At 39.8% G+C, this 288,358-nt stretch overlaps 12 protein-coding genes and 1 long non-coding RNA gene across 19 annotated transcripts; 5 read left to right on the plus strand and 8 right to left on the minus strand.

Moving 5' to 3' along the window:
- The first annotated feature begins 4,936 nt into the window (after positions 1-4,936).
- LOC119734488 (calcium-binding mitochondrial carrier protein SCaMC-2-like) lies at positions 4,937-23,909 on the plus strand. Of its 2 annotated transcripts, XM_038208018.1 has the most exons (10): positions 4,937-5,269; positions 8,004-8,218; positions 10,235-10,300; positions 12,683-12,794; positions 14,241-14,399; positions 15,344-15,496; positions 16,609-16,716; positions 19,254-19,421; positions 20,561-20,708; positions 22,616-23,909. In XM_038208018.1, exons 1-10 carry the CDS (start codon positions 5,078-5,080, stop codon positions 22,783-22,785), a joined length of 1,491 nt encoding a protein of 496 aa, XP_038063946.1. In that variant the 5' UTR covers positions 4,937-5,077; the 3' UTR covers positions 22,786-23,909. The 2 variants fall into 2 exon arrangements, with proteins under 2 accessions (XP_038063946.1, XP_038063947.1); XM_038208019.1 differs by lacking the exon at positions 10,235-10,300.
- A 7,376-nt stretch (positions 23,910-31,285) lies between these two features.
- LOC119734489 (dynamin-1-like) lies at positions 31,286-62,093 on the minus strand. Of its 2 annotated transcripts, none has more exons than XM_038208020.1 (19): positions 61,798-62,093; positions 59,559-59,632; positions 56,823-56,972; positions 55,494-55,697; positions 54,761-54,859; positions 53,460-53,620; positions 51,858-52,000; positions 50,459-50,662; positions 49,416-49,554; positions 47,847-48,004; positions 45,317-45,389; positions 42,181-42,294; positions 41,355-41,464; positions 40,334-40,469; positions 38,327-38,476; positions 35,029-35,085; positions 33,768-33,943; positions 32,729-32,899; positions 31,286-31,765 (listed from the first exon to the last, which is right to left on the minus strand). In XM_038208020.1, exons 1-19 carry the CDS (start codon positions 61,956-61,958, stop codon positions 31,699-31,701), a joined length of 2,547 nt encoding a protein of 848 aa, XP_038063948.1. In that variant the 5' UTR covers positions 61,959-62,093; the 3' UTR covers positions 31,286-31,698. The 2 variants fall into 2 exon arrangements, with proteins under 2 accessions (XP_038063948.1, XP_038063950.1); XM_038208022.1 differs by lacking the exon at positions 45,317-45,389 and adding an exon at positions 46,534-46,597.
- A 9,743-nt stretch (positions 62,094-71,836) lies between these two features.
- On the plus strand, positions 71,837-76,181 carry LOC119734193. The gene is made up of 2 exons (XM_038207546.1): positions 71,837-73,737; positions 74,215-76,181. Exons 1-2 carry the CDS (start codon positions 71,839-71,841, stop codon positions 74,707-74,709), a joined length of 2,394 nt encoding a protein of 797 aa, XP_038063474.1. The 5' UTR covers positions 71,837-71,838; the 3' UTR covers positions 74,710-76,181.
- Positions 76,182-82,266: 6,085 nt separating this feature from the next.
- On the minus strand, positions 82,267-103,152 carry LOC119734353. Its single transcript, XM_038207812.1, is given in 19 exon segments — positions 82,267-85,107; positions 85,711-85,781; positions 86,394-86,865; positions 86,868-87,161; positions 88,914-89,030; positions 90,085-90,119; positions 90,122-90,178; positions 90,572-90,666; positions 90,908-91,002; positions 91,835-91,941; positions 92,971-93,056; positions 93,757-93,821; positions 94,716-94,880; positions 95,592-95,664; positions 97,011-97,197; positions 98,407-98,485; positions 99,702-99,800; positions 100,501-100,685; positions 102,803-103,152. Coding segments are annotated over 19 exon segments (4,929 nt in total). The 5' UTR covers positions 102,951-103,152; the 3' UTR covers positions 82,267-82,608.
- Positions 103,153-103,945: 793 nt separating this feature from the next.
- Positions 103,946-108,052, minus strand: LOC119734227 (coiled-coil domain-containing protein 151-like). Its single transcript, XM_038207598.1, has 13 exons — positions 107,818-108,052; positions 107,494-107,618; positions 107,245-107,322; positions 106,921-107,094; positions 106,637-106,741; positions 106,412-106,534; positions 106,086-106,245; positions 105,834-105,940; positions 105,556-105,716; positions 105,294-105,456; positions 104,951-105,085; positions 104,682-104,760; positions 103,946-104,195 (listed from the first exon to the last, which is right to left on the minus strand). Exons 1-13 carry the CDS (start codon positions 107,903-107,905, stop codon positions 104,068-104,070), a joined length of 1,626 nt encoding a protein of 541 aa, XP_038063526.1. The 5' UTR covers positions 107,906-108,052; the 3' UTR covers positions 103,946-104,067.
- A 682-nt stretch (positions 108,053-108,734) lies between these two features.
- Positions 108,735-110,615, plus strand: LOC119734563 (IgGFc-binding protein-like). The gene is made up of 2 exons (XM_038208097.1): positions 108,735-108,908; positions 109,093-110,615. The coding sequence occupies exons 1-2, from the start codon at positions 108,830-108,832 to the stop codon at positions 110,613-110,615; spliced, it is 1,602 nt and encodes a 533-aa protein (XP_038064025.1). The 5' UTR covers positions 108,735-108,829.
- Positions 110,616-110,667: 52 nt separating this feature from the next.
- Positions 110,668-129,890, minus strand: LOC119734565 (pappalysin-1-like). Its single transcript, XM_038208102.1, has 20 exons — positions 128,761-129,890; positions 125,429-125,661; positions 124,627-125,332; positions 124,331-124,451; positions 123,702-123,847; positions 121,818-122,019; positions 121,501-121,586; positions 120,338-120,667; positions 118,902-119,361; positions 118,601-118,729; positions 118,388-118,479; positions 117,205-117,479; positions 116,853-117,071; positions 116,066-116,347; positions 115,110-115,266; positions 114,650-114,851; positions 114,321-114,510; positions 113,984-114,146; positions 113,416-113,609; positions 110,668-112,080 (listed from the first exon to the last, which is right to left on the minus strand). The coding sequence occupies exons 1-20, from the start codon at positions 129,227-129,229 to the stop codon at positions 111,871-111,873; spliced, it is 4,866 nt and encodes a 1,621-aa protein (XP_038064030.1). The 5' UTR covers positions 129,230-129,890; the 3' UTR covers positions 110,668-111,870.
- Positions 129,891-130,072: 182 nt separating this feature from the next.
- Positions 130,073-136,727, minus strand: LOC119734306. Of its 2 annotated transcripts, XM_038207736.1 has the most exons (8): positions 136,566-136,727; positions 136,196-136,384; positions 135,930-136,020; positions 133,334-133,402; positions 132,887-133,003; positions 132,331-132,432; positions 131,424-131,504; positions 130,073-130,660 (listed from the first exon to the last, which is right to left on the minus strand). In XM_038207736.1, the coding sequence occupies exons 2-8, from the start codon at positions 136,362-136,364 to the stop codon at positions 130,600-130,602; spliced, it is 690 nt and encodes a 229-aa protein (XP_038063664.1). In that variant the 5' UTR covers positions 136,365-136,384; positions 136,566-136,727; the 3' UTR covers positions 130,073-130,599. The 2 variants fall into 2 exon arrangements, with proteins under 2 accessions (XP_038063664.1, XP_038063665.1); XM_038207737.1 differs by lacking the exon at positions 133,334-133,402.
- A 1,208-nt stretch (positions 136,728-137,935) lies between these two features.
- On the minus strand, positions 137,936-142,891 carry LOC119734307 (prostaglandin E synthase 2-like). Its single transcript, XM_038207738.1, has 5 exons — positions 142,359-142,891; positions 141,306-141,496; positions 139,849-140,049; positions 138,998-139,112; positions 137,936-138,775 (listed from the first exon to the last, which is right to left on the minus strand). Exons 1-5 carry the CDS (start codon positions 142,863-142,865, stop codon positions 138,647-138,649), a joined length of 1,143 nt encoding a protein of 380 aa, XP_038063666.1. The 5' UTR covers positions 142,866-142,891; the 3' UTR covers positions 137,936-138,646.
- Positions 142,892-145,828: 2,937 nt separating this feature from the next.
- On the minus strand, positions 145,829-217,866 carry LOC119734636 (ATP-binding cassette sub-family A member 2-like). 4 transcript variants are annotated; one of them, XM_038208182.1, is made up of 50 exons: positions 214,735-214,848; positions 213,969-214,106; positions 213,191-213,284; positions 211,870-211,981; positions 208,623-208,780; positions 205,666-205,787; positions 202,669-202,983; positions 201,740-201,838; positions 201,219-201,326; positions 200,527-200,589; positions 199,377-199,577; positions 198,175-198,316; positions 197,469-197,719; positions 195,987-196,115; positions 195,604-195,874; positions 194,600-194,879; positions 193,154-193,268; positions 191,406-191,596; positions 190,054-190,207; positions 188,949-189,153; positions 188,010-188,195; positions 186,992-187,056; positions 185,666-185,775; positions 184,873-185,004; positions 175,953-176,033; positions 174,078-174,274; positions 172,633-172,845; positions 171,803-172,099; positions 171,003-171,212; positions 169,508-169,874; positions 168,333-168,553; positions 166,472-166,492; positions 162,423-162,621; positions 161,597-161,702; positions 160,611-160,786; positions 159,566-159,743; positions 158,598-158,713; positions 157,785-157,932; positions 157,034-157,157; positions 156,367-156,499; positions 155,259-155,388; positions 154,702-154,773; positions 154,249-154,355; positions 153,081-153,222; positions 152,181-152,315; positions 151,017-151,120; positions 149,921-150,119; positions 148,801-148,938; positions 147,293-147,946; positions 145,829-147,162 (listed from the first exon to the last, which is right to left on the minus strand). In XM_038208182.1, exons 2-50 carry the CDS (start codon positions 214,032-214,034, stop codon positions 147,133-147,135), a joined length of 8,067 nt encoding a protein of 2,688 aa, XP_038064110.1. In that variant the 5' UTR covers positions 214,035-214,106; positions 214,735-214,848; the 3' UTR covers positions 145,829-147,132. The 4 variants fall into 4 exon arrangements, with proteins under 4 accessions (XP_038064110.1, XP_038064112.1, XP_038064111.1 ...); XM_038208183.1 differs by lacking the exon at positions 214,735-214,848 and adding an exon at positions 217,796-217,866 and having other exon boundaries at positions 147,133-147,162; XM_038208181.1 differs by having other exon boundaries at positions 147,133-147,162; positions 214,725-214,848.
- Positions 215,012-226,615, plus strand: LOC119734637 (protein GPR107-like). Its single transcript, XM_038208186.1, has 14 exons — positions 215,012-215,158; positions 216,564-216,728; positions 217,460-217,563; positions 217,817-217,944; positions 218,632-218,795; positions 219,460-219,546; positions 220,874-221,086; positions 221,734-221,807; positions 222,393-222,510; positions 223,330-223,504; positions 224,471-224,520; positions 225,007-225,054; positions 225,354-225,514; positions 226,196-226,615. The coding sequence occupies exons 1-14, from the start codon at positions 215,060-215,062 to the stop codon at positions 226,299-226,301; spliced, it is 1,692 nt and encodes a 563-aa protein (XP_038064114.1). The 5' UTR covers positions 215,012-215,059; the 3' UTR covers positions 226,302-226,615.
- A 667-nt stretch (positions 226,616-227,282) lies between these two features.
- LOC119734476 lies at positions 227,283-229,049 on the plus strand. Its single transcript, XR_005272078.1, has 2 exons — positions 227,283-227,540; positions 227,645-229,049. It is a non-coding gene; the product is annotated as an uncharacterized LOC119734476 (long non-coding RNA).
- Positions 229,050-235,748: 6,699 nt separating this feature from the next.
- On the minus strand, positions 235,749-248,953 carry LOC119734502 (short transient receptor potential channel 5-like). The gene is made up of 13 exons (XM_038208034.1): positions 248,751-248,953; positions 247,787-247,911; positions 246,414-246,614; positions 245,205-245,504; positions 244,202-244,460; positions 243,726-243,863; positions 242,174-242,310; positions 240,926-241,192; positions 239,846-240,141; positions 238,465-238,663; positions 237,404-237,583; positions 237,115-237,159; positions 235,749-236,670 (listed from the first exon to the last, which is right to left on the minus strand). The coding sequence occupies exons 1-13, from the start codon at positions 248,929-248,931 to the stop codon at positions 236,164-236,166; spliced, it is 2,835 nt and encodes a 944-aa protein (XP_038063962.1). The 5' UTR covers positions 248,932-248,953; the 3' UTR covers positions 235,749-236,163.
- Between the last annotated feature and the right edge of the window lie 39,405 nt (positions 248,954-288,358).

Consider the following 288,358-nt stretch of genomic DNA (forward strand, 5'->3'; position numbering starts at 1 on the left):
AAATATGAAAACTTCGCTTGACTGTAAGGGAATGACAGTCTCAAGAATCCTGTGAAATCATGGCACCTGGTGTGCTGTCATTTTCAAGAAAAATGGAATTTTTGTATCAATTCCAATGATGGTCGGCTGACATATATTTTTTACGGCTGAAACTCCTCATATTTAATTTTCGATGTTATTGATATTAGATGTTTCAAATTTATATACATTTGTAATCATCCAACTTGGTCAATGGTTGCCACATCAGAGCCATGAAATTTGGCCGTGTTTTTCAAACTATCATTACGTGAAGTCAGGAGCTGTTGAATTTTGTAATATATGTACAGTTTGTTAGAGGTTCTTGAATGTAAGTAAAGAGAGATATTATACAATCAGTTGTATGGGTTGGGTTTGGAGGTGGTAGTTGGGGAGGGCTGGAGTATTTGAATAACTCCGAACCCTAGCACTAAAAGTTTGGAATATATGTGGAGTTTTAGATCAGTGGCGCAGGATTTGGCTGTGGGGGGGGGGGGGCTCACAATTTTTTTTTCACATTTTTGAGAAGTTAATTTTTTTTCAATTTTTTATTTTCAATTTTTTTATTTTTTTATTTTGCCAAACATTTTTGGCTTTAGAAAAAAAATGGGGTTATTATTTTATTTGGGGGCGGATTATTTTGACGTTGGTGACGCCACTTACACTCCTATTATACTACTCCAAAATAGGCCACATACATATCACCAAGGTCAAATCGTGGGACTAACACAAAAAAATTACCAAAAAAAAAATTGACAACCTCGGGGGGGGGGGGGGGGGGGGGCCTCGGGGGGCTTGAGCCCCCCCCCCCCCCCCTCGGGTGCGCCACTGTTTTAGATGTATACATGCAGTAACCTCTGGAAAAGTTGCCTTATGCTGCCCTGAGCTACATTGTGCCTTATACCTTCTGCAGTACCTGCAGAGCTACATGTTTATTAATTTACTAGAGGGCTGAGTCGATGTACAAAGTGAAGCCTACTGGGCTCGGCCATGTTTGTTCACAAAACTATGAACGCTTCAAAATTTAGCACTGTTTTAGTATGGCTATTTGCATGCATTTGTATTCAATACCGGTGCATTATCGAAGCTGTTACGCCCAAAACTGAAACCTACAATGATTATTAAAATGAGCGTTTCATTTGGATCTGCGCAAACAACACAAACGTGTGCATTATACTTCCGCGCTGCATTTAGAGTACATTATTTAAACTTCATTTAATAATCTAATTCATCAGTTGCCACAAACAGGTCACATGAATTCAAAATGTCTGCGCCCAGGAAGGCTTCAAAGTATCTCTGCACAGGAGAATGAGGAGCTAGTACTCTAGTAATTAGCCCTAACAGAACTCAACCCATCAAACTCCAACAGCATGTTTTGTTGGAATCTGTCAGGATGGGTACAGTACTCCTAAACTGACAGTCTTTTACATTAGGTTGGCACACCTCCAGAATCGAAGTCAGAAATATGTGTGTGCAGTTTCCCATATGGTGTTGGAATTTGCAAAGATGGGTATGGTTTCTAGTAAATCATGCTAGGGAGTTAGGGTTAGTATAGCTCTATGACTACAACTTGTTGAGTTGTACTAAGACTCTTCAACAACCAACACCACTCTTTTTTAAGTGAACGGCCCCACTTCTCTGGCAAGTACAAATCATGTACCATCGACACGCGGGACCAAATATCATGTTTTGTGCCTTAGACTTGACCATTCCTGCAGTGACCTTGTCGAATTTTTTTGTCGATACATTACGTAGATTATTTTTGTACTGCTGTGAACCGACATTCCACTTGTCATGCCTTGATAGCATTATTAGCTTCATACGCATTTTTCTATATTTGTAGAAACATTTTTGCTGAACATTTCTATAATTTGTACTCGTCATAAGTGTTTAACTGGAATTGTAGATTATGCATTATTGATATTAATGTGTTTAATTAGAGAAATATGAAGATCATAATTTCATAATTGTGTAAAATATTTACTTCCAAAGTCTAAAGTTTCAATCATAGTAAAGTAATTCTTATACGTTGAGAATATAAAGACGCATGCGTGTATCGGCTGACAAAGACTTTTTCAAAGCAATTAATAAATATATTGACATTTCATATCGAAGTTAATAAAAATCCAGAGGCTGAATAACATTTCAAATAACACTGGAAATAACATACATAACTGTATTTATGTAGAGTAAAATGTAATTACGTGTGTATGTAGTATTGAAGTTTATGGGATGAGTAACGAATGACACGGGTATGAGTGTAGTTATAGAGCATTTAGAGGTTCTACATGTACATGTCTTTTTATTTCATCAGTAAACATTGGTTTGTGTGAAGTACTACTTTCAGTGTATTGTGTACAAATAAATACACAGTATTGGCAGGATTTCTGAGAAGTTTATATTTTGAGCAAAACAGCAAAACATTTTTTGGCAACATCAGTTTCTTGTCTTTGCTTGTGTTGGGAATTTTAAATCATTCATTAGAATATTACCTTTAATGTACATCTGGGTGGCTGTCTGATTTGAACTTTGTTAGCATAAAGTTTAATGAACTTTCTTGTATAATTTGTAAATCTGGGTATAATGAGTAAGAAACGAATAGATTTGTAGTACAGTATTGGGGTTTACTTTTCGTGCACTTCATAAAGATGCGTGACATGTCAAAACTGTTCTTGAGCTGCACAAAAATGTTAGGCAAAAAAAAAAAGGTCTGCTTCCGGTTTCCCTACCTACCCTATTCTGACAGCCCCTACCCTAATTTGTTTTATGGGAAGAATGAAAAAAAATCCAAAACCACCAATTACTACCTTTTACCCTTGACTACAAGCAGATGCCTCCCTGTGATCGTACACAGAAAAAACTTCCGGTTTCCCTACCTACCCTATTCTGACAGCCCCTACCCTAATTTATTTTATGGGAAGAATGAAAAAAAATCCAAAACCACCAATTACTACCTTTTACCCTTGACTACAAGCAGACGCCTCCATATGATCGTACACAGAAAAAAAACTTGCCAGAAAAATAAAATTCCCTACCAACCTACAGTGCCCTATTTTCGAATGCCATGTAATCGGAAGCAGAAGGTTTTTTTTTTTGCCTTATTAATTCCCAAAAAACTTTAAAACTTAAGGCTTACCAATTTCACCCACACTGTCACTTTGTGGTTTGGTCTTTCAGATGAAGGTTATTATACTTTTCATATAAAATTAATTATCATTTTACTAGTGAGGGTTTGCGGTAACACCATGTGGAAGAATCTCTTTTGGAAGATGTGTGGTTCAGAAAAGAACCGGTTGGTTGTGAATTCAACAGTCCGATCAATATGCTGTGATCGTCTTCAGGAGAAAAATTTTCAAACCTTGTTTTAATAATTATCATTTTATTTTATCAGAGTTTTCTAAGCCCGTCCAAGCAATTGTGCAATCCCAAATGTATTGCAAAGAGAACTTAATCATCCTAATATTGTTTACTTTTATGTTTCCGTCCCCAATGAAAAGGTTACGATATTCTATTTAATATTTCAAGATATATTGCCAATTATATATTACTATATGGCGATTTAGCATGTTTTAAGCGATACCATTTACACCTTCAAATCGAAAAATAACTTTAGTCGGAATTGCTTGCGTTGAATTTTCCAACACAAACAGCTTTCTTAATTACAGAAAGATGAAGAAAGATGACTCATCAATTGTCTCAGTCGAAACTATTAAGAGAAGAGAAACCAAGCAATAAGGGAGACTTATGCCTTATTTTTGTCAAACCTTTGATATTGTTGTATACATGAAGATGTAAATAACAGCGTGCCACATAATCATAGAAATAAATGTAAATGTATTTGTTGTGAATGTTGTGCGTTGTTTTGTTATTTTCAGTAACAATTGGGGAGGTGGTCTTCAGTTAATAGTTCTATCCATGAGAAGATTCGTATGGAAAGTCCCTCCCCTTCCCCCTCCCCCCTCTCCTCCCCCACCCCCCCCCCCTCCCATTACGTCATTAGATCTTAGGTCTATTGTGGACCTTCGGGAATTGTGGACGCCATTGTCCTCTATTGTTCATTGTCCCCTTTTGATCGCATAAACAAGCCCACACACACCCAGACAAGTTTGTGGTGTAAATAAAGGATTTTCTCTTGTTCCTCATCATCAATCTTTTGTTTATAACTTTTGCAACAGCTCCCAATGGTTTCAGTTTGTACACGTTTTCTAATCAATCTAATGGGTCAGCCAAAAGCACCCATAACTTAACTTTGCTTTACATTTCATCATCAAATGGAATTATTTTCTATAAGAACAAAACTGATTCGTCATCGACCTAAAAGGCCTTAAATTTGCACACGGTGATAGCTTCGTCATCACCCTCACTGTGTGCATGTTGCCCCAATTGACAGTCGTCTTCTACCACATGTTTGCTTGTCTACTCAGATTCAGACTGAAACAAGTGTATTTCCGTAGAATTCTTTCCCATATGATGGTGTTCTTTTAGAGATGTACCAAAGGTAGCTGTGTTAGTTGCTACAAAATACCCCTCCCCCACCCCCACCCCCACCCCACCCCACCCCACCCCCAAAAAGAGACGATTAATTTAACCATATCCACACATGCAGCCCCCACTTTTGCTGTTTGTGTCCTTCTCTATGAACTTAAACTATAATAAATAGTGGGTCAACTTATGTACAGTACATGTACTTCGTAACTCGTGTTGCAAGCGCCTGACTGATACCCCCCCCCCTAAAAACTTTTACATGAGATTGGGGTTGGCCACACCCATTTTACTCCATGGCCAATGGCCGCGTCCGAATAACTTGGCTACGGCTTGAAATAACATACGGTCTATGGAAAGTGGCTGCAGCTAATTCCATAGGTGCGTGTGTAATTTTAAGCCGTATCCACGTACGACCATTTTGCTTCATTAGTCTTGCCATGTTTGCGCATGCGCGCTGACCTAGCCGGCACGGTGCTTTTACTCTGCTCTGTCGGAGAAATTCGTCGTCGAAAAAAATCGTTTTAAACCATTATTTTTTGTCAATATGAGTTTCTAACCTAAGGGTCTCAATACTACGATGCCTGGAGTAGATTCGAACACAGCTTCTGATGTGTCATTGGCCCACCCTCACCTGACACCAGAGGATGAAGCTCACTACGCGAAATTGTTCGGGCAGTTGGACGTGAATAAGGATGGGCGCATTGATGTTGAGGATTTGCAGGAAGGCCTGGAAAGATTAGGAGTGCATACTGTTCCTGGTCACGCTCAGGTAAGCTTATTATTTATGCTAAGGAAAAGTTTATTTGCTGATGGGCAATTCCACAATAATGGGCCCAAAAAGTGTGACATTTTGGAAGACCTTTTTTGAGTTTCGATAATAAAACTAGGATCTTGGTTTCTCAATCTTTGCTGTCAGTGTCATGGCTGTAGAAATTGCAAGCTTGAAGTTTGATTGAAAATGTTGAACAAATCGACATTGGCACCACGAAAGTACAAACAGACACGCGCAAGTGGATGTCAGTTCGTGAAAACCACGTAATCAACAATTTCGGTTTCACGAACTGACACCCGCTAGTGCCCGCGCACATCAGACATTGACGCAAAATAGGAAGATTTCTGTTTTTGCGAACTGACACCCAAGCATGATGTGGCAATACGGAACAGAGAAAAACGGTTTGAAAGGTTTTACAAGAATTTAATCCATCCGTATACTTGTGTGCTTTAACAAAAATTTAATTAAAAACCGTTTTAATTGGTGAAATTAAGGTCAGTGTCAGTTCGTGAAACCAAAAACGGTTGGCCGACCAGCTTTGGAAAAATACAGTTTTTCTTGAAAGTGTCAGCCCACCAGGCATGCCAGGAGCCACGATTTTACAGGATGCTTTAGATGTCATTTCCTAATAATTCAGTAAGGTATTTCGTGATAATTTGATCATTTCGGTTTTTGATGTGTGCAAATTTTGTATCTTCCCTTAAACATATTCACATGGAGGCATCAATTATTGTACTGCCTGCTCTGTGACTAACCACATACTGACTAAGTTATAATATGGCTTCACATTCAGTAGAAATGGCTTCAAGGCCGTGGAAAGGCAGTAGGCAGTATAAAATGCAAATATTGTGTGACGCTCCTTGACTACATGTATGAAGTCAAAGCACTGGAATGAAATAATCAATGCAGTGCAGTGTAAAAAAGTGAATGAGGCTGTTCTGAAAATCTCGTGGTAGAGCACATAGGTCTACAGTCTTCTGTTTTGAGGCGTGCGATCACACCCCCACGCCATCACACGCCTAAAAGCTTCCAGAGAAGTGCAAATAATCGCACGCCTGAATCCCTCAGTACCGCACACCTCGGCATACATTTACAGCATAATTATACTTCATACTTTTATGGAAAATAAAGTATGTCAGTGAAGAGAAAAATAGCCTTTATTGTAAACCAAGATGAATATTATGAAATATTTCCCGGCTTGGACCATAGAACCACACACCTAGAAACATAACTCGCCTAGAAAATCACACACCTAGAAAAATCACATGCCTAAAATATCCAGGTGTGCTTTATTACATTTTAAGCATCAAGCTTAATGAGTCGTTTGTCGACCCTGGTAATTTTTTTTGTTAACAGTTTTGAAACAGCACAATCTCAGCATTACTGATGTGAAAACTGCATGCTGAGTGCTACTGTACCATCTTTAGTTCAAAAATTATGGAAGTCGGAACACCGAGAGATGTGATGAGGTGATGTGATGAAGTGGCTGTATTTTGGCCTGAATCTCCAAATGAAAGTTCCCCGACAAACGACTCATTTAGCTTGATCGCATCACATATAGCTAGGGCCATCAAAGATTTGTCCTTTGAAAAAATATAGGTAGAATAACAAACAATTTTCAAATTTTCAGAATGGCTGCCATTGCTTGTTATTCTTTTCACTCGTTTCATTCATTAAATGGTTTATTGAATCAAAACATGACTCGCAGCTAAGGGCTGAATTGAACATGATTTACAGTAGCTGGAAAAAATGGTAATCCCATAAAAATAACATTTTTAACATTAAATATTAAGTATAGTCATTTGAAGTAGATTATCAGATTTCCCTCTAAAAATACTGCAAAACCTTGCAAACTGCATGCACATGTACCCTGGATGGAGTGACTGCAGATCATTCTGTGGTCAAAGTGGGGAACACAAAATCGTCAATGGAAGCAACCAAGCATGAGCACAGAGGAGGTGCTGTACTGGTATTCGGTGGTAGGATATTCTGCAGTTGTGCCAAGCATAAAATGAGGATTATAGCGTCAGTCACACACACAAAAAGGAGCCAACTAAACACTTCCAACTTAGAAGTAATCCTTAACCCTAATAACCTTCCCAAATCCTCTTTGCAAAATGGAGGATTTTGCAGGACTGAGGCTATATGGCAAAAATGTGTGGCTGATTTTGCAGGATACACTATGCGTGTCAAGGTCTTGGGCCAGACCTTGTGTTGCTTGTGCTCAGCCATGCATACATTTAGGCCCAGATTATACTTGAAAACCTCCGCCCTGCTCCAGGATGTCACTGGCTCTGCCCCAACATATTGACAGTGAATGCTGGAGGATTTTGCAGGATTGAGGCAGTGGTCACCCCTCCAAGGACCACATTGAGTCGGGCTTTTTGCAGTATTTACATACATGTAGAGGCAGTTAGAGGATTTTGCAGGATGCATAGCGAGTTGGGGTTAACAAATAACACACAAAAGACTAGGGAACACTTTTTTTACCTTCAAAATATACTTTATTTAAATTTTTTTGGCCAAATGCGGCAATAAAAAGTTTCGGTAGATTTGGTTACCATAAACTTACAATATGTTTTGTTTGTTTGTTTGTTTGTTTGTTGGCTTGAAAATAAATGCATTCAGTCAAGTACATGTACCGGTATGTTTAATGAGAGCTACTGGCCCAAGATGACAACTAATCATTGATATATGACAGTCTATTTGCACTTTTTAATTTTCTTTGCAGAAATTTATGTCAAAGAGTGACCGGAACAAAGATGGGCATTTGGACTTTGCCGAGTTTGTGCAGTATGTCACAGAGCACGAAAAACAACTCAAACTGGTATTCAAGCATATTGACCATAATCAGGACGGCCATCTAGATGTGCATGAGATCTTGGAATCGTTGAGAAAACTCGGAGTATCTGTGAGTGAAGAAGAGGCAGATCGACTCATGAAGAGGTGCGTAAATTCTATTCATGTGTATATGTATGCGCTGTGGGTAGCATTAAAAAGGGAATGTTACGTCCTGGATTGCGCCCAATTGGGCTACAAAACACGTTTCAAACAAAATGATTTGAATTGGAAAGAGCATTTAAAAGCAGGATATAAACGTCCACTCAACCGTCCTTTAAAAACAGGGCATTGTTGTGTTATTCTTGCGAGAACGAATTTCGAGGGTCAAAATTTTGACTCTTAAAAATCAAGCTTTTGGGTGCTAGTTGTGAATCCTGCCACACTTGTTCCACTTGTGCAAACGTGCGAAAAACAATATTTGTGTATTGGTGCTGTGTGTATTACAATGTATGTGACACACACAATGTGTAACGTACATTGAATGGACACGGCATATCAGCATAACATACATGTATCAGCCTCATCCGATGTACAAACAAGCAGGTTTTTTACCCTTTTTCTTGGGAACGGTTACACATTAGGTTAGTTTCCTTTCAACCAGAACCTTTGAAATAGGATCCCAGTTAGAATTCCAACATGTCAACTTCATGTTGTGTTGCTGAACATGGACGATGATTAGTACCCAAGGTGAATAGCAACGTTAATTAGCTAAGCGTGGCTTTTTGTTGTTAATTATTAAAGTGTGTGCGGAAATGTGTGCGCAAAAATGTTTTTGAAGGGAATGTACAACATTTGCTTTTGCTGCAATTTTCAGAAATAAATGGATTTAATGGATTAGTATGTTAAAGCAAATATTGTTAAACTGACGCTTCACGTTTTGGGTTCGGAGATGCTGGAAAATCCAAGAAAACCAACCATGCTTTTGTAGTCTGGTTCCCTAACCCCACGTAAGATGAAAGGGAGCAATTTATAGACTTTGGGGGGATTGTATGGTCAGAGAATCAGTCTAGAAGGCTTGTTACCCCTTCACAGTTGTGTAATCAATTGCAAAGAAAATGCGGAATAACTAAATATGAAAACTTAGGAGCACTTTTTTTTTAAAAGGCAGTTTTCTCCAACACTGGTCGGCCGACCAGTGTTGGAAAAATACAAGTTTTCTTGAAAATGTCAGCACAAAAAGAGCCACGATTTTACAGAATGCTTTGGACAGTCATTCCCTAGCAATCCAGTAAGATATTGCGTGATAATTTGATCATTTTGTTTTTTGATGTTTGCAAATGTTGTATCCTCCCTTTAAAAAGGGAATATACAACATTTGCAAACATCGAAAAATAAAATTACCAAGATTTTATGAAATACCTTACTACATGTAGATGTTGGTAAATGACAGTCTAAAGCATCCTGCAAAATTATGGCACCTGGTGTGACGTCATTTTCAAGAAAATTGTATTTTTGTATAAATTTCCAACAGTGGTCGGCCGACCACCGTTGGAAAAACCTAACTATTTTTCAACTACCTGACTACTGCTCTAACTTCACCATTTTTTTCAGTCCAAGTTTTGTTTGCTATTGGTTACATGTTCATGAACGGGTGCAGGCCAGCTAGACTGGTTCCCATACCTTACAAATTTCCGGCATCTATAAATTGATCCATTTTATCTTTAGCGGAGTCAGGGAACCAGACTACTCCACCATTTGTGTTTTTCTTGTTTTTTTCCAGCATTTTCGAACACAAAACTTCAAACATATCAGTGGAACAATATTTGATCTATTATACCGACCCCTCAAATAGTTCATTTCTGAGAATTACAGCAAAATCCAATGATGTACATTCCCTTTAAAAGGCATGTTGCTTTGCTTCTGGTCTTTCAAGTTTGGGTTTATTCATGAACAGAGTGCAGTGTATTCACTTTCATTTTCACTTTCAAACTTCCCTGTAAGCTCTTCTGAAAAAAAAGTCTACAGTATATATTTCAAATGAAAGTTGGTGGGCTGATGACAAATAATGGTTGCGTGCTTTGTAAGACACTTTCATATTTACCAAGATTTCTAACAATTTCTAAGTACACCTTCCTGTGCATGTACATGTAGTTAAACTGAAGAAACAAAATCCCCTTGCAGATTAAAAGGTTGTAAAGGGTGTGAAGTGCCAACACATTTGGAAGACGATGTGGAATGTGTATGCTAGTAAGTGAGAGTTTGACATTTTGAAGTTCGGTCCGGTGTTGAGATTACACTGTTTATGTGTACACAAATTTGCATGATATTTGCATGCTTTTAAAATACACATTTGCTGAGCATTTCTGTGAGCCATCAGTTTTGTTTGTTGAAATTGTTGTTGTTGTTTTAGTTGCTTTCTCAATTTCAGATTTGTTTATATTTTTTTGGTCACAACACATGCATGAGCTTAGTTGCAAGCTAAATTAATTTAAACTAATCAACGCATTCATAATACAGTTTGCATGTACATTTGTACTAGCGTACATTTCGTTTGCATGTTGATTTATTTTCATATTTTCAGTTCTTTCGGTTGGTGCAAAGTATGTCATTTTGCTTTTCGAGGTTTTTTTTTTCATCTTTATAATACATTTGTACACTCAGCTTAATACAGAATTTCCTGCTTGAAAATCACTGAACAACCCTTTGACAACAAAGCTGGCCGGAAAATTTCTTTAAAAAAACTCAGTTTTCCAAGCAAAACAGACAAACACACAAAGCACCTGACAACCAGTCACATTGGTTGTCAAGCTTCATTGGAACTTTTGTGACGATTGTATGGAGTCACAACAAGTTCCCAGCAATTGCATTCACTCCACTTAATACCTGACTGCACTTCATCGGGTCAACTACTGTTAACAATAATTATAGAACCCTTGATTATTGCTAGCAATTGCTGATTCAGTTTCATAAACAAAATGCATGATAGCAATGTGCAGTTTTCATAAAATCTTTCCAACTTGTCTTGCCTCACGCTGTAATTTTGGTTTTCATTGTTTATGATCGATTTTGTTCATTTTGATACACTTAACACCACTACACATATTATTGGCACTTACAGTTTCAAGTATGTTTTTGTGCCTTGTTGTGTGGAGAGGGAACAGAGTTCAGATTTGCAAGTGTGGTTTTGACATGTTTCTGTGTAATTATTGCATTTGAAGTTCAAGTTGAAGGCCCATGGGCCATAATTTCATTGATAACATGTTTATCTGACATTTTTAACAAAAGCAAATGATCATAACCTGTTGATAAAACTCCAGAGTTTGATTTAGTTTTCCATTTTAAGCCTACCTGATGTTTTGTCTTTCCAACAGGTTACTTTTTGGGGGAAGAATCCCATACATGGATATCTGACCTATCAGCCATCACAAAAAAAGTCCTAAAAAGTCCAATTTACCAGGGAAAATACTGTTAAAACATTTACTGAGAAAACACTTAGACTTTTTCACACCAGTCTCATAGGGTTTGTGCACAGAGTGTCAAGTGATGTCCGGGTATTGGAACTCTCTCCACTTTTTGCAATGCTCACTGTTTAACTTCTCCAATAAATCCCATGTCCATACCGGTATCATACAGTTTGTTGACTTACATGTTTCAGATGTGGTGTCATATTTACTATGTACGTGATGTGATTTGAATTGTGTTCAATTTTACTCATTTTTGTGTTTTTTAAACGTAGGTTGCCCCTTAATCTGGTTTCATTTGTCTTTGTTTCATAAAACCCTGCATAGTTGTCGATAAAGGTGAAGGGAGGACAAGCGACACATGTAGCTTCATCATCAAGTGGCCTGTACACTATGTCAGAAAATGAACCACAGGGTGTCCTAAAAAAAAAAAGCCCTCAAAGCACCCTCTTTTTCACAGTTTTAAAGAAATACAAATATCGATACATACCATGTGTTTGAAGAGTATAGCTCATTAGCTTTTCAACAAGGAGCAAATCTTTGCAATCGGATAAATATTTATGGAGTAATGGCCAATTGAAAACAAGTACCGTTTTATCATTTTGTCCTCAGCGACTGATATGTCACTGCTGCAATAAAGACACAGGCCGAAACTTGCATTCCTGAAAGAGGCTGCCAAGTAGAGGGCAGAACAGAACAGTAAACATCTAAATAGTTAACCAAACAGTCCTTTTCAGGACTACCATTTCTTGCAAAAGGAGAAATGACCGTTGTTGCCAAAAGTGAAAAATAAAGAACCAAATAAAGAAAGAAAGTAAAAAAAAAAAAAGAAATAAAGAAAGCAAAACTACCCTCACCGCAAATTCATTACATTCCTAATGAATGACATTTAAGACCTCGGACAAAATGAAAAAAATCTGTACTTTTTTAAATTGGCCATAACTCAATAAATATTTACCCGATTGGAAAGATGTTTTCATTGTTGAAGGCTTATGAACCATAGGGCCTACTCTCCAAACATGCATCGATATTTGCTGTGGATTATTTTAAAAGCTCTGAAAAAGAGGGCACTTTGAGTTTTTTGGGGGGACACCCTGTATTTATGTACTAGGAAACGTTCATCACTGTTCACAGTAAGATCATGAATCTTTGGTTTTTTTTATTACAGTATGGATAAGGATGGTTCCCTCAAAGTAGACTGGAATGAATGGAGGAATTATCTTTTGTTACATCCAAGCGCAGACCTCAAGGATATCTACACATACTGGAAACATGCAACAGTAAGTAGTCAATACTGGAAACATGCAACAGTAAGTAGTCAATACTGGAAACATGCAACAGTAAGTAGTCAATACTGGAAACATGCAACAGTAAGTAGTCAATACTGGAAATATGCAACAGTAAGTAGTCAATACTGGAAATATGCAACAGTAAGTAGTCAATACTGGAAATATGCAACAGTAAGTAGTCAATACTGGAAACATGCAACAGTAAGTAGTCAATACTGGAAACGTGCAACAGTAAGTAGTCAATACTGGAAACATGCAACAGTAAGTAGTCAATACTGGAAACATGCAACAGTAAGTAGTCAATACTGGAAACATGCAACAGTAAGTAGTCAATACTGGAAACATGCAACAGTAAGTACAGTGGAAATGCCGATATAACGAACATTACGGGATCCACAGAAAGTGTTCGTAATAATGATCGTTCAGTATAGTGATTTAGAACCGCCAGTACCTCTTGAACCAATAGTGAACTGGCATTTCTCACATCCCACGGCCGCACGAGGAGTCGTCACAAAACCTTAGCAACAGGTGGTTTTCCCTTTTATTCCTTGGGGAAATAATAGCCATCTATCGCTGTTCAACATTCAAACATGATGGGTGGTTTGATGTTCAGGAATTAAATGTGGCCCAAATAGCATTTAACACAACCGGTAGATTTTTTGTTGAATTTTTTTTTTCAACAACAATGTTCGGTACGTTTTGTACATTAAAACTGGGAGCCAAGGACGATGTTCAGTGTAGCCGAATGTTCGGTATAGTGGTTTTCGGTATAGTGGCGTTCCACTGTAGTCAGTACTTTTATTGAGAACCATATTGCTTTTAATGTTCATACTTAAGTTAACCCTGTTATTTGATCGTTAAATTAGATCCCTGCCTTTTGTCGGGTGCGTTCTGAGTAGCATCTGTCAGTAACAGATCTATACATTTTCCAAACAGGGTGGGAGGGATTTTCCAGTGGGGCGTCAGATGTTTTATTCATGTTTCTGTAGAGGGGCGCTGTACAAAACAGACAATTATTTACAGTGTCGGATGTACGATTTAGATTAGCAATGCCCTTACCTGTTGAGAGCAATATAGTACTAATGGCGGTAGAAATAACTACAGATAAAGGGTTCTTGGGGGGGGGGGGAGGGAATTAATTTGCGCTCGGGGGTGTTTTGCGGCAGCACCTCCCTAAGTTTTCCTCCCCCCCCCCCCCAAAATTAAAAATCCGCCGGTGGTATCTCTCCTTGATGTAAAGAGCAGCTCATTTTCAATCTTTTTCTGCTTGCTTTTTTTCGAATTCAGAATGTGTTATTTGTCATGGAAATCTTATCCTACCGGTATTCATGCTGATGTCTTCGATAATTTGTAAATAATTAGCTCCTGTGAGTTCCGCAGTTGAATGAAAAAATGCAGGATGAGTTTTGAAATTTCGTATATATACTGTTTGAATAGTTTATAGATATCGGCGAGACCCTTTCAGTACCAGATGAATTCACTGAAGATGAGAGGCAGACAGGTAGATGGTGGCGTATTCTCCTTGCTGGGGGTGCAGCAGGCGCTGTCTCAAGAACCGTCACTGCACCGTTGGACAGGCTTAAAGTCATCTTCCAGGTACAAGTTCTTGCTAGATATTTGAATTGTATTTTGTAGTTTAACTGCAATGGATGTGGTTTATTTTTTTATTAAATTGGGTTTTGCCCTTTACTGATGGACAAAAGCTGTGGCTCGGTTATTTTGCTTACATATCGTTGGTCGTTTAATTAAAAGCTTACCACAGGCAACTCTTCCTTGGGGTTCTCTGTGACATGGTTAAAACCCACCCCTCCCCTCCCCCAACCATCGCATTCCATTTTAAACCCCACCCTTTCCCTCAATGATGCATTTAGCTGTGTGCTTTTTAACTGTCTGCTTTGTAACTGTCAAGTTGACTTCTGTTTTTGTTGTTGCAAGATCTCTGTTTGAATATATTACAAAAGTAGGGCTGTGCGTTGGAACCGGGTATCTGAGTACCCGATTGTTAATGTCAGGAATCGGTTCCAGAATATAGAATCGGGTACCCATAACCAACTTTACAATTACCCAGTAACTTCTCAGACAATGACAAAGAAAGGTTTTGAATGTCATTTCTGGAGAATTTTCAAATGAAAACCAGGCTACATGGAACAACAAGACAGATTTCATGTTTATGACTCGCAAAACATGTAGTTTACACCGTTAAGCTACGAAGCTCACTGTACACACTTGTACCTTGCTGTATTTATGCACCGATGTGGAAGTATTATCGTGCGGACCTTTATGAACAATCTGGCCAGCAACTACCAAGATTTGAATTTTGGGGTTGGGTTAATAACGGGTTCCTGGGTACCCTTGTTTTTTTTTTCATTCGGGTACCCATTTTCCGTACTACCCGTAAATGCACAGCCATACATGTACACAAGAGCAAAGTTTACTAACGTGTTTTTTTATCTCCCAACTCATTCAGTCCTACGTTTATGTGAATTGAATGTAAAACCTTGTAATTCTCATCAGTTGAATGTTGACCATTCCTCCGTCAGGTGATTGGATCCAAGAAGCAGAATCTTAGCATCATCTCTGGCTTCCAACACATGTATCGAGAGGGTGGCTTAATGTCCATGTGGAGAGGCAATGGTATCAACGTAGTCAAGATTGCACCAGAAACAGCCCTGAAATTCGTCGCTTACGAGCATGTGAGTAGAAAACATCTTGCGCACACGTATGTTGATGTTATAACTTGCAGTAGACTGTATTCACAAGTCGGCCATATTAAATTTAAAGCGAGGTAAACTCCTCATTTTTGGAACTTGCGCCTAAAAGCAAAATGATAGCGATGAAATAAAAGTTCATTACAAGTTTATACCAGTCTGCTCGGATGAATAATTTCAAATATGTGTTCAAACATGCCCTTATGTTTTAAGCTACATGTTGAAAAAAAAATTTAAAGTGAGTCTTGGAACGCACTCCAGTCATAAAGTAGTCTGGCACCATCCCATTCAACAGTTTATATTTTACAAAATAGATTCAGGGAACACGATTTAAAATGGCTTCCTCTCGAATAAGGTCTATCAGGTCTCTCAGTCATCTACATGCAGATCTCTGCCATGCTGTACTGATTAACTGAAATCCTACAGTTGTATGCATAATGTTAATGGGAATTTCTGGAACAAATCTCCCAACTGGTTCTTTTCAGAACCCTACATGTTTGTGTCGCCTAAATGAAGTTTTGGGGGACACTTACAATCGTAAATTCTGTATCCCTGTATCTCCGTATCCCTGTACACGTACCAGGTATGTATGTTAAAGTTTAGGTTAAGTTTTTGAAAAAAAATGTATAAGTTCTACATGCTTTCCTGGATTTTGATGAAACTTTGAACAGTGACCCTTGGGTTGGAAGACACAATTCTCCATCGGATTACTGAGGTCAAAGGTCATGTAGGGGGTCATTAGAGGTCATTGTTCATGTAACTTGGATGAAGTGATCCTTGGGTGGGGGTTCATCACAAGTCTTCCGAAATTGGAGGTCAAAGGTCATCTAGGGGTCATTTGAGGTCTTTTAAAAATGCACAAAATTTTGACTTTTTTAAAGAACACAAAACATGGGAATCGCTGCAAAAAAGGCGATCCGCGGATCACCTTGACTCACAGAAGTGACTAATTCCATGGTGTATCTGTTAACTTACCACGTACGTGTAATTTGTAACATTCGGCCATGCGGGTACTGGTTAAAATACCTGAATTGTTTTTCCTTGAACGTAATAATTTATATATTTTAATTCCTTTTTTTATTTTTGTTTCACTTCAGTTGAAGAAGTTAATAAAGAGTGAGGGTCGAGAGTTGCGGATACACCATCGATTCATGGCCGGATCGTTGGCTGGTGTCTTCTCACAGACTATGATCTATCCCATGGAGGTAATTCAAAGTCTGGCTGTTCTAAATCAAAACAATACTAACATTCCATGCTGCAGGTGTGTATTAACCCTAACTTACCTGAATCCATCAAAATCCACCCCCCTGTTTCGGGGGATCTCGGCGGATTCAGGATACCTCCATATTGAACAAACTGGGGAATTTTGATGGATTCAGGATTGTAAGCCTAGCGGAACTGCAGGATTTTGATGGATTCAGGATACCTCCATATTGAGCTTTTTTGGGGAACTTTGGCGGATTCAGGATCTCAACAGAATAACTCTTGGCAATGTTTGTGGTCAAGCAAATACTGCTTGTAGCCCTGCCAGGTCTGTCACATGCTGTACAAAAATGTATGTACTGGGTGGTTGGGAGCTTGTGACTGCGGCTTATTAGGCCTCAGCATATAAACAATGGATTATATACATAACTCATCCAGACAAAGCAATGCTGGGGTCGGACAATATGGCTCATTGAAATAGCCCTTCCAGACAAAGCAAACATCATAGTATACAAAATTTTCACAGCCCAAGTTGAAACGAAAAACAACCCACATCATACCCACCAGCAGTTGAACCATGCATTGGTGTATTTTGATGGATCCTATGCAACAACACACATCACATTTTTATGTGAGCATGGTATCCTGAATCCATCAAAATCCACCAGAAATTTAGGTGATGGATTTTGAAGATTCTGTGGAAAAACATGCTGTATTTTTTTTTTATTCCACCATGGTATCCTGAATCCGCCAGAATCCATCAAGACTTTTGCTGGTGGACTTTGGCGGATTCAGGATACCTCCAGTATCTACACTGGGGGATTCTGATGGACTCAGGATACCAGCATTTTTTGCGTGACAAAATTGGTGGATTTCGGCGGATTCAGGATACTTTCTAGTAAAAGAGCCCCAGGAGTTAGGGTTAAGATGCAGTTTTCTCGCTTCGGAATGCTATTTTCTGTATCTTTGTATTATGACTGTTGATGTCAAGATGATGTGTAACTTAGGCGGGACACCAAAACTACATTGTCCATTCGCATGCGTGTGCGCGCCAGGAGCACATTCTTTTGTTCGAGCTACCTCCCGTTTGACGCATGCGAACGGCCCCTTCCAGTTCTCAGGCGTTCCTTTACGACAAAAGGCCAGTCATGGTTTGTGCACACAGGAAGAACTCTGCAGCACTAACATGACTATTGGATGCGAAGAAAAAATGTGTTTTTGTTGCAAATGAAATTTATCTGCAGTTCTCCAACGTGCTCGCGATGAAACAGTTCATCATTATAATTAAGGGAATAAGTAGATGCTTGGCTGGTTTTTAACATGTAGGTAACAGGTACGTTTGAATCGGCTTGGAACCTTGACGCCAATATTTGGCTTGGGCCGTTATTGGAGACCAGGTTTTAAACATACATTGTTTAATACCAGCCAGGCACATATTTATTCCCATAAATACGTTTCGGTCAAAAAAACAAAACACGTCCAAAATTATAAATTTCCAATGATTTCCAAATGATTTACTTCATGTTTAAAATAACCAGGTTGTCAGTATAGGCCTACCCCTCCAAGATTTGTGTACAGGGTGGTTAAAAAAAAGGACACCCACTTTTGACAGCAATTTTCACCTACTTAATGAACGTATTTGAAATATCTTTTCACATACACTGTAGAAGTTAAGTATAGGCCTTTAACCATGCATGGTGAAAAAAAGCTTAGTAAAAGTTGCAAAAATAGTGATATTATGCTAATTTGAATAAAAGTCACCAAAGTCAGTCTTGTCCACGGGTTATTAAATTGGACGTTTTCGTAGTTCATACAAATTAAAAAACCTTCCCACCAAAATATATCTTGCCCTGTTAACTTTTATTAAAGCTGTCCAATTATTCATGTCAGTTTTAAGATCATCTACTCAATGAGCTGTCGGCTTCAGTTCATTGTTGCATAACATTACATAACATAACAATCAAATGTCATGCCCTTTTCAAATGTTAAGATGGGCTTCATTGTTAGCGCGTTTTTTCAAATGATGTTCAAGCATGCATTGGTGCATTTTGTGTTAACAGTATTTCAATGCCTGAGAGAAAGATGATACCTTTATTTATATTTTGATGATATTAAAGTAACACAACGAAAAGAAAAAGCATTTGAAATAGCAATCCTTGTTTGAAGTGTGCTAATATTTTGCCTTCAAATAAAGCTCCGATAGCTGAGCTCAGTCAAGCGAAGGGAATGTACATGTATACCTCCGTGGACAAACAGGTTTCGCACATGAAATGTTCAAATTAGCATAGCTCGACGACAAAATGTGCAAATGCAACGATTTTTCGTCACATTTGCTTAAAGGCCAGTACTTTGATAGTTAGTAATCGACAGTTTTTAAAAAAAGAAAATTTAAAAATAGGTGAAAATTGCTGTCAAATGTGGGTGTCCTTTTTTTTTTAACCACCCTGTACAAGTGTTTTAGAATTGTGCAGTTTGCATGAAATGGTAACTTAATAAGTTATTGTCATTTGTTTGTAATTGTTTTTTTTATGCGTTACAGGTACTGAAGACGAGGTTAGCCATCAGGAAGACTGGCCAGTACAAAGGCATCTTAGACTGTGCAGTCAAGGTGTACAAGAACGAAGGACTGAGGTGCTTCTACAAGGGCTACATACCAAACGTGCTTGGTATCATCCCATATGCCGGCATTGACCTTGCAGTCTATGAGGTAAGCCAGGATTCCAATCAATCAATCCATGCAACTTCTTATTGTACCTGGAAAGTTATCTTCTTTCCACAAATCGATCAGTCCACAGAGAAAAGCGACCATCAATTCGGGCGATTCACAGTGCAGAGCGCCACCAATAGTTTGCCACAGAGAGTTCATTTTTCCCAGTGCATTGTGGGAGATGGTCGACAAATTAGCAGCGCGGGACATTTGAAATTGTTTGTTTTTTCCGGTCAGTAGTTTCGTAAGCGTATGATTCGAGTATATGTTTGCCCTTTTCCTTTCTTTTTATCAATATGGTGTTTTTTGTAAGGTGGCAGAACGCTATGCCCCAATCTATAACAAGTTAGCTCAAGTTGTCCACTGACACTCATTCAAATGGGCCATATTTTGTCGACTGTAAACTTGAAAAGTTGACTCTCCATGGCAAACTCTTGGTGGCGCACTGCATTGTGAATCGCCCGAATTGATGACTTAAAGGTCACACTTTCCTTGCTGCAATTTAACCCTAACCCTAACCCTCCTCAATCCTCAAAAGTCCTCCAGGTGGTTTTGAAGGATTTGGAGGATTTTGGAGGATTGCGGCCGAGTGGCAAAAAAGTGTTGGTCGATTGTGGAGGACGCATTGTGACGAGTTCGTAGGCTGTACCCAGCTTTGTTTATGTTCAACCAGGCATAATGGAGCCCTGCATTATACTCGATATCGTCCGCACTGCTACTAAATGTCATCAGCACTGCCTCAGCCGTTGGAGGATTTTGAAGGATTGAGGCAGTGGTCACCCCTCCACTGAACAAATTCAAGAAGTAACATACGATTTTGGAGGATTGAGGCTGAATCAAAGTTTTACATGGTGGCAATTGGAGAATTTTGCAGGACTGAGGATGGTTCCTAGTCAAAAGGGCCTAGGGGGTTACGGTTAATATCTGTTGCTTGGGCATATACCTTTTCAATGAAATGTTATTCTCGTGGCATTCGGTAATCCCCTTACATCCATATCAACCTTTCCTTAGACATAATCAACAAATTTGTGTTCGATTTTGTGTCGGCATAAGTGATCCAATTTCGATTCATCTATCTTGAATTACTTGTCAGTTTATAATTTATTATTAGATTCTAATAATTCTGACTTTTCTTCCAGACTGTGAAAAATCGCTGGTTGAAGAACCACCGGGAGTCTTCTGCACCTCCTACTCTGGTGTTGCTGGCCTGCGGTACATTCTCAAGTACATGCGGTCAGATAGCCAGCTATCCCTTAGCGCTGGTCAGGACAAGACTTCAAGCGCAGTGTAAGCAATCCTTACTGTTCAGTCCTCTGTACATGGTTGACTAGCCTGAAGGCAACTGGAATTGTTTTTATTACTTTACCTCATACATATTCATGATCAAGAGCCGAGTTCTCATTGGTTAATGCATCATGTTCAGTCCTGTGTACATGGTTGACTAGCCTGAAGGCAACTGTAATTGTTTTTATTACTTTACCTCATACATATTCATGATCAAGAGCCGAGTTCTCATTGGTTAATGCATCATGTTCAGTCCTGTGTACATGGTTGACTAGCCTGAAGGCAACTGTAATTGTTTTTATTACTTTACCTCATACATATTCATGATCAAGAGCCGAGTTCTCATTGGTTAATGCATCATGTTCAGTCCTGTGTACATGGTTGACTAGCCTGAAGGCAACTGTAATTGTTTTTATTACTTTACCTCATACATATTCATGATCAAGAGCCGAGTTCTCATTGGTTAATGCATCATGTTCAGTCCTGTGTACATGGTTGACTAGCCTGAAGGCAACTGGAATTGTTTTTATTACTTTACCTCATACATATACATGATCAAGAGCCGAGTTCTCATTGGTTAATGCATCATGTTCAGTCCTGTGTACATGGTTGACTAGCCTGAAGGCAACTGGAATTGTTTTTATTACTTTACCTCATACATATTCATGATCAAGAGCCGAGTCCTCATTGGTTAATGCACCTTCACATGTCAGCTGCTAGTTTTGATGTTTATCAAGCGCGCACGCTTATTCATTATTTTGATATTTCATGAAAATGATTGTTTTGATGTTTGTCGCCATCATAGTTCACATATTTGATTTTTGGTCATTATTGTTTTGATACTTGATGAAAATCCTCACATTTAAAAACTTTACTGTTCTGACAGTTGTAAAAGCATTTGCATAGCTGCCAACTGTTCCGAATTTTTCGTAATTATTACAAATTGTTTGTTAAATTACGAAAATACAAATTTGCCGCTAAAACATTACGAATTTCCCATTTTCTACCTAACGAACAAAAAAATACTTGTAAAGTATCGTTTTTGACCAAAAACTTCTGGCGAAATGTTGCGATAATGGATGGACTGGTGACAAGTCTAATAAGAATGCAGTCAAGCACCTGATAGACATCAATGCAGTGAGTGCAGTGGAGTACTTGAGGACCAGACTAAAACTATTTTTCAATGGTGTGTCATTTGTGTGCATCTCGTGGATGTGTGGTTGTGTGTACTGTATGTGAGTACTTTTCAGTGACGATCGTGAGCTTTATTGCTGGGATGAGACCCATCAGTGCGAGATTTTAATCATGGAATTTAATAAGAGTATGGTTGGAATAATTGGTAATAGAGTTTGAGTTTGTCACAACGTCCAGAAAAGATAAATCAGCATGCGTTTGCAAGGTATGTTGGCGGGATATTGCATACGGTGGCCCTAAATCATTGTGTGTAAAAACATTGATACGAACTCGGAAACTCCACATCGATAGCATGCAGCTAAAAAAATATGCGCACGTTATTATTGTTATTATTTATTTGACTTCAACAAACAAATACAGACATTAAAACAAAATTAATTAAAAAAAAAAAATATTAATTTTTTTTTAAATTTTTTTTTTTTTTAAATTATCTTTTGGCCTACAGTACAATGTACATTATTATTCACAACAAGAAGGGTATGCACATGTATGTGTACATGTAAACCATGTACCTGTACTCGATGTTGGTAAAGCTTTTGATAAAACGAGCAGTTGAAAATGACCGCGCGGGTTGATTACTAATTGGAATTTTGAAAAGTTGGCAGCTATGCATTTGTTCTGATGTTCGACAAACATCAATGTTCGTTTTTATTTAATACTTGATGTAATCCTTTCAAGTGAAGTACATTTCTCCCTCTTTTTCTCACTCGTTGCAGTGACCAGAGACAATTCCATGGTGAGCTTGTTCCGTGACATTTACAGACAGGAAGGAGTTCGTGGTTTATATCGAGGCATTGCACCCAATTTCATGAAGGTAGCTCCTGCAGTGAGTATCGGCTATGTGGTGTACGAGAACGTGCGGCAGATATTAGGGGTGAACATGTAGGACACTGCACAGGCTGCAGCGTACTCATATGTCACAGAAGTCAGTTGCAAACCACTGCTACGGTACAAACATACAGGGTGAGTCAAAAAAAAGTGACAGAATTTGAAAACATGTGGCTCACTCCATTTCATAAAGATAACATAGGGTAATTGACTAAAAACTTGCATTATTCTTGATAGCATGGATCAATTTAGGTAATCCCTCTTTTCTTCAGATGAGTGGAAGAACATGCCCTTTTGAGACATACTTCATTGGTGTATCAAATTTGATGATAAGAAACAATTCATTAAAGCTACAGTCCATCATATGCAGCTATCCATAAAGTAACTCACGTAATTATTGTTGAAAAACATACTTGGTTGAAAGATAGTAAGGGAACTAAACTCCCTGTTAAATTTATGGCATGCTGTCATTTTGAAGAAATAAATGAAAGAAGGCCTTTTCAAGAATGTGTCTTAAGACAAAAGCACGCACAAGGGTTGACACAATGCACACATGGCACGGTTGCTATAATTTCGTCGGTTCAGTGCGCGACATCGCGTAGCAACAATCGGCTCAGTGAGAACGCTGAAATCAGGCCCAATTCAAAACATGATTCAACATCTTGTTGAGAACTGTTGTTGCTTCAAATGAACAAAATGCACAAATTACAAATGATGGACTGTACCTTTAATCCAGGTCACTTTCTTTTTGACTCGCCTTGTATAAACATGATTCCACCAGTCCTTTGTTGAACCAAGTTACGATAATCACCATCTATTTCAGCTTTGATCTGCAGGGCAGTTAATCACCATATAAATTGCAGGTACATGTACATGACTTGGCCAGCTTGTACCTAATGCTGGATTGGGGGCACAGCTGGTTTTTGGATCATAGTACTGAAACAATTTTTTTTTTTTAAATGTACAATTCACATAACTGAAATACATGCGAATATCATTTCAATAAAAGTAAGTTTCCTTTGTAGATACGTTACTTGGCAATATTAGGTTCTTGGTGTACATTGAAAAAGATCTATACAAAAAAGCAATCAACCAGTTGTCGTCTTTCCATAAACTTGGCAGTCATACAATTTGGTTTTGCATTGATTAAAACGGTTGAAGTTTTCTCAGCTTTTTAATGGACTTATTTAAGTGACTTTTGTATTTAATTTCCAATGTTCTCTGCGCACGAGTACCCCTTAACAGTTACAAAAGAAGAGCTAAGGTAAACCACTTGGAGAGAGACATATGAATGCATTGCCGATGAAGCCTGATGCTCACGCAAAAACGCTATGGTATTGTGCACATTCAGAGTAGGATAAGACCAGCGTGCTCTGTGCCATACGCTCGCAAACCAGTATGCAACAATGTTGTGCATCGGGTTGGGTTGACTAGGCCAAACCGACCCAAAACATTGAAGATATAAACCAAATCTGAACCGAAACCGATCTGAACTACCTAACCCGACCTGACCCGAAAAAAATTAAAGCAAAACCGGGCCCGAACCAACCGGAAACTGAACTAATCAAAATACAATCGAATAACTGGCTAGAGCAACTGTGTCCACTTTTTGTGTCTGAATTACCCGCGTGGCGTGAAAATCCTTGTCTCTCAGTAATAGAATCTAACGTACCATGAAGACTCATAACGTGACCTACTGGTGGGCCTACATGTTACAGACTGTGCATGATAGACCGCAAACCACATAGTACATGCACATTCGTGCGGTGCCAAAAAAATGCAGGTAAACGTTGGACCAGTTCTACGTACTGGGCACGGTAACTCTGCAATAACCTTGCACCGCTTGAATTTCCAAACTGGAAAATTTAGTTTATGTCGGATTATTTCAGGATTTTCACAAGATGGCTTAACCGACGGGACCCGAAATCGCACAAACGCAAAAACCAACCCGACCCGGCTGAAATGATTAAAAAACAACCCGACCCGACCCGACCCGATGTCAGTTTCGAGTCGGTGTCGGTTTTGGGGTCGTGTTTGCACAACATTAGTACGCACACGTGGTATGTCCCTCCCGTCCTGGACATGGATTACAAAGCGCCCTCTAGTGTCCACGCATGGCGCCCATACCAAGGGGTTCTGGTACTATTGATGTAAATAATATACATGAGACATCTGATCCATCCACGAATGTATTGTGTTTTTATACTGCAACATAATGAGTAGCCGTGCACTATATGCAAATAAAAAATACCAAATCTATCGCATCGTTTGTCATGTTGACTAGAAAAATCAAATGTAACTAGATTGTGAATATGAAAAGATATATGTTAGTTGTTAAGGCACATTTTTGCTGCGTATTTTGTGCCTTACTCAACTTGTCTGTGTAGTCAGATCGCTGCACTTTGATCAAACATAGTTTCTATATGTTGCCTTGCTTTTAATAGTTATTGACTTTAACCACTTGCTGTTGGATTATTTTCGGCCGAAAAACACCATTTTGGGGGAAAAAAATTAAGATCTATTGGCCACATGAAGGTAGCTCCTTCAAATATTGACTCTTGAGAGTCATTTGTACAATATTTGTATGATAGTTCTCTCCGTAACTTCAAAACTTTAAAATTTATTAATGGACCTACAAAGTACAAGTATCTGTGGAACGTCGCAAGAAGATGTTCATTAAGAGATTCCATGGCCCCGAAATATTACATGTTCTTTAAAAATCTTACAATAAAGATTGAACAATCTTCAAAAAGAAAGTAAGGTGACAAGCGGTTTGAATAGAAAAACAAACAAGTTTGGTTTGTTTTGGAATGCACTTTATTAATACTAACCAAAAGTTTTGCATGGAAGTACATGTACAAGGACATACATGTTTTTGCCCACTGGTAGAGTTATGTACCAAGTCCAAGTAAATGAACAAATTTGCATAAACATTTCTGAGGGTTTATGTGGGGAAAAGATTATACTGTCTCCTCGTACATGTACATCATCCAATGTTGCCAATTAAAGCATTTTTTGTTCTTAACCCTAACCACCACAACTCCATCAAAATCCATTCCCCAATTTTGCTGGATTTTGGGGGACTTGGTCCAGGAGGCCTGGCGTGACTAAATATTGATGGAGTACGATGGACTTGGGCCTAATGGCCTGAAGCAGTGCTAAGGGTATCCGATTGATTTTGCCTAGCTTCCTGTACTGCTATTGTGATAAAAGCCATGTTTAGCAAGTCCATGAATGCCAACCAAAGCGTCAGTGGTGGATTCCATTATGTCATGTACAGTTTTGTATTGGAAGCACAGTGATTGATAAATTTTGATGGACTAGGTCCAGTTCCTAGTAAAAGATGCTAGGGAGTTAGGGTTAAACCAGTGACCTTTTGAGATAAGTCTTCTTAAGGAGTTAGGAGCAAGTGGTGAACTTGTTTATTTTAGTTTTAATGACTTTAACTTCTAAAGGAATTTCTTCTATATATAAAGGGAACCTTTTCTGCCTTTTTGCTCACAATTCTGCTTTTTTATGAGCTTATGAAACTTTAGAAAAGCCATTTTTGCACATTGATAATGTACCTACACATTTTTGTCTTAAAAGCTCATGTTCATGTTGTAAGCTTTGTGCTTTCTATCTTTTTCCATTTTTGATTAAACTGTAAAATCGATCATTTTTATCGTCATTTTTACTGAAGTTTTGTGAAAGGGGAGAATTAATAGTCGTGAATTTTGGTTGTAACTGTGTTTTATTTTAACATTATTTTTAGGTTGTATGTTGCAACTCCAGCCACCAGAACCAAAGTGTGAAGTACTCATTGAACATTTTGGTTGTAACTGTGTTGTATTTTAACATTTTAGGTTGTATGTTGCAACTCCAGCCAGCAACAGAGCCAAAGTGTAAAGTACTCATTGAACATTTTGGTTGTAACTGTGTTGTATTTTAACATTTTAGGTTGTATGTTGCAACTCCAGCCAGCAACAGAGCCAAAGTGTAAAGTACTCATTGAACATTTTGGTTGTAACTGTGTTGTATTTTAACATTTTAGGTTGTATGTTGCAACTCCAGCCAGCAACAGAGCCAAAGTGTAAAGTACTCATTGAACATTTTGGTTGTAACTGTGTTGTATTTTAACATTTTAGGTTGTATGTTGCAACTCCAGCCACCAGAGCCAAAGTGTTAAGTACTCATTGAATATTTTGTTTCTTACATTTTGGAGCTTTAAGGTGGGAGAAAATATATTCATGTTTTGTTGAAACTGAGGTTGGCCTTTTGAAAATCGTTTCCGAGTTTAAATGGCTACCATCAGTAAATATTAAGTGAGGCATTCTGACAAAATGAGACAGAACTGGGCAAAGGCTGTAGTGCAGAAAAATGAAAGAAAATAATTGGAGGCGATTTTTTTTTGATTTTCAGATTTATTGATACATTTTGTACTTTCTAAATTGGGATTTGATTTGTCTTCTACGCATGTTTTAAAGAAATAGTATAAAAATTGTGGTATGAAAGTGCTTTTTAAGGAAAACTATTTGCATCTCTCATCTTTCAACTACACTTTCAACTTGAAAGAGTTTTTCTCAGTATTTTATTTTTTTTGACATTTCATTTCATACAAACTTTAAAACCGCCATATACAAGTATGCTTGTCAATGGAATGTCCAATTTGAGTGCAGCAAACATTGTTGTTATTAGAATTTATTCTTTTTGTAAAAGCCGCAAACCCTCATTTTGACCACTGCCCAATTCTGTTTCATTTTGCCAGAATTCCTTGCATATTTCATTGTAACTCTGTATTCCAAATTTCTTTAAAATTGATAATCTGCTCAACCATGATGTACTGGTGCCTTATTTTTTTTAATTTTTTTTTTTCAAATATTAAACACTATTCAATGTTGTCATTGGTTTATTTACTTATATATGCTATTATTCAGTCATTCCTGTTTTACTAAATTGCGGGGTTTTATTTATAAAGTTTTGTTTAAGTAATTGATAATATGTTAATATTTATATTATTTTGTATATTAGTTGTACATGTAGACGGTTAACAAATTACCAATATTAAAGTGTACACGTATTTATGATTTATGCTTTAATTATTGAGAATTAAATACAATAAAAAAATCTTTTCAAAAATCGGTTTTCCATGGTTCTTACTTCATTTAGTTTTGTTCAAATTAACATTAATATCTAATTACTGAATAGGAAGAGCATCATATCGAGTTTCAACCCACCCCCCCCAAAAAAAAAATTTCACAGCGTACTCACGTAAGCATTGTCCAATCATTCCATATATAGACTTATTAATCATTCCACGCAGACAAGAATTGCAAGATAATTTTTAATAATTACAAACCATTTTATTCCATCTATATATTCTAAGAGAAACAACCATGAGGAGAACATACAACAAATATATTATATGAAAACATTGACTTTTTTTGTAAGTAACTGAACATTAGATGAAACATTTAATTTGGAATATATTTTGTCGAAAAAAACAATCATTAGGATCCAGTCCTTGATTATGTCAACTACACTTCAAAACAAAAACATTTCTTGCATTTACGCTTTATTTCTTGCTCCTACTTTTAAAGAAAGTTTGCAGGTATTGTGCTTTCGCTGAAGAGGCCATTAATGTAGCAAACACCTTAAAACAGCGTGAAATGTTAGCAAAATAAAAATGCCCATTTGTGCCGGAAAATACAAACAAAGTGGGTTGTATTATCACACAAGTAAAATTCGCAGCAGGAAAATATGTCGAATATTCGATCAACTAAATATTCGAATAGGTTTTTGCCTGTATGAATATTCAAAGGAAAAAAAACAAAAACAAAACAGTATGCACATACCCGTACCCACACGACCGTGATGTTATATTACTGTAAAGTTGCTGCGCTTTTTTGTCAGATGCCACTTTCTTTGTCGTCTAACGTTTTTTGTCGACGGCATTGTTAACATCCTTTTATCAGGTAACCCTTTATAAAATGCTGCAAAACTCTCAAGCGCCCCATATCGATCGCAGCACACAGTTTTAGCTGGCAGTTTTTGAATATCCAAATATTCAACGCAGTTTCGAGTAATCCATAATAAATTGTTCAAAAAACGGACAGCCCTATTTATTTTCAACATTATTTATCATAAATCTATATTGGACATGGATTCGTAACCAAGCAGCAATTTTCACCTTTTCCTAACCAAACTGGCCGCAAGAAAACGTAAAAACATCCATGACTGATACTGATACCAGAAATGTGTTCATTCCATAGAGCTATATTAAATTACTAGAGCGCTAAACTCAGTGTACAAAGTAATGCCTGATGGGCGCATCCATGTTTGTACACAAACCTATGGAGAACTAGAAATTTTGTACGGCTTTTGTACGACTATTTGCATATCTGCATTTGTATTCCATATCGGTGCATCATCGCAGTCGATGCGCCCAAAACCGAAATGCACCATCAGCAAATGAGCGTGTCATTTTGCTCTACGCAAACAATGCAACGCGTTCACGTATTCGCTGCAGATGCTTTTTGTCGTGACGTTTTTGGAACTGTCATGACGCGCTTAAGTTGTTTGCGTATGTTCTACTTGCGCGTTGCATGTAGAATACACTTTCAAAATTCACTCCATCTAATTTCAGTTTGTTCTACAAACATGCACATGAATTCAAAATGTCTGCGCCCAGGACGGCTTCAAAGCGTCTCCGCGCAAGAATGAGGAGTTAGCACTCTAGAATTTAATATAGCTCTATTCTTATCAGGTTCATATGGAAGAGCAAATTTCACAATTTCACAAACCTCGCACAATGGCCACATCATTGTACAACTAGTAAAGTACACAAACATTGCTTTGCATCTGTACAAAACGTGGGTATAATACCATTAGCTACTGACACTGGTCGGTAATTCAACTATAATACATACTTATATAGGTTTGGTCGACAAAAAAACATTGTACATTTGTTTTACGATCAATATATTATTACAAGATATAAATACATTTTTTTTTCTTGGAAATATGATAATCATTTTAGGGTTTTGCCTCCAGCCCCCAACTCACTGGGGGCAATTACAATGCAACGGAACATGCTGATTGAAATTTATCAAACAATTCTTTTCCTTAAATCTTTTCTGTCGCCCGCCTGTGGGCGACCGAGTGAGTGAGTGAGAGATAAATCTTTTTCTATGTCGGGTGATTTATCAAATCTCAACATATGTTTCATTTTTTTTCTTTTTTTGGGGGGAGGGGTAACTAGCTATGATTCCTCCACACTTTTTTTCCATGTTGACAAAATATCAGAAAGCAACTTTTGCAAAAATATGACGAAGTGTCTAACTGGAAAGTGTCATCACTTCATGTGGAATAGTTTCTGCTTGAAATGAAATGACTCTAGAAAGTACATCAGGGGTTAACTATGACACATTAAAAAAAAGAAAGGAAATCCTCAGAAACTGTTTTGTAAACGCATACTGCAAAATATTCAACGCAATTAAAATAATGATTTCTGTAATTTACACAATATTCACAGGATTTGGTTGTTTCAATGTTTGGAATTCAAAAAAAGCACAAGAAATTCTTTTAAGCAAAAAGAGAGCCAATATTCAAATATTTTTTTTTTGCTCTACTGTCTACAAAATATCAAACTCCTAAAGAATAAAAATGAAACTTCTTTTTATTTTTCGATATCGCAAAATCATTGGAGAGTTGTCTGTGCTTGCAACGTATCATTATTTTTCAATTACAATAAATGCCATGATACCAATCAGATAAATTACAGATTTAAAATAATTTGCGATTCAAGAACGTATTTTTCGATTTGGACAAGGCTTCATAATTTTTGCTCGCACATTATTCTAGCAACAAAAAAGTTTAAATTTTAGCTTAAGCAAACTTTGTCTAGTGTTCTTTGACGAATGAACAAGCTACCCAGTGAAAACTCAATTTGTAAACAATTAAAAAGTATGTCCTTCTTTGTACAAATATTTTTAGACAAATAACAAATTTATTGATTGGTTAGTGTTTTTTTGTGGATATATTGATGAATGACCTGGTATTATATACATGCACACATGATACTACGTGTCAACGTGTCCTACTTTTGATCCTAAATAGCTCTGTTGCTTATCAATGGAATTAAACCAAAATTTCAGAACATGTGAACAAGGCATGACAAATTTTATGTAGCGAGTTTCATCAGCTTTGTGCAAGAGGGCGAGATTTAAATGCCATAATTTTTTTTTTTAAATGCTCACTTTCAGAATCTGCCACTTTCGACTTGGCGTCCTCCAATGTCGAAACATCACTGGAGACGGTGACAGAAGGCACATGCTGCGGCCGAAAGCTTCTGAAGGAATGCAGGATCACACGTGATGTCATTGCACACCTTGATCATATTGCACAACACAGGACCAAGGACGTGTGCAATGACATCAGGGGTGAGCCTGCATTCCTTCAGAAGCTTTCGGCCGCAAAACGCACCTTCCGCCACCGTCTCCAGCGCTGCATCCACATTTTAAAAGTGCGTATTTTTTTTGTATGGCATTTAAATCTCACCCTCTTGCAAAAAGCTGATGAAACTCGCTCCATAAAATTTGTCATGCCTTGGGTTTATTTCATTGGTAAACAACAGTCATTTAGGATCTAAAGTTGGACATATTCTTTTGACCCATACTTAACACTGGTCACCTGACATTGCAGGTATCGACTTTAAACAAACAGGTGAATAAAAGGGGCGAAAAGTGGCATCTACTGATATTAATAAAGTGTAATGGATAACACAGAGCATCTAAAAGTCATAATAAGAGTGGTTCTATGGCTCCTGGTAGCTTCATTCCTAGGTAGATATCTATCATCGTGATGGATGACCTGTGTCTTTCTGTCATGTGACTTGATCAGGACTAAGCATGGGCAGAAACAGCAGAGAGGCTGAGAATAGGCGTGGCTATGCAAAGGGGGAGGTCAGATAGGAGTAGGCGTGGCTTATACTTTACATTGGGCGGGCAGGAACAGCAGGTCGGCCAGGAATGGGTGGGGCTGAAGATCCAGCTGGGCGCCTGTATCAACGAGAAAAAAAATTGGACAGTTATCTTTATATCTGGTAAAAGACTCTTAGATCAGTGTTCTATACAGGGTGGCCCAAAAAAACCAGAACAGCATACTCCCACTACCTTGAGACTCAGACCACCTGTACCAATGGATGAGGAATCTTTTTAGAAGTATTTTGATACCAAGATGTCCCGATTCGGTCCAGTAATTTTTTGCTGCAGAGCCTATTTTCTGAAGCACACATCTTTCATGCAGGTATTATTACATAACAATTAGTCCCTCTAATCCAATTATTAGTCAAATTCATGGGCGCAGTTTAGTAATTGACTGGGACAAAATGACTCCTGAAAAATCAGCTCTAGAACAAAACATTTTTTCTGGACAGAATTCCCCATGCACTGGTATAGGTTGTTTAAGTCTCAGGGAAGCAGAAGTACACCGTTCCAGTTTTTTGGGGGGCCACCCTGTAAGGGCTCCATGCGCCAACAAAAGAGGGCGCCCTTTTACCAAGCATGGGCTTTTTACCAACCATGGTTGACGCGTGCGCACCGTTCCTTGTGTGCGACGCACGTGCACCAGGGGATTGGTACTATGAACACGCAGTGGCCGCGCTGCGCGGCAAAATATTGCAGTCAGGTTCAAGATGGCGTCGTTTGGTCACCCCCAACTGTACTTTCTTTGCCGGTGAGGGGGTACTTGTGAACGGAGTGGATAGGCTCGACAAAACGTGGGTGCCTAAAAATTAGCCCAAATTAAAACATGTCCATGTCTCCTGTAAGGTTTTAAAAAGACCGACTTGTCTGTCCTCCTTAAACAGAACAAAATGTACTCCTTTCAACAACATCCAATGTTCCCAAGAGAAACGTTTTAACTGTAACACAAGTTTTCCATATTATTGAGACACTTCTGTACTGACACATAATGTCCATCAGATGTAGTTGAACCGCAAGAGATATGAAAGAAGCTCTTACTTGGGAACTGATGGAGCTTGTCTAGCGGGCATATCAGGTCTGCTAGGAATCATAGGAATAGGTGAAGCTCTTGGGCCAGGCGCAGCTGGTGCACCGCCTGGGGCTAGCCTAGAGGGGGCGCCGTGAGTTCCTGGTCTCCTGGGAGCTGAACTTGAAGGAGCTGGAGTAGGTCTGTCAAGAAAAGAGCAATCAAGGATGTTTAACTTTTAAGCTGGAGTAAGTCTGACAGTAGTCTGAGAAGAAGACGTTCACGTGGGCAATCAGCCACGGTTGAACGTCTGATTTTTATGCGACGTAAATTTTATGCAACCCTGCGCGCCAGCCAATCGGAGTGGTCTTTAGAGACTGACGTCGTTCCGATCAGAAATGTGGACTAAGCTGTGAATCAGTCAATCCACATGCCATGTTTTTGTTATACAACAACGGGTTAAGCAAGACCCGATAGACAGGCATGCAAGTCACAAACAGGAAATTCAAATCTTTCCAAGACTTTATACAGTGTTTTTCTATTTTCAATGGCACACATGGGAAGGAAAAAAAAAAAAGAAGGAAATTAGCTGATCTAGGAAAAGTTGCATGCCTGGATAGAAGGCACCTGTTGAATGATCAGAGTCTCGAGGTCAATACGAAGACTTGGTTTGCATAATTAATTGCCGAATCTGCTCACATATCATAGACTCTTGCTGTGCAAGGGGATATTTCAAAGACTAGTCTGACAGAGGCACAGCAACTGGCCGTCTTGGGGGATGTGATACCCCCAACCCCATAATTTTTTTATTATTTTTTTTCGCTTTGGATTTAGCGGCTCAATCAATAAATGACTGTCAATCTGCAGAGAGGAATCATCCATCAAAGAAAAGCAGAATGACTTTCATCGGGAAACCCTGGCCTCCAAGTTAATGCAAACAATCATTCTGAACAGGGTTGAAATTTTTTCAAGGGAAAAACACGTAAACAAGACGAGAAAATGAAGAACAAGATCAACATAATTATAACAATAAGGCAGTTTTAGGAATCTCAGAGACGAGATTAACCTTACCCATTAGCGAATGGTTTAATCAAGTCATCGTTGTCCACAGGTGGAGGCAGTGGTACTGCCTTGGTTGACAGGTTAATATCACCGATAATCTTGAGTGCCTCCTTGGTTGTGTGGTACATCTTCAACATCTCCTCTCGCCTCTGCGCTTCCTCTTGAGACTCTTCCATCAACGAATCCTACAAAATCGGAAGAGTGCTTTATTTAACATGAATCCTTAAAGGGAATGTACAACATTTGTTGTAATTTTCAGATATTGATGGATTTGGGAGGTTAGTATTTTATAACAAATATTGTTACACTGACTTGTTTGAAGTTTTGTGTTCGTAGATGCTGGAAAACCAAGAAAATCAATCATGCTTGTGTAGTCAGGTTCTCTGACCCCACTTAAGAGAGCAATTTATAGACATCTAAGAATTGTAAGGTCGGGGAACAAGTCTAGCTGGCTTGTACCCGTTCATAGGTATGTAATCAATTGCAAACAAAATGTGGACTAACTAAATATGGTAAATAGGGGGCAGTATTTGAAAAAAAGCCAGTTTTTTCAACTCTGGTCAGCCGACTAGCATTAGAAATTGATTTTCAAAATACCACTTTTCTTGAAAATGTCAGCACACCAGATGCCATGATTTTACAGGATGCTTGAGACTATTATCCAGTAACAGTCCAGTCAGGTATTTCATAATAATTGGGTTGTTTTGTTTTTTGATATATGTAATGTTGCATATTCCCTTTAAGTGAACATAAAACATTCTTAAACACAGAGCTTAATAAAGGCATATAAGATCATTTGCGCTTATCCCAAAAATAACCTACCAAATTTTTATCAAAAAGCTTACTTGGATTTTGAGATCGTACTGGAACTAAACCCCCGTATAAATATTCCGTCTGAAATTCAGAAATTTAGGTAGTTTCCAACGATCAGGCAATGCACTGATTTTTGGAAATAGCGTGCTATTGATGAAAACGTATCTTGTGCTCAAAAGTGGTGCGTGGTTTTTCACTGTTTTCTTGAAAAGTGTAATAGCCACTGACGAGAAACTGCAACAAGTTAGGTTTTGAACATTTTTCTTGGGATTTTGAGTGGTGTTATTATTGGAAATTAGCTAACGCTCATTTTTCAAGTGATACAATGATCATTAACTAATTTACATACTGAACACAAATGGATATAATATCAACACCAAATGTTGCTAGCCAGGTGGAATGATCAGCTATTCTATTACCTACATTATATCCATCCAAAAACAAGTGCGTTCCTCACCTGATCCCCAGTTGAGTACAGATGAGCCAACAGTTCACCAAGAATGAAATCCTTTGTCTGAAAATAACAACAACAAAAGAATACCTATAGAAATAATTGAGCTAGCTCAAAAACAATTTTCAATTTTTATTGGGTAGTTTGGCATGGTACAGAGGTAAAGGAGAATGCCCCAGGTACGCGACATTCGTGGGCAAGATTCTTACCCACGAATGGCGCTTTACCGAGCGGCATTATCGGACTTAAACTCCACAGCGACATCCCCCTATTGTTTTTAGCGCTCCATTATTTTGCATGAATGGAGCGTTTTTGTTCTTTAGAAATGTAGGAATTTGTAAGCGCAACAAATCGCGTTACGTAACTTGACAAGCAGGCAACTTGTGTATGGATTGAATGAATTCCAGTCAAATCGACTATCCTTTTTTTTTGGTAGCCACAAAGAAAGCTTTGTCGTGCAGGCCCACATATATGGTTGGCAAGCTTTTCTTGGTTCATTTCATATGAAACGATGGCGGGGAGCAGTTCGAGTGACACTGAATTAAGGGGACTTTTCCTGACACAATCGACCTTTCGGCCGTCAGACATTGTTGGGACAGAGGATGACTAATTCGGCTTACTGAATGCTCCCACTGCCCCAAAGGACGAGATTGGTAGTTTTGGTGGACTGGAGGATGATTTTTAATTCCCGAAATCAGCCGGCAAGAAACTCTGCATTGATCTGAATATATTTTCCTATCAGCCAATTGTATCGGACATTTCGGACGACGAAGTACTTCAAGACTCTCTGGCTATTGAAGGGCAAGAAGCTGCTGGTATGGCGGGTTCTGGTGGGCTGGCTGAGCAAAAAGACGTACATGCACGTACTTTCGAACGCTTCGAAAAGCCAAAGGGTGACATGGAAATGTCAAAAATCACACCAAGAAGGTGGGCACTATTTCTTTGAGCATGTTTTTCGAAAAGAATCACAGCCCACAAAACATGATGTTTTTAGAAATGTGACGAATCATAGAAAAAAATGTGTAGTGTAACTTTTTGTTGAGAAAAATCTGTGCTGGTCATTACAGAACCGTAGAAGTAAGTGTACGAATCCTGAAATGAACTGGATTATTTGTTTTGTTCAAATAAAATCTTTGCTAGTTTTAAATCTTAGTTATGCTCTTCAGATCTGTTCCTTTGAAACATGACCCAGGACGAGTTGAACTACTCCATAGCTCAATTTTTGTGCGAAGTGAAGAAACAAAATGGTGAGGACTATCCCGGACAGACCCCACATGAACTTGTGATAGGCATCCAACTGTACTTCGACACATTGAGCAGTTCCTACAAGTTTCTTCAGAACCCAGATTTCATCCAGATAAAGAACACTTTGGACGGGCTGATGAAGGATCAGGCATCAACTGGATTAGGATCCAAGCCAAGGCAAGCGGAATTTATAACGATGGAGGAAGAAGAACAAATGTGGTCTTCGGGAGTTCTTGGATGTGACAACCCAACACAACTCCTACACATGCTCGTCTACCTACTTGGGCTAAACTTTGCTTAACGTGGAGGCCAAGAACATAGAAATCTGCGGCATGTGAATTCTCCACTTGCAGTTATTACTGACAAGAACGGTGGGAGGATTCTACGATACATAGAGGATGTCTCGAAAACCAACCAGGGAGGAAACACAGGAAGGTTATGCCTAAAATCGTCAGTGCCTTTGAGAACAGCGTCAACCCATCCCGTTGTGTCATAAGACTGTAGGAGAAATATCTCCAACACTGCCCTGGACATAAAGCAACCTATGCGTTTTGGACGAGGAAGAACAAATGTGGTCTTCGGGAGTTCTCGGGAGTGAAAACCCAACCAACACACGCTCATCTACCTACTTGGGCTAAACTTTGCCTTCCGTGGAGGGCAAGAACATAGAAATCTGCGGCACGTGAATTCTCAACTTACAGTTATTACTGACAAGAACGGTGGGAGGATTCTACGATACATAGAGGATGTCTCGAAAACCAACCAGGGAGGAAACACAGGAAGGTTAAGCCTAAAATCGTCGATGCCTTTGAGAACAGCGTCAACCCATCCCATTGTGTCATAAGACTGCACGAGAAATATCTCCAACACTGCCCTGGTAATAAAACAACCTATGCGTTTTACCTTCGCCCACAGGCCAAACCACGAGGTCAGGTTTGGTACACAGAACAACTGGGTCGTCACAAACTGTCTCAAGTTGTTGCGGACCTATGCAAGCAGGCAGGCATACCGGGATACCGTACCAACCATTCCCTGCATGCAAGCGCCGCAACGCGGATGTTTGAAAATGAAGTCGATGAACAACCTATTTGTGAGGTCACAGGAAATAGGTCTAATGCTATGAGAAGCTACAAGAGGACGAGTGACACCTTGAAGCGTAAAGCGAACTATGTTGCGCAGGGGATTTCAGGAGAAGGCAACGTAAATCCAGGAACTCTGTCTACTTCAAGTAGCACGTGAACAGTGGAAAATGACACTAAATGACAAGTTTCATTGACTTTGCATTTCAGATTCTAAGTAGGCCTACATGTACATGTTTTGCGCAATGTACCTAGGTATTTCATTAATTTCGTTACTTGAGCTTTTTGTTGAATGAAATACAATAAAAAGTTGGAGACAGTAACATCTTGATGTTAAATAACAAAAAGCCTAAAGTGTTTGAAGTAATCAAGATGTATGTACAATTTTCAAATTGGTCAAGAGCTGTGTACTATTTCAACATTGGTCAAGAACTGTGTACTATTTCAAAATTGGTCAAGAACTGTGTACTATTTCAAAATTGGTCAAGAACTGTGTACTATTTCAAAATTGGTCAAGAACTGTGTACTATTTCAAAATTGGTCAAGAACTGCACGAATTTTGACATTAAGAAATGTGTACAATTTTCAAACAGGTCAAGAACTGTGTTCTATTTACAATTGGTCAAGAACTGTGTACAATTTTAAACTTGGTCAAGAACTGTGTACAATTTTCAAATTCGTCAAGAATTGAATCAAAACTGTCGATTATTGTGTTCAGAACTAACATTTTCAGGGAATGCATGTCGTAAATTACTGAAAGGTTACATTTTTGCGCTGTATGTTCTGTTAATATATTGTTCTCTAGCACCATTATCTTGCCCGAATGGAGCGTTGGAGACAATTGCACCTTCTTCCTCAGGATGCATTGTGTCCAACGCTCCATTCGTGCAAAACAATGGAGCGCTAGGACAATAGGGGGACGTCACAGGTGGACTTAAAACTAGATAAAGATGTTTGGTCATTATTGTGGAGTTACGTACATCATTGATGGTGAGATGCATGCAGGCTTTAGGGACCAGATCACGGATCTGCTTGCTGACAATCTTCATGTAGGAATCCACCAGGTTACGAATGGTTTCCACCTGCCTCTCCAGCTGAGGATCCATGGATCCCATGGCATCACCAGACGGCTAGGGACAACAAGAGAGAGAACAACAGCAGAGTTAGACCACGGATCCTCTACACTAGGATAAACGGCTTCCACAATTTCTGGTTAAGAGGCGTGATAACGGCCTGTGCGCCGCGTATAAAACATACAATGCGTGTGCACGAGACTAGGCGTGTGCGCGAGACTAGACTTGGCATGCGACTGCAGTCGAATTTCTGTCAAGTCTGCCGTGATTGGGTTTCGTGAAGGGCGCGCGTGCTGAGTCTCGTGCACTCGCACGCACTGTATGTTCTATACGCGCACAGGCCGCTATCACGCATCTAACCAAACTGTTCCGTACACTTTGTACACAAGCTCAGATGATTTGTTTATCCCTGTGTAGAGGATCGGTGGTTAGACAAAGGTATCTAGACAATTAATAGAGAAAACTTTTTCACAATCACACAAGGGTTTTTAAGAAAGTCATGTCTTGATTTTATTAACTCTAACCGCCTGAATCCTTCAAAATCCTCTTTGCCAAAGTGGAGGAATTTGGAGGATTGAGGTTACATGGCAAAAGTGCGTTACTGATTTCGTAGGATGCACTTTGTAAAGGTCTTGGGCCAGACCTTATTTTTTGCCCAACCATGCATAAATATAGGCCTAGATTATGCTTGAAATCCTCCATACTGCTCCAGGATGTCACTGGCCAAGCCTCAACAAATTGAGTCACTGCCGCAGGATTTTGCAGGATTCAGGCAGTGGTCACCCCTCCACGGACCATATTCGAGAAATAATGGAGGAATTTGCAGGATTGAGGCTATATGCTATTTTTCCATGAGGCCAATTGGAGGATTTTGCAGGATTGAGGCTACATCCTAGCAAAAAGGCCTGGGGAGTTAGGATTAACAAGCTATCTTTAACCTCCCCTTTTATGAAATTTAAAACGAAGTCCAATCAATTTCTTATGAGTGATGACATCCAAGATTTGTCCATAATGTTACATTATCCATTTGCCCTAACCTTTCTTCAATCTTCCAAAATCCTCCGGGTGGTTTTGGAGGATTTTAGAGGATTGGGGCTGAATGGCAAAATTGTCAGTTGATTTTGGAGGATGCATTTCGTTGAGTTTGTAGGCTAGTACCCAGCGTTGTTTATGTTTAGTCGTGCATAATTCAGCCCTGCATTATGCTCAATTATCATCCGCACTGCTTCTGAATGTCATCAGTACTGCCTCAACCCTTTAACAGTGATTGTTTGAGGATTTTGAAAGATTGAGGCAATGGTCACCCCTCCATTGAACAAATTTAAGAAATGACAGATGAGTTTGGAGGATTGAGGCTGAATCCAATTTGTACATGGTTGCAATTGGAGGATTTTGCAGGATTGAGGATGGTTCCTAGCCAAACGGGCCTAGGGGGTTTAAGGTTCGTCCCTGTACCACCCTGCCTGTTACTCCTTATATCGTCCCAAACCACCCCAGCACTGTATACTTTTGTATGGATTCGTCCTGAAGTTAATACAATGAAAAACATTGAGCTTAACCCTTACCCTACTTGACCCTCCAATGCATGCCAATTGTGCCTCAAGAAAATCTCCTATGTTTTTTGCATGGCCCTCCAATATCTGCCATGTCATTTCAAGGGTAACTGGACAGGCACTCCAATACATGCCACAGAGAACAATGAGAGTCCTCTGATAACAAAGTGAGTGCCCCCAGCTGGTCAGTATCAGGCACCCTCCAGGGCCTCCAACTCCTGCCAATTGGAGCCTTCACTGTTAAGACTTGTTATCTGCCAAATAACTGCAGCTGGAGGGCATTGGCATAACCAACTGACATGCAGTAAACTACCCTCAGAGAGTAAGGGTTAAAAGTGCTAATGGATAAACATGCACATACTGCTTCTCCACTTTCATTTTCATCCTTGGTTCGTTCAGGGTAGACACCGGCACGGAGGAAAGACGCCTTCCAACTGTCTACTTCTTCTGACGTGTCACACGATAACTCCAGTTGCTTGTAGTCCTTGTAGACATTCCTTAGAACACAGCAATAAAATAGATGGTAGACAATTTGACGGGTGGGGAATTTCGATGACAATTTTTATGATCGATGTGGATCTTGAGCTATTGGTTTTCGAAATAGATCTCAAACACGTCGGTGAAAGGGCAAAACCCAGTATTAAAATCACCCCGACGCAAAATGTCCATCTTATGAATAGTTTGGTTGTGGTACCCACTGCTACATCAGATTCGAACTTGCCAGCTTACTCCGGCAAGCTCGGTGGTCGAGTGGTTAAGACTACTGTGACAGTAAGCAGGAGGTCATGGGTTCGAGTCCCATGAGTGATTTTTTTTCTAACAATCACTTGGGACGAGACTGAGTGTAAAGTGTTTAAAAAAAACACATCGGGTGAAGGGCAAACCCAAATATTAAAATCACCCCGACGCAAAAGTTCCATCTTATGAAAAATTCCATCTTAGATGAATAGATCTAAATGAAACTTGAAGGTTTGCATGGTGGAAAGATCAATAAGTGAGAGGTCTGTTTGTCATCAGGAGAAACTCCTGATGACGAACAGAGCATACTGTTCGAACAGGGAATTAACCCAACAGGTTCTCTTCAGAACCACACATACTCACAAAAGAGATATTTCCACATGGTGTTACCGCAAACCTCTGACTTATAAATAGATCTCAAACAGATACACTTAGTCAGGCACACACTTGGGAATTTCTAAACATACTGAGTGCATGAATAATTCAAAAATGTTAACAAGAATGTAACCACATTGTTTTAAGCACACATTCAACGCTCCCAAAGTTTAAACTTCACGAATTTTTAATAAATTTGTCAATAGAACGGGTCTTCGATACACAAACAAAATGTCATGACCATCAGGACGGTGGGCAATTCAACATACCTCTGATCTTGGAGGAAAAGGGCAAAAGAATGCCGACGAGACATAAAACCAGACTCAACGTCGCGCAGCCTTAATCCGTCCAGTGGCAGCATGTACTTCTTGTCTTTCTCCTAGAATTAGAAAATAACCATGTATCCATATCGATGGTGTATCACAGCAGATAGGACATTTAGTCTAGGGGAGGTTCACTAGGCGGCTATAATGGATTTGTCAAAACTGACGGGAAATTCTGTATAAGTAATGATATGCGCAAGAACTATAAACACTGTGGCCTAATCACGTGAGAGAAATATTAGAATGCATCTTACGTGACCACTGGCTTATTTATTTATTACATTTCTCCACCTGGAGTATGTTACCTAAACAGTTTAAAACTAGTTTCCATTGAGGCCCTGCCTGTGCACAAACCTATGGAAAACTCACAAATGTGTACGGCTTTTGTACGGCTCTGCGTTTGTATTCCATACCGGTGCGTTACCGAAGCCGATACGCACAAAACCGAAATGCACGATCAGCAAAAGAACCGTGACGTGTTTTTTTAACCGTAATGACGCATTTAAGTTGTTTTCGTACACCTTCTGCATTTAGAGTTCACTTTCCAATTTGATCCATCTAATTTCATTATGTTCTACATGTACAAACACGCACATGAAATCAAAACGTCTGCGTCCAGGACGGCTTCAAAGCGTCTCCATGCGCAGGAATTTAGAGTTAGCGCTCTAGTAATTTAATATAGCTCTATGGTTCTAAGTCACTGATCGTGAACCGATTTTCCACTGAATAATCATAAATTTGTGGCCTTTTTGTGTGAAATACAAATGCTCACCTCATTATCCTTGAACCAGGAGATACTCTCAGCTGTCAAGATGAACCAGTAGTCCTTGGAGCCTCCCTTTATAAAGCTGACGTTGTGCATATTCATGTAGCCTTTGCGAATAACCTCCACAATGAAACAGTTACATAAATTAACTAACACACATCATAAAGGACAGTCTTCGATTGTCGCATTTCAATCAAATGAACATGCATTTGAATTCTGCATTCAACCACAATGTATAGACAAATCCGGCGGCAGCCATGTTTCTGCGGTGGCACCAGGCCCGCGCTCAGTTTTATAGTACACACGCACTCCGGGCTCCTTAGACCAATAGGAATACCAAAATGTGGGTGCGCCTCGTCTTAAAGAATGCGTGCAGCATGCGCGTGAGCGTGACACCACCGCAGTAAAAGCGTCTAATCCTGGTCGCCGGATTCCACTATGGAGTACCGAAGTGTGACGCCATTTTAGAACCAGAAAATGTAGTGCAAACGAATGGAGTACGCGCGCGTGTTGGTTCACGGGCTGAATCACGCGCTAATGTCTTTTACACACATTTTGTGCGCGTGACGTATTCACTTCGGTACTCCATACACTGACAGCATGTCAGGTGTGATGTCATGATGACAAATTAAATTGGTTTTTTTTTTCGGGTTTAGCAGTGATTTCTTTTAGGAACATATTTTGTGCAATTTTCTGCTCCTTTTAAGTGTATGAAAAATATTTGACATCCTTTTTGGTTAATTTTAAGATTGCATTGAAAAATGCGTATGATTCCTTTGAAACCAGGAAATAAAAATTTTCAATGGCACAAAGTTTACAGGTGAAGTATTGAGAAGCATTGTTAATTGGCCATGCGCATCAGTTTGTCACTTTAAACAATAAAAAGCCACATGAATCAAAATTGAACTGACTGGAAAGCTCAGAGCACTGTTGAAATTAATTATTTACATTTCCAAATCAACATGACATGGTGCACAAGACAATAACGAAAATACTAAAAACTGTGAATGCAAAGAAACAAATGTGCAACAGTGAAATGATAACAGTTGCTAGAATGTGACACTAAGCCAAATGTATGTTAGTGTTTAGCAAGATCATCTGTTTAAGATTCAAATACATCACAACCAGTGTTTCTGAAACTATTTCATGACAATCAGTTAAAAAGAGTCCACTTATAAAATCTCTACAAGCTATTTGCGTATTCTGTAGATCATGACAAGACGTGAATGTACATGTAGGTTGACCACACACATGCGGCCTTTATTTTACAAGTCTTTTCAGCTGGTTTGAAGTACAATATGACTACATTCCGGACCATGAATATGTTGGTGATACACTATTGGTGGGAGAAATCGGAGATTTCAAAATCCAGTTATCCCAAAAAAATTTCAAACTGAATAATGGTTATCGCATTTCTACGGAAGTTCCAATCCAGCTCACAATCATGCCAACAAAAAGTGACAAATGAGGTGCCGCATGAAATGCCCTCCAATTGACTGGGTATAGTTTGCAGGATTCATGGGCCTTTACAAAAACACCCCCCGAGCTGTGATGTTGAACAAAATGGATGGAAGTCTCTGATACGTCAAATGGGCAGGCTATTCATATATCAAGACCACTAGCAAGTGAATGCAGTAACAATCAGAGACCATGGAGCAATTTGGGGGATGGTCCAGTTGTGTTCTTTAGCCTGTGTCACAAAAAAATGGAAGGCTTAGCTTTTTTTTAAGCTTGGCTTCCAATATCCGGTTTCCAAAATTGAAACCGAATAGTGGAATTTACCGTAATTTTCGGAATATAAGCCGTGCGGCGTATAAGCCGCAGCACGCAAAAATCTGCAAATTAAGATTTGAAGTCGGCGTATAAGCCGCACCGGCGTATAAGCCGCACCAACCGCAGCGGTTCAATTTTGTAAGGCCTCCAAATTCTAGTCAAAATGCTCTGAACCAGTTCCATTTGCACTACGAAAGCTATAAAAGGGCCACAAATGTTATGTCAAATCATTTACAGTCGATTACTCTTACAAATAAATATGGAAATTGATGATGAGAAATAAAAAAAACGGGAATTGCTGCCGGCTGGCTCATCAGTGAGCCTGTTGCTGGCGAATGACATTATTTTCCCCCAGCACTTGAGAGAGTATGCAACCCACCATGTGTTGTCTGACTGGAACACTACAATTCCTGCTTTTTTGTCGCAACAGACGCCAAGTTGTTTTGTCCTAAAGGATAAACAAGTCCGTTTTTACAGCAAAACTTATCAAATTGTTGTGATTACTAACGAGTAGTAACGTCAAAACTTCAAGTTTGGATCGTAACTTTATTCGAAAAACAGTCAACACGATGCTGAGATTTTTATGGACGAATCCATTAATTTCGTAAGGGGTGATTTCACTCCTGTTTTGAGTTTTACATCGTTTCTTGAATACATTTCAAGAAATAAAATTATATTGTGACGTTGAACTGATTATCAAATAAAGATATGTTTCAAACTCCATAAAAAGTATTAGTTGTCTCTTTCCTTTTTTAAACAGGGGAAATATTGGTAATTATTGTTCCCAAGAAAGTGCACCCCTTTATTACCACAAATGGTGTGGTCCATGGGGAATCCATGCAGCATGCATGCAGCATAGGCAGCATCACGTACGGCCGGTTGTCGATGTCCAAGGGACAGCTCTCACTAGCCGTACTTTTTACCCCTCGGTACCTTTTTGTGGGACGTGCTTTCGGTTTGTTAATGACTTTCTTAATTGATAATTATTTCAGCAACACCTCTCTTCTTGTACCAGTACATTAAATACACATGTAAATGTCATTTTTATTCTTCAAGTCTCGGCGTATAAGCCGCCCTGTGTATAAGCCGCAGTAAACATTTTCATGGGCAAATTCAACGTATAAGCCGCGGCTTATATTCCGAAAATTACGGTAAGCTGAATTTTTAAAAATCCGGATTTAAATCCCACCACTGAGATAAACACTACTGGATATGTTCTGAAAACAAAGTTCTGTGGTTCATATGTGATTGATGAAGTGAGTCAGTGATGCAATGGGAGCTTGTGGACGTGTGGTGCATTTAAACTACTGTTGAATGTATGTCAAAGCCCATTGAACTGAAGTCAAGGGTCAAAGTTCACAATAAATACCTGGTTGGTGACAGACCGTGTCTTTGTAGAATTGGGATTGTTAGTAGTGCTACGTCGCGTTGCTGCTGCAGCACTACCAGTCAGATAAAAAAAACAGGAAATAAAACCCATGCAACAAAGGAAGACTGTGCCACCAGTTGTGCCAGTCAAAGACTTGACCAGGGTAGGAACAACGGATAAAGGTTCTGATGAGGGTTACTTCAGTTACTGACAGCGACGGCTGTCAAAGGTCAGAGGTTAAAAGGTCAAAGCTTAAGTAAGGACTGACCCTTCACAGCCAGAAATGCTCTTTTGGGATGGGTCACATTCTGCATGATTTTTGGCAGGTTAAAATGTAGTCAGAGACCTAAGAATTTGCTTGCGTATTAACAGCATGAAAAAAATGTTCACACTTTTTCAGATGCAGATTTCTTGGAATTGGGGAGACATGGTTAAAATTGTATCGGGATATTCCTTAACTGCAGCATCCTCGTGGTATATGGTAAAAACAGCACTGAAAATAAAGCCTGAATTAAGAAGTTGCGATGGTTTACAGAAAGATGGTCAAAAACCAGTTTATCCACACGCAAGTCTATGAGATACAGTCAACACAATAGTACTGTGTGCACAAAAAAAACTGCAATAATTGTAATAAGGTCTTACATGACTGCCATTAGACGTGGACAAAACTAGTTTTTGATCATTCTTCTGTAAACGGCCGCTATTTCTTAACTTGAGCTTTATTTTCAACGCCGTTTTCACCAATATACAACCAAGATCTTGTAGTTTAGGAATATCTTACAACAATTTACCTATCGCGGTACAATCTGGTTAGAATCACGTCAACGCTGCTTGGGAAATATTGTCCAATTACACAATATACAAATGGATGCGGAACGCGCAAAATCTGAGACAAACAAAACTTTTGTGTACAAAAACTCCACAGGGTTGTCTGAGGGCGTGGCTAACTCGCAAGCAGCGATGGGTCAATTTCAACATCTCTTCAATTTTGAGAAATCTGCCTCTGAAAATGTGAGAAAGTTTGGACCGCCCTGTACATGGACATTATTTTGTGACCATGAGGAAACTAACTGACGTAACCCTTCAAAATTAACTCACAGCAGGTGAAAGTAAAGCCACACTGACCAGTTATAGGGAGATATAGTTCACTGGGTTAGATCACAGCCACATGCAAAGTGCTTTCAGGTTAAATAGAATCACGAAGACCTCCCTGTTACCTGATTGCCTAAATTTTTCTTCTCTCTATTCACTGAAAACTGTTTTTCAGACCTGTTTTGAGCACTGAAAGGGGAGACAATTTGTCAGGACAATAATAGAAAAGCTTCATGAAAAAGAAATACAAATTGTTAATTTATTCCACTTATTGTATATTTAACAATTGTTGACTGCTGTGATGTGAAATATGACTTTTATAACACCCGATAGGGCACATAGCAGCCAAGGCGAATGTGTTCCAAGGGGTCAACAATTGTTTTGTTTTGCAGTCAACATTTGTTTTGTTATATCGTGCTAATAACTCAAAAAGATGAATGGTTGTAAATTTCTGTGGGAGAAATAAATTTAATCATTGCGATGTAACCTTTGATAACTGCAGGCTTTGATGTCCTGCCAGAAATGAGACTGAGCGTTTGATGTTGCAGTTCTCATTGCGCAAAGCTATAGCACGCTGGCAGGTCCCACACGCACGCAACGCGAGCAAAGAACGCCGTGCGATATCACCCTCAGTGCATGACATGCATTTTTATTGTCCAGACACGTGGCCATCCTAGACCAATGAACTAACAGTATCCAAGCACACGATATAGCAAAACAAGTTGTACTATATACTGTACGTATAATCCAAAGGTGAACCTCAAAAGGATCAAATGACCATCAATTTTGATGTACCTCATTGTACGCAGTGTAAAGTATAATTTTAGGACACATTCTTCATGATTCAAAGATAGCATATTACCCCTAGTGACATTTTGAACTTTTTTCCACTGAATCAAGATGGAATAGAAGTTCTACAAATGAACCCAATTTGTGTCAACTTACATATTTGCGAGGCGTTCTGGCTTAATAAGATGGAACTGGGCATAGGCCATACATGTAGTAGAGAAAAATTGCAAAAAAAGCGAATGCAAAAAGCAATTCCCCCCCCCCCCCCAATTTTCACATATATTGATATTTGTAACTTTTGATGTGTCTACTACACATATTGTAAAGAACTAGTATAAAAGTATGGAATAAAGGTGTTTTTTAAGAAAAAAAACAATTGGCATCTTTCTTTTCACAAATACAAAACTCAAAACTGTACAGGCCCCTTTTTTCAGTATTTTACTTTAACACATGTAGTTAAATACAAACTTGAAACTGCCTTGTCCGATCATAGTGCAACAAAGTTTTGTAAGGAGATCTTATTATCTTTCCTAATACCCAAAAACCCTCATTTCACCTCTGCCCAATTCTGTCTCATTTCGCCAGAAGGCCTCACATTAGTGTTCCATCATATCTGCTCGTAGGCAACACGAATCTAAAAGTGACTTACTTTGCGAATCCAATGAAATCTTCATGGTTTGTGTTCATGTAAGCCAACTGGATGTCAATCAACAGCATCACCTGTTGTTTTGTTTTCTGCTCCTTGTTGGCGATGTGTCTGGTGACAATTCCTTCCGTCTCCTCTCTCAAGCGTGGGTAACGTTGCATCTGGAGAAGAAACACACCCAAACGGAGGAGGTTGTGTGATAGGGCTTCATCTGCACAAACCCCACGAGAGCGACAGTTGGAGTGACACGCTATGTGCCTGTATCGGTTGCGTGTTTATGGCCAGTAAATACCAGTAAATACCAGTAATTTTATTCAGTAAATCGTCACCATTTTCACAAAATAACACGCGCGCGCTGTGTGGTGTCAGTTCGTGAAAAACATGTAATCAACAATTTTGGTTTCATGAACCGATATGCGGGTGTACACACGCACTTCGAACCCTGACGCGTAATAGAATAACTTTGGTTTTTACGAAATGAAACGCAAGCGTACAATTTGGAGAAAAAAAGCTTTGAAAGGTTTGACACGAATTGACTCCATCTGTATACTTACAGGCTTTCACAAAAATGTGAAGACCGGCGAAATTAAAACCAGTTTCAGTTCGTGAAAAAGAAAATGTACGGAGTGCACACATGTAATATCAATAATACCGGAGTCTTATTTAGCGCACGTATCAACCAACAATTAGGTACTCAAGGCCCTAATTAATTTATTTTAAAGACAGGTAAATGAAGTACATGTATTTGAAATAAGAGACCCATTTTATGTAGCTCCTTATAAGGGTCTACACGGTGCTGTGGCGTATTAAGCAGCCACTACCAGAAACACAGTGTTACTTTTGTTACTTGTTACTGGATTCTTTGAAGTGTATTACACAACACATGGGACCTATGGCTGTACGTCCCATCCAAAGGACAAAGCAATGATGGTTAAGTGTCTTGCTTAAGGACACAAGTATCAAGATCGTGACTCGAAACCCACTCTCTGCTGGGCCCAATTTCATAGAGCTGCTTAAGCACAAAATTTGTTTAAGCACGAAAAAACATTGCTTTGTAAAATTAGGTTACCGGCCAAAACTCCATGTGATGAACATTGCTTGTGACTGGTATTTAGCGGTTGTTTACTTAGCATAACAATCGCATGGAGTTTTGGCCGGTAACCCGATTTTATTAAGCAAGACATTTTTGTGCTTAAGCAAATTTTGTGCTTAAGCAGCTCTATGAAATTGGCCCAGCTGGTCAGAAACACCACAGAGTTTGACTCCAGTGTTCTTAACCGCTTGGCCATGACACTCCACATTTAGTACCGGGTGTCGGTTTGTGAAAACCAAAATAACGTGGTTCTGTAAAGTACGCGCGTGCCGGGCACTCACTCGCAACCGAGAGTCAGTTCGTGGTGTCGGTGACGATACATGCAATGTAATGCATTCAGAGTACCTCCTAGTGGTCCCTCCCAACTTTCTCTGTTGTAACCCTTGAGGGCCACTTGTGCACGTAGTCTATACAGAAGAGAGAAACACAACAGACCTGGAAAATAAGGAAGTCTGTTATACCTAACCTGACATGCTTACCTTTTCTCCACACTGTCGGACGACATTATTCAACTCATTGGTAACCATGTCCACGCATTTCAACGATGGTTCCTTGAGCCTTGACACTTGTCGTTTGGTGATTGCCTCGAACGCCATGTCTGGGGTAAACAGACCAACTCTGCAAAAACAAAGTTTATTTCATTTAGGTTGAACAAACACAGCTTGTGGACGTCATGTATTTTTTTCCGGCTGTTTTGATGTAAGCACTGGTCATACTGAAACCTGAGCCACTGTCATCTTTAGAGTACTGACCTGCATGTACGCCCACGTTTAGGGTGTAGATCAACACTCTTTTAAAGGGAAGATACAACATTTGCAAACATCACAAAACAAAATGATCAAATTTTCACAAAATACCTTACTAGATTGTTAGGGAATGACAGTCTAAAGCATCCTGTAAAATTGTGGCTCCTGGTGGGCTGACGTTTTCAACAAAAATAGTATTTTTTCAACGCTGGTCGGCCGACCAGCGTTGGAGAAAACTGGCTTTTTTTCAAAAATTGCTTGTAATTTTTCACAATTAGTTATTCTGCATTTTCTTTGCAATTGATTACAAACCTGTGAAGGGGTGCAAGCCTGCTAGACTGATTCTTTCACCTTACAATTCCCCAAAGTCTATAAATTGCTCTGTTTCATCTTAAGTGGGGTCAGGGAACCAGACTGCAATAACATGATTGGTTTTCTTGTTTTTTTTTGATTTTCCAGCATCTACAAGCCCAACACTTGAAACAAGTCATTTTAACAATGTTTGCTATAACATACTTATCCTCCAAATCCATATATTTCTGAAATTGCAGCAAAAGCAAATGTTGTACATTCCCTTTAAGTCAATAATTATTCATTTTGTAAAGACGGTAGAAAACAAACACAGTATGCTAACTGCCCAGTAGTAAATGGCAAGATACTTGCTAATAATAAAGGTTTTGCAGTCATCTAATGTCAAGTTTTTGGTGGTTTTTTTTTTCAGTTTCGTAGCAATGTTCTAAAAGTTTATGTTTTTCCCTGACTACGTTTGGACTCACTTGACACCACGGATGTTCTTGATAGCATAGCTAATCTCTCTCCTCAATTCCTTCTCATCGTACTCCATCTTGACGACTTCAAATGGGAAGCGTTCGTGGAAGATACGGTTGATCTTAGCTCCTCCTGATAACTCCATGGTGTTGATCTCATCTCCTGATCCTTCAATTCGTTTCTCAAAGTCAGCTCCAAACTGTTGAACCATCCTGGCAAAGTCAAGACAAATAGTCCATTCTTAATGAAAACCACAGATCTTGAAGGTGGAGTACATCATTTGCAGCTATCCAAAAAGTAACTGACAAAATTATTGTAGAAGAGCATACTTGGTTTAAAGACAGTAATGACACTAAACACCCTGAGAAATTATTCCTTCTGGCATGCTGTCATTTTGAGGAAAACAATAACGTAACTTTATTACATAAAATCCGATTTCCCTTCTGAGTTTGATTTTGATTTATGGGTCAACGTAAGTTTCATTTGACCAAGCAAAAAAGGAAGCTACGCAAACTATCAAAATATACTTAAGCCTAACCACCCAAACCTTCAAAATCCAACTGCATGTATTGTTGGAATCTGTTGGAGTGAGCACTGCACTAGTAAACTGATTATGCTTTACAAGGGGTTAGGTATACAACCATAATCAAAGTCCAACAGTTTGGGCGTAGAGTTTACCAAATGGTGGTAGATTTTTAAAGAGTGAGGAAGGTTCTTAGTAAATCACTCAAGGGGGTTAGGGTTAAGCAAAAGGTGTTTCTATTGTTGTAGTACTCGTACTCGGTACAACTCGTACTCAAGTACTAACCGAGTACTTAGTACTCGTACTCATACTAGTACTCGAATGTCAAAGTTCTCATACTCGAAATGACGGTACTCATACTCGACAGCAAAGCACTCATGCTCGACATGTCGAAATTATACTCGATCATCAAACTACTCGTACTCGAATAGCAATACTCGGGAAAAAAAATGGTAAAGCTTGACTTACCATGGCCTTATTTTATCGATACTTTGAGTTTCAAATGGTTGATTGGCTTGCAGAGAAATCAAAGTTTCCTGATTTTTTTCTGTGCACGTCGGACAAACACATTTAACAGCCAGCCGTGAGTGAGTCTGTATAGCAGTCATATGGCCGTATTCGGAAATACAATTACTCGTACTCGTACTCGGAATACAAGTACTCGTACTCGGAATACAAGTACTTGTACTCGTAATTGGAAGTACAAGTACTCATACTCTTACTCGGAAGTATAAGTACTGGTACTCAGAGACCTGTACTTGTACTTGAAGTACAAGTACCTCGTACTCGGTAACCTAAGTACTGGGCAGTACTTGGCACTCGGAAAAAGTACTCGACTACAACACTGGGTGTTTCTAGGAATGTGAGGGGAACAAATGACTTACTGCAGCATGTGTTTTGTTTTGCGTGTTGGATCGTCATAATTCACATCCTTGAAGTCCGCCACGTCTTTCTCCAAGGACAGAAGTTGTTGCTGAAGTCTGTTCCTCAGAGCCGGAAGAGTGTCCTTAATGTGATTGGTCAATTGCTGCAACAAAAGAACAATGACTTTGTCACGAATAAATGTAAACGTGTTCATAATCTCAGGCCTAAATTCAAGCTTCGATTACAAATTAACCTTCCTAGTCTTCAACCCTTCAAGTTTTGCAAAACCAATTTTGCCCATAGAGTAAGCACCCACACTTCAAATTCCTTTGAAGTAATCGGAAAAAACGTTGCAACCTGACGCCACTTTTTTTCTTCATATAACATCTCAATGAAGGTCAGTTATTGCAAAATGATGATAAGACATGAATCTGGGACTGAGAAACATTTCCAATTTTGTTAGGAAATACTTGGAACATTTTCTTGACTCTCCATAGACTTTGTACACAACTGCTGAAGGGGCGTCAGGTTGCAACATTTTTTCCAGGTAATCTTCTGTGAAGTACGGATATAAAACTTCAAATCCATGCACAATTCATTTGTGTGGTGAAAGTCAGGGCAAGCAGGCAGATTCGGTCATGCTTCACTGCTCTCTGCGGTGCCGTTTCTTTTATGCAGTGACTCTCTGTGTGACACAGGAAGTTCATATCCCTTCACCTGAAACTTACCTGCAGGATTTTAAATATTTATTTTCAATACTGACTTCCCACTGGGTAGGGTTAAAGAATTTAATCCACATATTCGTAAGGCAGCTTATAACAATAAACAAACAAAGTGAATGAAACATAATCAATCTACTTTCTGTTAAACAAAGCTCGATACTTACATTAGGTTTGTTATACAGGGTGACCCCAAAAAATGCAACCCTAAAACAATTGCCTTTAAAAAAAAAAGGGATTGGTGGATTTTTACATTTTGGGTATCAGATTAAAGCTGAGAGTTTTTTCTTTCAAATACTGAAAAAAAATCATGAAAATAGCACTTTGGGTTGATGAGAAAATGCCAAATATGTAAAAGTAGTCATTTTCATCCTGTACACAAGTACTTCAAACAGTGAAACATTTTACTGTAAGCCTACTGTGCAATTATCCTTGATTTGCGCAATTTCTTTAGCATTTTGACATATTTATGACGCTGAAAGAGTTTAAAATAGGACTAAAAAGGATGAGATACCTGTTCAGGTGGAAAATAAAAGTATTTCCATCAAATTCATTTGTACTCTTGTCATATTACATACTGTGTTGTTTGTAAGGATTAGGACATGCACAAAAAGGTACAGTGAAAATCCCTTACTGTGGTAATTGTGTGTGTACAGGATGAAAAATGACTACTTTTACATAATTGGCATTTTCCCAGCAACCCAAAGTGCTATTTTCATGATATTTTCAGTATTTGAAAGAAAAAGCTCTCAGCTTTAATCTGATACCAAAAACATAATCCACCGATCCTTTTTTTGTTGTTGAAAAGGCAACTGTTTCAGGGTTGCATTTTTTTTTGGGGGGGGGGGGGGTTTCACCTTGTATAAAAATCAAAACAACCCTCATATTTCCTCGTGATCTCACCTGATTGAGCACTTTCTGGAGAAACGGCGTGCCCATCTTATCAGCCATGTGACGGTAGCCAGGATGACTCAAGAAGAATTTGCGCTCAGCAGCAAGGGCTACTTTGATGTCTTTCTTGCCCTCAATATCACGCTGACTTCTGTTGACTACACCAATATAACCTGCACAAACAAGTAAAGAAAAATCAGATAGTCGAACAGTGGAGTAAATTAATAATAATAAAAATAATTGTGCTTATATAGCACTTTCCATCGTATCAACAATCTCAAAGCGCTTTACAATTATTGCCCCGTTCATCAGGCCAGGGGACCACGCGGCAGCCGATATCAGCGCTCAATCGGTCCTCGACCCTCACAGGTACCCATTTATACTCCTGGGTGGAGAGAGGCAATTGTAGTTAAGTGTCTTGCCCAAGGGCACGAACACCATGTTCAATTATGAAAAAGGACCCAAAAAAGGTCCAATTCTTTCCCCTCTTATAGAACAAATGGCACTTGGGAAGAACACCGAAGAACAGGAAATATGGAAAAATGCTATGTTGTATGGTCACTCTGTATGGTTACACGTGTCGATCCTCCTCACCAACGTATTATAAACGAATTATGCTTTGTTTGGCTGAACGGTAATAAACAACATTTGCTTTTGCTTTAAGTTTCAAGAATGGAAGGGTTTAAGGGTTAGTATTGTATAGCAAATGTTGTCACATTGACCTGTTTAAAGTTGTGGGTTCACAGATGCTGGAAAAACCAAGACAAAAATGCTGTTCTTGTAGTCTGGTCCCTGACCCTACTTCAGACAAAATGGAGCAATTTATATAAGTCCGGGAATTGTCAGGGCAGGGAACCAGACTAGCTAGCTTGCACCCATTCACAAATGTGTTACCGACTGCAAACAAAATGCGGAATAACTAAATTTGGTAAATTGGGGGCAGTATTTGAAAATACTCAGTTTTTTTCCAACAATGGTCGGCCGACCATCCTTGGAAATACAAAAAGTCCACTTTTCCCGAAAATGACAGCATACCAGGTGCCATGATTTCATAGGATGCTTGAGATCATTATTCACTCACAGTCAAGTAAGGAATTTCACAATATTTTGGTAATTTTGTTTTTTTGATGTTTGCAAATGTTGTATATCACCTTTAAAAAGTGGACATGGTATGAAAGCAAAGCCAAGGACATTGACAAAATGTCATCTTCATTTAAGGCTCATGAACCGCTGTGACAATTTGTTATGTGGAAGTTTTACCCATAATGTTAACCCCGTCTCTCATATTTGCACGAGATGGAAATCGTCTTTACCTCTCCTTAGCGGAAGGTGTTTATTCTCCAGAATGTTCCGCGCATCAGTACCGTCATCCATCAAATCCAGCTTGGTAATCACACCGATTGTTCGGGTACCTATCAAGGAAATACAAGAAACTTATAAAAATGGTGCAAAATTATACGCCACATGCTGAAGACGTTTTTACGATAGCCATATCCAGACACTGAGCAAGCTATGTATAACCAGTTACTTTTGACGTAACTCACAACAATCACTATTTTTTTTATAAATAACAACACTAATAACAGGTTCTTATATAGCCCTTTTAACAAAGATCAAAGTGCTTTACATCATTATTAACCTGCCCTTGTTCATTGGGGCAATTAAACAAACCAAATACCATCTCAGCTCCCTGGGGAGTACACAGCTCCATGCAGCCATTTCGGTGCAAAGCAGCTACAATCAATCACAATAACCATCTCTGCCCTCACAGGTACCCATTTACTCCTGGGTGGAGAGAAGCAATGAGTGACAAAGTGCCTTGCCCAAGGGCACACGCACCACAACCCCAGGCTGGACTCGAACCCACAACCTGCAGAATTACCCGCAGACCACGCATTCAATGCTCCAGACCATGAGGCCACAGCACTCCACTTACAGGATGTTTCCTCAGAATTGAACAGGACAAGTCAACAATTTTTTTCTGAGAACAGGGACTTTGAAAACACTTTGTTAGTTGAAGATTCTCTCCACTGCACGGTTTTTCACCTGATGGGTCAACCTCCTTTGCCACTTTGAGAGCATCTGAATTGGCCAAATCCGAGTTGGCAGGAGAAACGGCCAAGACGAGGCAATTCTCCTTCATGACAAACTCCATGACCATGTTACGAATCTGCATCTCAATATCGGCTGGCTGGTCACCGACTGGAACCTTGGTCATCCCAGGCAAGTCAATCAGGGTTAGATTCAAAACTGCCCAAAAAAAAGGAACAAAAGAAACATTTTTTAAAATACTAATCTTCAAACTATGGTGAAGACATAATGTGTACATTGACAAAGAGAGACTACATAATGAAGAGTGAGTTTCAGTATGTTAATTGGTCCTGTATTCACTCTAAACTATTGTCATTAATTCTAACACTCTCAGCATGATTTACTAGGAACCATACCCATCCTGGCAAATTCCAACACCATATAAACCGCACACACATATTTCTGACTTTGATTCTGGAGGTGTGCCGACCCAATGTAAAACCAGTCCTTCATTTTTAAGGAGCGCGATCGCGCAGGCGCTCCTACTGCCCTCCTCGACTGTCTCGAAGGAGAGCCAAAAATAGCGCTCCTCAGAAATCCAAAAGAGGGCTCGTCAAACACGGGAATTTTAAAAATAAGAAGTGATAAAAACGCAAAGGATTTTAAGTCATAAGCTACACGTATTTTTCGTTGGTATAATGCCCAAACTCACGTTAATATGCCGCTGGACATCGCCCTTGAATAAATCCTTATATTCAAAATAAAACAAAAACAATGCATGGTAACCCGTCGTTTTACCGCTGTTTATCCGTAGATTTTGATTTGCTCTCCTCAAATATTTGAGGAGAGCGATTTATAGCTCTCCTGGATTTTCTTTAAATGAAGGACTGTAAAAGGCTGTCAGTTTAGGGGTACTGTACCCATCCTGACAGACTCCAACAAAACATGCCGATGGGGTTGGATGGGTTGAGTTCTGTTAGGGTGAAGGAAATTGTAATTTTGTTCTCGGACCTTCCCTTGGCTCAGACCATTATCAGGGGCCATTTTCACGGCGCTGCTAAGCACAAAAATTTGCTTAGCACCAAAAAAGTCTGGTTTATAAAAGCAGGTTACCAGCCAAAACTCCACGTGATTTTCATGCTAAGCAAACAACAGCTGAATACTGATCATGAGCAATATACATCACGTGGAGTTTTGGCTGGTTACCTGCTCTTATAAGCCAGACTATTTTTGTGCTAAGCAAATTTTTGTGCTAAGCAGCGCCATGTAATTGGGCCCAGTTGCCCCGCCCTTTGAGGGTCAGTGAAGCTTTACAATCTGATTCCTTTGAGAACAGCAGCTTACCGTGAGGAGAGAAGACTCTGAGGTTGATGGGAATGGGGGAGATGCCCTTGTTGCTTCCAGTGATGCGATCCGTCTCCGCTTCAATCTCCTTGCGTATCTCATCGAAGTCCGTAAACTTCTTCCCTCGACAATGAAGAAATTCTCCATACTCTGAAACACACCAAACGCCAACATTTACTATTGGCCAAGCTGACGCATTCTACAACGAATTAAATTGTCATCACCTTATCTACATACGGTAAACTCCGGCTAAACCGACATCGTACAACTCGTCAAATCGCCCAAGTCGGCCGTCTGATTAAAGTCCCGATTGTCCGTAATGCATTTCCATTGAATTTTTTATTTCTATGTCAGCTTTTATAAGTCGCCATTTCGCTCAAGTCGTCGTGTTACTCTCGGCCCCCTTTCCATAAAAAGCATTACAAAATCCTTTGTGTAAGTCGGCATTCAACAAATCACGCATTGGCATCGACTTCCTGTACTGCAGTTGGCAAAGTGTCGAGTGAAAAGTGGTTTCGCACGGCCCGTGATCGCTGCATGCTTCGGTGTCGAAAAAGGGTGTCCTACTGCATACATCGCATATGCATCGTGAGCATATCAATGCCAGTACCCCCTCTAGGCTGAACGCATGTGCTCTGTCCATTTTGGGGGTCGTCTTATTGAATGACTACTGCTGCAGTCAATGCAGCGTGGTATATACCGGACCACGCACGCATTTAATTCGTTACTGTGCACGTACATATGTATCGTGGTCTCCACTATCAACACCCCAAACGTGATGATACAATTCGAGGATTAATTTGCCGGATTCAACTCAAGCATTAAGGAGATAATCCAGGGTAAATCGCAGCCAATAAGTGCAATGAATCATGTGTGCAAAAGACCATTCATGTAAGTCGGCAAAATGACGACTTACAGCAGATATCGGCATTCGCGTAAGTCGTCACAAATTCTCGGGTCCCGAGAGTGCTGGTTTAGCCGGAGTTTACTGTATTCATAACTCATAAATACCTGAGACAGTTTACCAATTCCTACTAGTCGAGAGCCTGTCACATGGGTGGTTTTAAACCACTGGTGAAACACCGCTGCATTCTGCCCCACATCGCGCAGTATACGCTGCGTGCACCCCAATTTGCATATAAGGACATTTTTAGCACTATGCGTGCTAGAACATACCACTGACATGGCCAGAGGGGTGTTTTACAAAACAGGAGGTAAAATACATTCACAAAATCATTGGAAATTTGTGTATTTTTTTACTTGTTTTGACTTTTTGAACAAAAGGTATTCCAGAATGGGAATAAATATGTGCTTGGCTGGTATTAAACAACTACGTTTAAAACCGGCTAGGGTCCTGGTCGCAGATAATGGCCCTCACCGATTATCCGTTACCAGGCTCCTGGTGGGTTTTAAACGAACTTGTTTCAAACCGGCCAAGCACATATTTATTCCCTTAATAGTTAGCAAAAAAATACTATATTTTCATGACGTCACAAACTACATACTGTACACACTCAGATACATGGGCCCTATCCGAAGGGAACCATATTTTGAACTATTCTACAACCAAGAAAGTTAAAATTTAACAATAAATAATTGATATGAAGCATCTTTTACACAAGCAGAAACAGACAGCATGGACATATGTGACTCAATGTACAATGGATTTGTACATAATATGTATATGTATGTATTGATTTCCTCTTAGCTGTCAAATTTGGCTGTGAATGCTTGTACACAACCAATGCAGCATACATGCAGGTTGCACACAGCCAGCTTTGTGATATTGAACCATCAAGTTAATAATCTATACATCGTTAGTTTACTCAAGATGTCAGCATGACACACACACAAACCAGGAAGTAAATGCAGTGTGTTTACATTGTTATGACTGTCTTCTCAATCCATCATACAATGATGAATTTCCGCATGTATGGAATGACTTGTCAATTGCACAGTGTACATGTACACTTATGCACGAATACATGTATATGTACAGGAACTGTGCATGTACATTCGTGCAGGAAATGCTGTAGGACATTAACACCCCCCCCCCCCACAGCACATTTGTTTATGGTGTAAATCTCATCATCGATCTGTTGTTCATTCTCTAAGTTTTTTTGCAACAGCTCCCATTGGTTTTGTACACGATTTTCTAATCGAGGACGTCCTCGATTTGACTCCTGTCCTCAATTACATGAGGATGTTTCACATGTGTGTCCTCGATTTACACCATAAACAAACCCACACATGTTCACCCATCTTTGTAAACACCGGCAATCGTGGACCCCCTATTGTCCCTAATCCTCATTCCTTTGTTTGTACTCGTAACTTTTTTAGCAACAGCTCTCATTGGTTTTGTACCCAAATTTCAATCGTGGACTATCAGTCAATCATGGACCCTTTGTTTGTGACCTATTTGCCTTTTGTCCCTGGTCCACGATTGCCAGTGTTTACATACTCACCCACACACGCAATTTACAGGCATAATGATTGTAATTAAATGCATACAGAGGGGAAAATCACTTCTTGAAGAGTATGTTTTTCGCTTTAATTCAAGGCACTTGAGATTGGATTCCGTTTGGTACAAGGAAGTCAAGCCTCCCAACGATCCAAACAGGAAGGAATTGGCAAGTGAACGGCAAATTGTGTTCTCAACTTGTAAATGTAAACAAATACAATAGAGTGATCCACAAATGATATCCTATACATACATACATACATACATGTACATACCTGCTTTGGACTGGTTCAGCTGCAGGATAAGAGGTCTCCTGGTCACAATGCCTGATCCTCTGGGAAGAAAGTCTCTGCACAGAGGAAAAAGGAAACAAAAGTTTCTAATGTTCTGGTGTGGGTTTCTACATGTATTCTGTGAAACAGGAAATAGTGCACACCGATATGATCATCATCCTTGACCTCACATGATACACAGTGCTACACAAATCACTGATTCAGGGAAAATTTATTAATGAAAACACTCTTGGCAAATGCTTTCGCAGTCGGCCGTCTTGCGGCGATCCAAGAATTTCACCTCTCACACCGACGTACGAATGCAGTACTATCTTAATCATTACCTCGAGTTCCGAAAACCAACGCAATAGGACCGAGGTCCTATTCCATTATCCCGTGCTCTGCTGTCCAGGCGATCGGCATGCTCTGAACACTCCAATTTTTTCAGAGTGAACGTTTTGCTGCGCTCAGCACTCGGTCAAGAGAACCCGGCACAGACCGAGAGGAAGGCCAGGCAGGCAGTGACGCGCCATGCGGCAGACCGCCAGCAATTTGAATTTAGTGGTATATTGTCAGAAACGGGGCATTCTTTCAAGTGACCACTATTTGTAACATCCCAAGCATAAAATCAGGAGATGTACAATCACTTTACAATAGTTTCTGGCAAGCCGTCAGGCATTGTCACATCATGGTGTGGGCCTGGACATCATGCAGTGTTCCGGGAAAAAAAATCTTAACTTTTTGTATGGAGTGATAAAAAGCTGATTCAACAATCAAATTATTGTTTATTTGAAAAGGATTCCAATGACATTATAAATGTTTAGGTTTTGGAAAATTAAGAATTGTAAAAATAATATGACACTAAAAATGGCAGAATTGTTTCACTGAATTCTGCCCCTTACATGTAAGTTGTTATATCTCCAAATCCCAAGCATGATTTATAGTATGAAAATGATTTAACGTTATTCATTTTGTTGTGTGATTCTCTTTCCAATGATACTAAGATCTTTGATGATGTCTTCAAAAACAAACACTGAACATGCACAGTGACTGTTCTTTGGGACTTAGACATTTTTACCAAGACAAATCTTTGTCTGGTTCCGCACCTGTCGTGATGGGAAACAGACTATTTTACCATTTAAAAAAAATCCTCCAGAGCTAGGAATCAGAAAAAGAAAATGCAGTACTCTGCAATTAAATGTTGGAGTCGATTTAAAATTATAAAAGAAGAAATATTCTGATTTTTCTTTTTCTTTGTGACAACATTAAAATATCGAAAATGTGCATAGCCAAGCTTGAACCAGGGGTCTGTCACTCACGAGAAAGACACGCTATCAACTCAGCCACATGTGTTGAACTTAATATCTTTGAAATGTTATATTATTGTATCACTGACCTGACCGTTCATTCTGATGTGATTAAATAAATTGAAAGGTATTTCTAATCATTTTCTTTTCGGTATCCCCTCAACATGCTCAAGACTAGACCCGTCATATGACGTGAACATGGCTATATACAGTACATAGCCGAGGTCCAGAGTTGCGTAGAAACACTCGACGCACGAAATTGTATGGGTACTCGGATCCAGACAGCTCCTACCATTTCGCGCATGCATGACTCGGAGTACGGCGTACCGTGCGTGACCTCAGAAAATCAAAAGTTCAGCTCATAGTCATACCTTTGTTGACGTGTCGAGGTCGTTTTTTTCCCCTCATATTTCTTGGCAATGCAAGATCCTACACTTGGGTGAATTTACAGAAAACTTTGTATGCAAGTACTTATAATAGTTAATACTTGTGAAATGCTGTGCCTTGTGACAATTTCGAGTGTATTTAGGTGAGGACGAGCGTGGCCTTGTTTACAAATACAATGCCACGTTCACCATTCATGCCATTCACGCGTCTAGCTCATGACCACTGCCTACTTTATCATTAAATAGGCCTAGGCCTAATTAAAATCATCATATTCAACAAACGTTTGGGAAAGAATGTTTCATCCTGACGTCACTTTTTCAACATATATGATTCTTCTCAATGATGGAGGTCAGTCATTGCAATGAATCTTGGACTGAGAAACATTTTCTATTTAATTCGTAAATACTTTGAAAATGTTCTTGACCTTTGTTGACTCTCCATAGACTTAGTACACAACCAAAGTGGCGTCTGGATTTCTACATTTTTTCCTTATAAAATTAAAGTGAACCAATACAAGACTACATTTAACCTCAGCCATGTCAGCTCACCTGCCAACAAAATTTTCAAGGACGGAGCTTTTGCCGGCACTCTGCCCACCCACAACGGCAATTTGCGGCAAATCCAAAGAACTGCTGAGCCCAATGGAAGCAAAAGCATCTTGTAACTTATTCACGATGGGTATAAGATCTTCCATTCCATGGTTACCCATCTTGACTCCAAGCAGAACACACAGATAAATACACAAATGTTGCAATTTGCTTTATTTTGCCCCACCGATTCGGAGCAACTTTTGTATTCTGGCACTGTGAAAAAAATGGCCTCCCACTTCCTGAGTCTGCGCACTGTGAACGTAATAACTCATTCTAGCCAGTAACAATAGCTAAGCGTTGTAAATTCATAGGGTAGAACTGGGAACCAGACATACGAGATGTTAATGACGTCAACTTTCAATATAGTTAATTCATAATTGATTACTTTTTAGGCGAGAAGTGGATGACGCATTCTAATTTTTTTAACAGTGACAGAGGCGTTTTCGGGTTTTTTATGCAGGGAATGCAAGTTACTCATTGAAGGGACTTTCATGAGTCGGATAAATCTTGGAACTTTATATTTAAATTACTTCATTTTATTCACATAGGCGCCAGCGCCCCTCGGTCTATTTATTTTCGGTGACGGCCAAGCTTTTTTTGCCAAGCTGTTTTGAGGGCAGTAGACTGATGTAGAAAACCATGTTATTTCATAAAGTTAGTCTATGTTTGTACGAGTTTTCTATGTTTGTATTTTAGATTTTTGGAAGTGAGAGGTCAATTTTGGCACGATTTATCTCCTTTATACGTCAGGCGATTTTTCAGTTTCCAGAAATTGAGATGCTATAGTAGCAAGCAGGCCAGGGCCTCCGGCCTCCCCCCCCTCCCCACTTTTAGAACGGGGGGATGGGCTATTGAATCATCCCCCCCCCACTTTTTTTCGTGATAAGAAAAACAAAATGCGGATTTTTAGGTATTTTTCGAACATCCCAACAACCCAAATGTGTTCAATATCACTGAAAAATGGAGAACAAATTTCAAAAGCTTTTAAAATGCGCTGTTTTGATGTAAGCGCGAGTATACATGTTGATATACATATCCTGAAGAGCGCCCCCCCCCCCTTTTATAATTCCCACGGCCGGACAATTTTTGGATTTTGGTCATCCCCCCCCCCCCCCCATAGTTGGATTGGACTCCAATTTTAGTTATTTGCATAACTATTTTTACTAATTTATCTTATTTATTTTAAATCTTTAGACATTATTAGTTAAAGGATACAATCAAAAACATAAGCGGGCTGACACAGAATGAACAAAAGTATAAAAACTGTCATCAGATGTTTTCATCCATTTCCAGTCAATACTGACTGGAAAAATCTAGTCAGATTGACTGATTATAAGTTGATTTTCAGTTGCACCCAGCTGACCTCGAATGGCTTGTGAAATTTAACTGGTTTCTAGTCAAATCTGACTAATTTTATTTAGAGTATACTTCAGCCCCCCCCCCCCTCCCCTAGTCTGAGTATCACCCGTTTATCCACGGAGCAAATCTCATGTATAACGTCTGATATGTCTAGACATGCAGATATAATGCAACTTGCCACGCGCCAGCCAATCGGAGTCGACTTTACTAAATCTTGACGTCATTTCATTCCCAAATCAGGACTAAAATGGTTTGATTAGTCAATTCGAATGCAGTGTTTTCGTAATAAAAAAAAAGCAGGTCGCATTATCGCATAACATGACACAGAGCGCGTGACACAGGTTTTTTTATCCATAACCGAAGACCCGATGTAGAAAGCGCCCGCTGATTGGTCAAAATCTGGACGTCATGAGGCGATTGTCTTGCCTAATTAATCAGCGAATCTGTTCAATGCCCGTGGTCTATTACCCCCCCCCCCCCTCGTTAAACCGCCATAATTATGTTTGCCACGATATGTTTGCGTACGATATGAACGGACATTCGGACGACCGAGTCAGTGTAGCTACGCTATTTACGAGCGGGGAGAAAACCAATGTCGTGTGAAAGAAAGCCCGCCCTCTATTTTGGCAACATAAATGGGAGCGACACAAAATGAAAATCATCAGGCCTTCTGTCTTGGAAATATTTTAGTGAACGTGACAACATGATGATACTTTTACTGTAATATCCCCTTGGTACTTTACAAGACAGTACGGTGCCGGTACTGCAATTTTGTCTGCCACAATAATTGTGATGGTCACTGTGCTGATGACATGCCTCCAAAATATAGGCCTAGGTGTGTTTTTTAACACAAAACTGACCCCTTCACTATTCCACCACTTCCTCTTCGAATGGACACAAATCAATCATGGTTGTAATCAGGATAACTAATTTGTTGTTCATTCGATGGTTTACCTGTTCTCGTTATCAGCAGATTTCATCCCCCATCAGTCACGTACGTCTTATGACCAATCTTGAGCTGTTTTCTCACAACGCTCGGTAACATTTCCCATTCTGACATGGCAGACGCGGGCTATTTTGGCCAAACCATCCAAGTTGCTCACTCCGTACTCTCCAACAAATTCGATTTTGTTTTCTCCCAACAAATTTGCTATAATTATATTGTATTTTAACGGGAAAAAAACACCTACTTTTTTACGTCTGCAACCGTCTGAAAAAGACTCTAATTTGAGGTTGTTTTCGCACGAATACGATCCGCTTGAATTTTTTTCGGGCCGCAGGTAATTTTGTTTTTGCGAAGTATGTCTCATTCAAAAGTGAATAACATGTATTGCTAGAAAACAAGTGAATAACTTACATTGCTATGGGGAAAAGGGAATTCAAAACACATTCCATATGTCGGGATAAAACTCGAAAACAACTAGCATGGGGAAAAGCAATTTTCATTTAATCATCGGCGGCTGACAGAATCAAAGTTGTCATTAATTTGTTCACGTCTTCAAAAACAGTATTCTCCGGGGGTGAGTTTGCACTTCACGAAATGAATTTTTACCGTTTTACCGTCGTAATGCATTCTGGAAAAAAATATTAAACCCGTTGCCGCGATCAAGATAGCGAAAACTGAAAAGATCACACATCAATTAAATTGAAGTAGGCGAAGGGTCAATGATAGGGTTAAGCCATCTTAATATCAAAACATCGCTGCGATTGATGGAGGAAACATAATGTGAAATGGAACCTGTGGAACGTGAAACTGCGAGGACGAATAAAACTGCAACAAGGTAATCTTGAGACGATAACGTCTCCCACCCTGAAGCCTGGTCAGATCCATGACCCGAAGGGTTTATGTGATTTCCGTTAAGGGAAGCAGGGATCGAGACTTCCCAAGGCTAGTCTGGTGGGCGTGGTTTAATTACAGCCAAGAGCATCCAGCAGCATCAGTTTCGACAGTATCTACGTCGGAATAAATTAATACATTGTCAACCGATACGACATTATGACATCACCCTATCCTCCCCCTATATCTGATTAGCGTGCCGGTATTTTAGCAGATTCCACCGGCTGCTACATCGCAGACTTCTCTAATCTTATACTGGTTTTTGGCTGGGGAGGAGAACACGCACATTTCCAACGCAGCATGCATCAAGAATCAGGACATCTGTCTCTGACGCCGAGGTAAGTGCATTTTGATTTTGTTTCAATATAGGCATTGAGAAATAAAGGACAGAGAAACACAATCGGGGATATACGATCATTCCGAATGAACAATATAGTGAAGTGATAAAAAAATTACCTGAGGGTTGAGTTGTTTTATGTTTAACTAGGAAATGATATTATGTTTATAAAAAAAAAAACGACCATAGACTGCTAATCGAAACTACTAACTTGGATTACTTTTTGAGAAACGACACCCCCAAAATGGCTTCTGAAATTAAGGACTTATAAAACCACGTCTTAAAGTAAACTCACTTAGTTATTTATTTAGCTTTTATTTTATGGGACTTTAGATCATGAATTTGAATAGAAGAAGGGTCTTTTCCAATGACTGTCTTTTGTATGCGTGTGTAAAGTGTTGCACTTAATTATTGGTCTAGTCGATCTGTAATGACAAGTTAAATTAGAGCTGGAACGCAGGGAGCATAGGTACAGATGATTCCGAAGCTAAACTGCTACCCCGTGGAGGCCCAGGTATAATAATATGGAACAAAATGATGTAAAGGTCTCCACAAGAACATTTCTAAAGGTGTAAAGGATTTCTCGAAATAGATATACTCATGCAAAAACTAGTAATTTCCAAGGTGTACTTATCGTAGCAAATTAAAGCATTTTATGTAAGGGACATTTGGTCAAAATTTCGACCCAGGAAAGTAATTCTGGTTCAAAGAGGAGCGTTTTGAAAATAGCTTTCGATCCTCTATAACCTGTTTGTATACACGAGAACAAAGCGATGTCTGCACAAGGCCTGGAAGATGAACGGTTGGAAGATGAAGGCGTGGAAGATGAAAGATTAATTGGAAGAAAGGTTGGATGAAAGGTTGGAAGATAATCACTACCAACCCCATTTCAAAGAACTGGTCACATTGTCAGATATTTGCTGCCCGCATCCTGTCACTGAGACATTATTTATCTAGGTCCACTTGTATGCGTGCCGTGTAGTCTCTTGATCTGGTACACGGTACCCTGTGGAGACATGTGCGCAATAGGAACCAAAAGATTGTATACGTCTCCACAGAGCAATTTCTATAGGTGAATAGGTCTCCACAAGCTTATCACGAAATAGATATATGGATTTTACTCAAACCTAGGAATTTCCAAGGTGTGTTGATTCGTCGCAAATTGAAGTATTTTGTGTTAATTCGTCGCAAATTGAAGTATTTTATGTAAGGGGGATTAAGTCCGAATTTCAGCCCAGGAACATAATTCTGGTTAACAAAGAAATGACGAGAACAAAGAAATGACTCCACAAGGATACAAATTTCAGTGTGGATGTACTTGCAATTTAAGGATACAAATTGCGGGATGTGTGCAACCAAATGTGTGGACTCGGCATATAGCTTTAAGGGAAAACTGATGATTCGTCACTCAAAAGATGTTTAATCATAAATGATTTTCTTCGAGATTTTGTTTCCGTGGGTGAAAGGTTGGAAGATATTCACCACCAACCCCATTTCACAGAATTGGTCACAGTATCGGATGTTTGCAGCTTGCAGCCTGTCACTGAGACATATTTATCTAGGTTCGCTCGCATGTGTGCCTTGCAGTCTCTTGCACTTGCAGATAAAAAGTGCAACAAATTACGAACAACGTTACTGCGTTATTTCCCTGCCTATACTTTGCATGTTCTGTGATATCAAGCTGCAAGTTCAGTGTACGCTGCGATCAAAACATTTTAAAAATGTGACAGAGAGAAATTAAATCTTGACAAAGAATAACGGCAGAAGATAAAGAGAGTAGGTCTTTATATCACAAGCCGATAAACTTACAGTGCATAATTATACTGCATATTCTAGAATTCGAAACAAAAGTTATATTATTCATAATTGGCTTTTGTTTGGGTTGTGATCTCCCTTATTTTTAATTTTTTTTAAAGAAGATTCTGTTCCTCGCTCTCTGATTGAACAAGGGCGGATCGGGGGGGGGGGGCCAAAGGGGGCCATCCCCCCCCCCAAAAAAAGAACCCATTTTTTTTTGTATGTGACGTCCGTCACAACAAAGGCAGGCAATGAGTAAACCACCATCTTCTCCTCCAAATCATTGGTTAAAGTGGTCAGAAATTGCCTCAGATCGCACCACAGAGCATCTATAAATCTCCCCCAAAAATAGTTTTGACCCACTTTTTAGGGGACCAAAATTTTGTTGGCCCCCTCCCCAAAATTGTGTTCTGGATCCGCCCTTGTGATTGAACCATACTAAACTGAAATAATCCGACTTTTCACTCTTCGTAATCAACTGTTATTTTGCAGATATCGTATAGATTTACGTATTGACCACGCATGTACAATATAATTTGCTTTCCCTGTGGTACCAATGTTGGACGTCAGTGCACCGTTTTTCATGTTTTTTTTTATAAGCAATAAAATGTTGTGTTGCCGTGGGCTGGTGAACGTGCAGCATGTATCTTGTTTGTCTGACGAAATTGTTCAAGTCCAGACAAATCTAAACACGATTCACTTAAAGTCGCGCAAGTAAAATAAGATATATTCCGATCTTAAAACGTGTATAGTGAAGCGAACGTATATCACCTTCACCTTTTTCCCCCAGATCATCTCAAAGCAATATCCTTCAACTCTCCTCGAGTACTCGGCCGAATTTAATGAGTGGATGACAGAAGGACACAAGCCCCCCCCCCCCCCCCCCCCCCCCGCTTTAAACAAATCCCCCACCTGAACTACTTCATGCCCAGACTTAATCTGCATCGCATGTCAGTGATGCATGCACGACATGTGGAGTAGTACAGGGAGCACGTGCGAGACGTGCAAAGCCTCCGCATCCCACAGGTACATAACCGGGACACGGCTGGCTATTACCATAGCAACTCAAAGCCTTAATTCGCAATATACTGCGAGGGACAACCCCGGTGGTTTTTCTCAATAAATCAAAGTATAGCTGAGTGGCAAGTGGGTTACACTGATCTGCACAAAATGGCTTAGCATCCGGTTCCGTTTTTTTCCAAACGACTTGGGAAGTCATTTTTCGTGATTCACGAAGCGGAGGTTAATGTCTTTGTAGTGCTTTATAATAGTGTAGTGGATAAAGGATGCTGCAGACTCAGTATCATGAACTGGTGGACAATTAGCGGGGGTCTCATTTCCTGGGGAGCACGCAATAGGTTTGGTCATGGCTTCAAAAATACCATTCTATTTTTGTCCTCCAAATTCTGAAAGGGGCACAGGCCGCGAGGTGGGGGGGGGGGGGGGGGGGGGAGGGGAGGGGAGGGGGAGGGCGTGTCCCTCCCTTAGTTGCGCCACTGTACAGAATGTAGACAACAATCTATATTCTACTTCGATTCGGTATGTTGGCTGTGGTTTACACGATATTGTACTTATGCATGACCTATTTTGAAACTGAACAGCCCCCTGACATGGAAGTGTCATTCAATCTGAAAAATGAAATAATTCCCTTGAAACAGGCAAGCTGACCATGGTTGGCCCAGTCCCAACCCAAACAGATAAGGTCAATTCGTCTCCACGTTTATCTGGGTAAGGTTTTACCTATCACATTGTACCATGATAACTACTACACCATAAAACCCCTAGATTTAACTAGAAACAGTCAAACGCGCCCAGCTATAACTACATCTAAGGTCAGCTGGCTGCAAGCTCGACTGTTTTGTAGTCAAACTTAACGAGTGTTTTCAGAAGTGGGATTCATTTTAATATCATACCCCCTTGCCGTGTCCACGTTAATTAATTTCCCACGAAATATGACTCACTTAATCATTGGCACGCTGATTGCAATACCATTCTGAAAGTAGACAACATGGAAATATTACACTAATATGATTCTTTTCACATTTTTTCTTCGTACACGAATCATACATTTATTTAGGAAATGCTTATACCATAAATAAAAGGGTTGAAATTCTGCTTGAAGCAGCTACTGTACGGCACACTCAATCATTAGAAACTATCGTTCGTGACTTCAGTGTGTCCGGTAATTGGTTCAGCATGCTTCGGAAAAGATGAAATTAAAAGTTAAATAGCATAGGCTTTATTCTGTTTTGAATCCAAGCTGAATTATATTCATTTCAAATCAACGAGAGACCGGCGCTCAAAAGGCAAAATTGGCCTCATTTATCATCTCTTGTGTCATGTAGTATTTTTCAAATGATTAAAGACTGAGTATCGAGCTCAATTCCTTCTTTTATTGTAATTGCTCCCGGCCGGGATTACACCACGTGTGTATAGTAGCGCTGGACTTCGGTCAACCACCACCGATCATCGAAGAGTAATGTGTTAACCTAATTCAACTAGATCTCGAAACAAAACCATACCAATGTAACAATCTGATTTTAAAGGGAAATACACATGTAATGGTAAAATCTGTAATGAGCTGAAATTCGACTCCAGTGCTGTATTTTCGGGAGAGATTTTCTAAGTTTCGAATTGCGAACAAGAGTAAATCACGGTATTAATGCGAACGTGAATATTGAGCTCAAATCAATTTTGATGAAGATGATCAACTCCCGTACACTGACTTTCCTCACGGTGAATGCTTTACAAAAAGGTGCCTACAAATCGATATTCATTATGATAATAGTCACAGACCTGGATATTCTCAAAGACAAGGTGACAAAATTTGCCCGACACTTGACCGTAAACTGTGCACTTGATTGTCTGCGGCATCAGGCCGCACCGGTCTCTTCGGGATGCCGTTAAGTTGCTGCGACTACACGGTTAACTTGCAGACGCGACTGGCAAGCAACGATTCGATGATTCAAAATTCCCTGAGGTGGCACAAGTCAACTTAACTGAAAAGCACATGCATTTCTTACATAAAAAGCGGCGTTGGGATAGACTGGGATTTCGGGGTATCGTGTCGTATATGCAAGATGAAACCTTACGAAATTATTAAAATTTTCAAAAGAAAAACATCAGTCCCAAAACCCCTTCAAAGCATCCTTTTTCTGTGAAGATCTGTAACCTCAGGAGAAAACCTTCTGTGCAGCTATCAAAGCGGAACGGGCGTGCACATTTCCAAAAAAACACCTTCTCCACAAATTATTAATTTTCATTGACTTGCCCTGGGCACACGCGTACATGGAATACACTTATGATACCAGGTACTAGCCTGTTCCAATAATCCTCGGGGACTAACCGGAGAAATTCAATATACGACGAAGGAGAATGACCGGCCGAGTTGTCAGATTCATCGGCTGTGAAACGAAAAGCAAACTCCGTGAAAGCCACTTGTCCGAGTCAAAGTGTTCTCGGGACAAACTGTGACTTAAAAGCGATGGTCCAGAAAAAATAAAAGCGATGTTCCAGAAAAAAAATATACACAGTGAATAAATCAACAGTGTGACCGGGTACATGTAAAGGTTTGGTAAGAACGTTCGATGGGTATACACGCTTGACGGTACCTAGAAAATTGGGTGCGTCTGGGGAAATGGGAATCAAACTTGCAGAAACATCAGGCCTGAAAACAAGTACTTAGAGCAAGGCTAAAAACTCTTTCGTGACAATAAGAGGGCCGAGTCAAAGATTTACATGTGAATGATACGGGGTCTAGCTTCGAGGTGAGACCTCCACGCAATAATTTGCATCTTGTAGACTTCACATTCTTGCTACAGCTGCGGACGGAAGATAAAACGATAAAATACCTTACTCATAAAATATATATTTTCAATACTTCTCCACGAGATATAATGTATACAAAAACAGGTAGTACTGGAACCAAGCTTTGTTATTATTCAAGGCACATCTCTGACAGTGCCGTTCTTTACTCTGCAAACAGATAAGCCTCCCAGCTGCAGTATTTACCAAGGCATCATCAATCCATCCGATCATCAGCTAGTACAGTCAACATGGGGGCAACGACCAGTACTCGCCCAAGACGGGCCAGCAGTGACGTGACACAGGGTCGTAAACGGACGCAGTTACGCTCGGCATCGGGCACATTCTTAAAAACAGGTAAATAACTTTCTTTTACCAAACAAAATAACATGATACGTTTCCTGTCGAAAAAAGAATACGCGGTTGGGGCTTCTGTTCTGGTGAATCGAGAAAAAAAAATGAATTATCAAATAAGTATAGGCGAAAACAAATTTCTCATCATTGAATAATGGTTATCTATTTACATACATGTATAAAGATGACGTGTCTAGGGAGACTTCGCAACTCATCCCATTCCACCTTTACATGATTGTGTACTTGGCTTTAAGAATCCTTAATTAAAAGTCTATATAAACTTGATGAAAATAACACCAATTGGTTACATCTGCCGTATTTTATTACTGTATACCATGCTGAAAACAGCCAAGCAAACACTATATAAAGTGCCAAAACCCTGTAATCATAGGGGCACACTGGGGAACATAAGGACTGGGGACCATAGGGACTGGGGAACATCGGGTGGATGCCCACATGGGATGATGAGGCTGTTATGTCTTTTTTGTAATTTTTTTGTACAGATAGCCACATGTTAACTCCATGGTATCCAGCCACACCGGTTAGTAGCAGAGCCAGCTCACCCAGACCAACTCATCGATCCTCTTTCAATATAATCCCCGAGAATGCTGACAACATCAACGATACTGCTCCAGATGAGGGACGGCAACAGAGAGCAAATAGCCGGTCTTTCCTGGGAAGGTTGATACATCGTAAGAGCCGGACCGGTACCTCGTCTTCATACGGCAGCACATCAACCATAGATCAAGCAGTAGACACAGAGATATGTATAGAAGTTCCCCAAGACAGAACTCCTCCCAAAATTCTGGAAAACGGAGCTGAACTGGACAGCTCCAACACAAATCAGGACAAAGGTTTGCAGGATGAGGCAGACAAAAGTTACCAGGACAACAAAGATGATGGAGACGACAACGTGTTCTTAGATGTTGAACCAAGACCAAGGCTGGCAAGTGCAGAGAGTAGCTGTAGCGAATACGAGGCACCTGCTGATGGGGACAATCAATTACCAAAGAAAGAAAGAAGTACAACATTAGTATACAAACCACCGGTAGAAGATAAGGAAGTACAGACCGAACATGTGGATTACATGTACGCAGACAGTCGCAGTATGCCTTGTGAGTACTGTAGACATCGTTGTCTATGCTACAGGATTGATCCCTATGACTCTAATTCCTCAACGCAATCACTTAAATTGAATGCTGAAGAGAAGAGTAAACGCAGGCGGAAGCGGTGGTCACCACTGATCAGAAAGCGACAGCTTTTAATGAAACAAGCCATCGCTAATCAACCACCAACAAGAGTAGGTCATTATGAACACGGGTATCAGTCCACTCCGATACGCCCACGTCCATCAGGAATGCTGGCGCAGATAACTGATACCACATCTCAATCACAACCACCATCCCCTAAGAGGTGGCATATGCAGTACCGTCAAAACAGACGACGACGACGAACGTTCTCGGAGGACAGGGTTGACGAAATGAATTCTGCTGCCGGCCCTCACTGTGGCAACACCAACAGCGATCCCAGTCTTTGCCCACAGAAATCGACATTTGCCCTCGCAGATGAAAACAGACAATCTGATCCTTTGAGACACGCAAGACTCTATAATTTGTGTCTTCAGAAGGCCAAGATGCCTCTGGTCAAGAGCTCATCTTACAGCCCGACTGTCCCACTCAGACGTCAAACATGGTCGGAGAAAAGTCGTCCTAATGGTCCTTCTTGTGAAGGACCGAAGAAGACCAAAGGTTTTCTGTACATGTTACGTAACCTACGAAGCTCATGTAGTGAAACGGACATCTCCATGGAGCACAGACCATCAGTCGACAGTAATGGCTATGTGGATCCATTCTACATCACCAGACACTTCAACCGACTCAATTTGAAAAGGTTGTCCCTATCACATCCTAACCTCAACACTGGCTTCAAAGGGAGCACTACTCCTCCTAGTAGCTTGAAAGGGAAAGTCACAGCGGCTGTTGGGAGACTTGAAAGAGCATTAACAGGGAGGGCATCATTTGGTCGAACCTACTCCCTAGAGTCACAACAATCAACAAGTAACGGATGGAACAGTGACCTACCAGGGAGTCCAACTGACTCGGATGCTGCTGCCTACTCATATGGCAAACATTATCGCCGCGATTCAAACACTGAAAATGGCTACATGACTTTTGACCCGGAACTGAATCCTCCAATGCGGCGACCCCGACCTCTGCTGTCTAGTTCCTGCTCCTCCGCTCCATCTAGTCCGGGGTTTCAAGAAGGGTTAAGCATGGGTTTTGATGACGTCACAAGCAATACGGGCAACGAAGAAGAATGCATCTACGAGAGTCTTGATAATTATTCTCCGAAGCGACGAGCAAGTACGTTGAAGAGTTTACCGTCTTCAGATGGTGAAGCACCCCCTGAGGTAAGAATTCGAATCAAATTACAGCAATGCATCTCAGATGGACTAATATTGCAGACTGATAGTTGGTTGTTTTGATTAGGGAGGGAACTTGAACTAGGTAGAAGCCCGACCTACATTATTTTCATTCTTCATCAGATTTAACTTGATATGGACTCCAACAGACATTAAAATGTATGCATTATCCTCCCCTTGGCGCAATGGACCGTTCCCGTATTGGCAGTGGGCCACCCCATTGCTTTGTGTACATTTCTCACCGCACTTGTGACCAGGTTTTACTGAGCTATCGTAGTCACCTGACTAAAATCATAGTATAACATGACACCAAAAACAAGTACAGTGAATAACTACAATAAAGAACTACTTTTTAGAACCATAAAAAAAGAAGATAATTTGACAAAGAGTCAGTAATACTTGATGATAGGTCGAAGGAGCTAAACCGTGGTTACCAGATTTTCTTTCTTGTTCTGTTACCTTTAGGTACCTCCCAGACCGCCAGCTCATCGTCTGAGACACAGACAGCGCATGCTCAGAAGACAGATGCCTCTGCCACCGATCCCAAACGCTCACAGTACTACAGACTTAGGGGAACGATCGCAAGTGCCAATTACGACTACCAGTTCAGCTGGTAACATCCACACTGCCATGCATTCGCTCTATAAAACCACTGGCTCTCGACACAATTTCATCTCCGGACAGAGCTCGTCTTGCAGCACACTCCCCTCTTTTCGAATGGATTCGTCGGAAGAAGATTCTGTTTTTGAAGCACAGGTGGAAAACGCATCTCTCAGTAAAACACTGAAGGGAAGAACCATTGGAGACACGGGGCTGGGTAAATTAAAGGGTGAAGAATATACCGACGCAAATTGCAACCATGACAATCTTACAGATACATGCGTGTCTGGGAAAAATTGCAATAGTCACCGTGCAAACGATTTAGAAATCGGAGCTTCAAGTACAATCAACGGTAATTAGACACAAAAGATAATCTCATCAAAGTTTCGTTCCTCAATTGCCGTGTTTCATTATTTTCTCCTCACGAACAGACCTGAGAAATACGTCATGAGCATTATTGTTTACATGTGTGCTTTCTTTAATATTAGAGCCCGATGGGATGAGGGGACGTTCATCATCACCTCGTGGTTCCCTTAAGAAAGCGCGTCTAAACAAAGTGTGATAACATTACATCTCAGAGCACCCATAGCGCTATATTAAATTAATATAGCTCTATGGGGCATCCACTGTATATTTAGCTACCACAGTGAATTTTATGCTCCACATAAAAATGGCCAAATTTCAGTAAATGCGACATATAAAAATTATTTAAAAAAATACAATTGAACGAAACTGGGAGGCTTTTTGAGCTATTTTAAACATTCTTTTAACAGTTTAACTAAAAACTCATTGTGAGTGTGTATTAGTTTTGATGTTCTATACCTATGTTGTATTATAATAATAGTAAAGCTCGTTATCTGCATTCTATGGACCAATGGGTCACGTAAAACTATGCTGCGAATTTCCACTGCCAGTGCTGTACTTTTACAATCTGTGTGTCAGTGATATGTTACACACTTAAAGGTAATAGACATAATTTGCTTTTGCTGTAATTTTCAAAAATGGATGGATTCTGGGGTTGGAATGTCATAGAAGACCTGTTTAAAGTTTTGTGTTCATTAGATGCTGAAAAAAACAAAGAGGACCAAAAAATGTTATTCTTGTTGTCTGGTTCCCGACCGTACTTCAGACGAAGTAGGGTCAGGAGCAAGTTACAGACGTCGGGGAATTGTCAGGTCAGGGAATCAGACTAGCTGTCTTTCATCCGGGCACGGATGTGTAACCGTTTTGCCAAAAAATGGGGACTAACTAAAATTGGGGGAGGTAGTGGAAAAGAGTCAAAGAAAGTTCTTTCCAACAATTGATCATCGTTGGAAATTGATACAAAAAGTCCACTTTTCTTGAAAATGAAATTACACCAGGTGCCATGATTTCACAGGATGCTTGAAAAGTTCACTTACAGTCAAGTAAGGTATTTAATAATAATTTGGTTGTCTTGCCTTTTGATGCTTTGCAAATACCTTCAAGTTATACAGGAATATATTATTCATGTTACAAAATAACCCTCAATGTTAACCTGTTTCTGCACTCTTTGGATTAAGGTCTACGAAATGTAAATATGTTATTTGAATGCTTTTGAGTATGACATATCTGTATTGTTTGTAATTTTGAAAGCAGGCGCATGACGAAAAGGATTTGATGTCCTGAAAACTAAGTATGTGTGTTTCGCTTCAATCTGCAACTGGCATCAGATCTCCTTTAAAACTGAAGCAGGCTTTTTTTTAGTCCCTTTTTTATGTCAAAACGCATGCATAATTTGTATTTCATACGAATAGTTTGTTGCTGTTGTCAATGTGCAACAATTCGTGAGCAATGCACACGTGAGTGTATGCTATAATACATATGCGCACAATTTTGTTTATAGTGTAAATCGAGGATTTTCTTTTGTTCCTCTTCCCTTTTCCTTTGTTTGTACACTAACTTTTCGCGACAGCTCTCATTGGTTTTGTACACGTTTTCCAACCAAGGAGTCCTAGATTTGGTTCCTGTCCTCGATTCACCGATGATTTTGCACGTGTATCCTATAGATTTACACCATAAACAAACGCTAGTACACATGTATAGCGAGTGAGAGATTGTGCGTATTCATTTCATTGTGTGCAACAGTGTTGTATTCAATCAGTTGATTTGTAGATCACGATAACGCAATCGGTGATGTAGGATGCTGCAGAAGGATGAAGTGGGAAAAAAGGATGGTCGTTTTTTTTTAATATAGGTTTTCCCGGCCACTTTCCTAAGATGTTCATTCTCTTCTGAAAATGGGTCATTCATTTTCCTCTGAATTTGAGAATTGCTCTGAACACTCGTTTCATTTTCGCTACCAGAGCATTCGATTCCATTTCAGTTCAATCAAATAAGTGATTGAGCAGCACCTTTCGTTTATGTGAATTCAGATTCGTTTACAAGACTTCTTTTTCGCTTTTAGAGGGCGATTTCAAACATTCAACATTCTATTTCACTTTTAGTTTAATGCCATCGGCACCAGATACAATTAGGGGTTTCTTTTTCATTAAACATCAATCAAATTAGCTGTACCTGAAATCAATTTAGAAAAGGTGTATGCTTGCGTAAATGAACGCACAGGTAACGTTATTGGCCGTCTGATTCTCAAAACCTAATGCACGGACAATGAAAACGATTGAACTTGGATTAAAGACGTGCATTCAAGTCAGACGAAAATGAACGACCTATTTTCAGAAGTGAATGAACATTTCAGGAAATTGGCCGGGAAAACCTATACATGTAGTTTACTTGCACACTACTTCCCAGCTGTAACCGAGGCTAGAAAAATATCATAGAGCTCTATGAAAATATATACAACATTGGATTCTACGGTTGGTTCACAAATACTGATATCGGACACAACGCACTGCTAAACAATGTGCAATAAATAAGACGGCCAAAGTTGCCTGGAAAAAAAAATGCATTTTCGGACACCCCCTCCTGTGGTGAAACCAGCATTTTCCAAAGGGTGGCTGGAGTGTTGAAGAGGGATGGGTGAGCGTCACAATGCATAAAAAAAGACCAAAGGCCTCAAAACAGCGAGTCAAAATCTCGCAGTTACTGAGTGGCGTCAAAGTTCAGGATACTCGAGGAAAATAGGGAGTTTTTTCATTGTGTAGATCATTAGTCGGGAGAGAAGGGAAGGGGAGAAGCATCCCCTAAGTCCCCGTCCCCTTGCTCCCTTTTCAACAGGTTCCAGCCTGAAGCTGCCCTACTATCTGAACATACGCACAACACATCCGTGTGTTATCAGCTTACCAAAAATAACCAGTTATTAAAGGGAATGAACAACATTTGCTTTTGCTGCAGTTTTCAGAAATTAATGGATTTGGAGATAAGTATGTTGTAGCAAATATTGTTACACTGACTTGTTTCACGTTTTGGGTTCGTAGATGCTGAAAAAAACCCCAAGAAAACCAATCATATTCTTGTTGTCTGGTTCCCTGACCCCACTCAAGATGAAACGGAGCAATTTATAGACTTTGGGGAATTGTAAGTTCAGAGAATCCGTCTATTAGGCTTGTAGTCTTCACAGGTGTGTAATCAATTGCAAAGAAAATGCAGACGAACTAAATATGAAAATTAGCAGCACGTTTTGAAAAAAAAGCCAGTTTTTTTTCCAACGCTGGTCGGCCGACCAGCGTTGGAAAAAAAATACAGTTTTTCTTGAAAATGTCAGCACACCAGGAGTCACAACTTTACAGGATGCTTTAGACTGTCATTGCCTAACAATCCAGTAAGGTATTTCGTGATAATTTGATCATTTCGGTTTTTGTTGATGTTTGCAAATGTTGTTTCTTCCCTTTAAAGCAGATGTTATTATGTAAGGATTAATGTGTGTGATGCTTGACATTAAGATGAGAGCCTTTAGTCATTAGCGTCACCTGGTCTCAGGTGGCACTCCACTGAATGCCTTCCATGGTTTACTTAATTCAATGTCGTTGAATTAATTAATGAGATCTTGATCCCAAGACGGTATTAAATTCAATGTGGCTCTGCATGCTAACTTGATTTTTTTTCTCGGTTTGATTTTTGTTTGCTCCCGTTCTTCATTGTGTTTTGTGTTTCATCTGTGGTTGGATACAAAGCAAAGATAAATCAGCGAATAACCATGGGGTATTTTTACAGTGAAAATAAAGGAAAAGAAAATTCCAACCGTCAACTGGCCTCGCATCTCTGGTAATAAGTAGGTAGATGTAGACGATATTATGTACATTTCACTTCAACTCAAATGATATACAGGATTTTAAAAAGCGTACAAAACAACCTTCTCAAACAATTTCCACGAAAAACGTAATCTGGTAAACAAACCTTATTTTTATTACGCAAAAAGAATGTAGAAAATGGTATAAACAACACAATCCCAAAAATCATCGCAAGTGATAGTTTTTCTTTAGAAACGAATTTTCAGCTCAAGGGATGTTACGCCTTTCGAGAACAACAGTCAAAGTTCATGCATAATTACCCTTTTATCACGAAACATTAATTTCATCTAAAGCACTCTTTGTTCCCCAAAATCAGTCACTTGACTGATTGTTGAAAAATCGCATTTCTTGATTTCTTCTTATCGACAGCAAGCCAGACAGAATAATGTCGCAGAAAGTTTAGTACCAAAAGCTTTTTGATAATAATTTGGTAGGTTACTTTTGAGATAAATGCGAATGATCCTGAGAACAATGGATGCACTCACATTGGCAAATGATCCAATCTTCACGAACCTTTAAGAAATAGAAAAGAGATCTATGTATTTAAATGTCAGATACAAAACTAATGCAGGTACATGTAGTTAACGCAGAAGATCACTTGAGTACCAATAAGCTATCTAGATTTGTGGTTGAATTCAAACAACATCTATTGGTAATATCTCCAATCCCTGGAGTGCGGTGGCCTCGTGGTCTGGGGCAATGAATTCGTGGTCTGCGGGTAATTCTGCAGGTTGTGGGTTCGAGTCCAGTCTGCAGCTATGTTGCTCTCGCTTTTTGGGCAAGGCTACATTGCTTCTCTCCACCCAGGAGTAAATGGGTACCTGTGAGGGCAGAGATGATTATTGTGATTGATTTCGGCTGCTTTGCGCCGAAATGGCAGCAGCGAGCTGTATGGTCCCCAGGGAGCCGAGTACATGTACAGTGGTGCACCCAGGATTTGGCTTTTTTTTGTTTGGGGGGGGGGGGGCCTAAAAATGGTTGAAAAATAGCAGTGGCACACCCACGAGTTGGCTTTTGGTGGGCTCACAATTTTTTTTGGATGGGGGGGGGGGTTGACTATTCGGACGTTGGTGGCGCTACTTACACCCCAATTATACTACATGTACTCGAAAATAGGCCACATACATATCACTAAGGTCAAATTTTGAGACTAAATAAAAAAAGAAAAGAATTGACAACCTGGGGTGAGGGAAGGGGGGGGGGGCGCCTCAAGCCCCCCCCGAGCCCTGCTCCCTTGGGTGCGCCACTGTACACGTATTTGGAAAGTTTCAATGGCCAAATGATATGGGGTCATAATGTAAAACCGAGTAAAAAAAAAAATAGTTTCTCGTCCGGGGTTTTTGAAAAAAGGGAGGAAGCGGGGCTTTTTATTTTTTATTTTTTATTTTTTTCAAGATGACCGCCTTTTCAAAATTTCCTGCAACCGTTGGTGTTCCACTGTTCAAAGACACTTTTAAAGATGAAAGACAAGTTGGACAAGAGAACTGAACATATTTACAGTGTCATTTAGAGTTGTATTGGTATTGGAATTTAATTTCCGATGAATTTGTAGACTTTTTCTGTGTTTTCTACTACATTTTTCAAAAATAAAAAATAATAAAAAAATTCAGGCGGTCTCCAAAAAGGAAGCGGGCGGGGACGAGAAACTTGTTTTTTTTACTTCGCCTAAAGTGCTTTGATCTTAGAGTAAAGCACTAAATACATGTAAGTACCTGTTATTATTAATCAAGTCTTAGCAATTCTACACAAGTTCTCACACCCTTCTTTCAACTGGTAAACATAAAACAATTTAGTACGAATAACATTTTTTTTATTATACACTACTTTGGAAAATATACTTTTCTGGAACTAAATTTCTACATTTTATGTGTGACGGCAACATGGGCAGCGAGTATTCAAAATAAAAACAGCGAGTGACAGCATTTGTAATTACTGCATGGAAACATAATTAAAGGGGAAACGAATTTTAATACACATGGCACTCCAGTCTTTCTGAAAAAATGTGTGAAAGACGGCAAAATTAACAAAACAACTGCTACATGTATACACCATAAACACATTGCAGTGTGTACACGAATGTTGACTCCACTTTGAACCATGCATCAGGCTAGCATGGCAATTGCAAAAAAATGTTCTCTCTGTGCGTTCGACACAAGGATTTGTGTTTCCGGCCTGTGAGGGGATGGAATGCTCAAGTTTGTTTTCTCCAAATATGCACAAGATTGAATTCCGGCTATAGCTTGAAAACCGGCATCCTTGATATCAGGAACGGGCAAGGTCGGCAAGAAAGCACACAAATGATAATAAACATAAAGCCCAAAAAAAAGTATCCGGTTTCTGGTATGCGCGCGCGTCGCCGTAGCCATGCGCGTCGGCAAAATGAAATTTTTTTTTTCAATAAAAGATGATGTCTCAAACCCGCCAAACTCACTGGTTTGACTGGAATCCTGCTGCTGCACAATTTTAACGTGTTTTTTAGATGGGGTTATGATCAAGAATAAGCTTTATGTGGCCTCTCTGGACTCCCATATATTTGCACTAAGTTTAGTCGGGCACCATTTGCAGTCATCAGCCGACATTTGAAGCAAAAAAAAAGGTAAAAAAACCCCAAAAAGCCGCGTCGCCGCACCACTTTTCGGGCAAGCTCCATACCAGAAACCGGAGACTTTTTTTTTTGGCCTAACCTACTTTTCTTTAAACAATAATTAATGTTCAATGACATACATGTACAGTCGACTCTCGTTATTACAAGGTCGATGGGACTAGCCAAATTACCTCCTTATGACAGGAATGTAGTAATAAAGGACAGCGAAACAAATAAACACAAAGGGAACCTGAGATTTGGGACCTCAGAATTTGCTCTTTATAAGCAGAACCTTTTTATAAAAGTGCTCTTTATAATGAGCGTCGACTGTACTTCAGCTGATGCTCAATAGGTAAATACCAGTTACCTATTAAACAGACAAACTGATTAATTGAAAGATGGCTTGGAGAAGGAAAAAACACGACTAGTACAATTTAGTGGCAGGAGAAACCGAAGATTTCACAATCCAGTTATCCTATTTTTTTTCAAACTGAATATCAGTTATCTGATTTCACAGAAGTTCCCATCCAGCTCACAATCATGCCAACAAAAAGTGACGAGTGAGGTGTCGCATAAAATGCCCTCCCAATGACTGGGTATAGTTTGCAGGATTCAGTGACCACTGGGCCTTTACAAAAACACTCCAGAGCTGTAATGTTCAAATAAATGGATGGGAACTCTCTGATAAGACTATTCATTTACCAAGGAGACCACTAGCAAGTGAATGCAGTTACAATCAGAGACCATTGAGGGATGGTCCAGTTGTTTTCTTTAGCCTGTGCCTCAAAAAAAAGGAAGGCTTAATATTTTTAAAGTTAGCTTCAAATATCCGGTTTTCAAAATCCAAACTGAACAGCGGAATTCAAACTGAATGTTAAAATCTGGATTTAAATCCCACCACTAAAATGTACATCACACCTTGCCAAATTAATCATACCGATGCTTTTATTTAACCAGTTTGTGCCAGATGACGTGTGTACACAAAAAGGTTTGCGGTATTCGGAATGGGTGACGGATAAACACGCAGAGAGCAAGGCTGGAAATATCTGTCCGGTTGGCCATTATCTATATATGCATCAATCAAATTGTTTTGTTTTTTTCTGGTGAACACTTACATACAGCAAATGTTTGCAAGGAAATTTTTAATACGTCATTTCTTCTTACATTCTACATCACACTTTTGAATTATTACCTAGATCAGGGAAAATGAATTTCACTTAAATAACCAAGATAACAAAATAAGAAAAACATATGTATTTCTTATAAATTGTGAATTTATATAAGTTTAAGTTTATATTTTACCAAGGCCCAGAAGGTTTCTCCCTTTGGAATTCAGTCCAATAAGAAAAAAAAATCAGAAAATATACTTTCCTTGGCATCCTGAAACATCTTTCCTAAATATCAGCAACATACCTGCTCTTCACTTTCCTTCAAGTCAGAGTCCAAGTTGGTTGTCTTCTAGACATTTTAGACGGTTGCATCTCCAGCCCCGCAAACAGCAGCTCTCCTCTTTTTATGTCTTAAACCATCTGCAGCATCACTGTTTCCTTTACCATTTGTATCTTGTTCTTCGCCATTGCAAGTCGACATAGAATCTGCAGCTTTTCTCTTTAGTCCAGATGCCATAACATTGACGTTCGCTCTCTTTTCATCACTATGGCAATGAGAGGCCGTTGCTGTCTCCATCGTTTCTTCTTGACTTCTGTTGACTTCTGTTTCTTTAGTGCAGACAAGATTTACATCATCTATTTCAGTCTGGTTTCCTTCTTTGGAAGTTGTTGCCTTTTTGTTTTTGGTTCCGACACTTGCCTCCTTTGAAGTGGGAGGAGCTTCCTTTTGGGATTTCTCTGGATTTGAGGCAGTACATGGCTTACTTGTCCCTGTCATCACAAAAGGCTGATCAGTTATATAAGAGGTTTGACTGGTTGTGCTGAGACTGCCTCTAATTCGAGTTGAAGACAGAAGTCCTGGCCAGAGAAATAGGGAGAGGAATCGTTTTAAAAGGACCTTGTACAAGTCTGACTTTCTTAGGGCATCCATCTGGCCTTCCAGTATTTGAGACGAGACACTCTGCTGAGGATCTTTGGCTTTTGGACTACTGGAGTAGGAGGGAATAGAGCTGTCAGATGATAACCGATGTGATGATGCGTCTGTATCACTGTCTTGACTCATACAGCCATTTGGATATGCTTTCTGAGGGGTACCTGTGGATTTGCTTCCTTGACTTGACTCTACTTGAGCAGTGTTTCTACTCTCAAGGTAACCTTTGAAGCAGGCGCTCCCTCTTTTGTCTTCCTGTTGCTTCTTTACCTGCCTTTCAAATTCAGCAATGAAAAGATCGCGCTGCTTTTCAAGATTTTTACGGTCAAGCAGTAGTGACGTCAGAGCTTGAAGCGTTGCCACATTTGGTGGCAGAAGTGAGATATCCTGGGTATGTAACTTCCGTTTGAGTGGTTTCCATTTTTTGCTTTTGCCGCTCCTTCCAGGACTCGAAAACTCTGGTGGATCCAAGTTTGGCACTGGAGATTTAGAGCGTTCTCTTTCTTGTTCCTCTCCAGACTGAGTCTGCTCAGGCCCTTGTTCACTGTTCAGCTGTTGGGCCGCCGTCTTCTCAGACTGACTCGACACTGCATCCGGCTGTTTGTCCTCAACTTTTCTGGTTGGAGTCAAGAGTGGACATGATACATCTCCTAGCTTACCTGCTTTAAACAATTTGTACTGATCCAATGTAAGAGCAAATTTGGACCCGTCGCGTAGAGGCAATTCAACAAATTTTGAGGACTCACTGCACACTGCGGAAGCGGAGACAGCAGGTGTTGTTTGCCGAAGAGCCGGCGGAGTAACTGTCAAACCTGGTGGCAAGGGGGAATTTGCCTGTTTTGGCACTTGGAATTTAAGAGTCGCTTGGTCTTGCGGCTGTTGGCCGTTTGCAACAACAACATTCATGACAGGTTGCACTTGTCGCGCTGGCACCTGTACATTTCCCAATCCATCACGAGGCACAGGTTGTTGTGGCAAAGTGAAGAAAGACATTACAGGTGCCGTGCCACCTTGAACACCAACCATCAACGGATTCGGAGGATTTGCAATGACTACAGGTGACGCTCCTTGCTGTCCAAGCACCTGCGCAGATCTAACAGGCGACCCAAAGGCCGGAACTGGTGCAGTCTGAACGCTTTGAGGTGGATGCATTTGGTAAGGTACACTGGGTTGGATGAGACAAGAACCTCCTTGATTTTGAGTATCAACTTGTACAGCTGATGAACTGCCTGGAGTCAGAGTAGATTGGGTCTGAATTTGAGGGGCAGCTCCTGCAGTGTTTGGATGAGTTACAGCCGATGGTGTGGATGCCTTAACCAGAACCAATTGTCCTGTAAGATTGTTTCTGAGCAAAAGCAACTGAGATTGAGGTTGCTGCGGATGTTGAGGTACAGGCTTCAAACCCAACTGATTATTCTGGTTCAAACCTGCATTACAATTGGAATTCAATGCTGGGGCAGCATTAGCATTTTGACTGTTCTGACACACTGTGGTAGATCGTGCTTCTTTGGATCGTTTGCGCTTCAGTTGTTGCTTAACAGTCATCCATTCTCCATCAGATGTAGTCTCTTCTACGTCAGACCCTTGTGTGGTCACCCCTTGCGGGCTGACTGTCACTCCTTGTGAGCTAGGCACTTCTTGAGGGCTAACAGGCACTCCTGGAGTGCGATTCATCACACCTTGAGGGCCTGTGTTCAATACTTGGGTGCCACTTGTCAATCCCTGTGGCATCCTCACTATTTCTCTGGTAGGACCAGTGGTATCGATGCGACTTCCTGATGATGCTGGCGGGTTCCCTGTTCCAGTAGTTTGGTCCCGAGAAACATTCTCCACCGAGTCCTCCTTTTCTTTTTTGTCAGCCACCTTAGACTTTGTCAGATTTCGTCTGGCAATTGCTGTTGTGAAGTTTAAATCGACATCAAACACCTGGACACGAAAAGAAAAAAGATTAATTGAGTATCAATGAAAACTATAAATGAATTTACAGGTTTTCTTACTTTGAACTCAAAGCTGGGACTTCCTCCTTGCAAGTGCAGAAGTCTGACCACCGAGTAAACAATTTTTCTACCCAGCATCAGTTAGTCAATTTTAGTCTGTCACACAAGCATTATCTACAAGCAAATTTGTTTTCTGGATCCGAATTGGTCGATCCATGGCAACAACAGTGTGATATCATACTGAATCACACAGTCCACTTTGCACCCTGGGTATTAAACTTGCATTATTTTGAGATGGGAGCGACATTTTTCCAGCTAAAACTGCAAAAAAGGTTTGTGTTGAAGCGTGCTAGTTCTATCTTTACTGCGCGTCAAGACTGCTTGAAGATAAATTCATGATCCCACTCATGGAACACGGAAAATGTAGGGCGTCTGTGACCCACATGCCACTCGGCCCCTGTGGGACATATATGCACTACATTGTTCTGTGTTCCACTCGCGCTCGTGGGATAACTTATTTTTTCTTCTTTCAGTGACTGATAGAAATAAAGTCCAACTGAACCATTTCCCACCAAAGTTAGTATTGATTTACCTTGAGCAGTAGTCCAAACATTGCTCTCTGATCATCCCGACATAGCTTCTCCTGTCTGGTACGTTCTTGTGCTGTGCAGGAAATAAGACGAACGCATTTTCGGAAATTAATTAATTTATACATCTTCGTGTCCGGGCAACAGAAAGTAAAACCTTCAATGAGCAGCAACTCAGAGGAACACCAGGCAAGAAAACCTGTTAAACTCTGTTAAACCAAACTTGGCCGGATATACAATGAGATTTGTGGATGACACCCTGCTATTACCAAGCCCAACTCCTGAAGAGAATACTCTGAAGACGGACAGGGTTTGAGTATTTCTCCAATGAAACTGAACCTGTCAGGAAGATTGACCTCGCTTAAATCAGAATTAAAAGTTCACTCTTGGCACAAAAGATTAGCTTTTATTACAGTATTCCTCTCACGTGACATGGAACCTGTGTTTGAACCCTGACGGGAAACATGGTGCCTGTGTTCTTGGGCAAGACACTTTATAACAATTGCCTCTCTCCACCCAGGAGTATAAACGTGTATGTGTGAAGGTAGAGACAAGACTGCGCTGATCTCGAGCTGCAAAAAAAATAGTCTCATGGCCTGATGAGCAGGGATAACACTTGTAAAGTGCTTTGAGACCTTTGGTATAAAGGGCTAAATAAGCACCACATTATTATTATTATCATTATTACCTTGAGCAGTGCGTCTTGTAGGTCGGCCTGAGTTTCCATTGCGACACAACCACATAGGGTCCACAGCCTGAAACAGTTGGTGATCAGTCGATGTCAGGGGCTTCCGCCCTACCCCTCCACATCTTTTATGATTAACATAAATCATGCTCGTCTGAACATCAAATGTCGACTTCTCACTCGCTTGGAAGGTAGACTTGTCCATCTTCTGGTGTGTCCTTTTTTGTTTTCGCTCTTGTTCTTTTCTTTTGGATTTGGCAGCGACTTGCGCTGCCCGCGCGGCGTTGGCGGCGTGGATTTTTTTCAGCCATCTTGCTAAACCACGGGGGCCATATACGTTGGTCAAGTTGGCAGTATGAGAAGGAACAATTCTCGTGGAGGAGCAAGAAACTTCGTCTTCTTTTTCACTGTTCTCATCAAGTGGGCTGGCTTCTTCATCTTCCTGATCATCAGCACTTGGTAAGTCCTCATCCAGACTGTCTGCTCTCTCTGATGGTTGATCCTTGCTTGTGTCATCAGTCTTGCCGCTCCCTGTTCAGCATCAACTGTTCTCTCTGCGGCTGACGCTGGCACAGAGAGGCCTTTCTTCCGTGCCAATGCCTTCTGTCTTGCTGTTATGCATACCGGTTGAGTTTGCTCCTCGATGTTATCTAGGTCATCACTCTCATCATCTTCGTCGTCACCATCCTCTTCATGTCTGCGTCTTGCCCGATGACCCTTGGCCCTATGATCACGGTACACAAGGGAAGGCCCCAACGCAGCCTTTTGCTTCTGTTAAAATGAAACCAAATGAATTGTTTCTTGAAGTACATATATTTACAATTCATCTTCAAAACAATATACACACAGATTTGAACAGATAAGGCAATATAAGCATGTTTTTCATCTACCGTAATTTTCGGAATATAAGCCGCGGCTTATACGTTGAATTTGCCCATGAAAATGTTTACTGCGGCTTATACACAGGGCGGCTTATACGCCGAGCCTTGAAGAATGAAAATAAGATTCACATGTGTATTTAATGTACTGGTACAAGAAGAGATGTGTTGCTGAAATGAATTATAAATTAAGAAAGTCATTAACAAACCCGAAACCAAGTCTCACGTAAAGGTACCGAGCGGTAAAAAGTACGGTGATGAAAGCTGTCTTCGACACTTGCGACCAGCCGTACGTGATACTGGTACAGTGCAGCAGCGATATGCAGCATGCTTTCCCCATAGCGGACCACACCATTTGTGGTAATAAAGGGGTGTTCTTTCTTGGGAACAATAATTACCAATATTTCCGCTGTTAAAAAAAAAAAAAAAAGACGACTAACATTTTTATGGCGTTCGAAACATTTTTTTTATTATTTATTTATTACATAATCAGTTGTTCAACGTCACAAAATATTTTGTTTTCTTGAAATGTATTCAAGAAACGATGTAAAACTCAAAAGAGGGACTAAATCACCCCTTACAAAATTAATGGATTCGTCTATTAAAATGTCCGCTTCGTTTTGACTATTTCCGAAGAAAGTTACGATCGAAAGTTGAATTTTTATCGCAACTACTCGTTAGTATTCGCAACAATTTGATAAGTTTTGAGGTAAAAACGGACCTGTTTATTCTTAGGACATAACAAATCAGCATCTGTTGCCACAAAGCAAGATTTGTAGCGCTCCAGTCAGACAACACACGGTGGGTTTCATACTCTCTCACGTGCTGTGGGAAAATGTTGTCATTCACCGGCATGCGTAGCGCAGGCTGCCGGGCTATGACGGGGCAGCCGGCAGCAGTTCCCGGTGTTTATTTCTCATCAATTCCCATATTTGTTTGTAAAAGTATCGATTGTGAATGATTTGATATAACTTTTGTGGCCCTTTTAATAGCTTCTGTAGTGTAAATGGAACTGGTTCAGAGCATTTTGACTAGAATTTGGAGGCCTTACAAAATTGAAACCGCAGCGGTCGGTGCGGCTTATACGCCGGTGCGGCTTATACGCCGACTTCAAATCTTAATTTGCAGATTTTTGCTTGCTGCGGCTTATACGCCGCGCGGCTTATATTCCGAAAAATTACGGTAATATTAGCTGAAATTGGCTTTCCAGTCATTATTATTTTCGGTGCTACATATTTCTTTAAATATGAAACATATTTTTTGGGGTTTGGGTTCCGCTTTTTTTACTCACCCTGTACATGAACAATTGCGGGCACTGTGCAACCCCCTTACTAGAAAAAGTGTGGGGGCGATTCCTGGACACTAAGGCTGCTCCATGTATAGGAACGAACAGCATAAAAAAGCCAAAAAAGGTTCACACACTTGTGTCCAAAGAAAATTGCACAGAACTGTTGTGCCAACAGTCAAACTTTGATCAAAATATTCACACAATGAGAAAGAAAAATTGGCCAGGATCACAAGACACAAATACTATCTATGTGCCCTCAATCATTAATATCGGTATTTCTATCACTAGCTGGTCTCGGTTTCATCAAGACCACATCAGAATTTGATAACTTGATGCTTGAAATCTTTTTGCATTTACCTCTCTCATCTCAATGAAAGCTATCAAGCCAGGTAAAAACGTGCCGCTATAGAGATCATCCGCTCCAAGGTTATTGTTTTCCTCGGGATTGGTTCTAGACTTCCAGTTCAAATAAGACTCCACCTGTTTAAAAAAAAAATGAAAAGGTAATGTGGGCGACCTTCCAATACAGTGCGCCAACAAGAGTTTGCCACGGAGAGTCCATTTCTCAAGTTTACAGTCAACAAAAACATGGCTCACTTCCGGCGATTTCAACAAATGTCAGCAGACAACTTGAGGAAATTTTTGACAGATTGAGGCAAAAAAGCATTTTACCACCTCACAAAAAAACATATTATGAAAAAAAAGAAAGAAAGAAAAGACCAGAGTGACAATTTTCAGGACCCCACGCCATGTGCAGCGAATTTGTTGACTGTCTCCCATAATGAACTGCAAAAAAAAATTACTGGATTAGGGGGGTTAATTTTTTTGAAAATGGCACTTGCACATCCGCGCTAACAAGTAGAAACCTATTTTTTCCGGACACTTGGTCTCCATAAAAGTTTTTAAAAAAAGGGGGGGGGGGGGGGGGGGGCTGGTACCATCTATCGCCGGGGTCGCTGTTCAAAACCGACGATTACGTTCACAAACGAACAATATACGGTGCTTTTCAGTGCAATACATGCGCGAAATTCAAAAAAAGGCACACCTTACGGCGGCTTTTTAAAAGGGCACTTGTTCAGACAAAAAGGGCACTTTTTAACAAAAGAAAGGAACTAGTTACAAATATTGTGGGGGGGGGGGGTAAGTGCAGGTGAAAAAGGGCATCTGAATGAAAAAGGCCAGTCTTCACAAAATATTTTAGAGGTGGGAAGCAAAACCCCAGCAGAATATTTGGAGAAAAACCCACGGAATCAGGCAGGGACTGAAAACCCAATTCTCATGTTGGCCCAGGCGGGACTGGAACCCGGGTCACAACAGTGGCAGGCGAGGAAAGTACTGCTACGCCAACCTGACCTGTCTGTCATCACATGGGATACGACTCGCTATAAATCAGGCCTCACTGTTATAGAACCTCACTGATACAACACACGACGACTCTTTAATCAACTGAAAACAGCTCCTTAAACTCAAATCAACGCCAGAATGAACAACACATCTGACTTAAAAACAAAAACAAAAAAGTAACAACTCTTACCACTATTTTGAATCGCATAAGTAAAGCCGTGATGTCCTGCGTTTTTCTCCTGGCTCTTTCAAAGCTTCAGCGATCACAGCCCATTTACCTAACCATAAAAAATAATAACACTAATTTAAAAAATATTCCACCACTTTAAAAGTGCTTTTTTTCATGTTCTTTGTCATGACTTTGTAGGGAAGTGTGGCCTAGCGGTAAGAGTTTTTGACGCATGATCAGAGGGTCAGGGTTTAAATCCAGCCTATGTTGTGTCCTTGGGCAAGCCGCTTCATCCCAACTTGCCGCCCCCCCCCCCCCACCACTTGCCTCTCTCAAGGAACTTCATACGCGTTCAACACATCACAAATTTTGTTAAATGGGTCATACGAGACATCCCGATTTGCGAGGTGTTACATGTCGTAACTCAGGTTGCAACGCATCGAAACACTTCGTGATATTGGGTGCAGCAAAGGTTGGATTGTGACTGGACTAATTATCTCACCGATTCCAATTTCCTGTGCCTTCTTGAGGAACCTGATGGTTTCTTGGTAGTCCCATGAGCCGTGTTTGATATCAGGAGCAGACAAATTTGCCCATCTACAAACAAAATAAAGTAAATAACATCATCTATTATAACATTACAATACATGTATTATCTGTTGTACATGAGGGGAAAAAGTGTCTCTACAATGAAAGAACTACTTTTTTTGGCTAGAAGGATCAAATGCCCCCCCCCCCCCATGCCCCCCCCCCCCCCCCCCCTCACCCTAGCGCCTCTACTGCCCCAAACCCTCGTTTCAGGAGTTCATAAAGGAAACTGACACGCAAACTAACACACCTTTGCCTGAGTTGATACTGTGTCCTTCCGGGAAACTCTTCAGCCAGTCGAGACCAGTTCCTAGCTCCATACCGCTCTACCATTTTATGGAATTTCTAGAAAGAAAAAAAAAGAAATCAGCAACAGTATGAAATTGACAGGAAAAACTACCTTTGAGTTACTTGTGTAAAACACCACTATACTGTGAAGCAGAACAGGTGTGCACGTGTATGTTCATGAGTTGATCCCCCAACACCACAGAAAACTGTTGTCACAATCCATTTCAATAGCTGGTAACGAAATACTTGGGTCTGGATAGCCTGTGGCCGACTTGTGACAGACTTTCCATTGACTTGTGAGGACTTGTAACTTAGATATTGCGATCGCCTTGTGAAGTCCTCTAATTGACTTGTGAGTAATTGCAATAGACTGGTGAGGACTTGCCATTGACTTGCGATAGACTTGTGAGGACTTGTGATAGACTTGTGATGACTTCTGAAGACTTGGGATAGACTTGTGAGGACTTGTGATAGACTTGTGAGGACTGGTGATAGACTGGTTAGGACTGGTGATAGACTTGTGAGGACTTGTGATAGACTTGTGAGGACTTGGGATAGACTTGTGAGGACTTGTAATAGACTTGTGAGGACTTGTGATAGACTTGTGAGGACTGGTGATAGACTGGTGAGGACTTAGAAATTGCTATTGACATTTGAGGACTTAAAATTGACATGTGAGGACTTGTGATTGACTTGTAAGCACTTGCGGTAGACTTGTGAGGACTTGTGATATACTAGTGAGGACTTGCAACAGACTTGTAAGGATTTGTGATAGATTCCCCTACAACACTAGTAGGCAGGCTTTCTACTTCACTTAAAAAAAAAAGTGGCATGCAATGTCTTCCCAGTATCATTTGTGCCATGTTTTCTTCTTCCCCAATGTACTTACATTTAACTCTTCTTTGCTCCATTTTCCAAACTTGATATCTGGATCAGCAGTCTTTACCCAGCGGCAAGTAACTTGATGCTGAGTTTTACCCTCCATAAAGTAAGCCACTGGAAAAAAAAAGATATCACAAGAAAACTTCACATTTAAATAAATCTGATTAACGTGATAATGTTTGAAATACCAAATTTTGGTAAAAAAAAGAAAAAGAAAACTTTTCGGTCCAAAAGTCAAAACAGGTAAAAAAATTCAGATTTCCAGCGATTTTGTTCAACAATCTTACTTCATGTTTTTTCGAAACACCACTCTAGCTATAGAATGGAGTGTCCAAGCACATCCCGCGTACTGCACAATGACGCACAGACGCAGCTGTGGCGAGTGCGTTGTGAACATAGGACTATGAAATACTGACTCACTGGTAGTATTAGACATGCCTGCATGAGGATTGTGAACGATCAACCAATAAAACGGTCAAAGGCACTAGATTTGATAGGAGTCCAAATTTTATGTGACACTGAAAACGTGTTTAAGACCAGCCAGCCGGTCTTTATCATCCGTTTAAAGCCCGAGTCCATCATTTGCAGCTATCCTAAAAAGTAACCGGCGTAATTATTGTTGAAAAACATACTGGTTGAAAGATAGTAAGGGAACTAAACTCCCTGTGAAATTACTTTCTGGCAAGCTGTCATTTTGAAGAAATCAACGAAAGAAGGCATTTCCAACGGTGCTTCTTAAGAAGCACTGTAGGAAAATTTAAATTAGTTGTTCGTTTTGTTATTCGGCGCAGCGCGCACAAGCATTGGAACGACGCACAGGCGCGCGCGGTTGCTATAATTCGTCGGATCAGTGCGCAACCATCGCGTACAGCTGCAATTCAAAACAATTCGAAACATGATTTAGCAACTTCTGATTTTAAATTGAGATCCTAGAATGCTGTTTTTCTCGGAATATGAAGCTGAAGCTCAGCTGAAACTTCATCAAGTAAGTTGTTCAGTATCCTTCATTAGATTTTGAACACTTTTGTTGCTTCAAATGAACAAAATGCACTAATTACAAATGATGGACTATAGCTTTAAGACCGGCCACGTGACAGGCTCTCGACCAATGGGAATGGGTATTTATGAATGCAAGTTACATACCTTTGGCAAATGGAATATGCTTGTTGCCCATTTGGAACCTTCTGACCAATTCGTGAAGTAACTCGTCGTCGTCTTTGCTGAAAATACTGTAAAACCAGAAAAACAATTAAGATTTTTTGCATAAACAGAATTTTCACATATGGAAACAATAACATAAACAACCATGATGATTCTTGTTGATCATTCTTGTCGTAGCACTATTCTATTCCAATACAATCAAATAGAATTAAGCTAAACTAATCAACAGAGAAGTGCAAATATCTGAAATAAATGTGGCTGATACAATTCAACTCATTACAATACAATATTACTCAATAGGAAAAGCTGCTTCCTGAGATCTGAATACCGGCGATTGCCAATACAGAGTGCCACCGAGAGGTTGCCATGGAGAGTCCATTTTTCGCAGTGCATTGCAGGAGACGGTCGGCAAATTCCCCAAAGCTCAGGACACTTAAAATTGTTACTTGGTCAGGTCAGTAATTTCATAAACGTATGATTCAAGTAAATTTTCTTTCTTTTCTTTTTATCAAGACGGCGTTTTTTTTTTTGTGAGTCAGCAGAATGATTTGCCCCGATCTACCATTTTGACACGTTTCCTCCAGTTGTTTAATGACATTCATTCAAATCGCGGCAAGTCGGCCATGATACTGTTGACCATAAAAATCAAAAATGGACTCTCGGAGGCAAACTCTTGGTGGCGCACTGTATTGGGAATCGCCCGTTTTGCCAGCTTCCACATTCTACATGTTGTTTTTCATCACAGAAGGACGATGTTACTTTACTTACGGATTGACAAAGGTGTCGTCTAGTTGTTGATACATCGACAAACACTGCATGGCTGTCCTTCCCGTCTGTTACACAGAATAAGCATCACATTACTTCACTCAATGAAATCAACGAAGTCAATTGAAAAAACACATCTTTTAGCCCCCCGTTTTAACTACTCTGAAAATTTGGGACTCTCAATACTGTGTATGAGAGTCCCAAAACTTAAGGTATTGAAAAATGCCATACACAAAATTAGACTGGCATCTGAAACAACCAGTCCAACACCACTTCAGTACTGCATCAATCAACTGTGTCAAAAGAAACATGTTGCAAGCACCGGGAACTAGTCTATATTTCTACACATTTCTCCATAGTCAGCCACCAGACTAATGACACTGAATGAAGAGGTCGGTCTTTTCAAATAGATGGACCATGGTTGGACATGTACCAGTCTAGTCTTTAGCCTCATTTTGAAACACTTGACTTCCATCTCATGTGTAAAATATTGAAGAGATGTCTCCTTTAAAAATTGAATTGAGTCTGCAAACTAATAGTTGGTGAAATACTGAGGGCCTTTGCTTTGCCCAGTGGAATTTTTGAAGAAATTTGCCAGCTAAAGAGCGAGTCAAGTTGGCCTGATTTGGTTTTGCACGTTTCAGAGCACTCCAGGTGCCAGTTTGCGTTTTACCCACCATGCGTGAACCAAAGACGGAATGTACTGACTAAAACATACACAAAATAAAATTGTATTTGTGAGCAATCATCATCAAGTCTTCCTTCTAACTTCCCTACGGTTGACAGGTGATGACATGGGTTCTTAGTCTTGTTGGAAATGGAAACCTCATCCCAATATATTCAGCATTCTCTTATCTTGTCTCCATAATCTTGTAGCAGCTATCACCAAGTCTTCTCCCACGCTTTAAAGTCTGACTTCGATGACACTGTTTCCCCGAGTCCTGGTTTAATTGGATACTTACCCCTAGCGCTTCGGCTATCTCTGCCCAGTCTCTATGCTCGTGCTCGGCGGCCACCTTCAACAAATCTTTCATCTCTGTCTCCTCCCATGTCTCGTGATTGATGGTTGGGTATAAATGGTTTTGCCAATGTAGCTGGCACTCTTCCCCTGTGCGCTCTCCATCAAACTACGAGAAGAAAAAAACTCCAATTTTTAAAATGGTGTAAATCAGTGACAAAATGGGTGTGAAGATGGTATATGGACTTTAAGGTAGAGTAGATCATTTGCAGCTATCCAAAAAGTAACTGAGCAAATTCTTGTTACCCTCTTAAGCAAACATACACTCTTGAGTAAAATTGTCCTTTCAGTCAAAATCAGTCAAGTGACTGCTTTTAACAGAGAAGAGATCCCAGCCTACATAAAGCAGGATTGACCGGCTATGACTGTTTATGTAACCTGATACAGCCATGCTTTGACTGTAGGTGATATATAAGCTAACTGGGCCTACACTTGCCTGCTTTTTATGTCTGTTGACTGAATTGACTAGTCACAGTGCTTGCTTAAATATGTGATCTGACTGTTGCGACTAGCCTGTATAGAATGCATGGCAGGGGTAGAGGATTGATTTTTTTACTGTCTGTGACTGCTCGGATAGCAGGAGGATTTTTTGGGGGAAAAAATGTGCTTTTGCCCCCCCCCCCTCAGAAAAAATCTCGGCGACGCCCATGTGTAACGCCCCTGTGTGGTATTCCTATTACAATGCCACAAAATCGCCCCAGCATGGTTTCATCAGGAATAAAAGCAAAACAATGTAGTATACAGGTACTAATCAGTTCAACCATGAAATCCAAACTGCACACTAAAAGCTTGAAATCAACATGAGATGGGTTTGACTTACATCAACACTGGCTATGCATTCCCAATCAACGTCTCGGAATCGATCGCCTACAAACTCCGAGTCTGGTAGATCCCTTTGAACAAATACCAAAAAAAATGAAACAAATTGTCGGAGCATTCCAGTAAAGCAACATTAATAACAACCAGTTCCCTCTGAACTCCGAGACAGTTCAGTTATTCATGTATGGTTAACCCCCTCCTCTCCGGCTGACAGCTGTAGACCCGGCCCAATATGCTGTGGTATGCAGTGGTATGCCATGGTATGCAGTGGAATGCCGTGGTATACCATGGTATGCCATGGAATGCCGTCTGTGGGCAGCTGCTAGGCAGCTGCTATGGAGTACTGCTGGTACTGCTGCTACTGCCCAGTTATGCATGTAATCATGCACAAGGACATGAAAACCCATCAGCAAGGGGCTAACCCCTCCACGCCAAGAGCCATGGAATGCCGTCTGTGGACAGCTGCCAGGCATCTGCTTCTGCATAGTGCATGTACTGCCGCTCCTGCGCAGGGCCTAATGTGCAGTCATGAGTGTAATCCTGTGCAGTGAGGCATGAAAACCCAGCTGCAAGGGGTTAACCCCTCCACACTGGGAGCCAGCTGTAGCAGCGGTCCGGTTTGCCTAGGAATGCCATGGAATGTCGTCCGTGGACATGCTGCCAGGCATCTGCTACTGCGTAGTGCCAGTACTGCCGCTACTGCACAGGGCCTAATGTGCAGTCATTAGTGTAATCCTGTGCAGTGAGGCATGAAAACCCAGCGGCAAGGGGTTAACCCCTCCACGCTGGGAACCCGCTGTAGCAGCAGTCCGGTTTGCCTAGGAATGCCATCCGTGGACAGCTGCCAGGCATCTGCTACAGTGCCAGAACTGCCGCTACTGGGCAGGGCCTAATGTGCAGTCATTAGTGTAATCCTGTGCAGTGAGGCATGAAAACCCAGCTGCAAAGGGTTAACCCCTCCACGCTGGGAGCCGGCTGTAGCAGCAGTCCGGTTTGCCTAGGAATGCCATGGAATGCCGTCCGTGGACAGCTGCCAGGCATCTGCTTCTGCGTAGTGCCAGAACTGCTGCTACTGCGCAGGGCCTAATGTGCACTCATGCGAGTAATCCTGTGCAGTGAGAGGTGAAAACCCAGCAACAAGGGGTTAACCCCTCCATGCTGGGAGCCGGATGTAGCAGCCGTCCGGCTAGCCTAGGAATGGCATCCGTGGACAGCTGCCAGGCATCCGCTACTGAGTAGTGTCGGTACTGCCAGTACTGTCGGTACGGCCGCTACAGCACCCTGGGCTTAGTGCAGTCGTGCATGTAATGCCGTGCAGTGGCCTTGAAAACCGGGAGGAAAAGGGGTTAAAAGTGAGTGTACTTCTTGCAAACATTCCAAAACATTTAAATCATGCCAGCCAGCCCATGATTAAACTTACTCTATCTTGACAATTTTCTTTCTGTTCTCTCTCATTTCTTCGTAGGCTTTCTCCAGGTCCTTTGGGAGGCTCAATCGATCAATCTTATCCTCCAGAACCTCCTGGCGATTCAGGATGGGTTGCAACCTCCTTTTGAGTCCGTCTGTCTTGATACCTTCCGCTAGTGTCTCTTCTTGTTCCTTCTTCCCTGTTAAGAGAGCGAATGATTGATTCAAAGAAAAGAAGAAATGGAAAAACCTTATGACACTTAAAGCAACCATCACTGCCTCACCAGGAGATGTAATGCTAAGAGAATAAATATGTGCATGGTCGGCATTAAACACTCTATTTAAGACCAGTTGGTGTCTTGGGTAATTATCAGCATCCAGACTCCAACTGGTCTAAAACATGTTTAATACTGGCCAAGCACATACATTTGTATTTTAAGCACAAAAATTATAAACTTCCAACCATTTTGTTCAACACTTTTACTTCATGTTTTTTCAAAACACCCCTCTAGCTAAATTATGGTTGTGTCCATGTCCCAAACAACTCCTTGATATAGTGATTGGCAAGCGTGTTCTGCATACTGCGTGATGTGGCACAGAACGCAGCTGTGCCAGTGCAGTTTGAGTTTAGGAGTATGAAATACTGGCTCACTGGTAGTGTTGCACAAGCCTAAATGAGCATTGGGAACTTTCAACCAATAAAACAGTAACTAAAAGGCATTGGATTTCATAGGAGTCTAAATTCCATGTGACACTGGAAAAGGGTTTAAGACCAGCCAGCCGGTCTTTTTCAATCGTTTAAAACTGTCCAGGTGACAGGCTCTCGACCAATATGAATTGTCTTAGGTATTCATGAATTGAGATTAAGAAAGGGTCCATGAAATGAATTTTTCTAAGGACATTATTTTGTGCAACTTTCTTCTACTCTTTATAAATGTATGAAAATTACATGACATCCCTTTTTTGGTTAATTTGATCAAAAAGTGCACTGCTTTAAACATTTAACAATTGTCCATGCTTATACGGACAACTGAGGATGTGTCGTTGCTGAGATGTCATTTCAGGAGGACACTGTTCATCGTGAACCCAAACATGTGCTCATTGAAAAATCTGTGAGAAAAGATTGCTCACTGTCTAAATGCCATACTGACACAACAATGAATCACCAAAGAACAGAAAATTTTATAACAGCAAATTATCCCTAATTCTGGCAACTTTTGGTTCTGAAATAACAGTTACATTGAGGTTTCTGCCTGAAATGACATCACACTTTGCTCATGAATATGGAAATTTGTATTTGCATAAAAACCAAAATGGCACCAAAAATACCCTTGAAAATGGCAAATCGAAAATAAGGTTAAATTGGGATGTTATTGCATGGCACAAAAATATATGAATTTTCTTCTTACATTTTATCCGTGGTCCTTCAAATGGGTTGGGCATGTTGGCTTCCTTCTTCTGTATCGTCTCATGATTGTGAGGAGGTGTCTGAATACCACACACCAAAAAACAGTCCTAATTATAATTATGATGTCACAATCTTTATTTACCATTTCACTGTTCACAGTATTGGTGGTATGGCTTGCAGAAAACAAATCTGTAAAATGGAAAGAACCATTTCATTCAATGACAGATGGAATGTTTCATTCCCCTCGGCTTTGCTTCGTGGACTGAAACATTCCATCCGTCACCTTGTGAAATTATTCTTACCGTTTTACTCATAAATATTCATAATTTGTATATCATCACTCCTATAATAGTAACGACGAACAAACGCTGTCACTGACTGAAGTCAATTGATATGGTATTCACAGTTTCCTTCTACTTTGGCTTCTAAGGCCGAGTAAAAAAAAAAGAAAAGTTTCTCGTCCGGGTTTTTGAAAATAGGAGGAAGAGGGGCTTTTTATTTTTTATTTTTTTCAAGATGGTCACCATTTTAAAATTTCCTGCAACCGTTGGTGTTTCCACTGTTCAAAGACACTTTTAAAATGAAAGACAAGTTGGACAAGAGAACTGAACATATTTACAGTGTCCTTTAGAGTTGTATTGGTCTACAATGAACAGTTTTAGATGCATTTGCTTTAACCGCCAAAAGTTGCGAGTGAATTCTTTAAACACATGCTCCAGCGTGAGCTAGTCTCACACCGGTTGCATTCTGGCTTTGAAGTCAGCATTTACCGTATACAGTACGGCAGACAGATTCCGGTTGAATTTTCAAACGACTGTAGTCTAAAACTATCAATAGACATACATGTACGTAGTCTGGTTCCCTAGACCCGACAATTATTCCTGACTCTCACGTCTCAGCCTCGACTCCATGGGCGCGTAGATTCATCAGGAATAGTCAGAATCTTTTGGTCTGGGAACCAAGTGGGTGAGTTGTTGTGAACTCGCCATGCTCGCACTGTCGCAGGGGTAGCGATCACACGTCGATATTATGTGGTGTAAAAAGTGACCGACAGAGTCTATACTGAAAACTTCGACTCACATATTTCGCAAGTATTTATTTTCCGAAGAATTTGTGGACTTTTTTAGTGTTTTTACTGCATTTTTCAAAAATAAAAAAAAAATAAAAAAATCCAGGCGGCCGCCAAAAAGGAAGCGGGCGGGGACGAGAAACTTGGTTTTTTTTTTTACTTTGCCTGACATTCAAGCCATTATACCCCACATAATTTCAGTCAATAAAAGAAGTCTACAATCTTACCCTTCCAGCACGGTCTTCAAAGTAACTCCTGAAGAGTCGTCGGACACACAAGTCAAAGTTCTTCTGTTCATGATCACTTGGGTTGGCAGAAACTTTTCCCTAGGGACGAAAAACACATGGCCGCATTTATAACAACTAAAGTATGGTGTAGAAATAAACCCTTTAACCAGAGTGACAATGCAATTCATTCTGAAACAAACAAGGCAACGCTTGGAAAAGTGGGTCCGAGACCAGTCTTACTAGCCATAAGAGTCAGTGGAAAAAAATGTTGCAACCCGACGCCACTTTTTTCTTCATATATCATCTCAATGAAGGTCAGTCATTGCAAAAAAGATGATAAGACATGAATCTGGGACTGAGAAGGGTGGTTGGACTGGATGTTTCATGTGCCAGTCTATTTTCTTGTACTTGCTTGGTACTTGGTTGGTTCTTCTCCTAAATACTCCGCAGGGGAGTTTTACCGGGAGGCTAGAAACGCTGGGGCAAACCCCTTCTCTTAGCCATAAGTGTTACTGGGTTCTGTTACGTGCATTGCATTACACAACACACACAGGACCTACGGCTTTACGACCCATCCGAAGGACAAAGCAATAACGGTTAAATGTCTTGCTTAAGGGCACAAGTGTCCAGACTCCGGCTGAAACTCTTCATCGCTAGGCCATAGGCATGTTTTCAGTACCTTAAGTTTTGGGGCTTTTATTGAGTCCCAAGTTTTCGGACTGTGATACGTGCAAACATAACACAAGCCTGGCCCTCAGGGGCCAGAAAAAAATATTATCAAAAAGTCTTAATGATATACCTGCTCTGCTTGGTTTCTGGCAAGTTCCTCCTGCACTCTGGCCAACAAATCTTGCAGATTCTTTTGACTTTCTTGATTGATCAGTAACAACTGCTGGTCAGAGCATTCATCAGATGTCTCTGGAAAGCCTGCGTCCTCTTCACACAGTTCTTGGTCAACACCAAGTTCATGCAAATGCAGCTCTTCTAAAAAAAAAACCCACAAAGAAGTTTGCTGTAAGTTTCTCAGGTATCATTCTATAAATTTGGGGTCCAGAAGTGTGCCATTCTGGTGTCCCTGTTAGTCTGACCTGTGTGTAATTTGACTTGAACATATCATTGAAATTTGACTCCAACTATTCTTATTGGTTTAGCAGGTACTTTGCATCACTATTGGAGGTAGAAGCCATTACAGAATGTGTTCTGAATTGACAAAATCTTATAGATGGCCACCAAGATGGCCGCCAAATGAACCCCATGGGACAATATTTGATCTTGGGAACATCAAAATTTGTACACTAGACACCTTAAGGATTACAAAAAAGTACATACAAAAATATATCCAGTGGGTGCATGGGAACCCTATATTCCTCCCCAACTATTCAGATGCAACAGGGACACCAAACAAAATTTGGTAATCCTTACTTTTAGGACACCTCTATTTTTTACGAGTTTTGTTCAAAACTGACTTTTGCAGATGTCTGTCCAGTACCAAAGTGACTTTTGCAGGCTAAAGCAGTCTTTAGAAGTCAAGAAGGTGTCATTGCCAATTGTTCAGATGTGCCACGAAGTATCAGAATGTCAATTTTGAGTGTCATTTAGTCAACTGTTTTGGTGAGTCTTTCCCTTCCTATATAGGAACGGGGTCCTAAAAGTAAGGATTACCCAAAATTCAACCCCAAATTTATAGAATGACCCAGTTTCTGTCTTCGAACAATTCATATTTAGTTCATGTTAATATGTGTTTGGCAGTTATGTAAAGCTCTGCATGCTCTATATAAGTCGAATTAAAAAAACAAACATGTTTATCGTCCCTGCCCACTTCCATTTTGAAGGCCACCTTTTTTTCTTTTTTTTAAGATAGTGGATATTTTGCTGGAGGTAATGACGGCAAACTAACGATTACTAAAGGTTTGCCGGCGGCAGTCCATATCAACAGAGGGCGCTGTACTCTTTAAAATAGGGCTGAATTATAAGATGTATTAAATTCCCACCAAAAGTTGTGTAGCACGTTTGGTGTAGTGGTTAATCAAAGGCTCTAGTAAGCGGGATGACTCGCGTTCGATTCCGACCGCACCACATTTTAAAAAAAAATTTTCTCATCCCTAAATAAATAAGAATATTCTTCTTTTATTATTTTAACATGTCTCAAACATTTTTTTGCAGAGTATTACATTTTCTTTTTCAGATTTGTGGCTCTCGAGGATTTTTTTTAAAAGGGAAATAAAGTCCGAAATTATAAAATGGTCTGAATCCCATCTTGTGAATACGAGGTAACAACGATAATTTTGGCATGGAGCCAGACTAAAACTTGTCACCGGAAAATGTTTAAGTAAAAAAAAACAGTAACTGCGCATGTTCAGTGCATATCCGGCAAACTAACGTTTACTAAAGGTTTGCCGTCTCCGGCAAAATATACACTGCCTTACAAAAAAGTACATACAAAAATATATCTAGTGGGTGCATGGAAACCCTATATTCCTCCCCAACTATTCAGATGTAACAGGGACACCAAACAAAATCATTAATTCAACCCCAAATTTATAGAATGACCCAGTTTCTCTCTTTGAACAATTCATATTTAGTTCATGTTTATGTGTTTGGCAGTTATGTAAAGCTCTGCATGCTCTATACAGGCATGCAACTGGGAAGTCACAAAAAAAGAGGAAATTCAAATCTTTCCCAGACTTTGTACAGTGTTTTTCTATTTTCAATGGCACACGTGGGAAGTTAAAAAAAAGAGGAAATCAGCTGATCCGAGGAAAAGTTGCATGCCTGTCTATATAAAGCGAATTAAAAAAAAAAAAAAAAACATGTTTAGCATCCCCGCCCGCTTCCTTTTTGGAGGCCGCCTTTTTTTTTTTTTTTTTAACCGAAAAAATAATGAATTTTCAACAGTGACATCATTTTGTGCCTCTTTATCTGTTGCATCTAGCCCACAAAGCGTATGACATTTCCTGAGTCTAATAATGGCGGCTACTGAAAAAACTACTAATACTAGGAAGGTGAGTGTACTTCCAAAGCATAAATTAATTGGCAGTAAAATATGTACATGTGATTGTCAATGTCTTATTTTTTTTTCTGTCGGAAATAGACGGTTATACCATTAGCCCGTTGTGTTGTGTCTCTTTCATCAATCACAAAATCAATGTCACTATCGTCCCCTTCGTCGTCTTCGTCGCCAAGGACCTGGTTTATCTGGAGAATGTCCTTCCTTAACTGCTCCTCCTCAACGTCGCCGTCATTATCCATTATTTACGGAAGACAATTAAAACAAACTTTTATCCCATCCGACAGTCATTGACAGTTCAGACGTTTCGCACGCGTTTCCTCTCGCCGAGACTGGTGCTCCTTTGTATTTTGTGTTACATCGTACGCGCATGATTTGGGTACCGCTCTTAAAAGTGCGCCCTCAGTCGACTCCATAACATTAAGCCAATCAGCAGGAAGAAGCCAAGCTCCTTCTATCGGGTACATTCCCAACTTCGTCCCCAGTGCTTACTTTATTTCCAACCTCGTTTGGGTACATTCCATAAACGTATTCTAAAACCATGCTGTCCAAATTGACCAATCAGTAGCTTAATTAGTCCACATTTCTTATCAAACTGATGTCACAGTTTCTAAAGTCATCTAGATTTCTCTTCCTTCGCAATCAACAAATTTCGGATTTTTTTTGGGGGGGGGGGGGCACCTGGCCGGGGGGGGGGGGGGGAGGGGGAGGGGCACTGGGCACTCCCCCCCCCCCCCTACGCTACTGATGCGACGACAATCAGACGTTCACACCATCATTGCTCTGCACGCGTGAATGCCTGATCCTCAGACTAGGGGTACTGGTGTACGGAGCCCACAGAGGACATTATGCGTGGCTAAAAAAAAATAATGCGCATTATAATTGAACAACTCAGGTTGACCTGTAATATTTATTATTTTTCATACTGCATTAGCCCCAAGAAGGCCTTATAAGCCTTTTTGAACTGTTTCGTTTTCTTCATAGTAAAGGAATTTGTTATTCTATATCAAAATTTACAATTGAGATAACGTAATAGATTGCTATCGTTCAACGTGTCAGTTTCTATAGTCTATAGGTATAGAGCGAGCCCTTTTTTTGTTTCGAAATGTCTTGATTGCACATCACAAAAAGTAGTGGGTTAACATGAGCATTTGTTTTACTGATCGGTTAAAAACAGATCACAACAGGAGTGTCGAGACAATTAAGCTTATTACTGGAATAGTGGGTTTTTTTTTTTTTTTAGATTTTAGGCCTACACCAAGCTCCTTAACGCTTTGTACCGTGTTCCCAAACAGTCAAAGTAAACCCGTGTAGGTCTGTTGCATTTTATGACCAGTAGTTATATTTTGGGTGTTTCCTTTATTTCTTTCGGCGTCCTCTGGCCCTTTTCTTGTTTTTCTTCTGGTCCATGAGCATCTGTCCTTCTCGTTTGATGTCAGCATTGGTCATCATGTCTTCGTTATCCTGGCTGTCATATCCAAAGTCATCTGCGGATTTCAAATCATTTTACTGCGTTAGATTTTAGTGTCCGCTTTGTAAATGCCTGTGTCTTTTAGGGCGTGCATTACCAAGATGGCGCTATTTGCTACGCGTGCGTCGCGTGAATTAATTCCCGCGGTGCCATGTTTTCGCCACTGATCTTATCCTTCAATATATTAGTCATTTATTTGTCTTTATAAAGACTTGTCTACGAAGACATATCATCTAAACTCCTGCAAAAGGTAAAAAATGTATGTTTTCATAGCATTTCTTTGCACGTATATTTAACATAAATTAGGCATGAATGGGGTAAGAGTTATCCCAGTTAACATAGGCCTAATAAGCCTCTGTACTGATGACGTCTCACTTTGTTTACAGATGCACTTTCCTATGGAGCCAGTGGGGGACCACGGTCCACTGAGCACCATAGGAAAGCACACACGTAAACAAAGTGTGACGTCATCGGTACAGAGGCTTATTCTCATCAACTGTACCTGAGTCGTAAGAATCCGGCTCGTCCAAACGAACTCGCAGGTTTTCAGTCTTCTGCCTATTTTCCATGAACTCATGGAACTGGAGGAAAGTTAAAAAACATAATAAATAGCGTAAAAAGTAGATTATTGTATTTCTTAAACGCATGTTTGTCTTCCTTGAGAGGTTTACTGTTGAATCCTGACATTGTCGCCATAATAGTCGCCATCATACTATACCGCCATTGTCATAAATGTCACAGTCGTCGTTCTTTTGTCAAATTAATTTTTACCTCCGTGCTGTTCATGATTTTCTTGAACGACGCACTGTCTCGAACATTTGCCTGCGTCATCAACTTCTGCAGTTTGTTTTCGCATATTTGAAGTTGGTCCAGATAATCATCTGGGTTGGCATTGTTCTTCATCGGCTGTAAAAGAGCATCGGAAAATATTCTTTTAGAAAGACCCAAAAATAATCATATAAAACACAAAACAGTTTCCGCTCGAATTCTTTGAATTTATGTAAACCGATGAATTTACACTTAACACTAAATTTACACTTTTACAATTAACTTTGGTAAACAAATCACTGAAATGACATTGCTTTAGAAAAGAAAACCAAGAGATTTGATTTACTGGCTTGAGTTTGATATCCTTCAGGGTGTCGTAGAGATGACGGATTCCATTCTTGACGTCAGTGGTAACCATGTGGTTCCTATGCACGCTGTTGCGTAACAAGTCGCGTCTTTGCTCCGTCTTACCGAGATGTTCCTGCATCTTCTCAAGCATTTGCTGGCCTCTATAAGTCATCAACCACAAAGGAAAGAGTAAACGTTGATGATTTAACAAGCATACAAATAAATAGACACAAAGTGTGAAGGACAGACAGACGACTTACTGGGACATTTTACTCTCTCCGCTGTACTTCATTGCTTCGTAGTGTTGCGTCAGTTGCCGTTTTTGTTCGCTCAGCCATTTCCGCTGTTTCTCCGAGGTGCGTTTCTGAGCCAAAAGATGCTCATATGTGCCTCCCTGATTCATGAAGCGGGCCTCAATTTCCTGTCAAAGGGATCAATAATTCACTTTAATCAGTGGATATAAGCTGATGCCAACAGAAAAGATCATGGGCAAGAAAGACCTGTAGCATTTTATAGTTTTGGGGTTCAAATGTCATACCTCGATACTGGACACGCCTGTTGCCTCTTGGATTCGCTTGAATGCCTCCTCATATGTCGTGACCTTGACCCAGTTATCCTCATCCATCTGTGACTGACGTTTGCTTTCTATGTAACCATGACAACAAAGTTAAACCTTCAATTAGCACACGACCGCCGTTCAGTGTTAGTTTCTTGTTCTGACTAAGTTGTCTCATAGATTTTTTGTTCTGTCTTACAAAGTTGTCTCACGAGAATATCAGTTTGTCTATACCTTGCGATGGGTCGTCTGTTTGAAGTGTTGCGCGCGCTCGCTTCTCAATCTTGTCCGCCATTTCCTTTTGTTTCTCCGCCTGCTTCTTCATCCGGGTCAGTGTACGATCACGTGACCGCTTTGCTTCGATCATTGTCTGCTCCAAGACGCTTAGCTCCGCCTGTGAGATTTACAACATCTTAGAAAATAACTCTCACTTCATACTTATCCCAGATAATTCAATGTCCATTTTTGGTTGAAAAATACTGTAAATAAATTCCTGTTTGTTGTTTGACTGGTCATTTATATGGCAAGTCAATTGCTTAACTCTATAAACTTGTTCATACCTTGGCCTGGTCTCGTTTGATTCGTGCATCCTGGCTGATCCCCGTCAACTCCCTCAACTCATGACGCTGCTCTTCAAGGGCGCCCTCTAGCGCTTTCAGCTTTTTAGGAAGGCTAAGACGTTCCTTTGTTCAATAGAAAAAAAAAAGAAGATGCATCATCATCTTCGTATTGCTTAAGATTTCATCCTTACGCCGTGGTCCTACTATGATCATATTTGTACGTACCTCTTCAAGACATCTCACAATCTCTATGTAAGTCTGCTGTAGCTTCCTTGCTGTTTCATGTTTGATTCTTGCCTTGTCAAGGTTGTTCTCTACCATACGAATTGTCTGCAGGAGAAAAGGATAACAAAAAATATATATATTTCTCCATCATTTCCCATGTATATATTCCCAGTAGTATTTACTTCAAGACATTCATAATCTATTTGTAATTCTATCGTCATTTATTTTAGTAAATGATAATTTCGAATGAACGTCTTTATTCGTGCATTAGTAACTCTTCTTACTTTGAGATCGTATTGCGCATAGTTGTTGTCGCTGTTCTTAGCCAGGAGGTCAAGTCGTGCCAATGCCGTTTCCAGCTCCTTGATGCGATTTTCTCGTTTCTCGCGTTGTTCTCTCAGGGAATTCAGCTGTTTCTCCTTCTCACACATCTTCTGATCCATCTCGGAGATGGCTTCCTTAAGTTGAAAACAAAAACAAACAAAAACCAAATTGGTCTTTAGGATGAAAAGTCGATGTTGACTCAACCGCATACCGTACCGCGAACGTAAGGAAATGACTAAATACTTAGCACCACAAAGATAAATTGTAAAGGTTTGCATTCGTACCTCTGCCGTCTTCCTCCGGAGAGCCAGATTTTCATCTCTGTGTGACTCGAGCGCTTCGTTGATAACCCGCTCGTCGCCCTGGAAACAAAACCAAAAGATTAAGAAAGGACAAAGAAACAGGCAGTGCACAAACTAAAGCAAAACATTAATAAAAGTTGGAACAATAGCACCCTGCCTCGGACAGACTAAAACTAACCCCAGTGTCTTGGGCGAGGGCGCTCTTTGCAAATGGCCATTAGTTTTTCTTACATGAAACGTCTGCTGAGCGAGATTAACCCTCTTGTCCTTGTTATTCTGTCTTAGTGCTGCAATCTCCACCTCATTAAACTGTTTGTCAACCTGGGAGCTCTCATAATACGCACGATGATCACGCTCTAACATAAAAAGTGAGAATAACAAATTAAACTTTTTTTATAAAAAAATATAGAATCTTCTTTCATTATCAACTTACTGAACATTAAAGTAGCCCTCAGCAGGCAACGATTAATTTCAAGTTCTAATGATTCAGATTTAGGCCTACACAAAAGAGTGTTTGGACACTTGTTTTCATCTCTCTGTATCAGTTAATCGTACCTTTGAGAGCAACTTTGCCTCTGCATTCATCTATGTGATCATACACCGTCCACGCATTCATGGCGCCATCTTGTTTAGCTGACGTCATGACGAAAGTTTACGATTCAAAATGTCGACCAAAAATGCATCAGTTGAGCTGAAAGTGAAACTTGATGTCACTTGGAGGCGTGGGACCTATTGCAGGTATTTGGGCTTTGCAGTTTTCTCAGACCAGCAATGTGAATGGGAAATTACCATGAATACAGTTCTTGTGTGTTACTGAAATATTGTGAATGTTGATTGAGCGCGCGTATCACCTGTTCGATGTTTTGTTTTGGATTCTTAACGCGCGCGTATTCACTTTGGCGTATAGCGCCCCACGACGTCACAACCTTTTTTTTGTGACCGAAGAATCAAAATCATAAAGTGTGACATCATTTGTTTCTATGCTGTGGCGCGGTTCCCGTTGCTACTGACGAAGAAGCAACATCCGATATAATACGAATGGAAAACAAACAAATTGTGGGTTTTTTTTATACTAAGCTTTTCATGAACACAACAGTTCAAACGATTCTATTGCCATCTGCATGCACAAATTTTGTTTTCGAAACGGTAGGACCACCAACATCGTTTAGCGCGCGAACAATGAGTTTCTTGTTTAAAATAGTGAATTGTTCTTGATGTATCACTTTCGAAATTTGATAAATAATGCATTGTCCCCTTTGACGTTGTCTATCGAGTTGTTGAATGAGTCTGGGTGTATTTTGACACTTCGAGGGACGTTTTCTGAATACAGGAGTTTAGTATTTCACGAAACTGCGAATCAGGTTTCTTGGATTTCAACTTTAAGCATCTGAGTGTATAGGCCTACACTGGCTGAGAGCATAAGCTCTTAAGATTTAGGACGTTCGTCATTTTCTTACACGCTCTTACTAGAATAAGTTGCCTCACATAAGTTCATATGTCTAGCTGGGCTGGTCAGAATTCATTTTAGTGTGAGGCTCACTTTGAAGTAGTTGATGATTACTGCAACATGGATGTCCTTAGCCAACAACGGATGAAAACAATGCTTCTAATGATTGTGTGTCTCTCTGGCCTACATGTGATAACTGGTAAGTTTGATTCGAGAAACCAATAGCCATGAACATTTTCTATAATTGACTTGAATTTTAAGCCATTTTTTTTTCAATTAAATCATTTAGCAGATGCCCAGTATCTTTTTTTTTAAATGGAATTAATATTCATGCTTGTATATGAAATACCAATGTAGCAAAACCCTTTTCGTGTTTTATATAGGTACACCAGGGAACCAGTTCATCGTTGGTTTCATGGAGAATGTTGAGTCTAAGTTTCCTCCCAAGCTTGTGATTGGTGGAAATCCACACACGTCATCAAACGTCACAGTCACGTGTCCTGGGCTGAATTTTAGCCAATCGTTTGAAGTTTTAAAACTGGAAGCGGTGCGTGTGGAGATTCCCACGGAAGCAGTGAACATTGGTACCGATCACTACAAGAACGGAATACTGATTGATTCATCAGCCGATATTACCGTGTATGGATTGAACACGGCGAGTGCAAATTCCATGGATGGATTCACCGCATTACCAACAAGATATCTGGGCGTGGAATACCAAGTGATATCAACAAATGTGTCAAATTTGTTACCATCCGATCAAAGGTGGAGCGAGTTTCTTATTATTGGAGTGTTTGACAATACAACAGTTGAAGTGCTGTTGATGGCGCCAACATTTTATCAAAATGTAAGTTACAACATCGGTGAAACTCTGAAAATAAGAGTGTCTCGTTTAGAGACAATACAACTACAGAGCCAACGAGATCTGACGGGAACACGCGTGATTTCAAGCCGGCCAATTGCTGTGATGTCCGGCAGCAAGTGCGCCAATATCCCAGTCGACATCGAGGCATGTGATCATTTAGTGGAGTTCATACCTCCAACCAACAGACTGGGCAGAGAGTTTATCCTTCCGACCTTCCTCTCCAGAATGGCCGGGGATCAGTTTAGACTGATTGGATTCGAACCACAGACCGCCGTAACAATCGCAGCGCCTAGCATCGGTAATTTTACTGTACAACTGGGTGCGGGCGAGTTCTACACCTTCGAACTGCACTCACTGGAGAGTGGTTACGTCACTAGTTCTCGACCAATCATTGTGGCCCAATATTCACAGGGAGCGTTCGCTGATGGCGGGGTCAAAGGTGACCCTACTATGCTCCTTGTAACACCCATTAACCAATGGCTACGAGCCGGCGACTCGGCAGTGGTTTTCTCAACGTATGACGTCACTGCCGATGGGCTCAAACCCGTTCAAAGCTACGTTACCGTGACGTCACGCTGTTCATTTACTGAGGACATCATCGTTGACGGTAGACCACTTTCCGTACCTAAGGAGTTAGTGACGGTGCATCCTTCTCGCGGTGAGGTTGTCGATTTCTGTGTGATGCGCTCCCCGTTGCGTCCGGGGGTGCACGTTATTTCAGCAGTGAATTCTGATGCGGCCTTTGCCGCTTATGTTTACGGATTTGGACAACACATTGCTTACGCTTTTCCTCTAGGAATAAGCGGACAACCGTTGTCGGATACAGCACCACCAAATGCCACAACCTACAGACCCAATCAGGAACGCAACACGGTGTGTTTGGGGGCAAACACCACGCACTGGACCGTCATAAGCATCTTGATCTTTGCTGTGTGCGTTCTCATTATCTGCTCCTTGGTGTTATGGAGAAAACTCAAGGCGATTACTGTAGTGATGCCAATGCGTACCGACAAGCCCCGTCCCATTGATTCGAATAAATAAACACACACAAACATACTTGACGACTATAAACATGAAACTGGCATTCAAAAAGAGGTTCTCATTCAGTCTAAATTTAATAAAAACTTTGTTATAATAATTTCATAAAAATTCCAAGTGAAATGGAATACTATGAGAAAAATAGACATTTTCAGCCTGTTTGTTCATTTTCAATGTACACAAGAACTTGTTCTGAGTCTGTAAATACGTAAGAGAGAAAAACCGTTAGTGGACAACTCCAGAAATTTCTATTATAAAACGAGTAGCATTATAACCTTATCTTAACTCACTACCTATGTCACACGAATGTATAAAAACAATCAGGGACGGATCTAGCTTTCAGGCAAAGGGCGTTAAATGAAAGGGGGGGGGGGTTGAGTGAAAGCGTGAGTCCGGGGCATGCCCCCTCTAGAATTTTGAAATCTATACGATTTTCCCTGCATTTTAAGGCAATATGAGAATCAATTTCAGCACTTAATTTAGCATTCCATTTATTATTTTAACCCCATTTTACTAGTAAAGTCAGCGGCTGAAGGGGGGGGGGGTTGCAACCCTCCCATGGCCCCCATCATATTTTCAGCGGGGCCAATGGCCCCCGCGGCCCCCCCCCCCGGTTCCTACGTGCCTGTAACGCGTCGTCACTCATGCAAATAAAATCAAGTGCGAACTACTAAAACAATTGCATTGATCTTGAGTTTCTTCTCTTAATCCTGAGAGAACTTTACTGGCATTGCTTTAAAAAAAAATTGTGTGAGAAGTTTCAAATGCTATTAATATGTACAACTACAGCGCGTCCCAAAATAACCGCGACTTTTTTTGCATGATGAAGCATTTCCACATTAGAAAAATGCGCATGATTGATTTTCCTTGGAATCGGTTGAGTTTGTTTTTGACATGCCTTTACTGGAACACGAAATAACATCAAAACCCTTTTGAAAATCACACAAATACTTACCAGGGATAAAGTTAAGATTCCAAGCTTTAAAATTACATAAAAATAATGGCGGTACGTGTTTCCACGGCGACGTATAGAGCCTCGCAAAACAATGTTGCGGGGTATTTTTCGGACGCGCTGTAGTTTTTTATACCTATAATCCACTAGCAACAGCTGGATCATTTATACTAGTTGAATAAGTATTTGTAACGTTTACAGGTTTTTTTTATACTTAATTACTACGATTCTAAAGGTTTACCCTGTTGGTTATAATGTGGTATATTTCTTGATTAATAAAACCAGACATGATCGTTTAGAAGTCGTTTATAATCGATTCCTTCTATTCGAGCCATTGGTCGGTTGATTCTCTTGAGCCTGGGGATCGAAACACAAGGAATCGTTGTCTGCATCACTGTCATCTCTGGTTGTGATGACGTAATCAGCGCTCGTGGTTGACCGACAGCAGTCGCCACCATCCCAATTACAGTACGCACGATTGTTGATCTGTTGGCATATACCATTAGCAATGTCGCGCTGAAAGAACAAAAACAAGAAACACAACATAAACGTCAATGAAAATATGCGATCGAAGTTGCTAATCTTAAAAAAGAAAAAAGAAAAAAGAAAAAAGGGTTCTCACGTATAGCAGGGCAGATAAGCGATGTGATTGTGCCTTTGATGATACAAGTGAGTAAAAAAATGCAATAATGCAAAGGAGCCAACGTTTTTTCAAAACCAAGTTGAAGTTTTGAACTTTTTAAACCTTGTAGGAATGACATATTCATTAGTAACCTCGTGTGAAAAAAACGAAGCTAATTGCATTTACCGTTTGTCTGTTGTGAACCTTGTTACTGCAGTACCGGTGTAGCATGAATTTAGGTTTTATGAAATACGGACTCATTGGTGGTATTGCGCATGCTCATACATATAATTAGGAGAGGGAACGGTCACGTGAGAGGGTTTAACCAATAAAAGGGGAAAAGAGTCCGATTTTCATACGAGTCCGATTTTCATATGACACCGGTACCCGATTTACGTTTTTGTCCACGAGGCATCAGAAATGTGCATAAGAGCGAAAACAGTACAATAAAGACATTATAGACATATTGAAAGCTGACTGAACATTGGGTCAAGCTTTATTTTTCCGTTTCACTTCTTAGTTCTTTATGTTTATGCAAAGTTTCTCTGGGCTATACTATAATTACTGTGTCATTCATTGTTCACACAATTGCAGCTCTGCCCTCTACTTGGCAACCCTGCAAGGCAATGCATGTCTCAGCTCTAGATCTCTTGAAAAGAATGGTTCTTGGGACACATTTTGTGCTCTTATGCAAATTTTAGACAAAGTAAAAAGTAAATCGGGTACCGTAGTAAAAGGTTCAAAAAAGACAAACGGTATTGATTAACTCTATTTGTTCACATTAGGTTACTTATGAATTATGTCATTCTTACAAGGTTTTAAAAATTCAAAACTTCAACTTGGCTTTGAAGAAAAAAATGGCTCCTTTGCATTATTGCAGTTTTTTTGACTCACCATGTACAGACGTGGAATGTGGCACACAGTCAGAATATGTCATGAGAAAATGTTTGGTTATAGGGCCATCGCAGATTTGTCCTTTGAACAATATAGGTAGAGTAACAAGCAATGGCGGCCATTTTGAAAATTTTGAAATTACTTGTTATTCTACCTATATTTTTTCAAAGGACAAATCTGCGATGGCCCTATAGCCAGATACCTTCTCATGACCGTGTGCCAAATACCATGCTTGTATCATCAAAGGCAGAATTCCCCCAAATATTTCCCCTATCTGCCCTACTAGTAAAACCCCTCATAACGGTAAAAAAAAAAAAAACAGACAAAAAACCCACCTCTACACATTCCTCAACACATGTGATCCGTCCAGGGTCGGGAAACCATTGTCGTTGGTCAGTACACGTGATCACGTGATTAGCTTTGGTCCAATCACTATCAGGGAGATAAGGTGAGGAGGAGTTTGCTGCAAGTAAGACTGGCTCCTTGTCTGATCCATACTCGTCTTGACAAATGGCTGTACAATATGAACCTTTAATAAGCATCGGAACAAAAAGAAAAATCAAAGTTATCATATTTTGAGGGTCCCAGTAAAAACACTTAAAAACCCCTCACATTTCATATGTTAAATCGTGTTTGCCGGCCAAGGAATATACCATTACTATTATAATATCTACTATTGGAAACGAGGTTGGAAATAAAGTAAGCACTGGGGACGAGGTTGAGTCTCTCCATTAAAATCCTTGCATTTTTGTGGTTTTGCACACTTCTTAGGCCTTTTACAAAAAACACGAGACAGACAGACAGACAGCCGACAGACATCAGACAAACAGACATCAGACAGACAGACAGCGTAGGATCTTTTAATAAAGGACAACAAAATAGACTCTGTACGAAGTTGCTTACCTACGCTGTAGCCATGATCACATCTCAGTTCTACGTGCGTATTACTGCTTGGTTCAGGCGGATCACATAATCCTTCAAAGGATCTACATAACGTGAAATCACCATCCCAAATACCTCGACTGGGATCAAGTGGATCTTGCAGACATCGAATTGTATTCACCACCTAAAAAGAAAGAAAACAGAAAGAAACGCGTTCCAATTATTAGCTTTTCAGAGAATGTTATTGCGTGGTTTGATGTTTAAAATAATAATATGAGACAAATAAAATTATATAGTTTAAAAAAAAACCTTTGAGGTAATTTTGTTATAACAATAATTCCCTGCGGAGTAGGCCTACCTCGAGCCCTACGTCACCAGTGACGTCATCACATCCCAAATGACATTCGCTGTTGTAATTGAACCCATCAGTGCACGTGTAGAGATCATTGAATATCATTGGAGGAGGGTCGCAAGCAACAGGTTCACAGGATGGCCCAGACCACGTGGTATCCTCAGTGCATTTGTACCTCAACTTCTGGGGCTTTCGTCTGCTTGGCAACAAAAAAAAGGACCAAAAAGATTATTACTTACATTTTGATCTCGACCCTACACTACCTCACTCCCAACCAGACTACTGTTTCATGTGTTGCATTTTTAAGATATTAGATTTTCAGGTTTGGGTGCTACCTTTTGGAGGCCTGTCCAGGCACGTGATAGCCTACGTCACATCGGAATTTGCATACGGTTCCAATATTATGACTGCCGGTTTGACACTGTTGACTCATGAGCATTGCATTGGGTACGTAGGGAACGTCACACTGAAGTTGGCAGAATGCTTCGGGTAACGAGTACAGGCCGTCTGCCATGCACGTTAATGTCTGTACTGTGCCTGACGAGTTCAAGAAAAGGGGAAAAATATTGTTATTTAGTTGTTCTTTTTTAACAAACACGTGTTTATCTCATTATTAAAAGAAATGTCATTTCTGGATATTTGCATGTTTCGTGTGTAACAATTTCTGAGTGTGAATCAGTTTTAAGATGTTTATGTATGAATAAATAAAACAGTTTCGAATCTGTAATCGAAGTTGTCAAAGTTTTGTGTAACTTTTCGTTGTCACGTAATGGTAATTTGTAATGCTTTTCATACCTTGCATTTTGGCGGGAGGGATGCATTTGAGTTTACACTGTTTCCCGAATGCTCCCATGGAGCACACGACTTCAGCGTAAGGGAGGGATGGTTCTCCACAGTCCACAGCCTTACAGATCATCTCTGGTCCACGCCATGCGCCATCCACACACAACATCTGTAGGCACATCGAACGATTAATAAAACATTGAATGCTATAACTGTGATCATCATGATCACTAGGCGACAGCCATCCCCTGGTCTTTGCATGCAATGTTAGGAGTGCCGGGGCCTCGTGGTCTAGAGCATTGAATTCGTGGTCTGCGGGTAATTCTGCACAGGTTGTGGGTTCGAGTCCTGCCTGGGGTTATGGTGCGTGTGCCCTTGGGCAAGGCACTTTGTGACCCATTGCTTCTCCCCACCCAGTAGTAATGGGTACATGTGAGGGCAGAGACCATGGGTGTCGCCAGGATTTTTTCTAGAGGGGGCAAAGCACACCCCCCCCCCCCGAAATCCCAGTACTTTTCCAGCATATTCTTGATTTCTCATTTTTCGAGGGTGGGCAGGGGCATTTGCTTACCCCCCCCCCTCTTTTTCTTTCTTTTGTCTCCCTTTGTTTCCCTGTTTTATCTTCTTTTTTTTCTTTTTTTTTGCTTTTCCAGCCCCCCCCCCCCCCCCTCGCGGCGCCCATGGCAGATACTGTGATTGATTTTAGTTGCTTTGCGCCGAAATGGCAGCATCGAGCTGTATACTTCCCAGGGAGCTGAGATGGTATTTGGAATGTAATGCTTGTCCACAAGTGAATGTAATGCTTGTCAGAAATGAACCGCACTCTTTTTCTTATTGTTCATCACGTTACTTGCGACTTATCTTCCGAATTGACCTGCGATTTACTTGCGACAAGACTTGCGATGTACTTGCGATCTGGCACAAGTTCCTCACTAAATATTCAAATCAGTGGTTTTTTTTTATTTTACCTCAGCTTCTGTTTGTGTCCCGTCCGTACTGTAGCCTTCTTCACACCCCACTCTGCATACATCACCTTCCCTACTACCACTACAATTGACCACTGCGTGGAGGATGGTCAGTTCCTCACATTCTGGCCACACACACGTGTACGACACACACTGACCAGTGGACGGATTGAAGAGTTGACCAGGACGACACGAGGCAACTGAGACTGGGTCAAACGACGCCCGAGATCGTAAGCGGACTGCGGATATACTCGCGACGGTGTCAGAGCTCAGACGAATCCGAATCTGTTGAATAAAAAAAACATAATGTAGACACTTAATAAACAACTGTTACCGGCACCCGGAGCTGGAAGCAAACACAGTCATTCTCTGGAAACCAACCCACGGACACAGGAGGCGAGGAAGACCGAAAATCAATGTCTTACACCGGGGTGCTGCAAAAGGACACCGGTGTAGAACCGACAGACGAACTGGCCACCCTCATGCGGGACCGAATTATTTGGAAAAGCCATGCTCGAGCCTGCCTGTGGGCGACCGACCGAGTGAGCGAGTGTAAACAAAAACAAAATAAGAAGCGACAATCGACAGAAGATGTCCAAAGTTTTCAGAGAATCTTTTTTCTTCTTCAGCTTTTGCTGAATTTGCTGAAGAGAGCAGTTCCTCTGTGGCGGCTGCCGTCCACTATTGTGCCCAAACGGTGTTTTTTTATAATAATACAAAACGAAAATAAATTTACCAACAGAGGCCTCCGAAATTCATTCTTTAATTATAATTAACTGATAACATGTACCTCTTTAGTATGAGCGAATGGAGCGTTCAAGTCATGAGTGATGTTAAAATACACCGGGTTGTCCTGACACGTCACCGGACGATCGGTGAACGGTCTGCCGTGAATCGCGCCGTCTGTCCCGATTAGTTCCAGGGAGAGCTGGGAAGTCCCGAACCGAAGACCGTCTGCCGCCAAATGAACGATTACAGCGGTTGCCACAACAGGTTTGGCAAAACGCACCTGGTGGACAAAATCAAAATTTTAAATTTTGTTTAAAAAATGATAAAACACCCATTTGTATAGGTGCACTAAAACAAAAACGAAGGAGGCAACTCAGGAGCTTCACTTTTCTATCGAATGGTACCCGACGTACCTTCACCCAGTAGTTTTTATCCGAGTCATCGTACAAGTCCAGTGGGTACCACCCAGGACTTGATTCCACCGCCATGCCACATTTGGGGGAGCTAGGGGGTCCAACTAGAGCGCTAACTGGGTTTTCTTTGCTTATTTGATACATCGGGTTAGCGACTGCAGACTCAACCCACTGGTCTTCAAAACCAGGAGGCGTAGGGTAGATACTGCTTGAAGATTGGAGACCGAGATGCTTGATGCTGGTAGTCGAAACGTGACTGCAAATGCTGGATTCGCCTGAAATTAAACACAATTAACTGGCGTCATTTATCGTCTGTCCCCACCAACATCACCACAACTTCTCCCCCATTTTCTCCGTCTTATTAATCGTGCCACACAGAAAAAAATACAGGGTGAGTAACAAAAAACGAAACCCAAATGTCCGGACCATTGTTTTAGTGAAGTTCTAAATGTAGCACTTTCAAAATTTAGGATATGAAAGCCCAATTCATATAAGCTTTCCTTTGGTACAAGTTTCATTCAAATCACATATGTACTTTTCAAGTTACGGATTTTTAAACACAACCACCGTTTTAAAGTTCTGTCCACGGATCACTAAAAGGTAAGTGTTTGTTCCGCAAAACGAAAACAAATCACATAGGGATGTGCGTGAATTGTTTTCGTTTTGCTGAAAGAACGCACACCTTCTGTGCGATCCGTGGACAGAACTTTAAAACGGTGGTTGTGTTTAAAATTCCAAAACTCAAAAAGTACATACGTGATTTGAATGATTCTTGTACTAAAAGAAAGCTTATGAATTGGGCTTTCATATGCTAGATTTTGAAAGTGCTACATGCAGTACTTCACTAAAACAATGGTCCGGACATTTGGGTTTCGTGGTGTTTTTTTTTTACTAGATCCAGATTTATCGCAGTATGGCACTTTAAAAATGAGAGACCGGACAATGTTCTTGAGGCATCGGCAAATTTATTCTGTATTGGCGAAGACAGAAAATTACAATGTAAGCCCGTTCTTCGACAATGAGTAAATGATCTAGGGCGTAGCAAGAGTGCTCAGAACCTGAGGTTGAGGGCGCTCAGCTAATTTGAATTTAATTAGCCTGAAAAGTCACAGACAATAAACCTAATAGGGATAAACCAAAAATAGGGAGTTTTTTTTTTTCACTCGTGACAGAAGGAATTAACCTTTGCATTCGTGAAACTCTTCAACTTTGCAGTCCATACTGCACCCATCTCCGCCTGATGTGTTCCCGTCATCACATTCTTCACCAGTACTTCTGCGATGAGTAAACAAAGCCAAGAGAGCCATTTTAGTAAATAACAACAAATAACGCCAACCAGAAAAAAATTAAATAACTTATATTCATTGATTTAATAGTTGGCCTCTTGAGAACGTACCTTTCCCGGCGTCCATTGCCACAGAATTCCTGACCATGATGATGACGTAATGGTGTCGTCAACAAACCATTCTCCTCATCTTGGAAAGCCTGGATTCTGTATGAATATGTGACGTCATCCTCAACGTCACTTAAGACAGAAAAAGAGATACTTATTTGTATATGTAAAACATTTTTCGTACGTTTAACTTGAATAAAAAATGTGATTATTATTATTTTAACCATTTTATTCTGGAGCATATTTTCAACAACAATGACAACAAAATCACAAAATAATTAGCATCATTTATTCGCAATCGTACTCGTCGGTGAAGACAGTCGTCGGTACAACTCGGCTGTTGTCCCCGTCTGAGAAAGCTGGATCTCGAAGTACCTTGTAGTTCAGGATTTGACAGCCGGCACATCCAGACCAATCAGCAACTGACACCAACTGCACGGCGTCTAAGCTGAAATCCTGCGTAGGGTAGACCCGTATAGCCAGTACCTTCCTGCTGATATGTGTGAGGCGCATAGTGAATGGCATATCGCAAAATATCGTTAAGGGTCCCAGCGACTCGGTGCTACCATCTCTGTACACCAACTCCAAATTCCTGACACCTGTATTCGTGTCGTCAGGGTAGTTGGACCAGAGGATTAATTCATAAGGAGCGACGGCTGATTTGAAGCCTAGTTCGAGGTAACAATCATCGCATAGGGCCTTACGACCCGCTGGTATCCAGGAGTTGGGACTGTAAGCACACTTCACACCAGCATCAGGGGGACCTGCGTAAATGAAACCAAAAAAATAAAACAGCTGTACATCAAGACAAAATAGACCACTAACAAGATTACTATAATCACCGAAAGCCATTTAACGTAAAGAGCAAGCTAGCAAATTATGAGCAAACTAATCTCCAATCTATTCATCAAACCAAATGTATATAATCAAATTTCCAAATTATATAATGATACAGGTTGTCCCACCAAAAAACAAAACAAAAAAAACAGTCGAATCGGGTATGTTTTAAGAAAAGTGGGGATAGAATATTTAAAATCGTGTCTAATGTATTGCTGAGTACAATATTATTGGTCTTCCAAATGCTTTTTAGTTGGTTTCATGAGGATGTTTTGTTCAAAAGATACAGCCATCACAACACGGTACTTGAAAAACCACTTTTTTCTCAAGTTTACAGATCGCAGCCTGTAGAATACACCGACGTTACTCTTGAACAAAGTATATAAATCCCGAGTTTGTTTCAATAGGGGACGTTGAACAATAGAGGACAATAGGGTCCCCAATTTAGATTCGTGTACAAAACACATTGGAGTATTAGGTCTTCCTAAAAGTTAAAGTACAAACAAAAGAGGGGCAATAGGGGGTCCCAGATTGCAAGCAAATACACACTTGTGTGTGTGTGTTTCGCTAACTTCGCTTTCTCACTTTCAAAGAAAGTGGCCCAAGACGATTTTCAACCCTTGAGTTCGATGAAGCATATAGCGTTTGTTCAAATGCAGTTGGAATGAAATAAAGTTTGTATGGTAGATTGGTTATCTTAATTTAAGAGGTAATTTGAAAATATTCCAAATGTCAAATGCAATATACCGTTATTAATTGGTTTAGACTGTCGTTTTTTTTGTGGGACAACCGGTACATCCACAAAACTAATTCAGTATTCATTGTGACATTTCCAAACCGTGCATGTTGCAAACTGATTTTTCCCCATCCAGATATTAAAATTAATTCATTTCTCCTATATACCTGTTGCTTCGTCAGGAGACGGATACCATGAATACATGCGAACTGATGCTGGATAGAACCGAGCTGAGCTTGCGTACTGCACCAAACGACCCCCCTCAGTACAGCCCAGACACGCCCCCTCCTGCGAACTGTCTCCGTGCTCAGACACTGGTGGAAGCCAGGAGAGAGTGGTCGAGTGGGGGCGCTCCGACACCACCCGTAAGCTGAGCGGTGTACCGATGGATGGGATGGACACCGGTTCTTGAAGGAGCCAGGATTGGTACGTGAGATCGATATAACAGTGCATACGAGCGCCTTGCTGCTCTGTAAAATGGTCAGTGCAGTCGGCATCTAATGAAGGAAAACCAGTTGTGAAAAGTTATACCATGAAAAACCTAATACAAGTTCGCATCTCTTAGTAAGGGTCTTAGACATCCATCGTAATTAAAGATTTTTCTTTTAAATGTCATCTTGTTTTATCTAGCAACAATTTTTTTTTAAAAATACGTTCGGAAAGTTTTGCCAAAAGCAGGCATTTATAAATAGACCACTGAATGATAAGGAGTTAATGCTGACAATTTTTGCCGGCGAAAGCGCCTCATATTTTTAGGGTTTAGAAGTTCAGTTTCCATTAGACGAGGACCCTCTATAAAACAGGTGCATATAGACACATCAATCCCCAGTAAATCCTTGAGACTTTGCCACTTGTTGTAGCTTCTCCCCCAACATAGTGCTCGTACTGGCAAGGGAAATATGATTACATGTAGTTCCTTGTCACAATTAGGCGCACAAGCTTTATAGATGACGAAAAGTGAGCCTAGGTATTAATATTGGATTTCCTGTTACAAGTTGAAGTGCGGCTGATAGCATTTTAACATCAAGGCAACATCGCGACAGAAGTCAGACAGTGTCTGTCAGCATAGTCAGCGTAACAGGTTCGCACATGGTGAAACAGCAAAATATGACAAAGTCATCGTCAAAGTTAAGATCAAAGACTAAGTTTAGCGAGACGACTCATGACCGACAACACAACCTTGGCGTCAGTCAAGATGGCAGATACATATTGGCTGTGATTGTGGCTGTGACTCGGTGTCACGAGTTTTAAAGTTAGAAAATTAAGTCATCGGATGAGATTTTGAAAACATTATTTAAGATATTTTACATTTTCTAGAAAGAAAATCTACCTGTGTAGCTCATGAAATTCCGGTAGGGCGTTTCCTTAAATTCGACCTCACCGAAACACGTGTCCGAGTCACATGATCTTGGATCCCTGAAAACATTCAGACAACATTTTGAATTCAATGATGACCGGTTTGATTTTCTTTTACTAGCACAGAAAAATTAATGTATCGAACAGTAGTACAGTTTCTGCTTCAAACATTAACAGCTGATCTAACACATGAATGGTCAGAATACTATTTGAGAGTCAAAATTAGCTTGTCACAATTATTCTAATGGGTTAGGGATATGGTAAATGTTCATCTCAATGTTCGTCTCTTACCTGCAAAACTCATTCTCCGGCGTAGGGTTTGTATCTTCAACTAGATCACCTAAAACATCTGATGCAGTCTTTTCTCTACACTCGTCCGTGCATTCCATGCTTTGATGAACATGCCACAGACCAAGATTGTGACCTAACTCATGGATAAAGGTTTCTGAAGAGGATTCAGATTTACAGGTGTCTCCTTGTAACACTGTCCCACCTGCCAACAAAAAGCCAATTATCACAGAAAAATGATAATAATCATAAAGACTAGAGTTTCGCGTTTGTTGAGTTACAAACGCAGAGTGGTCGGGCGGACAGCCTTTTCATTATACACTGCCCAGTTAAGTTAGGAATATATGTTTATGTAGAAAAAAGGATCACGAAATTAAATCCCTTCAAGTACAATCAATGTTTTAAAAAGGTATCTTAAACGGTGTGATAAATTTCAGTAAACATTCTATGTGCACAAAAAGTTATTTCTGGTTTGATGACGTCATCAGTCAAAAATGGTTAGTGAATACTGAAGTTCGGAGACGATAATTTTTCATTTTAAAATTAAAATAACGTATGAAAATATGGGAAATATAATTGTTTGTATTAATATCACCTAACTTCCGGTTTGATGACGTATTTATAACACCTAACTGCCGGCTTGATGACGTCACAGCATTAGAGATCCAAAGGTGAACATTGTAATGGATATCATTATTTGGACTTCGAAGATATGACGGATCAAATGATAGAATTAAAATTAAAACTTTGATCTTTTTCAAATTCTCCTTAAAGTAACTTCCGGTCTGATGACGTCATGAATTTGAAACCTTGCCAAGTTATCTGTGGTTAATCAGAGAATGTCAAGGGGCGATTTGGTAAAATTTGGACGGATGGTTTTACAATTAAAGAAGGGAAACTCTATTTTATGTGCCGATAGGGGCGCCCTCTCGGATGATGACGTCATCAAACTGTTTGTTTGCGTCTTTGCATTCCTCACTAAACACTTTCATAATATATATGTCTGTAGTGAAATGCTTCCGCTTTTGAGTTATATTAAGTTTTTATTACACTTCCGGTAACACCGGAAGTAAAGGTCAAGCGGTTTTGCGTCCGGGAACACGAAATGTTTCTCACGGCATAGTCTACAACCTCACGAAAAAACGAACACGATACTCTATTTAGTTCAAAAGATATAACGCAAACTATTTTGTCAACGTTTGCCCTCTAAATCGCTTGTAATTTGATACCTGATGACGTCATGATGACGTAACAAAATTTAGAACATCTTCGTAACATGGTAAAAGTTCACACAAGGTTTTGTGATCATACCGTGAACCGTTCGGAAGAAATGCTGCTTTGTTTTGATGTCAGGCTAACGTCTTCATTTTGAATTCACCTAACTTTGACCTTCCGGTAGACCCGGAAGTAAAGGTCAAGCGAGTTCACGTACACGACAAAAACTGTTTAGCGATTAATGGTCTATCTGATTACAGAATACAAACATCATTGATTGTTTAGTTCAAGAGTTATAGGTGAAAGTAATTGGTCACTTTTTCAGATAAAATCACTTGTAATTTGACACCTGATGACGTAATCATGACGTCAGAGTAATATGCACCACTTCGGATGAGGGTCGATATATATTGAAAGTTACAACTTCATACCATATACCGTTTGAGAAAAAACCCGCGGAGAAGTATTGTCCGGAAAAAAAAAGAAAGAAAGAAAGAAAGAAAGAAAGAAAGATTAATCGTAACAGATCCAAAGAGTGGTCGGGTTGTGCCCGACCACTCAATAACCGCCACTTTTATTGTCTTGATTCTTGAAGCGAACAATAAAACACCTTACAAAAGTACCAAAACGGAAGTTATGTTTTTTTTTTAAAAAGATTGTGAGGCTTATTACCGAATTGTCCATGTACGTCCATTTCCCATGGAAAGGTAGCAACGCCCTCAATGGTAGGATCCGCAAAGTTGACAAAGTATACATTGAGGTGCGAATCCGATTCCATAGCAATGGTTCCTTTCAGTTCACCAACTGTCAAATAATTCCTGCCGTCAACAAAATGAAAAGAAAGATTCTTATAAGAAGTCCAAAGAGCACACTAAATAATGATTTGTGATTTTAAGCAAAGGGACGAAGCTAAGCTGTGGAGTGCCGTGGCCTCGTGGTATGGAGAATTGAATTCGTGGTCTGCGGGTAATTCCGCAGGTTGTGGGTTAAGGTCCAGCCTGGAGCTATGGTGCGTGTGCCCTTGGGCATGAACTTTGTCACTCATTGCTTCTCTCCACCCAGGAGTAAATGGGTACCTGCGAGGGCGGAGATGGTTATTGTGATTGATTGTAGCTGCTTTGTGCCGAAATGGCAGCATCGAGCTGTATACTCCCCAGGGAGCTGAGATGGTTATTTGGAATGTTTCATTGGCCCGCTAAGCAGTGTAATAATGATATAGCGCCTTGTGTACCAATAATGGTGGATACATGCTTTATAAGAAAAACATACATACTCTAAGAAAAACATACTAGCCTATATACCTGTATAGAGAACTTGGATCGAAACACGTCATATTGACGTCGGCAACAGTCGGGTTGCAACAGTCTCCACCATCGAATTCATTGTCTCCGGTGTTGCACACACTATCACAGACACCGTTGCCTGCAAAAGAAAAGATGGCAGCTTTCTTTGAAAACTTGTCAGGATTTTACACTATAGTTACTTGATGCATGATTTGTATAAATGACGTCATATATTGTTTGGAGTATATGTTTGTTTGTTTGTTTGTTTGTTTGTTTGTTTGTTTGTTTGTTTGTTTGTTTGTTTGTCTGCCTACCTATCTGTTCATCCAAACACGGTTCCCCTCCGGCCTCCTCAGCACAATCTCCACCGTCGTTGCCAGTGACGTCATAGCTACATTCTTCATCACACCGCCCATCTCCGATGTCGTTAATGTCACAAAGAACGAGGACGACGCGGTGCCTCAGTGACGTGTTCCTCACCACAAAATCCGTCAATTCCCACGAGATATTGTGAGAACTGAAAGCTTCATTGACCATGGCGTGTTTACGGCGAATGGATTCAGTATCAATGATTGGATTGGCTCCGTCATTTTCTGCCATGGTAATGGCGCGGTATCTGATCGTCTTGTGTGCTCGTAGCTCTGGTTGATTGATGTAACTCTTAGCAACGTGAGGATCATCACAGATGGTGACACCACACTGCGGTATCTTAGCAACCAAGTGATGCAGCTCACTATGGATATCTGAGGAAATGAACAGCGGTTCACTGTCAGCTGCCGTCTTCCAGTTCGACCAATCGTCGTCAAAGTTCTCCCGGAGGATGACACCGCTTTGCATCTGGGAGGATGAGAAGCTGTCTCTAAGTTGTCGGTGAGGGCGGGCTTCAGACCAGACTGTAATTTCATCCACAGCTCCACGGAATCCGTTCTCATCATTGATGCTGCCACCAATCACTAGTTCCTTGCACTCAAGCATTACTTCACTAAACATCGGTCCTCCTGTACCTACGCCCACGGCCACCTGTTAAAAAAAATGTTTAAAAAATGACAGATTTTTTTGGCTTTAATTCTCCCTCGTCATGACTTCTTAATAATGTAGTAATCCTTATATTATTACCTTGGCGCCATTGACGTAAAGACTCAAATGCTTTCCATCATACGATGCTGCTAGGTGCGTCCACAATTCTTCTTCATATCTGCTCGTGCTTCTCACCGAGCTTGCGGCAGGTGATCGATCCGTAGTAACTGACATGAAGTACCTAGCATCTTGTCCCGGTTGCTCCTGGTCCGTACTGATACCCAGAGACCAAGTCCAGTGATTGCCAGTACCCCGACAGGTGTCTAGTAAACCTGTAAGAAGACAGAGATAATGAGGATAAGCAAGACCATCAAAGGGAGGTACATTTGGTATCGCCATGTGAGGTCAATTTTTTTGCTGAGTTTTCTGCCTCCCGGGGCCGCGAGGCAAGTATCTCCCCTGTTTGATTTGTGTCGCCTCGCGAGGCAAAAAACTCACCGTGCACATGCAGGTGGTCAACCTGAGCTACATGCTGAGCTAAACTAGCCTATGAAAGCATATACTCTGTTCACGTGATTTCATGATATTGTTTTGCAATTTCTTCAAAAGCCTGCTGGCGTTTGTGCCCATTTTTTTTTTAAATCATGCGACCGACAAACAAGGATAATCTGGCTACAACTCAACCAGCTTGTCCTCTAAAGTATAGTCGCTTACAAAGTCGCTGATATTTTCGACGGGGCCCGCCATCTTGAAATCACATGAGTACGTGCTTGCACTGGCCAGTTAATTATCTTAGCTCAGCACGTATAGCTCAGCTTGACCGCACACGGTTCAAAACATCAAACAGGGTAGATATTTGCCTCACGGCTTCGCGACCATCATTGCATTCCCAATCGATCGAAAACGTCTCACATTAGTCCCAACAATTTGAAAGTTGTTATATAGACAGGAAATTCTTTGGGATATATCACATTTAAAATACTATAAAGAGGCAGAACCAACTGTAACATAACTTTGCAAAACTAAACACTCTTTTATATAGTGATTCAATGAAAGAATAAATATAACACCAAACCTGTTTATATACTTTGATTTCTTAATTTATAAAGGCAGAACCTTGTTGATCTGAAATAGACAAGAAGTGTGGTCATGAAAAAAGATTTTAGCTTAATCCCAATGGGAAGGATTAGGCTAAACCTTCACATGTTCAAGAACGATTCTGTCACTCAGAATTATAATCATGCGATTAGCTGCTTCACATCAAACATGAGTTTTATTACTTTCGGTCCTGCGATCAGTTTAATCCTATAAAGTGGTGATCCTGTTAACCGGTCGATTACGCCAACAATCCTTGCAACAACCCAGGCGATTAGAGGAACAAGAGATCAAGAAAAGAACCCTAATCGCTAGAATAGCCTTACCTTCATGTATATAATACCAAAAAGAATCAATGCTGGATTACTGACACAATCTGAAACCGCATGTCAGCAGCGATTACCAATTGATTTGAAAATGGGATTAATGATCCGAGAAATCCTCACATCATTGAGTGAAAATTGTAGCAAGAGGGGGGGGGGGTGCAAAAAAAAAGGTGCTTAAGAGATTGCAGTCATCCGTTCACGGTTTGACACTTCAAGACACTTGAAATATTCTTCAAACAATCGTCTTTGTTACGCGTAAGCCTATTTCGGGACAATACCTATATGCTACTTTTGATCATTGGGATTCCGATTCTTTGTTGGCCTACACTTTTGTACAGGTTGCTTCGCAGCAACGCAGTGAATGACCGCTGGAGGATTTCACTTTTTGCTTACACCTGCATGGGCCCTGTGAGCTGAGCTGACGTCACAAAATACACGTTGGTGATTGGATATTAATTGTTTCCAGTTATCGTGGGTTTGGTGTTTTGGCTCCTATTTTGTCTGTTGAATTTGCCAGATTTTAAGTAGTAAAATCCCGTAGGCCTATACCTGTTTGAATTAAGAAATGGTCGTTTGTAAACGATGAAGCTAAGTTGAAAATGATCAGAACATGAAAACTAATCTGATATCGAGAGAAACGGGGAATCTACAAATACAGCAATACATTTTTGAGTTTTGTTAAATACAATGTCAACAGAAGCAGTTTGAGAACGGACTAATATCATCATTACTCACATGTTTTCAGAAATTCGAGAATTGCCGCCAGGAAATTATATGTTATTGCCCAATTAAATAAATATGACTTCTGCGTATAGGTCAGCGCCCGCTGTCTGAAAAGGACATTGACTTTGCAGGTTTTGTTAAGTCAGTAATGACTGGACATAATCTCAAGTTGACTTCGTGCAAACCATTTTGGTCTGTCCTTGAGGTCTTAGTAACCTACGGCCCAGGGTCGGCAGACCCTGCACGTACGCAGCGAAGGCCGGCTACTTCAACTTCCTTTACTCATACTGTGACCGTCCCTAAAACATATGATACAAATTAACCGCAAATTCGTGGAAATTTTTCAAAACACAGCTAATTGGCAACTAAAAAAAATTAAAATAACTCGGAGGAATTTTTTGATAAGGCGTATGGACAGTGATGGTGACTATACGACTGTTATAGCTATATATTGGAATTTCAGAAATAATTACTATATAAACTTTGGGACTTTTTAAACATTTCAATACACGAGTTCGAGTGTTAAATTCTAGTAATTTTTTTAATATATAAACAAAAATCTGTTTGAAAGCCTCCAAATTTCATACTTGGATAAGAAAAACCAAAACACGTGTTAGAAATAACCCCTTAAACGAATTCAGCATCTCTATAACCAGATACGGTGTCGCCGACTGGATGAAGACGTAATTCAAAAACAAAAACACCGCGTTATTACTCGAAAAACTCTTCAAGATTTTTTGTCATCAGACCACTTAAGACATTTTTTGAAGGGAAATTGAGAATGACAGCGAGTCTTGAAGGCGAAGGCTGACAGACCCCCATGACCAAGAACCTTGGCGATTGTGAGGGTCGCCTGGCACGCTCTAAAACCAGGCACATATATTAATACTTCCCCCTGCAAAATAATCTGCAAGTTCCCGTGTCTATTTTGTTGCACAGCGGGAACTGTAAGGCTCATTATTATTTTACAAATTCTTTTCCTCAAGTTCAGGATAAGCTACAAGCCTGAAGTCGGATTTCATTCACAGTTTGCGGCACTCACCGCCTCCTTCCGGCTAAGTCTAAAAGGCTCCGTAACCAGAATTAAAAATAGATTGATCAATCACCGGAAAACAAAACAAAGGGTTTACGGACTCCCAATTATTGTGTAAAATCACTAATAAACTTCTGAAAGAATACAGCACACGCAATATCAAGTATTCTACAACATTAGTTGGATTGGTAAATATTGTGAAAAACATTTTACTGTAAGTTGGTATTTCAACCAACAATTTTTTTTGTTCTCACCAATTATGACAGCAGAATTCTTCTGCCCTCCTGCTGGCTTCACCCAAAGTGCAACCGAGAACTCCTGCCGTGGAAGCCGACTCTGTTCCGGTGATGTTTGGTACTGAAGAGCATCTCCGCTCCCCGTGAAATACACCGCCGAGCCCGCGGACGCATCACGCCGTTGCCGTTGACTCTGAGATTTCTCGGACCAATCGTCGGCGAGTCGCGCAAAACGAAACTCATCGTTAGGACTAGTGGAGCGCTGCGTCGAAGTACCGCAAAAGTGACGGCTAGATTTGGTGCTGCTGGGAGCGCGATAGACGTGACGTCTATCAATTTCATCCTTAGGAAATTTCTTCGAATGCTCATAGCCCGAGGTCCTCCGAGCGGGCTTCCCTTCGTGATGAGCTCTCTTTCCCGAGACAGTTTCAAGGGAAAAGCCAATCAAAAAGACCCACAAAATCGACTTGTTTGAGAAAGTAACCATCTCGATACAGATACCTGAATCTCGATGTTACCAAGAAAAAAAAATCGAGAGTTCGGTCTTCTACGGATTTCTGGAAGAAGTCGACGGGTTTTATAGAGGCTGTTAACTTTTTTTCACGAAACTAATTTGCATAATTCTGCATAATCCAAGCATCGAGCCAATCACGTCCTTGTTGCATCATGGTCACTGAAGTTCACCCTGCAAGGCGGACGGTGATTGGAAGATATTTGCTCAAGGTTCGTGATCGAATGCAAAAGCTGTACAGTATAGTACTTGTCAGAAAAATCGTCTCGGTGTATAGGCCTATTCATATTCGGCATTCTAATTTTGGTTCAATGTTTACAAGTGCGCAACTTTTTTTTATTTCGTGTCTTGCAATGGCTTATCAGTGAAGCATATTTCCATTAAATTTCGCCGAATAATTAAATACTATTATGGGATCCTTTCCTGGTCGAAGGCAGTTCTTAGAAGAAGAAGAACAAAAAAGCTTTCCTTCACGAATTTCCTTGAGGAATTTGCAATTCCAGGACCTTTAAGATTTCTCCTGTGGGTGAGTGATCTATCCTCGATTGTGAGTCCTCTTTCAAACGTCGAGGATACCCAGGAGTTACCTTGACTACAGGTCACAGACCGCTACAAGTGGTTAGGCCTTGATACCTCGAGGGAATCTCCCACACTATAAGCCTGCATGGTCAGCTAAGGAGGATTGGAAGCTCGAAAGGAGATCATCCCAACAAGAGGCCACTTACTGGAATTATACCTCACAAGGATCAAGTCATGCGCGTCCAATCACAGTTTACACGTCTATTAGGACACAATAAAACTTTCACTCGGTGACCAACGTGGGGTGCTCAATTCATTAGAGTGATTTATTTACCAAGACCTCTTGAGTGTTTGTAACTTTCAATGCACTGCGGTGAGCCAGGATTTGTGAGTATTCTTACATCATCATTCTTTCTTGTCTATACATTCAAAATCTGATCGATGAACTCTCAGGTTGAGTTGATGACACTCCAGGCTGGACGCCGGAAGTTGTGTCTTGGAGTGGTTGTGGTGGCGATGGTGGTGGTGGTGGGGGGTTAACCCACACGGGAGCACCGACCTAATCAATTAATTTTAAGCCTATCCGAAAAGCTTTACGCATACGCGCAATGAATAGTCTTGACAGATGTTAAAAACGCTTGCATGAATGCAACGTTTATCAATTCAATAAATAGAACAGCCGATTTGGTAATTACACAAATCACTTTAAACCTCTCACAAATACAAATTTGATTTTTATAAGAACATGGGAAACCATGACAACTGAAGTAGTCACAAGCCGAATCACTTCCTCTCCGCTGAGCAAGCTTAGAGGGCGGGCTCCAATCCTACTCGATCTCCAAGTAGTCGTTCTGTGTCGGTATTTCGTACTCATTATGCGATGGCGCCCTTAAAATAAGATGACATTCATAAAATCATAAATAATCATCATGATACTATAGAAGACAATGACAACAGTGGAACACTTTTATAACGGCGATCCTGAAGTGTAGGGCCCGGTTCCTATAAGGGAACAAAATCCACTTTAAAATTACTGGACCTACCAAACTAGTTGGCGACATTCTCAATAAACGGGTATGTCATAGATAGAGGGCAGGGTTTTGAATTTTTGAGGGAAATTTGGGGGTAATATGACGATGACAGCGCGACGACAACACGCGACCCGAAAATAAAGATGGCGATCACCGCGCGATGTACCGTGAGCACGCACGGCGCGCTGAATCGCAAGGCACAAACCGCGCAGGAAAATCGTGATTTCTACCCGAAGAATCTGTGCAAAATTGCAAAACGGGTGTCATTAGAATTGAGAAAAGTCTGCTTTTTGATTGTAAACGTGATTTTTGAGCAATAAAAAAAAATATTATGACTCTAATTTGATCAAAACAAAACAGGGGCCCTACACTTCACGATCGCATTTATAACAAGGTCCTTGGGACTTCACAAATCAACTTGTTATAACAGGTACCTTGTTAATATCAGTAATTCAAAACAAAGAAAAAAACAGACTTGGGACCTAAAATCTGCCTTGTTATAGCTGGATGTTGTATTCACAGTGCTCTTCTTGGTTCGACTGTATACACAGCATGTATCGACACGGCAGGACCACCTTACAACACAACATCACAAGTTTGTCTTATACTTCAAGACCTACCCTTTGTCAATCTTTGAGTTGGACGTTTTTCCTGGAGGTGGAGGCGCTTCTCTTAGTTTCTCGATCTCAAGTTCCTCCGATCTGGAAGATTTAAATGTGATTCGAGTATCAATAATAAAATAGAATACAAATTTGCAATATTGTTGATGTCCCCTAACGTGGCGCGGCCCCTAACGTGGCGCACTTTGATTTTTCGCCTCTACTTGCCAGAGCAAAGGTTTACCTGAAATTTCACAGTAAGTAATGAAATTTTATCAAGCTCCAAACATTCCCGTTCATAAATCTTGAGTTTACCTATACCCATTGCAAATTTAGCAGAGAAATCTATTTTGGCGTGATTTTTCGATTTTATTTCGAAGTGAACACTTTTAAAATACGCCCCAAAATAAGAACATTATTATCTGACAAACTTCTAGTTGAGTGTGTGAGGAAAGACAATAAAGGTTCATCAAAAAAATTCAACATTATTAAGACATTCTGAAGTGTTAACGTGGGATTTTCACGAGATTTGTTCAAGTGCGCCACGTTAGGGAACACTCAGCCGATTTTGTGCCCACTTTCCGGACGCCACCGTTTCTGAATTTGGGACTAAATTTCATGACACTTATGATTGTTGACAAAGGTTTAACAGCAAGAATTAATAAGGAAGAAGTACCAGTATTTAACTGAATGAATTTTGAAGTTTGTCAACAAAGAGCTTTGTCAACACTGCATGAGGAAAGTCGGGGGAAATGTCGAAGTGCGCCACGTTATGGAACACTACTATATAAAGCAGGAAAACACAGTATATCGCTTCAAAGAATGCATTCAATTCCCGATGACTAAAAGGTCATTCATCTTCATGCCGTTTCTTTTGGCATGTTTGTAAGATTACATTAAAACAAAAATCTGGTTATTTGTTTGATACCCTGGTTGATTAATCTCATCAGGTTCAAGGTAGCCATCCTCTGATTCATCATCAGTCTCCTCCTGTTTCTTGTTAGACTGCTTCTTTTCTTTCTTCGGTTTCCTAGACAAAAAAGATTCAAGAAACAAAAATGAGATTTATACAGTTGCATGCAACGAGACTTATGTGTGAAAACATAAAGTAAAATATCACAAAATATATAGATTTTGCCATTATTATGAATTTAAAAATATTGATGAAATAGATAGTGGGGCAGATAGGGGAAATATTGGGAGGGGGGGGGAGAATTGTGCCTTCGGTGATACAAGCATGGCATTTGGCACACGACCAGAGTATGTCTTAAGAAAGATACTTAGCTATTTTGTAGGCGAGTTTGACCGGGTTTGGTCGGGCCGGGGCCCGGGGGTGGTAAGCACAGGATGGGGAGTGGTGGGTCGGAGGTAGGACAAAAGTAATGACTTCGAAGAATTCTCCAGGAAAACAGTTCGGAAAAGCGGCAGGGGGAGTGAAGTACCCCGAGTGTCCACAACCAATTAAATCAGCTAAAAGAACTTACGACGTCATGGTGACGTAGCGGTTACTAGCTTTGGTTTTTTTGCTCTGAATTTCATCGATTTCCTCGTACAGATGTTCCTCTTCATCACCTCCACCTTTAGTTTTGTCGCTTCTGGGACTGAAATGTAAAACACGAATAGCAAAAACATCAGAGGCGTTCCTCCATTACGAGGGGACGGTTTTCAGATTACACCGTGACCAAGGGGAAGTCATTCATTATTTTACATTTCAGAGAAAATTATCTGCATGACCACAACTTCTGAATGAATCATAGATTTCTCTGGAAAGATACATGTTTTTGCACTTTATTCGGTTGATGACCTCTTTTGTGAGAGGGAGTGACATTGTCTGGCGAATGAATTAATAACTGGGTGCTTTCCCAGAGAGTTATTGGAACTGCGTGCCTAGGGAATGTAATGGTTGCAGGAGGGGTGGGTGTTGGACTTACACCGTGGCAGGCGGACGCTTGCTGGCTTTAGCTTTCCGTTTAGATCCCGACTTCTTCTCAGTTGCTTTTCTGCAAAACACGATTTAACAATTCTGTGATCCATTTTTTTGGCGTTGGACTAGATGTACATTCTGTGCATGCCATACTATCTGAAACATAACGTGACGTAAGACCCCGATTCAAAAAGAATAAACGGGGGAAAAGGGTTGTGAAAGTCCATGGGCGTCGCAAGGAGGGGGCAGGGGGCGCTTGCCCCCCCCCCCCGAAAAGCCAAAACAAAAAAAAAAGGGGAAAAAAAGAAAAAAGAAAAGAAAAAGAGGCGCGAAGTCATAGTGGTGTAAATTTAATGAGTTGGGGGGGGGGCAAAATGTCCCTGCCCCCCTCTAAAACTGATAAATCGAGAATTTGTTGAGAAATCAAAGAATTTTTTTGGGAAAAATATGTTTTGCCCCCCTCTAGAAAAAATCCTGGCGACGCCCATGTGAAAGTCGTCACATCTATATATATAAGAGAGAAGTTTACTCGCCCCCGAGACGATGTTTGCTCATGAAAGGATCCGAGACCGCGGGCTCCCGCGGCCCCAAAATCGCTCCACGTCCGTGGAAAAATGCGGAGGGTGTCTTCCGCCGGGTCGGACGCTTCGGGTCGTCCTAATTTTCCCGTACGGACTGGCGATCCGTTTCGTCGATTTTTCGTGACTGCATTTTGCGCAGGAATTTGCCGTCGTGTGCGCTTTCACGTTGACTGCCTGGCCGCCCCCCGTGCTGGCTTTTCTGCGTGTCTAGACTGTGCGAGGTCAGCGAGGTCAACGTAGGGGTTTCGTTTACGTGTTCTACTCGGCCCTTCTGCAAAAGCGTTCACCAAACGTTAGTATGTGGTGACCTTCGTAAAATATTTTTTGTCCATGGTGCGTGGCCACCAAGTGTCCCTATTCTTTCATATGCTTCGCTTGCCGCCCGTGCGCCGAGTGCAACGAATACTCAGAAGGACTACACATTAGTATGCCTAGCGCGGTCTGACCAATCGAAAGTCTACACTGCGTGGTACTTCCCGGCTATGCGTAAAACCGTCACTGGCAACGCGTACTGCAGCCTGCTCCACACTCTGGAAACGAGGTTGAGTCTACGGTGCTCGCTATTTGAAGCACAAGCATGTGACGTCGCGTGATAGAGTGCTGTTGCTTCCATAATGTGTTTACAGCTCCATGCTTCCACTAGCTCTATGCTTCCACCAAGGCTGAGCGTTGTGAGTTCGCTGCACGTCACAGTCAGTGTCGCGTTATAATTTCGGGGGCCTGTTTGGGATCAACAAAGGGTCGATGCATTGCTTCAAATATTGCGATCTTGAACGCAGTCACAAAAAAATCGACAAAACGGATTGCCGGTCCGTACGGAAAAATTAGGAAGACCTGAAGTGCTTGATTTGGCGGAAGAAATTCTCCGTATTTTCTATGGATGTGGAGCCATTTTGGCGTCGCGGGAGACCGCGGTCTCGGAACCTTTCAGGAGCGAACATCGTCTCGGAGGCCACGTAAAACTTGCTCTTATATAGATGATTGACCAACTTGAATAAAAGTTGAATCGACTTTTTCCTCGCAGACGGTCTCGCAAGTTGTAAGAAGTTCAAGTTTACGTTTGTTGAAGAGTCCAATACTGAAACCTAATTATGACCTTCCTCCATCATTCACACCGTTTGTAAGTTGATGGTAACACTCAACATTTCCATTGCAAATGACAACTTCACGTTTGATTACATTATGATTTAGTGTCAACACTGTACAATCAGCCTTCGCCTGTGTACTACGGTAACCTTTTCACTACGTTCTCCCGGCAATGCCACTGCCTCACAAAATGCCAATTTAACAGACCAACGGGAACATTTACAGACAGTTATCAGGGTACATAATTATCATGTGCGTAAATCGGTGGGGAACAGGGGGACCCCCCCCCCACATTTTAAAGCGGGCACATTGTTTGGTCCCCCCCCCACACTTTTTCTTCCCCGAATAAAAATTGTAGCCTACTATAATGATTCTATTGCTCAGAATACTGTGTAGCTGATTCAATTACCCCAAGCTCGAAAATGATGTTTAAAAGATGATCTTTTGCTCAAATTGGTTTCAGTGGTCAGAAATTGCCTCAGATCACACCACAAAAAATGTTTTTCTATAACTGCATGTCTCCTCAATGATCCCCCATTTACATTTAACTGCCCACATTTTCATCCCCAACACTACGCCCTATATACCCGATCTATGATCGGGTAAATCAGCTTGTCATAAATAAATGATTCTATATTATGCTAGTTCGATCTGGGGTGCGTTTTGGCGGTCATTACCAAGAATTGGTTCGGTGGTTTCTCTTTGGTTAATTGTTTTGGGGATTTGAGTACTACATGATGACGCGTAATTCTAACCCAAATAAAATTGCCGAAGAAATTCACCGACAAGAAACCACCGAACCAATTCTTGGTTATGACCGCCAAAACGCACCCCTATTAACCAATACCAGCCTGTACTCACTGTGGGTCAGCAAAATAATGTCAACTATTGAATGCCTTACCCCAAAACTCCTGCTAGTCGCAAGGGCCTACTCACTTGATTCTTGGTAAGAGGTGTATTTTGAAGCCATACGCTGCCAGGACAAGGACCATGCCAAGTAAGATTCCAAGTATCAGGAGGGTAGCTCCTACCGAATCCAGGGGAAAAAGGAAAGTTATGGCATTCAATTCACGGAAAACTACTCTAAACGTGTACATGTATGCATATATACTTATCTACAAGTGAGGCGTTGTCGAAAGCAATGAGCTATTCGAGTCGTTTAAAATAGACGATTGGAATGAAGTGTTTGACTTATTGCTCACCACCGTGACTGCAAGCAATGCTGGCCTCGAGTTGTTCAGGATTGTCGCAGTCAATTCCCAGACATCGTCGTATTTCAGTGCTCTCTTCTTGTTCTGCGGTCCGTCGAGACTGGTAGCCGATACCACATAACACGTCACACTTGCTCCAGCCATCTTCTACGGTCATCATTGTACAATGAAGGCATAGGCCTATTTGATGAAAATAATCTACTTAAACAAAAATCTTCCATTGATTTATTATAACGATATTCTAACAAAATTTGGGCACCATGTACCCCCCCCCTTAAAAAACACCTCCATCTCATTGTTTAGGCATATTATTACTAGCCCTAGGCTAGGCTAAATATATTATATATATTATAAGACTCACCTAATAGGTTTCAGTTTGAAGGATCGACCAAACTGTCAAGACAACTCCTCAATGGTATCGCCAAAACAGCAAATTATCAAAATACTCTCATGTTCGCGTAAACGTAACCCTATTTTGTTCACATGCAGCAAACATACAAAGCGCTGCGCTTCGATCTCCAGTTTCTGAAGAATTATTCAGTTTGAACATCGTATGTGCGTTGCGCATGTAACCGTAGTGCGCGTTCGAATACGCGCAAAGCTCCAACATAACAAAACCACACTTGTAAGATAAAGACAAAATGTGGCGCTGCGTAGAAAATTGCGCGCCATCCATGCGCCATCATCTAATAACTCTGCGCTTACGCGCAACACGCTGCTCGACACTCATGATCCCTGCACTATGCCCTGCACTAGTCTCATTATAACCCTGAAATACAGCTTGACCTTCCCAACTCCATCAAAATCCATCCCCCATTTTGGGGGGATTTCGGCGGATTTGGTCCTGAAACATTGTGTGAAGCAGAGTCAGTGATGGATTTCGGCGGACTTGGTAAAGTTCAGTAGGGAGTGAGGGTTAATGACTTGCTTATTAATTAATTTCTTCACACATTGATTGAACATTTCTTCTGACGTAAAATAATAACATTTTAAAAATCAACCAGGAATCAACAAGACACATTGATTTTTTAATTTGTCGTAAAAACATATTTAGCAATGATTTTATTGTTATCCACTACCGTCAGAATTACCAGCCATCTACACGAAAATCCAACAAACAATCTCAACCAAAAGAAAAAGTAAATCAACATTATTATACATTTGATAATCTCCACCCTCATTTCAAAAATAGGAAAATACTAATTTCGAGGAACACGAAGTGCTGGCAAGCCTTTGTGACAATTTGCTACGATTTTTGTGGGAACTGAAGTAATTGATGAGGGGCCTACGAGACTGAAAGTCCAGTGTTTATCAATCCAAGTCGTACCAAAGTAAAATTATGATTGTTATTGGAGAGTATATTGGAGAATTGGTTGAATTATGTATTGAAAAGGAAATCATACTGCATCTAGAATCATGATGAACGTCCATGGAATGACGGGAAAAAATATGAAAAATAAAACAATAAACCGTAACCCCCAGGTCCTTTTTGCTAGGAACCATTCTGAATCCTCAAAAGTCCTCCAAATTTTCGCAATTATGTTCAAATGAAGGACATATACCCAGCGCCTCAATCCTTCAAAATCGTCAGACAGTCCTGCCTCTCAAAATGCATTCAGCCTCAATCCTCAAAAATCCTCCTCCTCTTCAAACATCATCCTCCAAAAATCTCCACAATCGCCAGGAGGAGTTTGGAGGATTGAGGTGGGTGAGGGTTAATCATTAAATGGACCAAAATAGCATAAGATTGCATTTCATCACCAATCCCAAATGTAAACACAATAATGGTTTTTAAGTTCCCAACTCCCTCGAGTGATTTACTAGGAACCTTCCTCACTCCTACGAATTCCAACACCATATGGTAAACTCTACACCCAAACTGTTGGGCTCTGATTATTGGTGGTATGCCTAACCCCATGTAAAGCATAATCAGTTAACGACATGTAGTGCAGTACTCACTCCAACAGACGCCAAAGGAATCCAACAAACCCTGGTGTTGGAGTTTGACTAGATGGGCATTGTTAGGGTAAAAGCAGTTTCATAGGAAAGGAGTGTAAATATTGTAAAGATTGTGTCTGAGTGTCTGAACACGCCTGGAAAAGATCTCCAAATTGTCCTTATTTTTATTACAAGTGAAGGATTTGATTACCAAATGGTGGCAACAAAACATTATTGAGATAACCAGAGATTTAGACGCAAGTTGCAAGAGAAGTCACATCAAATCATGACATCAAACATTTGTGGACAGCAAGTTAAGTAGAGTATCACCCGACCTTTTAAAGATTTTTATACTTTCAGTTGGCTGTTATCAAAAATCTAATTCACACCAGAGATCTCTCTGATACAGAGGAGACAGTCCATTCTACAAATGTATGGTACATATACTTGCACTTTTGCATAAAACAAAGTTTTGAACACATTCAGAAACGATGACGTGTCAACTCATCTGGCACCATCTTTGTTCTTGACAGCTTTCCTAGTTCGTTGATACCAGGATCCAATGTTAGTATGATAAAGCATATCGTTGAAGGCGTCTAGTCCTTCAATCGAGCTCAGCGCACCATACACAGCCTAGACAGTAAAGAAAATTCAAAAGCTATAACATGTTCATTACTGTCCAGATTCTATCATGTTATAAATGTCAAAATGAACAAAGATATGTGCAAATCGGGAAACTGCTACCACAGCTCAGATAGTAGAGCGCTGGTACGCTAATCAACAGGTCACAGGTTCTAATCCATTCCAAGGAGATTTCTTTGTGTTATGATATGAAGTTGAGGGAAAGGAACTTACCAGATCGGCTAGGTTTGGTTTGTCTCCACCCATGAATTTGCGATTGCCTACGGCTTTAGTCCAATCATCAGCTGCACTATACAGACAGGACCGTACATCATCGGGAATATCGTACCTGCAAAACAGAGAGAAGCAAAGACAGTGATGAGGAATATTCTGGTTGTTTTGGTTATCAGATACATGTTACAGTTTAGTTTTCAAGGGACAAGAACATTACATCATAATCCAATTAACATCTAAGGGCTGGTTCATCTTCCAGTGATCGGGAAGCAAATTTAATGTACTTGTTATTCAATTATTGGGAAATTGCTTGAACAAGTTCATTTCATACAAAATAATACCATTTTAAAACTATGATTAACCCTTACCTTCCCAAATCCTCCACAATGCTATTTGCAAAATGGAGGATTTTGCAAGATTGAGGCTATATGGCAAACAAATGTGTGGCTGATTTTGGAGGATGCACTGTGTCAAGGCCTTGGGCCGGACCTTGTGGTGTTCATGCTCAGCCGTGCATACTTTTAGGCCTAGATTATACTTGAAATCCTCCGCACTGCTCCAGGATGTAACTGGCTTTGCTTCAACATATTGACAGTGATTGCTGGAGGATTTTGCAGGATTGAGGCAGTGGTCACCCAACCAATGACCACATTCAAGAAAAAACGGAGGATTTTGTAGGATTGAGGCTGTATGCAGGCAATTTTGACATGAAGGCAATTGGAGGATTTTGTAGGATTGAGGTTGCATCATGCCTGACATACCTATTGATTTAGGGTTAACAAAAAGTTTAAGAGAAAGGACAAGAACAATTTTGCAGAAAAAAAATATGAACAGTATCTTCATCTACTTACTTCTTCTTGAGTTTCTTAGCCACAAAGAACATCCCTACGGCCCCAGCATACTTTATGACGAACTGCTGCATTGTGTTGTACTGGCTGTGGCTGGAGATGTAGGAGAACGCTTGCAGCGACTCAGATGGGCTGCGGTAAATGTTAGGTGGGATGTAATGGACGAGAACGCCGTCCACCCACTCGCGCCATTTCTTCTCTTCCCTACGAAAAACCCCAAATACACAACATTGACACTATCAATAAGATAAAAAATAGTATATTTGGAAAGAATGTTGCAACCGGACGCCACTTTTCTCTTCATATATCATCTCAATGCAGGTCATTCATTGCAAAAATGATGATAAGACATGAATCTGGGACTGAGAAACATTTCAACTTTTGTAAGGAAAATTTTCTTGACTCTCCATAGACTTTGTACACAATCGCAGAAGAGGCATCAGGTTGCAACATTTTTTTTCGTACATAATGTCTTATTGTTAGATATAGTAAAATAAGTAAGAAATAGTCAACAAAATGATATCCTAACCCTAACCATATACATGTACCCTTCTCGGAGCACTCTCTGATAACTTTGCACTATGAACCAACCATCATCAGTAGCCTAATAATCCCTAATGCCATGAACAACACTGTCTGGGCCCAGACTGGGACCTTGATTGAATGCAGAAAAAAAATGCAAAACAAAATCAGGCCAGCTTTAATCACTCTTTAGTTTAGCCAACAAAATTCTCCAAAATTTTCATAAGGCAAAAGACAAGGTCCTCAGTATTTCACCAGCCAAGTTTGAGGTCTCAATTCAATTTTTTAAGGGGACTTTTCTTTTAACATTTTGCACATGAGAGTGAAGCCAGGTGACTTCAATTTGAAGCCTAAGACTAGACTGGTACAATGCTACTTGTCCAACTTTTGGTGATTGACCCTGCAGTAGTCCGGTGGCATGACTATGGAAATGTGTAGAAATTGAGATGTTTCTTTTGACACTGCTGATTGATGCAGTACTAAATAGGCATCAGCTTGTCATGGGCCTTTACACTCTGATGTAAATTAAGTTAACTGTGCAAATGCCATCCCGTTGCAATGGGTGAAAAACTCGCATCCTTTTATAATCTGTTAGATCTCTGGTTTGCATGAATGGATTTCCATGGCATTTTTACTGATTTCACACAAGAGTATAATCAACATGCTCCATCAAGATGAAATACTCATGTTAATTAGTTTTCGCGAAATTACAGGATATCTGTTTCACAACTTTTTGGGGGGACACCTTGTATTTTCTTGTGTTGCATGTTATTACGATCTTAAGGTTTGGGACTCTCATACACAGTATTGAGAGTCCCAAATTTTCAGACTAGTTTGGGCCTTACAGCAATGAATACTTCAGAATAGTGCCAAAGCCAAAGGACTTATTGGATTTGGGAGGTTTGGGACAGTGGGGGTTAAAGAAAAATCTTCCTCACTTTTCATTCACTGTTCGTCCTGGTTTCCCTGTCATAACCTCGTATTTGTTGCCGAACTCCACAGACTTCTTTCCTTTCTTGTCTTCTGATTCCATCCGAGGGAAGTAACTAACGATTCTCTGGAAGTCCTTCTCATCAGTAGACATGTAGGTCGTCAAGGCGCTGATGATAACGGACGAATCATTCAATTGCTGGAAAACAAGTACATGTAATTAAACACAATGTCATCTTCTTAAAAAAAATATATTACAAAATGACAGCTGTAGTTGTCAGCCCCTGGCCCTGTATGAAATAGCTTTGGTAGATTCTGTGGGATATCTCAGACTTTACTTACCGAGGCTTTAGGAAAAAAAATGCTCCAGAGATATGAATCAGAAAGAAAAGGTGTTCGACTGGTGGCAGCACGATCAACTGGAGGCAGCGCGATCGACAGATAGCCTCATGATCAACCGATACTAGCGCAGCGCGATCAACTTATCGTGCACATCGACCGATCGTGACCCAAAATTTGGTAATCCTTATCTTTAGGACACCTCTATTTTTTACGAGTTCTGTTCAAAACTGACTTTTGCAGATGACTGTCCAGTACCAGAGTGGCTTTTGCAGGCTAAAGCAGTCTTTTTTCTTCAGATAAATTCATGTAAGTTGTAATTTTGAAAGCACTTTCAAAGAAAATGTGACTTTCCTACCCTTTTTTGCAGTTTGCCATCTTGGTTTTTGAGTCAGTTTCTGTTCGTCATCGTCGTCTTTCTCCCTTAATTTCCCTCTAAAATCAAAGCCCTGCCAGCCTTTTTCCACAAAATTAAACCTGCTGACATTCATGAAGATGTCATACTGTTCAGATTATATGACAATAAATATCAGAATGTCACTTTTGAGTGTCATTTAGTCAGCTCTTTTGGTGAGTCTTTTAACCTTATATAGGAATGGGGTCCTAAAAGTAAGGATTACCCAAAATTTACATTTTCTTTCTCTTGATTATTGATGTTGTTGGATTACATGTAGCCTACATTCAGACTTCTCATATAAAATTGTGATGATCAATGAACTTACTGTTTTCTCATTTGCTGGTCCTTCTTGCACAAGTATCGGTACCTTGCGATACTCTGAAAACTTCAACTCCTTCCTGCGGATTGGATCGACTTCAACAACCTGGTAAGGCACTCCATAAAAGTCAAGAAACGCTCTCAACTTACAGCAGAAAGGACACACTTGATACTGGTAAAGGGTAAGTTTCAGACGAGAAGCATCGACGTCGGATAAGAAACGTTGACTCGTTTCATTAGTTTCCAAGGACTGGGCCGAGGCAGAGGAAAATCTTCGAATGTTGTGTTTCAAAACGTACGAAGTGCAAAACAGGCCGCTGGCAATACCGAGTCCCGCACACAAACTTTTCCATGATTTGTCGGGGTTCAAATCAAGCCGAAAGTAGCCTGAAATATTCCTGATATTATTGGCTCTCATATGTGGCTTGCCTGCTGCATTTTGATAAGCAAGAAGCAAGAATTTCCGTGGATTATTCAGACTTCGGAAAAATCTCGTGGTTGTGTAAGTCGCCATGTTGAAAATGCGCCATCTAGCGGCCAATATTAGAAAGGCCATAGAGCCTATTGTACTCTTGCACTGTTGCGAGCTAAAAATTTTTTATCTTACTGATAATCATAAACATTTAAATAATTCAACACCCTTAAAAACAAACAAACAAACACGATGGAGGGGGGGGGGGCAATATGAGAAAAATGAGGTTAATGACAAATGTTCATAGGAAGCTGAAAACCAAGTTGATCAAAAAGGCGTTGCAAATGTATAAAAAAAAAGGAATAAAAGAAAAACACCTGAAATTGACTCCCACAAAATATTTATTGGTGTCTGTTACTCAAAGTTATCCAACAAGTATTTGCAAAAGTCAAAAACAGCAATAAATGCAATTTCTAATGCATCACATGTGCAGTGTACAGTATTAATCATGTGTTTTAATGTGAAAGATAAATATAATTTCTATGTGCTGTACACTGAACGCTACCGTCCATTCAACTACTTTTTCACCTCCGATACTTAACCCCACCAACACCAATGACCCGTTTTGTTAGTCAAGTGGAAAGTGAAATATTAATACCACTTTTAAACAGCTCAAGTGAGCCCGAGTCTATCCTCATCATTATCATCAAAATTTCCATTTAACATCCATTTTTTCCCACGCTAGGCTGTGGGGTGAGACGTTGTCTTTCCTTAATGGCCTTGTTCCATGCAGTCCGATTTCTGACATCCTCATTGGTTAGGTTTGACAGTCCGAGGTCTTCTGCCAGTGTCTCATCGTGGCCTGCCTCGTGGACTCGGACCCACTATTTTAAAATTCCATGCTTTCTTCAGCCAATGGCTTTTCTCCCTTCTTGCTACAACGGCAACAATTTTTACTTATTGAGGTAAGAATCAGCGTGGCCACTCATAAAATTCCCAAGATTCATCCGGTAAAAATCCCAAGAAATCCCAAGGCAATGGAAAACTGTGTACAAAATGCAAAATGCATTAAACACAACTAAAATAAAATCAATCAATAAACTAAAATCATATAGAATTACGATATTTTTACCACTGAAAACCCGAAGATCTTGGGAGGAATCCCAAGGACTGGCAAAAAAAAAATTACAAACATTTACAAAGGAGCCGCACCATCCTCACTTGGCGCATGACGTAGGGCAGGCCCACATTGCTTTGACTGTTGTTTCACAAATCACGGCATGCATACACGTTGCCCAGAATCCGCAGATCCCAACGGGAAATTGTTTGCGGTTAATAAATTATGCCAAAATAATAAGAGTTGTTTGCCGTTAACTAAAAGATTTTTTAAAATCCCAAGATTTCGTGAAATTTTTATAAAAATTCCCAAGTTCCCGAGGTCTTGCCCAAATTCCCAAGATCTTGGGATAAATCACAATGAGTGGACACGCTGGTAAGAGTGTACAACATTGCTGTTTTCTATGAAGAATAATGAACTTGGTTTACAGTTGAAATTAGAAACTCTTCTAATATTTTTTTCCTACAATTTGCTCAAATTAATAGAATAAAGTTAAATAAGTAAAGAATAAATAAAGAATAAGTTAAAAACTTGTGCACCATTACAAAAAAAAACCCCGGAAGTGAACAAGTAAACAATTCATGGATATAACGTGTAAAGCTAAAATAGTCAATCTTGAACGCATCTTTCCTTTTTTTCTGACTACTACTTCGAAGTTAAAGTGTACCTATCTACCAAGCAAATAGGATAATGAAAATGGAAAGCCACTCCTTCCACCAAAGTCAAGGTGAATTTTGCTTAAAAGTCCATTAAAATGTTGCAGAAAAGTGCATTTGTTCAGAAAGATTTTTCGAGATTATTAGGAATCTTCATTGCATTCATCCACATCTCTTTCCCAAAGTATCTAAATTAGTTACTTTGAAGAGGTCAATACAAAAGGAATGTGTATTTTTCCATAAAGGTGATATTACTGCAGAGTGCGTATTTAGTACCGAACTTTGCAAAATGCTTCAAGGAACTACAGTTTAAAGGAAATAATTTTAATCTAGTTGGCCAACAATGACTAAGTGTAATGATCGGAGTGCAAAGCATTACAAAATAGGACCCACATTTCTGGAACAAAAGGAAGACATTTCTCAGCCGCTGTATCAAAAATGCTTCAGTGAATAAGTCTGATTGCAACAATTAACAATGCCCAATTAATTAAAATGCATCAATCGATTTGAACTGATGAAAAAAAAATACAACTCCGGAAAAAAATGCATTGCACAGATAAATGAAATTAAATTAAGTTAAATACATAATACATTTAATTTAATAAACTAATGCCGTGTGCTTCAATTGCAACTGTGTGATAAATTAACTAATAGAAAAATACACTACAGCTACAGTACTGTGCAATATGAATTCTGGAAGGTGCGTCTCAATAAAAATATTAATAAAACATAAAAAGCCAATTTGTTTCCCCCCAGACTGTCCACAAAGTTTATAGGATATTTTTAACCCTAAATTGTACTGTTGGACTTTGATAGTTTCTGGAGGTATGCCAACCCCAGTGTAAAAGACCATCAGTTTAGGGGTACTGTACCTATCCCAACAGATTTAAACAAAACCTGCTGTTGAACTTTGATGGGTTGAGTTCGGTTAGGGTTAAGGCCAAAAAAAAAAAGTCTCCGGTTTCTGGTATGCGCGCGCGTCGCCGTAGCCATGCGCGTCGGCAAAATGAAAAAGTTTTTTTTTCAATGAAAGATGATGTCTCAAAACCGCCAAACTCACTGGTTTGACTGGAATCCTGCTGCTGCACAATTTTAACGTGTTTTTAGATTGGGTTATGGTCGAGAATAAGCTCTCTGGACTCCCATATATTTGCACTAAGTTTAGTCGGGCACCATTTGCAGTCATCAGCCGACATTTAAAGCAAAAAAATCAGGTAAAAAAAAAAAAAGCCGCGTCGCCGCACCACTTTTTGGGCAAGCTCCATACCAGAAACCGGAGACTTTTTTGGGGGGGCCTAATAGTATATTTTTTAATTTAGTGACATTACATGTAATGTAATATGCCAGTTTGGTATCTTGAGGTAATCAAGATCAAGGGTCATTCGGGATAAAATCGTGGACGTGTGTTACGCAAACGTCCAGTCTGCTCCTAATTAACAAGGGAGCATCGTGCGCCAGTCTCCCTGCGCGTTCATGAGCCTTCCATGACCGATTATTTGAAATGACCCGCTGCCCATAACATTGTGCGCATGAGCAGTTCAAATACCAAACTGGCTTATAATACTCCAAATTAGTAAAATTACTCTAATTTTTTTTTTTTTGACAAAATACTTTGATTACATTGCAAACCATTAAAATGTTTCCACTTTATGTCTGTCATTACAATGTTCATTACTTTCGTGATTTTTTTTGTATCTCAGCTAAATGCTAGAATATAATGCGAAACTCATTTCTGATAAAATACCACAATTAAGTGCCAACTTCAATTTAAAAGTATGTACATAACATAAGCAAAGATAATATAAATTAAAATAGGCTGAGGGACAGTTTTTGTTATTTAAAATCAGAGAAAATGAAAGGGCAAAGTGTGTACTCATGCGTATGACAGAGGAACACAGACCTGCCCTCCTATGTGATGTCAAATGCAAAGGGTCAATAACACACTATGTTGAATAAAATAAAGAATGCACTCAAACTTCAAATTAATGAATAAAGAATGTGCAACACATGGTTTATAATGCATTCAGGTAAGACAGAGTGACGCTGGTGGCGGATCCACCCTCCCCCCTACCCCCTGGCAGTGACCAAAATTGCCTAAATAAGGCAATTTTTCACTTGAGAGAACCCTTCTGCCCCTGGCCCACCCTCAGGCCCCCCGGTACTAAGCTCTCTGGATCCATCCTAGAATGACGCATATTACTTCTTGTTATCAATGGACATAATGATTCCCTGCAAATGATATCAGTTGAACAATTGACCTATCGCCGTTTGCAAGTTAGCCACGCCCCTTAATTAGACAACCCTATGGAATTTTTGTACGCTAAGTTTTGTTAATCTCAGATGTTGCGCGTTCCGCACCCATTTGTATATCATGTAATTGGACAATGTTCCACAAGCTGCGTTGACGCAATTCTACCATGCTAGCTCAATATATCACTGGATACTACAAAAAACTTAACATATTATACTGTTCACAAAAAAATACAAGATATAATAATTAAAACATGCAGCATCTTACGCACAGATGGTCTTCTGACATGTGCAGCAATGCAGGCGCATGAAGAACGGTTGTAAGGTTATCACAAATCCAATTGTATCAGTCCATGTCAATCAAGGATAATCTGCTCTGTATAAACAAACAGAGAAAGTATAATGAGTAGACGATTAGTATTAACGGCAAAAGATCGCAATAGATTCTGGTTTTAGGCAGTTGAACATTAACAATCGATCTTTTGACAAAGAGACTCCTAACTTACTGTAGCTTCATCTAACGGTAGCATGACATCGTCTTCATCACAGTCCTGGAGTAGACACTGCTTGTTGAGATCAAACTGCTGTATTCCATGCGGCTGTGTGTCCTCTTCGTGGTACCGGGAGCACGTCAGTGGATCAGTAGGGTGGGTCGTAGATGCTGCATCATCTTGCAGTATCAATGGTTCGTCATTGTTGTCATGGATACAAGGTGATGATTGTCTTAGATGCTGCATTCTCTGGCCTTGTGTTTGATCCTCACTGCTTAAATCCAGTAATGGCTCATCATGTTCCATACTGCACATCTCATGGTATCTCTCGCCTGGCTCTTGATCGTCACGCCTTAGATCCAGTAATGGCTCATCATCGGACTCCTCGTTGCAGTACTCTTCATCTTCAAACCATACTGGCTTCTCACTGACACTCTGTCTTCTCTTGAATAGTTGCCAGGGTTTCAGCAGTTGATTCTTCAACCCTTTGGTTGACAGAGGCATTGCATTCTTGGCATTGAAACTGCTGTCAAACTCATCGTCAAGCAGGAGGGGTTCCATGTCTGCTCTTTTGAGTCTCATCAGTTGATGTTTTCTCTTTCTTCTGTGACTTGCAGAGTCGAGAGCATCTTGTTTCTCCAGCTGCTGCTTGGCAAAGTTGACAAAGACCTGAAGAATGAAGGCAAAAAATATTACATGCGGGTAATCTGGCGCAATTTATGGGAAATTGGACTTACAGAACTGTGAATCACACACGCCTCGGAGAGTGACCATCCCTGAGACTTGTGACCATACTCCTGATATATTTTGTGCCTTGACTTGTGATTTGACTTGTGATTTGACTTGTGATTTGACTTGTGATTTGACTTGTGATTGACTTGTGACTTGACTTGTGATTTGACTTGTGATTTGCGTGTGATTGACTTGGATTTGACTTGTGATTGACTTGTGACTTGACTTGTGACTTGACTTGTGATTTGCGTGTGATTGACTTGTGATTGACTTGTGATTGACTTGTGAATTGACTTGTGATTTGACTTGTGATTTGACTTGTGATTTGACTTGTGATTTGACTTGTGATTTGACTTGTGATTTGACTTGTGATTTGACTTGTGATTTGACTTGTGATTTGACTTGTGATTTGACTTGTGATTGACTTGTGATTTGACTTGTGATTTGACTTGTGATATTTGACTTGTGATTTGACTTGTGATTGACTTGTGACTTGACTTGTGACTTGACTTGTGATTTGCGTGTGATTGACTTGGTTTTGACTTGTGATTGACTTGTGATTTGACTTGTGATTTGACTTGTGATTTGACTTGTGATTTGTTTTGTGATTGACTTGTGATTCAACATGTGATTGTTATTTGACTTGTGATTGACTTGTGATTTAACTTGTGATTTGACTTGTGATTGGTTTTGTGATTGACTTGTAATTGGACTTGTAGTCGACTTGTGATTCAATTTTTGGTTGAGTAATTCTTCGACGTGTGGTTGACTTGTCTTCAACTCTGGCTTACATTATCCAGTGTCATTTGACTGATGGAGTAATCCTCAATCTGCAGTGATTCTTGGACGTCTTGTAGTTGGCCGAACAAATCCTTGAGAGAAACATACTCCAGTGGGATCTCATACTGCAGAATGTTGTGATGTTCCTCCTGAAAATAATCCAATCAAAACACAAAATACAATCAATCGATTTAATTACGTCATATTTTTATCCAATCTGCACAGCAAATGTAGAGTGCATTGTTTGCTCAGAGCAAGTTCAGGCGCGCGAGAACCATTAGTCAACTAGTGGTCGATTTGTGATGTAACTTACGCCTGCGCACTAATAGAAACAGGCAAACGCCTCTGGTCAACAGTCCTGGCTCCCCGTTGTGCTTTACAAAGCCCTCGGCTATTGGTAACCAGCTTTGAAACCGTGCCCCATGCTCCGGTTCCATATAGTCCACGAGAGTAGTCCAAGCATCTTTCGTTCGAGTGATGTTAGTCAAACTATGGTTAACTATAGTTCACGCCCAAACTTGCTCCTAAATGTAGACGCACAATTTTTTTTTTCTGATGGTATTCAAAGACAAACTCATACGCTAACAGCAAACAGTCTGTGGGAAGCATGTATTAATCAGTTCGCATCGGAGGACTTTATAACACGCACTGGCTGTTTTTATACACAGGCATGGCTGACGGGTTAAGACGTCAAGATTGCCTCGACTCTCCTCTGGGTGACGTCTAAACATGCTAATCCGTCGTGTACACACACACAAAGTCCGTGAAGTCTGTGGAAGCGGACCGTGTGTTGATCTTGAATTGGACGCTGTGCACGGCCTATTGTTGTACAATTTACGCTCCAGTGCACACCCCGGAATATTAAAACATATGAAATATCGTACAAATACTGTTGAAATTACTCTTGCGAATCAGTATTTGTGGCGTTTGGCTGTATATCAGAAGTTGGCTGGAACAAATTTTGCCTTTTGCGAAAAACAACATTTTCGGCAAAAATAATCCTGACACGAAGTGGTTTATAAGGAAAAGTTTGCTTTTGCCCTGTTCATTGTGTAAAAATAGTTTGGTGTTGGCAACAGCTGTAAAAGACACGACACACCCAGGACGCACCACTTTCAAGACATTTCTTACCTTCAGTATGGCAAACGGAAAGGTCACGATGAAGAATCTATTGACAGGTCGTAGGTCAGGGTTCTGACCCCTGACCCTGAGAGTGACGTAGTACCCGTCACCAAACTTGTTTCTCAGATGTTGTGCACTGCCCAGACATTGTAGGTTGCCGTTGACCATGATGGCTAAGCGTGTACATAGGACCTCACATTCCTCCATACTGTAAGAAGAAATACAGAAAGATACTGCATCATCTAAAGTAAACTATGATGCAAGTTATTAATTTCAATAGAATAAAGCAATTTGTTTTATCGTGCCTTCGATACTGTGATTTCATTGGTCTAGAACGGCCATGTGTTCTGTCTATAAAAATGAATGTTAATCATAGAGTTATAGTAAACTACTCGAGCGCTAGCTCCTCACTCTTTTGCATGGATATACTTTGATTCCTTCCTGGGATAAAAACAGTAAAAATATAAATTCCTGATTGTTTCTCTGATCCGACGTACAAAGCAATCTTGTGTATGCACAAGAGTGGAACATACTAGCTTAAGCCAGCTCAGAGAAAGCCGCAGATAAAAAAAGTGAAATTATAAATTCTTGATTATTTCTCTGATCTGACGGCGGGGTGCTACTGATGCCTATTAAACTCAGACACGGAAAGTTCAGTTCCATCTATGTATAAGAGTGTCAATCTACTGTAACTTTGCGAGAGTCACTCGTTCACCGCACACACTATTTGTGTGCGTTATATGCCTCGCTTTGATTTTCAAGATGGCATACCCTTATAAAGGTCTATCAAGTCACCTCACTTCATTTGAAGGCATTTCAAGGAGTGCTTTATTTACAATCCACCCATGTTCACCACGATGCAGCAGGTCTTTGCATGATCCTTAACCCCTTAAGGACGGGGTGTAATGGGGACATTCCTCCACACATAGAGCAAGTGGCCCGCATGACTGCACAGCCTTTGTGTGGTAGCGGGACTGCACAAAAGCAGCAGCTGTGGAACTACCCACTAGCCGAGCGCCACGGCATGCCACAGCTGGCAACTGCATTCCAATGAGGATTAGCGGCCGCGGCCATGACCGCTTCCAGTGCGCATGGGGTTAATTACCTGTGAGATGTAAGGATGACTGATCTGCCTTCTTGAGTGATGGAACGAATCAAATCCCACAGAAATCGTCGGGAGTGCGGATCCATACCAGTTGTTGGCTCATCCTGAATAAATTAACAATTAAAATAAACCCATCAAAGCAAAAAGGACCTACATTTGGTACCCTTAACTCAGCAAAATACATGCATGCAAATACTACAGGGTGAGTAAAACAGAAAGTGACCTGGATTAATGATTTTTATTCTTAAAAAACAATCAAATTTGATACACCAATGAAGTTCGTCGTAAAAAAGCATGTTCTTCCACTCATCTAAAAAAAAAAAAATTACTGAAATTGATCCATGTTATCAGAATATGCATGTTTTACTATTAAAAATAACCTATTTTATAGCTGTGTCCATGGAATGCCATTAAAAGCTATTGAGCTGAGTCAGAATTACAGATTACACACAGGCATTCAAATACAAATGAGATTTTAATCAGTTGAGTCAAGACTGAAACATTATTTTTCAATACTGTCAGATTTTGTGTTTTGAAAATGAGGAACAAGTCAACTCTTTTTTTTCCCTGAAATATTGCTGGCGATTTTTGTCTGGTTGCAAGTTTTCTTTCATTCATGGAGTTGGGAAAACGTCCATGTTTCGTTGTATTTAATGGGTATTCATCAGTTTGTAGAATGGTAAATGATCAGTGGTGGACAGCTGAATTTTGTGATCTTGTTATTAAAATAGGCATAGCTTGGGAATAGAGTCTGCAAATTACGTGAAATTTTCACAGTTACTAGTCAATAACATGTACTTTATCCCTATGTTATTTTTATGAAATGGAGCAAGCCACATATTTTTTAAAAAAATATTGTTTCTAATTGGGTCACTTTCTTTATGACTCGCCCTGTAAGTTCAATTGAATGAAACAAAACAGCAAATCCACCAAATCCAAAAAATTGTTACACGGAATGTCTAGCAGTCTGTTTATACCTTTTCAGTGCTCTCAATCACTGAAAAGCAACGTTAAGTAAGATTACAAAAATGGCAGCTATGGAAAACCACTGTTCTGTTTACAGCTCACTGACAAAATATTTCGCCATTAACTCAATCAGGGGTCGAGGCTTGAAGTTTTAGGATCTATGGAAATTTCAGAGTCCTTGGTTGCTAGGTAACTGACCATGAAGATGACCGGTGGATGGCCTAGTAGTGCTATAGCAGTTGATAGTTTGCGTTTGTTCCCTCCACTGTAGGTTCCAGCCGGCTTATTTGCATACTGAGTGAGCGCCACTCGGCGTACGGCCCAGTCCACAACCTACAAAATGAAAAGTAGTCATTAAAGGTAAAAGACAACATTTGCAAACATCAAAAAACAAACCTACCAAATTATTCAGAAATGCCTTACTTGACTGTAAGTGAATAATAGTCTCAAGCATCCTGTGAAATCATGGCACCTGGTGTGCCGGCATTTTCAAGAAAAGTGGAATTTTTAAATCAATTTCCAATGATAGTCGGCTGACCACCGTTGGAAAAAACTGACTTCTTTCAAATACTGCCCCCAATTTACCAAATTTATTTCGTCCACATTTTGTTAGCAATCAGTTACACATCCGTGAACAGGTGCAAGCCAGGTAGTCTGGTTCCCTGACCTGACAATTCCCGACGTCTATAAATTGCTCCGTTTCGTCTGAAGTCGGGTCGGGGAACCAGACTACAAGAACAACATTTTTTTTCTCGGTTTTTCAAGCATCTATGAACACAAAACTTTAAACATGTCAGCATGACAATATTTGCTATAAAATACTAACCCCTAAATCCATCCATTTCTGAAAATTACAGCAAAAGCAAATGTTGCATATAAAAAAAAATTGTTTTGTTAAAAAGGCATCATGTCTACACAGTTGATAGTGTTTTAAAATACCATTTCCAAAATTCTATTTTATACTTTCAAAATGGGATATATTTCAAATTCTTGGTTTCACTTTATAAAACAAAACACCTGTCCGGCCGATTTCCACCTGTCAAGTCATAATTGATTGGCTTAAGCCTTGCCTACAGAGAGACTATGTTGTAATTGTACCTTCTTTTGTTGCCTTGTTGGGATTCCTTTGAGTCTGGCATACAGTGTCAGGTGTTCTCTTGCTGTCAACTCATCAAACAGTGCATCAAACTGAGGACAGTAACCGATCAGACGCTGCACCTTCAGCATATCCTTATACACACTGCAAAGGACAAAAACAAAGACAAAATGGAAAATCAGTCACTTGTATTCCTTGTGCGTTTTAAAAGTCTTGTAAGTCACACTTTGAAGTTTTCAAACCTTTAGAACATAGGATCATTAAAATATCTTTAAAAATATATAAAGTCAACCATCCCAAAACTTTGGTCAAAACCATAAGCAGGAACATGCTGTGTTCACCCAGTAATTAAGCCCCCATCTCTACACTATTCACAATGAGAACTGTTGACACAAAGTATGACAGTGGTTTCAGGCAGTATTTGGCTCACTGTTATGAAGAAGTCAATCAATGAGTTATGTGGTCATGTGGCGTGTTATGAGTTATGTGGCGTGTTGTGGCCTCGTGGTTAAGGGCACTGATTCGTGGTCTGTGGGTAAAGCTGCAGGTCGTGGGTTCGAGTCCTGGCGGGGTCATGGTGCGTGTGCCCTTGAGCAAGGCACTTTGTCACTCATTGCTTCTCTCCACCCAGGAGTAAATGGGTACCTATGAGGGCAGTGATGGTTATTGTGATTGAATTAGCTTCCTTGCGCCTAACAGGCAGCATCGAGCTGAGATGGTATTTGGAATGTTTAATTGGCCCAATGATTAGGGGTAATAATAATGTAAAGCGCTTTGATCTTAGTTAAAAGCGCTATATAAGAACCTGTTATTATTATTATTATTAAAACGATGGATTGATTGTCAGCGGAGCGCTGTGGTCCAATGGTTACGGTGTTTGACTCATGTACCTTAGTATGTGGGTTTGAACCCTGATGGGGAACATGGTGCTTGTGTTCTTGGGCAAGACACTTTTACTAGTACAATCACTTCTCTCCACCTGGGAGTATAAACGGATACCCCTGTGAAGGTAGAGACCAGAATGCGCTGATCTGGAGCTGCTGCAGAAACTGGTCTCATGGCCTGATGAACAGGGGTAATAATTGTAAAGCGCTTCGAGACCTTTGGTGTAAAGCGTTATATAAGCACTTTATTATTATTATTATTGTTGTGACTAGTTTCCTTATTCACCTGTGTCCTTTCAGGAACGCATCTCCTTGTGTGATGGACTCATCCCCTGTCAACATCTTGAAGGTCGTGGTCTTCCCAGCTCCATTCACACCCAGCAGACCAAAACACTAGCAATTAAAACAAGACAGGTGTAATGAGATAATTAGCTGTTTTTCAATTTCAATTGTTGTTGGAAATTGATACAAAAATTCAACTTTTCAAGAAAATGACAGCACACCAGGTGCCATGATTTTACAGGATGCTTGAGACTATTATCCACTTACAGTCCAGTAAGGTATTTCCTAATAATTTGGCAGTTACATTTGTTGATATTTGCAAATGTTGTATAGTACCTTTAACATGAGTTTTAAAAGAATCTATTATAGAAACAGAGAGAGAGAGAGTGGTAAGACAAAGAGGAAACACTCGGATGTGGCATCTAGTGTGCAATAGAAACTAACACAAAAATCTTACCTCGCCTTGGGGTACACCAAGACACAGTCCATCCACAGCCAGATGAGACCCAAAACGCTTTGTCTTGTACATCTAGATAAACAAAAAATATCACACATAAAACACACCTTGTGAACAAAATTTCATTCAGCACGAATTCTCTGTACTTCACATCACTGGATGACTAAAATAACTACTTGCACATTCCACTTTTAAAGTTTCACCTCTATTTGAATTATCCTTTCAATTCTATTAGACTTATCTTCAGTTTGTTCTGAGGGGAAGTCAGGTTGGCGTAGCGGTACTTTCCTCGCCTCCCCCCTCTGTGACCCGGGTTTGAATCCCGCCCAGGCCAGTATGTGGATTGGGTTTTCAGTCCCTACTTGATTCCGTGGGTTTTGCCAAGAAATTTTTTTCTAGGGTTTTCCTCCCACATCTAAAAACTGTAATTTCTTCACATTGTCTTCTCTTTACTGGGACACATGGGTGACCAGAGGATCCCACTGAATGGGCTGCCCAGTTAAAAAAAAAAAAATATATAAAAAATAAAATAAGACTAAGATGTTATATTTCTGTACCTTGGAGAGCTGTTTGATGCACAACGCATCATTCTTAGCCAGACCACTCAAGACTCGGTCTCTCTCTTCTATGACGTCTTCATCGATATCTGAATCATCCAACAGGGAATACTTGGAGGACTTCTTCCGTCTAAAGAGGAACAATATTTGAAATCCATTAAACCTTCTGTCAAAGACTCAGCAAGCAAATACCAAAAAGTGGATAATTTGCACTTGTCGACTACAGTGATGTGGGATATGCCATTTTTGCGGCATATCCCACATCACAGCAGTCAACAACTGTTTTGTTTTTTCATGCCGAAAAGATAAATGATTGTAACTTACTTTGCAAGAATTAAATTGAATCAGTGTGGAGTAAACTCTTGATAACTGCAGGCTTTTCTGCCTTACATGAGACTGAGTGGTTTCGCATTGCCTGCATGCTGTTCTCAGCTTAGTCGCAAGCACTGGACACAGACTTTTCTTCTTTTTACAAAGGCATTCGTATAAGGTTTTACTTTCATCTATTTTAAATGTAGGTCTTGTTTTTCTAATTTTAAGTTTCATTGTTTTGACAGTATTTTCTAAAATATCTGATGTTTTACATTTAAGACTAATGTTTAATTCAAATTCGTATTTCTAATATTTTAGCTACTGTTCAGATTTTGTGATGCGCATTTGAACATTTTATGGTATATGCGTATAATAAATGCAATTTTATTATTATTATTATTATTATGGTCGTTCTCAACCAATGAAATTACAGTATCCAAGCACACGATATAACAACAACAGTTATCAAACAAAAATTGATGTGAATCCATAATTTTGAAGAAATGATGGCATTCATATCTGTTGAGCAATTCCTTTCTTTAATATGAATACATATTTAGTCAGAATGAGGTACAAAAAATTTGTTGAAACTCTAAATGAACCCTTTGTATTCATCTTTGACGTGTTTTCTGTTATTCAAAACAAAAAGCACCTGCCTCAAAGATGGCTGAAACGCAAAGGATCTATATAAGCTAACTTCAGGAGTCATACAATGACATAACAAAGAGGTAAAAGAAGTTTTGAGAATATTTCTCACATGTTTCTGACCTCTGAATCATCTCCACAGATCACTTACCTGGGTTTGATGAAGAAGCGACACTCGCAGAGTAACGTGAAGATAAACGCAACAATTCCTTCACATCCCATGATGACAAAGATACGATACAGCAACGCCCACTGATACGGGCTCTGCATCTCCTCCTCCATTCCTGCAATAATCACAAACAGGACCAAGTCAAATAGCTTCATTCCATTTCTTTACCTACGGGTATGCCCAAACAGTTTAAAACTGGTTTCCATTTGGGCCCTGCATACCAAGACACCTTCTACCAATGGGGGCGCTGTTCAAACTGGAAACTTTTAGGTGGCACTCTTCAAAGCGGCCTGACATTTGTGGGACGTAAAAACAAGGGCACTCGTGATAAAAGGTTGCTTATGAAAAATGTTACTCGTGAAAAAGGGCTATCAATGGAAAATATTGAGTTGCAAAATAGAATTTCCGTCCCGTTACCCATTTTCACCGTCCCGATTTACTTCTATCACCATCCCGATTTTGTTACCAATCTTGATTCCGTTACAATCTGCCACTCTGCACGCCCCCCCCCCCATTACGCTACTGACAGTGACAGTAACAGATGACAAACAACCCAACAGATAACAGGTTAAAGTGCCATACAAGAATGGCACGAAGCAGAAAATACCAAAGTTACGAAAATAGTGCTGTGATCTTTACGATAACTTACCAATCATGTAGTAGTATTCATTCATGTACTCATTGAAGGATAGATCCATGAGTGCTTTCCCTAGGCAGTAGTTGGGGAACAGTAGGAACAGTTTGTCCAGCTCAGTGTACAGACTTGCCAAATCCTATGCAAAAGAAATAAACAAATTGACAGCACCTTGTCAATCTCAATTTTATATTAAAACCAATCAGGACAAGAATTACTACAATGAGAAAGATCCTGATTTAAATATTATTAAGACTATGTTGAACTAGGCAAGAACATTAAGTTAAAAATGCCAGAAGAATGTAGGATGCCCTGGTCCAGTGATTACAGTGTTTGACTCATGTACGGTGGTGCGTGGGTTCAAACCCTGCCAGGAACATGGTGTTTGTGCCCTTGGGCAAGACACTTAACTACAGTTGCCTCTCTCCACCCAGGAGTATAAATGGGTACCTGTGAGGGTAAAGGACGGAATTTGTGCTAATATCACCGGCCTGATGAACGGGGGAGTAATAAGCCTCTGTACTGATGACATCACACTTTGTTTACATGTGCACTTTCCTATGGAGCCAGTGGGGGCCCACGGTCCACTGAGCACCATAGGAAAGCACACATGTAAACAAAGTTTTACGTCATCAGTACAGAGGCTTATTGTTTAAGCCTTTTGAGATTGTTGAAGCAATGGAAAGCGCTATATACGCATTATAATATTTTTTTTTTTTTTTATTTAAAAAAGTATAGATAGAGTGAATATTTCGATGTAACCGACCTCGTCATTGTTGAAGATTTCAAGGATGAACGTTGTGATGATTGACGTAACTCCCGTGAAGAGATTCAAGACGATCAAGGTAACATACGCTGAGCTGGACTCAGAGAACAAGAAGGATGCTGGGTACATGATGGGTGTCATGGAAAACCTGATGAGAAAGACACAAAATATTAAAATAATTACACTGGTTGACATGGCGCTTACTTGTGCAAGCGCGACTGCATTCGATGTCACTCTCACGTGAAATCTCGCGCTTGCTCGATCCTGGCCCAAGTATAAACCGACCCGATGAGCTGGTTTCTTGGGTAAGTATCTTATAAGGCCATGCTAAAACATGAGTGCCAAATCCGGCAATGCGCCAGCGGTGGGAAGTTAAAAAACTAATGGACGATGGGCAGAAATTTGACACATTTTGTTAACAGTGTGTCTGAAGCAGCATGGCTTCAGTCAAGTATGTCACCTTCAATTCAATTATATAAAACCAATCCACTTTAAAAGGGGCTCCGATATTTAAACGTTTAAAAATTGTTCATCATGGCCGCGTATGCCAATCGATTGTTCATCATCGTTTGTTTTCTCTCACGTATTGCACATGTGCAACTTTCCCCGATTTAAAGGCACGAGTAAGTGCGGGGGGAGTAGTCGAGCACACTCATATTGAGTAACATAGACATTTGTAAATTCCTATGATTCACCCAGAGTCCGGTGTCTTACTACTCCATGAATATTGGCACTGAGACAATAGAGCAATATCCTTTACACTGTAGTTCTCATTATTTGGTTTTTATATGAAGGTTTTTCTTTCCAACTCACCCATAGAGAAGAAAGAGTGTCACAACACCAGGCAGATTGGTATGGGAAGAATAGGCAGGAACGTCAAATAATATGAGAATCAGGATACAGCACGTCGCTGGTAGCAAGTATGCCATCTAGATAGGAATAACAGGAAAAGAATGGAGAATTTAGGAGTGCAATGGAAAATCAAATATTATCAGGATCAGGATTCAACACATTGCTGGTAACAAGTATGCCATCTAGATAGGAATAACAGGGAAAGAAGGGAGAATTTAGGAGTGCAATGGAAAATCAAATATTATCAAGATCAGGATACAACCATTGGCGGATCCGGGACCATTCCCCTCCCCCCCCCCCCAAAAAAAAGCTTTTTGTTTGTTTAAATGCCAGGAAATAATTAAAATGTTGCGTACCTCCAATCAGCTACACATCAGGCGCGGTTCTAGAACCAATATTTTGGGGGGGCTAGCACGGTGGATCCAGAATTTGTTCAGGGAGGCGTGCTGAAATGTTGACCGGGTTTTTTTTCCAGACACTTAGGCCTCCGAAAAACAATAGGTGGGGGGGAGGGAGGGGGGGGGGGGGCTCATGCCATATTTTCAATGGGGAGCGCCAATAACATCCTAAAATCATTCACACTATATTAACTAATGCACCCTTGTCACGGCTATTTCTTCTTTAGGGGGAGACCGTTCGCATGTACATCACAATCCTTCTTTTTGCTAATGCAATTTTTTTTTTTTTTACGGAATTTATTTTGGGGGGGCTAGACAAAATTTTTGGGGGGCTACATAATAAATATGCCATATATGGATAACAAAAATTGGGGAAAAAATTAAGAACATAAAAGAAACTTAAATAATACGACAATCAGGAAACAATATATTGATGATAATAAGTAAGCTACGTGGATCAATGTGTGAAGATGAGAACAATCTTGAGATGACAGGGATTTTACCTGGGCATTTTACTTGACATTGTCTTACCATGTCCCAGATGAAGTTGGAGGTCCAATAGACGACGGGTCTCATACCACTCACAAACTGCAGATGTTTGGCTTTCGTTGAGCGCTCAATAACCAGGAAGACAACAAACCCGGCGGGCACAAACGACATGGCAACGATGATGAAGATGGCGATCAGAACGTTGGTCGATTGACGATTACTGCAAGAAATAAAATGTAAAATGTATGTCAAATTGTCTATAGTCTATCTGACTTACGGACAGACAGTTGAGGGTTTACGTTACAAAGCAACTTTATAGAAAACAATGTGTGCCTTACAATTGATGTTTTAGTTTTATTATTTCAGAATTTCAAAGATTATATACTCTAAAACAAAATGGGGACAATTTTGGGGAAATACATGGAAAAGATGAAAACATTAAAAATGAGAGTCTAAAACATCCTGTAAAATCGTGACACCTGGTGTGCTGACATTTTCAAGAAAAGTGGTATTTTTGTATCAATTTCCAACGCTGTTTGGACAACGACCAGTGTTTGGAAAAACTGGCTTTTTTCAAATACTGCCAGTTACCATATTTAGCTAGTCAGAATTTTGTTTGCAATCGATTACACATCTATGAACAGGTACAAGCCTTCTAGACTGGTTCCCTGACCTTATTATTCCCTGACGTCTATACATTGCTCCATATCAATTTAAGTGGGGTCAGGGAACCTGACTACAAGAACATGATTGTTTTTCTTAGTTTTTCTAGCATCTACGAACGCAAAACTTCAAACAAGTCAGTGTAACAATATTGCTATAAAACACTAATCCCCCATATTCATCTATTTCTGAAAATTACAACAAAAGCAAATGTTGTATGTCCCCTTCAAGCAACCGAGTTAAGTTCAAAGACAAAAACATAACAGTCACAAATACTTGAGAATTAAAATGTTTTCAAATACACAATTAACTCATAATGGAGAAAGTACCACCCCAGCATCACTGAAGAGAAACCGATAATGAATGTCAATTTCTTATCATTTTCCCTACTTGATGTAAATTTGAATGCAGTCATAAAACTCACACAAACTCCTCTTCCAGCTGCCATCCTGTCTTATTGACTGGGTGGTTGATGACAGTGATTCCATAAGCAGACGGGTTGCCATGGATATCTGGGTCAAGGTTCGCTCTTAAGATGGCATTGTTTAGGACGTTGATGTAGGTGGGTACAGAATGATAGCCTTTATGACTGAACCAAGCCTGTGGGACAAAAAGTCAAATCAACAATAAAAAGTCAAATCACCGAAAATATATCATATCAACATAATAAGTAAAATCAACGAAATCAGTCAAGTCAACAAAATATGTCCAATCAACATAATCGTTCCAATCAACAATATAACTGAAATCAAAATCAACATTATCATTATGTGGAATTTGAATTCAACAAAATAAATCAAATCAATACAATCGTTATATTGTTACATCAAATTTTACAAATTATTCTTTTGTCATCATTTACTTGTTATTGGTATTTTATATTCCACAAACCTGCGAGAGTTAACAGCATTGCATATTTCAAAACCGCTTTACAAAGTTAGCTTCATGTGTAGCCCAAATAATTTCAACACAAATTTAAACAAAAGGAAATTCCTGGTTTTGTCACTTATTGTTGTACCTGCTGTTCTGTTGGATTAAAATAAGCCAGGCCAGCTTGGCAGGTTGGCAATCTCAAAAATAAAGAATGCAAAATTCTTTTTTTTTTGGTTCGAATCCTGCCTGGGCCAATATTTTGTGGTTTGGGTTTTCAGTGCCTGCTTAATTCCGTGGATTTTCCCCAGAATATTCTTCTGGGGTTTTCCTCTCACCTCTAAAACTGTCGTTTCTTCACATTGTCTTCTCTCTACAGGTTTCCTCAGGCTTGCGAGCTACAGTGCCTAGGGCGCTTTTGAGGAATCCTTGGTTTCATTACCAGAAATAATTAATAATAATAAAAAATACAAAAAAGCAACACTGGTCTTATACTTTGCTGGACAAAACGGATGACTCAATCTAAAACTGTCCACTTACGATTGCTGCGTTCCTGACCGCAATCATACGGTATGTGTCAGGTACAATGTTACCATACTTGGCTGGTACAAACGTCCGCACATTCCCAAAGGACAAACCTCCATACCTGTCAACATTCCACACATAAAAGAAATGAAACTTCACCCACCAAATTATCTCCTTTATGGTTGGTTCAGGGATTCTTTAAAGGTATATAGAATCAATATTAATCAATATTAGGTTTTGCCCTTCTCCAACGTATCAGGCATGCAACTGGGAAGTCACAGAAAAGAGGAAATTCAAATCTTTCCCAGACTTTGTACAGTGTTTTTCTATTTTCAATGGCACACATGGGAAGTGAAAAAAGAGGAAATCAGCTGATCCGAGGAAAAGTTACATGCCTGAACGTATATAACGGTTTGTGCATATAGCCGACGTACATATAGAATCAGTTGCATTTATCCCAAATTTTTATCAAAAAGCTTACTTGCATTATTGAAAGTATGAAATTACGCCATTTGGCTTGCTGTCATTTTAGAAGAAACCAAGATATGTAGGTGATTTCCAACGATCAGTCAATTGACTGATTTTTGGAAATAAAAGAGTACTATAGACGAAACGGGTTTCATGATGAAAAGATTGTGCATGGTATTTCGGTGTTTACTCGAAAAGTGTTATATCCACTGAGCTGAAACTTGGATTTTGAGTGTGTTTTTATTGGAAACAAACAAAATGCAAGAAAGCAAATTGTCCCACATACCTTTATAAAGGCTAATTAGCCTGTACCAACAGTGAGCACAAGTAAATGATCATCAATTTCTCTATTCAAGCTACTTTCAAATCTCACCTTTTCAGCCTGAATTTATCGGTGGTATACAGCAGATACTCCGACACATTCCTCCCACTGATATCTAGCAGTATATCGCTGGTGATGACCTTTAGATGATCAGGCTCTGGTTCACCGACGTTTGGTGGGCAGATGAAACCGTTTCCATCCGCCGAGCATCCGCATGTCTTCTCCTTGATGTGGGTGGTGCCTGCTGGTTCTGTCAAAGCAATTGAGCAATCGATTCGTCACCGTTTTCACGCTTAGTCGCTTCGTCAAATGGTGACGAATTCATGGCCACTGACTGATGCACAGTATCGGGTCTTCTGTAACCCGTTGTTGTATTACAAAAACGTGGCATCCAAATTGACCAATCCACAGCTTAGTCCACATTTCTGATCGAAATGATGTCACAGCCGCTAAAAACCACTCTGATCAGCTGGCGCTCAGGGCTGCATAAAACTGACATGCTATGATATACATGTATCAAACATTCAACACGTTAATGTCTGAACCTCAGATTAGCAAATACTACAGGAACACATGAAAACAGCTCATGATTGACTGATTTAAGTTGACAGTTTTTAGTCCATCATTCACTTTATGAAGGATTTATGAAGCAGGTCTAATGAGCGCCGTCGTTAAAATGACATGATCTCAGCATAAGCATTTGCAATGAATAACTGCAGGTTTGCAGCTGAAACATGTCAGCATGTGGCTGTATGGTTCTGCTTTAACCCTCACCCCCTTGAGTGATTTATTAGTAGTGCGGTCGATAGGTGATGGGATTGTGCCTTTAATGATACAAGCGTGGAATTTGGTACTTAGTCAGAGTATGTCATGAGAAAGATATTTGGCTATACGGCCATCATAGATTTGTCCTTTGAACAATATAAGTGGAATAACAAGCAATGGCAGCCATTTTGAAAAATGTGAAAATTGTATGTTATTCTACCTATATTTTTTCAATGGACAAATCTGCAATGGCCCTATAGCCAAATATCTTTCTCATGACATACTCTAACTGTGTGCCAAATGCCATGCTTGTATCATCAAAGGCACAATTCTCCCAAAAATTTCCCCTATATGTCCCACCATAAGAACCTTCTATTCCTCACTCTTACAAATTCCAACACCATGTGGTAAACTCTACATCTACACCCAAACTGTTGGACTCTGATTATTGGTGGTATGCCTAACCCCATGTAAAGCATAATCTGTTTACTAGTGCAGTACTCACTCCAACAGATTCCAACAAACCCAAGTGCTGGAGTTTGAGTTGGTGGGATTGTAAGGATTAATGTGATCAAGAGCAAAAATTGCTGAAAAGAAGTAAAGTGTGGTTCCTAGAATTCAACATGTATGATAAAATAAAGCTTGTATGCTCTGCTGTCATTCTTCTGTCTTGATTGATGTAAAACAGTTTTCATATACATGCAGTTGACAATGCTCCCAATGCACCCCAATGCACACAAGCAAGCTATATGAAGAATTCTTGAATGGTATCGGCATGGAGCAAGCTAAGCCAGATCAAAATGTCAACATTGGCAAGGATAAAACCCAAGGAATTAAGCTAGCAATGCCAATATGCACCATGAACTTGATGGACCAATAGAAATACAATTTGATAGGTTCTACAAAATAATCCACACAATTATTTCTGCCCAACCATTTGAAAAAACCTAATAAGGCAATGTAAAAGTATATTACAGGGCGTCCTGAAAAAAACGGTGCATGTAAACCCCTCCATTTTTGCTAATTTACGACCAACATTTTCTGCGGATGTTTACACCATCTTCAAGGTAATAGATTTAGCTTGAGAATACCGTTTGTTTCATTGAGATTGCTTTTGTAAATCCAAAGATATGTTTGAGTAACGGCAAAGCCAAGAAACCCAGTTTGTGCCACTTTCTGTGAAGCAGTTAAAATCAGGACTAGTCTAAAACAAAATGACTTTACTGTTAGTGATTTTAACATTTTTAAGCAGAGTGTGCAATATTTATTTATATTTTATTGAACTCTTTCATTGAAGTTTTAAAGAAGTGAACCTGCCTGTACTATTCAATATTGTCGTGTGAAGCAAGGGCGGATCCAGGGGGGGGGGGCCAAAGGGGGCCATGGCCCCCCCCAAAACGAAACCAATTTTTTAATTTTTTTATGTGACATCGCAATAAAGGCAGGCAATGAGTACACCACCATTTTTTCCCTCAAAAAACATTGGTTAAGGTGGTCAGAAATTGCCTCAGATCGCACCACAGAGCATCTAGAATCCAAAATTTTTTCGGGGCCCTTAAGCGGGCCCCGAACCCCACGCCGTAATTTTTTGACCCACTTTTTGGGGGGACCAAATTTTTTTTTGGCCCCCCCCAAAATTGTGTTCTGGATCCGCCCTTGGTGTGAATGGAATGTTTGTCCTACACCCATAGGGATAATCTTATCAAAAGAGCCATACTGGCATTGTCTGATCTTTGAAGCACTCGCTGCCTAAAAGTGGCACAGAATGTTGTTTTTGGCTTTGCGGTTATTCAAACATATCTCTGGAGTTACAAAAGCAATCTTAATTAAACAAACGGTATTCTCAAGCTAAATCTATTACCTTGAAGATGGTGTAAACATCCGCAGAAAATTTTGGTTGTAAATTAGGAAAAATGGAGGGGTTTACATGCAACATTATTTTCAGAACACCCTGTAGTTGCTCATCCTGCCCGCATCCTTTTTCCTGCCACCTCCCTTTCTTTGTTTTTAGTCACACATTTGCAAGATATTGTCAATATTTTGTCGTATTATTTGTTTCCAACAAACTTGTCGTTATGTAGAAAGGGTCCCGACTCCTTTGGACAAAATTTTATAACAGCAAATGAGTTGAGAAAATGGAAGAATTAATCTGCCATTTTGGAAAATCTGCCATTTGGGGGGGGGGGGGGGGAAAGGAAAGAAAAAAAACCGCCCGCCTCCATCACCTCCTTCATTAAAAAAAAAAAGACCAGAAACTTCTCTTTTTTTTACTCGGCCTTATATCAAAAATTCGTCAATGCAATATTTTGTGATAAATTTTTAAATTTTTTTTAGGACTACCCAGCTACAAATTAAATGTGCAAGCTCAATATGTGATAACTTTGGACAGCCATTCCTGATCTAAAAAGAGGTGCTCATCAATATGTCTAGAAGTGCTCACTAACAAATAGAAAACCCTTCAAGGAGGGACCAAAGATGCACTAACCCATTTGCCAGCTAATTTAAACCACAAACTATTTCTTCTAGGAAACTGTAGTGACATTCACAAATTTTACTCGGTGTCAGAGAATTACTCAAGAATACAACTATCATTCTATGATTGTCATGGAAACAGTGCTTACTAGTATTATATTACACGCCCAACCGCAATACAAATACAACCCATGACTTTCCATTGTAGAACACTTTAATATCCTTGACTCCTTCAGTATTTATCTCACTTTTCGTCAACTGTCTATTTGGAAAGTGTCACTGTTAAACACAGCAACGTTCTCTAGGTATCTCAACTGACTTAAAACTGTAAGGAAGTTAGTATAAAAACATCAAAATCATAAAATCAGAAAAAAAAGGAAAAATGCACAAAATGCAAACCACGTCAAAAGACACATGCGTCAATTGTGCACAAGAAAAGAAGCATTAAAAACAAATGTGTTTAAGCTGTATGGATAGGGCATGACACAGTGCAATAAGAATGCTTTATTATTCACGAGCATGTTGAAGTGCTTATCCAGTTACAAACTGTACTACGTTTGGATTTATTGCTGCTTGAATTTATTTGAAAAGTCCAAATTGTTTAGGATACCTGAAAAGTAGCAAACACAAATGCCTTTGTACAAATGCAAATAGAATGCAAATTTGGGACACCACAAGTAAATACTTATATCAAATTTGCTTCACGTTTGTCAGCTGTACGAGCCAGATTTTGGAGTCAACATTTTCACTCGGTAGACACCGCTCCAAATTGATTTTGTTTTCTGAAGGGAGGGGGGGTATCAAACTGGGTCTGCACTTCAACCACAAAGCGTTGCGCAATTTAAACATACAATTATACTTACTCGTAAAAGATGCACCACCATCTATAACATGGTCCACACAACAAACGGGGAGAAAGCAATTTCAAAGACAAATAAAACGTTAAGGGAATCATTACACAAATAACCGGGGGGTCAAAGGTTAGCTGACTGGTATCATGCAAATATGGCTGGTTCACACAGTTCATGCATGTACTGATCATACCAGGGGATAGGGAAATGCACTGCAATTCAAAAGTTGTCTGGTTATCAATTTTCAATCCTCTGATTTTAAGAAAAAAAAAACTACTGTGGCCAAGGAATACAAGGAGCGCATTCGATTACTTCCCCCGCGCTTACGCGTGCAAGCGCAACTGCATTCGATTGAACTCTCACGTGACTTCTCGCACTTGCTTGAGCCTGGCCCGAGCACCAACCCTCTGGTTGCAGACCAGTAAATCGGTCCGAAATTGCCTACGCCGGCCAAATCACGATTTGCATGCCCGCAAAATCTTCAGTATTTGAGCATGCTGTGGGCCATGAACTTGGGGGTTTGTAAAAAATATGGGTGGAAGCCGTGCACAGGACTGTGAGCTTGTAGTTCCGTTCAATTTGGATGAAATTGGGGCCTTTAAAGCGCTCTATTTTGCAATGGAGTGTAGGCATCGTTTTTCAAAATGGCGATGGGCTTCAGGACTATTTTCAGGGGGTGATCATCTTCGGATGGAAATTTCTCCTAAAAGTCATCAGTTGACCCCCCAAAAATTGAAAAGAAAATGAAAGATGACGAAATAAGCTTTAATTTGATGTGTGTCTCAAACACCTTGGAGAGTTGTGAGTATTTTTCCCGAATTTCTGAAGTGGGAGCATTTACCATTAGGGTCTATGGAAGTTTATTTACTGGTCTGCAACCCTCTGAGCTGGTTACTTGGGTAAAGAAGCCCACAATATAATGCGAAAACATGGCAGCTAAGACTAACGCTGCGGTGGTGGGAGATTCGAAAGTGTCTCAGCTTCACTTCACACTAGTAGTAGACGACGGGAGGAAATTTAAGTTAATTTTAAACATAGAGCAAGGATATACCCGGCATTTCTTGTTCACTTTGGAAGAGCAAGCACAGTGGTGGCCACCATGGCTTGCTCTCCACAGCTCAAAACCATTTGCATTTTGCAAAGGGGATTTGATCGCTGCACGTGACCTCTTGACCCGGTCTGGTTGCTATGGCTCGACCTCAAGTAACCCGAGATCGTTCGCTTATTGTTACAAATTGTGCATGTGCATCTATACCCAAGACGAAAATACGAGTATGCGCAAGGGAAGTAATCAAACATTCTGCTTGTGTGTCTTTACAACAAGAATGCTCATTAGTTTGTCATTAGTTAAAATTTTTTTACATGGTGGTGAATTGAATACTTTCATTCAAAAATAGAAAACAATTCCCTGCCATTTTTTTTTAACTAAACCTAACCTGAGTACTAAGTGTTTAGAAAGAGGAAGATATCCCACACACTGTAGCCCCAGTGTCTGAGTGTCTGAAATTCAAATACCCACGAACACCTGCTTCATAGCTCAGTTTATGGGCTACGTGCGCCAACAAGAGAGGGCGCCTTTTTATCACTTTTGAAAGTCCTGTGGACAGGGCACACCGTGTGCACCTACTGGTTCGCGTACGTACAACGCAAAGTAGGCACGCATTAGTTTATTCTAAATGTGCACAGAGTCATAACGTCTTTGCGTCAGGCGTCGTCTGCGACGCGTTCGAATGTCTCACCCGATGGTCAATGAGGGGGTACTTGCGCACGGAGCCCCTTGTACTAATTTCCAAGGTGAGGATGTAATTACAAATATGAGCAAAATATCCAACTTTGGGATGAAACGATATTCAGTCTGAACAAACAGCCTCACCATCAAACTCGGACTCCTCGGGCGGAGGTGGCTCGTGGGGGATCTCGGGGACGTAGTTGGACAACGGTTCTCCCTTCTTGAAGGATTCCTCGCACATTCGATCAAAGTATTTGCCTCGAAGATTGACACTGGATGAGTAGTTGTTGGACTGGACCAGTCTGTCCAAGGTGCCATTCCAAGGTGTCTTCAGGACACAACTTGCGCCGATCCCTGCCGGGTATCTGTGCAAAAAGGATGTTAATTTCATTAAAGTAAGGTTGGAACTCAATTCCTTGCCTTCCAATTCTGCTTTATCTGTTCAAATTTTATCAAGACGACTTTAAAATAGTGAATTTTATTTCAAGACATAAATGAAAACTCTGAGGTTTCGGAAAGCACACATGATTTGACAACAGGAATTTCATTAACCCTAACAGAACTCAACCCATCAAACCCCAACGGCATGTTTTGTTGGAATCTGTTAGGATGGGTGCAGTACCTCTACAGTCTTTTACATTGGGTTAGCACACCTCCAGAAACAAAGAAAGAAATATGTGTGTGCAGTTTCCCATATGGTGTTGGAATTTGCCAGGATGGGTATGGTTCCTAGTTAATCATGCAAGGGAGTTAGGGTTAATGATATGTAACGATCAAATCAATTATTTCACTGGATCAAATCATCAAGCTGACCAATTTAGCTTAGTGCTTAAGACAAATTTGTAGTTGTAAGCAAAATAGTAATAGTAATAATAACACAAAAAATAATAGGTTGGGGGGGGGGGGCTATTCATTCTTACTCGCAGCTGAGAAGCTGAATTGTGAAGGATACGGTTACAACGTGTTTGAGCGGAAGGCATGTAAAGGGGCCTTAGGCTGCCGACATACGACCCATGTCTGACCATGGAGCACAGCCAGAGATTGTTGATTTTTACAGAGGGAGGAAAATTGGAGGGCCCAGAGAAAAACCCTCGTGGCACAGGAGAGAATCAACTCACACAACTCGACTCACATATGGTCCGAGCCGGGAATCGAACCCGAGTCACATTGGTGAGAGGTGGGTGCTTTACGCACTAGCCACCCATGCCACCAAAACGTCAAAGCTGTAGTGCATCTGTGATGGCATGTTTATCTTGTGAATTCACATTTACGTCTTTCATATTTCATCTTAAAAAAAAAAAAAAATGCTTAACATTTACCTTAATGTGGATGTCAATTGTGTCGGATCAGCATCGCCGTTAACTGAGCGGTAGATATGATAGCTCCGCCTGTTATTCAGAGCCTCATTTGCATACACTGAATATGTATTGTCAGGGTAGGTCAACGGGTGGTACTGCGACGGCGTCAGGATCCGCGGAGGGAAGTTGCCCACTTTGGGAGCGGACAGCGCGACGCTCATCGCGATGCAAACGAAGAACGCCGGTAGGATCAGCTGCGTGAAGAGACTCTTGCGGTTGTGTCTGGTGTAGTGGAAGCGCTTGATCATCAACGCTTGGAACTGACTGAGTTGTAGCAAGATGCCCGTCAGTAAATAGGAGCCTGTGTCGTCCAAGTGGGTCGAGGATGCTGAAGTCAATCAACGAAAAGAGGAAAGAAAACACACATTCTAAAAATAAGTGTTTTAGACATGAAGAGGGTCTGATAGGTATGAAAAAGTATTGATTTATTCATTTATTTTATTTCCACCAGCCAACAGTTGGTAACCACCAGTTACAGGCAGGCCCGGTTTATTCAATAGGCACAGTGGGCAATGTGCCTACGGCCTACGAAAAATTCAGGGGCCTACGGACAATTTGGGGGCCTACAAAAATATCGCAGTGTGCCATAATATACATATAGGCCTAGCCACACACACACACCCACCGCAGAGAAAAGTTTTTAAAAAAAATTAGGCTCTCTCTCAGAATTTTCGATTTCACCAACTGACGTTGTCGTTTTCCCCTCTCTCAACTACTTTCGTCCCTGAAAAAAAAATGTAGCCTTCATTCTATATTTCTATGTATTCTATAGCTCAGAATAGCTTATTCAATTACTCCAAACTCGAAAATGATGTTTAAATGATGATTTTTTTCAAAAAAAAAAAATATTGGTTAAAGTGGTCAGAAATAGCCTCAGATCATACCACAGAGTGTCTAGAATCCAACAATTCTTCGGAGCCCTTAAGCGGGCCCCGAACACCACGTCGTTTAGGCTTTGTACTTGCGTTAGTTCTGATCAAGATACACAATGTATCTAGCAACAAACCCTTGCTTGCAGTCACCTCAACAAGGTTCCACGGGATATATTTGCCCCCCCCCCCAAAAAAGAAAAAATATATATTGCTTTATAGCAAAATCAAAATATAAGCCAAAGTCTCATGCAAGAAATATTTCTCACGATTGCTGACCTGCCAACATTTCCATCTTGCAATCAGGGAGATTTTATACAACCATCAAGGACATATTTAGAATTACAATCAACATAATAGGGCAAAAGTTTGCATAATCAGGCAGATTTTCAAATTTGTTCATCAGAACACGGAAATATTGGTTTATTTTCAGGGAACTTTCTGCAGAATCAGGGAGAGTTGGCAGAACTGGATCGGATTGGTTCCCAGCCTATAATTGCTTGGCATTATAAATCTGCTTAGCAGTATCTTCTGCTCATCAGTTCTGAATTTTAATCCCAAGTAGGTCAGTACAGCAAAAACTTTACCAGTTTGTTGCTCCTCCTGCGATACTGAACTGTAACCTCCCCTAGTCTGAGAGTGGGCCTGTCCCGTGAAGACCTCATCTGATACACTGCTACTGCGATGGAACTGACTGACATTGGACAGTTCCACTTCCCCCGGAGGTGTGTCACTACTGGATGGCTGTGTTGGGAGGGGATAGTCTACTGTGGAGTAGTCGGAAGATGACTCTCCATCTAAAATAAAATAGTAAGGGGAAATAATCATTTAATAATATAACACAAATTTTGCTAATCGCAAGCTTGAAATAACATATTTATAAATTCAATTTCAACATATGTGATGTGATCAAGCTAAATGAGTCGTTTGTCGACCCTGGTCAATTATTTTTTACAGATTTTAAAAGAGTACAACTTCAGCATTACTGCTGTAGAAAACCCCATGCTGGTACCATCTATAGTTCAAACATTATGGAAGTCGGAACACCAAGAGATGTGATGAAGTGATGTGATAAAGTGGCCCTACTTTGGCCTGAATCTCCAAATGAAAGTTCCCGACAAACGACTCATTTAGCTTGATCGCATCACATATAGGACTTAGTTCATGGCAATCTCCTCGGTTTTATCTCTGAAATTTTCCTCCAAATACTTTATCATGGCTTTTGCCTCATTTTCCTCTCTGTGAGGATTAATAAAATGATTGTGGTACAGTACTCGTGATGATAGAAACTGCCAAGAGTCCTTCTCTCAATATCATAAATGAGCAATATTGAGAAAAAAAATAGCCAAACTTCTTTAACACCTCAGGACTTTGTAGCATCTCTTACCGACTTTATTGACTCCAAACCTATCCGCGACTTTCAGGAAGACCTCTTCCAAGGATGAATCCATCAATCCATATCCTGACAGATTCAAGGCTTCCAGTTTCTCCTCGGTCAGTTCCTGGAACAGATCTTCCAACGTTCCCTTCTGCATGGCCTCGGTGGGCAGGACGTACGTCAACTCTCGTAGAGTCTCGGAGGAAAGCGTCGCCCTGGCAACGTGTTGCTGGATGAATTCGGTGACGTCTTTGGTGCAGCAGTTGGAGAAGAAGGAGTCGTTTCTTGGAGAGTTTTGTTGTGGTTCTAGGGAATGTAACAATACACAAATTACACATGAACAGATAACCAAGATTGATAGGGTCGGTTGGTTGGTTCAAGTAAGATACAGCAGCAGGAAATTGCAACCAATCAGTATTTAAGGTCGAGCAGATCATTTGTCATTGGTGCGTTTTTTTTTTCGTTTGAAGCAACCAAAGAGCTCAAAATCTAAAGACGGGTGCTTAACAACTAACCTGATGAAATTTGAGCTCTGTGAATGCTGTATATTCCAAGAAAACAATATTCTAGGATCTCAATTTCAATTCAAAAGTTGCCGAGTCACGTTTTGAATTGCGCCCAAAATCAGCACCCGGGAGACGTTCTCACTCAGCCGATTGCAGATACGCGATTTCACGCACTGAACCGACGAATAACAGCAACTGCAGGAGGTCGTGGGTTCGAGTCCCACCCGAGTGTTTTTTTTTTTCTCACAATTACTCGGGACAACACTGAGTATACAGAGCTTATAAAAATGCGTTGGTGAAGGGCAAAACCCAATGCTGATTTTTAGTTCTTACCGTCGTTCGTTTGCGATGTGCTTGAACGGTTACAATTCTCACTGGGTGCGACTGGCTTCTTGATGAGGGTTAGCTGGTACCCGTCACCAAACGTTGCCTTGAGAAACAGTGAGGAACCAACACACTTGAGTTCACCGTTAGACAAGATGGCGATCCGGTCGCCGAGGATGTCAGCTTCATCCATGTGATGGGTGCACAGAATAATGGTCCGACCTGGCCAGTTTAAAAGGGACAAAAATACGAGATATTTTTACTATAACAACGAAACTACCATGCACAGTTTTGCTTTTTAGATAAAAACAGATATTTCATTTGATTACTACGTATGCACCTGTCAATTATAGGACGGACCCCATGACCCCCAGCATGGTGCGTCCAGTGTGCATCCTGTTCTACATGGCTGTGACACAGGGGTGCGTCAAGTCATGATTTGGTGTGTCAAACAATTTTTTGGGTGACCACTTTTCCTCAGTAGGCGCAACACAAACTGTGAAAGGTGGGCCAAAAATGTTGCCAAATAGCATAAAAACTACACATTTGGTGCTTCATTAATCTAACTACTGGGTAGTCTCTAGTATCTAGATTCCACAAAAAGATGATCCACTGTTGGACAATGACACACCATTCCCAGGGGTGTGTCATACAATTGATAGGTGCAGTAAGCTAGCACGGCTGACATAATTTCCTTGTGTTTATAGCTTGCCTGCCACACCTTGCCCTTATTTATGGAGTATTTCATACAGTAACCAAGCTGCAGTGCCTCATTTATATTTATTTAGTATTTCATAAGCTAGCCTGACATATCTACTTCGTATTTATTATTTCATAAGGTAGCTTGGCTGCCATACATTGCTTGTATATATTGAGTATTTCATAAATGTAGCCTGCCAGTCATACCTTGTTTATATTGAATAAGTAAAGGTACCCTGGCTCCCGATCCTTACTTGTATTTATTATCACATAAGGTAGCCTGGCAGTCATACCTTGCTTAATATATTGAATAAGTATTTCTCCAAGGTACCCTGGCTCCCAAACCTTACTTTGTATGTATTATCACATAAGGTTGCCTGGCAGTCATACCTTGCTTACATTGAATAAGTTTTTCTCTAAGGTACCCTGGCTCCCGAACCTTACTTTGTATAACATGTATTATCACGTAAGGTAGCCTGGCAGTCATACTTTGCTTACATTGAATAAGTATATTTCTCAAAGGTACGTACCCTGGCTCCCAAACATTAGGTAGCCTGGCAGTCATACTTTGCTTACATTGAATAAGTATATTTCTCAAAGGTACCCTGGCTCCCAAACCTTACTTGTATTTACTATCACATAAGGTAGCCTGGCAGTCATACTTTGCTTACATTGAACAAGTATTTCTCTAAGGTACTCTGGCTCCCAAACCTTACTTGTATTCATCATCACATAAGGTAGCCTTGCAGTCATACCTTGCTTATATTTAAGGAGGAGCTCCCAAATAGCTCGGCGAGCACACGGGTCGACCCCCGCAGTAGGTTCATCAAGTATGACCGTCCGAGAACCACCAACAAACGCTATCGCAACGGAGAGTTTACGCTGCATGCCACCAGACAAAGTGTTGACGACACTGCTACGCTTCTTCAACAGGCCAATGTCTGTGATCATCCTGATGTCACAATTCAAAAGAAAATGATTTAGTTACAGGATATAAAAGTACTCAGACTTTCAGACACATTTAGACACTGTCTATGAAACGAAAATGACTTCAAAATAATATTTAATTTAAACTTTAACAACAATTTAAAGGTAGAGTAGATCATTTGCCATTTGTGCATTTTTTCCGTTGAAGCAAAAAAAGTGCTCAAAATCTAAAGACCGGTGCTTAACAACTAGCCAGATGAGCTTTTAGCTCAGCGAATGCTGTATATTCCAAGAAAACAAAATTCTAAGATCTCGATTTCAATTCCAAAGTTGCCAAGTCACAGTGTTGTTGACTCGAGTCGCTATTTTTTTTTACTCGAGACTTGACTTGACTTGACAAAAAATGACTTGAGACTTGACTTGACTTGAAAAAATATGACTTGAGACTTGACTTGACTCGAATAAATTCGACTTGCAGACATTAACACATTTCTCAAAGTTACAAAAAAACACAAACATCTGGGTGTTTGTGTGCACTAGCAAAATCAGTTGAAAAGAATGCAGAGAATACATAGCAAATTAGCAACCAGCTCGCGATAGCTGGGAATCCTGAGCCTGCCACACATCATGTACATGACTATCTATGTGTGCGTGTGTTATGGACAGCGTATCATACTGAACCTCCTCCTGCATGCGAGGTGAAGTTTGTGCCGTGCGTAGTCTGAGTACCATCCATTGTTATAAGAGCGGTCATTCCATAGCGGAGACCATAATTACAGGTTACACGTATGTAGACATTGAGTGGTTTACCGGTAAGCGTGCTAAATGCAACTAGGGTTTAAACGACTGGAAAATGGCTGCTACCCCCAATCCGCTATAAAGCAACAAGAATTCGCATCATGTATTAAACGAAAACGTTCGGAGGGATATTTTGTCAGACGTCCTTCAAACATTCAACAAGAAGTTTGAAAATATATCAAAATGTGTTTTGGATACAAATAAGGCGTTTGATAGAGGATGTTTGAAAAGTATGATTTTTTTTATCTCCTTTATACATTCCCTACTCTGGCTCCGTCGTCGAACACATAAACTGGTTCACGTACGTAGTACGTGCATCTAATATTTCTTTTTTTTAATGACTCGAGGCTTGACTTGACTTGAAAAAAAATTGACTCGAGACTTGACTTGACTTGCTAAAATTAGACTTGGGACTTGACTTGACTTGAAAAAAAATTACTTGGTTACAACTCTGCCAAATCATGTTTTGAATTGTGCCCGAAATCAGCATCCTGGACACGTTCTTATTCAGCTGACTGCAGCTATGGATGTCATGCACTGAACCGACAAATAACAGCAACTGCACGTGCACGTGTCGTGTTAACACTTACGCGCACCCATGCACAGATTTGCCAGATTACAAATCAACTATTAACAGAAATTTCTAAAAATGTGTCACTTGACGCACCTTTGGAAATGGCCCTTTTATTGTTTTTTTTTCGAAATGACAAAGAGAGTTTATTGCCATTACTATCTGTAAACCAAGTCAGTTTTTTCAACAACAATTCTGGAAGGCTGCAAATGATGTACCCTACCTTTAAACTTTTATGCAATTTAGAGATTCACAAAAATGGAATTGACACCAAGAAATCCCATCTTTTCAACAACATTATGGAAAACATCAATTAAAAAAAGAACATACTTACTTGGTCATTTCTGATTTGATGAGAGAGCTTGGAACACCTTTCAGTAAGCAGTAAAACCAGATATGTTCCTCTACTGTCAGTCTGCGTTGGGGAAAAAAGTTTTCTCGATAAAAAACAACAACTCATAATTCAAGTATTGAAAATTTAAACAAACCACATCACAGGCTGGATTCTGAAACAGCTGCAAAAAAAAGGTCTCCAATTGTTCATGTTAATGAAAGAAAAACCAAGTGTCCAAACTCAAACTAGAATATATAATAAAAACAAATTCTCTAAAATTAATTCTGCCCTAAACCCCTAGGTCCTCTAGCTAGGATGCAACCTCAATCCTGCAAAATCCTCTAATTACCACCATTCAAAATACTGCAAGAAACTTGCACGACGCCCCTGGCAGCCTGGCAGTTTGTATAACTGTACAGGCAGTTAGTAAGGACAATTTTCAGTGTACCTAACAAAAATGGAAAGCGTCATACCTAGCAGAAGGGATTAGCAATAAACCTAGTAAGAAAGGTAGAGCAAGGTTAGTGTTTTTGTATTGGGCAAAGTGGAATGAAGATGGGAGCTTGGAATGGAAGTTGAACATTATAAAATGGAATTATTGCGTCCCCATTTAAACACTGTATACTCAGTGTGTTACCTCCCCCCCCCCCCCCCCCCCCCCCCCCCCCCCCCCGTGCCTCCCTCCCCCCCCCTTGTAAACAAGCATGTACATGTGCATGTAGCGGGAATGTAACAGATGGTACCGTGCTACAACAAGGGATGATGGCACGGTTTAATTGTTTTCCATGGATCGACAAATCACCATCGAGGATTCAAGTTATCTTGAAAATAGTACACAAAGGTACACGTCAGTTTAGCACAATGTCTTAATACTCTAAATAATAGAAGCTTAATTACAATAGTTCAAAAAGCTTTATGAAAAAAGGATATTGATGAGTGATACAATGTAAGTGAACGGTAACATCGTACCAATGAGTGTTGTGTACCACAGTCCCTCTTTAATGGGAACATGTTCCTCATAGGCTCGATCTATTGGTCCTCTCTGGAACTTTGCCCTGGAAAGATCCCAAGCTTCGTACATGTACATGTACATTGTAAGTTAACGATTGGTCCATGTACATGTAGGGTAGACGTCCTGAATTTCGGCACGTCCCGAAATACAGCACCCCTGTATAAATAGTTGTGTACCACAATCCCTCTTTAATGGGAACATGTACCTTATAGGCTCAATCTATTGGCCCTCTCTGGAACTTTGCCCTGGAAAGATCCCAAGCTTTGTACATGTACATGTACCAGTACATTGTAAGTTAATGATTGGTCCATGTACATGTAGGGTAGACATCCTGAATTTCGGCACGTCCCGAAATACGGCACCCCTACATAAATAGTGAACTGGCCTGCCCACGTGACCACCTATGTTGCAATCGAGTTTTCAATAAAAAATAACAGAAGCTTGCGACGCATTCTTGCAAAAAACATGGGATTAAAAATCTCTCCGTAAAAGGTGAACTATTTTTTCAAGTTTTTAGGATTCCTTGTAAGATAGGGTTTAAGATGAAAAGATGATTGCAGCCATTTGTTCATGTGGAAGTGGTTAAAATGGAAGTTTTTTCTGACGTTGGTGATGGTTTGCACAGGGTGCCGAATTTCCGGACAACATGAACGTCTTTCAAAGTCACGTGACATTACCAAAGCAGGTTTGGGATCGATTTGTGTGCTGCCAGATCTGTTGGCAGACATCCAAAATAATTTGTCATCAGCATATAGCCTAGAAAATGTAACCCTAATGTCACACACCGCGGGCTCCACATGTATGTAAACACCCACGCGCATCAGCTGTTTTTGTTTGTTTGGTTCCCTGATCTACTATGCAATTTATAGACTACACAGCTTTCAGGAATTGAGAGTTCAGTGATCGGTCTATTAAACTTGGTTCCTTCAGGTCACGTACAGTACATTAATGGTACATTCAGAATGGTGGAACCAGAAACCATGCAAATTGCAAAATCCTTTGCATTTTAGTACAGTTGCTGTTGGTACGTGTATGTGTAGGGGCGCTGACAATATCATGTACTGGTAATTCATGACAGTTTCCAGTTGTGCAAGAGAATTTGTACCGGGTACGTCGGGCATAAAGGCAATATTCTCTACCTGTAGTTCACACACATGTACATGCACAGAAGATGTGGTCTGCTTCTGGGCTGTGTTTTTCTGAAGGTACTGTAGTCACTTTGGAATGTACAAGTATTGAACTGCTCATGAGATGAAGAAAATTCCAACGAAAGACACATTGAACTTGAAGATCAGTTAGGGGCAGTGGTGCACACAAAAAACTCAAAGGAGCATTAATTTGTTTTTGCATCCTTTTGTTCTGTGTTACAGGTTTACAAGCACACCAGCGGCATATTGTTTGAGCTGCATTTTTAGACATGGGGTTAGGTCAGGTATGTCGACCTGTTGTGCCACTTGCGAGGACAAATTCAGATGGAGACAGTCCAGGCAGGGACAGCAGACTTCAGGGCCTGCTCAGAACAGTGCCAGCGAACAATCTGAAAATCTAAAGATGACAACCATTGGTTCTGACCAGCAGTTAGACTCTGATCACCTGCCGACACTGGAGGTTGGAAGCCCAGAGGTCCGGGAAAGCTCAACTGTGCGTAAAAACACCGAACCACCAGGTTCTCTTGTTGACCCCGAAGTACTTCACAGGCTCCTGCCCGGATCACGTAATTCGGCTGACCAAGAAAGCAGTGATTAGACACCTTTGATTTTTCAGAAATCTTGAAGACCATAATGTACTGCATGTTCGAGCCGTATATTCATGTGTACCATATGTCGTATGAATAGTATGTCTGCATAAGTCACGTACAGCTGTGATGTTGCCTGGCAAACAAGCAAGACTGGAAAACAAGCAAGACTTTTACAAGCACTATCTCTTCCCATGATTCAGGATGTAAGTGCTCCTTCCCACAATTCAGGATGGATTCAGGATATACTCAGGATAGACTAAGGATAGACTCAGGACAGATTCAGGATTGGAAGAGCAAGCAAACTGGCAAAACAAACATTTATTCCCTTATTTTGCAGACTCATACTCAGGTAAATGTTATTATGTGTTTGTGAAACTTGGGGCCAGTCTTTCCAGATTTTCAAAATACAACACTGTGCAGTAAAAGCAGAGCTTTCAGTTTTGTACAAACTTGTATTTAACCTTCAAAGATTTATTTGAATAGTCCTTGCTGTTTTGGACTTAATCTGGCTATTTTTCTTGTTATTCACTTGATTTAAACATGTACCGGTATGTAAAACAAAATTCAATCCACATTTTTGTTATGGAAACTTTAATTACTTTACTTAAGTGTGCTTAAGATTCAAATTATTTGTGTGCTGACAAAAATGCCAGCCTTGCAACTTCCAATGTAGACTGGTACCAGCCACCTGTTAGAATCGATACTGTAGCGACCGTGAATCAGCCTACTGGTTCACGGTGGTTGTAGAGATGGTTGTAACTTTTGAAATTGGGAACAGCTAAAAAACCATAAAACGTATTACATGTACATGTAGGTGTACATGTTAACTGTATATAGAGTCCTTATACTACCTCAAACTGCCTTGCCTATAATTACTCTCTGTATACCTCTCGAAACTGCCTACATTATGTAGTGCTCATGCAATGGTTAATTGGTTTAATGTGTACCTGTACATGTATATTGTATATATTACAATGTACATTATCTTCAAGCAAACTTGAATCCTCGATCCTGATTGGTCGATCCATGGCAACAAGCCGTGCTACATATAACCATACCGCACAACCACGGTTCATACCGCACTCTGCGTATTGCGCTATTCTAAGCCTACATGACGCGATTAGTGCTGCACAATTCACTGTGAATTCAAAAGTTGCGCGTAGGTTACACAGCATGCGTGTTCCAACTTTACTGTGCGTCAAGTTTGCTTGAAGATAAATTCGTTATCGCGCTCGCGCTCGTGGAACACGGAAAATGTAGTGCGTCTGTGTCCCACATACCACTCGGCCTTCGGTCTCGTGGTATGTGGGACACAGACGTACTACATTATTCCGTGTTCCACTCGCGCTCGCAAGATAACTAATAATGTATGTACCAGGTACTACAGGTATAAATCTATTATACAGCATTTGCTTTTGGTGTTATTGTCAAAAATTGATGGATTTTGGGGTTAGTAAAACTGACCTCTGTTTAAAGTTTTGTGTTCATAGATGCTGAAAAGAAAAAAAAAGAAAAAATGCTGTTCTTGCAGTCTGGTTTCCTGAACCTGCTTCAGATGAAACAGAGTAATTTATAGACGTCGGGGAATTGTCAGGTCAGGGAGCCAGACTAGCTGGCTGGCATCTGTTCACGGATGTGTAACTGATTGCAAACAAAATGTGGACTAACTAAATTTGGTACATTGGGGCAGTATTTTTTTGGGGGGGGGGGGGGGAAATCAGTTTTTTTTCCAACAATCCTCGGCCGACCATCGTTGGAAATTGATATAAAAAATTCCACTTTTCTGAATAATGACAGCACACCGGGAGCCATGATTTCACAGGGAGGGTGAGACTATATTATTCATGTGCAAATTTATGTACATTGTGCAGTCAATTATAAAGTAAGGTACATGTAATTCGTAATAATTTGATTATTTTGTTTTTTGATGTTTGCGAATGTTGTATATTAACTGAATATAGCCATAAGAAACAAAAACATATGGACATGGCACGGTTTATAGTAAACATGAATTGGCAACTCAATTTTTTTTTATTTCTGCATGATTTATCAGATGTCTGGATTATTTTGACCGCATTCAACATGCAGTCTTGCATGAAATTCAGAGCTACCGCAATCCTATTATTGGTGACTTTGTGCAGTTTGTCGGTGCAATTGTGCGTGCGGGAAATTAGTTTCGCTTTGTTAAACGTGACACAACTGGAGGCCACCGATGGATCGTACAAATGTGTTTGTCTCTTGAAGAAAGACTCATGGTACAATTCTGTAACTCTGTCACGGTACTAGAATTGCCCTTTTTTTTTGCCTTTTGTCTTTTTTATACATAGTAATGTGTAGCCGAGATGTATTTGGTACACTACCTCATTTAAAATTGTTTATAAATAGTTTTAAGTAGAAAAACTATAAACGTATCTTTCTACATGAGCCTGATCTACATGTATTTTGTTCTTTGTTTTCTTAGACTTTCTTTTCTATCCCATCTTTTGTGCAGCCCTCACCTGTATGATGAGCGACGCTCTTTGTTCAACTTTGTTATAATTATGTACATGCACATAGTCAGTTTGCCATTTTGTTTTGTTTTTATTATTTCCTGCATAGAATTACACACACACTTCAGTAGTTTCTGAGTTCGTTGCCCTATTTCATTGTCCACTCTAGACCCGACAAGTGTGACAGTAGTCCCCCATTTACCAGCTTTCAGCATCCAAATCCACAAACAGTGGTTACTGGTTTACATTCCTTGTGTCCAGAATTACAAAGATGCTCGGTTTAGAAAAGTAAATATGTCCGTGGGTGACGTGTTTACAGAAAATAAATCGTAGATCCATGCTTTCGTCGTGAAACGTAACATCCTCAGTATGAACATAGGAAGAATTTTACACGCGCGTATGCACGCCCCGCATAGCAACTGTGTTGCATAGGGGCGCGTAAGTCTTCACACGATGGTGGTTGGCTGTATTGTTACAAGCCACCGTAGGACTGTTGTATATTTGTCCAATTAAGGCTTATATGATGCTGGATCAATGCTGCTTCAGGTGCCCGGCAAACTTTTCGCTTGTTCTTGAAGCCGGTCTTTATATCACATGTTAATACACCCACACGTGATCAAGTCTCGACCAATCAGAAGGTATCAACCCTCCAAGGTATTCATTAATGTCCCTGGACAGTACGGTAAGTATAGGAATGTGCACGTTGACTTTCTCTCCGACCGTTGACTTTCTCTGTGACGACGCATAGTTTGGTTTCAGTATACCCGCTGCTACATCAGATTCGATCATGCAAGAAATCTTCACTAGTAAACAGGAGGTCATGGGTTCGAGTCCCATCCGAGTATTGAAGCCTGCAAACTTTTTCTCGCAAGTCCTCGGAAAACACTGAGTATACGATGTTTATAAAAGTACATCTGTGAAGGGCAAAGCCCGGAAATGTGAACACAGTTTCGTGTATTTTTAATGATTAGGCAGGTTCCTATAGCAAAACCATAAAGAGGGTTAACAAATATGCCTTTCGTTTGCTTGTGGAATGTTGTTTTGCTCTTTCTTTTCAGTGAAGATTGATACAAAAGGGGTTTCCAAAACGCTTCTTTTCTACGAAGATTTTTTTCCCAACAAATGGAAATCTGCTTTTGAGAAAGAATACAAAGAGAGTACAATAAAAAAAAACATGTTGAGCTGTATGGGGTTGAAAAGTTAAATAACGTTATAATTTTAAATGACACCAATGTTAATTTTTTGTGTTAGTTTTATGGGACACAGGCTGACCTTTTCTCTGAACATCAAAATTTAATCTGATGTCAAATTAGATTTGAAAAAAAAAATATATATAGTTTTTATTGAAAAGGTCACTCAAGTTGTCCATAATACGCAGTACGTCGTTGAGGAACCGCCAAAAACTGTGGAGTACATGTATGCTAACCAAAAAGTACAAAATGCTTCAGTGCTCAGTAAATGTGGCAATTAAAGAGACCATTTTTATGACTCGCGCCGACAAAGTCGAGGGGCATTCTGTTTCTTCCTTGTCCGTCCGTGGGTAGGCAGGAGTTTGTTTCTGCATTCAATAGGAGACGTTGAACAATAGAGGACAACAGGGTCCACAATTCCTGAAGGAATGAGGGACTACAGGGGGTCCACGTCCTATGACGTGTTTATGGTGTAAATCGAGGACACACACAGGCAAAATCATCAATGAATTGAGGACAGGAACCAAATCGAGGACTCCTCGGTTAGAAAACGTATACAAAACCAATGAGAGCTGTTGCAAAGGAAAGAGGAAGAGGAACAATAGAAAACCCTCGATTTACACCATAACAAACATGATGTGTAAACACCGGCAATCGTGGACCTGGGGTTAAGGCACAAACAATATGTTACATACCAAGTGTGGACATTCCCTTGGTTTCATGTAGTTAAGAAAAACCTCCGAAAAAAAATTATTTTACTCTCACTGTGAAAACCCTTTCAATCCAATTTTTTGCTATGATTCCCTTTAGTGTCCCCTTCATTTTGCCACAGATAAACCTAACCCAAAAAATGCCTCTAAACCTGTTTTCCAGAAAGAGGGAAACACTGTGTGGATTTGCCCAAGTCCACACAACGTCTCCTCTACCTGGTTTATGTGGACCTCTTTTGTTCGGTGTAAATTTATGGTTTATGGTGTAAATCGAGGATTTTCTACTGTTCCTCTTCCCTTTTCCCTCGTTTATACTCTTACTTTTTTGCAAAAGCTCTCATTGGTTTTTGTACACGTTTTCTAATCGAGGTCTTCCTCGATTTGGTTTCTGTTCTCAATTCATCGATGATGTTGCATGTGTGTGTCCACGATTTACACCATAAACCTACTCACCCATACACACACAGTCGTTTTTTGCTATGCTTCCGAGGATTGGCTTTGTGTTTTCCTTTGTCCCTGTAATATAACACTCTCCCATAGACTAAGCACACAAACCTGCGTTCGAGGACAATAGGCACCTTCCTTCGAGGATCAATGGCCCCTTTGTGCTCCTTTTGTTGTCTGTCCTCAGGCGTAATGCCATGCAGGAACACAAGGACACACAGGAAGAATACACAATCGCAATATCCCCCTGTATGGCTTAAAAGCCAGGGGGATAACAAAAATTCGATTCAGCCTCATCCCAAAAAACTCATCAATTTGGTTTGTTTATTTAGTCTATGGAGGGTGACCACTGCCTAAATCCTTCAAAATCCTCCGCCAAACTACTGCTAATGGCCGAGGCAGAGTCAATGACATTCAGAAAAATGCAGGCCTGATTTATGCATGGCTGAACACAAACAATGTAGATATACTGAACTTTATTGAACTTATTTATTTAACCTTCTTCAACCCCCTCATATAATTAAAACCTTTTTTAAATTTTTTTTTTTTTTTTTTATGAATCTTTTTTTTTTTTTTTTTTTTTATTGTAAAACTGTAATTTTTGGTTATTTATTAATAACTATTTATTTAAAGAATTAAAAATGCAATATTTACTCATTTATTTAATTAATTAATTAATTAATTAGGCTAACTTACTAACTTGTCTAATTATTTATTTATCTATTAATAGAAGTAGTAGTAGTAGTACATGTAGTAGTGGTAGTAGTTGAAGTACAATGTACATATTAATTTTGTTTATTCATTTAATTTACCTAGTACAAATGTAATTGAATTTTGTTTTTGTTTTTTGTTTTTTTTGCTTTTGATTTGTTTGTCTAATAATTATATAATTTACCAACTTTGTTCTTGACTTAATGTAACTTATTTAACTTTTTTTTTGTATAGTTAAGATTTCTTTTTATATTTATTGCTTGTTGTTTTCACGTATGCCATTCAGTTTGGAGAACCCCTAGACAGAAACAACGTTTCTTTTGGGCAATCCTTCGGGAGCTGAATGGTATTTTGTTTTTTGTTTGTTTGTTTATGTATCTAAAGCTTTTGTTGTTTTGTGTTGTAACTTTAGTCATTTGTTTACATGTATTTGTTGATATTTTCCCGAGAAATAAAATAGTATAGTATAGTATAGTACTGCCTGATGGCTTGACATAATGCATCCTCCGCAATCAACCGATACATTTTTTTGCTACATCCAAAATCCTCCAAAATCCTCCAAAACAGCCTGAAGGATTGCGGAGAATTGAAGAAGGTTAGGGTTAAATTGTAAACAAAATGCTTACTTGTCAAAGAGTGCGTTATGTTGAGGGCACATGCCGAGGCTTTTACGTATCGTGTCCATGTCGGAACGGATGTCCGAGCCGTAGATGTGAGCCGTGCCAGAAGTGGGCGGGAAGAGCCCAGTCAACATGGATCTACGACAGGAATAAAATATTCTTATAAGAAAAATTTTAATCAAAAATATTCAGAGGGTCTAACATTTCGGTCTTAACAAGACCTTTGTCAAAGGCAAATGATAGTAGTACAGAAAAAGTTACTTCAATATTATATTCCTGAGGCATTTACACTGTGCACCATTGCAGTCATGTCTATCACAAGTCCTCACAAGTAAATCGTAACTCCATCACAAGTCCATCACAGATCATCACAAGTCCATGACAGATCATCACAAGTCATCCAGTGGCAAGTCAAGTCACAAGCTATTCCAACAAACTATGAGAAAAGCATTCCTTTGTTATTGTTCGGTGGCATGGGTGGCTTGTGCGTAAAGCGCTCGCCTCTCACCAAGGTGACCACGGTTCGAATCCTGGCCGCGGATCGCATGTGAGTAGAGTTGTGCGTTGGTTCTCTCCTATGCCACAAGGGTTTTTTCTTCTGGCCCTCCGGTTTTCCTCCCTCCGGGAAAATTAAACACTTTTGATCTCAGGCTGTGCTCCGTGGTCATATATGGGTCGATGTGGCCGGCAGCCATAGGCGCCTTTACGTGCCAGTGGCCCGACCACAATTGCTACTAATTTTATTATTTTTTTTCTGTTACATTCTCTCTTTACTATTGACAAGACTGAAATATCTCACATTGTGGTCGTTTTGCCTGCTCCGTTGTGGCCAAGAAACGAGGTGATCTGTCCTTCGTAGAACTTCAAACTCAGTTTATTCACAGCTCTCTTCCCACCGGCTTGGTACACCTGTCATTCGAAAATGTAAGTTTTTTATCAAATATTATACATGGTCATATATGTCATTCCACACAGCAAACATCTAAATTTGTTTTAGGTGAAGACAGTTGCTTCTTTTTACCTTTTAAGACGAGGAAAAATATCGGTTCATTAATTAACTCCATTCATTACATAGAGCAGCAAATATTTTTTGGTACTATAATAACTGGCCTTGGTCAAGGCTTTCCACGATAGTGTCGGATGATCAATGGTCGGCCGCTAACATAAACAGTGGCCACGCACTGTACCTCACGCGGCTAGGCTACAATATGCAAATCAGTTTGTGCTGAACGAAAGCCTTGGCACAACCGTTCGCCTTGGCTTATGGTTTTCTTTATTTTGTCGCTGCAATTCCAGCGACGACCTAGTTTGCGAATAAAGCTGACATTATTCTTCAGTACTTGGTCGTGGATGCTCGTATTTTACATGAATAGAGAGTTGGATAGTGTGACTACATTCTCCAACAAGTTTGGAGTCTGCAGACCAAATATAACTCGATACAAACTTAAATTTGATTTAACTTATCCTCATCGCAACTATTCAATTTGTCTCGGTTTTTAGTGTCCCGTCTCGTGTTTTGTTTTGTCTGTCTTTAGTTTCCCTTTGACTGTTTTCGTGTTTATTCCTATTGTCTGTGTTTTCTGTCCGGTATTGTCCGTTTATGTGTTAGGCTGTTCTCTACAAGCTTCGGTTTATATAAACAGCCCCATAAACTTTTCCCCCTCATTTAATATATTTAGTCGTTGTACTACATTGTTGTATTATTATTTATTTAATTTATACAATTACCTTCTTTTTATTTGAAACCTTAGTTTGACTTATTTGTGGAGAGTATGGAAATAAATGTTACCTTTGAATTGAATTGAAATTGAAAAAATTAGAGCGGCCTGATATTTCAGCCTAAGCAAGGCCTTCTTCAGAGGCAAATTACAGAGAAACAAGAAACAAACATGATATAAATCCAGCGACAAAATATTGAAAATTGCCCAAAAAAGATCCGCCGAAGCGTCCCTTGTGCCAAGACCAGTGCAAATTGATATGCAAATTGTAGCCTAGCCATGTGAGGTCGCTGTTCGCGCTTCGTACAGTACGTATGAGTGCATAGCCGGGCTCCTGTTCCATCGATCATCGGATACTATCATCGAACGTCTTGACCAAGGTTTATATAATAGCCTGATATACTCACCTTGCTCAACTTATCAATGCCGACACCCAATGGTAGATGGGTAGGATCTGGCTCCATGTAGGCACCTGTCATACAAAGATAATTGATTGATTGATTAATCATTTCCTGACCGATTCCTAACTACAACATATCCCTACACCTGCAAGAGTCTGGCAGTCTCCTTATGACGAACAGAGCACACTGTTCCAAACCCCAAGTTAAAACAACTGGTTCTTGTCAGAACCACACAGCTCACAAAGAGATGATATTCACATGGTGTTACCGTAATCCTTCCATGCTTTGTTCATGTCCACCATGCAAACACACAAGTCTCACACCACATATTCACTGGCTATGGAGCAGTTCCCTGAGATATTTCAGCTCACTACAGTCAGGATCCAGGGAGAAAACAAACATTTCAGTATTTTACCCAAATGTCCCAAATCTAAAAAGTTTTTCATATCCGCGGTCATCAAAAAAACTCATTTTTGGCCCTAAAATCCAGCTTCCTGAAATTTGGTCAAATGTTCACACAAGGTGGGTAGAGGCCAGAAATTAATCCCTGCGAGATTTCAGCTCACTACAATCAGGATCCAGGGAGAAAAAAAAAACATTTCAGTATTTTACCCAAATGTCCCAAATCTGAAACGTTTTCCATATCCGCGGTCATCAAAAAAACACATTTTTGACCTAAAAATCCAACTTCCCGAAATTAAGTCAACTGTTCACACAAGGTGAGTAGATGCCAGAAATGAATCCCCAAGAGATTTTAGCTCACTACAGTCAGGATCCAGGGAGAGAACAAACATTTCAGTATTTTACCCAAATGTCCCGTATTTAAAAAGTTTTTCATATCCGCGGTCATTAAAAAAACTCATTTTTGACCCAAAAATCCAACTTCCTGAAAAGAAAGTAACACGACAGATATAAAGCTCATCAATGAAATGCACATTCATCAACTTGGAAAGGGGGTTCCCGTTTCTTAAGGACATAAATGGCGTACTAGATGTATTAATTATTTGACTGAGTTGAGCCTTACTGTTTATGTTGCTGTGCATAGAGCATGCTTGATTCTCTTCCACTACAGACAATGGACTATGACGATCTCTCCGACAACGGACGCAGCAATCACAGCAGACGGAATGGTCGGTATCACCAGGTTGATGTCCAAACCAATAAGAGCGTTGTAGAGGGAAGTACCATCGACGGGGAAGACCGTAGGATCCTGTATAAAGGACAAATCAAAAAGGTTACCTCAGGATCAAATAAAGCAAGAAAGTTACCTCAGGATCAAATAAATCAAGAAGGTTACCTCAGGATCAAATAAATCAAGGTTACCTCAGGATCAAATAAATCAAGAAGGTTACCTCAGGATCAAATAAATCAAGGTTACCTCAGGATCAAATAAATCAAGAAGGTTACCTCAGGAGCAAATAAATCAAGAAGGTTACCTCAGGATCAAATAAATCAAGAAGGTTACCTCAGGAGCAAATAAATCAAGGTTACCTCAGTATCAAATAAATCAAATAAATCAAGGTTACCTCAGTATCAAATAAATCAAGAAGGTTACCTCAGGAGCAAATAAATCAAGAAGGTTACCTCAGGATCAATTAAATCAAGGTTACCTCAGGATCAAATAAATCAAGAAGGTTACCTCAGGATCAAATAAATCAAGAAGGTTACCTCAGGATCAAATAAATCAAGAAGGTTACCTCAGGATCAAATAAATCAAGAAGGTTACCTCAGGATCAAATAAATCAAGAAGGTTACCTCAGGATCAAATAAATCAAGGAGGTTACCTCAGGATCAATTAATTCAAGAAGGTTACCTCAGGATCAAATAAATCAAGAATACCACCTTAGGATCAAATAAATCAAGGAGGTTACCACAGGATCAAATTAATCTCATAGGTAAAGTAACTTTCATATCTCGAGATCTAAAACATCTTAGCCAATTTGTACAGCAATTGCATGCCCACCTGGATGAACTCCTTCAATGTACCACGTCAGCAGACAGTACACAACCATATCAACCAACATCATGATCAGGACACGGAGTAGATTGAACGAATCGTGTTCCACAGGACTTTGGCCGATGTTGTTCCATTGGATCCCTACCCCATTTTCCTCGTAGAGGGCAAAGTAGCGAGCGCCCAAACCAAAGGCGGTGGTGGACAAGAGTGACTAGAGGACGAAAACAATCAGAAAATAGAGAGTAATTTAATGTTCAACAAAGAAATTGACTGTAACAGGGTTTGAACCTCCGAATTACCATTTCGGTGCTCTACCAACTGAGCTATCCAGCCCTATGTTGGCGGTTCCTAAATTTGTCAATGTCTTTGTTCAACCTTGAACAAAGGAGGTTGCAATTTCAGACCCTGTGCACTTTGTTCAACTTTAAATTATTTTAGTGCACCCAGTCAGCTTCCCTGGATCATTTGAAAGTTAGAAAATGAAAAGCAATAATTTCCAAGAGGAGGAGAGAATGAAAAGTACAATCAGGGTACTTTGTTTTGAGAAGAAAAAAACACACACAAATTATGGTTAGCTGTTCATATCAAGATTAACATTTGACAAATAAATGTAAGAATAGAGATTGAGTTTGTAAAATCCTGCAATAACCCCAAAACTTTATTCATTGTTGGCATGGTTGCTTCGCCATTTAAGCACAACACACACAAAAAGCAGCAGATGAAACAGTGGAAAGTCTTCCCAGTGTAAAAAGATCTAACAGATCAAAATTCCCAAAGTCTGCCCCGATTTTTTTCAATGAGACTAGCTCCAATCGTCTAAAATTAGGGATGTAGTCGAGTCCATCACAAGTCCTCCAGTCCCGATTCAACTCACAAGATATTCAAATGAGCTTTGACAAAGGCATTCCTTTGTTACCTTCAAATGGACTTGTAATTTACTTGTGATAGACTCGACTACATCCCTGTCTAAAATATGTCTGTCTTAAATAGCTGTTTATGCACTAATGTTGTTGGCTCAATGCATCGCAGTCTGACAGACTTTTACACCTGCTGCATCTGGCAGGGTTAGGGTTAACACTTTGCTAAGCCACAGCGGATTGATTTGACTTACCACCACCGTCTTTAAGGAGCTTGATATGTCCACATAGGCCAAACTCTCCTCTCGTATGGCAATATACAGGCATGGTACGTAGCTAGTGAAGTATATGATGCCGGCACATGCTGCAGCGAGCTTAGCCTTGGAGAAGAGTACACTCACTAGAAAACTATAAAGAAGGAAGAACACATCCAGTCATATGAGTATTCACATATGATAAATTCAAGATATTATACACTTTGTTTCTACGCTCTCATCAGGGCAGAACTTTACATTTTCACTGCAAGTCTTTATTTTTTTTTTTTAGCCATGAGTCAGGACCCCTACAAATGTTGAAATAAAAGTAGTTTACTATCCACCAATGTAGGTGGGACAGCTTTAGAAAGGAGACTATTAAGGAAATGTTAGTTTTAAGTGTCAGCGGAAACCCCAAGTATCAAGTAGGGAACATACATTGCAAGTCAAAAAGAAAGTGACCAAATTAAAATATGTGGCTTGCTCCATTTCATACAAATAATATAGGTACATGTTATTGACTAGTAACTGTGAAAATTTCATGTAATAGACCCCTCTCATAGACAGCCATCTTCCTAGGAAAATTACAACTGTGTGTTCAACGACATCAGATGCGTGTGCGCGCAGTGTGCAAAATGTTCTAAACAAGCGAGCAAGTTGCTTGAAATTTCTTCGACACACGGCTCGAATGATGCGCGTCATGAAAATTCGACTCCCATAATGCCGATGCACATGGCAATCTGTATGCAGTGACGTCATTTGAGAGAGATCCATTTGCATACTTTATTCCCGAATTATGTCTATCTTAATAAAAAGATCACAAAATTCAGCTGTCCAAAAATGTTCTACGAACTGATGAATACCCATAAACTACAACATAACTTGGACGTTATCCCACATCGGTGAATGGACGTTATCCCACATCGATGAATGAACGAAAACTTGCAAAGGAAACAGGCAAAAGTAGCCATCAATAGTTCAGGCAAAAAAAAAGAGTTGACTTGTTCCTCATATTCAAAACACAAATGGAAATCGACATCTATAAAAAGAGCTTCTTTCAAACATGCTTAACTTCTGTATGATGCATAGATCAATTTCAGTAATTCTTTTTTTCCCAATGAGTGGAGGAGAACGCTTTTTTAAGACATACTTCATTGGTGCATCAAAGTTGATTATTTTTTAAAGATTTTTTTCTTAAAATTCAGCTCATTTTCTTTTTGACTCACCCTGTATATCTCTTTTGTGCACCAGGTGAGAATAGAATCCAGGTCTCAAAAGATTACAGATGAGTTACACGAGTAAATACCACCGATCACATGTAAGTACCACCCATCACATAAAATAATACTCACCAGAAACAGATGGTTGCCATGGCAAAGATGGTAAGAGTCAGCCATACAATGATCGGATCGCTGTGGATCAGTATTTCTCCGTACTGCAAGATGCAGATTAAGGCTACGATGGTTAACGACATCTGGGAGAAACCAACGATGAACCATGCCACCCAATGAACAGCGTTACTTAGCCCCATCATCTTCATCACCTGAGAGCAAATCATATCGTAATCAAATCTGATTAAGCCTGTTCGAGAGCACATTACATTAAAATTTCTAATTAAAAATGAAGCAAGTATACAAGTTAGCATAAATCTAAACAAAAAAACACACCATTAAAATCAGAGATGAAACTGGCATATGGCAAAAAAATCGGAAAATAGGCCGAACAAATACGTGTCCGAAATCTGGGCCGCGCTGCAGTTACACACATGTACATGCATGTACAATACACTAAATGCCCAATTTCCGGACACCAACTCCTGCTTTATTTTCGATTCAAACAAAATTTTACGATGAAAAAATGGTCAGTGTTTTCATTGCATAAAATGCCTGAATTCCGGTTAGAGTAATGCAGTCATCAATAAAGAAGTTCACCTCTTACTTGAGAAAGTCGAGGGAAAAGTCCGAAAGACAAGGGCACCTTTCATAGTGCTTCAATCATGTCCACGATTCAACCACACAACTCCACTACTCCACTTGCATTCATACATGCGATAAAAAAATCAGGCATTATCGTCTTTCTCTTCCAACAAATGCCAGTGAAATGTTTCGATAATGCTCTCTTCGCTATCCTCAAGATAATCATCATGAATTTTAAAGCATTGCATTTTGTGCAACTAAATCTGAAACCTCCAAAAATCGCACAACATAATGATTTTATCCACTGGCACTGGATCGTTCACAAGGCTATCCGTTCCCGACCGGCCATGTGCTAGCGGACGGTACGGTGCGGTACACGTACGCTGGTACCATTGCATATTCGCACGCACGTGCGACACAGTGATTTTTCCATGTCGCCTGTCAATGTTTAACCTTTTGTCCAGCCGGAGAAGGCTCCGATCAGTGTTATGCCCTGTGTTTCTACTGTTGAAACACTCCAATAACGACTGGTGAAAGAGACTAAAACTACGTTCACGATGATTTTAACGTGCCATTTCCATCGACTTTTCTTCGAAATTATGGTTGAAATAAAATGACATTTTGTGAGAAAATCGTTAGAAAATCAACTTTTTTGGGACGCACTGTAAAAAAATCGGAAATTTCGTTGGAAAATTCAAAAAGTCGGATTTCCGATTAAAATCGGAAAAGTTTCATCTCTGTAAAATTACATTAACATTCCTAAATGAAAGTAATACGTACAAGTTAGCATAAAATATAAATAAAAAAAAAAAGACATTTAAGTAACTAGCTCCTTTTCTACAGCAAGTTATATTCTTTGTGATCTTACAAAAGATGTCAAATTACAAGTTAAGTCATATAAATTAGGCAAGCAACTGGGAATTAAAAAAAAACAAGGAAATTCAAAACCATACAAGACTTTGTGCAGTATTTTTTTCAATTTGTTATTGTGTTCATGAGAAGTAAATAACTACTTAAAAATATTTAGGCATCTTTACATTTTATGCAGAATTTAAGCACCTACGTGGTACCCACTTTCCCGAACAGTTGCGGTGAACATACATATTAGATTGTCCACAATGACAATTCTAATTCAAACAAGTTATAATTAATTCAAAATCGTTATAATCTTTACTTTCACTAACCTCCTTCAGTCTGACTTCCTTCTCATACACGATACTTTGCGTAAACATGGCCACATAGTAGACCCAAGATACTATCAACATCATCGGCATGATATGCTCGATCATGAAAATGAAACTGTTGGAAAAAAGAACAGTTTTTAGGAAGTTTAAAGAATATGCCAAATCGTGTTTTTTTTACTATTAATAACACTAACCTACCCAAACCCATCAAATCCGAAAGGCATGTTTTGTTGGAACCTGCCACGATGGGTACAGTATAAACTGACAGTCTTTTACATTGGATTGGGCACACCTCCAGAATCAAAGTCAGAAATATATGTGTGCAGTTTCCCATATGGTGTTGGAATTTGCCAGGATGGGTATGGTTCCTAGTAAATCATGCTAGGAAGTTAGGGTTAAAAGTAAACAACTGCCAACTGACAGGCAATGCATGATTTGCACACCAAATGCTCATGTTACCTTTGTAAACACATTTCTGAACACTGCAAGCGACTCTGATGTACATGATTTCTGATTGAATTTTGTTTTGGTTGGGGAGATATAAATTAAATATAATATACAACATTTGCTTTTGCCGTAATTTACGGATGGATGGGGGGGGGGTGTTAGTATTTTATATTAAATATTGTTACACTGACCATGCTGACCTGTTTTTGTTAAATATGTTGGAAAACTAAGAGAAAAAATGCTGTTGTTGTAGTCTGGTTCCCTGAGTGACCCTACTTGAGAAGAAACGGAGCAATTTAACAGACGTCAGGAAATTGTCAGGTCCGGGAACCATACTAGCTGGCTTGCACCCATTCACAGTTGTGTGACTAACTAAGTGTGGACTAACTAAATTTGGTAAATTGGAGACAGTATTTTAAAAAAAAAAGTAAAGTGTTTTTTCAACGAAGGTCTGTGGAAATTGATACAAAATTTTAATAATTATAATAATAATAATTTGGGAGGCTAATCATCTTTACTCGCAGCTGGTATGCTGAATTGCGAAGGACGCGGCTACAACGTGGTCGGGCCGCTGGCACGTAAAGGCGCCTATGGCTGCCGGCCACATCAACCCATATATGACCACGGAGCACAGCCTGAGATCGAAAGGGTTTGATTTTTCCGGAGGGAGGAAAACCAGAGGGCCCGGAGAAAAACCCTCGTGCCACAGGAGAGAACCAACGCACAACTCTACTCACATGCGATCCGCGGCCAGGATTCGAACCGTGGTCACCTTGGTGAGAGGAGAGCGCTTTACGCACAAGCCACCCATGCCACCCAAAAAAATTTCACTTTTCTTGAAAATGACAGCACACCAGTTACCATGATTCCACAGGACGCTTGAGACTATTACTCACTTACAGTCAAGTAAGTTATTTCATAATAACTTGGTAGTTTTGTTTTCTGGATGTTTGCAAATGTTGTATATTACATTTTAACGGGAAAATGAGATGTACTTACTTATCACTGATGTAGCATGGGTATGGAAATTCCTGGACGTAACTCCCTGGCTCTACAACTCTCCTCCCGACCCACTTATTGATGATCGCTCTCTCGATGATATCCTGAATCCAGACAAATCCAAAGGTGTAGTAGCCCAGGGTCGACTTGTGATTGGAGCCGGGAGCCCAGAAACGACGGCGAATCAAATCGCTCCGATCGGTGAAGGACGTGTTTTGACGAATCTTGTAGACAATGTGAGGCGGAAGATTGCCCTCGTCATCAACTTCAAATACTAGGCCTTTAAGAAAAAATGAATAACGTAATTTTCAAAAAATTGTTAACCTTAACCAAGTTGTTAAACCCTAATGAATCAAACATGACGTAAAAAATAAACCAGTTTCTCGCTCCTGACCATGTTTTATTCCCCGCCTCCTTTTTAAAATGTTTGTTTAAATTCAATATACAGTCGAGTCTCATTATAACAAACTCGTTCGGAACTAGCCAAATTGTTTGTTATATATCAGAATTTTGTATTAAGAGGAACATCAGTCCCATTCATTGTGCATATAAATGCACAGTCGGGACCAAGGCTTCATGTTTGTTGTAACCAGAATTTTGTATTAACAGAGTTTGTACTAACGAGAGTCGACTGTATTTTGCAAATATATTGTCGATATTTGTTTTTACTTGTTTTCAAGAAAACTGTAGCTGTGTAGAAAGGGTTTTGGCTCCTTTGGACACAATTTTGTATCATCAAAGTCCATCTGCCATCTTGGAAAATCTGCCATTTGTGCGCAAATGCATGCTGGTGTGCGCGTTGAGCGTTGCGCGTAGCGCGTATTGTTCCAAAGAGCCAGTACATGTAACTACTAGAGTTGGGTTCAACAACGTACGTCATAATGATTTGGTAATTTTGTTTTTTAATGATTGCAAATGTTGTACATCACCTTCAAAAGTTAGACGGTAAAAAGTAAGAAATGGCAATTAGATTACGTCCACGAATGAATAAATCCCACACTCACTTCCAAAGACCGTGACGTTGTCATGCCGAGCATCGTTCAGTATATAATCGATCAGCGCTTCTTCATCTTCAAACGGCCGATAAACGTTGAAGTTTACGCTGCCAGCGAGATTCAGCCATCCACATGCAGCGTTATCTATGACGTCCAGTTTCATCTCGATACTTGTAGTGTTGATGTAGGTGTGATTGACGATGAGGTTACCCAGATCCGGAGATGTCATCCTAGTGATGTTTTGGAAGAGCAAGGGGTGACCGGAATAGCTTTCTTCCAACTGGAAACACAAAAGCAAAAGTTTCGCTCAAAAAAGTGATTTTATTATGGAAAATTATTTTACAAAATGGTGACGGGGAGAGAGTTCCATATTTTCTTGGATATGTCCTTACCTGACCAAGCCAGCTTAACACAAGTTGAGTGCTGTCCATGTGCATGTAGGTTCGTATCTCCTCCGAGATGTTACGCCAGAGTTGAGCATAGTGCGTTATGTTCTGCATCAGGTGTATCATGTCGCTTGCCTGTGGGTTTGTTAACAATAAGACATTCTTTAAACGGTTGAAGAGCAAATGGAGGCAGAATAGTTTTCCATAAGATGGAATTTTGCGTCGGGGTGACGTAAATCAAATTAGGTTTTTGCCCTTCATCATAACCGATCCCGTTAGCTCGGTGATTGAGTGGTAAGACGTCTGCACTAGAAAGCAGGAGGTCGTGGTTCGAGTAATTTTTTTTTCAACTTTCACTCTGGAGGTAACACACTGAGAAATACAGTGTTTATACGTCGGTGAAGGGCAAAAAAAACCTAATTTGATAAACTAGTTTTCATCAAATTTGTTGAAATTTAATTTTAAAAATCAGACTCTGCAAGGAAAAGATCGTCAGTAAAAGCGGACTTTTGGAAATAAATCTGAAAATCAGAAAAGTTTCAACTGTGAAATGAAGTATACTAAAGCCATTCCTTTGTCTGTGTCGATCCCTTCTTATTTGTGACTGGACTCTTGTGATCCAAAACACCTCAAATACACAAGGAGGTTCTCGAACCGCACGTCTCGACTGCTTTCGCGTTTATCTTTTAAGAGTGACCTTTGACTATGGTGTGTGACCTTTGACATCTTCATCATATGAAGGTTGCCGTGTTGCATCTATGACCCGAGTTTGGTTCTAATTGGACGTCAACTTTTGAAATGAGACCAATTTTACAAAACTTTAACCATACAAACATACATACAGACACGTTTTTTATGGTGTAAATTGAGGATTTTATTTTGTTCCTCTTCCCTTTTCCTTTGTTTGTACTTAAAATTCTTTGCAACAGCTCTCATTGCTTTTGTACATGTTTTCTAATCGAGGTCGTCCTCGATTTGGTTCCTGTCCTCGATTCACTGATGATTTTGCACTTGTATGTCCTCGATTTACACCATAAACAAATGCACACAAATATACTGGAATTTGTATACTTGTGGAGTTTGTTCTCGTTTACTAAAGTTTTCAAGTTTGAAAATGTAGTTTCAAAATGCTCCTATTTTAACCAGAATTAATTTCCTTGGCTGAAATTCGAACTTAATATCCCTTACATAAAATACTTCAATTTGCGATGATCAACACACCTTGGAAAGTCCTAGTTTTTGAGTAAAATCCATATATCTATTTCGTGATAACCTTGTGGAGACGTATTCACCTATAGAAATTGCTCTGTGGAGATGTATACAATCTTTTGTTCCCTATTATACCCATGTCTCCACAGGGTACCGTGTAACAGATCATACATACATACACAAATACTACATACATTCATACATACAGACATAGTGATTGCATAGTCTCTTTCCTAAACAAAGTCAAGGTGAGACAAAAACTGCAACGGCATAGCAAACCTTGTCAATCAGATCATTGACATCGGTAGTATTGGGCGCATACAGGATTCTCGGATTGCTAAACAAGACGTGGAGTAACAGTCCAAGACTCTTCTTCTGATGCTTGTTCAGATGCATCGCCTTGAAGTCCCCCTTGGCTAGAGCCTCGTCGTTGACCTTCAGTTCCTGACCGCACAGACCGTACTGCATCTTGGCCCACAGCTTGTACAGCTGAGCTAGCTTTTTGGATTTCTCGTCTTGTTCTGGTTCGGCTGCGAAAAAGAATTTGAATTTGAATTTGAAATGGTTTGTTGAAGTTGTTCATTGTGGTCATTGACCAAATTGCAGAACACTTCACAGTTGATTAATTGATACCATAAAAATTACAATACAAAATCATTGTTATGTCACAATACTATACAGGATGAGTTAAAAACAAGAAGCCCAAATGGACTAATATTTTATTGAAGTTCTGCATGTAGCACTTTCTATCTAGGATATGAAAGCCCAATTCATAAGCTTTCTTTTAGTACAAGAATCATTCAAATCACTTATGTACTTTTTAAGTTACGGAATTTTGATCACAAACACAGTTTTAAAGAAAAAATTGAACGTGGACTGGCGAATTTTACACACTCTGTAACCGAAAGATAATATACCAGCAAAACCTCTTCCAAATGTTGCCTTGATTTGGCACCTGTATTTTCATGAGGTGATCATGTCTTACCAGTTCCCCCGTCTTCAGGAGTGCTGGATACTGCATCTGGTTTAAACGTCGTCAAAATACTGGCTTGAGATATGTTCGAGATGTCATCTTCGGGAAAACCTGAGGAATTGCCTTCATCTTTACTGTCATCCAGAAAGGAGTTCTAAAAATAAGATGAGAAAATAATTAACCAATTAAAAAAGATTTGGGTTATTACGCCACATCAATGAAGCAATAATGCTTAATTGAACCCTTAGCCCTCCTATGCAAACATACATTCTGTGCCAAGTTGTCCTTGCAGTCAAAATTAATCAAGTGACTTTTTAAACAGCTTAGAGCTCCCATGTATGTATCATATAGTCGGCAAAGCATCCCAGGGGTAACATCACACCAACTTAGAGAGGAGACAATGAGAAGAAATTACAGTTTTAGAGGTGGGAGGAATAGCCCAGAAGAATATTCTGGGTAAAACCCACGGAATCAGGTAGGGACTGAAAACCCAATCCACATATTGACCCAGGTGGGATTCAAACCCGGGTAACAGTGGTGGAAGGCGAGGAAAGTACCGCTACGCCAACCTGACTCAATAAAGTAGGATTGACTGGCTGTGACTGTTAATGTAACTTGATACAGCTTTGCTTTGACTGTAGCTGATTGATAAGCCAGCTGTGCTTACCACTTGGCTGTTTTTGTCTGTTGAAGGAATTTGACTAGTCACAGTGCTTGCTTGAAATATGATATGACTGTTGGTGACAAGCCTGTGTAAAAGGCATGGCAGGGGAAGGTGATTGATTTTTTTTGACTGTCTGTGACTGTTCAGATAGCAGGTGGGATAGGCAGTAAACCATCTGAAACAGTCCGGTAGAACAGCATGACAAGGCAAACACCTTGGCTAGCTAAATTTTATCACAAGATTTGAAGAAAAAAGCAGGAATTTCTCTCGCGAATAAGTATAAATGTTATTGATATTTACAATTCATTTTCCCAATTTTCCAACTTATTTTTAGTTGGACAATCTAAAGCTGCATCAGGATTTCTTTGCTACAACTTCAGGTTACACATGCACCTACTTAAGTAGGTGAAGCCATTTTCCCCAGACGAGTGTTACCCAAGTAATAGACCCTATTCAGAAGGAAGACAATTGTCATCAATATCAATTTCTCCCCCCCCCCCCCCCCGAAAAAAAATAAATTATGAAGCATCTTCAATGATGTTATCCTCACCCAATCGAACCATGGTGCACTTGAGGTTGTTGGCGTGTGGGGTGACGAGGATGACGATGAATATCGCGTAGTTGGCGTCGGTGACGACGGCGAGGCATCTGTAGTTGGTGCTGGTTCTTCCGGACAGTTATCGCCCGGCAGGTCCAGAGCAAAGTGGTACAGGTCATTCAACGTCTCCTGGAACACCGCAAACTTATCGAGCTAAAAAAAGAAAGAAAATAGAAAATAGTAATCATAGTTTTTGAAACGTGGACAAGAGTTTTAGCTATAAAGCAGTCATTAAAACACTTATCTGCAATTAAGGGAATAAATCTGTGATTGGGAGGTATTAAACACTCTGTTTAAGACCGGTTGGAGTCTGGATGCTGATAATTACCCGAACCGAAGGCGATGCCTACGTGAGGTTCAATCAATAAAACGGTGCTGGCACCGGATTTCATAGGAGTCAAAATTTCATGTGACACTGGAAAAGTGCGTAAGACCAGCCAGCCATATCTTTACCAACCGTTTGAAACCGACCAGTGACGGGCTCTCGACCAATAGGAATGTAAACTCTTAGGGATTAATGAATCAAGGATTAAAATTCCTTTGTTATATTTCCAGGGTTCCTGCACCTTTAGGACAATAAAATTCCACGACTTTTCCATGACTTTTCCATAACTTTTCCACGACTTTTCCATGACTTTTCCATGACTTTTCCATGACCAAGTTGTGAAAATCCATGACCTAGATCATCAAAATGCAGATCAAAACTGTGAAACTTGTTGAGTGAAAAGTGCTCAACAAAAACACAAAAAACAACACAAAGCAATAATATATTTTGAAATCCAAACGTTTGTATCAGAAAAATAAAAATCAGATTTCTGATGCTAAATTATGAATGTTCAAAGTTTAAAATGGAACATGTATTGGTCCTCACAAAATTCCATGACTTTTCAATGACTTTTACTATTTTTACAAATGTGCATGACTTTTTCCAGGCCTTGAAATTACTTCAAATTACAAAGTAAATTGTGTGATATTTCCAGGTTTTTCCCATGCCGCGGGGAACACTGCATTTCTTCTTTTATACTTGCAATAAAGCAATGACACCATCATACCACAATATAATCAACAATTTATAGTTCCTGCCAATTTTCAGACATCTTACCTCCTTCATAACAGCTATCGCCTTTTCTCGAGTTTCTTCAAGGTCAGAACTGGATATATTCAGCTGAAATTCAAAAGAATGGGCATAAATTTATTTCACAATTTAGTGTACTGCCCTGATCTTTGTCAACTAAAGATGAAAAATCACAGGAAGAATTGTTATCACCTGCTGAACGGTGACCTGTTTATATAAAAACCTTTAACTAAAGTCTTGACTTGCAAGGAGTAAAACTACACGTGCTCTAAAAGGTTCGTTATTTTCTCTCTGTGTAACATTTCAACTAAATTATTAATAAAAGACATGATGTACTCCCAATAAGGCCAAGTAAAAAACTAAACCAATATTTGTCCCCGCCCGATTACTTTTTCCTGTCCACCTCCTTTTTTTATTTTTGGAATTCATACATTTGCAAATAATTATATTGTCAATACATGTACATTTTCTGTTTATTTGTTTGCAACAAAATTGTAGCTATGTGGAACTAGAAAGGGCGACAGGTCCTTTGGACATAACTTTGTATTAGGAAAAGAATCGAGAAAATGGAAGAATCAATCCGCCATCTTTGAAAATCTGCCATCTTGGGGAGAAGAAAAGAAAAAGGAGTGCCCACAGCCTTCATTTTTTTCAAGCAGTCCAGACAGGAAACTGCTTATTTTTTACTTGGCCTTCTTCTGACTGAAAGTAAACTGTACCTTGTGAAGTAAAGCATCCGTATCTAACTGATCTCTTAAAAGGGCAGAGAATCCTTCAAACAAAACAGGTGCATCCTGTCTGTTGCATAGATCATCAACCACATGACCCTGCAATGAGATATCAGACATGAAAAATTGTCAAAACAAAGCCTTTAAAGTACTTCAGCGAGAAACTCAAGACAAGCGATTATGCTTCAAAACAAGAGATTAGGCAGTCTTGTCATCACATTTTCATAAGAGCAAATTCAAGTGAAGAAGAATCAATGTACTTGTGTTGTGGTATATTTGCATAAGCACTGAAGTACATATTTAAGTAAAAGAGCAATCAAAAGTTCTAAAGTATTGTCATTAATAATTAGGGGTTTTTTTTTCCCATAAATAGAATGAGCGATACATGGTCCATGCTTGGCAGAAAAATGTGGCGGAAAAAATGTACTTCTGTAAAAACAACAAACTGAAAGGAATGTTCCAATGTATTAACATAATCAAACTTTGTTATGATGACATCATAATGTACTCACAGAGCTGTTGAACTGACTGTTTTCTGTATCATACAGAGCTGAGATTGTCTTCTTATGACACATGATGTCTTGTAATTCAGATGGAGAAAAAAGAGAGTCCTGTTCCAAAAACAAGAAAAAGAAACTATAATTGAACAGTTTATCAAAAAAAAACACAATCACACCCAAAAACAATTGGTGAAACAGATTGTAGCATTCATTCAAATAATAAGGAAATAAGATCTTTTCTGTAAATAAGCCAAAAATTGACAAGTTCACTTCACGTTTTGTGAAACACCCGTCTATGGTATGTGCCTCGTTCGCGTAGTCTACAAATATCCTTATATGGAGATTGGCATGCGTGCGGCGGGTATTGTGCGATGTGGCTCATAATGCAGCGGTGTTTTACTGGCAGTTTAAAACCACCCAAGTGACGTGCTCTCGACCAATAGGAATGGGTAAACTGTCTCAGGCATTTCTGAATTCCAAATAAACATAACAAATTTTCTTTGAACAAGTTAACTGGAGCACTGCATATCGTAGGCCATCAGCCTTGGTCCAAAATTTTGGCCACTGGTATCAAATGAGGGGAATACTCGTCATAGCAATTTTTGGCCAGGTATACACCTCCAGAGTTGGAAAATATGTGATAGCATTGCAGCGATGGCAGCTTTTTGGGTGTTATCACCCTTTGTCCATCAAAATGCTTGATACCACTCTAGGGGTGGTATACCTTGCGCATGCGCACGATAATCATTTATGCCCGGATTTGATACTGACCAAACCCCCAGGCTGATGGCCTATTGGTAATTCATTGGGGGACTACCCATGAGCTCAAACAGTGCCATTAATTGTCTATCCACTTCCATAGAATATCCCTCCACTTAAATCTCATAACGATGTTTCCTTCTACTATTCTTAAACAGATCACGTCCGTGCTATCTCCTTACCGCATACTCTTGACTCAATCTCAGAGCTTCTCCGTCACTTGCACCCGTGGAATCGTTCAAGTCTTTGCCATCGCCTAATGCCGATAGTAACCCGACTGGCTGTAACGTCAGCAAACCCAGCAATCCGTTGAAGCTAAACAAGTCCTTATCGGGTAGACGTTTGAAGACGGCTCCGCAACACTGACTACTCATCCGATTGTTAAGGAAAGTTGTGAAGTCGGAAGCACTCTTGGATGGATAGGTAGAGTTGGTTGAGTTCGGCAAACGTCCTAAGTCAAAGGCCTCAGGACGGTATCCATATAGCAAATTAAATATCTGGACAAGAAATAAAAAGATTTTTTTAAATCTTTGTTTAAAGAAAAAATGTTACAATGTAATGGCTTTTCTATCTAACGCAAACATTGCCAGGATAAGAACTTGAAGCATTTATAATACACCAATTCATTTTGCAAACTGATGTTCTGAAAGAATTGATTACACTAAGGTATAAAATAAATCTGATTTAGTACAACATCACTGGGGCCGTTGTTTTTCTAGAATGTACATTTGAAAGATTCAAGGGTGATTCCTTGGAAATTATCTCAAGGAGTTACAATAAGAAGGCACCTGGTACAAGGGTGTGAGTGACACTGATAAAAAATAGCTGAAAAAAGCTGAACAAGGTGTAAAAAAGAGCTGATACTTTTGTACACAGCAAGTGAGGGGAAAAGGCTGAAATCAAAAACTAAAACCCCCTGAAATCAGCTTTAAAGCTGAGATTTCACACCCCTGTTGGTACAAGGTTTGGGAAAAATCATACATTAATAAACCCTAACAGAACTGAACCCATCAAACCCCAACAGCATGATTTGTTGGAATCTGTCGGGATGGGTACAGTACCCCTATTAAAACTGACAGTCTTTTACACTGGGTTGGCACACCTCCAGAAACAAAGTCAGAAATATGTGTGTGTGCAGTTTTTCAAATGGTGTTGGAATTTGCCAGGATGGGTATGGTTCCTAGTAAATCATGCTAGGGAGTTAGGGTTAATAGTGGTTTCATTTACGAGTAGTACAGGAACCGGGTGCCCTTTTGAAGTAAACCACAGGAACGTGGAACGCGTAAAAGAAACCCAACCCCAAAATTCAAATCCCGGACGTTGTCTGAAGGGCTTTATAGGTTTACAGTGTAAACTGAAACTTTGCAAACGTCATCTGTCGCGCGTTAAAATGCACATAAAGATTAAATCTGTTTTGATTTTTAATAGAGCCTGGTTTTCATTATGAAAATTCTCTACAAATGGCATTCAAAACGATTCTTTTGCATTGTCTAAAAGGAAGTACGTTACTTGTAGAGTTGGTTACTGGTACCGGATCCCATAATCTGGAACCGGTTCCTGACATCAGCAGTCGAGTACTGGGGCCAATTTCATAGAGCTGCTTAAGCACAAAATTTGCTTAAGCACAAAAACGTCTTGCTTAATAAAATCAGGTTACGGGCCAAAACTCCATGCGATTGTTATGCTAAGTAAACAACAGCTAAATACCAGTCACAAGCAATGTACATCACGTGGAGTTTTGGCCGGTAACCTAATTTCACTAAGCAATGTTTTTTTTCGTGCTTAAGCAAATTTTCTGCTTAAGCAGCTCTATGAAATTGGGCCCTGGGGTGCCCAGTTCCATGCACACCACTATACACTAACCATTAAAAATGGTCTCCTCATGCTATTACTGAGTTTCACATAACAACATTTTTTTTTTTTTCCAAATTGCTACTTTTCCCACAATGCAAAACGTTTTCACTTTTGAAAGATAAATGCAGGGGAAAAAATCCACCCGAGTTTCGCATGGAATAATTTAGTTGCAATTTTGAAATTAATTATAGCCAAGCTGCCTAAGCAATATTCTTGCAGATCTGTTTGGAGTTATAAACTCATCGGCAACCAAGAAAAATTGAAGCATTTTGTCAGGTTTGCAGATGTCTTAAATTTTTAAAAAGTCAAATTAACATTCATTTGGAGAAAAAAAAGGAAAATAAAAACCCAAAATTATTGAAGAGCCTAAGGAGAGCGACTTTAACCCTCCTACTGTCTGAACAGTCACAGACAGTCAAAAAATCAACCCTCTTTTAACAGTCAGATCATATTTCAAACAAGCACCGTGACAAGTCAAATTCAGTCAACAGACAAAAGCAGGCAAATGGTTTAACAATCACCTACAGTCAAAGCATAGCCGTACCAAGTTACATAAACAGTCACAGCCAGTCAATTCTGCTTAACGTGGGCTGGGAGCTCTAAACTGTTGAAAACAGTCCCCTGATTGATTTTGACCGAATGGACAACTTGGCACAGAATGTATGTTTGCATAGGAGGGTTTAAAAGTATCTACAGATAAAAATAACCATTTTAATAAGTCTAGAATACGAGGGCGGGATGGGGAAGAGAGATATGAAATGAGAATTGAAGGAAGCGACGCTTTTGTATATTTTATTTCTCATATATCCCCTCCTTGTGGCTTGTGACACAAGTTATAATTACCACAAGATTAGATTGCTTTATTATAGTGATGGTACTTCCTAGTATACCAACAGAATTATGTAAATCGTTAATTGTAATAAATACATTTGGCACATGATTTAGGGCTTTTATTTCTTGGCAACATTTTAAAACTGACTTTAAATATCGCCTGATTATTTTATTCCTCTTTGTGGCTTGCTACACCAGTTATAATTACCACAAGATTAGATTGCTATATTATAGTGATGGTACTTCCTAGTACACCAACAGAATCATGTTAAACATTAATTATAATACATGTATATAAATTTGCACAAGATTTAGGGCTTTTATTTCTTGGCAACGTTTGAAAACTTGGTGGCAAACGTTGCATACATGTACACTTTAAGGTAATTACGATGATGTATTTCCATTAGCCATAAGTGCTTACAAGCGAAATTAAAATCGACGGAAATTAAATGCAATTTAATAATTCGCCTGACTGGTTTTTTTTGTACACGTACCTCAGTCACATTGAGTTCGTTGTGCATTATCTGCTGTGCGTCTGACCTTGGAATAGTCAAGTTGCGGACCAAATACGTCTCTAACACACTGCTATTCTTCACAATGTCATCCAGACTAAAATCTGTAAAAAAAAATTACAAATATAAAATCAACCCAATCATGATCAACTATCCATTGCACTGCGCCATACGAACACGCAGTACATCAAGCATGTAGCAAAGTGGCACGTAATGGACAATTATTCCTTTCTCAATTTTGGTCCAACGCCAGCACTGCATGTTTAAAAAGTGAATCAAAGCTTGTATTGACTACTCGGAAGACAAAGTTGTTTGGGGGGTTTTTCCCATCAAAAGTGGCATATTTTTCGGCTGCATTTTTTGTATATTTTGTTTCCCGACAATTCCATAACCCAAGTTATTGAAAAAATGGCATAGGGCTCGCCCAAATATACCAAACACTTGAATATTCGACCATCAACTGAACATTCAAATAGCTTTTTGCCGGTTGGAATATTCGAAAACAAAAAAAACTTCAATGTATGCACATAGTATACACACACGACTGTGATGTTATTTTATCCTAAAGTTGTGGGGCTTTATTGTCAGGTGCCCCTATTTCTGTCGACGGTAATTTTTGTCAACGGAGGTTCATCGTTCCCATCCTTTTGTTAAAGCCCTCGGCAGTTACAAAATATTTTACGGCAAAACACCTCTGAGAGAACCATAACGATTACCGCATGCATACATTGTATTTTAACTTGTATTTTAAAGAGGTTGTGGAATGCTCGAAGACATTTCCGTCATTTTTTGGGTATATGTAGCCTAAGGTGTGATGAAATAAAAACGACTATTGTTTCTGTCATGAAATGAGTACAAAAGGTACTTTTGAGAGCTGTTTTTCAAGTCCTGTCATGCCTGTTTCGACCCGAACGTGCAATTTGTGTAAAAGTCGTCGTTGCTGGCAGCAAACAAAACACAGTAAATCGTGACGTAATAAACAGGACTCCCGATGCAGAGTAGCATATACGAGTCCTGTTTATTACGTCACGACTTACTGTGTTTTGTTTGCTGCCCGCAACGACGACTTTTACACAAATTGCACATTCCGGTCAAAACAGGACCTGAAAAACAGCTCTCAAAAGTACCCTTTGTACTCATTTCATGACAGAAACAATAGTCGTTTTTATTTTATCACACTTTAGGCTACATATACCCAAAAAATGACGGAAATGTCTTACGAGCATTCCACAACCTCTTTAACTTGTATACTCTGCGTGCAACTTTTGACCGGCGTGGCCCAAAGTTGCAGCTGGCAGTTTCGAATATACGAATATTCAGTCAAATGCAGTTTGACGTAATCGAATACTAAATTATTAGAAGATGGACATCCCTAAAAATGGCCCAACAATAAATAACAGTATCTTTCCACTACTGATTTCATTGTATACAAAGAACACTTATACAAACACTTAATTTTTTTTTTAAGGGCAAATTCAAGATAACATTTAAACGTGGGAACAGAAAAAAAGGGTCTACGAACTTTCAAATTATCAACAGCTCAGAAAGTTAAATATAAACACGCTTAAAGGTCAGTTTTATTATGAATTCTTTCAGCTGGAAGAATCTGGTTATATATTAACATGTGTCGACAGCAGGGCCAGATGGACCATAACAAAAATAATCATAAATGTGCAGTCAAAACGTGAATTTAACACACGTACATGTACATACTTTGGAAAATTGTGTTCGCCGTACATCCGCAGTGCTAAAGTAATGGGACTGCCAGCAAATCTCCACCCATCTTTTAAATGTTTCAAAACTTGTGTCATCCACACTATTATAAGTAATACTGAGGCAAAACAAAGTAAATAGTTCTGCTTCCGATTACATGGCATTCGAAAATAGGGTAGGATGTAGGGAATTTTTTTTTTGGCCAATTTTTTTTGTGTACGATCATATGGAGACGTCTGCGTGTAGGCAAGGGTAAAAGGTATAAAGCGATGGTTTTGGGCGTTTTTTTTCTTCTCATTTTCCAATAAAAAAATTAGGGTAGGGGCTGTCAGAATAGGGTCGGTAGGGAAACCGGAAGCAGAACTATTTTTTTTTTTTGGCCTTATAAGAAATTGATTTTAAATTAAATTTGAATTAAACTGGAGAACTCCCTTTGCTTAGAACATTTTTGATTTATGTGAAATGGGTGAATTTTTTTATCTGTATATCTCATGAAGATAAAGTCAGGCATGCAACTGGAAATTTAGAAAAAAAACGAGGAAATTCCAAACCACACAAGGCTTTGTACAGTGTTTTTCAGTTTGTAATGGCATTCGTGAGAAGTAAAAAACGAGGAAATCAGCAGATTCAAGGAAAAGTTGCATGCCTGTAAAGTATAAAAGTGGTGGGAGAAATCGGAGATTTCAAAATCCGGTTATCCTAATTTTTTTCAAACCGAATGACGGTTATCGGATTTCAGCGGAATTTCCCATCCAGCTTACAATCATGCCAACGAAAAGTGTCAAGTGAGGTTTCGCCTGAAATTCCCTCCCAATGACTGGGTATAGATTGCAGGATTCAATGACCACTGGGCCTTTACAAAAACACTTCCGAGCTGAAATGTTGGGGGGAAAAATGGACGGGAGCTCTCTGATAAGTCGGATGAGCAGGCTATTCATATACCAAGAAGACCACTAGCAAGTGAATGCAATTACAATCAGAGACCATGAAGCAAATAGTTGGACGTTCCAGTTGTTTTCTTTATTAGCCTGCGTCACAAAAAGTGGAAGGCTTAATTTTTTATTATGGTTGGTTTCAAATATTTGGTTTTCAAAATCTAAACCGAATAGTTGAATTCAAACTGAATTTTTAAAAATCTGGATATAAATCCCAGCACTAATAAATTTGTTCATGGAGTAAAAGTTATGAGTGAATTTTAACACAATTTTCAAGTAAATGTCACCAACCTTCTGCCAGAGCAAAGCGTTGCTCAATAGCGCCCTCATCGTTGATCAAATTCTGGAATGCGTCCAGTTCGACCTCAACACGCTCCAGAGAAAAGTCATCGGTGAATAGTTTGTTTTCCCCAACCACTTTGTCCAGACGATTCAGGAACTGCTCCACGCTAAACATAAACGAATGCAAACGTTTCTATTAACCCTCTGGCTATTTAAACAGTCACAGACAGTCAAAATTCACTTCCACTTCCCCTGCAATACTTTAGTCACCAGCAGTCGTTATCGTATGTCAAGCAAGCACTGTGACTAGTCAAACTCAGTCAACAGACCATGAACAGACAACGCAGGCAAGTTGTGGTCACAGCTGTTTTATCACTCACCCAGAGTCAAAGCGTAGCTGTATCAAGTTACTTAAACAGTCCCAGCCAGTCAAACCTGCTTTTATGCAGCCTGGAAATTTTTAACTGTAGAAAACGGTCACTTGTTTGATTTTGACTGAAGAATGTACATGTACATGTATGTTTGCATAGGAGGGTTAACTGATGTATAGGGCTGTCCCAAATATAGCGAATACTCAAACATTTGATCATCAATCGAAAATATCAGAACAGCTCTACAGCGTGTGTCAATAAAAACGCAGGATTCAAAGCGATTTTTTTTCTGAGAAAATTATGCTACTGGTGTGCATAATTTGATAAGGATTTGATTGTCCATAATTTCATCTTTGACAAGATTTTTGTTTGGTGGAATTTGGACTTGTGGTTCAAAAGTTATGACAAATTTTGTGAAGCCCTTCTGAAGCGGGTTGGTCTGATTCAATGACCTTAACACAACGACCAGTTATGTACAATGCAGGTATGCATTGAAGACAATTAAACCAGAACAAAACTTTCTTTGAAACAACTGATGATAAGTATCACTTAAATTTGATAACTGGACTATCATTGTTTCAAAGCATCATGAATTATTGACCAATAACATTGATTGTGGACTAAAGGATTATGTAAGCCTAATCCTGCCACACATGTCCTTCTTTGTGATCCACAAATACCTGTACTGAATTCAAACCTTTCATTAGGTATGTGTGATTTCACAAATCAGACCAGCTTGGAATATATAACCCTTCTTCAATGTACTCGATCTCTGGACAGGATTGTCCAAATGAGATGGGATAAAAAGCATAGTGAAGAGAAGGAAAGGTACTTTGAAAAGAGGGTTAACATTATGATGAATAGGGGTGGTTTATATTCTTAATATTTTTGTTTCTAATCCTGCGTTTTTATTGACACACGCTGTATACCAGTTTAAATATTCAAAAGAAAACTAAACTTTAGTACCAGACTGTGATATTATTTTTAATCATAAAGTTGCGGCGCTTTTTGTCAAATGCCACTTTTTGTCGACAGTAACAGTCCTTCTGATTTGAGGCGTGCGATCGCACCACCAAGCCATCGCACGCATAAAAGCTTCCCGAGAAGTGTGAATAATTGCACGCCTGAATCCCTCTGTACCGCACACCTCGGCTACATTTACGGCATAATTATACTTCATAATTTGTGGGGAAAAGTACGTCGGTGAAGAGAAAATGGCTTTCCTGTTAACCAAGATGAATATTATAAAAAAAAATACCAGATTGTTCAGTCCCAGCTTGGACCACAGAATCACACGCCTAGAAAAATCACACGCCTAGAAAAATCACACGCTTAGAAAAAAATCACACACCTAGAAAAATCACACACCTAGAAAAATGAAGATGTGCCTTTTTCCACACGCCTGTGATATTCAAATCAGAAGGACTGCAGTAACTTTTTGTCGACGGCTGTTCATTGTTCTTATCCTTTTAGCAGGTTAAAGCCCTTGAGAGTTATAAAATACTTACAGCAAAACACTCCAGTGGCCCGTTACTTTTAAGCCGGGTGCTTCAGTCCTTCTGATTTGAAAATCACAGGCGTGTGGAAAAAGGCACACCTGGATTTTTCCAGGCGTGTGGTTTTTCTAGTTGTGTGATTTTCTAGGTGTGTGATTCTGTGGTCTAGGGAAATTCAGGCGTGCAATTGTTCACACTTCTCGGGAAGCTTTTAGGCGTGCGATGGTGTGGGGGTGCGATCGCACGCCTCAAATCAGAAGGACTGGCGCTTTGCGTACAACTTGTAATGGGAGAGGCACGCAGTTGCAACTGGCACGAGTACACTTGATCAGCAAGTTTCAAATATTCGAATATTCGGTCAAACGCAATTCTGAATAATCCAATACTCAATTATTCAAACAGAGACAGCCCTACTGTTTAAAATTGCCATAACCGACAATTGATTGGAAAATTGACATGGAAAGGGAAAGTGTGGATTTGGATGAAGATGAACTCTTCGTTCATTTCCCAAGGCAAAAATAGATTTAAAAAAATATTTGTATTTTACTAGATTTCTTTACTACTAGAAACCCAAACTAAAAATGTTACAACTGGGAAAACAGAACATAAACAAAAACTCCAACAAGTCAATACCAGAATATTGTTTCACAGACAAAATGTGTGGCCCTAAAGAAAAAGCCTCATGGAATATTTAAAACTGAAAGTACCATGTTGCTAAGTAAAATTGCTAACAATCATAATAAAAAAATGTATACAATGGAACTGAAAACAGATGTATTTATAAATATCAAGTGCTGATCTGCAAAAAGTAAAGTGTTTATGAGATCATAAGTAACACATGTCTAACACTGGCCAAACGTTGTACCAAATTACACAGTATCCCAGGCAATCAACAATGCAACTTGCTGACAAGCACTTTTTGTTGACCTCTTGGTATCTGATGTAAACAAACTAAAACTGACACAGACTTTGAGCCACGTTGTTACAAATTACAAATACAGACATTGCATACAAATGGTGAAGATTTCTGACAATCTGGTCTTCAATTTCAGATCTTGTTAAAATAAACATTTCTGCTTAAAAGGAATATACAACATTTGCTTTTGCTGTAATTTTCAGAAATGGATGGATTTGGGGGCTAGTATTTTATAGCAAATATTGAATACACTGTTTTGTGTTCATAGATGCTGGGTAAAAAAAACCAAGAAAACAATGCTGATATTGTAGTCTGGTTCCCTTCCCTGATTTCACAGGATGATTGAGACTATTATTGATGTACAGTCAAGAAAGGTATTTCATAATAATTTGGTAGTTTTTTTTTTTTTTATGTTTGCAAATGTTGTACATTACCTTTAAACTGGCTCTAAGATTTTAGGGCTAAGATCTTACCCTGAATTAGGATGGTCTGGGAATCCAAACGGATCTCTCTCGAAAGACGGGCAGAACGTTTGAAGAACAGGAATGATGCCAGATGATGGTAACGGCATTGCAGTGAAGTAAGCTGAACATGAGACCATTTGAAGTTTTATCAGTGACAGAAAGGCAAATTATGTAAAAGGATTATGCATCAACTATTCAGCTCATTTTTATACACAGGAACAGCTGACGGGTTAAGATGTCAAGATTGCCTTGACTCGCCTCCGGGTTACGTCTAAACACGCTTGTCCCTCGTGCCTTTTGTACACACACAAAGTACGTGAAGTCTGTGGAGGCGGACCATGTGTTGATCTTAGCACTGTGTTGAATTAGTCGTTGTGCACAGCCTATTGTTGTACAATTTACGCTCCAGTGCACACCCCGGAGTATTGAAACATATGAGGTTTCAGCAAGAAATATCGTACAAATACTGTTGAAATTACTCTTGCGAATCAGCATTTGTGGCGTTAGGCTGTATATCAGAAGTTGGCTGGAAAATTTTGCCTTTTGCGAAAATCAAAAATAATCCCGGCGCAAAGTGGTTAAATCAACTAATTTTTCATATTATTCACAACAGTAAAGTACAGATCGCTACAGAATATCCCTGAAAATATCAAGATTCACGTTTGAATAGTTAAATTCCAAAACAATGTTTTAACACATTGTAACAATAAAGACTTCTTCGAAAGGTAAAGTATGTCATTTGTCATTTGTGCATTTGTTTCGTTTGAAGCAACAAAGGTGCTCAAAATTTGAAGAAGGGTGCTGAACAACTAACCTGATGAAGTTTTAGCTCAGAGAATGCTGTATATTCCGAGAAAACAAAATTCTAGGATCTCGATTTCAATTCAAAAGTTGCCAAGTCCTGTTTTGAATTACGCCCAAAATCAGTGTCCGGGATGCGTTCTCATTCAGTGGATTTCAGCAACATGATGTCATGCACTGAACTGACGAATATTAGCAACAGCGTGCCCGTGTGCGTTGTGTCAACGCTTGCGCACATCCATTCACGGCTTCGCCGAATTAACAACGAACCACTAACAAAAAATTTCCAAAATTGCATCACTTGACTCATCTTTGGAATGGACCTTCTTGCACTGTTTTTTTCAAAATGACAGCATGCCAGAAAGAATAATTTCACAGGGAGTTTAGTGCCATTACTATCTTTAAACCAAGTATGCTTTTCAACAATAATTTTGTCAGTTACTTTTTGGATAGCTGCAAATGATGTACTCTACCTTTAAAATCTACCTGACAAAGTCGTTTGAAATGAACAGTTGCAAAATGAACTCACTTTGACCAACACGCTTTGAAGGCTGTTGCTTCCTGATGAAAATAAGGATGACAAACAACACCAACGGGATAAGCGTCTCCAGTGTCACTGTCACCTGAAATAAAAAATGTAGAGAAAAAAATGAAGATTTTTAAAAATTTGATTACACTGGCTTGCTTGCTTGTTTGTAAAATTTGGGAGTTGAATTAAAGCCTTGGACTTTCGAAACTATTTTTAGGTGAAATCAATTTCTGAAGTTGCTCAATCCGTTTAAAGCACGGATTAAAACTTGTTTATTGTGCATTCAGACTGTTTGGAACAACAAAGAAAATGACACAGAATACTTGTTTCAACAACTGTCAACAACAGTAGTACAAAATATATTTATCAACAACCCTGCCCTGCTTAGGCAAACAATATGATTTATAAAATCCACTTGTTTTCAAAAGACGGGCCTTCAAAAGGACTTCGTTGAATATTTTTAACTTTTATACTGAGGTTATATTGCTGGTGATTTTTGAAGACAATTGTGTCAACGATTCTTGAAATCGCATTTTTGAACGAAAGAGGTTTTAGGGTCATTGTGTTTAAATGGTGATATTCTTTGAACGGATTGAGTAATTTCAGTAATTTTCTCATCTAAAAGTAGTTTATGAAATTGGCTTTTTCAGTCATTATTATTTTTGGTGAGCTACATACTTTTTTTAAATATGAAATATATTTTTTGAGGTAGGCCTATGGGTTACGCCTTTTTTTACTCACCCTGTGAGAAATTTTCTGGTATGTGTTTGAAACTTACCAAGCGTCTCTTCTTCAAGACAAAGTTTTTCCAGAGAAGGACACGCAGTTGATGAAAGAACCCCATGACGGTAAAGCATCTGCCAGTTTTGCTACTGGCCGACTAGGTTATGAGCTTGTGTTAATGTGCCATGGGGAGCTGAGAAAGAAAATTTGACACGAAAACAGACAAGATGTTAGACAAACCTTTATATCACAAAGGCAGTGGATATTTGACCGTGAACCGGTCCCTGATTGTTTTCAGTATTGTACCGGCATGGCACAGAACATGCGCAATGACTGTTTCTTGGGGACTTAGAAATGTTTGCCGTTAGGAATCTTCGTCGGGTTTTACGCTTTCATTGTCGTTGTGATTTTGTGTTTAATTTTAAGAGGTGGGAATCAGAGCTTTATAGTAATTTCGGATTTTATTTCCCTTTAAAAAAAAAATTCCTCCAGAGCCACAAATCAGAAAAAGAAGATGAAATACTCTGCAATTGAATGAACGATTCCTTTTAAAAGTTTCAAAAACAGCAGTCATAGGCCGGCATAGCCCTATGCCTACCGCCTGACATATATATCCCCCGCATGCATGGAGAATCTCACTGTCTCACCACGCTCACTGCGCGCTGCGCCGACCTAGTCTAGCCGGCCTAGGCCGCTAGGGCCAACATTTTTTTAACAAACTAAATCACTCAAAAATCACACTTGCAAACATCAAAATAAAAAACAATTGCGGCCAAATAATGTAATGACTAAAAAACAATTTATACCGTACCTAGACATACCTAATCAATCTGCAAATGCTGTCGCATAGACGGGTAGCCGATCAGACAATCTCCGTCAAAGTTAAAATCCCTGCTGCATTCATACATGTTATATAGACACGTAGAAACATCTGTTTTGTTGACGTCTACGTTCTGCAGCACTCGACTCATGCATAATTAATTGTGTCTGGGGCGAGTCTGGGTATGAGACAAAGACACCTCACAATATTCTACATTACTTGAGCATGGCGCCCGGCGTATTGTAAAGATGTAAAAGAAAATTTACGGTCATCGCGTCTAGCGCCCTCTATCTACATCAAAAAGTCATTGCAAGTAAACGAACAACATGGAAGCGAAAATTCTGTCGAAATTTCTGCAATATGTAATCGTTATTCTGACGGTTGTGAGCGTGTGTGTCTCTCGAAAACACGAGTTGAATCTTACAGTAAGTAGGAAACCACTTTTTCGTATATTTATGTTGTGAATTTCAACATTTAAAGTCGAGAAATGGATGAAGATGAAAAAAAAATCATTATTTTATTTTTTTTACACTAGGCCCTATCACAATAGTAAAGTTCAGTTGTGCAAATTTTATACATTGTAATGAATGATGATGACTCATAAAACCTAGACCCGTGAACGTGGCTATATACATAGCCACGCTTCAGTCTATAGTAAAAACACTCTATTGTGATCCGCGGTTACTAAAATGGAGTGACCGTTCTAGCCGAATTTCAGCTTCATTTGACAGAATATTTGCATACAAAAATGAGTTGTACAGAAAATCAACAGAATATTTTTTTCGGCAGAATTATAGAGATGAAGGAAAATGAAAAAGATTGGAAAGAAATATGACACATTTGGTTTGAAAAACCTTCATTTTTTGAAAGATCCTTAAAACAAACCCTTGCACAATGGAACAGCAATATAAACTGGGTGATTTGGCAGACTTTCGATGTAGATTTAGCAGAATTTTACATGGTATTACGGTCATCCTGCCATGTAAGACGGTTAGTCGGGTACCCACTGGTGATACTTCTTCCGTTTTGCGAATGCAGAACTCGGGGTACCAGAGTGTCATGCCTGTCTTTGATTTTCTGATCATTTTGAAAACATTCGTAGTGACAAAGTTGTGCCGTATTTTACATCAAATTTCTTGGCAATGCCAGATCCAACACTCGCGTAAATTCATAGGAAGCCTAACAAGTAAGTGATTTACCTATGGGCAAAATTATACATGGTTATATGTAGCGGATCAAAAGATAGAATGCTGTCGCTTGTATTTACCCGACGGAAGTGCGTGGCGTTGTATACAACGCCACATTCACAGGTCTACATAAAACCCTGATATTCATAACAATTAACATGAGGCAGTTGATATTTGGCCCGCGTTTTCTTTTAGTAAACCTTATTCAAAAGAATGTAGTATACAGATGCCGCTTATTTGGTTGTGTACAACATGTACAACAAAGTCTACGGAGAGTCGACATGGTCGAGTGCATTTTCAAAGTATTTACTAACAAAATTGAAAAATTTTGCATGCTTTGCTCAGTCCCAGATTAATGTCTTTTCAACATTTTTGTGATGATTCACCTTCATTGAGATAATTACATGATGGAAAAAGTGGCATCAGGATACATAATTGTTTCCATTAATTTTAACGATGATGTTAGAATTTCATATTTTTTTTTAAATTTTCATTAAAACTCCCCATAGGGCATAACATTAGATCGCACACATAGATCACAAAGTGACAATTATTCTTCTCAGGCCAATCAGTGAAGTTTGTACATTGCCTCAGTTTGTGCGTGTATGACCTGTGTGATAAAATAACTGCGTTTTATTTTCAGGATGATTCCAGGAAAATCGTTGACGTCAGCACATTTGGATTCTTCAAGAACAGTCTACTAGTCGTCAACGTATCTGCGTTAGTTGTCAAGGATCCAAAGCATGAACGTCAAAGTATTGGATTCACGCTGGATAAATCAATCAGTGATGGAGGAGCCTCTTACTTGGTAAAATAATTAAGAGCGTCTCCATCAACACAAATTCAAGTGCTGCCTATTTATTATTTAATAATATTAATAATAAGCTTGCTTATATTATATTCGGGAAGTGTGGCCTAGTGGTTAGGGTTTGTGACTCATGATCAGAGGGTCAGGGGTTCAAATCCAGCTGCTGGCCATATGTTGTGTCCTTGGGCAAGCCACTTCATCCCCACTTGCCTCTCTCCACCCAGGAGTATAAATGGGTACAAGTATAAGCTTAGGAGCAACCTGCGATGGACCGGCATCCCATCCAGGGGGATTGGAAATATTCTCAGTCGTTTCATGCCACGGAAACTGGAGATAAACGCAGGCCTGATGGGCCACATTGGCTCGGGACAGACTTTACTGTTATATTAGCACATTATACCAAAGGTCTCAAAACGCTTCACAATTACTCCCCCTAATCATCAGGCCATGAGACCAGTTTTTGCAGCAGCTGAGATCAGCGCATTCTGGTCTCTACCTTCGCAGGTAACCATTTATACTCCTGGGTGGAGAGAAGCAATTGTAGTATAGTGTCTTGCCCAAGAACACAAGCATCATGTTCCCCATCAGGGTTGGAACTGATGTAACCATTGGACCAAAGTTTGCCACTGAAAACCATGTTTTCAAACTGCACAATGTACAGTATTTACAAGGTCTTATTATATATTGGCATGATTAAAGTTTGGTTCTCGATTGTCGGGCTTTTTTTACAGGAGGAACATGCAAAGAATCAGTGCATCTTGAAGAACACACAAGACGCTACGGAAAATGATTCCATCTCTGTTGTCTTCTTCACGTTCAACTTCACCAGTCGTAGGTAAGTTACTTAACTACTGTCTGGAAAGTCTGAGCCCTCTCCTAAAAATCCTTCTCTTTGTTAAATTATTCAGGACTTGGGGTGGACGGACCAGCGTTTGGGACTTAATCAAAGAGGACTTATTGGTAATGTAGTGGAGACGTTGTCTCAGTACACTTGTTTTCTTTCATCACTTGCTACCATGTAGGCCTCTAAAAGTAACCTTTCTAACGAATTCACGTATCTTGCCTACCATTGTTTTTTACTTGACCAGGCTGAACATCAATCGGAAAGGGCGGAGTTTGAGACACCTTCACATCTTTCCAATGAGCGAACAGCCAGACTGCAAGAAAGAAATGCAGGGAGAAAATCCGTCGAGACGGAGAAGAGACACGGCAATCGGTAAGGATTAACAATTGACATTGAAGACATCAGACGGTATTGAAAAATGGTACATGTATGTAAACGTATTAGGTCTTGATTCAAGTTAGCTCTTTGGGTGCAGAATGGAAGTACAAGTTTGGAGTGGGACAGATCAACTTTGGCTTATAGGTGTGGACGGGGTTATGTCTGTCAGCCAATGAAATCATTTATTCATTTGCATACCCCATTGAGTTATAAGAAAATAGGTCTGGGAATTAGACAAGGCAATGTACAAAGTTCCTATGTGTCTGCGCCTTTTCTCTCTCTCTCCCCCCCCCCCCACCCTCACACCACATCACACCCCCACATTCTAAGTACTGATACACTTATGTCTGATGCTGCATTATAACAGAATGAAATGAAGTTGAAACCATTGACAAATTGGGGAACCGCCAACATAGGGCTGGGTAGCTCAGGTGGTAGAGCACCAAAAGGCAATCCGGAGGTTGCAGGTTCAAACACCGCTCCAGTCAATTTCTTTGTTCAAGTTTGAAAACTATAATAATGAACCTTTTCGGTTTCCCTTGGTGTGGTTTTTTTGTGTGAAAAATTTGATTATAATTTGTTCAGAGTTTCTGGAAATGGGTGTTTAAGTTATAAGTCTCTTCAATTTGTCATTTGTTTTAATGTGGCACATTGACAAATGACGTCTTTCCTTTTCATCAGCCTCGCCGCCAGCTTCACAACAGTCTAAGATGAAGCAAGAGTCCACATCAGCCATGCCAACTAACGCATCACAGTCTCCAGTCAACCAGAGCTCTCAAGCCCCTCCCTTACCATTGTACAACTACATACCAATACAAGGGGATAAACATGTCTTCAATGCTAGTGTAAGTGCTGACATAAATCCTGAAAGATTCAAGATTCTTTTGCTCACTAATCCTAACAATCCCCATCCAGTCAAACTCCAACACCGCTGTTTGTTGGAATCTGTTGGAGTGAGTACTGCACTAGTAAACTGATTAGGCATGTAAAGGGTTAGGCATACCACCAAAGATCAGAGTCCCGTTAGCTCAGTGGTCGAGTGGTAAGACATCTGCGCTAGAAAGCAGGAGGTTGTGGGTTCGAGTCCCACCCGAGTGATTTTGTCCAACTTTCACTTGGGAGGTTACACACTGAGTATACAGTGTTTAAACATCGGTGAAGGGCAAAACCTAATTTGACAATAGTTTGGGTGTTGAGTTTACCATATGGTGTTGGATGGAATTTGTAGGAGTGAGGAAGGTTCCTAGTAAATCACTCAAGGATTAGGGTTTTAAATCTAAGAGAGTAGGAACTGAAAGTATTTTTTAGCGAATTCTGTCATTGTTAAATCTAACTTAATGAGAGTCATTGACCAACAACTTAAAATGTTGAATTTTACACTTTGTTAATAGATTCCATTTTCAATGATGACAAGTGAATAATGACAGTTTATTTTTATTTTTTGACTCAAAAAGTTTCATTTCTTGATAATGGTAGTGGTTAATTGTTCTCTTTTTTTTGTCACCGTAGTTCTTTGTGTGTCTGATGACGGACTCAGAGGAAGGACTATATAATCTGTTTTTCCACAACTGCAACAAATCAGAACTCGGTCTAACTGTAAGTTTAAAAAAATGCTCCATTTCAATTAGCAGTGAAAGGGATTAATGAACAGTTTATCTTGATGATTTCTACGACAATTTACATGATGTTGTCATACACCAACCGCCGTTGTTAAGTCCATCCGACAGAAATTCTCATGCAATTTGTCTATTGGTGCTTACATTGTCCTGTGTCAAGTATGGGCTCCGTGTACAAGTACCCCTCACTGGCAAGAAAGGGGAGTGTTGGGGCAGACTATTGGGGAGACATTCACATGCATCGTTGACGACGCCTGACGGCTCCATGTTCAAGTACCCCCTCAACGGTTAACAAGGAGGGAGTTGGGGGAGACCACTGGAAGGGACATGCGACCGCATTGCCGACAAAGACTCTATAGCTTTGTGCACATTTAGACTAAAAAAAAGGTGTGTTCTTCGCGCCCAACATGTGCGGACCAGTATGTATATGTACATGGTTCCTTATGGGGTAGAAAACACAATAGAACAATAGACCCCACAAGGAAGTCTTTCAAAATCAATCTACCCTATAAGGAAAACGCTATGGAGTTTGAGATTTCAATAGGAACAAAGGAGAGCAAACAAAGAGAAACAAAGGTTTTCCACAAGTCTATATGTATATGTAAGGCTGGGTTGGTTATCCATTCAGACTGAGGACTTGGGACAATGGGGTGTGTGCGATTTCAATGGGCCCGAGGACCTGGGCCCACGTCTTCAGGAGAATTTCGTGTACAAACCTTATGGGAGCTGTCGAGAAAAAGTTAGGGTACAAACAAAAGGAAACAAAAGTAGGAAAAGTGCAGGTCCTCATGAGTATAGTAAAACACACATGGGTGATCTGGTACACGGTACCCTGTGGAGACATGGGTATAATAGGGAACGAAAGATTGAATACGTCTCCACAGAGCAATTTCTATTGGTGAATACGTCTCCACAAGGTTATCACGAAATAGATATATGGATTTTACTCAAAAACTAGGAATTTCCAAGGTGGGTTGATCTGTCGCCAATTGAGGTATTTTATGTAAGGGATATTAAGTCCGAATTTCAGCTCAGGAAATTAATTCTGGTTAAAATAGGAGCATTTTGAAACTACACTTTCAAACTCGAAAATGTTAGTACACGTGAAAAAAGAAATGACTCCACAAGGATACAAATTCCAGTAAAGGTGTGTGTACATGTGTGTGTGTGTGAACCAATGTGGTCCTCCCATGGAGCTCTCATGAGTGGTCACAAGGCATCTACTGTTCGTGCATGAAGTCCATAACTTGACAATTATGATGATTGTTAATTTACGGAGTTGAAAGATTATTTGCCTGTATTTACAGATTGATGTTACCGAGATGAACGCTCAAGGCAACTACCTATCAGCCGGTGATATTCCGCTCCCAATGCTCTTCATCATGACGTCCTTTGTGTACTTCACCTCTTCGTGTTATTGGTTCATCTATCTACGTCAACACAAGGACGATGTGTTCAAGATTCATTACCTCATGTTCCTGCTGGCTGTGCTCAAGACTCTGTCGCTCATGTTTCATGCGGTATGTGTACTTTCAACATGTTGCTTTCGTGATTTAATATTTCTAGCCACGATTTTAATAATTCACATCCAAATTTGTTTTCCCACAGCCTTTTCAAATGTCCTATGCAAACATACATTCTGTGCCATGTTGTCCTTTCAGTCAAGATCAATCAAGTGACTGTTTTCAACAGTTAAGAGCTCCAAGCCTACATACATGTAAAGCAGGATTGACTGGCTGGGACTGTTTATGTAACTTGACACAGGCCAGCTGTGCTTTGACTGTAGGTGATTGATAAGCCAGCTGTGCTTACCACTTGCCTGCTTTTGTCTGTTGACTGAATTTGACTAGTCACAGTGCTTGCTTGAAATATGATCTGACTGTTGGTGACTAGCCTGTGTAAAAGGCATGGCAGGGGAAGAGGATAGATTTTTTGTTTACTGTCTATGACTGTTCAAAAAGCAGGAGGATTAGTGTAAATTGATACTGTGTTCAAAATCATTGTGATTGTCAAAATCAAAATGTCTTTTGTCTGGCCTTTAGGGATCATAATCATAGTCGTAGTGATACATAGCACAACATTTGATTTTGTTATCTTGAAGAAATCAGTATTACAAGTTTTGTGAACGAGTTAAATATTGATTTCCTCTCTATCTACCTTACTCTAGATGGACTATCATTTCATATCCCTGGATGGATCACCAATGGAAGCCTTTGCCATTCTCTTCTACATCACTTACCTGTAAGTTTCATCAATCCGTGAAAAAAATAATCTGGTGACCAAATAAGACTTGAAAGAAGCTTTGCAGGGCAATGAAATAGAACGGTCTGTTACACCATGTAGCAGAAATTTTTCTCTTCTTTGAGAAGAGTTGCTTCTTAACCAGTTCACGCCGGGAATATTTTGACAAGAATGGAACGAGGCGCGGGATTACTTTTCACTCGACCTCAAGCCAGGCGGGTTGAAGCCATCACCCTCGGGCAGCACACTCATATTTCCAGCCTCGCTCGCTGCGAGTGGTTGGCTGACAGATATTTCTGTCCTTGCTGCCTGCATGTTTATCTGTCATCCGTTCCGAATACCGCAAAACCATAGCGTATATACATATATAGTCATCCGGCGCGAACTGGTTAACAGAACCAGTTTATGAATGGTCTGAACATTTCTGACAGTGTATTCTGTCCATCCTCAGGAGAAAGTCGGGTGACTCCTGAGAACAAACAAAGTGCTTCTCAAATCTTGTGTGAGTGTTGATGAAAAGATATCCTTGTTCAAGAGATACTGACCAACTTGTCCTCTTTGTCTTTCCTCCTGGTTCTGTCTCAGGATTAAAGGAGCCTTGTTGTTCCTGAACATTGCCCTGATCGGTTCTGGGTGGGCCTTCGTTAAGCCAATCCTGTCAGAGAAAGACAAGAAACTCTTCATCATTGTCATCCCACTACAGGTAAGGCTGCATCCACATTACTGGGCTACGGCTGGGAAAAACACACGGGTCTATGGGAAGTGGCTTTTTTTTCAAATTAACACGGAAGCTTCAACAGCGCCCTCTATATCTGCGCCTCCTCAAATTTTTGTACCAAGGAGCACCAAGGAATGGGGAAATTGCACCAAGGCAAATGATAAAGGGCACCAAGGCAAATTATGGAGGACACCAATGTATAATGAGGACACAAAAAAGCAAAATAGTGACCACCTTGTCTGTACAATACAAGCTTGAAAAAAAAAAAGCCACCAAAAAAAACAACAAAAAAACGCGTCGCCGCATCAATTCCGGAACTTCGGTCTGACCAGAGACCGACTATTTTTTTTTTATATTTTTTTTCTTAACAACCCAACCTGGAGTAATGACTGGACTCTCTAAAAAGACTGTATAACTCTCATGAATGATATCCTCTTTCTTTCTTTTAAGAAAACAGTAGATGGTGGTAATTATTGTTTTCACAAGAGAGCAAACTCACCTTAAATCTAGAATCATTGCCAGATTCAGTTTTTGACTCTTATCGTAATTGAAATGTTTAATATGAAGCTAAATCTGTTCCTGTATTTGTGTACGTTTGAATCATAGGCCAAATTCACTCCATGTATCACACTGAACATGATGTCTGCTACATTTTTTGTATCGAGCGAAATAAATTCCCAAAGTTAATAGTTCTCCATGATTGTCCACACATTACCCTCACCATTATTATTTTGCAGAGCTAATATGACGGCCACAGGTTTCTTTGATTGTTTTCACCAAAACTTTCATATCGTTATGTCACAGGTGTTTGCTAACGTAGCTTACATCATCACGGACACATCAGAAGAGGGAGAATCACAGTATGCAACATGGAAGGCTGTTTTCGTCTTGGTCGATATCTTGTGCTGCGGCGCCATTCTCTACCCTGTCATCTGGTCTATAAGACATCTACAGGAGGCGGCCACAACGGATGGCAAAGGTAAATGATATTTGTGCTCTGTTGTAATGATGTGCAAACCCGACCCGAAACCAACTTCGGGTCGGGTCGGGTCGGTTTGTCCATCTTTTCAGTCGGGTCGGGTCGGTTTCGGTTTTGCATTTACATTTTCGGGTCAAGTCAGGTCGGTTTGGTTTAGCCATATTTTGAAAAAAACGAAATAAACTGAAACAGTTGAGAAATTCAGGTGATGCAATATTATTGACAGTCACTGTGACCGCAGCCCATTGTGGTGTGGCCAACGTGCGTACTATCAAGTTCCCACGGTATTAATTTCTCCAGTTGGATCGGGACTGACAGTGAAATAGATAGATTCGGATTTGTTTCAGGTCGTCAGGGTTCGGGTCGGTTTTAATTGATTTTTTTGTCGGGTCGGGTCGGTTTGAGATAGTTAAGATCGGTTTCGGTTCGGATTCGGTTTATATTTCTAATGTTTCGGGTCGGTTTGGCGTGGTCAAACCGACCCGATGTACATCATTACTCTGTGGCCTGTAGAATGCCATGTTCCAGTGGTTATGGTGTTTGACTCATGTACGATGGTACGAGGGTTGAACCCTGTCCGGTACATGTTGTTTGTGCCCTTGGGCAAGACACTTAACTACAATTGCCTCTCTCCACCCAGGAGTATGACTGTTTTATACCTGTGAGGGTGGAGGACCGATTGTGCGCTGATTTCGGCTGCCGCGTGGTCCCATGGCCTGATGAATGGGGAAATAATTGTAAAGTGCTTTGAGATTGTTGATACAATGGAAAGTGCTATATAAGCATTACAACTTATTTACTTCGTAGACATTCTTGTGATGTTCTTTATCCTGTGTCTGTAGACAAGTTACCACATTTAGGAAATTTACCATCATATTCTTACATTGTAGGTCTGAAGTCATTACTTAACAGCTCATAATTATAGTGTAGTTTAAATACCACTCTTTTCCGTTTTGTTTTTTACAGCGGCCATAAGTCTGTCCAAGTTGAAGCTCTTCCGACATTTTTACATACTGGTATGATTATTTTTTATATTACATAATAGTGTTCTTTAATTCAATTCAATTCAAATTTAAAATAATTTATTAATTTTATCTTTACCCCTTCTATGCAAACACACATTCTGTGCCAAGTAGTCCTTTCAGTCAAAATCAATCAAGTGACTGTTTTCAACGGTTAGGAATTCCCAGCCTACATAAAGCAGGATTGACTGACTGGGATTGTTTAAGTAACTTGATGCAGCTATGCTTTGACTCCGGGTGAGTGATAAAACAGCTGCGACCACAACTTGCCTGCTTTGTCTGTTGACTGAGTTTGACTAGTCACAGTGCTTGCTTGACATATGATCTGACTGCTGGTGACTAGCCTTTGTTAAAAAGTATAGCAGGGGAAGTGGAAATGAATTTTGACTGTTTGTGACTGTTTAAATGGTAAGAGGGTTCATGTTGGTTTTCACCGTATCCGTTGTATAGTACTTTCAAATGTTTTTCTTTTTCAAACAGGTTGTGTGCTATATTTACTTCACTCGCATCATAGTGTATCTATTGAAGGTAAGTTAGTAGCCTTCAGCCATACGAAAAGAAGCGTTCCTCATTATATTTTTCTTTTTATCAATTAACATAAAAATCACTTGAAGTAAACTTTTCAAAACTAACTTTTTCAAAACTAAAATGAATGCATGAAAGCGTTGTTATGTACATACACATAGTATTTAAAGATATTTAGATGTAGGAATTATGATTTTGATTGTCCTATACTACTTCTTAAGTGGAGTGTTTGCATTTACAAAAAAAAAACCCAGCTTTTACTGATGATTTTGCTTAAACTTGACCGATGAATTTCGTTACAGGTCACTGTACCCTTTCGCTACATGTGGCTGGATGAATTCTTCTTTGAGATTGCCACTTACTGCTTCTTCGTCATCACCGCTTACAAGTTCCGTCCCGGATCGGACAATCCTTACTTGCAAATTCCCAGCGATGACGAAGACGACATGGACATGGATGAAGTGTAAGTATTACTCTCTTTGCGAGACATGAGATTCACCCTAAACCCTGCATGATGCAACACATAGAGCAACAAGTGCAAACGTCCGTGGGACCTCGTTGCCTTGAGCCATTCACTAGTGAATAAACGGCCAATTCTGAGACAGTGGGAGCTAGCTCCATTTAACAGTGCTACAGTTGGTGACTTCACACTCTGAGGTGGTTTTATAGCCTTAGGAGTTTGACCTGTTTAAGTGGGCAGCACCCAATTTCATAATCCGATAGGTTTATTTACACAATATAAGGCCAGTAAAATACAAGGGAATTTTTTTTTTTACAGAATTTGAAATATAGTACATGGGGAGGCCAGACAAGAAGCTGCAGCTTGTCCTAGGTCTGCGCCCTTCAGTAGTTCGGCTGTTACAAAAAATATTCAAAGTCATTGAAAATATCCTCTGAAACATATAAGAATGTTACAGTTGCACTGTGGGAATAATTCTCTATACTGTACATTGTATTTTAGTTACATGATTTGAAATGTAAAAAAATTATGTTCACAACCGAACAAAGTGGGGAAAAAACGTTTTAATAAATAAAACGGACATCCTGCAAACCTCAGAAAAAACATTTATGTACATGTATGTAGCTGCCTTGAAAGCAAACACAAACAATTTTACAACAAAAGATTTGCCTGTTTTGTTCACAGAGTAACAGAGAACGGCATGACAGAAGGACTGACCAAGATACATACTTCCAGCACGTCAACCACCAAGGCAGTACAAAGAGAAGGAAACTACACTGCCTCAGCATGATCAGACAAGAACCAGACGAGCAACAGCTCAATCACAATGCATAGATCTTGAGCTAAGTATTATATATTGGAACATAAACACCTCTTGCCGTCAATTGACCCTTACTGCGTGTTGGTCAAACAGTGTGCATTGACCAATCCGATCACGGCTTTTGGTCAGGTGACCACGCTATCTTGGACAAACTGTCACAAGCACTGAGAAAAGGACATAAACCAAAGGTGCGCAGACTTAGTGGCCAATCATGTTGAGTTATGTTGAACAGCATGGCTCAGAATTGAGTTAAAGGTCTAGTAGATCATTTGCAGCTTTCCAAACAATAACTGACCATTTGTTACAAAACTTACTTGGTTTAAAGATAGTAATGGCACTTAACTCCCTGTGAAATTATTTCTTCAGGCATACTGTCATTTTGAAGAAAATAAAAAAGGTCATTTCCGAAGATGCGTCAAGCGACGCATTCTTGAAAATGTCCGTTAGTAGTTGGTTTGTAATTGGGCGAATCTGTGAATGGGTGCACGCAAGGGTTGGCATGCAGATGCGTGCGCGGTTGCTATTATTTATTCTTTGATTAAGTGCGTGACGTCGTGTAGCTGCAACCGGCTGAATGAGAACATGTTCCAGATGCTGATTTCGGGCGCAATTCAACATATGACTCGGCAACTTTTGAATTGAAATCGTGATCTGAAAATATTGTTGTCTCGGAATGTACAGCATTCACAGAGCTAAAATTGCATCAGGTTAGTTGTTCAGCAACCATCTTTATCAAATTAGGTTTTGCCCTTCACCGACATATAAACACTGTATACTCAGTCTGTTACCTCCCGAGTGAAAGTTGGAAAAAAATCACTCGGGTGAAACTCGAACCCACGACCTGCTTTCTAGTGCAGATGTCTTACCACTCGACCACCGAGATTTTTTCCAACTTTCACTCGGGAGGTAACACACTGAGTATACAGTGTTTATATGTCGGTGAAGGGCAAAACCTAATTTGATTTACATCACCCCGACACACAAATCCCATCTTATGAACAACCGTCTTTAGATTTTGAGTACATGTACTTTTGTTGCTTCAAACGAAAAAAAATGGACAAATGATCTACCCTACGTTTAAGCTAGGAGTGGATTCGCCAATTAGATAAATGAATTCAGATCAGATGTCACAAGTTGGCATTGGGAACCTCAGCAAGAGGCAATACTCAAGATCTCTTTGGTTCAGTTTGATGCAAGCGAGTAAAGTATGTGTGCCTGAGTGTGACAACAGGTGTATGTGAGTCTACAAAGAGTACAAGTTGACACGAGTGTGAATGTTAGTATCTTGACTGAGTTGATACAGCTCCATGCAGGTTAACTCTGCAGGTTGCAAGCTGAGTTTTCAAGATTTTGTATGTGAGTTGGAGAGTTTCAGGAGATGCATTTGGAAGGCAGGGTATCCCTTTATGTTCCACTGCTGTCTGATATTTAGTTTAGTTTAGTATTTAGTCATTTTAAAATGACCTTTAAGAACTTTATTGTTCACAATTAGTTTACCAAACTGACAAAAATGAAGGTTAATGACTGAAAAGTATAAAATGAGTGGGGGCATCATTGTTACTGATAGATATTTTTTAAAAAATGCTTATCAATTTTATTTATTTCTTTTTTAGGGGTTTTCCAGAAATCGTACCACCGTTGAAAGGTAGCATTGTAATGGAAAAGTGGGTTTACTTTTCAGTATTTATAAAGTGTTAATGAGTCAGGTAAGTTAATTAGATTGGTGCATAATTAAGTAAGAGGTAGGGTCCGTCAGTATCAGAATTTTCAATATTCAGTATATCAAATATTTTCCATATAAAGACGGCGCTTGATATCAAGGAAACCCGAGTGGATAACAGCTGTAATATTCACCAGTGGGGACTTGATCCACAGTTAGTCCAAAAATATAAATGTGGGTGTCGGTGTGACCGGATTTTTCATCCCCGCACAAACTGTATGGATGATGAAAAAATCATCAACATTTTCGGTATCATTCCCATAAATTATACAATTTTTAAAAATTTCTATTGGCTATATGGATATCAAAGTACCGGTAATATTAAATAATCAAGAACTATTGATGTATTGACGGGCCCTAGTATGAGGCGTTTGAGATGATATTGGACTCATAAATGATTGTCACATAAAGGTGCTAAATGTAAAATCATTTCAAACTATTTGACATTTATTAATTTAGTAGTATTGTGATAGAGATGGGTAGATGGGCGTGTCTTCCACTCTCAAAAAAAAAAGAAAATTAGCAAAAAGGAGAGTTTAAGATAAACACCTGGAACAGCTTTCGAAAACGCTTCAGTTCTGGAAAATTTAAAAGATTTTTTTTTTCACAACCCATGTAGTATGTAGTGCATGTAGTATGAATATATTTGTCAGAATTCAAATGTAACAAAAGTTTGGTTGTGTACAAACATTAATATATCAGTCTTACAAATCACTGCAAGTCATGTGTTGTAACAAAGTATTTATTGTGTATACTGTGCTATGGGGTCGTATGCTAATCTTGTAATTTGCATATATTCAATTTTAATTTTGCCAGTTGTGCTTTATTCCTGACCTTAACATATGTTGCATATGTTATACTGTGTGTATTATCTTATACTACATACATGTACATACATGCACTTGTATGGCACCTGAGGTCTTCTAGTGTATAGACTGTACATAAAGTGTGACAAAAGCGTAAAGCCTGTATTTATGAATTTAAAACATGTAAACAATGACACTGTTTCTTTGCACCTTTCTGCTTGTTGGCCAGCATTTATCGGTTGTTAAAAAGCACGGCTACTCCAGCCAGTGGCATAACTAGGGTACAATTTCTGAGGGGGCATCCGGGGTGCAAAATGTTTTCAAGGAAGGGGGGGGGGGGCCAACTGAAGACATACGATCCATTATTTTTCTTGAATTCACATAGTCACGCCATGAGCATGGCATGCACAGTTCTCACATAGTGAATGCAGCTAATCTTGGAAAATTAACTTGTCATGCTTAGGCAACTAGTGTAACATAATCCTTATTGGTTGAAGATTGTACAATATAACTGACGGTTAAATAATGTTAACGTATATTTTGTAAATAATCAGAAGTGAATGTGGACATATTTGTGAATTTTACAACTCTTCCATGGTATGGTTTCTGTCTTACGGAAGAGCTGATTGCGATTGTGAGAATAGTTCTACATTTTAAGATCTGGCTTAAAAAACAACAACTAGAACTTACAGTTGTAACTTGTACATTGGCCAAACAAACATTTTGTTTGCAGTCACTGCAGCATTAGGCCTACAGGATTGTGACATGTTTGAATCATCAATTTTGCAAAAATGTATCTGAATTTTGAGTTTTATTTTTTACAGCCGATCAGTTCTTTCTCCCTTGGGTAAATCTTTTGAGAGAGGCATTGATTCTAGGAAATGCCAAAGTATTTTGGCTCAGTGACTCAGCTCCCTCAATGCTTAAATTTACAGTGTTTGTTTATCATTTTGATTTAAATGTAAAAAAAAAAAAAAAAAGTCAACTTCCGTTTAACGAAAAAGGAAAATAAATTATCATTTCATCATGGAAAACAATCTTTGTTGTGTTTTTGTTATTGTGTGAGTGTATTGTAAGGGTCATATATATTCAAGCAAATTGGATAGGTAGGGGGCCTACTGATGTTCCATTCATTTTTTGAATTTTGCATAAATATCGGAGTACAGGTACATGTATAAACGCCGACGTGCACACCCCCATCCCACATGTATTTCCCCGCCCTGCTTGTACAACTTTGTGCATCGGAAGAGCTATAGATGTCCATGTAATACTATAGGCGCATTTGGCAATGTATTGAACTTTGCCTGTTGTGGGGATGAGGAAAATGGCGTTTCCGAGAATGTGAAGGAGCTATGGACGAATATGGGTACGTGATCACGAGCTGACGAGGAGAAAGGGAAAGAATGTAGTATCCAGACGTCAATTCTTTGGCTGTGTATGGAGAGACGTGCATTTTCGAAGTATTTTCTAACAAAATTGAAAATGTTTCGCATTTCCAGATTCATGTCTTTTCAGTCATATTTTTTTGCAATGACTGACCTTCACTGAAAATATTATTGATCTGGCCTACCCTAACGTGGCGCGTCCCCCAACGTGGCGCACTTTGATTTTTCGCCCGTAGCGCCTAGCTAGAGCAAAAATTGTACCTGAAATTTTACAGAAAGGGAAATTTCATCAAGTTCTAAACACTCCCGTTTATAAATCGCGAGTTTATATACCCATTACAAAGTTAGAAGAAACATTTATTTTGGCGTGATTTTCCGATTTTATTTTCAAGTGCAAAGTGAACCCTTTGAAAATGCCCCGAAAAATAAAAAAATAAAAAATAATTTTCTGACAAACATCTGGCTGGGTATGTAAGTAGAGATAATAATGATTTATCAGAATTTATCAAGTTTACAGAAATTCTTAAATGTTAATTTGGAATTTTCCGAGATTTATTCAAGTGCGCCACGTTGGGGGACACTCCGCCAATTTGTGCCCAATTTCCGGACGCCACCGTTTTTGAATTTAGGATTAAATTTTATGAAACCGAAATTATTCACAGAGGTTAAATAGCAAGCATTAATAAGGTAAAAGTACCAGTATTTTACTGCATGAATTTGAGGTTTGTCAACAAAGAGGTTTGGCAACACTACACAAGGAAAGTTGGGTAAGCTTCGAAGTGCGCCACGTTAGGGGACACGACTATTTTTTTCTAACTAAACATTTCAGTCAACATTTTAAATGACTGACCTTCACTGAGAATATATATGATGAAAAAGTTCAAAAAAACTGTTTTAGAACTAAAGAAATAGTGGGGTCCAAAAGTACACGTGTGCTGTGCAACGCTACTGCCCCACGACAGATTTAGCTAGCAGCAGCATATAATGCTTTCGCCATTGAAAACATGTCCTTCGTGACACACGTGGCAGCGTGCCTGGAAGATTACTGCCGACAGGTATCGTTAGGCCTATAGGTTCGGTTATTGCTCAGCCCGAAAACTTGATGTAAAAATGGTTATTGCACTTACCGGCCACCGCTGTTACTTGTCCAAAAGCAGAGCTTCCAATGGGAATCCTCGCACATAGATGACCACACACACTGTGTCTCGTAGTTTGGGAAATAAGCCTTCATGCAGTCGGTGTCTCACCGGACCATGCGGTTTGTCGTGCAATTTGTTTCTGGCGGTTTTTTTTTGTAATATCGATTTTCTGATGCATTACAATTTAGACGTCAGGGCGTCGGGAAATTGTCAGGTCAGGGAACCAGACTAAGTTTAAAGTCGAGGTGCCCTCAACCTCGTCCCCAGTGCTTACTTTATCTCCAACGTTGTTTCCAATAGTAAGCCCTGGATAGGAAACTTTCTTCCTGTATCCTGATCATCGATATCGCAATTGGCTAGTAATGGTTTTTTGATCGTGTACTTGGTGTTGTTATTCACAACGTGCAGTACGTGTTTTCGCGATCATTCGTAAATACTCATTTCCTTTCCAATTTATTAATATGAAATGTGATACTGCATGTTGTCTCGATAAGATGGTAACAGTTTTATTAAATAAATCGTGTTTTCGTAACTCACGCTGTGCTCGCGCTGCGCCCTGTTTTACCCCAGACACCGCATACACAAACGAACGATAATGTAACGCACATGCAGGCACCAGACTATTCCTCATTTGCATACGTGTTCAAAAATCTTGCACTGATGCCAATGATCCAATACCAGGGTGAGAGAGCAGGTAGTGATGGGCGCGTACTGCTCGACACCCTTGGGTCGAGGTTGAGATGCCCTTTAATCAAGATCGCACCTCTGCCTTTTAAAGGGGAAACAAAATGGGACGGAGTAAGAAAAGCCGACGCGAATATTACTATAATATAAACTGGGGGAGGGGGTTCATCACGGGGACCGTTTTTGAAAGGTTGCAGATAGTACATCAATTAATAATAGTTCCTGAACTATTGAGGCGCAGTGTTCACCGATCACCTGTTTAGGGTCAGGAGTTTAAGTTGAGTAAGGTTTGGAGATTTTAAGTCTTTAGTTTAATAGCACTAAAACCGATACCTGGCCTTCACCCTATCAGGTCCAGCTAATTGGCCTATATGGAACAACTAATGGAAGACATACATAACAGAGAGATAAATCAAAGCCGGCACTAACAGTTGTTGGAAGTCATTAGCAATATTCGCCAAATTTTATTAATATAACTAAATTCTTACAATTTCATCTCTCCTTTATTTTTCACAAGTTACTTTAGTCTCCTTTAAATTTACATTTTTGATTTAATTTACATAGAGAAGCATAACCACTAATGGATTTCCTCTTAAATAATTTATGGTTACTCGGGGGGCTAAAATGAAATATAGACCAAACCATGGACTTCGAAAACGCGGAAATATTATGGCACGCGAAACGATGCATCTTACATTTTCTCACAAGAATTAACTCCAAAATACTGCATGAACAATAAAGGGAACCCCGAAATAAAATAAAATACAAGTATATATCTTTGGATATACAAACGTTCAATTTACAAGTATTTCAATTGCCCATCTATAACTCAAAAGTGAAATCCAAATGACATATCAAATCATATTTATAGTGAATTAGATATTATTTCTGCTGATAAATATTATTTCATTTCAATAACTGGTGAACTATCTTCAACGTGCTCACCTAATCACCCTCATTAACTACGCATGCGTATCACTTTGGGACCATAAAACTTAAGTCAATTGAATGATTACAAACTCATCACGTAAACAAAGTCAGCACAAACACCGACAGACGTTGGTCTAAAAGTGCTTGCGCTGATTATACCCCCTCCCCGCCACCCTTTATATGTTTATAATTATTACCTCTATCGTGTTTTTTTCCCAAGGGTGACATAGCTATAATTATTATTCGATCTTGCAACATAAGCTCCGTTCATAATTTTAGTGAACATCAATTATATTTACAAAAAGATCAATAAGACACTGTAGAATCGAAGTTGTAGTTGCAACGCAAGCCGAGTGCCAACATTAAAAAAATTGTTTAATCTTAATATTATAACTTTTCAGAAAATTTGTTTACAGAAATAAACTGAATTTAAGGTCGTCCAAACCGCCTTCACATAGCAAATTTCTGAAATCCTTACGGCTGAGAGCTAAGACAAGATTGCACATATTGAATGAAATGCATCCAAGCCGTATTAAATGTTTGGTTGCCATCGTTTTGGGGTAGGCTATAGCGATCATTTCAACAAAAGGTCTCTTTTTGTAAACTCTCGTTGGTACTTTCTTCAAATGAATCGTTTCAATAGTCCTAATTAAACAATTGTAACATTTTAACATTATCTCACAAAAGCCCAACGTTGCCAGTACTGATTGTATTATCCATAGGCCTAAATTAAGCATGTATCATAATGCCGATATAACATTACAAAATCGTTTAAATCTTTTGTATGCTAAACAAAATGCAACATTACCAAATGAAGTATTCGTGTTGCAGTAGGAATTCCAAACCTTCAATTGCATTTAAGTTACGCTTGACAAACACATTTAGGTATATACATAATTATATTATTCCCCTGACAATACGTAATTTCTATCAATTTTTATAATCACTTCAATTATTGTACATTAAAGAGGCAAGCAAAATGTTAACTAAATACAACATTCAAACTGCTATAAAGGTTATATTAAAAAGGTGTTTTTATGCAAGTAATATTTTGTACAAGATAAATAAGTTGGAACAAAGTACATTCAACACCACACCAAATATTATTATGAACGTCATCTCAACGAATGTTTACAGCATTAATTATACCAAAAAAGTTTAAAATATCATCAAGAAAAGAAGTAAATATAGTTCCCTTTTTTTTTGCTATTCATAACTATGCAATTAAACAGTTTGATTCATACAAGTCTATCCAAAAAGGTGGTCGTTTTGCTCGAGGAAAACTGATAAGTTAAAAATCACAATGTGACACCATGTCCTGAGAGGAAACCGAAACGGGATCTGTTAAGCCCCGCCCAATGATGTTTTGGCCAATCACAGCCTGCCCTTGTGCGTATGACGCGCGCGTCTGGAATATGCAGTTCCTAATTTAGCAACATTGGAGAGACGCACGCGCACGTGTTGTTGCAGCAATGGGCGGGGCATCGGTCTATTACATTAAAATATCGCACGCGCTTGCGGCATATCAGGGGTGGCAGAAATCCTTGATGAAATTACGAGGATTGCATAATGTTTGTGTTGGGCAGGGCTGGGGTTCATTGTTTGGATATACGCGAAAAGGCAAGAATTAAGGTGGCCGGGAGCCGCCTGCGTTAGAAGGTGATAGTTTGGGGTTCAGGCCATGTACAGTACAAGGACAGCTGTACTGCAACAGTGAAGGAACACTGCGTGAGGATAGGGCATATAAAAAGGAAGTGAATTTGGAAATGGGCATACACCCTTATTTAAGATAACGGAAACGACAGGAATTACTAATTCTCCTACAATTACTACCTAGTTTCTATACATAATTTTGAAAAATAATTATAACTAAACTAACCAGATTGGGACTAGCTATTTCGTCAGACGATTTCAGTGACAAATTTGCCATTATTTAAACTCACATTTCAGCTACTCTTTACTAACCTAAGTTGAGGTGTCAAGTAAAATTGGAAGTGCGACGTCATGTAAAATTTACTGATTTCCACGTGTTCCAAAATTATTTTATTTATAAGATGAGGTACAAAAACTTTAGGTGGGGAGTTCGCGATTCAGGAATCAATCCTAATTTCTTCATTACAAATATTCTATTTCAAAATACTATTTATACCAATTCAAAAGTCATAAAGAAATAAACTTAAACGGTATTATTACTATTATTTACAAAATAAATGAGATTTCTTAATTAAACTAACTACGAAAACAAAATAGGAACAATCAAATACATTTTATACACGTTATATAATAAATACATCTCATATTTAGAGCAGATAAACTACAAATTACTACAGTGAGTTAAAGGTAACTACAACATTTGCAAACATCAAAAAACAAATGTACCAAATTATTATGAAATACCTTACTTGACTGTAAGTGAATAATAGTCTCAAGCATCCTGTGAAATCATGGCACCTGGTGTGCTGTTATTTAAAAAAAAAAAAAAAAAAAAAGGTGGAATTTCTGTGTCAAATACTGCCCCCAATTTACCGAATTTAGTTAGTCCACATTTTGTTTGCAATCGGTTATACATCCGTAAACGGGTGCAAGCCAGCTAGTCTGGTTCCCTGACCTGACAATTCCATGACGTCTATAAATTTCCTTGTTTAGTCTGAAGTAGGGTCAGGGAACAAGACTAAAAAAAATCAGCGATTTTGTCTTGGTTTTTCCAGCATCTAATAACACAAAAGTCTACACATGTCAGTGTAACAACATTTGCTATAAAATACTTACCCCCAAATCCATCCATTTCTGAAAATTACAGCAAAAGCAAATGTTGCATATTACCCGTCAATTTGCGCTTCAATCTTTTCGTCTTGGCAGATGCTTAAAATCGGGCCAAAGTAATAATCGAGGGCGGATCCACAACCAAACCCCCCTTTTTAGCTCTCTTTTTATTAATGTTTCACGAATCCATAATGAAGATCACTGGTGTTTTTTTTTAAATCGATGCTATACTCGTCTTCTAGTTTAGTACTAAAACAAAATTTAAAATTAACAAAAACTTGACACTCGTTGGCCTCTTGAAGCTGTTCTAGAAGAAAGTTGGTTTCTTTCTACCTTCTCGTTCCTTGTGTATATAGAAAGTCCCATGTTACCTGATATCCCATTGGCAGGTTTGTTGTAAGATGCTTAGACTTCAGTGTTCCTATGCGCACCTAAGGTATCATCGTCATCAATAAACATTAATCGATCGGCAGCCAGGCCATTGGGTGGTTGTTCCTCCTCAGTCTTATTGGCTGTTTTACTATTGACCAATGGCTCCAGTTCAATATCCTCCTCCTGATCCATCCATTCTGGGGTTGTATTATCCCTGGTTGATTTCATGTCCACCATTGCAACCGAGCATCCTGACGACATGGAGATCATACTGTCCCTTCGCTCCGGTTCCTTCATCGCGTCTTGGAGAGCTTTGAACATTCCCGTGCCCAAGCCACCGTCTTCATCCAAATCCTTGTCGTTCACCTTGGCATCGACCTCCCGGATCTTCTTGTCCATCTCAGACAGAGCTTCGAACATGTCGTACTTGAAGCCGGAGATATCTTGCTTGAGCTCGTTCAACAGGTTGGCCTGGTCGTCTTCTTCCTCCTGGTGGCGCTTCTCGAAGTGGTAGCGACGAACCACCTGTTCCGATACCTCCTACAGTGTCAAAGGTCACATCAATAAGGTCATTAAACAATCAAAATTGATTGAGCAATCAAAATGGATAAGCCTTGAAAGTCTTGGGAGGTAGAATATTAAGTACTGTGACAGACAGCAATGGGAGCAGTGATTCCTATACACAACGTTTCAGTCAATATGCTTGGATGTTCTTCATCAGAAACTTCTTCCAGTTCTGAAGATTGTCAGTAAAATAATGCTTTCAACACTGCTTCATAAAGAAAATCAACACTACCAAAATTTCCATTTTCATTTACACCTGAGCATTATACAGTAAAATATTGAAAGACGAAATTGTTACTTTTTACTTAAACTCCAAGACGTTTTATAAGATCTTTTCACAAACTTCCAACTATTTAATTTTTTTCCAACTGAAATTCTCCTTTTGAAATTACAACTATGGCATCATCCCTTTAGACTTACCCTGAATTTCATCTGTCTCTCATCCACGATACTACGCAGTCGCTCCTAAAGACAAACAAAAATAAACAAATAAACAAACAAATAAATAAAATCAGTAACAGTACAAAAAGCAAGTACTCACATCTTTAATCGTATAAGTTTTGTCATACTAATGGCATATTTCAGAGCACTATATACTCAAATGTTGGCTTAATCTGTTGGCTGAAATTATCTCCTCTGTATGTTGCTGAAACGGATTGCATGACTGCTGGCTTGACTCTACAATGTCCAATTAGAATTGACATCATACCTTGTATTTCTTGGCTAGATTCTCTCGACAGCACACATCGCAGAAGAGCCATCGCACAAAGTAGTAGACGGATTTAGGGGTCGGGATGATGTTAAGAGGAGGCGGGACGGTGCCGAGCTCATCAAAGTAACTCATCCACAACTTGGAGCGGGAAAACTTCCATTCGATATCCGCATCCATCTAGAAGCAAGGTCAGACAAGATGACTTCAGAATCAAAGCTTTAAACAGTACAGGAATCTACTACTTTTACTGACTCATATTTTCTTATCCTGTCATTTAGAGTACTATACATGCATTTTCTCCATTATTGTAAGATTAATTTAACAACTGCTTTAAATTTTAAATTTTATTTGTAATTTTAACTGAAGATTTGTTGGGTTTTAGTACTTATTCTTTTATATGTCTAATCTAATTTGATTGTTGATGTTTTTATTGTTAATGATATATATATTTTGTTTTGTTTTAATTCAAATTATCTTACTGTTTTAATCAATATTTATGTAAAAGAACCAGGGCCCTTATGGAAAGCAGTTTTTAACTGATAAGGCAACCCTGTATAAATATGACAGCAAATAAACAAAAATCTACAAAATAATCCAAATAGTCAACTGCTACTAAATTCAGTTCAAATGCATTTCACAAAATACTTGTTTTTAATTTGAACAGATCTGACTTTTTGTTTAAAATAAGAACTGACACTTTGGTTATTCGGATTGCAAAGGCTTATTGAAGAAAGTGCAAAAGTGTGAGATCAAACACTGTTAAGCATGAAACCATTGTCATTTCGACGAATAATATAACAAAGATGCAAAGAAGGTTTTCATCAAAAGAAAAGTGAAGACAAACAAACAAAATGGACGAACAGAACAAAAAAGGAGAAAACATGCCAAAGCAAATTAAAAAAAACACCTTGAATTGGATTTTTTTTTAATTTCATACATCCTTTCGCAACTAGAAGATTGAAATGTGGCAAGTTCACACGAAAAAAATAATATGAAAAGGAGTATGTGTGAATCAAGATATGATTAAATTATGATTAATTTTAATATATTATGATTACCTCAACTCTTGTGTACGTATTACTCATCATAGCAATAAGTACATTGAGCAGTACCACGATAGCAATGATGTGGTAGACAGCATACAGTAACTGCCCTACAGTCTCGGTGAAGTGATGGTTGACTCCTGGAAGACCAACGATGGAGTAGTCAGGCAGGCCAAACAAGGCCCAGAACAGGGTCCCCATCGTCTCCATTAACCTGAAGAGAGAGATGGGTGAAACGGGAGATAATAAAACTGTGAACATCAGACAGACATACAAGCGTGTGTTAATGATAATCTAGCAAACAAAATCCCATCTTATGAATAGTTAATGCGGTACCCGCTGCTATGTACAACAGATTCGAACCAGCCAGCCGATCCCGTTAGCGCGGTGGTCGAGTGGTAAGGCATCTGCACTAGAAAGCAGGGTTCGAGTCCCACCCAAGTGATTTTTTTCCAACTTTCACTCGGGAGGTAACACACTGAGTATACAGTGTTTATACGTCGGTGAAGGGCCAAAACCTTATTTGAAAAATGTAGCAGTCAATCCATAAATATTAAAAATACTACCACTCTCTTTTTGCAAAACTTATGGTCTGAAGGCATAGTAAATACTCTACACAAATGGTCTTTATCCCATCTCATTTGGACACCCCAGTCCAGAGATACAGCTAATTAAATAAAAGGACTCGAATTCCAAATTGGGCCACTTTTCAGATTATCACATACCGATAAGAAGGTGTGCATGTGAATGCCTTTCATTAGATACCAGATAATCTGAAAAGTGGCCCAACTAAATTTTGCGAGTCTTCACAAGCTTTGCCGTAACTTTTCAACGAAAGGTCCAAGTCACACAGAACAAAAATCCTGTCAAGGGCAAAGAAACACTCTATCATCTCGGGGTATTTTTCTTTGAAAAAATCCAAATAACGATTTCGTTTCCTCAGAAAAAAAAGTTGTTTGACTGCTACAATTTTCTGAGACACGCTGTATAGACGATTCCAGACACGTGATCACTGCACACGCATGAGGCCCCCTCCAATGGCGAAAGTACTGCGCAAGCTATTATGTGCAAAGCAACTGCCCCATGACGGGTTATCAGAACAATAGCTAGCGCAATGCTTTCGCCATTGAAGGGGGCCATCGTGATAGAATTGACAGCATTGACAACATTGGTCTATTGGTATAATACTTGGGGTGACCACTTGGGGTGACCGAGGTTCGAACCCAGGTTTTTCAGTTTCTTCTAAGATAATAGCGCAGTTAGGTGTACAGTTAAAAATAGGTCTAAAAACGTGTCGGACACAAAACAGACACAAAAAAATACACATACAACAGCACCATAAGATATTGTATAACATAAATAAACTAATTTCAAAGAAACTTTTCCTGATACTCACGTTCCGAACGGTTGGTTGAGATGCTTGGAGTAGTACCAATACAGCTGGTTCATACCCATGGAGAACGCGAACCAGACGAAGCAGAAGATGATGAGAAACTTGGCAATATCCATCATCATGCCACCCAAGGAGATCTGCATCGGTCCCACGTGTCGGTTGACGACGGTCAGGCAGATCATACGCATGAAGCTCATCACCTTGGCTAGGGCAAAGAGAGCCTCAGCTACCAGGATCGGGTCGTAGGGTTTCCATGAGAATCGGGCGTACTCATCGGTGTTATTGCCTGGTGGTGGGGTCTGTGGAAGCAATAGAAAAATAATCAAATCTCAAATTAATTTTCAATTTTCCCTTTGCGAATGAAGACACTGAAATATAATGTGCACTTTTAAAAACAACTTAGTCAAAATATGGACTGGTTTTCTTAGTTATTGAAAATTGACTAGGAATTTAGTTAAACGTGCACAGTTTCATACTATGACTAGAAAAAGTAGTTGGGTTCGACTCCAATTTTCAGTTGTTTGCATAACCATTTTTTCCAAAGTCAATAATACTGACTGGAAAAATCTAGTCAGATTGACCTATTTTCATTTGCACCAAGCTGACCCTGAAATGGCTAGTCAAATTTAACTGGTTTCTAGTCAAATTTGACCAATGCTTTTTTAGAGTGTGAGTCAGACTTTGCTTCTATTTCTTTCCTGAGAAAATATGACTCAATACCTGATTAATTAAATGGGATACAAAACTTATTACGTGAGTTATCAGAGAAAAAAATTAATAACTTTTAAGTCTACAGTTGATTTGGGCTGTTTCGTCAGCAGCTGTTTTATAACCAGCAGCTGGCCCTCTCCACCCAGGAGTATTGATTGGTATACCAGCTTTAGCCGGGGAGTAACCTGCGATGGACCAGCATTCAATCCAGTGAGAGTATATTCTCAGTCGTTTCATGCTACTGAAACCGCGGAGATAAACGCCGGCCTGATGGACCACATTGGCTCGTGATAGACTTGGCTTTACTACCACTTTGGGCTGTTTTTCATATACCCACCATGGCCCCTTCTTCCTCACAATTCGTCCACTCACCGGTATAACATTTCGCTTCTTGCCGCTGAGAGCCTCGGACAGCTTGGTCAGAATGTCCGAGCTCATGGCAGTCTGGTCAGCGATCAAGCCATCAATCTTGACTTCGATTCCATCTAATGTCGTCTCCAGATCCTTCAAACCTTCCCGGATGTTAGCGTCGTTGGATTCGATGGCGATGGATGGATCTGGACTGGCGACCGGTGGATCGGTGGCGTTGATGTCCTGGGACCGAGCCACAACTTGATGAGCAGCTGTACCCATTTGAGACTAGAAACAAAAAGAAACCCAATATGGATTGAAATCAAAACACATTTCATATTGAAAAAATCGACAGGTAAACCCAACAGTAACATTTTGAATTCGAGAAAAAAAATATTAAGAGCGTTGATTCGAACCTGTAACCTCCTGATTACAGGGTGAGTCAAAACGAAAGTGACCCGAGTTGATGATTTGTTTTGTCAAAAAACAATTAAATTTAAAACACAAGCGATGTATATCTAAAAAGAGCATCCTATTTCACTCATCTCAAACACGAATGACTGAAATTGATCCATGCTATCCGAAGTTGTACACGTTTTAAAAAAGAACCCATTTTTATAGCTGTCCATGGAATGTCATTAGACGCTATTGAGCTGAGTAAGAATTACAGATTACACGCAAGCATACAAGTGAGATTGTAATCATTTAAATCAAGACTGAAACATTATTTTTACTGTCAAATTTTGTGTTTTGAATACGAGGAACAAGTCATCTATTTTTTTCTGTAATGTAAATGACGATTTTGGTATGTTTTCCTTTGCAAGTTCTCCATTCATCGAGGTGGGAAAACATCCATAGTTTATTGTATCTAATGGGTATTAATCAGTTTGAAGAACGGTAAATGATCAGTGGTGGACAGCTGAATTGTGTGATCTTCCTATTAAAATAGACGCAACTTGGAAACAGAGTATGCAAATTACGTAAAATTTGCACAGTTACTAGTCAATAACATGTACTTTATGACTATGTTATTTTAATGAAATAGAGCGAGTCACATATTTTTTTAAAAATTGTCTCTAATTCGGTCATTTTCTTTTTGACTCACCCTCTATTGTACACTAAATAATGACATATGGTAGTCAGCTGAAGAACGACAATCCAGAGTTACTAAAATTTGGTAATATTTGAGTAATTTGTATAATTTTTCTAAGATCAAAAAATTAGAGCGGCCTAACTGAGATGTGTAACTTGCTCAAAATGGATCAATACCTTGACGTAGACCATAAAGAGCAGCGCAATGACGGTCCAGTATAAAACCAACGTCACGAAATCAAAATAGTTCCAGAGGTTGTTGAAGAACCGAGAACCGTTGTACCAAAGTTCCTTGCATTTAGACCACGTCATTCCTGAAGAACAGAACCAAACAAAAAATACCTCAGATGTGATTCGTCAAAACAAATTATAAAAGTATAAAAAAAGAGATGTTTAAATGTATGAAATGCAGTTTTGTGGGGGGCATTTTTGTGTGAAACTGTGTCACAATTTTATCCATGAAATTATTGGCCTAACTTACTTTTCCTGGAAATATTTGTCATTTTTACTTTGTGTATACATTCTTTGTAAACAATCTTTGATGAGCAGTTATGTGATGAAACGACAAGTGTCATTTCTAGCTCACTGTCTGGAGACAATTCTGATGCATCCATCAACATTTCCCTATTAAGATGATTAGCGTCTGTAAGGAGTAAGTCTTTTAGGGGGGAATGCAAATGATGACACAACACTTATAATCTAAGCAGTTTATATTGTCTGTAAATATTTATATTCAAGGAAATGAGTAAAACTTGAACAGGGCTTAAGATAACAAGGAAATGACAGGATTTAGGGGTAAATGTAAACAATTTACATAAGTTATCAAACAGGCAAATATGGACAGAGCAGATATCAAATAATTGGAGAACAAAATACAAGGATATTCCTGGTGAAAACGTTATGATTTTTTATATTGAATATTTTAGCACTTTTAATTGGTATTTTTCAAAGAACATATAGGCCTATAAAGAAAAATTGACTAAAAAATGGTGAATGATTTGGAAGATGGGTTTATCAATACATGAATTTATCAAAATGAAGATGAATATTGTTTGGAAAGATTGAAGGCATTTTCCTTCATGGAAACACATTGTCATTATCTGTGTCTACACCACTGATCTCTTTATATCGTACAGAAAGCCGCAGGAAAAACAAGCCATTTGAAGCCATATTGGAGAGACCGGCTGGTGATCTAAACAGGACAAAGTGCCGTCTTTATAGGCAGATGATTCACTTTTGTAACATCGCGGTTCACCTTGTTTACAATTTTCCTAACGTCGTGGTTTACTTTTTGAATACCGCAGGTCACTTTTTGCGACGTTTGGAAATATAACCACGACGGCAATGTGTCCTTTTTAGAGCATCATAATACGTGTCCGTCACGGCCATTTTAGGAAGATTGGGGGCGAACTGGTCAAAATACAAATTCAACTGTGTGACTGGCGTATAGGCATCTGATATCCAGTCTTTATATAGAGATCAGTGGTCTACATTTGACGGAGTCGATGTGGATTTATTTCCTCATCTTGTAAATGTAGAAGACAACAATAAAGAAATCATAAGAACAACAAAACGCTTCTTGATGAGCCCATTTGCCAGACCATTCACCCTGTTTTGATCGAATTTTCTTTATATAAACAGGTTCTTTAAAAAAAAAAATTCCAAAACAAAAGTGTTTAAAAGATTGAATATAAAAAAGAAATGTTTCTTTTTCTTTCCATATTTTTACCTGCCACCCATGCCACAATCAGCAGCATGACTATACTTGGAGGTTGTGTTTTAGTACTTGTAGTTGATACCGAATCACCCGTGACTGCTTCCTCACTGCTAACAGCCAAAGCTGACAGAGGATGGGAAGTGCTTTCAACTACACGGTGAAAACAAAACGGAAAATAATGATTACCAATTCATACAATTTCTCAATTTGCATTTAAAGAAAAATGTTACAAAAAATGATTGAAACAGTACACACACAAAATCGGAATCAAAATTAATACACCTAGAAATTTTTAAAAAGAGGCCATTTCTAAAATGTTGTTTATTTATGGATTTTCACAATTTGCCTTACCCTACTTATGATTGGTGCAAACAAATTTGTAAAAAATGAAGAAAAAAAACATATCCTTTGTGATGATATTTAATGGAACAGCCATGCCAATATGTTCACTTTCAAAAGTTGTTGAAATTATCCGTGAGTTGACCCACCTAAAGTTTGGTAAAACAAAAGAAGTAGGAAGCAGAGCTGAGATGCTGTGTGACAGACGAACTTGACGTAAGGGATGCGGAAAAACTTTCCAAGACGTCCATAAGGAAAGAAGATGTAGGCTAAGGACAGGAGAGGAAAGCCTATACCCATCAGGAGGACGGTCAGTCCGGACTTGAAGGAACTCTGGTCCCTCCAGCCGGGCAGGCCGTGGTACCACTGCTCGATCAGACGCTGCTGACAATGAGGATGAGCTACAAACTGTAACCAAAAAAAATTGTATCAAGAATATACTCAAATTACAAAGGTAAACTGATTGAGTATCACAAGAGTATTAACGGGAAACGAACAGAGGCAACTGAGCAGAGAGAAAACTAAAACTGTTCTTGTTTGTATGTTACGATTTATGGTTGGCTATTTTGAGTTTTGTTTTGTTCATTTTTTAAATTAAATTGATTGTTGATTTATCCTGGAGAGAATTAAAAGATCCTACGCTGTTTGTCTGATGTCCGTCTGTCTGATGCCTGTCTGATGTCTGTGTATCCCGTTTTTTTGTAAAAGGCCTAAAGAGTGAGCGCAAGCACAAAATGTCATGGTCAATGGAGAGGCTTGGTTATTATATGCAGGTCACTGTCGTCTGAAGTCACGGTTGCACTTGAAAAAAAAAAGATTTACTTGTTTTTTTGTGTGGCGAATTTGTTTATATTAGACTTTAGATATTTGAATATTACAACATTATTTCGATGAAAACACTCCAAAAAGGTATCGCTATTACGCAAAATATAACGTTGATGATGAAAAAGTGGCTCAATTGCTTCACCAAGCTTTGCCACGCCCACTTGGGGTCAATATGCAAATTGAGATCAAAGTAAACATAGATAATGACTCCACCCAGCTAGCAGGTGCCGCGCAAGGTGCGGCATCCCGCTAGTTTTAATAATATTTCCAAAAAATAGTGCCAATTTTTTCTTCAGGAAAACCAAAATGTCGACAGATTAAGCCTACCTTTCGTTGTTCAAAGAAGATCGCAGCTTTGACTCGGTTGGGTTGGCAAGTCTGTAGGTCTTCAGACGGATTACTCCACCCGTACGGGTCGTGGTTTAGAATCAGCGCTTGCTCCGTCGAGTCACGGACCTGATCGAGGAGACCCGCGGCAAACTCCTCACACTGGCAGACTAACTCCTGGAACTGGTCGCAGAATTCGTACTTGGTCCGGGCGAGCTTGCGAAGCTTGGCACAGAGTTCAAAGGTCGTGCTGAAGGGGTCACTGGAGGTTTGGGATATGTAGGCTTGGCTGGCTAACGCCTTGTTTTAATATGTACAGGAAAGAAGTAGGACTTGGGTTATCATCAAGTCTAGAATGGGAAACAGTCCACTGAGATATCAAATAAAACATTCTGGTGATCAAAAAAATAAATGATGACTATAATATTTTGAAGGCAATTTCTTATTTCTGTTGTTCCAATTGTTTCCTTAAGTCAATGCTTTGGACTCCAGCACTTCCAACTGCACTTATTTCTTTCTTTGGGTGCTTTTCCTTTCTGAAGAACCAATGTATAAAAAAAGAAAACAAACTTAATAAAATTATTGAAGTTGTTAAAATTATAAGTGAATGAATTACATTTGTGAGACAACTTATTGTAGCCAGTTTATTTTGACGTTCAGATTCCAAGCTTTAAAACTGTATAAAAATAATGGCGGTACGCGTTTCCGCGCCGACGCTAGAGCCTCGCAAAAAGCAAACAAAAGTTGCCGGTATTTTGGGACGCACTGTCGGTAATAAGCCGACTTGAGCGATTTGTAAAGTACAACGACGTAAAACAGTCAATTAACTTTTAATTGACTTGCGATAACTTTTTTTTTTACAACTCAGGAGTCGGGTTGGCGCAGTGGTTACTTTCCTCGCCTTCCACCGCTATGGCCCGGGTTCGATTCCTGCCCGGATCACATGTGGATTGGGCTTTCAGTCCTGTATGCCTGATTCCCTTGATTTTTCCCCAGAATATATTTTTTTCTTGGGTTTTCCTCCCACCTCTAAAACTGTAATTTCTTCTCATTGTCTCCTCTCTACAGGTTTCTTCAGGCTTTCGAGCTACAGTGCCTAGAGTGCTTTACAGGAATCCTTGGTTTCATTACGAGAAAGAAAATAAAACAACTCTATAACCATGCACAGTTCCCATAATGACATGGGCAGTTTCACAACTCGCAACCTACCTTGTAAAGATTCAACATTCCTACGGAGTTCTCCAGTGTGTGCATCTCGGCCTCATCGCTATACTCCCTAGGATCCTTAATCCTTGCTCCGTACTCCAGCAGGATGCGGATGATGTCATAGTGGTTGTGCTGAGCTGCTAAGACCAGAGGTGTGACGTCAGGGTGAAAATCACCATTCAACGCCTTGCAATTTAGGCATTCCTATGGCAACAGCAGAAAAATATTTGTATAATTGTTTGTTAATAAGGGGGTGCAAAAAAAGGAAGCCCACTTTTGACAGGAATTTGAACCTACTTACTTAACCTATTTGAACTGGTTTTTTTTTCATAATGTAGTGAAGTATAGCTCTTCAACCATACGTGGTGAAAAAAATATTTCAAGAAAATTGCAAGAATAGTGTTATTATGCTAATTTGAATACAAGTCACCAAAATCACTGTTGTCCACGTGTAAGTCTATAATGTAGTGTTTTTTTGTCCTTTTTTGTCTTCAAATCAAGCTCCGGAGCTCAGTCAAGCGGATGGAATAAAGCCATCCGTGGACAAACAGGTTTGGCACGTGAAAATTTAAAACTACCATATCTCAGAGACAAAATATGCACTTGCAATATTTTTGTCGTCACTTAGGTTTAAAGATCAATATTTTAATACCATTAAATTAAAGTTTTTAAATATTCACAACAAGTAGGTGAAAATTGCTGTGAAAAGTGGGTTTCCTTCTTTTTGCACCACCATGTGTGTCTCTTTTCCCTTAATTCGAATTAGCATGTGTGGTTTTAGAAAGAAACCAAGCTTTTAGGACAATTTTTTAGAAAGTTTGAGAAGTTTCTAGATTGTTTTTAGACAGCTGCGGATATTTCGAGACATTTGTATGACTTTTTCACAAACTATTAGATCTTGTTCATCTAAAGGGAATTTTTTAGGGGCACAGCTATTAAATTTGTAATGAAAATTAATTAAAATGCTGCAACCTGCTACTGCTTACTGACTGGATTGACCTGAAATGTACAAATAAAAAAAAAATACAGGGCCTAAACATTTTTTGATTGATATATTTTAAATTTGTAATGAATGAAACAACTATCAACCTTATTTTAACTTTAGGGGCAATTCATGTTTTTTGGTGAGTTAATTCAACTTTCAATTAATTACTTTGTTTTCCACATAACGTTTTGCATCAGTATTATATAAACATTATTTAAGATAAATGTGGATGGGGCTCCCCCAAAAGAAAAGCTTGTCAAGTAGGGGCCCCCACTTACATTAATACAAGTTTCAACATGTACATGTGCATGCAAATGACACTTTACACGTTAATAAACATAGCTATTCGATGTCATATTTTATGACGAAATAACATTTTTTGTCTATTTACCGGTATGTTCTTCTTCTTTATGTGTTCACAAATCAGCCGAACACCTTGCACAAACTGCTCATCAACTGCACGTAACAAAGAGTCCCCCAACTGCACGTTGTGATCCAAAAGCAGCTGAACAATATCTGCCAAAAGACGAAGTGTGGTATTCGATACATTTATCACAACCGGAGTAGCTCGCTCAAGGTCATTGCCAAAGAAAGCAATACAGGGTCAATAATAGAACTATCCAGGGATAAATTAGCCTACTGTGTGGAATTATGCTTGTCTGCCAGCTAGATAATAACTGTTTGATCACATGCTCCCCTTTTTTTTTTTAATCAACCAGACAAGACTTTTCTAAAAAGAGAGTTTCCCGTTTATTCTGACAATTCTTACTCATCAAATTAATTGCCAAAAGTTTGTTGTTTTCTTCTTTCTTTTCTGCAATGTCTGAACTAACTTGCCTTTATCCTTATTAGAGATAGGCGACTTTCAAACCTAGACATTTTCTATCGAATCACATAGCTGTTGCTTTAGACTTTATCCATGAGTCGGCCATTATTAAATTGAAAGCGAGGTCAACTCTTCTTTTGGGAACTTGCGAATATAAATGAAAGCAATGAAACAAAAGCTCACTGCAAATTAATACCAGTCTACTCTGATGAGTAATTTAAAATTTGTGAGCAAACGTACCCTACTGTTTTAAGCCACATCAACAATTAAAAAAATAAAACTTGAAAGCGAGGCTTGGAACGCGCTCCAATCGTAAAATAGTCTGGCACAATCTCATTCAACAGTTTACAATTTATAGAACAGATTCTCGGAACACGATCGAAAATGGCTTCCTCCTGAAAAAGGTTAACCTTCCATCAAGGCTATAATGTCTTTAGAGTTATTGCATTTTTTTCCCTTTTGGAAGTCAATTTCATATTAATTTGAAATAACTCAATACTCTGTATCATCATAATAATAATAATCTTACCCGAGTTTCCATTCTCGATAGCAATCAGTAGCGCTGGTCGATCATCCTGATCCGTACAGTTGATATTCAGATCAGGTGCGTTTTCCAAAGCAAAGATGATAGCCTTCCGATCGCCCCTCTCTACGGCCTGAATGAACAGTCTCTCCACCGATGCCGGATCGGAGAAGTTTGGCCGCTGCATCGTGGGGCTCTCCGGTGCGTCCTTTTTCTACAAGAAAAGAGAAAAAACACCACAAGTAAATGTACGGTCAAGTGGGTGTAAGCTGTCAAAGGGGAGGGGTATAGCAGGCCGCGCCTGTGCTACATTTTTCTGCGCGATTTTCCTTGTTTTTATGGCCTGGGGTCTGAACCACCTACCCCTGGTAGATCCGCCACTGATGCTCTGGGTAAAAAAAAAATGAATTGTGTATGCATCTACCTCAATTGAGTGATGACCGTGACTAGCTGATTTTTAAACCTAAATAAAACCTTTAAAAAATGGAAAATTTATGAAATCTTCAAAATTACAAGCACCATAACCTAACATGTAGTAACAAATTAAAGGGGACAACAAGACCTTTCATTTTGAATGATGTACCAGTGAGATAAAAGTGTTTTTTAGGTCAAATTAACTGGTATTTTGCCACAAATTATGGATTTTAGGTAGTCATTTTCACACCTTGTTTTTACATGCAAAATGCGAGTGTTATTGTTTTGTTTTTGTTTTCAACCAAAGAGTTTTTGGTTTGATTATTATTTTCTTAAATGTTCTAACTTGTTCTATGATGGACAGACTGTAACGTGAGTAACCGTAACGAGAGTTACCTAAATATATCCCTGTAAAGATTTAATGATTGATTATTTTTTTTAATAATTATAATAGTAGAATATGACTTACACCCTAATGATATAAGGACACTAAAACAATTATCCATCAGTGCACAGTATGAGAAAAATGCAAAATATTTACATTTTTTTCATGTTGTGGGCCCGTTTACGCTGTAGTTCAGTCACTTAAAGGTACAATCCATCATTTGTAATGTGTGCATTATCTTCGTTTGAAGCAACAACTTGTGCTGAAAATCGAAAGAAGGGTGCTTAACAACTAACCTGATGAAATTTTAACTCAGTGAATGCTGTATATTCCGAGAAAACAACATTCTATAGGATCTTCAAATCAAAAGTTGATGAGTCATGTTTTGAATTGGGCCTGAATTCAGCGTCCGAGACACGTTCTCACTGAGCCGATTGCAGCTACGCGATGTCGCGCACTGAACCGACGAATTACAGCAACCGCGCGTGCGTGTGCGTCGTGTCAACGGTTACGCGTGCTTCGCCGAATTAAAAAACCCGAACTACTAACGGAAATTTCCAACGTTGGAAAGGCCTTCTTTCATTGTTTTCTTCAAAATGACAGCTTGCCAGAAAGAATAATTTCACAGGGAGTTTAGTCCCATTATTATCTTTAAACCAAGTATGCTTTTCAACAATAATTACGTCAGTTACTTTTTGGATAGTATACAAATGATGGACTGTTGCTTTAACTTTTAGGGATCTTCTGTGAGAAAAATACTTTGACTTTACACAGCACAGGGTTGACGGAAGACCCGCTTCAAATGTAACGTGAGTTACCGTGGAATTGCCCATAAAATACTGAGATATTCAGGCCCATATTGCAGGGCGGTGAGGAGAGTCGAATGACCCACCCCAAATCAACGTGGATCCGTTTTTAGCTGATGTCCATTTTAAATCTTAATAAACGTCAGAATGAAAAAGGAACATGATTAGAAATAGTGTATTCTAACGAAAATTTAAAAACTTGTGTTTGAATAGTTAATTTGAAAATTACAATTTCCAACTTTCCTTCCAAGCATGCGAAAAGTCCAGCATAAAAAAATAGCTCACTTTTTGGTAAAAAAAATAATAAGTCTTCCATTTAGTTTACCGGCAATAATTATGACTGATTACATTCCAAATGTTCAATATCTTTCTATACGTTCCAATACGAGTGAGTGAAGAATATTGAAATCGCTTCGGGAAGAATACTAGATATGGTTGGCGATGTCACTGTAAATCGTTTCCGAAATACGAACACAAATACAACGCCAGGTGCATGTATGAAAATCAACGGGAATTCAATTATTAAAGTCCAATTAGGCATAAGAATTTCTACCGGATTTTAGTGGGACCCCATGCCCTTTACCGACTTGGATACCTGTGTCCTCGCGAAGCACAGTCACTAACCCTTAACAATTAGGCTAATTCTCCATTTTTCCCATATTAACACCGCCTCGTATTCGCTTTAGCCTATACTCTTACTCGTGTATTTTTCAAATTCCAAGAAAAGATAATAAAAAAGAGGACGCCCAACCATAATTTAGTCACAGTATTTAAAATCATCAGGCGGCTGACGGGTTATTAGCGTTCGAGAAAGGACCCCTTGGCGTGGCTTATACTACCCTTACTAGGAGAAAGTCGACAACTGAAAGAAAAGTGATATTTTTAAATCATCTTTTGGCAGCATACACGGTATACCACCTGTATCACACTGACAGGCCTTTAACTTCAATATGGCGCAATTTATGGGTTTTTTCTATATCAGCCAAGATGAATATTTTGCACCAAAAATTGAAAAAAGGATACTTTTTGTGAGTTGTCATCGTCCAAATTTAAAGATACTTTGCCGTACCGTATCAAAAAACCAAAGGACTTCACTTGTATTCATGTTTCCTTCTGCAAATTGTGATTTGTGAAGTTTTGGAGTGCGAGATTTCCGACATCAGTTCATGATGTTCATTAATAGGACCGTCTTCAGTCCTGAAGACGGTCAGAGCATACTGACTGGAACGTCGGGTTTATACCTCTGGTTCTTTTCAGAACCATTCTCTTAGTTGGAAAATTATTCGTACATGGTGTTTACGCAAACCTTTCATTATTTAGTATCTCCACCATGCAAAGCCTCAAATCTTACTTATCAGTTCATGACTTTTTGAAAAGACCCGTTTCTTCTGCCTATATCTCAAGCCCGACTGAGGCCCCAGGCTGGGCACACTCTCATAGACCCACCAATTTGCACTGACATTAACAATACCATCTAATCGAGAAACTTCTACCCACATTAATATGCAATACTGCTGGTCGAGTTCGAATACTGAGTCACTGCAGTACAGGCTCTATAAAAAAAAATCGTGACAAATTTCCGTTCCACAAATATTATTGTAAATTGGAAGCACACGTATTGTTTCCTGAAGGCCGCACGTACGTATTCTTGATAATACAATCTTGCTTGTTGTACACAGTTTAGTTTATGGAACATAGTGATGGGCACGAACCAAATAAAAGAAAAAGGGGACGAGACGAACAAGGCAATTTTGTCCGGTTTGACAAAGTGGTATTTTTTCCAGATGTCGATTTCCCACAGATTCGGATTTTGAGATCTGTAAATACCTTTGTTAACACTATTCGGTTGTCACTGTTTGTAAAACTTCAACTTGTTATATTATCCGTTCAATTTCATTATTATTATGTAAGAATGTATGTAAGATTGTTTTGTTTTTATGTGTATTTGGTTGTTGTTTTTAATTGCCCCTTAAAAAAAAGAAACAAATCTGCGCCTAACAATTCCTAATGGCGGGCCATGCTAGTGAATTTACAAGTATAATATCTGCGAAAATCATCCGAACGCACAAAAAAACACGCGGATTTCACATCTGGCAATAATTCAAACAATCATTGTTGGCGTACACAATTGAGTCAAAAAGAGAGAAAATTGGATTAACGATTTTTCTCCCTTTACAAATTTGACACACCAACGAAACATAGACTAAATTAAACGAGAATGTTCTTCCACTCGTTTGGAAAAAAAAAGGAATTACTGAAATTGATCCATGCTGCGAGAAGTTATACATGTGTTACGAAAAGAATCAATTTGTACAGCTGTATATATAGAACTATGCCATTGTAGCTATTCAGCTGAGTAAAAACCAGAGATTACCCACATGCAGGCATTCAGACGCTGATACAAATGAGATGTTTATAATGTTTTGTCAAGACTGAAACATTATTTTTACTGTCCGATTTTTAATTTTAAAATTAATGAGGATTTTTTTCTGAAATAATGATGATTTTTGTCTGTTTTCCTGTACAAGTTTGGAAAACGCCCTTGATCATTGTATTTGAACAGTAAATAATCATTATAATGGACAGCTGATTTTTGTGATGTTTGTATTAACATAGACATAACTTGTGAACACAGAAAGCAAGTTACGTGAAATGTTCACAGTTACTGGTCAATAATGTACTAGGCCTATGTTATTTTTTCAATTGAAGCGAGCCACATATTGTTATCAATATTTTTTGTCTCAATTGTATGGCTACTTTGTTTTGACTCGTCCTGTAGTTGGTGTAACCTACAGCTTTTAACCCTTATATTTCTACAATAGTTGTTCATATGAAATTCATGGGCCAAGCTCAAGCTCTCGATTTCTCAACACTTAGCCAAATTCCAAGTCTTCAGTAAATTTACCCATTCCTCCCCCCATATCCCCTCAGATCCGCCACAGTACACTGTAAAAACACAAAGTTAGATTTGACTAGAAAACTTGCAAACTTGCACCCAGCTGACTACTGGGTGGTGCAAGAAGGAAACCCACTTTTGACAGCAATTGTCACCTACTTGTTGAGCATATTTCAGAAATTCAATTTAATGGTACATGTATTAAAATATTGATCTTTTAACATATGTGATGAAAAAATGATTGCAAATGCATATTCTGTCATCTCTGAGATATGGTAGTTTAACATTTCATGTGCCAAACCCACGGACAGCTTTAGTCCATCCGCTTAATTGACTGAGCTCCGGAGCTTGATTTGAAGACAAAAAAACCCACTACACTAGACTTACACGTAGGCCTACGTGGACATCAGTAATTTTGGTGACTTGTATGCAAATTAACATACCACTATTGTTGCCATTTTTAAAAGATTTTTTTTCACTATGTATGGTTGAAGAGCTATACTTTACTACATTATAAAAAATAAAAAAAGTTATGTAAAAGGTAAAATTCCTGGGTTTCCTTCTTTTTGCACTTCCCTGTACAGCTAAAGATGCATGAACTTGATGAAGATTGCCTGTTTTCTATTCAGAGTGTATGGATGGAATTCAGCAAGTATATTAAACTCATACACGCAATGTCGCAGTCATTGGCCTTATTTTACTCGGTTGATTAAGTCACAAAGACGTTTTTGTTCGCGAACTGCCAGGTTTGCTTATTCAAAGCATACCAGATATCTGACGACAAATCATGCACATCATAGCCAGACTAGCCCATTTTGAGCGTCTAAACAGATTAGTTGATCGCTGGTATTTAGAAATCCCAAGACATTAATGTAATTACCGATCCGTAATTCATTCATGTTGACTAATCGGCACCTGATGTGCCGTGTGAGACGTCATTGAGTTGCATGGGTGCACGTGACATTCTTAACCAATGTGACCAATCACTTCCAAAGTCAACATGAAATATCCCACAGAACGAGGCTGTATATAGTTAAACAATTCCTGAACAAACAAACAAATTGACTTTGTGAGTTTTGGCTCAACTGTAAAAGACTCTGCGACACACGGGTGTTTCAACGTTTCGGGCACTGCGTAAAAAAATCATCTTCAGGTACGACAGCTCGATAAGGAAGCTACATATACAGATGGCACAGCGGGCAAAATGGATCAGCTACAAACGTCAATAATGTGTCAAATAAAAAAAATTCAAAGTTTATTTAAAATGAGTTTTTTTATGTGGAAGCCATTTTTTCTTCAAAATACGCTCAGTAAATCATCACCACACTAAGCTACAAACTATAAAATCTTGCATAAACAAATTGAGAAGTCGCAACAATCTTTATCTCTGTGTGAGAAATCACCAGTTAATTCTGTTGATAGTCAACGTCCAATGCAGGTAGCGCGCTTTTAATACCATGCCGTTGCCTTGCTACAAAAAATGGGCATGTTCATATTACCATCACAGGGGCGGATCTGCGGGTGTGAGTAGGGGGTTTACCCCTCCCCCCCCCCAACCTTGGGCCGCCAAAATAGGGTAATCATACCAAAAAAACAGCAAATGCCTGCTTAACCCCTCTCTTGGCATCTAACCCCCCCCCCCTCCTGGTCCAAACCTGGTTCCGCCCCTACATCAGACGCCCCTTTCCACAGTATTGCTCCGCCTTCCCCAAAACCCCACTCGTCAACATAACAGACTATCACAATCTTCTGAATTCAAGTTGCGTTCCCCGTGCTCTTCAACAACTTCGATTTTTTTTCTGTTAAAAAAAATTCAACTTCAAGTGGATGCTTTATTCCAACCAAACAACCGCTGTTCCCCATTTTTGGACGTCTTCAACCCTCTGGAAAAAAGTTTTGTTTTGGGCACAAAACAGATCAGGTTTGCAAGCAGCCTAGTTTCCGATCCGTACATTATCGATGCTGATTGTGTGGCGGGAACCAACCCAACCCGCGAGAACGGAATTATTGTCTGACAGCCAATATATCAAAATTGTAAAGAAATAGTTCAAGAACTAAACATGGGCCGAATTTTTTTTCAGTTGACGTCTCATTCAAAAGTGAATAACTTTCGTATTGCTAGAAAAATAACAATATAGAAAAGGAATCAATTTGTCGTGATGAAACGCGAAATAGCACGGGGATGTGAACGCAACGTTAATTTGTTCAGCAGGAAACCAGTGTTACATTGGAATTGTCGTGACATGCTTCATTTCGTGATATGACATACCGACCAAAATTGCTACCCGCGGCTAGCGGACAAACCAATTATCAAAATACAGTATTTTTTTAATAACATTCAGAACACGAGTCCACGCATCAAAGTCACACAACCTTTTGTGCATCCTTCAGTGTTTTGAAATAGCAATAATGCGGGTCGTTTTATGGCGATCTACAGTCGTGACTAAAATTACTATCATGATTTGAAAACAAATTGTCAGGTCAGTTTTCACTTCATTATATGGAAGGCTGCAGGAAGAATACGTGTGTCTTTTTAAGATAAAGGCAAGCAAAGAACCACCAGGATAAATACGAGTATAAGAAAAGGGTTAGATTGCTTGGAACTTTCGAGAATTATGTTTCTTTCCAGAAGAATGCAGTGTGATAGGAGAACATTGTTACTTGAAGTGTTACGGTCCTTGTCCAGTCACTGTACGAGTTGAAGGGGGAGTCAGGTTGACGTAGCGGTACTTTCCTTGCCTTCCACCGCTGTGACCCGGGTTCGCTTCCTGCCTGGACCAATATGTGGATTGGGTTTTCAGTCCCTGCCCGATTCCGTGGTTTTCCTCAGAATATTCATCTGGCGGGGGTTTTCATCCCACAGCTAAAACCTTAATTTCTTCACATTGTCTTCTCTTTACTGGGTCCCACGTGAGACCAGGGGATTTCACTGAATGGGCTACCCAGTTAAAATACGACTTAAATAAATAATGAATGAAACAATTAATGCGTTCATATGCTAAAGCATTCGCGTAGCTGGAATCAAAATGTGTTTGTGCCAAACAGTCTGGGTTTTTTTTCTAATTCAAAAGCCTGAAATTCCATTTCAAAAGATGTTCCAACAACTATGGATTTTCCTACATGAAAACAGGTTGCATGACAGGTTGGACTCATAATGTCAGCCATAATGAGAATTGCATGCTCTTCCCAATTTATGCCGGGATGATGACAACTTTCACTATTTTTACCATGTTTCAAAATCATCACCTATACTCGATTCAAACGAAACGGAAGTAAAAAATACTTACAGTCGTTGCTTGGTATGGCCCGAGTTCGTGCGCACTGCACTATTGTAAGCTAAAACCTGTAACAGTACACGAACGCACTTGAACAATTCACCGAATGTTCCTGAACAGTGCTCCTTTATACGGTTACCGACCCGCGATCACGTATGCAGGTCTCGACACCCACGAGCCTTTCCTAAAACTCCGCACCACAAAAAGAAAAACCACCCACCGTGTCTGGAGCTACACTCTCCCCTGTCTAATCACCAAGGCGGCCTGGTTGATGGTACGGTTTATCCTCTCGTGGTATAGTGTCTATATTCCTCCTCTTTTACGTGATTACCATACACAGTCTCAATCGAGTTGAGTATATCCCAGGGCGTGACAGACGTACACTCCTCTCATGAGTCTTATTCCACGTATAGTTTTCCCCACATTCAATCACAATCAAAAGCCCTCAGGGCAAGTCTATTGAAAAAAAAAACCATTTTGTGTTCACATGCTTGCTGAAATATTTCTCTATTGTGCCAGGGGGTGTATGACATGATTAAACCAATACAATAACATTATAGAAATGGTTTTTCCAGGCATCCGTGCACGATATGAGCGGTGACCGGTTTTGAATAGAGAGTGATGCCAGTTCAACCCGACCACGACACTGTGCTTGAAATCAACTTATTCTATTGTGACGTCGATGTTATGTTAGCATAACCATGACCTTTATTATGCTACTTGCACAACACGGGATTGATAAAAAATATTTTTAGCCTTGGTCTTAAAAGAGAAAAGGGAAAAAAACGGTTGAGAACAGACTATAATACTCTCACCCAGGGACAAAATAACATGTACCACATGTGCAGTGACGAGGGTGGTGATGCATTGTGGGAACGGAAAGAACACTGCCTATATAATAATCGCATTGGTTATTGTAGGTTTGTATAACAGAAGAATGTTCACTTTGGTATAATGCCAAATCAAAACAAAAGTACATGTGCTTCCAGTCTACACTATAATGCTGAAATGAACATTATTCATGCATGATCTTTACATGTTGGTCTCTTGTATGTTCAACATGTTGTCCGTTTTGTTTGTGTCCATTACGGTGGCGTAGCCACGAGGGTCCCCCCCCCGCAAAAATGTACGGGATAGCCACACCAGACATTTGTACAGAAGCATACAGAATTCCCAGAGCACCCCCCCCCCCCCCAGGTGCACAAATAAACCGAAAGTTGCCCCTCGCCCAAAAAGTTTTTTTTTAAAGTAATTAAACTAGAGGAGAAATGTAGACGACTCCTTTCTAACTCCATGCTCATTCCCTTCACCCTAGGGGTTTCTGGAATATAAATAAAATGACAACATAAGAAAATGGGGGAAAGGGCACTCCTTTAGCATCAATTTGGGTCCAACCCCCCCCCCCCCCCCGCCCACTTTTCGAATTTGAACTTGCAGCAACACGCTGTCCAGTCAGCCCTCTGCATATTTAGCAAAACTTTGTTGGGGATCCGCCCTTGGTGCCCCTATAAAACGCTTGTCCACCCCCGAAAAAAATCCTGGCTACGCCACTGTATAGGAGGGGAAATGAGGTATTTTTTTGTTCTGGCTAAAATTTCAGTTTTATTAAAAAAAAAATTAAAAAGAACTTTAAATTCTGGCGATTAAATAATGAACAGGTCACTTTTTTTTAAAGTTCGAAAGGGCTTCATTCTTCATGGGAAATGAAATTTGGCATAAAGACGAACCGGTCCACATTTCTTGCTAAAGTAAACGTAAAAAAACAGGTGTTTTCAAGACAAACTCTATAGATATTTCTACATAAATTGACTTGATGACTGTACCACCGTTCCAATAAAATCGAAACGATAATTCCAGAAGTCACCACCACCCTTTCCAATTTGACTGACAATTAGACTAGAAAGCTGTGGCTTTATATAGCGAGATATGACACTGAGATGCGTCTCGATCCATCCCACTGGCTGATTTGTTAATTTCGCCTGATGACCTGTGACGGTGAAGATTAGTACCACAACAAACCAAGCAGTTTTGAAGACGAAAACATATGATTTTCAGGAACGACATGAAACAAGGGCAAACACGAGTCAAACAAACTTCTTGAAGCGGGGATATAAAGGAGGAAATATCATTACGCTTCTTGATGTATCATTTTAACTTCAGCGGACTTTTTTTTTCAAAATTCATTTTGACGAAGGTTACAAATCTTGAATGCCAGAATCGGGACGCTTCCTAGTTCCGCTTTGTTGCTCGGGGGATCCGTGACGCGGTACTCATGAACGTCCTCGACACAGTTCACAGAAAGTGGTAGCACACTTAAAAGAACACCTTTTCTGTTCTGTAGTTGTGGGGACGTACACATGAGTTGTCCCATGGTACTGTGGGGACCGAATACGCTATGGGGACAGCAGAAAGTCCCCACAACTCGGTCCTAATCTGCCTCACAATAAATTAAAAAAATCCCCATAACGTTGACGGCCAGCCCAATACCACCCACGCGTATGGAACTTCATGCACAGTGAACTGGAATAATCTGTCAGTTCGTAAAGTACATGTAGTTGCTTATCAAGGAAACATTTTTGTCTGAAAATACAATTAATGTGCGTCCGATGTGTTTCTCTTTTATAATGTCACAACTCTGTACAGACAACTCACACTGCTTCTAACAAGAAACATTCACTATATACCGAGAAACATCCAGTAAGATAACAGGGTAGAATACAGAACACAGAAGCGGATGGGACAATGACCCAGGCAAACAAACATCCATTGCATCTGCAATGTAACCTTGAACGAAGTCTAGATATAGAGAGGTCACAGTAGTCTAACATTCACATGTCAAGCCTTGTAGACGTGATACCATGTCGTTCATATGAAGTCCATTATCTGTAAAGACATCACCACTCATAAACGGAGGACTTTATGATGACTTCCCACCCTTTTAATATCAATCCATGGTCGACATTTCAGACTATTACTAGCATCATCCCCACCATATGCTTGTCATAATGTTTATGCACTTTGTTAAAATTAATGCTTAAGCTGTTACACATGGTCAAAACTACATGTAAAAATTATGCTTAACTCACAAACGCTGTTTTACAAAAAGATGTCGTTGATAAATGAAAGTAAACGTTTAAATGTGTGACAAGAACAGTACACAAATGTGCTCTAACATTGCATACTCTTTGTGGACCTGTGAACAAAAGAGGTCCACAGGGTGCAGGAAGCATGAACGTTATGTGGACTTGCCCACGTCCACACAAGGGTTATCCGTCGCAAAATGAAGAGGAACACTCAAGGAAATCATGATAAACACAACTTGGGTTGAAAGAGTGTTCACAGTGCGAGTGAAATGAGTTTTTTTTCTCCGATTTCTCTTCACTACACAAATACCAAGGAACTAAGGAGTGTCCACAGTAGGTATGTTAGTGAACATGTGGTGTACAGGATATTCTATACGACCGAGGACTTGGGGCAATGGGTTGTGTGCGATAACAATGGGCCCGACGCTGCCCGAGGACCTGGGCACTAGTCCTCGGGAGAATTTCGTGTACAAACCTTATAGGAACTGTAGAGAAAAAGTATAAACAAAATGGAACAAAAGAAGGAGAGGGTCAGGTCCTCTTGAGTATAGTGAAACACGACTGTGTGGGTGAGTATGTTAACACCGGCAATCGTGGACTAGGGACAGAAGGGTTAGGACACAAACAAAGGGTCCATGATTGACCGATAGTCCACGATTGAAATTCGTGTACAAAACCTATGAGAGCTGTAGCTAAAAAGTTAGTACAAAGTAATGAGGATTAGGGATAATGGGGGTCCACGATTGCCGGTGTTTACAAAGATGCATGGTGTGTTTGAAGAATTTTTCAACTTCTTAGTCGTTTCATATAGATTTATAAAGAGACATACAAAATGTGATAAAAATAAATATCTTGCATATTACAATTTTACTTTCGATATAACAGCTCGTCAAACAGATATGATTTATAATATTTTTTTTAATGTAGTAAACAAAACCGTAGTGATTAAACTTGTGTGGAATTTTGTCCACTGGTAATTATCGCCATACCCAGCATTTCTGGTGCCTGAATGGCTACGGTAGCCTCGTAAAGCCTCATTGCACATCCAAAAAAACATTCCGCTAATATGTCTCCCGGGATATTGGACTTGTCAAATTATTAATAATTCCTCCATCATCACGATAAATAAATTATTAAGATATCCCGTAATTGATATAATGACAATGGCGCGATTTGATTTTGAAAAGGAAGCACACTCCCCGGTCATTCATTTGTTCTAAAACCTTGATGACTATACTAATTGCTTCAATCTATTAATAATGAAGATGGTCATTGTACAGAGGAAAGATTAATGGACGTTTTGGCCTTTAGGAGATGCTGCTACTAATTACCCGTGGCTTGAAAAAGGGAGAAAAATACTCACGGCTCTGCGTTCCATCGCACGAGTTAATGAATTCTCGTAATGGGATGCACCTGACACAAAGTCAGACTATTTTAAAATATTCTGACTGTCTCCAGTGGAACACGATTCACTAAATTAATGTCAAATTCAACTCCCGTTTCAAAATTTATGATTGGCGTGCCACTATGAAAGGCGGCTTTGTGTATACCTTTGCTTTCATCCCACATTCAATTTGGAAAAAAATATGTTGGTTTACATTTGCGATTCTAAACTGACGTGTAATGGGTCCGAACATTATCATAACATTGTATCAAGTTATAGAACATTATAATGTAACGGCACACGGATCAATCCCGATCCAGATGTTTCAGTCATCATGCATTACCATAACTTGTCTCCTTCGTAATTCATCAATCATTGATGATTCATACATTTCGAACAGTTCATGTCCTACTTGCCAAGAAATTCCGAGAATTTTTATCGTTTTCCCCCTGAAATAAGCAAATTAAATTTCCCGTTTAACACCCGTATTCTGTAGGCTATACGGGCAAACTCCCAATAAGATGAGATTTGAAGGTTTACATGGTGGAAAGATACTAAGACAAGATAAGTTTGTGGTAGCGCCATGTGAATAAATCTCTTTTGTGAGTATGTGTGGTTCTGAAAAGAACCGGAGGGACTCAACGTTTCGAACTCCCAATAAATCACCAGACCTATCGGGGTTTTTTTTACCAGATATCCACTTGAAATTATTTTGGGTGCACCTATGTTCCCCAGTCCCTATGTGACCTAGGCCCTATGTGACCAAGTCATATAGTGTTATAGGGTTAGGGTTGGGAAACGGGGTACATAGGTACGCACCCGTTCCTATGTTCCCCGGTCCCTAGGACTGGGGAACATATAGGGACTGGGGAACATCGGGTGGACCCTTATTTTGGAGTCGTCTGTCTACGCAAGCAGATTGATGAAGTTATCCTGGCAGCTTTTCTCTCTAATTGTTTCCTTCCACTTTTGGTACTCCTCGACTTTCGGTTAAAGGGAATGTACAAATGCTTTTGCTGCAATTTTCAGCAATAAATGGATTTGGAGGATTAGTTTATTATGGCAAATATTGTTAAAATGAGTTGTTTCACGTTTGACTTGTAGATGCTGGGAAAACCAAGACACCCAATCATGTTATTGTAGTCTGGTTCCCCGACCCCACTTAAGATGAAACGGAGCAATTTATAGACTTTTGGGAATTGCAAGGTCAGAGAATCAGTCTAGCAGGCTTGTACCCCTTCACAGGTGTGCAATCAATTGCAAAGAAAACAATGAATAACTAATTATGAAAAATTAGAAGCAGGTTTTGAAAAAAGCCAGTTTTTTTCCAACGCTGGTCGGCCGACCAGCGTTGGAAAAATACAATTTTTCTTGAGAATGATAGCACACCAAGAGCCACGATTTTACAGGATGCTTTAGACTGTCATTCCCTAATAATCCGGTTAGGTATTTCATGATAATTTGATCATTTCGTTTTGTGATGTTTGCAAATGTTGTATCTTCCCTTTAAAACACCGACTGTTACAAATGTGGCTGTATCCCGACCTTAAAGACGTCGGGTCAAATGTTCAAGGGAGCAATTTCCCAGTAATTGAATCGGTACGTCTTGCAGAATCTCAGGAATTATTCGGACGATTATATCTTAAATGTTCCCATGGGTCAAATCGGAGGCAAGGATTATCCGCATGCGGACGATGACGGACCAGTAGCTTCCGTGCTACTGAAGGAGGTTCGCTGATAACACACTAGCACTTTATCCTCACTGATTCGTGAAATGGGATACGGATCAGTGATATAAATTCTGCTCTCTTCATTAAGACAACCGGAACATCACAAGGTGAACTCGTCCAGAAGGAGAAGTTTTCTCATAATCATCTTATTGATGTTTTCCCATGTCGACGATAACATCTTGGAAAGCCATCAGGGTATATCAATACCACATTACCTTGTGTAATTTTGGGCAGGCACTATATATCGTAGCAAATCAGGCCAACTGGATGGTGTGGGGAAACGAGGCGCCACGTCGCCTGGACGGATTTTTTTTAAATAGACATTCTTAACTTATAGATGGCAGCTGACAAGAATGTATGCATGCTTGATTAAAAAGAAACAAGCTACACATACAAACGTCGCTAATTTCCTTAGGATGGGAACATTCGGATTCGACAGTGGGACAATTAAGTAATCGGACGTACATGTCAGACAGTTTAATGAGCTTCTGTTGGAAGTGTGAATGTGATACATTACTAATTTAGATTTTCCCAGCCAATTTCCTGAAATGTTTATTCACTTCTGAAAATTGGTCATTCGTTTTCGTCTGAATAATGAATGCAAGTCTTTAATCCCATTTCAATTCAACGACTAAAGTGCAATCGTTTTCATTGTCCGTGCATTCCCTTTTGAGTATTAAACAGACGGCCAATTACGTTACCTGTGCATTCATTTACGCAAGCATACCTTTTCGCACAGAGTTCTGGAATACAATTTCGTGAATGTGCAATCAAAAGTACGTTTTTCTCATTCAAAATAGCAGATTAGATCACAGAACATTAAATTAAAAGTGAAATATAATCGCCCTCTAAAAACGAAAAAGAGTCTTGTAAACGAATCTGAATGAACATGAACGATAGGTGCTGCTCAATCACTTAATTGATTGAACCGAAATGGTATACAGAAAACACAAAGTGAGTAATCAGACTCATTATCGTAGAAAATGAGTCATTTTGTCCGTACAGTGACACACCTTGGCTCCAAGTGTCTCACTACACGGACAAAATGACTCAATTATTACGATATTGAGTCAAATTACTCACTTGGTGTTTTCTGTGAATAGCGAAAATGAAACGCGTGTTCAGAGCGATTCTCAAATTCAGACGAAAACGAATGACCGATTTTCAGAAGTGAATAAACATTTTAGGAAATTGGCCGGGAAAACCTATATTATATGTGACATCTAATGAAGACAAAACAATTACAGACCAAACTAAATGATGCCACATTTACGAACTTGTAAAATCATGTGGTCGGACGTACACAAAAAAAGCTGGAATTTACAGAATTGCCCGTTGCCTTTCATTAAATTTAAAACAAACTATTATCATGAATTAAAAGTTCGCATGTTAATCTTTGCATAATATAGCTTGCATGAGAGCGTTTACATTTAGGAGTTAAAACTGCCTGGAATAATTAATCAAGTTAAACATTTCCAACGGCAATCACAGCGCCCTCTTGTGTCACATCTCCAAACAGTTGACATCAACGTTTGCTCATTGGTATGCATGGCGAGACATGTGACGAAGTAGAAAGAAGATGAGATGGCAACTGCTTCCTTTGGGACGATGAGTTGAACGATCTCATGGATGACAATGAACCTCTAACCAGGAAGGATGCTTCCTCCCCCTTCTACGGCAAGGTCGACGACCCCGGAGGCGAGAAATTACTAAAGAACTTTTTCAAATTCCCCCCCAGTAATGCATCATAAACAGACAGGTACTCACATCCACGCACACACGTCACAGTATTCGCCTTAATGTAAACATGAATCAATGACGTAAAGCCAGAACTGGATTTGGAAAATAGACCATGGCCACCCCCTGGACATGGACAAGCCACCAAAAAAAAAGAAGGAAAAAAAAGAGGGGCGAAATCATTTGTTGCTAATTTAATAGGTTGGAGGGAGACAAACACCCCTGCTCACCTTCCAAAAATGATCGATCGGGAAAATGCTGGAAAAAATAGGGATGGGGGGGGGTGTGTGCTTTGCCCCCCTCTAGAAAAATCCTGGCGACGCCCATGCCCCTGGAACCACGTGACTAAGAGAGAGAGTGAGAAATATTTCTAAGATAGGCCTAATCATTCATTCAAAAATTCATAATGTATTAAATTGTATACTGGCCTATAACCTATATCAAGCCCCTTCCTGTTCAAAATGAATGCCTACCTAACATTAATGGGGGGATAATGTAACTAGAAATGCGAAGTGCCTTCCTAATCCATATCCGTTCATCAGAAGCGTGAGTCCACGAATCGCTCACTTAAAAACAAAATGAACACTGTTTTTTGAAGGTCAGATCCTGTAACTGGACTATAATTAAAGTTATGGAAGGCATCTCATAATGAAGTGGTATACGGTACTCCAGCAAATTAATTAATAGATTGAGGGTCAACAGCTTGGACTGGAATGGTCTTCAGCGATGAGTTTCAAGGTTTGGGTCTGTGCGCAAGAAGTCTGGGTCAGTTCAAGATTGAAGAAAGGTCCTTCGCCCGGGTTCCAGGAGAGTGGAGGTCGTGGTTGGTTGGATGGTCAGTCATAAGAGTGACTGATTACTTTGGCCAACAGCCGAAAACTGACCGCTCTTTTTGGTATACTTTAATTACACCGACACATGGTGAAGCTACTTGAGTGGCGAGCCACGGCTCTTCTCTTCCAAAAAAAAATGCTTGGATCCCAAAAATATTTTTATAAAGGCTCACACACACAAAATTCACCAACGAACAAAATGCCAGGGGAAACAAGTGAGCCACTGACATAGCAGTGTAGGCCATGAACTATAAACAATTCAAAATAATGGCGTAATACAAGCCCCAGAAAGTGAGAAATTCCCCCTTTATTTTCTACTATAAAGTGTTGACTTTCGTCTCGGTGTGTCTAAGAATAAAACATGACTAAACTGCAATGAAATTATGTGACGCAGGTAACCGCGTGTGGTCTAAGACCAAGCATCACTGATTCCAAGACTACAAGAAAAAAACAACATTTACAACCCACCGGCAAAGTGACCTAGATATTTATTTGTAATCCAAATGAAAACGGCATCAGGCATCATTCACAAGTACAGTAATCTGATGTCATAGAATCGAACCTTTAAGATAAAATAAGCAAATATCTCCTTTTTTTTCTTTCTTTTTTCTGCATGCACCTGCGCCGCTTAGATTGAGAGTTGTAGATCGCCTTGATGATGTGCCTAAGGGGGATAGGTCCAGTAATATTGGCACTTGGCCATTGAAGGCCAGGCGTCATCATCAAGGGCGTTGTCCGTCACGGTAGCGTGGACTGACAACTTGGAATTCACAAGGTGAAGGTGAAGTCTTGACCCGCTTGTGAAAAAAATCGTTTCACGTTCCAAAAAATCAAACAAAAACTCCCGCACTCTCTAAACAATCCCGGGTCCTATTCCACCCAAACCTGGCTCAGGTCTGACACGACATTTCTCCGAGTCAAAATGGCATTTCTTTGAGTCACCTTTCTGGGCAATTCGACCCGGCAAAGTGTACATTTTGACACACACACACAACATGTCATTTTACACGGAAATTGTCATTTTGATCGAGAAGAGTGTCGGGTCGACCTGGTACGTTTAAGAGTGCACGTACTATAATGCAATGCATAATTTGGCAGAAAAACCAGAATATTACAGGGTTTTTTTTACAATACAAACGTAGTTCTTAGAATCCGATCAATTGATATCCTCTGTCAAGCGGTGCACGGCACTACAGCCAACGCTTTCACGAGGTGATGTAGACCCACATGGCATCAGTTACTTTGTTTTTGGTTTTGCAAAAGTGACAAACCAATGTTTACACAATCAGCATGCATGCTGTTATAAATTGACCAGCATTAGCTATAGTTGTTGTATAAACTCTATTTTGTATATAATATAAATTTTAAGATCAAGATCCCAGTAACTGCTCTTAACATCAACCATCGGGGGCAATATTGCCGGTCGATGACTGACATGATGGTCAATAATTGTTATCTCAGGTGATCCCTTCAACCTTCACCGGGCCATAAATGATGAGAGACTGTAGACAGCAATGACCAGTGGATGCAACAACTATGACATTTGTCAGGGGATCAACTTGTTGAAAGGAGGGGGATATTTCTGACAAGGTTGGAAGGTTGAGGCGAAATTGACAGAAGGTACCAGCTGGGGGTGGAAGGAGGGGGCGGGGCATAACGCCTACATCATTACAACCTGAAACGTAAAAGCGCGCCATAATTCCCATATCGCAGGTCAACATTTCAACAATACTATTCATCTATTTCTAAATTTACTTATAATGTTGTTCTATATCTACTAATTGAGTTAACCAATCTTACTTTAAAAAAACCCCCAAAAAAACCGGGAAAACGAGAGCCTATGTACACTTCAAATGAGAGCAATTACACCTAACATTGGGCAATGCCGAGAAGGTATTCACAAAAATACAAAGGATCTAGATTCCATTGTAACATTTGGCTGGATGTTAAAAGCTGTTTTGTGACCCAATGTTGACACTTAATGATCATGTTCGGTAAAAAACCTAGACACGGACCGAGCAACACGACCGCTGTACTGCCTGCCGACGCCTGAGGCTCCCATGTGCTATATCACGCAGTATAGGTATATAAACGAGGAAATAAATATGAAGGGTCCAATTTGAAATCCGTCGCTGGGATTTTCTGGTGTGAATTTCTCAGAATGTCCTAAAAGAATGTGCGCAGTTTGATAACAAGAATCCAAGGGCGTAAGCTTTGATTGTGAAAACCTGAAATGATTTTAAATTCAATTGTGGAAGCGAGAGATTGAACAATATTGTATACGAAATATTCACCACCACGTCTCAATTATTGTGGTGTATTGGAATAGACTATGCCCCGCCAATACATAAATTCCAAACGAACGCATCATTCGACGACGGGCAATAATAACGTCAAATTGTTTCAGTGATAAATTCAGTGTCAACAAAAATCAGTCAGTTTCCACTGTTTTTGTTCATCATCACGACAAAATTGAAGACTTTTAAAAAGTCAAAAAAAAATATAAAAATGCATTGATCGATACAGATGCTTTTAACTTTTGAAATTTCATCAGCGTAGTTTACCCAACTTACCCGTTAGAAGTTTGCGCTCGTTGAGTTGTCAACACGACTCTTAAACACGCTTTGTAAGTTGAGAAAACATAGACTCAAGTTCAAGTCGTGGGCAATGCTCGGAAACTAATTGATCACCAATTGAAGATGAGCACTTGTGATTTGATTCAATCCTGACGTAACTTTCCAGTGAATTCCAACAGCAGTTTGTCAAAGCAACACTCTCATCGCGACTAGCATCAACTAGTTCCGATATTTGGTCTTTATACTGCGTAAACGCCGTACAATATAATGCATGAGCGGTGAAGCGCAATGATATTTAACTCTGTATGGCGTCCCCCCAAGGTTGAACTCCCATAGGAAACCGCGTCACGTATTCTGGTCTTGACATTATTAAAGAGAAAAAAGTACTCTTCCTTTAAGTAATCAAATCATCATTTCCGCTATTTTTAGGCTTAATTAAAGTCACGTATACCCACACATCCCATACCAGCACGTTTATTTTAATTTTTCCAAAGTAGATAGGATGATAATTGCTGCGAAGAACGCACTGGGCAAGAAAACCTAGTGCGACAGATTGTCACGTAGAAAGGTGAGTTCGACGGGGCATTTACAGGCCCGTGTTCGGTTTACAGCCAGTTAACAGTTATAATTTCAGAGTAACTTTATATTTTCATTAACGATTTCACGTGCTGCTTAACCCTAAAAGGGCCGGGTTATTTTGACCATCTCTCAGCCGAGGGGGGGGGGGGGGGGGGGGGATTCCGCCCCCCCCCCTCCTAAGATCTCGGCCATCGAGTGACGAAAAATTTTGAAACTCAGTACATGCATAGAGCAACTCTTCCTAAACATACCCAAGAAATTTCATGACTATAGGTTAATAGGTTTTGGAATTATGGCTAATTAATTATTCATATGTACGAATGGAAATTCTGCTCTGTGTACATGACGTATATGGGAACATTCAGTTTTCACGGCGCGTACCGCCGGAATTTTTTTCGCTGCGCGGCAACCCGTTGTCTGATTTTTATGTTTTTGGTATCAAAAGATGCGCAAAGCTCGAGGCTAAAAAGTCATAACAGCTCGGGTTGCGAAAAAAAATATTTTAGAGGCTATCGCGGAAAAACGCCACGATGAATCTTAATATAGTGAGCTGACCTTACAAGACCAAACTCAACTCTTGCCAAAGAGGTGCCAACTGTTTTAAAAATTAAAACTCTGTTTCCACGAAGAGGTGTGTTCATCTAATTACAAGCCAGAAACAGATGCGTGATCAGGTTATATTAGCCTGGATACCACAGCGACAAAACCAGAAGAGGGATTTCCAACTTGATTCAACGCACGTTTCGTGGTTTGTCGAGAAAACACATTACTGACAGGCCCTGAATTTGCCATTGGTAAAAAAAAAATACTTTCCACCAGAGGTACAAGCCACGTTACATGTCAGGTGCTTAAGAAATGTCATGTGAGTAACAAAAAAGCAACGAGTGATAGAGATACAAAGGACAAATATAGCAATGTTCAAAATTCGAATGTTTTTGTATGGGGCTATGGCCATCTGTAAGCGTCGCATCATTGTGACAAGCCGAAGCCATACGGACAATACCCAGATCGGGCATAGCAGCAACAGCAAGATACTGCTCAACAACCACTCAACGTTCGTTGCACACAGAAACATAAACCAATGTCTCATCAACAGATGGGGGCAGATTAAAATGAAACTGGACAATTCCCAAAGGATCTCCAATAATGACGACGCCTGACTGGAGCCAATATGATAATCATCAAACATCGCCATGAATATCTAATAGATGGAAACTCTTCATTGAAGTTCATGATCCGTGTTTTCGTTCTCATCGTACAAACGTCATAAAATAATCATAATCAACCAGTAATTGAAAAACTCGTCATTAGTAAATTCGTCGAAAGTAATACACATAGCGTTGGCATATTGCTGGCCGAAATGTCAAATAATCAAGCACGTTTTGGCTAATTACACTCTCATTCAACTATATATTGGAAGATATCACAATTTATGACTTTTCCCCCTCCTGAAATTGAAATTAATATAAATTTAGTCTGTATAATTCCTGGAAGGTGCAGGCCGCCAGAGGCTGAACGGAACAACTTCATGTCAGAGGATATGCTCTCCGAAACCAGTAACGTATACGATAATTATCAAGGGTGAGTTTGGTTGGAACATCCGAAGCTAGTTTAATATGCAATCACCAAAGATTGATGACTGCGGAACCCAAGTTGATAAAGTGACTGATCACTGAGATTAGCACTGAAAAGAATGTCGCGCGCAATTATAACGAACAACGGAGACTGAAAACCGGTGAAGATTTAACGAGAAAATAATGCAGATGTACACTTGTACATTATCGAAAACTCAATTCATTTGGGGGCTTCACAGCCGAGCGGTTAGAGTGTGGAACTACGGAGTGGAAGGTTGGCAGTTCGAATCCCATTCGGACCAAAACCTGGAAAACTCTCTCTGACGGACCCAACAGCGAACACAAAATGGGTACCTGATTCGTTCAGGGAAGGTAAGACGGCGAGAGGAGAGGACTGGGCCCCGCCACTCATATGCCGCGCCCAAGACACAGTGGACCTCCAACATCCCACTGCCCCTACGGCCAGTAGTGGCTATGGGACCTTTAGCTTTTACCAATTCGTTTTAATAAGGCAATGGAGCCAAGTGTTGTTTCAATTCAACAAAACTGTATAACAAACTTTCTTCAATTAAATTACATCAAGAAAAGTTTTAAACGGTTCATCAAAGTCAACATTGCAGCTTGATTGGGACTTTTCGAAATTAGTTGTTTAACAGCTTTTATTATTTTCTTTCTCGCAAGCTCTTGGACAACAGTGCTTATAAACATTACATCAGTCCTCCTTGCAAAATTTCATCACACAAGATATTGTTAAAAGGGGTGCTGTATGGACTGAAAACTCTTCTACTCTTTCGTCTTGTCGGTAATCACAATGTGATTTTCCAGCATTGGATTCTTGGGCATACTTACTTTCTTCTTCTTCTTCTTCTTCTTCTTCTTGTCTTTCTTCTTTTTCTTCTTCTTGCGTTTATCATCATCATCTGACTCAGTCGTTTCTGTTTCTGACGATTCAGATTCAGATTCATCCTCCTCCTCCTTTGGTGCTAAGGCTCCGCCCACTCCTTCCATTTCTTCCACTCCTTCTTCAATCTCATCCACCTCCTCGGCTGCTAACAAGCCCATCTCAATACTCGAACTCATCTTAAAATCTCAAATCCTCCTTAGGACTCAATGGAAATGAGCGATGCAGCACTGATACCTTAAAGGAATTCTTTTCCCAAGATTCAAGACAAGTTTCAAGGAATCTTATAGACAGTATCAAGGCCCTGGAACCGATTCGCCAAGTCAAACTAAACCCCGGTCCTCTCTGGCAACCACCTCAACTGTCTGTTCCTACTGACCAACTGATACCACATCCTTCCACCCCCAGCAACCAAACCAGAAATCATTTCAGCCGAACTATGGGGGAGGGCTTGGTGTTGAATAGTTACCGTGAAAACACAATAGGTGATTCCATGTAAAATCCCATAATCCGCCAATACTTTTCCAACGGGCACTTTCATCACATCACAAACAACCATACTAATTACTTCAATCGTTTCAAACCAACCCCCTCCGGGAAAAGAACAATACCAAACCATAACTATACAAGAGTATTTAAATTAAGGAAGGCCCAAAAAAGAGGGAAAAAGCAAGCCAAATAATGGTTGTATTACCATTTGGCACCTCGATGGGCGTCAAGCTGCCAAAGTACTTTTACTGTACCGGTCTAGAAAATGAGCTAACACGTCGCATGATGTGAGAACGGACGGGACGGTGGCGGGGAAATTAAACTTGTCACCCAGGGTGGTGTGTGCCATTTTGCTGAAGGACGCCAACTCTGTGCGAAGATGTGAAATTGAGACCCTTATCAGAATCTAGTACTGGCTTATACTGTAGGCATAACATCGGGAGACGTCGTTGGATTTGGTAATGAAGGGTTAAACTGTCTTAGAATGACAGGACTTGACGAAACCGATGAGGCCAAAAGGGGCATTCACAGTAGTTGGGCTTCATTTGGTTAAAAATAAATCGAATTTGCATAGCTACTGATTAACACACAAACCGGTCATTATGATGGGTGTTGAACGTCAAGAGTACATACAGTGTTTAATTTCTGCATTTTCGTTCATTTTTTAGGACATTAAAAATTAAACTAAGTAGTTTCGTTGTTCAAATGAATTAACTAAATGATCAAATAAGCCCCACAAAGTTACTTCCTGATTTTCACGAGGTCTTCCAAAACAGTTTCAATTTAAAAGCACGGTTTCATTTAAATTCATTTTTATAAGCCTGCATTTCTTGATGGTTATTAAGTGCTCATAATTTCTGATATTCCTTATTAGTCTTTGCCTTTTACCGACGCCATTTTTGTAATACAAACACTAGAAAATCCAGTTTATTTAAGTAATTTAGTAACGTTACTTCATTTTAAAATAGCATAAACATTGAACAAAATGTAATTTTCGAGCTGTAAGAATATGTAAACTGACGTGAATTATCTTCAATTCACTAGTGATTATATCCCAAATATACCATAGTTACAGCGCCCTCCGTAGTTCAAGAATGAGGCCTATGGGTGCAGGCCAGTAAATAACCCGAAATTGCATGCCCTCAAATTCTCTGGTATTGAAGCATTTTGAAAGCCATGAACTTGAAGGTTTGTAAAAAAAAAAAAAAAAGAAGGGTGGAAGCCGTGCAGAGGACTGCGAGCTTGTATTTCTGTGAAATTTGGATGGAATTTTGCAATGGAGCGTAGGCGTCCTTTTTTTTCAAAATGGTGATGGGCTTCAGGACTACTTTTATGGGTGATCATATTTAGGCTAGATGAAATGTTCTCCCAAAAGTCATCGGTTAACACCCAAAAACATCGAACAGCAAATGGAAGATGGTGAAATGAGCTTTAATTTTATGGGTGTCTCAAACGCGTTGGAGAGTTGTGAGTATTTATTAATTTTGGAAAGTGTACGTTACCACTGAGGTCTATGGCAGACTTTTTACTGGTCTGCAACCCTATGTGTTTTTATAGTTTCACATCAACTACTTTCTTGCTATGGTTTGGTCGGATACTTCGTTGCGTGACGATACTCGGTCATTCCACCTAAGATGATCCACACGCTAGGTTTAGCACAGTCTCTGAGAGAAAATAAACAACTTAAACAAAGTACGCCCCCATACTTTTAATCATTCTGCAGAGTCACCAACCAACCTGCCTTGTGATGTATGTGAAATAGATTGCTTCATGTTTTCTTTTCATTCGGGCCCATCTTGTTTTTCTTTCTTCTAGTTTCGATGATGTCGACGGCTGTTTCACGCAGGACATTTTCGTTAACCTACTGTTCATACCAAAACATACGCTTTCAATATCATGTTTCATGTTCTTCATTCTTTATGTTTAATAATCCCAAGGGTCTCGCGTATACCATCTTTCAGCAGGTTTGTACTAAGTATGCAGAAAAACGGTTTTCTGCAAAAGAACATTGCCCCTAAATTAAGGATCAGGGTTTGGATCCGTAGGCTATACCGAAAAGATCGCTCCCAAAGATCTCTGCTCAATCGCCGCATATACCTTTTGCACTTCAGCCGTCATTGGGGTGTGCTGTTGTTCCACGAGGACACGAATGCATACAGACATACTGCGCATTCATTGTTACTGAATTAGAATTACAAAAACAATACCTCGAAGATGGCCGAAAGGTCAACCGATCAATTTAAGGAAAGGTGTATTTCTGGACAAACCCAAGAGTTAAGTCAGACAAAATGAAGTGGGAATAGATTTGACTTAAGGAGAGAAGTAACCCAAACCAATCCACCTGCTCCACGCACTGACCAGATGATGAGTAGTATATCGATTCAAGCGAATAATACAACAAGACATGTGCAATTATCAACATCACTTAGCATCCGCTTACTGACCGCGTTGAACTTCAACTCAACCTTAACTTGAACAGACCTCCATTCGGCAATTGTTTTCCAAAGTTGCAAAATTTGTACCGACCACATCGAACTTTTCTTTTCATACTTGCTTCGTATGGGTTTTATTTTCCGCAAACAAAGCAGACAAAATATCTCTCAAAAGAGAGCATTTTTTTCCAATCTTGTATACAAGAATTGTGTTCCGCTAAAAAAGACCATCGATTTTGTGTAAACTAGAGCACTTTATCCCCGAGTGGTTTAAAAAATAATCTCCATTCGGAATCGACTAATAGGAATTGTTTTGAATATTATTAACCAAATTATACAAAGGCTTCGGTGACTGCCACCTCTAACACCTGCCAACGGGGCGAGCTTTAGTCGCCAGCGTTGAACAGACATTCATGTAGAATAATTAAATCACATGCACACATTACAAACTTGGGCTTTACAGACACCTGTTAAGTTAAGAGTACCTAGTGCTGTAGTACTCCTACTCGTAGTCGAGTACATCTTTCGGTACTCACGAGAATGCACTCGTACTCGTACTCGATTACCCGCACTCATAATGGTATACTTTTACAAATGTTCTCCAGCAAGAACATTAAAATATATATTAAAACCATTGCAGGAAAAGAACCGATTTTCTACTGTTTGAGAGGCTTCTGCATTTGTGTACTGCCTACTTTGACATTAAGAAGCCCTTTGGAACATGTTTACCCATTGAAATTGCTCCTATTAATGGAAAGGACTTCGTACTTGTACTCGTATACTCGTACTGGTACTTTTTGGGTTCTCGAATACTCCTACTCATGATAAAGTACTCGTACTTATGACAAAGTACTCGTGTTCATACGCATACTCGTGACAAAGTACTCGTATACCCATGCTCGTACTCATGGGAAAATACCTTGTACCAAAAAAGTATACTCGTACTCGTGACAAAGTACTCGTACTTGTGCTCGTACTCATGGGGAAAATGCCTTGTACTCGTATACTCGTACTCATGATGACAAAGAACTCGTACTATTACTCGTATTCGTGACAAAGTACTCGTACTCGTAGTACTTATGGGAAAAACTGCCTTGTACTCGTACTCGTATACTCGTACTCGTACTCATGACAGAATACTCATACTCATATACTCGTACTCGTGACAAAGTACTCGTACTCGTGACAAAGTACTCGTACTCGTACTCGTACTCGCACTTATACTCGTACTCACGACAAAGTACTCGTGCTCGTGTTCGTACTCGTGCTCGTGTTCGTACTCGTGACAAAGTACTCGTACTCGTACTCATACTCGTGACAAAGTACTCGTACTCATACTCGCACTCATGACAATGTACCCGTACTCATGGAAACGTGCTCGACTACAACACTGCCCTAAAGTCGTTTTAAACAAGTTTGCCTTGACTCCCTGAATCCAAAACATTCCGTAGCGTACAGGAAACACGAAGCAGTCGTCTACTGGCATGTGCAAACAAACGACAGCGAATTCAATATTCCCACCTGTCAGCATATATTTGAAATGGAAGCCTGCATACTGTATATTAGACATAAATATTGGATTAGTGTTCTACAGAATTCATCCCAATCAATTACGTCAGGTAGTATTTCAAAGAAGTACCTGCTATTTTTCATCTGACAGATGGTGTTCGTTAGAAGATTAATATCAGGGTTCAATATCAGCTTTCACTAATGAATGGTAACCATAACTTCACAGGACGGTACGCGGTTATTTCTATCAGGCCTACGTGACAAATTCTTTTGCGGGTTTTCCTTGCCTAATAGGTACTCGGTTGTCTCCAAAATTCCCCAAGTCTCACACAATAATGAGTTAGTCGCCACAAACTGGCAAAATCATAACTTAGCATAGCATAACAGGTGGCGGTATCAACTGCATCCAAAGTATGCAACAACTCCTTTTCACCAAAACTCGGAACACAAGCGAAAATACTGATTGGAAAAAAATGGTCTGCAAAATGTGATCCTTAAAGGGAATATACATCATTGGCTTTTGCTGTAATTTTCAGAAATGTGCTATTTGAGGGGTTAGTATAATAGATCAAATATTGTTACACTGACATGTTTCAAGTTTTGTTGTTCGAAAATGCTGGAAAATCCAAGAAAAACAAAACTGTTCAAGTAGTCTGGTTCCCTGACTCGACTAAATATAAAATGGATCAATTTACAGATGCCAGGAAATTGTATGGTAAGGGTACCAGTCTAGCTGGCCTGCACCCGTTCATGAACATGTAACCAATAGCGAACAAAATTTGGACTGAATTAATGGTGAATTTGGAGCAGTAGTTGAAAAATAGTTAGGTTTTCCAACGGCGGTCGGACGACCACCGCTGGAATTTTTTACAAAAATACCATTTTCTTGAAAATGACTTCACACCAGGTGCCATAAGTTTACAGGATGCTTTAGACTGTTATTAACCAACATCCTATTAAGGTATTTCATAAAAACTTGGCAGTTTTATTTTTCGATGTTTGCAAATGTATATTTAAAGTATATATTCCCTTTAATAACCATTTGAATATATTCGCCGAATCAAGTTACACCGAGGACAAGACCTCGACGACCAAAGAGTTGAAGGTTTTTTTTTTTTTTTACATGTTGATCAAGTGTCATCCGACAAATTAAGTGGACATTGAACACGACTTTGGTCAAGCCAGTCACGGGTCAGTGAACACTGGCCACACCACCAAGTGTCAGAATCACGCAACTGGAACAGTCAAGCCAGCAAAGTCCAATTAACTAACCAACCTGCCCACTTGTTCTCTCCGCGCACACGGCTTCATTTTCATCTCTTGCGTGCTACACGATTAAATATAGCCACACAATTACAGCTTCACTTGGCTGTGTTAAAGAATGCTTGATGAGAGGCTATAAGACACAGTCGGATGAGCAGATAACAAGAAGATGCTGACAGATATTTCTCAGAGAAAAACACACACGCGCACTTAAACTTGACCGAGTGTGTCAATGTCGGTACACATGCAGAAATGAACAACAGTATCCAAAGGTGCATATTTTCACAATCAGTTTTACAAAAATCGACCTCTTAAATGTTACGACAAAAAAAGTTCTTTGCAAGCCAAACTTAAGACCTAAGACAAGGACGTGTACAACATGCCATAGTTTTGGAATCGGAACATGGGAAATACAATTGGACAATTTTGGGAGAAGATAATGCATGTGAAGTGAAGTGACTAGCTCTGAGGGAAAAAAAGAGGTGATTCTGAGAAAACCAGATGTGTTAACGTTTCGGTCAATATTTTCTGAACGTCATCATCTGTCTCTCGCCTTTGTCAAAACTGTGCATCAGCAACCTCTCCCAACTTATTCTGTTCATTGTTCAAGGTTCTTAATCGCATTTTTACCTCCCCAAAAAGGGAACCATAACTTCGTCCTTCGGAGGGGACGTAAAGCCGAAGGTCCCGTGTGTTGTGTATTGCACCTTAAAGAGCACAGTAACACTTATCGCTATGAGAAGGGGTTTGCCCCGGTGTTTTTGGCAGTGGCTACAATATGTGCCGCAGCACCTTGTATATATACACCCTTTATAAAAGTGCTGCATAATGGGTCTCACATTTCACATAAACTTCATTTACCTGTCTTTAAAAACAACCATAATTACCAGCCCCTTGAGTACCTGATTGTTGGTAGAAACGTGCGCTATATAAGACTCCGGTATTGGGGTCTACCCGATGTTCCGTAATACCTAATGTTCCCCAATGCCTATGTTCCCCAAAATCCTTAGCGTTATAGGGTTAGGGTTAGGTAGATGGTTAGGTTAGGTAGATGGTTAAGACTAGGTTTAGGATTAGGTAACATAGGTATTGGGGAACATATATAGGTATGCACCCCCGGTATCATAACTACCCCTTCAAACACATTCATCTTTAGGCCTACTATCTTCGTTTTAATCGAGTTAGGGTACAAGAATAGATGGTACATCTACACGCATGCATGTCCTCATCCTCCCACATCAAACCACAACATCTTCTCATCTTCTCATCATTCTCAGAAGCAATATGACGTGTAGCAGTGTTGCGGCTTGCCAGAGATCCCTCGGGGGAATCAGGCGTAATTCCTCCCGTTACCTCCATGCACTGGGTGAGAGAGAGGTATGAATCCTTACTCGGGCGTGACCGCACGCGTTGATGCTAACGCAATGGGATCATTCCCCAATGGTTTTCACACGAGCTATAATGAAAACACTGACCAGGACATCTGCGACTTAATTCATCCATCCTCCACTAGCTTGTATACCAAATCTTAACCGCGGTGCTTTTTTTTATATATATTAGACCTTATGGATCGAGATATGATTCTTTGGACTTAAAGGAAGAGTAGATCATTTGCAGCGATCCAAAAATTAACTCACGCAATTATTGTTGAAAAGGCATACTTGGGTTAAAGATGGGGATGGCACTTAACTCTCTGTGAAATTATTCTTTCTGGCATGCTGTCATTTTTGAAGAAAACATTAAAAGAAGGCCATTTCCAAAGATGAGTGAAGTGACGCATTTTTGGAAATTTTTGTTGGTAGTTGGTTTGTATTCGGCGAATCCGCGAATGGGTGCGCGCAAGCACTGACACGACGCACACGCGCGCGTTCGGTGCGTGACATCACGTAGCTGCAATCGGCTGAACGAGAACGTGTCCCGGATGCTGATTTCAGGCGCAATTTAAAACATGACTCGGCAACTTTTGAATTCAAATCGAGACTCTGAAATCTTGTTTTCTGAGAAATTACATCATTCACTGAGCTACAAGTTCATCAGATAAGTTGTTAAGCACCCGTCCGTCCTTAGATTTTGAACACTTTTGGTGCTTCCAACAAAAAAAAATGGTAATTTCTTGAAAAATCGCACAAGGTCATGCGAAATCTCATGCGATAATATTGATGCCACACCACAACGTAGCGTCTTTAGATGAACATAGGAAACTCAAGCTTCATGTAATTTCGTACAATAAAACTCACAAGCTTCAAGTTAAAGACATTAATGATACGTTGAAAACTTCGGAATCCGTGAATTAGGGAGAACTTAATTACTAGGAACTTTGTCATGTTTACGGTGTAAATATTTCGTTGAACCCTCAAGATATCAGATATTTCCTAATTTAATATAATAGTTAACCAAGTACAATTAACACATGGAGAAGTAAATATAAATTCCTGGAACCAAAAGTGCAACACCACCTTTACAATAACGAGAATTCCAAATGTTGACGTCATGTAGAACAATATAATAATTTTCAAACAGCCTAATGCAATGTACATACGATATAATAGTTGACGCAAGCAACCCGAACCGAACGTTTTATTTGACAGTCAACACCAAGCAGGGCGCCCGCATGAATAACAAGTGATCTATTTATAGTAACTTCATCGCAGGGCTTATTGCAATGGCGCTTTTTTAATACGGCAGTTAAAAGATTGATTGCTTGGTCCGTCTACTTCTCGCTAAAAATGGACCGCTTTTCAAACATTTTTTGTAACATCCTTTCGATAATCGCTTTTTACGTTTTTACTTGTTTCTGTCAAGGGCTTGGTTTTCACAACTACTTTCGAATAGTCGCAGGATCGGAATATAGTTAGAATCGGAAGTGTTCTTGTCCGTTCGAGATGTCTGCCAAGGCAATTGTGCCAGCGCCCTCTATCGGCGGCAGCGACGTCTTCTTCCGATTGTAATTAATCATATTAGACAAAACCCGCCTCAACGTCTAATAATCTCTACCGTTCTAATGGCATGACTATTTACATGTAATTCAAGGAGTCCAATTTCTTAATCTTTTAATGTAATTCAGGGAGTTCAGTCATTAATTCTTATTGTTATTATTTATATATATATATTTTTTAATGGAATAATGACGAATCATACTTTATTCCTAAGTGCAATCTCGATGATTGTAATGATTATTACAAAATATACTGATCTTTTGATGTCAGTCGTATTTTAAACATTAACACTTTTTAAGTTTTTTTAATTTAAATATGGGGACCGTATCATATTGCATGTTTGTGTAAACTTTGTATTAATTGATTTTTTGTTTTTAATGGTTCAACATTGTATTGTCATCTTAATTCGGCATGTGCCGCCACGACGATTTTTAATAAACCAGTATATCTATATATGATAAATTCCATTATCCGTTTTTATGAGTATCTTCCTTGTGTGATTAACAGTTGAAGATAACTGTAATTAAACAAAGGGGACCATAGACTGTTCCCCCCCCCTAAAAATATGGGGACCAGTAGCTAGCTCCCATTTAACGCCATTGATTGGACGACCTCTGCGCGCGCGCATCATGAATGTTTAACTATGAATCGCTTTTCCGCTTTGCGCATGGACGATAGTTGAACACATGGTTGTCAAAAAACTGACTCTTGTCTTACCAAAAACAGTAGGCAAAATCAACAGTGTCTCCATGAAGGCAACTTTCAATCATTCAACTGCATAGGTTTTTAAATACTGAACAGTAATGCCCCTCTCGTTATTGATATTTTATTTTACCAGAGACACTTTCGAATTCAGCGAAAATCGAAGCTCATCTCATCTGAAATTGGACATTCGTGTCCCATATTGTCATCTTGCAATAGGCTGGTTGCGGGCAAACATTACCGTCGTGATTTTGAATTAAGGAGGCGGGATTCAGACCTATGCCCGCCCTGCATAACATTAGCATACATTTGCATAATGCATTCAGGATTCACTGCTAGCTACCTGTCCCCATATTTGAAGTCCGAAGGACAATGGGGACAGGGAACCAGACTAGGGGTGCCACGCCTATAAAACACAGACCATGCAAAAACAACTCTAAGTCTTCTGCCAAGTTATCTTGTAGCCAGGAATGACTTTGAACGAAAGAGGACGCCTAATAAATAAATAAACTCATCGGGCGTGAAGACCTCTGCACTTCTGGAAGATGATGATGGCAAGCGTCCATACCAAAAAAAAATTATCGCTGGTCAAAATTATTTGAAGGTTGAGTTCCTTAATAGAGTGATTATATTAAATTATTATTCATCATGCAGGTTTGTATGATTGTCGGTTCAGTTAGATTGTCATTTCACCATCTCATATGCAGGAGTATCCAAGAATGCTTCCTTTATAAAAAAAAAAAAAAAAAAATTTACAATTGACGCTATTGTCGTCTGAAAGAACCAGCATATGTCATCCATCTCTTATTGAAATTCTTTCCCTTCAAATACAGAAGTCATAAATCATGTAACACACGTCTATTGACGAGAATTGTGCATAGCCTATATTTCTGTTTTTATCTTAGAACAAATACATCAATTCAACTGTACTACGCTGGAGCACAATGTCCAGACTCCCCTTTTGTGCCTGAACAAAAACCTCTGCCATGCGGCAGTTTCACCGACACAACAATCGCCACTCTGTCTTCACACTCATCGATACTTCCATTTTAACCGAAAATCATCAAAATGAAACCCTTAACACCAGATTAAAATCGCCCTAAATCAGGCCGGGGTTAAGGCATGGAGGAAGGAAGGCCGGAGTCTTGGGGCCCAAGGAATGTGGGGGCCCTATACACAACACAAAATATCATATATTTTTTCTTCACGTTATATGTCGCAAATTTGTTTTTCTTGACGAGCCTCAAATACATCCAGTTAATACTGGTGCTGTAAATAACCAAACTTGTTTTGGAACTTTGTAAGGAAAATTTCATTTCATGAAACTTACAGTCCGGAAAGCAGGCAGGTTTCCTATAACTCGGCATCCGGAATCCCAGAGTTTCGCAACTAAACTTGTAAAGATTATGACAAACACTAATTATCTGTTCTAACATCCAACAATAAAAAAAAACATTCTCCGTCAGAAAAAAAAACATCCTTTTTGATGGGCGCATTTAATTTTATTTTAATTTTATTTATTTAACTCTTATTTTAACTGGGTAGCCCATTCAGTGGAATCCAATGGTCTGCGGCCCAGTAAAGGGAAGACAATGTGAAGGAATTGGGAGGGAAAACCCAAGAAAAATATTCAGAGGAAAACCCAAGGAATCAGGTTGGACTGAAAACCCAATCCACATATTGGCCCAGGCGGGAGTCGAACCCGTGTCACGGCGGTGGAAGGAGAGGAAAGCACCGTACCTTCCTCGCCTTCCACCGCTGTGACCCGACCACCGCTACGCCAACTGCCCGACTCCCCAAAGGTCTACTGCGGGTTCACGTCCACTGGGCACTTAAAATTAATCGAAAATCGCGTTGAAAAATCATTGTGTAGATAATGTATATATGCAAATTATAGGCTACCAACATTTCTTTTCACGGAGGACCGAATTGTACGGGCAATGCGGGAATCCTTAGTCCGGTTCCACTAAGCCCGTATAGATTTATCCGCTACCACTACCACTGAAAATACGAACGCGTCGAAAAACAATCCAATTTACACATTACCCACAATTATCTCAGTCAACAGGTGTATACTTATACAGGTGTACAGTTAACACTTTATTCACTCACCGGCGATGCGACAGTGACATGACTCCGCTCATCCAGTAACGGCTGCAGAAGAGGATCATTAGCGGCAAACGCCATGAAATCCCCGCCGTCTCCAAACTCACTATCTCCCCGCTAGAAACCAGCCTGAATCCACGCTACCTCCAAACACACGCACCGAGAGCTCATCAAACTATGCACCGCAGTTTTTGGATTACGTTTAGTCCGGTTTAATATCGAGAAGGGTATGTTTGCCACCTTTCACAGGCAGGCCGACCGACAAGTGAGGGTGTTTCATTTGTAACTGAATCCTTTTCACGGAAACTCTTGCAGGTGGTAGCGCGGACAGGACCCCTTTATGTCAATTCACGGATGGGTTAGTAAAATGTCAATAATCATTATTTTTCCAGCCAATCAACTCGCGGTCGTCTTTTTTCCCCAATGATTTGCAACTTCGCGCACTGCATCATCACAAGCTTACCAGCAAAACTGAAACAGCATACACAAACACATTAACACTTCAACAACCGACATGAAACAGAAACAAGTGATAACTATATTAAATTACAAAATTAACTTTCTCAATTCGATGTAAAACATTTTCAATTTCTGTATATGGAACGCTTAAAGTGTCAAGTGTTTGTACTTTTTTGTATACATTTTCACCAGGTCAATCCGGGTTGTTTTTACATTCTTTTTCCCAGTCAAACATTTTGGATTTGGGAAAGAACCTTATATCTGGGTGAATATTAAAAAATCTGCGCCCCAATTTACCAACAGGTAGCTATGACTTCACCCATGCAGACTGAGATCAATTCATTATAGTAGGTACCTGCTACCTGGATGCCGCACCAAGCCAAGCGAGCTGTGTGTGTGTGTGATTAGATTAGATTGGATTGGTTGAAGCCAGTGACAGGAAAAAAAGGCGACTGATGCGGCGTTTAATTGATCTTAGCAACCTCTTGCGCTTTTTCTCAGCAACATTCAATGAATATTGCCAATCAAAAGTACAAACGAATACCGAGTATGGTTTCTGGGAAATAGATAATTTGGTGGGTTTTTTTAAATAAGAAAAGGGCTCACAATCAGGTTTATAGAAATATGTCTATGCACGCTTTTTTTGGGGGGGGGATTGTACATGTAATTAATCAAAATAGCAACAACAACAAAATTATAATTCAATCAACTGATGAAATGTCATGCTTTGTGAACTGACAATTAATTATTCAATGTTGCACAAACAGTATTTTGATAAATGAGCTTTAGAAGTCGGAAATTCCAGCAAGGCCATCCTCAATCGTCAAAGTCACAACGACAACAAAAGAAACATCTCTCAATGCAAATCAAAACAATTAGTGACTCTAATGAAATAAAATTGAATCGCATGTCAACAAATGGAATTATCATGACAACCAGACTGTTCCTACAGGCCATAAAGGCAAGGATCCAACTGAATGTGCAGTTTTTAATTGTTAGGATGTAACCGCAATACATCGTCTGGGAAGTCATTTTTTTTAATATTAAATTTCCAGCCATGTAGTAGGCGGACAAAGAAACAGCGGCGAGAGACAGACCGGTACATCACCGAAAACCAATCAATTTCCAATTGCCACGCCATATGCTAGGTTTATCCGTGTTAAAATGACGGCCAGCCTTTGAAATGTTCATCCGGATACCCTTGCAATTCTTGGTCTATTTTCATATCAACCACGATATCTCTTCTTTTTTTTAAAGCAATACTTGATACTCCACACATCATTATTTTTTTTTCAGATTAAAACAAATTTAAGTCATTTTTGGGGCCAATTAATTTATGGGTGTGCATGAACAATGTTAATAATTCTCGAGAAATCTTTTTTGACCAGCTCTCAGCCGGGGGCGGCTGAGAGTAAATGCATAGACTTATCATGAACATATCCAAGAAATTTCATGACTATAGTTCAAAGGGTTTTGGAATTATGGCTGATTAATTTTACATATGCACGCATGGTAATTCTGCTCTGTGTACACGACGTATATGGGAAAGTTCAGTTTTCAGCGCCGGAAAATTTCCGATTTTTAGGTTTTTGGTATCAAAAGATGCGCAAGGCTCGAGGCTAAAAAGTCATAACAGCTTGGGTCGCGAAAATATTATTTCAAGGATATCGCGGAAAAAGTCGAGGGGGCGGTTCGCCCGCCCCCCCCCCCCGGCCTCTTTAAGGTTAAGCAAGACAAAATCCATTTACGAGACACAATCGAGCCCATCCCTGGAATACTATCACAATGCAAAGTCTTGTACTTTTGAACTGAACAGTTGTACTTTTCTGACAATTTCCAACTGTACAAAAAAAAGTCGAATTTTGAGAGTTGACGAAGTTAACGTTAACACTGTAACAGCACCGTGATGCGAACAAAATGAAGACTCCTTATCGAAATATCGAGGGGGAGTCAATCATGCCAGCAAGTGATAGGACAAAAAAAACGCAGCAGCTTAAAGTTCTAGGATTCGCCTCGAGTTAGGTATTAACCAACAACAGGAAACATCATGTGGCGCCTATTGACACAAGGCCCGGTAGTCCGTTATATAGGAGTGCAAAACACGTCCTGATCAAACACAAGATTGCCGGGGAACATGTTTGTATGTCCACGGAACATCAAGTTATGATGAACTGTTATGGGCTGTTATCATCTGCGGAGAGCAAGGAACAAATATTATGGCCATGACTCAAATGCATCTGTCTAGGAAACAGTTGCTATGGTGACCACGATTACCTCAATGTGCTGGTGTATTTCAAGGAAAGATGAAGTTCGCAAGCCTAGCAACTCCACGCAGATGGAAGTTTATTACCACTCATAATCAGTACTCTTTAAGTGTCAAAAAGTACCGACAAAAAAGGGCTTTGAACTAAAGCAGAGGTCATTCTTATAGCGAACAAGAATGCGTGTGAATCTAAATGCGATTCATTTATTACTGTCCCAAGATTATATCAGTGGAAATCTGCGCGATTTGTTTTATTAAATCATGTTTTTAGCTGCGGGAAAGCAACTCGACAAATCGTCATGTCTCTCCGTTAGTTTGTTAGTTAGTTAGTAACAAACACTGACATTGTATATTGCTCCAACATATTTTGACCGATTTCAAGTTTGTCAAACTTCAGTAGCCCAGCCCCAACATGCCACATGACTAAACTGGAGTCAAAGGTCATCTTGGGGTCACTGGGGTCAAAAACCTGATTTTGTTTTACTCAGAAACTACTCCTTCCAGAAATTACATGGCACAATCACGTGACTCGTGCATGAACATGAATTCGTTGGCCCGCAGCTTACGAGATATTTCCGATCGAGATTTTGTAAGAACAAGGTCAAACCACTGTATTTAACATAACTTAGCAAAAAGATGGCAACATTTCCAGATGATTTTCGCTGGTCCCACAGAGGGCCAACATATAATTATGCTCGCCTAGTACCTATCTCACTAACATACTGACTGACTCCCGACTGACTGACTCCCCGTCACTTGTGATTCAGACTGTGCTTGCCTATAGTCTTATCAACAGACAGTTTACTAAAATACTAGCCCCACAGCTGGTTGATGCAGGTTGCTCATGTATGGTGAAGGGGGAAAAAAAACACGCTTTTCCTGAAAGTATTCGCCGAATCATGAACACTGCAGTTACAAATTAAACAATATTATAGTATTGTATATTACTTACCATGCCTGATGTCTATCCGGTAGCGGTATGAACGAACGAAATATTGATTCAAACAACTCAATGATGATCCATGAAACAGTGAATTCTGACGGCACTACAAACATGCTTCACATACCGAGTTTTTTTAAGTCTAATATGTACCCTTCGACACCAATTAAAAAAATTAATGATCCCTGCAAAGTTTGTGGATGGTGTTAAAGAATCATAAACCATCTGATAAGATAAATCCGCCCGTTGCAAATCACTAAAGCTTTATTAATTGAAAAGAAATCATGCATGGCGATTCTACGCCAAACCCCAATTCCTATTTCTTCATCTTGGGCACATAAATAGGGAGAAAGAGAGAGTGGGGGTGATTTTCTTCACACATGAAGAGTATAATCAAGATCACGACCTCATGATTTCAACGCACATAATACAAACTGGAGTCATCCAAATTCACCAAAACAACTGCTCGTATGATGGTGACAATACTGTCCAGTGATCTAAAGAGACCGTACCGTACCGGGCCATATCACACACCGAGAAGGTTCACGATCGTTGTTGAAATCGAGAAGCAGCATTTTTACGTTTCGACGACAAATTTCGTAGTAACTATCAGGGTAATGGCATTTTCCATAATGAGTTATAAATTTCGAGTAGGCCTACTTGAGATATTCTATTCCAAAGAATGAGCAGGGCTATACTTTGCAACGGGTAGGCGAGTATCACTCGAGTATATAGGTTTCAGCCTGTTTCTTGTGAACAAATCTGGGTGGTTTTTGTGTGTGTCTCTTTTTGCGTTTGCTGATAAACTTCTTCTTTTTTATCGCAGACTGATGAAACCTCTTCTTATGATGTGAAAAAATATTTAGAAGTACCAACAGCTATAAAGGGGGCGGGGTATCACCAACATCAACTTCAACGTATGCCATAAATTCCTCACTTTATGATGTTTATATGCCGAAACTTGGGAAAGAATTTACTTTGCTTTTTATAGAGCGTCCCTTCATAAGTCCGAAATCACATTTGCTAAATATCAAGTGTATGTATACTGGCCTACTATTACCTTTTCTGCGGCATGATCTTGACACAAATCTTCTTCCGAAATGGACGGCTGTGCAATTAACTTAGACAATTCAAATGTCGCACGACTCGGACTGTGCGGCGAGAGACTTTCCCTGGGTACCTCCTGACGGATGGAACTCCGCCGTCTCCTGGCCGCTACGAGCGGCAGACTCTCCTCCGTCTGACCCGCTGGCTCCTCGGACTCACTTAGTCGAAATTGGAGCTTTTTAACCGAGTTTCTCCGCGGCATTTTTTGCTTCTTTTTTAACACTTCGACCTGGGCTGCGTGGTGTATTTGATTATACCGTGCTCAGTCACAAAAAAACCTGCTCCAGTATAATTTATGTGTCAGCTATACCCAGCGTTTTACTGAACAAAAGTGCGCTTATGTTCAACCGTGTCCCTTCTAAAAGCAAAACTCCAACAAACAAGCAGTTGTTTTTGACATCAAGCACACACACACAAAAAAAGAACATTATCCCTCAAACTGCAGCCATTAGTAATTTCATCGAGTACAGAATATCTTGGTCACGGACAATGCTTTTGCTGAATGGTAAAAGTGCATTCGTTCGCTAAGGTCGAAACCGTTTACTTTGGAGTTGGTTTCTGGTCGATCGATTGTTTGCACAACACCAAGAGAAAAAAGAGCAAAAGTATTCTCAGTCTTCAACTATTGAATAAAAGCAGAGACCTTGAAATACTTGGCATACGCGACAGTTAAAAAGTCAATAAATAAATAGTTTTTTTTTTAATCTGCATGCATAAAATCACGTCTTGCAAACCAGCCACTGGTTCGTTTTCCACTGGTGTTTTTTTTATACAAGTGTGCGAAAATTACTAATTGCTGCAGTTTTTGGGGTTAAAGTTCTTTTTGTGTGTTCTTGATTTATACAAGTGTACGAAATGCAGGAACAGCTACTTTGTTTGTTCGAGTTAAAACAAGCTAACTTAAAGAGGTTATCTCGCCATGAATATTAGCAAGGACGGCCCTGCTAACGAAGGCTACATTGGGCGCCATCTGATATATCTCCTTTTCCCCATTTTCCCCATTTTTTTTAACACGCCATGAAATTTAAATTAACATCGGAGATGAAACGTCTGCAGTTTGCAAAGCCAGTGCTGTCGTCATGACAAAAGTCACGCGATGACGCCTTTAAATACACGTTTTCTCATATAAGACCAAGTGTGCTTTTATTTGACTGTTTACATACACTGCAAAGAAATTCTCGAATAAAGTCATCTCCAATAAAATCAACAGAATGGCTTTACCATAGAGGGCGCTA

This window comes from Patiria miniata, unplaced genomic scaffold, assembly GCF_015706575.1.
Source record: "Patiria miniata isolate m_02_andy unplaced genomic scaffold, ASM1570657v1 HiC_scaffold_27, whole genome shotgun sequence".
NCBI lineage: Eukaryota > Metazoa > Echinodermata > Asteroidea > Valvatida > Asterinidae > Patiria > Patiria miniata.

What these genes read in the sequence shown, in the direction of transcription:
- LOC119734488 (XM_038208018.1), top strand. Translation starts at nt 5,078, where the DNA reads ATGCCTGGAGTAGATTCGAACACAGCTTCTGATGTGTCATTGGCCCAC. An exon ending in GCAGATCGACTCATGAAGAG is followed by an intron (nt 8,219 to 10,234) that starts GTGCGTAAATTC and finishes ATCCCCTTGCAG; the next exon opens with ATTAAAAGGTTGTAAAGGGT. An exon ending in GACAAGACTTCAAGCGCAGT is followed by an intron (nt 20,709 to 22,615) that starts GTAAGCAATCCT and finishes CACTCGTTGCAG; the next exon opens with TGACCAGAGACAATTCCATG.
- LOC119734489 (XM_038208020.1), bottom strand. Translation starts at nt 61,958, where the DNA reads ATGGGTAACCATGGAATGGAAGATCTTATACCCATCGTGAATAAGTTA. An exon ending in CCTGGTTCAAGGATAATGAG is followed by an intron (nt 41,465 to 42,180) that starts GTGAGCATTTGT and finishes TTCTAATTCTAG; the next exon opens with GAGAAAGACAAGAAGTACAT. An exon ending in ATTAAACCATTCGCTAATGG is followed by an intron (nt 32,900 to 33,767) that starts GTAAGGTTAATC and finishes TTTTCTTGACAG; the next exon opens with ACCTACTCCAGCTCCTTCAA.
- LOC119734193 (XM_038207546.1), top strand. Translation starts at nt 71,839, where the DNA reads ATGTTAACTCCATGGTATCCAGCCACACCGGTTAGTAGCAGAGCCAGC. An exon ending in ATGGTGAAGCACCCCCTGAG is followed by an intron (nt 73,738 to 74,214) that starts GTAAGAATTCGA and finishes TGTTACCTTTAG; the next exon opens with GTACCTCCCAGACCGCCAGC.
- LOC119734227 (XM_038207598.1), bottom strand. Translation starts at nt 107,905, where the DNA reads ATGACGTCAGCTAAACAAGATGGCGCCATGAATGCGTGGACGGTGTAT. An exon ending in TCGCTCAGCAGACGTTTCAT is followed by an intron (nt 107,323 to 107,493) that starts GTAAGAAAAACT and finishes TTTTGTTTCCAG; the next exon opens with GGCGACGAGCGGGTTATCAA. An exon ending in TCCGGAGGAAGACGGCAGAG is followed by an intron (nt 107,095 to 107,244) that starts GTACGAATGCAA and finishes TTTCAACTTAAG; the next exon opens with GAAGCCATCTCCGAGATGGA.
- LOC119734563 (XM_038208097.1), top strand. Translation starts at nt 108,830, where the DNA reads ATGGATGTCCTTAGCCAACAACGGATGAAAACAATGCTTCTAATGATT. An exon ending in TGGCCTACATGTGATAACTG is followed by an intron (nt 108,909 to 109,092) that starts GTAAGTTTGATT and finishes TGTTTTATATAG; the next exon opens with GTACACCAGGGAACCAGTTC.
- LOC119734565 (XM_038208102.1), bottom strand. Translation starts at nt 129,229, where the DNA reads ATGGTTACTTTCTCAAACAAGTCGATTTTGTGGGTCTTTTTGATTGGC. An exon ending in GGACGTACATGGACAATTCG is followed by an intron (nt 122,020 to 123,701) that starts GTAATAAGCCTC and finishes TTTTGTTGGCAG; the next exon opens with GTGGGACAGTGTTACAAGGA. An exon ending in CCGGAGAATGAGTTTTGCAG is followed by an intron (nt 121,587 to 121,817) that starts GTAAGAGACGAA and finishes GAATGTTTTCAG; the next exon opens with GGATCCAAGATCATGTGACT.
- LOC119734306 (XM_038207736.1), bottom strand. Translation starts at nt 136,364, where the DNA reads ATGATGACCGTAGAAGATGGCTGGAGCAAGTGTGACGTGTTATGTGGT. An exon ending in AAGCGTCCGCCTGCCACGGT is followed by an intron (nt 133,004 to 133,333) that starts GTAAGTCCAACA and finishes TTTACATTTCAG; the next exon opens with TCCCAGAAGCGACAAAACTA. An exon ending in GATGAGATTAATCAACCAGG is followed by an intron (nt 131,505 to 132,330) that starts GTATCAAACAAA and finishes TAAATCTTCCAG; the next exon opens with ATCGGAGGAACTTGAGATCG.
- LOC119734307 (XM_038207738.1), bottom strand. Translation starts at nt 142,865, where the DNA reads ATGGCGACTTACACAACCACGAGATTTTTCCGAAGTCTGAATAATCCA. An exon ending in GACCAGCAAATGAGAAAACA is followed by an intron (nt 141,497 to 142,358) that starts GTAAGTTCATTG and finishes CTTGTTTTCCAG; the next exon opens with CAATTGAATGATTCGTCCGT. An exon ending in GGACGAACAGTGAATGAAAA is followed by an intron (nt 140,050 to 141,305) that starts GTGAGGAAGATT and finishes GGTTTTTCGTAG; the next exon opens with GGAAGAGAAGAAATGGCGCG.
- LOC119734636 (XM_038208182.1), bottom strand. Translation starts at nt 214,034, where the DNA reads ATGGGGTTCTTTCATCAACTGCGTGTCCTTCTCTGGAAAAACTTTGTC. An exon ending in ACAGTCAGTTCAACAGCTCT is followed by an intron (nt 201,327 to 201,739) that starts GTGAGTACATTA and finishes ATCTCATTGCAG; the next exon opens with GGTCATGTGGTTGATGATCT. An exon ending in CCAACTTCATCTGGGACATG is followed by an intron (nt 158,714 to 159,565) that starts GTAAGACAATGT and finishes ATTCCTATCTAG; the next exon opens with ATGGCATACTTGCTACCAGC.
- LOC119734637 (XM_038208186.1), top strand. Translation starts at nt 215,060, where the DNA reads ATGGAAGCGAAAATTCTGTCGAAATTTCTGCAATATGTAATCGTTATT. An exon ending in GAGAAGAGACACGGCAATCG is followed by an intron (nt 217,945 to 218,631) that starts GTAAGGATTAAC and finishes CCTTTTCATCAG; the next exon opens with CCTCGCCGCCAGCTTCACAA. An exon ending in CTCTTCTACATCACTTACCT is followed by an intron (nt 221,808 to 222,392) that starts GTAAGTTTCATC and finishes GTTCTGTCTCAG; the next exon opens with GATTAAAGGAGCCTTGTTGT.
- LOC119734502 (XM_038208034.1), bottom strand. Translation starts at nt 248,931, where the DNA reads ATGCAGCGGCCAAACTTCTCCGATCCGGCATCGGTGGAGAGACTGTTC. An exon ending in TAAAGAAGAAGAACATACCG is followed by an intron (nt 246,615 to 247,786) that starts GTAAATAGACAA and finishes CTGTTGCCATAG; the next exon opens with GAATGCCTAAATTGCAAGGC. An exon ending in GATTGTGGCATGGGTGGCAG is followed by an intron (nt 242,311 to 243,725) that starts GTAAAAATATGG and finishes TCTGTTCTTCAG; the next exon opens with GAATGACGTGGTCTAAATGC.